Here is a 256,422-nt window from a genome sequence, read left to right on the forward strand (position 1 = left end):
AAGCCACCAGGATGGGAGCCCTGGCCCTGGTGACGGCTCGAGCGCCCTGCCTGCTGCACCCCGCGCCGGCACTGCCAGCACCCGGCCGGCCGGGCTCGGCTGCACCGTGCAGGCAGAGGACGGGTGAGCGCGGTGGACCCCACCGCCCCTGCCCAGCCCCAGCCGTGCCATCCGTCCCTCAGCCGGCACAGGTGCTACCGGTGGGGCTGCCCTGGCCAGGCATCCCCAGCTGCTCCCGGCTGCGCCTTCCCTGGCCCCGCGCTGTGATTCAGCCCCCCCTTCCCCGCGGGGTTTGCACAAACCTCCCTGCTCTCTTTGTGCTTGTTTTGAGAACAGATTAGTCATGGGTCTTTGCTGGCTTCCAGCAAACTGCACAACAGCACCATGGAAAAACGAGAACAAGCAAAGTGATGACTCAGCAGGGCTCACGCTCCCATCCCGGGGGTGCCAACTGTCCCCTGCTCCAGCACGGCCCGGGCACCGGCGGGGACCACCCAGCGCACGTGCAGCCGGGCGGGTGGGCGGTGGGGCACGGGGAGCGTGGGGCGGCTGCGGAAGCGGCGAGGGGCGAGCAGGGGCTGAGGGGCTGCCGGGCGGGACAGCACGACCCCGGGGTGCGGGGTGCCGGCCCTTGAGCGCAGCCCCTGTCCCCCAGCCCCGTCCTGTGCCCGAGGGGGGGCTTCCCCCGCACTGCCAGCACCTCGCTCGCTGCCCGAGCCCTCCCTGCCACTTGCTGGCTGCAGCATCCTGCTGCCGGCAGCGCCAGCTCAGCGCCCGGCGGTGCTGCGTGGCTGCAGGGGCTGCCGCGGCACAGAGAGGCTGCCGGGCCCCGCTGGAGCTGCAGGGCCAGGGTCCCTGGTCCCTCCAGGCTTGTCCCACTCTCCTGGGCACCAGGACCCTCCTGGCCAGCACCTGTGCACCGGGGCTGTGCCGGTGCCAGGAACTCCTGGGCGGGCCCTTACCGTAGGTCACACCTCGCTCTGCAGCCTTTATTGCCCTGCCCTGGCCGGCTGCCCAGCGGCACGGCACGCTGCCAAGTCTCCGTGCCAGGTGGCTTATCATGATCCCATGGCGCTGGACACCAACTGATGTTGGCTGCCAAGGATGAACAATGTAATTGCTGGAATTACAGTAAAGTGCTCCCATTCCCACTCGTTAAATGCTGAGACGGGGCCCTTGGGTCCTTCTAGGGAACATCTGCTCCAGCTGTGCCCTCTGCCAGCCGCATGTCCCATCCTCACCCAAAGCGACGCCGCCTCCACCCATCGCCCCCCGCCCGGCTCTGCCGACAGTCCTCGGAGCCGCGGGACAGGCGCAGCGCGCTGGGCCCGGGGGCCGTTTGAGCCCCCCAGCATTGTGTCCTGGTGGGGAGGGGGCAGGTGGGAGCGGCAGCGGCAGCCCCACGGATGCAGGTCCCGTGTCCAGGAGCTCCGTCCCCAGCCGCGTGTGTGGTGTTGCCGCTGCCTACTCCTGCGCCGGGGCCGCGGCCAGGGCTGACGCGAGGCCAAGGGATGCTCCAGGGCTGGGGTTTGGCACCTGCCCACGCTGCTCTGCCAGGTCATCCGAGGACTCTGCACTGTGCTGGGCAAACACACCCATGCAGCCGGCAGCCTCCTGCCCCGCGCGCCCACGGGGACCTCCCGTGCGTGCCATCGACGTGCCCAGCAGAGCCTGCAGGAGCAGCAGGCGCCTCGCTGCTCCCGCGCCTGCAGGTGCAAGAGCAAGCGTGGCCCGGGCTGGGGCCGCTGGAGGGGAGCAGGAGAGGGCTGAGGATGGGGAGGGCGCCAAACGGGGTCTGTCCTTGTGCTGGCACCCGCTGCTCACCCTGGGGACGGCGCAGACGGCACTTGGCAGTGGGAGCCACAGGTCCCAGCGCGGGGCAAGGCGGGGGCTGCAGGACATGGCCCCCGGCACCACCAGCACTGGGCTGCTGCTCCCTCCGCTTGGCCGTGTCCCCAGCCAAGGGACGGGTGGGGGGGCCTGCGGCTGCCATTGCCACAGCAACGCGGCTTTGTTTGAAACCTTCCTCTCAAATGTCAGGAGTGCTTCGGGTTCCGTCTGCTGCTGCTGGGATGAAAACTTCCTCCCGGGCTGTGGAAATGCAGCGGGGCAGTTTCCACTGGACGTCCCCCGCGTGTGGGCAGCGAGAGCTCAGCGCCGCACCGCAGCTGCTGCTCGTGGGTGCAGGACCGAGCCCCGCCAGGCGCTGGAGTGGGCAGGGGCGGGGGGCAGGCGGGGGGCAGGCGGGGTCCCCAGGACCCCCAGCCTGGCCAGCAGGCGCGGGGCACTGCGAGCTGGTGGCTGTGGCTCCTGGGGGGGGCCAGGGCAGCCCCGCGGAGCTGCTGATGGAAGGAGTGAGGAATCCGCAGCTGCCGGCTCCCTGCGCTGGCTGCCGGCTCTGGCTGCAGGAGCAACAACAGAGAGGGGTTTCCATGGGGACGTACACAGCCCTCTGGGCTCCTCTGCAGCCCGAAATACCCTCTGGCCTGGGCATGGGGGTCCTGCTGCTGCCCGGCACTGCCCATCTGCTCACAGCCCTGCCCAGGCTGGGGACAGCCAGGGACCACACCAGGGACATGGTGAAGGGCTGTCAGTTCCTGTGGCTCCCCCGGCCGCCGAGACTCTGCCTCCTCTGTGCCAGCAACGGGATGTGTCACCGTTACCGCCGGCTGAGCCCCTGCCGGGGCCAGGGAGCTCATGCAGCACCACAGGGCCAAGCCACACGTGCTTGCTTGGGGCAGACAGCGGAGCTGCGGGGATGCCACAGGACCAGGGGGCTCCTGCGCGCCCCGGGGACGTGGAGCTGCAGGCTGTGCAGCCCCACTGCCCCTCCAGCGCAGGGACCCCCGCCCATCCCGCGCCGCAGCCAGGCGGCCGGCGCCAGCCCTGGCGCTGTGCGGCAGAGCCCGAGCTCGTGCTCCCCGGCAGCACGCTGGGGAGCAGGTGTCGCGGTCCCTGTTCCCAGCGGCCCCATGGCCCCGGCCCGCAGAGCAATTGCTGTGTGAGGAGCAGGTGGTGCCATTTACAGTAAGTCCCCGGCTGCTGCTCGGCCCTTTCCTGCATCCGACTGGGAAGTGCGGCGGTGATGTGGGAATGTCCTGGCGCTGGGGGCCGGGGCGGGGAAGTGCGCGAAGGGTGTGCCGCGGGGTCGGGGCGTTCACGGCGAGCTCCCTGCCTGGCCCTGCCGCCCCGCTGGCTGCTGGTGCTGCCGCTCACCGCTGCCTTCCTTGGGTGACGGATGAGTCCCGGGTCCAAGGACAGGAGAGGCCAGAGGGTGACCAGCCCACCCATGGGGACACCCCCAGGGTGCCCCATGTGGCGCCACCTCCCTCCCGCCCTGGGCTGTGGCCACACCATGTTTGGGTCATTGGGGCTCAGAGCAGAACCGCGGAGCTGCTGCCTGACCCGTCCTGTCCGCTGGTGCTGGCTCAGCCCCAGCACAAGGCAAAGCCCACGGGCAGCTCCCCCCTCCAGCCACATGCGGCCCATGCAGTGTGGGGAGGACGGAGCCGGGGCCGTGGCAGGGCAGGGTGCCGTGCCCGTGCCGGTGCCGGTGCCTGTGCCGGTGCCTGTGCCGGTGCCTATGCTGGTGCCTGGTCCATCTCAGGGCCGGTGCAGCGCGAGGAGCCCGGGCCCCCTACTCAGCTGCCAGGGCTGGGCTCCCCGCGGCCACCTCTGCGCAGCGCTGGCCGGTCCCTGCTGCCCTGAGCCCCCTCCAGGAATGCTGGCTGTGCCCGCCCGGTGCCGGCCCCGGGGACACGGGATCCGGGACCTGCAGGACCACGGTGTCCCAGCCACGTTCCCAGCCCCCCGTGCTCGTGCCCCGTTTCCCGTCTGGCTCCACGGCGCAGTGACAGGGTCTGATCACCATGAGAACGCCGTCCCCATCCAGGAAGCCGCTGCGGGGGCCGAGCTCAGCCGGCCCCAGCCCCGGCCACGGGCTGAGGAGAACTGGCTGCCTGTGACACACTCGACCAGCCGCTTACGAAACACGGGCCAAGTCCGCCTGGCTTTTCTGGAGAAGGCAGGAGGTTTGTGAAACCTTCGGCAGGGATTTGCCCGCCAGCCGCTGCGTCACCGCTGCCGTGAGGTTGGGTTGATTCCAAGAAACCCGCGGGGCTGGCGGAGCTTCCCGGACTCCGGCTCACTGCGGCCGCGGCCCCGCCACGGCCTGCGCGGGGGAAGAGGCCCCTGGACCGCGGCACGGGCGCCCGGGATCCTCTGGGCAGCGGTGATGGAGCAGGGCCGCCCCACGGCAGCGCGCAGCGAACCCCTCGCTCTGCGGGGGCTGGGGCGCTCAGCCCACGGAACCCGGAGTCCCCAGCCATGCTGCGCCCTGTCCTGCCCGAGGGCTGCGGTGCTGCGGGTCCCTCCGCAGGCACTGTCACAGGGGTGATGCTCACCCCCGGGGGCTGCTCTGCCCTCGGCGCCGCTCCCACCCTGTTCCCTGGCACCGGGCCGGTAGCCACCGGTGCTGCCGGCAGCCCTGGCTGTGGGGATGTGCCTCGGCAGGGCCTGGCGGGCGGCCACCCGCGCGTGGACATTCCTCGCATAGCTCTGGCGGGTGCCCGGGCAGGCCGCGCCGCGCTTCCTGGCAGCCCCGAGCGCGTCCCGGAGAGCGGCACCAAAATAGTCACGGGGACCGCGCTGCGCCTGCGGCCCGAGCCGGGCGCATCCGCCACCCGTCTGTGCTGGCCTGGCTCCCGAGGGAAGCCGGTTCCCGGCGCTGGGCTTCCCCAGGCCCGGCGCACAGCGCCAGGCACGATGCCCGCGGTGCGGGGCTGGGGCGCCGCGGGCGCTGGCAGGGCTGTGTGGCACAGGGGCCGCGGGGCGTCCCCCAGACACAGCTCTGCAGCTCAGCATCGCCCGCCCCCCCGCCCCGCCGGAGCTTCCAGGTTATTCCCACACCTGGCGCACGCCCCACGGCCGGGGCCTCTGGGGTCCAGGGACAGCCTGCGGCTGCACCGCGTGCCTGGAGCCGGCACCGTCCCCACGCGGCTCAACCGGCAGAGCGACTTGGCGGGGCTCAGACATACCTGAGCGCCGGGCAGCGCTTACGCACGCCGGGCTGTGAGTCACCGCGGCGGGATCACCCGGCACCCGGAGCGGCTCCAGGAAGCCGGCGCTTACACGGTGTAAACAGCGTCCCGGCGGCGCGGCCAGCGCGGCGGCCGGGGGGCCGTGCGCCATGTCGGGGCCTGAGTGGACCTGACAGTGCAGGGGAGGAAACAAAACAGATCTCAGGGTTTTCATTAAAAAATAGTGCTCTTTATTATAAATTACGGAAACATTTCCTTTCTGAATATAAATATAAATATGTGCAAAGTTTCATCTGAGTTTTGTTTTGGTTGAATTTTCAAGCATGGTTTTGCTCAGCCCTCGAGGCTGGAGGTGACGATGGAATCTTTATAAAAGACAGTGATTCACGTTGGCCTGTAAACATCTCTTTGGTTAAAAAAGAAAATAGAATTTAAAAAAGCCAGGAAAGCCCAAGCGCTTCTCCAGGCGGACGCAGGAATCACTCGTGAGATGACGCGCTCCGGGGTCCTCGCGCCTGCGCCGCCGCGCGCCGGGGCCGGCGGGAGCAGCCGGGCAGGTCCAGCGGCAGCACCGGCGCCCGGGGTGCTCCTTGCAGACATGGTCACTCGGGACTCTCAGCAGCATCAGGACACGCTGTTTCCCCTCTGGCTCTGCAGCACCAGGACCGTTATCGCGCAGTGTCACCAAATGATGTACAGTAACCCAGACCAGGGGGCAGGGAGAGTATTAAGGCTTAGTCCCCCGGAAAATGGCAACGAGGGGAAAAAGGCAGTGACCTCCAAGTCTGAGGCCCGGTGTGAAAGGAGCTTCCACCCACAAGGAGGCAGCAAGAGGTAAAGTACGGTACGGGCAAAAAACACTTTCCCCTTAAAACGGAGGAAAAGCGATCAGGCATGAGCTGGACTCCAGTGCTTTCTTTCCGCTCTCTGGTGGCAGAGGGGCTGTCTCCAGGACACCCCAGGCGTGGTCCCACGGTGGGGACATGGCTGACGGGGCACGTGTCCTCCCGTGCTGCGGGTGCCATCCCGGCTGCCCAAGCCTGCGGGGCCTTTGCCCACGGGCTCTCCCCGCTGTGCCGGGGAGGCCTCCACACTGTAACATCCACGGTCCGACCAGAGCAGCCTCCTCCCTGCGGAGAGGGGGTGTCGCACCTCCTCGGGGGGTCCCCCAGCACCAAGGCTTGCCCCAGTCCCCCCACTCCTTCCCAGAGGGAGAGGCTCGGTGTGCCCTGCAAGTCCCCGTGCTGGCGGGAGGTTGTGCCTGTCCCCTGCTCTTGTGCTTGTAGCGTGTAACCTCGCTCCACCAGCCCCTTAGAGGGGGGCGTCGTACTGGTCCAGGAACTCCTTGATGGGAGCTGGCAGCTGAGTCATCTTCTCGTAGGAGTCCAGGTGCCCGTTGACGGTCTTGCGGCAGAGGTGCTGCAGGGTGGAGACGCTGGAGGACAGTGGGCGGCTCAGCACCAGGGGGATCTTCTCACCTCCCGAGTAGATGTAGTAGGTGCGTTTGGGGTGCAGGTCGCCCCCCGGCTGCTCGGGGACAGTGCACGGCGCAGGCGGCATGTAGTGATGTACCAGCTTGAGCACGCAGTCGAAGCGGGGCATGGGCTGGCTGCTGCGAGGGTCGCTCTGCAGGGAGAAGCTGCCGCCCTCGCACTGGATGCGCAGGTTCTTGGTGCCCGACTCCGTCTTGACGCTGAGGGTGAAGAAGTGCCGCTGGTCCGAGCTGTCCCTGATGAGGAAGGTGCCGGCCGGCTCTGTGCTCAGCAGCAGGTTGGCCTCGCCGCCCGTCACCGTGCTCCAGTAGAAGCCGCTCTCCTGCAGCTTGCGCACCGTGTTCACCACCAGCTGGTACTCGCTCTTGGAGCTGAACGTCTTGAGGCGCAGGCTGGTGTCGAGGGGGTGGCTCATCCCGGTGGCGGGGAACTTGCTGTGGGTGACCATGGCGCAGGGAGCCAGCTTTGCGCGCTCGGGGTGCTGCTGCCGGGAGCAGCGGCTGCTACACCATCACCTGCGGCAGAGACGGCAGTGAGCACCGGCACCCCGGCCCCCGGCTCTCCCTTCCCGGGAGCACCGGCACCCGCGATCCTCGGCTGTTGCCCTCCTCGGGGCTCCCGCGCTATCAGCCCCCGGCCCCGGCTGTGCCCTTGCCAGGGGACACCGGCTCCACCGCTCCTGGCGAGCTCACTTCCCGGGCGGCACCGGCATTCCTGGCCGCGGCTATCGCCCTCCCGAGGCACCGGCATCAAGGCTACCGCCGGCCCCGGGGGGCACCGGCATCCCCGGTACCCGCCTGTTCCTCCCCGCGGGACGCCCTGGTCCCCGTCTCTCCCCTCCCCGGGTCCCGTCCCGCCGCGGGCAGCTCCGTACCTGGGCGCGGGTGCCGGGGCCGGTCTCGGCGGCGGCGGGGCCGGCGTGCGGCGGCGGTCGGCGGCGGAGCTGCCGGGGCCGCCCGGGGAGGCTTCTTATAGCGGGCGCAGAGCCCGCCCTCGGTTTCCTGGAACTGCGCGGCTTCTTGTAACGCTCCCGGCGCCCTCCCGCCGCCCCGCCCGGCCCGGCCCGCCTCGGCGCGCCGCCAGCCACCGCCGGCCCATTCCGGGCAGCGCGGCCGCCCCCCCCGCTCCCCTGCGCGCTCTTTCCTTCTAAGAAGAGGAGAGGCGCGGCCGCCCCCCCGCGCTCCGCTCCCCGCCGGGCAAGCCGGGTCCGGCCGGGCCGGGCTGCCCCGACCCGGCGCGTGGGGGCGAGGGCACCCCCTGGTCCGCCGGGAGCCCCCCGGGCCGCCCTCTCCGGGGTGGGAGTCCTGCCCGAGGGCGGCCCGCAGGGGGTGGCCGCTGCGCACCGGGGATACCGGTGGCCCAGGAGCGCACTGCGGACGCCCGTCTGCTGCGGGCTGCGGTGCAGGCGCGGGGTCCCCCTGCCCAGGCGGGTCGCGCCCGGCTGCCCTGAGTGGGGCGGCGGATCCAGCATCCCCACATCGCCGGGGCCTTTATGTCCAGCACAACGTGCCAGGCTGCCGCCAGCCCGGCCGCTGCTCCCGGGACACCCCTGGGGTACAAAAGCCCCTCGATCTACATACACATCTGGGGACAATAAGGGGCAAATTCCCCCTTAGGCTGTGCCCGGGGGCTCCCAGGGGCTGGACAGGCCACAGCGGCACGGCCGCCCCGCTCCCCGCTGTCCCGTGCCGGGGGCCGGCGGGCGGGGGCTGCGGCCGGCGCTGGCTCCGGGAGCCCCGGGGCGATCCGCGGCGTTGGCGCGTTGGCACCCGGGGCGGCAGGGGCAGAGGCCGAGCCGCCATGGCGGGCCGTGGCAGCCTCCGGGACTCTCCTCGCCCGGCCGGGCGCCCCGCGGCGCACGGGCCCGGTCCCGGTCCCGGTCCCGGCAGGGATTCCTCATCGCTCCGCCCTGGCTCGGGGCCGGTGGACCCGGACCGGGAGAGCAGGCAGGGAGCGGAGCCGAGCGGGGACGGGACCCCCTGCCCCACCTGCTTTCTCTGCATTTCGTTTGGCAATTGTCAGTTTCGGCCTCGAAAACAAACCAGACTCTGTCAGTGGATTTTATTTTAAATAGTTTAATTTGCCCTGGAGGAGCCGCCGCTGCCAGTCAGGAATAAACAGCAGCGCAGTTCTGGGAAGTGAGGCTGCGGTGAACCAGCTGCTCTGAAATGCAAACGAGCTCTGGAGCTCTGCCTGGGGCGGGCGCGCCGAACCGCGGGGGCAGGGCCGGGCCGCGCAGCGCCGCGCCGGGGGCTCCGACCGGGGAACGGGGCCCGGGGCCGGGCGGCGCCTCCGCCTCCCCCCGGAGCCAACGGGCTTCCCGGGGCTGGGCGGCGAGACCCGCGGCCCCCGGGGCTCCGCGCGGCCGTGCGCGGTGCGGGGAGCCCCGGGGACGCGGCGGGGACTCTACGGCGGGGCCGTGCGCTCCCCGCCGGGGCCGCAGCCCCAGCCCGTCCCGTTCCCGCAGCTCCCGCGCGGGGGGCGGCGAGCGCCGGTTCCGCCGCGGAAAGAGCCGGGGCCTTCCCGAAAGAGCCGCTCTCCCGGGGCCGGGCTCGCCAAACGGGACGGGGAAGGCGAAGGGATCCGGGGGCTGGAGCTGCCGGGACGGCGATGAAGCTCCCGGGGCTCGGGCTGCGACCCCGGCCCGGCGCCGCCGGCAGAGTCCGCCCGAGCCCTCCCGAGCCAACCCCGCGCGGGCGCCCGGAGCGGGGCGGGCCGGGCCGCGGGAAGCGCCGCGGACACCGAACCGAACCGGGCCGGGCCGGGCCGCGGGAAGCGCCGGGAACACCGAACCGGGCCGGGCCGCGGGAAGCGCCGGGAACACCGAACCGAACCGGGCCGGGCCGGGCCGCGGGAAGCGCCGCGGACACCGAACCGAACCGGGCCGGGCCGCGGGAAGCGCCGGGAACACCGAACCGAACCGGGCCGGGCCGCGGGAAGCGCCGGGAACACCGAACCGGGCCGGGCCGGGCCGCGGGAAGCGCCGCGGGCGCCGCCGGTTCGGGGGCACCGAGCCAGGGAGCGACGCGCGCGGCCCGGGCCGGCCCGGAACCGGAAGCGCGTCGCGGGCGCGTCGCCATGGCAGCGGGCGGAAGCGGAAGCGCGGCGCTGATGGCGGCGGGGGGCGCGGCGCTGTGGCGGCGGCTGTCGGCCTGGCTGCCGCGGGGCCGCCTGGGCCTGGCCGCGCTGCTCGGCCGCCTCTCCGACCGCCTGGCCCGCGGCCGCGACCGCCGCGCCCGCAGGTAAGGAGCCGCGCCGAGCCCCGCCGGGCCCTCCCGGCGCCGCGGGCTCTGGTCCCGCTCCGGTTGCCGGTGTCGGGCCGCCTGCGGTGTCGGTCTCGCGTTATCCGGGGGGGCCGGGTCAGCTGTCCAGCTCGGCTCTCGCCAGAGCTGCTCGGCCTTCGGAGCGGCCCTGGCCGGACTTTGGGTGTTCGGCGCAGCCCGCCGGGCGGGGGTGTCCCCGGCAGCTGAGACCCCCGACCGCCCTCGGAAAAGGGGCGACAAGCGGGGTCGGCGCTGCCCGTGCCGGGGGGCGGGCGCGCTGCTCGGCCCGGCCCGGGCTCCGTGGCGCCGCTGCTCCCGTGGGGCTGTGCGACCGGCGGTACAACTCCTGCCCATCCCGAACCGTTAATGACCAGGGAGGATTCTCTTTCTCTGGAACCAGCTGCTGTTCAGAAGTATCAAACTAAATGCTTCGAAGGAGTTTTAAAAAAGGTCTTTAGGCATCGCTTTGCACTGCGCTGGGTCAGAGGCCGCTGAACGATCGTGTGTGTGTGTTCAGTTGGACGGTGCCTGACACCTTCTGTGTGGGCTCAGCTGGTGTTTGCATCTCGTGTCACTGCGCAGCGTCCCCCTGGTCCCCGGGCAGCAGAGGTGCTGCTGCTGCCCTGCGCGGCATCTCGTGTCACTGCGCAGCGTCCCCCTGGTCCCCGGGCAGCAGAGGTGCTGCCGCCCGCGCTGCGCGGCATCTCGTGTCACTGCGCAGCGTCCCCCTGGTCCCCGGGCAGCAGAGGTGCTGCCCGCCCTGCGCGGCATCTCGTGTCACTGCGCAGCGTCCCCCTGGTCCCCGGGCAGCAGAGGTGCTGCCGCACGCCCTGCGCCAGCCCTGCTCTGCTGCCTCTGCCTCGTTGTGCCAGGGAAGTGATTTTCAAACTTCTCTTCTGGTTCCATCAGTGTTTTCAGTGTAGGTAAATCACTAGACTGAGCCCTGGAAAGAGAGAACTGAATTCAAAGCCGAGGAGCGTGTAGATCCCCGTGTGGTGACGTTTGCGTGGGTGAAAGGACGGCACTGACTGCTGCAGTTTCACTTCATCCCCAGTTCTGCAGATGAGGTTTTGCAGTGAATAGGAGTGTTTCGGCTCCGTCATGAGTTAGCGTAGCAAGACCACAGTTTGTAAAAATAGATCACACACAAAAAATCCCTCGTTTCTATTTAGGGGCAACTTTTTATGCCGAAAAGACTTGAGGTGGTTCCTTTTAGTTCTGTTTTCTCTTTCCGGTGAACTGGGTGATGTGCAGTACATGGGAAGGGCTCCCCCGCCCCATTGTCTGTTTCTCTGAAAGCTGCTTTGTCGAAGGCTGGAATTTTGATGATTTCTTCATAACGTTACATGGTTTCTGAGTGTCATGTGCAGGCAGTTGAAAGGATCGCCTTGTACTTGGGTGGTTGCTTGAACTATTTTCAGTCTCGGGTGGGTAGAAGCTGCCACTTCAGTAGCCGGCGCTGTGCCATTGTTACTGTTGGCCGGAGCAAAATACTGATTTATTGGATAATTATAAAAGCCTGAGGCTCTCAACACTATGTAAGTTCTAAAATGTCAGTATTGGATTAAACAAGTCAGCCAGTGCAGGTGTACTCTAAGTCACACAGGCAGTAAAAAATCCAGAGTATAGAATCAGCGGATATCGATACAAGCATAGGATTGATCTGCAGGCTCCGACCCAATGGCGCTGGTGCCGCAGACAGATCTACTGCCGCGGCCCCGCCGGGAACGGCGGCCCGGGAGCCCCCGCACCCCCCCCTGGGAGCCCCCGCACCCCCCCGGGAGCCCCCGCACCCCCCCCGGGAGCCCCCGCACCCCCCCGGGAGCCCCCGCACCCCCCTGGGAGCCCCCGCACCCCCCCGGGAGCCCCCGCACCCCCCCCGGGAGCCCCCGCACCCCCCCTGGGAGCCCCTGCACCCCCCCGGGAGCCCCCGCACCCCCCCCCGGGAGCCCCCGCACCCCCCCGGGAGCCCCCGCACCCCCCCCGGGAGCCCCTGCACCCCCCCGGGAGCCCCCGCACCCCCCCCGGGAGCCCCCGCACCCCCCCGGGAGCCCCCGCACCCCCCCCCGGGAGCCCCCGCACCCCCCCCCGGGAGCCCCCGCACCCCCCCCGGGAGCCCCCGCACCCCCCCGGGAGCCCCCGCACCCCCCCCGGGAGCCCCCGCACCCCCCCCCGGGAGCCCCCGCACCCCCCCGGGAGCCCCCGCACCCCCCCCGGGAGCCCCCGCACCCCCCCCCGGGAGCCCCCGCACCCCCCCGGGAGCCCCCATACCCCGCCCCCCGTGTGGCTTTCGTGCCCCGTGCTAGAAAACGGCTTCCCGGCTGCTGTTGTGGCTTCTGGCAGGATAGGTGGCCAGGGGGCCAGGGCTGACCAGTGGAATGATAAGGAAAGTCTTTCTCTCCCCTTGCTGATTAATTGCTGTTGTAAAACTTGCCGCTGTTAGCTCAGTGGGAAGGATTCCAGAGAATGTAATTTGCAGTCTGGGGGGCCAGGCCATAGCCTCTGCGAGCACACGCTCTTGTTGTTTAAAAGCGGAGTATTTTTGGGAGCTCCTCTGAAGGGCCGCGGCTCGGTGTCCTCGCTCTTCGGCCGCGCTCCCCGCTGTCCCCCGTGTGCCATGGGACCCCAGTCCAGCAAAGGTCCTGCTCAGGCTCTGTCAGGATTGACCAGTGTGTGCTTGAAAACCATATTTCTTCTGTTTCTTTTTTGCCTTGCTTTTCTTTTTTTTTTTCTCGTTTAACATCTATGGACTATTTCTGTGGTTTTTAACCACGTTGGTGATCTGTCCAGCGTCTGGGTGTCGAGTCTGAGCCTGGTCCCCAGGATCTGTTGAAAACCACCATCCAGGGATTCCTGCGCAGATTGACTCATGTTTCTGCTGCGATGAATAGTCAGTGACAAACTGGTGGATTTTCCAGGAAGCGCAACTGCAAACTGGCTTCTGCGTAAGGGCGCTCGGAAACCTTGCGGAGATCCAGCGTTTTATCATGAAGCAAACGAGTGAAATCATCTTCCTGGAATCTCTGGTCATTTGGGCTTGGGATTGTGGTAAAACCTAAAAGTTGCTCGTAACAAATTCTGGTAAAGTGCACGGTGGCCTGTGGTGGGGCAGAGCCCCTCAGGATGAGTCCGGGCGGTGGCCGAGGGACCCGTGTTCCTGCGGGACCCGCGTTCCTGTGGGACCGCTGTTGGTTCCTGTGGGACCGCTGTTGGTTCCTGTGGGACCGCTGTTGGTTCCTGCGGGACCCGCGTTCCTGTGGGACCGCTGTTGGTTCCTGTGGGACCGCTGTTGGTTCCTGCGGGACCTGTGTTCCTGTGGGACCGCTGTTGGTTCCTGCGGGACCCGTGTTCCTGTGGGACCGCTGTTGGTTCCTGTGGGACCGCTGTTGGTTCCTGCGGGACCCGCGTTCCTGTGGGACCGCTGTTGGTTCCTGTGGGACCCGTGTTCCTGTGGGACCGCTGTTGGTTCCTGCGGGACCTGTGTTCCTGTGGGACCGCTGTTGGTTCCTGCGGGACCCGTGTTCCTGTGGGACCCGTGTTCCTGTGGGACCGCTGTTGGTTCCTGCGGGACCCGCGTTCCTGTGGGACCGCTGTTGGTTCCTGTGGGACCCGTGTTCCTGTGGGACCGCTGTTGGTTCCTGCGGGACCCGTGTTCCTGTGGGACCGCTGTTGGTTCCTGTGGGACCGCTGTTGGTTCCTGCGGGACCCGTGTTCCTGCGGGACCGCTGTTGGTTCCTGCGGGACCCGCGTTCCTGAGAGACTGGTGTTCCTGTGGGACCTGCGTTCCCGCGGACCCGCGCTCCTGTGGGGCCGGTTTTCCCGCGGTTTGGCCGCGCTGCCTCGGCGCTGTCCTGACCGCCGGCCCCACTCTGCCGGGGTGTCTGCAGAGCAGGGTGTTTCCAGGCAGCCTTGGGGATCAGTTCAGTCTCTTGCTCATCGATTCCTGGATCTCATGGGAGTTGCTGCTGCTAATTGTGCTGAAATGTGGTTTTGTCATGTGGACAAACTCCTGCCGGGGTTCTGTGTGAGCCAGAAGCCCCAGAGCAGACAAGATGCCGTTTGTTTCTTGTCGCTCCCCAAGCGTGACCGTTAGCAATAAGCTGGTTTCTTCCCGAAGTAACTTCAAAGGAATTAAATTTGTTCTGAAATTTCTTTTTAAAGAACGAGCTTCCTGCTGCGTCTCTACAGTTCCTGTGGAGTTTGCAAGAGAAGTCTCGACCCTCTGGTGGTGCTTGTGCAGAACACAAGTGCCGTCGGTGCCCAGGGCTCCCTCCCTTCCAGCCGTGGGTCTCGGCTCGTACTCGCTGAGACGCGCTGGCTGGGTCGCTCTGGCGATGTGCCTTCATTGCTTTGGTAGGACTTGCACTTTGCATCTTGGTCTCTTTTTTTTTCCCTTTTTTTACAAGTTTGAGTGGTTGAAGCATTTTTCTGCCAAGGAACTTTTTAGAATGTCTTTATCTGAAATTGAAACAATGACTCTTCAGCCCAGCCGAGAGCTAAGGTGGCCGTGAAGGAGACTGCTGGCCGTGGGCACACTAATGCGTGTGACAAAGACGATGCAGAAGTGGCCGGGGACAGGGCGGCTGGTACCGCGGTGGCACCGCCAGACGTCTGGTGTGGGGATGTTCACATCCTCGGGTTCTTCCGCTTCCAGCCCGATTCCCGCGCTCCTGCTCTGGCAGCAGAGTCGTTCCCCCAGCTCCCCTGCCAGTTAGGGAAGGAGCTGATGATGTCAAGGTCTGTTCTCCCACCTTCTTCTTGTTCTGTTTCTAGATTCGGTTTTGGTGATTCAGCTGGGATTATGGAAAGAAAAAAGCATTCTTGCTGTCGTGAATCCTTACGACACGTTGGCCCTGGTTGCAGCTCTTTCCTTCCCTGCCTGGAGGTTGGTTGTGGGCAGCAAAGGCTCCATCAGACGGAATTTCTCCATCTTTCTTTTCGCAGATCATCATGGCTCCTTCTGGCGCCACTGCTGGCCCCTCCTGTCCCGGTGGTCACAGCCCCGCCCTGCTCCCTTTGTCCCAAAGGGGCACACAGGTTCCAGTGGATCAGGAACCTGGTTCCAGAGTTCGGGATCTCCAGCTCGCACGTCAAGGTGCTTTCATCCCCGGCTGAGTTCTATGAACTCTTGAAGGTGAGCTGTGGGTTCCACGTTGTGGGAATGGTTGCAGGGGCTGGGAGCTGCAGGGGTTTGGAGGATCCCAGACAAGGCGTTAGGAAGGAGCGCCTGCAGGTCGCTAGGCCAGGCCTCTGCTTGAAACAGGGTTTTGTCCGTGCTAGATCAGGTCAGGCCGGTTTTGTCCGTGCTAGATCAGGTCAGACCAGCTTTGTCCAGCTGAGTCTAGACGAGGGCTGAGGAGGCAGGGGCTGCCTGTGGGGAGCAGCCGCAGCCCCGGCCATGTGCAGAGGTCACAGTTTTGTGTCAAGCTGTTCACAGGATGGGACACGGAGGATTAAAACGGTTGTGGAGTGAAAGCTGGGCTTGCCGGCACCGTGCAGTCCCAGTACAGGTATGGTCCCGTGCTGCAGCCGCTGCCTGGTGGCTGCCCTCGCATGTAATCGTTCAGCTGCAGGGAACGTGTTCCTCGGTTTTCCAGAAAGCATTGATTTCTTCCTCGAGGTTTGGGCCAATGGTGCTGCCTGTGTGTTTTCTGTCTTCCCTGTCACTGTGTTATCCTCATACCTTTTCTTCTACACGGCAAGGGACACAATGCCGTGGTGTGGCTGCAGTGATTCTCTTCGGGAACCGCAGCTCTTCTGCGGTCTGGATCACTGGATATCACGGAGACCGAGGATGACACTGAATTTATGTTCTGCTGCTCCCAGGTGCAGATAAAATCAGCCAAGCAGCGGGTGGTGATGGCTTCGCTGTACCTGGGGACGGGGCTCCTGGAGCAGGAGCTGGTGAGTGTGGGAAGGGGCTGGGAGACGGGATGTGGGAAGGAAATGTCTGTCTTTGCAAAAAGTGTCCTGTTCCTGCAGGTACCGGAGTTGCGCGTGAGCTTCTCACGTCCTTAAAACCTTCCTTTGGGGATCCACTTTGCGTACCTTTTCTGCTCTCCTTGAGAGTTTTGTCAGTTTCCTGGCTGCATTTGTGTACTTGTATGTGGGGCGAGGGGGGGCGCACGGGGTTTCTGTTTTAAGCATAGTACAGAGCCACGGAACCACTGACCGTTTTCATGGGATAATGAGCCTGGATCCTTCAGCTGTTAGAGCTTCCCGGCACAGTGTTCTAAGGGCTTTTGCAGAACTGCAATCATGGGTCATGGTTTTTTCTGGCTCCTTTTTTGAACATGATTAAAGCTGTATGTATATAGTGCTGTGTTCTGTCCTCCAAGCACACTCTTCAGATGCAGTGGGCGCTCTGCATTGACACGGGTCAGTTTGGCTTCGTGTTGTTTACCTCTTCTGTTTCCTGTTCTTGCCTCTAGAAACAAAAGCATTACCTAAAACCTTTGGGGAGAAGCCTGACCTTGGGCAGTTCCTCACGTTAGAGAGCAGATTCCAGAGCGGGGTAAAGGTGGACGGAGTCCCGCGCAGGGCTTGGTGCCCGGCTTTGTCTGGGCTCGAACACGGGATGGGAGTTTGCATGTGACAGACAGCCTTGTAGTGAGGAATGAAGCTGTCTGTGCATCAGTTGTGAACTCTGCTGGGGTTTCTCTGGGGTAGTGCAGATCTGTGACTCAGGAATGGTGTTGGGACTTTTCCTGCTAAAATTAATTGCTGTTCAGAGGAGTGAAGAGTGTGCGTGTGTAAAACTGATGCCCGTTCCGGTGTTGCCCTAGGCTGGTGGGGTAGGATGCCAGTCTGACAGATGCCAAGTCCGACCCAGCTGGGTTTGCATGAGCAGGAAAGGCTCGCTCGAGGTGTGGGAACTTCCATGGCCACCGGCCTCCTGGCTGCTGAACACTCTCCTTATAGAGCTTTACTCGCTTTCTGTAACGAGCAGGGAAATCTCTCTGCAGGTGGATTGCTTAGAAGAAACGCTGGAGAAATCCCTGCAAGCAGAAGGACCATCCAGCCTCAGAGTTTCCATTCTTCTCGACTACACCAGGGGATCTCGGGGTAGGTGTTGTGAGGCTTCGCTTTCTTCAAAGGCTTATTTTACAGTTGGGCTGGATAAACTCTTGTTTTGGAAAGGCTGTCTTGGCCAGTTGGACCTACGTTCTACAATCGTGTACTTTTCAAAACTGGCCTTTTGTATACCAGCGACTGCTTATTCCCAGAAAAGCTTCAAGCTGAGCAGCTTTTCTTCCCAAAATAGGTGGTAGAAGCAAGAAGGGCCAAACCGTGGTCTGTGCAACTGGTGCTTTCTTGCTTAGTGTACTTGTCAGTGCATTTGCCATTGTCCATTATCCTCTTACATTTTAACTTTTAAAGGAGAGTGGGAATTGTTGGCAGTAGTAGTGTACACTTAACCAGAAAACATCGTGGTGATTCTCAGTAGCACCTGTTGCTAGTGCTTGGTGTGGCTTGATTAAGCTTGAATGGTGTCAGACCTGCTCAGTGACCGCTCCTGAGTCTCATTCATCAAAGAACTTACAGTTCTGGCTGTTCCTTTCAATATTGACACAGTGCAAATAAAAGTCATGTACAAAAAAAGAAAAAGGAAAAGACATTGAGTGCCAGCTGGTGAGACAGGTGTTCCGTAACCAGCTCCCGGGCGAGGAGCTGCGGTGCTGCCATCCGTGCCGCGATGCGTGCCGCGATGCGTGCCGCGATGCGTGCCCCGATCCGTGCATGATGCGTGCCGCGATGCGTGCCCCGATGCGTGCCGCGATGCGTGCCGCGATGCGTGCCTCGATGCGTGCCGCGATGCGTGCCCCGATGCGTGCGTGATGCGTGCCCCGAAGCGTGCCCCGAAGCGTGCCCCGAAGCGTGCCCCGATGCGTGCCGCGATGCGTGCCCCGATGCGTGCCCCGATGCGTGCCCCGAAGCGTGCCCCGATGCGTGCCCCGATGCGTGCCGCGATCCGTGCTGTGACCGACGGCTGGCTGGCGTGATCTGTGTGTGAAACTGCCCTTGTCTCCAAGGCAGGAAGAATTCTCGAACCATGCTGATTCCACTGCTGCAGCGGTTCCCCGAGCAGGTCCGTGTGTCCCTCTTCCACACCCCAAACCTGCGTGGGCTTCTCAGGCTCCTGATTCCAGAGCGTTTTAATGAGACCATTGGACTGCAGCACATCAAGGTCTATCTGTTTGATGATAACGTGATCCTGAGTGGGTGAGTCTTGGCTCTTGGGGTTCATTTAGCTGAGCTGTTGCAAGGTGTGCATGCTACCAGTGCTGTCTGAACCCCGCTGTTTCCAGCTGGTCTTTCTGTAGTGATCATATCAATGCTCTTCTGAGGTGGAGGAGCAACCGTAGCTCTTCCACTTGAGGTTCTCATATGAAAGAGAAAGTCTTTCTCAAAAGAAAAAAAGAAAGATTGCTCCTGATTCAAAAGGAAATGGCCAGTTTGTATGTTGGTCCAGTTCTGTGCAGAGCGAGATCGGTAACCCAGGCTGGGGGTCAGGATCACGTGCCTGTGCTCTGTTCTGGAGCTCAACTCTTCTTTTTCTCTCCTAGCGCAAACCTGAGCGACCTGTACTTCACCAACCGCCAGGACCGCTACGTTCTGCTGCAGGACTCCCCTGAGATCGCGGACTTCTTCACGGAGCTGGTGGACGCGATTGGAGACGTGTCTCTGCAGTTGCAGCGGGATGATACGGTCCAGATGATGGAGGGGATGGTGCACCCCTACCAAGGTAGGAGGGGTTGTCTGACTCGAACCCCGTCCATTGGGAATTGCTGAGTGTCTGACCGTTGCAGACTGCGGGCTGTCCCATTTCTGTGCCATCCCTTACTAAAATCAAGATTGCTGGAGTTTTGAGGCTGGAGCTGTCGGTGTTCCCAGCACTGTGACTGTCACCAGCTAATCTGGCAGAGAGCGCAAGGGCTGAAAGTTCCTCCGTAACTATCTCAGCGCTTCTTCATAATTCTGCTGCGTATGACAGTAAACAACAACTTAAATACCTTGATAGGTTCTTTCTATTTTCGATACTAATGTCTATAATTCTAGATGTTGTGTGTGTGCATATTCTGCAAGTTTCATGAATGTAGTGTTCTTTTTGGTCATTAATATTTTGTAGTTGAGTATATTCTGGGAGTCAAATGAATATTGAATTAGGAAGACCAAGAACAAGTGTTGAAGTGGGCAGAGGAGCTGTCAGGCTGATTGCATCATGAAGTTTAGTCCTGGCCTTGCGCTGCCGTGCCATGTGCGCTTAGACCGGGGCAGCAGTATATTCTGCACGTTCCAGGTCATTCTTAGTGATCATTTTAGCTTTGCCCTGGTCTTTTAATTACTTGGCGGACTTTTCAAGCTGCTGCCAGTCAAGTTTCTTACAGCTCTTAGAGCTGAATATTTTTCTTCTGTAATGTAGCTTTGCTAAAAATACCTGGTTTTGAGACTTAGGGAAGGAAGTCGAGTGGTCTTTGTGTTAGCTCCTTTTTGTTCTGATCTCGGTGTCCTGTCAGTAGTTTTTCTGGCTACGGAACAGGTTATGTTTAGCTCTGGTACCTCTGGGTCTCCAAGGTGATCTCTCGTGGTTTCCCTGCAGGAGACAAGGTGGCTTACTGTGAGATAGCAAACCGCAGGGTCATGGAGGTGATCGACTCTGCCAGGACGCGCCAGGAGCTCCTTCACGCACAGACTTTCCACAGCAGCCAGCAAGGCCGCTCCTCGCTATCCCAGCAGAGCTCTGGGGCCCTGAAACCAGAACCCGACACCTGGATCTATCCCTTAATCCAGATGAAACCTTTTGGGATTCAAATAGATGAGATGGTCACAGAGACGCTGCTGACGGAGGCTGAGCGGGATGCCAGGATATACCTCACCACGGGCTACTTCAACCTGACGCAAGCTTACATGGACCTGATCCTGGGCACGAGGGCCGAGTACCGCATTCTGCTGGCCTCACCGGAGGTGAACGGCTTCTTTGGTGCCAAAGGGGTGGCAGGGGCCATCCCTGCTGCCTACGTTTACATTGAACACCAGTTTTACAGCGAGGTCTGCAGCCTCCGGCAGGAGGAGAGGGTCCGGCTGCAGGAGTACTGCAGGGCCGGCTGGACTTTCCACGCCAAAGGTGAGGCGCCCGCTTCCCAGGAGGCCTTTGCGGAGCTTTGGGGATTGCGCCGCTGGCGAGGGGAGGGCTCCAGACAGCCTCCATAGTTCTCCGCCAAGGTTCAGGTGTCTCGCTTGCGTAAACCTGGAAGGTTTGCATCAGGCGGGACAACCATGCAAAGTCACGTCTTGTCTGATCACATAGAGCCCCAGAGATGATATGGGAGTCCCTGGGTGGTGGTAAGGCGCTGTCTTGGTGTGAGACTCCATGTGAGAGAAGAGGAAGTGTCTGGATGTGTTTATGGGCGCAGTGACGGTTGATCGAGGTTCTCTGGTCCCTCTGGCGGGTTTCAGCAGCGAGGAGCGAGGGCTGTCAGGGAGCGCGCGCGGGAGCCGCGGCGGGGGCGGCTCCTGGTGCCTGCCCGGGGCTCCTCGGCACCGTGTTCTCTTGGCAGCAGCTCTTGTGTGGTGAGGAGTTGGTCGCGGCTGCTGCTCGCGCATACGGGAAAGTGCGCAGGGTGGTGAACTGCCCATGTGCCTTCTGGGAGCCAGAGGCAGCTGGAGGGGAAGTTGCTGAGAAATGAATATTGCTTAACAAATGTAGTTAATAAACAAAAATAATTAAGCTGCCACTGTGGGATTCTGTAGAAGACCCCAGATTCTTGCTTGCTTGATAGATTGTGTACAACTTTCACAATGCCAGTGCCACCTTGACCAAAGCATTAATATTTTCCCTGGCTGGCTGTTGCTGGTTGTGTCTCTAAGTTTTCGTTCCAGAAGGTGCAGTCCTTGACTCTTCTGTTCTCCTACTTTATACACAGTAGTATATTTGATTGCTCAGTAGTGGATTTTACTAATGCAAATAGCTTAGGAAGTTACTTAATTGAGGGGTTTTTTTGAGAAGTCTGATGCATGTGACACACTGTAAATATCCAGATTCTGACAGTCTTCCCACACAGAGGTTCGCCAGTGGAACACCTCGCAAGATGACTTGGCGTCACGGTCAGGCACGGCCTCGGCCGAGCTGAGCCATCTTTGCCGTGTTCCGCAGCGTCTCCTGTGAGCTCTGCCCGTGTCACCGTGTCCCCTGGCGCGGCGGCTCCCTGCTCCCGGGACAGCTGTGCTCTGGAGCCTGCCCCAGCGGGCACTGGCTCTGCTGGCGCTGGCTCTGCAGCCCGTGTCTGACTGAGTGCGGGACGGCTGCAGCCCCGGGCTCCGGCCCGTTCCCGCTGTTGGTTTGGTGCTGTGCGAATGGCTCCGTGTGCCCGGCGTCCCGCAGGACCGTGCCGGACCGGCGGAGCCGTGGGCAGAGCAGGCGAGGAGGCCTCTCTGGACTGGAGACGGTACACGAGCAGCGCTGGGCTGCCTCCGTGTCGAAACTGCAAACCTTTCAAAGGAGGTTGTGTCTCCTGCTGGGAGATGAGCAGCTCTGGGTAAACCCGTGTGCCAGAGCGGGCAGCCCGGGGGAGGCGCCTGCGGGGGGCCGGGGTGCCGCGGCTGCCGGGAAGCTCGTGCTCAAGCCGGCCGTGGGTTGCAGGTTCCTCCTCTTGCTGGGCACTGCTGCCTCTGAGGGGGATTTTGTGGTTTGGCAAGGGCTGGGCTGGGAAGGCACGGGCTGCTTTTCCAAAGTGCCGGAGCGCACGTGGCGCTCAGTCCCTCTTTGGGGCTGTGCCTTCTCGCGGAAGTGTTTGGGCTCTACCTGCTGTGTGGCGTTGCCTTTGAGAGCGGGATGCAGGGCTGGAGTTCAGCAGCTCCGGTGCTGGCAGGAGGGCAGCTGGAGGTGGTCGCTGTTTCCGTTTGCTCCGTGGGGCGCTGGCGGATCAGCTCACGGCTCCCTTCTCTGGCGCGCTCTGCCCTTTGGCGCTCGTTTGATGCGCCCGGTTTCCTTCTGCAGGAGCCATGTGAGAGAGGACAGGGCAGAAGGGAGAAAAGGAGGAAGCCCTGGGGACAGCTGAAGGGCAGTTGCACACAGAGTCTGGCTCCTGGAGGAGGATGCGAGGTCCCCAGCAGCAAATAGTGCCTGTTAGTGCTTCCTTTTTGGGCCAAGGCGAAGGACACGCATTGGGCTCCTATGGCATCTAGCTCTTTTCCACCAAACACTCCAGCTGCTGTTTTGTGAACCCTTCCCGCTCCCCTTAAAAGGTGTTGTATCCCCGCGCGCAGCTTCCCGCAGCGTGTATCCCGCGGGGCTGCGCCTGCCCAGGCCAGCGCGGCTGCAGCAGAGCGCGGCGCAGCCCGCGCACCGAGCGGGACCTGCCACCTCTGCGGCTTTCCTGGCTGGGACGGGGCACACAGCCCAGCTGCTGCGCCTCTGTGTGGGTGACACAGGTACAGCCGGTGAGAGCTGCACAGCACTGGGGTCCCTCCCATGCAAGTGTTGGGTGCCGGTGCCAGGCAGGTGGCTCTTTGCCCCGAGATAAACCTGTGTTACCGCTATTGAATGGCGCCGGGAAACTGTGCTTCCCCTTGCTGGAAAGGTGAGTCACTGTGAGCAGTTCCTGCCAGGTGGCCCCAAAGCCACAGACACGGTCGCAGCTCTGGGGCTGGGGGCTGCTTATGTTCCTCGCAGGGCTCCGGCTGCTCCCGGCAACCTGTGCCGGGCACCAGGCAGCCCCGCAGCCGCCCGCTTTGGTGGCACAAGCTGCTGAATCTCTGCACCACTCGGGTGCTTTTCCGCGGCTCCCAGCGCCCCTGTGCCGGCACCGCTGGCACCGTGCCGGCACCGTGCTGGGTGAGCCTGCGGAGGAGCCGGTGCTACCCCCGGCCCGGGCAGTGCCGGCACTGGGAGCTGTTCCCGGGAGCTGTCACCAGGACCTGTCACCATGCTGTGCACTGCGGGGGCGGGGGGAGGTTACAGGAACCAGCGGTGAATCGGCAGCTTCTTACTCAAGGCGTTCTTGGAACTGCTCTGGGGCTGAGTTAGGAAACCTGCTTCTATTTTAAGGACTAGGTGGTTTTTCTGCTACGGTTTTTGTTGTAGCCTTTGTGTGACTCGCAGTAGGGATCGGCCCAGGGCTGCTCTCAGCTCTTGTGCCTCGCGAAGTGTGGAGCAGGCACACACGGAACGGCTGTACAGCCTCTGCTTGGCGACAGTCCCGCTCCGCGCTGTTGTCCCGCGCGGGGCTCCCTGCGGCGTGCGTGGCGCAGCGTGGGGTTCCGTCCCGGCCGGGCGTGCGTGGCGCAGCGTGGGGTTCCGTCCCGGCCGGGCGTGCGTGGCGCAGCGTGGGGTTCCGTCCCGGCTGGGCGTGCGTGGCGCAGCGTGGGGTTCCGTCCCGGCCGGGCGTGCGTGGCGCAGCGTGGGGTTCCGTCCCGGCCGGGCGTGCGTGGCGCAGCGTGGGGTTCCGTCCCGGCCGGGCGTGCGTGGCGCAGCGTGGGGTTCCGTCCCGGCCGGGCGTGCGTGGCGCAGCGTGGGGTTCCGTCCCGGCCGGGTCGCGCTCGCCCCATTGCTGCCGCGGGGAGCGGGGCTGGAGTCCTGCGGGGGTTCGATTGCTCTTGGGGTGGCAGTGGGTGTAAGGATCCACGCTTCTCTTACAAGTCTTGTCTCAGTGCACGCGCTGTCAGAGCCGGGGCTGCGCCTGGTGTCGCTGGAGCGGGGCGCTCACCGCGCCGCTGGGCTGGCTGCTCCTGGCCCGGCTGCCCTGTGCTCTCCTGCTCCGGGCAGGTTTTCGTCGACTGAAAAGCTGTTCATCTTTCGGTGTTCCTGAGATAAGCTGTTGTGCAAAACCACCTCTGACTCAATGGTAGTGGCTCGCTCTGGATTGCTTTGGGGCCCTCCGTGCAGCGTATTTACATTGTTAAAACCCATCCCAAGGGTGGCACTGCAGCCCCCCTGCTAAGAGCACACAGCGCGGGACACGCAGGCTGTGCAGGGGACCCAGATTTCCAGGCCGTGCTGGACTGTCTGCTTTGTGTCCTGACACTGCGGGCACTGTAATCTAACGTGTTGAATTCACGTGTTGAATTGTTTGAGGCTCCCCTGCTCGTTTCCTTTGTCTGCCATGCTTCCTTGTCCTTTTCCTGCAGGGCTCTGGCTGTACCTGGCAGGGAGCGACCTTCCCTGCCTCACGCTCATCGGCTCTCCTAATTTCGGATATCGATCTGTTCATCGTGACTTGGAAGCTCAGGTTGCAATAGTGACAGAAAATAAAGCTTTGCAGCAGCAGCTCCATCAGGTAAGTGGCTGATTATGGGGGATAATGTGGGTGTTGTGCTCCTCGGTCACACGGGGAACGCTGATGACGCAGGTGCAATAAAAACCTACAGCTACAATAATTCAAAACCTTTGTGAGCGTAGGAAGCCTCACGGAGCTGTCAGTTAAGTGACTATTGATGAGATGCCTGCTGCGAGTGCCTGTTGCTGGGAAGCAGAGGCCGTGACGGGAAGGAGCGTGTGTCCCTGGTGAACTCGAGCACCGGGAGCGCTGGGCTGAGCCGCGGCGGATCTGCCGGCTCCCTGCTCCGCCGCACGTTCCGGGGCCTCACTGCGATGTCCGGGCATTGCCCGGGGCGCCGTGCCCCGGAGCGCAGCTCGGGCGCTGGGAGCCGCCCGGCCCGGCCCTCGGGGCCTTGGGGCGTCCTCTGTGGGAACAGAGCGTGCCCGGCAGCTTCGGCTCGCGGGGTGAGCAAAGGCGGGGAGCTCGGCGTCGTTCCTGCAGTGAGGGGATTTCTGGGCTGCTTGGGTTGCCAATGAACTTACATGACATAATATAATCATGAATAATAGTAAGACATTGTATAATCTTGACACAAACATTTTTCAGTGGTTTAATGTTCAGTGTCCCGGGTTGTTTGGTTTTTGGTTTTTGGGTTTGTTTGTGGTTTTTATCGTTTTTGCTGTGTTGGGGTGTTCTTCCTCTCTGCTCGGGTGCTCAGCACCTCTGCCGTTCTCCAGGCCCCGTCTCTTCTCCAGCTGCCTTGACTCGAATCCTCTGCTGGAACTGACGTTGTCCCAAGTCATTTCTCATGTTTTCTCTGATGCAAAGCAGATTTTTTGGTGCCTCCGTGTGGGATTGGGGGATCTCAGAGCATGTTCCATCAGGGCCAGTCCTGGCGCGGGGAGGCAGCTCGTCTCCGAGATCAATGGGAATTGCCCTGTTGCATCAGGGCTGTTCCACAGGATGAGTCACAGTGTATCTAATCAGAACCAATTCTATTACTGGAAGAGTCGCTTGAATATTTCAATTCATATCTTGCCTCGACTTGTTTCTAATGGAAGGGGCGGATCAATGAAAACATGACGCAGGCGTTTTCTCGAGCAGCGCTGCGCTGCTCTGCTGCGGAGCGCCGGGAACCAGCCCTGCTTCTGGGAGCTGATGTGGAGACGGGCTGTTTGTTGGCTGTTCCGCGGTCGGTGGTGGGAAGGCTTGGTCCGTCGCTGGCGCTGCCGTGGAGTCGCCGTGCCCGTGCAGCGCTCGGTTCCGTGCGATGGGGTCTGGGCAGGAGCTGGCGCCGCGTGCCCGTGACCCGAGCCGGCTCGGTCCCCGGGCTCGGTCTGCGCAGCCGCGCTGGCCACGGCCCTGGGGGCGTTGGGCGTCCGGAATTAGACTGATCGGGCACACAAACGTGTTCCCTCTGTTGCTGATGCATCTTTCTGGTGTTACTTTCCAACGCTTGGTTCCTGCTTCCCTGTTCCACCCTGAGTTTGAACAGCGTAGAGTGTTTGCTGTTGTTTGCGGTGGCTTAGCTAATGAAAACCACGTTATGAGCAGACTTACAGTAGATGGTCTGCTCCTTGTTTGCCTGCAAATCTGGGAACCTGAGTGGCGGTGATAAGAAATCCGCTCAGCTCTGGTCACACAGCTGCTCTCACGTGCAGGGCGGGCGTGTGTCATCGCGGTGACGGCTCATTTCCTCCCGGGGCAGCGCTGGGTACGCGCTGGAGGAGCCTGAGTGTTTCTGGTAATTTACTTGAAATCATGACTGCATATTCATTTGGAAACACGGCGCCTGGGCCGTGTCTAGAAAGAGCTGCGCAAGCCGCTCTCTTGAGGCTGCGGTCAGGCTTCCTTTGCTGGCAATGAGAGCGAGGGATTCAGGATTTTCCTGAAACAGGCTCAGCTCTCGCAGCCGCGGGCGCAGGGGGACAAACCTCCCGCTCTGCTCCTTGTGGAGCTGAGATTGCGGGTTGCCGGGTCGGTCCCTCAGCGCCGCCGGTGCCGGGGCGGGGGCGCAGGACAGACCCCGCTCGCCCTGTGATGGAACGAGACTCGTGTTCAGGCTTCGGGTTAAACGGTGTGTCCCTCGGCAGGGCCACGGCCACGGTTGTATGACAATTCTCTTTTCTAAAGGGACTCTCTCTATATAAATTCATGTAATTCTAAATATAATGTAACACTTGGGGTTTACTGAGATGGTGTTTCCTCCCCTGTGCAGGAGCAGGAGCAGCTTTACCTCTGCTCAGGTGTGGTCTCGTCAGCAACATTTGAGCAGCCAAATCGTTACGTGAAGCTGTGGGTGAAGCTGGTGACACCTCTGATCAAGAATTTCTTTTGAAAGAAGAAAAGTTGCTGCTTTGGGTGAGTTCTCTGCCATTCTCAGGGGGCATTTATGTCGCACTGACTGCAGGGAATGGGTGCAGTGCTCTGTATGGTGTGGAAGAGCTAGCTGGGGGAAACGCAGATGACGTGGTTATCAACAGGCTCTTTCCTCCGGGGCACTTGCCGCTGACTGGAATCGTTGCTCAAGGTCTGTATTGCGTTTCAGCTGCTGGAGTTTCTGGAAGGGCCGAGGAAGGAGAACCCATACAAGGGTATTTCCATGCACAGACACAAACCTTCCGTTTCTAACATGTCCCCTTCAGGGTGTTGTGACGAGGGACTGTGTTTGTCTTCACCAGCTGATAGAAAACGTTGAAACATTTAAAATGTTTGGTCTTGTTTAACCTTGCAGATGTTGGTAAACAGGGGCAGCTGTTTTGCTGTTTAGCTCCCTGGGCCTCGAGGAGCGCCAGGAGCTGCTCCCGCGTTCTGTGCACACGCGGTCCCTGCGGTTGGCCCCGCTGTCCTCGGGTGGTGGCTCTGGCTCCTCCGGCTTCAGACGGGTTACGAGTGTCGCTCCTGCGCTGTGGAGGGCGCGAGAGCAGGGCCGGTGCCGATGTGACGGTGGCTGTCATTTGTCATTGCTCGGCGGGTAGCTCGAGCTGTAACGCGCCCTGCAAGAGCCAGGATGGGGTGGTTGGAGCGCAGCCCGGGCTGCGCTGCCACTGCTGCCGCGCCTGCTCGGCCTCTGCTGCCGCAACGGGCTTGCTGGCCCCGAGAGGGCTGCAGGCCAGCCTGAGGCTTAATGCTAATTTAGCCTAAATGCTAATTTATTCTAGATGCTACTTTATAAAGAAACCAGCAGCTCTACTTGCCTGCCCTTGTGGCTTTTCTTACCACGGCTGGGAGGGCAGTGCTGTGCAGCTGTATGTTAGAACTGGGTGTTCAGAGAGTTAATGGGCTGGGATTTTAGCTCATTATTTTATGCTAAAGGGGCAAGCATTGGCTTTCCTGTGGTGGCCAGAGCAGATCTAATCATGCTCATAGGTGTTACAGCTGATACCAATTATTTGTTGTGAAAGAAACGGTATGTGGGTTCTGTAACCTAGAAACAGAACCATACTTGAGTGCTGTGTTTGCAGCTGTGCAACACAGGGCAGAGCGGGGCCATGTCCCCATGACACCCCCATGTACCCATGACAGCCCCATGTCCCCGTGACAGCCCCGCGTCCCCGTGACAGCCCCATGTCCCCGTGACAGCCCCGCGTCCATGTCCCCGCAGGACCAGGGCGGCGCAGGCCTTGAGCAGCGCAGGCACCAGCCGCGCGGGCAGAGCGCGAGGAGCGACCCGGCAGCCGCCTGCGACTGTTCCCTCGCTGGCCTGGCTCTCAACCAGCACCGTGTCAGAAACCAGCGCTTGAAAACCAGTGTCTGGCACAAGAAACTCATGAACTCTGAGAGTTATCTCCACGTGACAGCAGTTTCAGAAATGCTTTTATTGATACTTTGCTACAATAGTACTGGTACAATCAAACAGTCTGAAATTACACAGCTTTGAGGTTTTTGCGGTTGTCCACAGTCCAGGTTCAGCTCTGGAGGAGCAGAGCCACCCCGGCCAGGATCCACTTAGCGGCTTTCTCTTTTGTCTTCAGGTTGAAGGTCCAGACGTAGGTGGGACCTCGCATCCGCGTCTTGTAGACGGGACACTCGTAGGCGTTCTTGGTGTCCAGGCGGTCCACGGGGATGGCTCTGATGAAGATGACGGGCATCACGGGCGTCAGCTCCTTCAGCCGAGCGTCTGCGATGGCACCGGAGGGGACGTCCCAGCGAGCGCCTGCAACGTCACCAAACCACGGGGCTGGGGCTGCGGAGCCCTTAGGGTAACACGGTCTATCATCTCCCTGTGACTCATGGATGCGTTTGCCTTACCGTGTGTGGGATGTCTCAGTCACTCCTGTCCCACTCGTCCCTGCCCACGCTCTGCCCCCACAGCTTTTACCAGCGGTAGTTTAGGTTCTGAGTTTCCTGACTTGTCTACTCACACATCAAATAGGAGTGTAGTGTATTTATTCCCTAGAACTATGCAGGTTGAATTGCCAAGAGCCAGGTTCTGGTTTGTGAAGCTGTTGGCGAGGCGACGGCGCTGCCCTCAGCCGGCGTGTCCTGGCACTACCAGTGAATTCCACCCCCCAGCGGCCCCGCTGCCCCGAGCTCTCGCAGGAGCTGTGCAAGTTCAGCTGAGCCTGCGGGTGCCAACGCCTGCTCTGCCTGCAGGAATTCCCAAGGCTGGGCCTTCTCCATCTGAAACGTCTCATAAAAGCTGCCGTTTTTACCTTCCATGAACAGTCCGTGCACAAAGGAGCCTTCTCGGGGGGGAGCTGTTATCTCCTCGCGGTATTTCTTGGTCACGTCCACGGTCAGACACATCTTGTCCAGCGGCCACTCGTTCTTGCGGGCCATGGACTGCATGATGGCGGTGAGGAAGGACTGCGGGTTGAAGAACCCCGCCAGCCACACCGTCGCCGGCAGCACAAAGTCCGTCGTCCAGACGTCCAGTTCCTGGAAGCAGAAGCAGCGCAGCCGCTCAGGCGCCCGGGCTCGCAGCAGCAGCGCGCTGCGTCGCACACGGGGCGACAGCCAACGCGTCCCTGTGCCCAGCACAGGAAGGGGGATGGGGGCGGTTTGTGGTGGTTCAATGCGAGTCCACTGCAGCAATGGAACTTCAGCTGGTAATTGGGAGTGCAGTCAATACTGCTGTTACTTTTTTTCAACAAAGCTGCACTTCAGATAGATGGGTTTGTTAACTTTTGTTTTCTTCTGAGACATAAAGCTATGGTGGGGTTAGCTCGTGTTCTTTTGTAACGGTGATACTCTCTGGTGGTGAACCCTGTTCAAACTTCTGCTCTTGTTCTTGGGGTAACGGGCCCTTTCAGGTACTTCCAACTGTTTAAATTACTATTGAGAAATAAACCAGTTACCCAGCGTTAACTCACGCGGATGCGCAGCAGCAGGTCCGCATACCAGGCGCCCAGGCTGAGCAGCGAGGGGTACGCGCAGCGCGTCCAGGACTCGGGGACGCTGTCGTAGAACAGTGCGTTCGCCAGCTCCTCCATGTCCGCCGTGATCGTCAGCTCGCCCTGCAGAGAGCGGCTGCTGGAGGGGCTGGGCTGGCGTTGGGAGGGGGGCGGGACCCGGCGACAGCCCCGCGGGGCGCGGAGATAGTTTGGGAGGGAGACGCTGCCCCCGCGCACCTTCAGTCCCAGGTCCAGCTCCTTCAGCGAGCGCCGGATCTCCTGGGTCAGGATGTTCATCCGCTCACATTCCTGGAAGGCGACGACAACAAACGGGGTCTTCTCCTCCGCTTTCGCCATGATCTCCGTCATATTGAACGGCTCCGGCAGCTTCTCAAGGATCTCCTCCAGGACCGCCTGCACCTGTGAACAACACGCCACCGCGCTGCTCCTACCTGAACAGAGCTGCTGCGGGTCACGTTCATTAGCTCCCTAAGGCTTTTCTTCCTCTGCCTTCACGTTCTCCCGCCCTTCCTCCTCTGTTGCTAATACTCTGTTCTTTCACTAACTGCTCTTGGATCTTAAAAAGCTGCAGCTCTTTCTCAGTAGCCAAGAAGGTAAGAGCTGGAGTCACAGAGGCTGTGAAATCCAAGTGTGAGCTCAGGGAGTCAGATGAATGGTGGTGACTGAGCAGGTTCCAGCTGGGCCAGAGTCGCGTCTCTGCTGCCTTGCTCTGATCAGAACCAGTTCTTACGGGTCCCCCCCCGCCCTCCCAGCCTCTAAATTGTCACCGTGCTGTGACCCCTCACTCGCCTTTTCCTCGCGGGAGACGCCCGAGCCGCCCGCAGCGTCCGACTCCTTGGGCTGCATCTCCAGCACGGTGCGGAAGAGCTGCTCCGAGGTGAGGGTCAGGAAGCCGATCTCGGCGTTGGGGTGCAGCCCGTACAGGTAGGGGCTCTCGGGGGGCAGGTTCTCGTCGATGTACTGGTGGTAACCCTGCGCGGGGCAGCAGGTGCGCACAAACGTGACCGTCGGCGCTCGGTGGTGCCGCCTCACCGCCCTTGCGCGTCCAACACGGTTTTGACTCACATCTTGCCCAAGTTTTTCCCTTACCGCTCCGGCCACAGGAATTATTTTTGCAGCGATTCTGTGTGTTTGCATGAGACAAACTTTTCTCCCTACATTCCCGCTCGGTTAGCGAGGGAACTCTGACCCGTGTGCATTTACCCAGGGCAGTGGTTTCCCACACCAAACTGCAGTTCATCTTCCTTACCTTGTAGTCCAGGCTGGGAGGGATCAGAAACCCCGGAGCCAGGTGAACCTCCCCGTCCAGCATCTCCGGCTGCACGTACTCGCTCAGGTACGTCCGGCACAGCCGCCGGTCCCAGTCGTCAGTGATGTGTCCCCCGTACATGATCTCCCCAAAGAGGTACCGGAGATCGTCCCATGGCACCTGCAAGGGGAGCTCACGTGGGGCGGCTGTGGGGCTGGGGTGACGGCACCAGGGTGGCCTGTCCAGCGTCCGGGGGGGGTGCCAGACCCTGGAGCCGCAGGGGCTTGGTGACAGTGAGAGGAGCAAGACGGGGACCCTGGGCCTGCCGTCCCATCTTTGTTCAGACCAGCGCGGCGGCCCCAGCCCCGCGCGCTGCACCTTCCTTCTCAGGACGGGCTTCACCTTTAGGTGGAAAGTCATTTAAAGAAGGTTGATTGTCGTGCTGTGTGTTGGGCCGAGGGGCGGTCCCTACCGTGGGGTTGGCCTCCAGGTAGTTGTAGAGGACGTTGATGGAAATGGTCAGGTCGCCGTTGTTGAAGGGGTAAGGTCTGTTCCAGCCCTGAGTGCCAAACTTGCGCCGCTCGGCCACCACCGCGTGGAAGTAACAGAGCGCAAACAGGATGCATTTGAACTCCATTTCCTTGGTGCTCATCTCCAGCGTGTCCTGCAGCGGGAAAAACGGGAGACCTGGCAAGTGAAGGAGTGAATGTTGCGCTCGGCTCCCTCTGTTGGAGGAAACGGACGGGCGGTGGCAAACGGGACCTGGGAGGTTTAGTAAAGAAAAAACCAAACAACAACATTATTAAGGTTTGCTAGTTGGTTAGTTTTACACTCATTTGTTTGTAAAATACGTAGGAATCACACACACCCCCCCTGCTGACAGCCCAGGGAAAGGTGCTGGTGACTCAGCTCCCCGGGTCGGCCCTCGGGTGGCTCCCGTCACCCGTAAATCGCATCATGACAAACGGCAGCAGGACGTGCCGGGGGCTCCTGGCACAGTGTCCGTCTGCAGTGACACCCCAGACACGCTCAGCCCTTGCAAGCGGAGCCGTGGGGATGGGCAGCTGGACACACGGACCCACGGCAGCCGGCGCAGCGTGACTGCGGCGGGGAGCGCGTACCTGGGTGAAGAGGTCGAGGGCTTTGTGCAGGTTGGCGAACATGCCCGTGGGCGGCTCGTTGGTGATTTTGATGGCGTCTTCCAGCAGCCCCTGCGGGATGATGTGCGCCTCGGGCGTGGGGGCCGGCTCGGCGCTCATGAACACGCGGTAATCGGCGTGGCTGCCCTCGCTGTACTGCTCCACCAGCTTCTCCAGCCTCCCCAGCCACCGCGCCACCAGGTGGATGTTCTGCAAGAGGAGCCCTCCTGTCCTCCTGTCCTCCTGTCCTGCTGTCCTGCTGTCCCGCGGGCCTGGAGCACAGCCTGGGGATCCCTCCACCCCCACCCTGCCCTGGGGCTCCACAGGGCCGGTGCAGCACCGCAGGGCTGGGGACGCCGGAGCAGCACCGCAGGGCTGGGGACGCCGGTGCAGCAGTGCAGGGCTGGGGATGCCGGTGCAGCAGTGCAGGGCTGGGGATGCCGGAGCAGCACCGCAGGGCTGGGGACGCCGGTGCAGCACCGCAGGGCTGGGGACGCCGGTGCAGCAGCGCAGGGCTGGGGACGCCGGTGCGGCGGATGGGGAGCGGAGCCACCGCCAGCGCTCCCCCAGTGTCACCTCCCGGAGAGCACCTTTGTGTGATGGGGACACGGGCTGGGGGGCCTGGGGACACCCTGAGCCGAGCTGGCGGCTGGAAGGGCTGTGTCCCGGTGTGTCCCGGTTGCCGCAGGGCCGTCCCCCCGTCCCCACCCACCTGCAGGATGACCCAGTGCCCCTGTAGAGCCGCCATCTCCAGGGCTCGTTCGGCCACGACTTCCTGGCCCTGCCCCAGTGACACGTTGTGGATCTTCCCGTTTTCAATGGTGAAGTTCAGCTTTTTGCCTGGGGAGAGGAGGAAAGTGCGTGAGGCGCGTTTGCGGGCACCGCGAGCAGGAGCGCGCGGCTCACGGCAGCACCGCGGGTGCCGGGGGCAGCGGCTCACCCAGCGCCTCCAGGTCTTTCAGGGGGTCAACCCCAGGGGAGAGGATGAAGAACAGGGGTGTGGAGGGGCTGCTCTCCTTGTACGCCTTCAGCAGCTCAACGCTCCTGCCTTCCACGTACTTGCTGCCCATCTTCTCTTCCACAAAGTCCCTATGGAAAAATGAACGCGCAGTGGCGTGAGGAGCAGGCGGTGACACGCAGGGTCTGTCAGGAGGGCCCCGCGCCGCCAGCACCTGATGGCGTAGGTCATCCTGTCGGGCCGCATGCAGCGCAGCATGCACAGCTTCTGCAGGGCCGTCTTGCTCTTCCACTCCTTGGGGAACACCTCCTTCTCCGGCACCTCGGACTCCACAAACTTCTTCCATCGCTTTGCTGAGCCCTCGATGTCGTTGTCCAAGTTCCTGAACTCTTCCATTTCCGAGAGCACCTTCAGGTCCCACAGAAAGGGGTGAGTGGGCCCTGGAGGGACCCGCGGGCTGGGGGTCCCCGCGCGCACCGGGGGCCGCGCTGGCCTCGCCCGGCGCCGTGGGCGACCACGAGGACCAACCTTGATGCCGCCCCAGCCCTGGTGCTGCAGGAAATCCACGGGGGACGTGACGCCGGCCTTGCAAGGGAAGCGCAGGAGGAAGTCCAGCTCCACCGGGTTCACTTCTTTCTTGAGTGTCAGGACCTGGCGAGGCGAGCGCAGCGTCACGGCTGCCCCGGCACACGCGGCGCCGCGCGAGGGGCTGCCGAGCACCAGCAGCACAGGAGCGAGAGAACAAGCTAAACCAGCATAAACTCACACTCAGTATCGAACAACGGCAGCCGCAAACGTGGGCAGGTATTACCTGGAAGGCGACCTGGGCCAGGAAGATGAGTTTGTCTGCCTCGAAGAGGCCCCGTGCGGTGTACATGTAGACCGAGTAGGTGATCTCGTCCGTCAGGTTGATCACCCTCTGCTGGATGTCGTCGCTGGGGGCCGAGTGCTGGATGGCTTTCTCAAACACCACGCTGAACGCCTGCGGGAGCCGGGGAAGCTCAGCACCCGCTGCTGGGGGCTCTGCCGGCAGCATCGGTGCTCGGCAGCAAATCCCTGCGCTCCCCAGACCCGTCCTGCCCACACAAACCAGCTCCCTCCGGGCTCCCGTTACCTTGAGCGAGAACTGGTAGATGGGGTTGATCTTGTTGAGGTCGCTCAGGATGAAGTACAGCAGGGACGCTCGTTCTGCCGCTGGCCTGTAGTTTTCTCTAGCGACGTTGATTTGCGCTTCGGTGACTTTGGCTTCTTTCACCTTTGGACACGCACGAGGGTGGGTGCTCGGCCGCCTCCTCCCACGTGCCGAAGCAGCACCCGGCGGTGCACGGCACCCGGCCCGCTTACCTTTTCCTCGATTTCTATGGCCGTGCGCTTCGTTGTTTCCAGGTTCTCCACCAGCGCCGTGTCCTCCAGGAACTCCCCACCGGCGGCGGAGAGCCGGGCCAGCAGGGAGTCCTCCAGCTCCTTCAGCCTGATCTTGAACTCGTTCTGGCTCTTGGTGAGGTTTGCCTACACACCAGGGCCCCAGAGAGACACGTGTCACTGACGAGCCCGCGGCGACGCTGGCAGCAGTCGCCATGCCCTGACAAGCACCGCGCGCCAGAGCGCAGCGTCAGCCGCGCTGCCGGCTTTACCTTCCCTTAGTCAAACGTTCTCCCCTTACGTGCAGCCCCAGACAACGCACCGAGGTGCCTGTGAGCTGAGGTTCTCGTGCTGTGACCGATGCCAGAGGAGGGGATGTGGCTCGGGCCGTCACCCGCGGGGCAAAGCACGAGCCCGAGTCCCCGCGGCCGCCGCGGCCGCCTGGGCTGCGGCTGAGCCTGCGGGCGCAGGGACGGGGGTCGTGCTGCGCTGCCCCCAGCCGGGCTCCTACCTTCAGGGTCTCCAGGTCTGGCCGCTCTTTGGCCACCACGGCCGCCAGGAGCTGGTCCTCCAGTCCCTCCCGCGTCACCAAGAAGTTGATCAGAGTGCACTGAGCCTGCACCTCTGGCTTGTAGTGAGGGTTGAAGTACTTGGTGTGCAGAATCAGGCGGAAGCGTGGGTGATACTCCACTTCTTTGTCTCCTATCTTAATGTATCTGTTCAGTTAATTAAACAAATTGATTTCTGTACACTTGGCAGTGACTCATCACAGGTGCAAAGGGACATAAACAGACGTTATAGGGGGCGGCAGTGGCTGCTCAGAGCAGGCGAAGCTCCTCAGCACCAGAGAACAGGGGGTGCTGACCTGCCCTTCTTGATGGTGTTCCTGCCCAGCAGGTGATCCAGCACGGGCTCTATCGACTCGCCCACGTCCTCGATCAGCAGCGTCTGTCCCTCAGCCACCGCCCGCTCGATGACGTCCAGGTAGCTGCAGCCCAGGGGGCAGATGTGGCGCGGGGCGAGCGTGCGCCCGGCCGCTGCGGCCCTGGGACCCCGCGGAGCCCCCGCCGGGGTGTCCCCGCAGTGCGGCCGCCCCGTCCCGCACAGCCCGCGGCCCCGCGCGCTGCCCACCTGCGCTGGCCCAGGCGGATGGCCCGCAGCTCCTCCCCGTATTTGTTCTTGATCCACTTGATGCCCTGGAGCTGGGCGTCCACGACCAGGGGCCACCGCTCGGTGTTGCAGAGGATGGTGGCGTTCTCGATGGACGTGCGGTCGCTGGGCAGCCCCTGGTTGCTCCAGGTGGCCACGTCGGCGGCGTCGGTGAGGAGGGTGAGGGGGTCCAGCTCCGGCGTGGTGGGGATGGGCACCTGGGGGTGTTGGGTGCCTGGCCGTGAGCAGCGGGGGCCCCTCAAAGCCCCTCGGTGCTGCGGCCGAAGGGCAAGGAGCCCGGGCAACCCCGGCCACTCACCTCCAGCTCCCCGAGGAAGGGGACCCAGTCCTTCTCCAGCAGCTCCGTCCGGTACTTCTTGGTGAAGTAGCCGACATAGGACACGAAGGCAGAGACCAGCAGCACGTCCCCACACACCGTGTTCTCCTGCTGCCTGAGCATCTCCACCGACTCGGCCCAGCGGACGTTTTCGGATGCCAGGCCCCCAATGAGCCTGGGGGTCAGAGATGGCGGCTGTTGCGGTGCCACCCGTGCCCGTGCGGTGCCGCGGGGGTTCACGCCGCTCTGCGCGGTACCTGTTTGCCAGCGTGATGACTCTGTTGGTCGCATCAGCCTCCTGCTGACATTTGAGTTTTTCAGCCGTAGCTTTCTGAAAATCCGCCGTGAGTGCTGCCAGGTTGGCATTCAGGTCCTTCAAAAGAACACATGCACGGCTACCTGCGGCACCGGCGCCGCCGCGCTGAGCCGCCGGGCCCAGAGGGAGCTCTGCAGCAGCTCCCGCACCTGGGCACCAGCCTACACGAGTTATAGGAACCTTCTCGCCCATTTTTGGCCATGACCCACAGCTGAATCGCTGGCGGCCGATGGAGGTTGCAGCTATAGGCGAACAGTGGCCGGCTGTGCCAGCCAAGGCGAGCAGAGTCTGGCCACGGCCGCCACGCTGGCCGGGCTGCGGGGGACACGCACTTACCGCAATTTTCTTTTTAATGCGAGCGAGTTTCTCTTGTGCCTCGGCCAGCTCGGCGTTGGCCTCGGCCAGCGCCTGCCGCTTGGGCTCCACCTCGCAGTACACCTCGTAGAACCGGACGATGTTCAGGCACCAGGAGCACAGGCCCGCGGCGGCCGTCGACTTGGACATGATGAACTCTGGATCGAAACTGGGGTCGGCCTGGTAGGGCCTGGGGCGGGAAACACGCTGCGCTGCGGCACCGCGCCACGGCTCCGGCGGCCCCGTCCTGCTCCCCGCGGGCTCGGGCTGCCGGCGCTGCCCAGGGCTGCCCGCGAGCCCCCCGGGCCGAGCAGGGTCTCCCCAGCCCCCAGCTCGGGGCAGCCCCATGGAGCCACCGTGGACTCACTGAAACGCCTTCAGACAGGGCTCGGGGATGTGCTCCTTGTCAAACTTCTTTAAGGCATCAAGGAAAGCGTCTACTTTTCCCATCATAACTTTCGCTGCCTTCCAGCTCTTGTCCTTCGGTATCTTGCCGTTGGGAGCCGTCAGCACCATCACAGCCGCCGTCACGTTCACCACGGCTTGGGGCGGGGACCCAAAGGACTTCAGCTCCGTCAGGTTGTTCTAGGAAGGGACCGCGGGGACGCTGAGCACCCCCAGCACCAGCCAGGGACCCGCCTCCCGCCCAGGGGTCGCCCACCTTGTTGAGGGTGTCGAGGGCCTCCTGGGCAGCCACCAGCGCCGGCTCCGCCTTGGCCAGGTCGGTCTCGCACGCTCGCTGCTTCTCGGTCACCACCTGGGGGGACGAGGGGATGGGACGAGGGGACGGGACGGGGTGAGCGGCCGGAGCTGATGGAGCTCGTGCTGCCCTGTCCCACGTTGGGCCCCGGTGTTGGGCTCTGGCTCAGCATCACACACCGTGTTGATGGCCTGGACCTTCAGCTCCTCCTCGTCAGCGATGGCTTTCTCCTTGCTGACCTTCTGCGTCTCGACGCCCACCACATGGATCAGTTTATCTGCGTCCTCGTTCTTCTGCTTCAGCTCTATCTCCTGGACTGCCAGCTTGGCCTTCAGGTCATCCACCTCGATGGGGGCGAAACGGAGCAGGTGAGCGGGCTGATCCCAGCGAGCCCGGTGGGCCTCACAGCGGTGGCTCGGGGACGTCCCGGCCACCGCAACTGTCCTCGGGGACGCGGGTCCTGTCAGCACAAGTGACACTGTGGGCAGGTACCTGCGACGTCGTGCTCTGCAGCTTCATCAGCCCCTTCTCCAGCCTCTCGATCTTGGCAGTGAGCTCGCTGCGTTTTTTCGACAGCAGGTTTTGGTAGAGCTTTATCTGCTCCAGGAAGGTCTTAGGTGTGGTGTAGTTGTAGCGTCTCTCCGTGGACAGGTACCTCTTCGACATCTCCTTCACGCTGGTGTGCACGTGGGCCATGAACCGGCTGATGGAGACCTTGACCTCGGGCTGCGCCAGGAACAGACCGTGAGCCGCGGCGCCGGTGCAGAACCAAACCCGTCACAGCGCTGGTTCCGCATCTACCCACAGGGCCGGGGGGCAAATGCCGCTTTTCATTGAACAGCACAGGGTGCGCTGGAGAACGTGGCTGACCATGGCACCAGAGATGCCGGCGCTTAAGCCCAGCTCTGGTTCTCCTGACCCTAATCCCTCAGGTTAAGCCGGGCTGCACTGCGGCAAAGCTGATGCTTCCAGCTCGTTATTTGTGGTGGTGTCTTAAGGACAAAGGGGCGATGAGGACGGGTTTGTCCCCAGCGCGGGGCTGCAGGCTGTGACACCAGAGCCGCCCCCGACCCGGCACGTGGCCCCGGGGAGCAGCAGAGCTGCAGGTTGACCCGGAGCAGGCGGTGCCCCCGGCTCCCGGACGGGGCTGGGTGCGGGTGGCAGGCAGCACCCCGGGCCCCACTCACCTCGATGTCCCCCGTTTCCTCCAGGAAGCGGCTGCTGACGGACACCAGCGCGTCCTCCGGCCACTCGTGGAACCAGTCGATGGCCGTGCAGTTGACCACGGCGGGGAAGCGCCGCGCCCGCACCCGCAGCGTGGAGCCCACGGGGGAGAAGCAGAGGATGACCTGGGCCAGGGCGTCACACGTCACCGCGCAGGGAAGCCACGGCGTGTGTCCTGTCTGCAGACAGGCTGTGGAGGGGAGAAGCCAGGAGCGCTGACAAAACCCCTCCTGGGTGAGCACCCACCTTCAACTGACGCCTGACTTTGTCTATAAATAGTTTCCAGCAATTTTCCCTTGTATCTGGCAATCCAAGTAACTTCGCCGTGGTCCTCATGGCACTGATAATTTCTTCCACCTCATCATCCTGAAAGAGCCCTGGCACCTCCCCAGACGCCAGGAAATCGTTGATGAGGACCAGGAACGATTCTTCAGCAACCTGGGAGTCCGTCATCAGGAACACAGTGGGGAGGTTCTTCACGGCCGCCTTGATGTACTGGGCGGCGAGGTCCAGCTGGGTGGGACAGAGGAGCCGTCACCCCGAGCCGGTCCCCGCGTGCCGGGTTCGGCTCCGCCCGGGCCCCGCGGGGCAGGACTCGGGGTCAGAACACACGTCCGAGCGCGTCGCACGGGGCACAGCCGCAGCGAGCGTGCCGTGCCGTGCCGTGCCGCCGGGCCGTGCCGTGCCGTGCCGCCGGGCCGCGGCGGGGCCGCGCTCACCTTCAGGTCTGGGATGCCGTAGCCTTTCCTCAGTGTAATCTGGAACACGTTCAGGTTGCTGATGAACGCTGCCAGCCGCGCCAGGCTCTGCTTCCCGCTGCCTCCCACCCCCACCAGCAGCGCGTTGCCCTGGGGGGACTCTAAGATCCGACTAATTCTGCAAATATGAGACACCGCGTCTTCAAAGAGCACCTGGAGAAAACAGGACGGGGAGGTTTGACAACCTGAATCACGGCAGGAGAAGCAGCAAATGCCCCACGAGGTACAAACCCAAGGAATTGGTGTTGCGGCGGTTGGGGCCGCGGTGCTCACCAGGCTCATGGCCGCGTTCACCTCGTTGTAGCCGTCCAGGGCCTCCCCCAGCAGCTTGTTCAGCGCCGGCCAGCTCGGCACCGGCAGGTACTTGGGATCGCCCAGGCCCTGGGCGAAGTGGAAGTAGATGTTGGGCTTGGCGAACACCAGCTCTTCACCGAGTTCCTGGGAGAGGCAGAGCCAGATGTGGGGCTCAGCTGGGGGGGCTCAGCTGGGGGCTCAGCTGGGGGGGCTCAGCTGGGGGGGCTCAGCTGGGGGCTCAGCTGGGGGGGCTCAGCTGGGGGCTCAGCTGGGGGCTCAGCTGGGGGGGCTCAGCTGGGGGGCAGCCAGGCACTGCAGCACCACCACCGTGGGGCACTCCCTCATTTTCCAGCACAACTTACACCAAAGAACTTCTTGCAGGTGTCCACCAGTGTCCTCCCAAAGGTGGTTTGATCCTTTTCATCGACGAGCTTGTCCCCGTACACCCTCTCGGCTTCGTGGAGCCAGAGGCGCACCAAGTCCACGGGAGCTTTCAGGCACTCGGGGGTGGAGAACAGCAGGCCCTGCCGAACACCAAACCCCTCAGCCTTGGGAGTTTCCTTTACTGCTGCTCAGAGCCGGGTTTAAAGGTTGGCTTTGGGAAGAGCCCGTGGTAACGTGCAGGGACACGGTGCACTGCAGGATGTGTGACGGAGGAGAGAAAGGCATGAGAACGTTTTAGAGGAACCAGCCCTCCCGCTACCTGGAAGATGTTGGAGAGGTCACGGAGGTTGAAGATGTAGTGGAACTTGATGGCTGTTGGCAAGAAGATGGAGGCGACCTTCTGGTGCAGAGCTGCGGGCAGGGAGCGCGGTGAGCGGGCGGGCAGGTCCCCGGGGACCACGGCAGCCCCGGCGGGGTCCCCGAGCCTGGTGTGGCCTCCCCGGTCACTGTGGGCAGGCGGGACAAGCCCCAGGTTTTGGCTGGACCATTTCCAGGGACTCACCCAGCGCTGCTGCTACCAGCTGCGGCTGCAGCTTCTGCACAGCTGGCGGCATCTTCTGCAGCTGCAGGTGCTGGGCGAGGATGGTGCTGTACACCGTCAGCAGAGCCTCCTGCCCGGGGAAGCTCACGGCGAAGACGCAGAAATGGCGCTGCGGGAAGGAGCAAAAGCTCAGGGGGGAGCTTTGCCCCCAGGGGGTGATGCAGGCAGCCGGCACCGCAAGGCGCCCCACCACATCACACCCCATCACACCCCATCCCACCCCATCCCACCCCATCACACCCCATCACACCCCATCCCACCCCATCACACCCCATCACACCCCATCCCACCCCATCACACCACATCACACCCCATCCCACCCCATCACACACCATCCCACCCATCCCACCCCATCACACCACATCACACCCCATCCCACCCCATCACACCCCATCCCACCCCATCCCACCCCATCACACCACATCACACCCCATCACACCACATCACACCCCATCCCACCCCATCACACCCCATCCCACCCCATCACACCCCATCCCATTCTGTCCCACCCCATCCCAGCCCCTCCAGGCTCTGGTCCCAGGAGAAGAGACATGGTGAACACGGCCCCGGCCCCGCGTACCTGCAGCCTGGGGTCGATGGTGAAGGACCCCGCGGTTGGGTTCATGCAGGCCACGTACTGGCAGTTGTGAATGTCCTTGAGGGTCAGTTTGGTCCGGTCGTACCTGTGCAGGGACCGGCTCTGTGACACTTTCCAGGGCCGGGGTCCTCCTGTGGGGCTGTGCTGCCCAACCCCGCCGAGCTCCGTCCGCTCCGGTGACACTGTCTGGGGCCCTTCCCGCGCCCCACGGCCAGAGCCGCCCCACACCCCCGCGGCCCCGGCACTCACTTGTCACCTCCCTCCCTTCCCAAAGCAGCCCCCCGCCGCCTGCCCTGCTGGGGATGGGGACCCCGCGGCGCTGGGGCTGTTTGCCGTGGCGGGTTTGGAGTCACCGGGAGGGCGTTTTCCTGTTCCCTGCCAAAGTCTCCCCGTGGCTCTGGGATGCACAGGCCGGGGAACCACCAGCTCAGCCGCACCGGCAGCGCGGCCAGGACGGCACAGGCGCCAGCGCGGCTCTGCGGGCGGGGGTCACCGTGCCCCCGCAGCGGGGCCACCGGGCGGGCACCTACCAGTGCCCGTGGTCCATGTGCTGCCGGATGAGCGTGTGCGGCGCCACGGTGCCGTACTTGTCCACCTCCGGCATGTTCATGTCGTCGACAAAGTAGATGAGCCTCCGGGCGCCGGGCGGGCCGTAGTTCCGCCCCGATTTCTTCTCCAGGGGCTTCTCCAGGACGGCTGCGGCGAGAGGGGCGGGTGGGCAGGGCGGGCGGGCGGGGGGCCGCGCTGGGGGCACAGCCCGGGCCAGCCTTACCCTGCAGCATGGCCGAGGTGGTGTAGAAGTTAAAGGGCACGAACTGCACGAAGTACTCGTCTGTGCTGAGCGCTGCCAGCTTGTCCCGCATCATGACCGACTTTCCCGTCCCCGCGTTCCCCACCAGCATCACCGGCCGCCGCTGCTCCATCAGCAGGTCCATGAAGTAGCGCACGCGGGTGGTCTCAGCCGTGTGCACCATGGAGGCCTGGGGAGAACACGCGTTGGTGCCGGGGCAGCGCGCCGAGCCCCGCCCCGTGTGCCCGGCAGCGCCGGCTGCTCTAGCGGAGGATGCTCTCTCTCCAAACAAACCTGGTCACTCTCTAAAGCAAAAAGGTCTCAAGTGCTTGGTTACTCTAAAGACTTTCTGACCAAAAATAGGAGCTGTCAGAAAAATGAGTTATTAAAACACAACAACACGGCACAGCTCCTGGAACTGTCCCCGGTGTTCTGTTCAGCCAGCACACGGGCCAGATTCCACCGCGGCACCTCTCCCTGTCCCTGACACCTCTGACACGACCCCCACTCAGGACAGCGTTTCAAGAGACGCGCAAGTGAAGTTCCAAAGGCCGTTTTAGCACTCAGGCAATAGTGAGCTCCTTCGTGAGGATCTACAAAGCCACAGGCTAATGTGAAACTAAAAGAGAAGAGCTGCAGCTCGCAGCTCTCGCTGGGGTTTCCGCGGGGCCGGCACAACCAGCGCAGCCGCAGCCCTGCAGCGCGGTCCTGCCCGGCCGGGCGCCCGGTGACGGCCACGGCACACACAGCTCGCGGGAAATACCTGTAAAGGGACTTCAGGATCGAGCTCGAATTTTGGCACTTTCTCAGTCCAGGGCATGAATTTCCTTGTTTTCGGGTCAATGTAATAGTCAAAGATTGTCCCCTGGGCAGGATACTTGACAGTTTTAAACTCGCTCACCCACCACTTGCTGAACTCCAGGCGGTAATCCATGAGCTGCGGGGAACCAAACAGAAAACCTCAGAAACCGGCCAGCGCGGTTGCTTTAGCGCTTGCGCAGGATGCGGCCGTGGGCCTGGGCCGGAGCCGCGGGGCGGGGGCAGCGCACCTGGTCCTGGAACATGGCCCCGCCGAAGGCCCAGGTGCAGGCGAACACAAAGTAGAGCTCATAGAGGTCCCGGGGCGAGTCCGGCGGGACGGCCTGGGGCGTCAGGAGACACTCCAGCAGGTGCAGCACCGTGTGGATCAGCGTCACCTCGGGGACCGGCGTGATGGTCTTAAATCCCTTCTTGACCTTCTCCAGGCACACCGGCAGGTACTTGTCAAACAGGAGCGTCAGACTGGCCCGCTCGGACTGCGCCGTCCTCGTGTCGACCCAGCTGGTCACGATGCTGCGGGGGGGTGGCAGGGCTGCCGGTGCGCGCACGGGGCCGGCGCCCAGGCCCCCGCTGCCCCGGCTCCCCCAGCCCCCAGCCCGACCCCGCTCCCCCGGCTCCCCCAGCCCCCAGCCCGACCCCGCTCCCCCGGCTCCCCCAGCCCCCCCGCCCGCCCCCCGGGCTCACGGGTTCCAGCCCAGGTCGGCGGGGTTGATGTAGAGGATTCCCGCGCGGGACACGGTGGCCGGCGTGGCGGTGCGCAGGTGGCTGATCTCGAAGAGGAGCCGCATGGTGGGGTTGAGGGGAATGCGCTCGTTGCTGGCCAAGGTGAGGATCTGGGGAAGCAGCTGGTCACGGGGGATGCCTGATCCCTGGGCCCAGGTGTGAGCGCAGGCTGATCACCCTGAGTTAATGAGCGAGCAAAGCTCCTGGGGCGTGATGGCACCGACCTTGTTGTCATCCATGACCGTGTTCAGGGACTCGATCCACATGGGGTCAATGTCTCCATCAAGGATGATCCACTTGGGCCCCTTATGTGTGATGTTGGCCAGGTCACGCATGGCTGTAGAAAACAGACCTGCCCCATAGAGGGACAGCGGTTTGTCCCTGGCAGCTCTTGCCACCCACGGCAGGTTTGCTGAGGGACGCGCAGGACTGGCGTTCCCCAAAATGTGTTCCTCGCCCCTCATGGTCCGGTAAAAAGCCCCAAGGAAAGATCTTCCCACTCCACCACCACAGCACAAAGTGTTTATAGATTGGTATTTTACGCAGGTATTTGCCCACGTGGCAGCTGCTGCTGCAGAACAGCTTGTTCCGGGTCCCACCCGCACGCGTGTCGGTGTCTCACCGTCCTTCCACTCCCGCGTGGCTGGATGAATGACCCCAAACAGCTCATCACAGGTCACGGCCTTCGGGTCGAGGTCCACAGTGACCGGCCTCCGCTTCATCATCTGGTACGTCCTGTTGAGCGACTTCAGCACCTGCGGAGATGGGACCGGTGCAGCCCCTGCCCGCAGCGGGGACATGGAGCCGCTCGGGGCTCCGGGTGTTCTGGGCTGGGCAGGAGGGGACCCCGTGTCCTCGGGGACAGTTTGGCCACTACCTGGGACTTGCCGCAGCCGGTGTTGCCGATGACGAAGACAGAGTGTCTGACTTGCAACAGCTCCTCCAGCTGCACCACCTTCAGCACGAAGCTCTCCTCTGCCTGCAGCTTCAGCTCCACAACAGCCTGCTTGATGATCTGCAGGGACAGGGGTGCTGAGCGCCGGCAGCCGGCACAGCCCCAGCCACCCCGCGAGCCGAGCCGGCGCCTCAGCCGTGCCGCACGGGCCTGCCGGGCGGGGATGCTGCCGGCGCGGGGGCCGCGCGTGCGCTCGCACCTTCTCCAAGTTGAGATCCCTCTTCCTGGGGACGTCCAGGGCTGGGAACAGGTCTCCAATCAGCCCCATGAAGACGGGCAAGTCATCTGTTACGATCTTGGGGATGTTGAAGTCTCGTAAAGCTCTCATCAGGACTTGATCCTCAGCACGGCCAGGGTCCCCCCTCTTCAAGGAGCCGGCTACCACCAGCACGGACTTGATAGCCCGCAGACCCCAGTCGTAGTGGTCCTGCCAACAGGGAGCAAAGTGTCACAACTCCACCTTGGTGAGGGAGGACAGCTTTAAACAATGACGGAGAGGAACACCCCGTCCCCTGCCCCACACCGGGTCATCCAGGCGGTGCCCTAGGCCTGGCTTAAGTGAGCTCATGTCCAGGACAAGCTCCAGCTGGGGGTTGTGGGGCAGGCAGGCCTGCTGCCTGGGAACGTGCTTTAATGGCCAGTCACTTTTGCTGAGATCAATAATAGCTGGATGCTCTCATCTTAACTGGCTGCCATGCCATGCCATGCCATGCCATGCCATGCCATGCCATGCTTATTTCTTCTGGAGGACAGAAACGTGCCACCTGCTGCAGCAGCGCGGAGGCAGAATTTGTCCAGGCCTAGAGCGGGACGGCGCAGGCCGTCAGCCGGCACGCTGCCACCAGCAACGCTGCTACAGTCCCTCAGCTCTGAATTCAAATGAACTCTTTGTCTGAAAGAACCTTGCAACATTGCTAAATTACCTGTTTAGACAGCAGCTCTTTGCAGAGCGTATACAGAGTAATGAACTTTCTTGCTAGAAGTTTAGCATCCATAAATCCCTCCGCGACAAGCATGATTTCACAGATCAGCTCAAAGTCGGGCACGACCATGGCGCAGGGTCTGGAGCGGAGCAGCGGCGGGTGAGCGGGGCCGGGGTTCACAGCCCTGCACCCTCACGGGTGCTACACGGCGGTAACCGCCGCAACCACCGCCGCTCTCACACCAGCCCGGCTGCCCGCGGTACCTGAACAGAGCTTTTAAATTCTCGGGCAGTTCTGTCCGGCCGGCGTAGCCGGGGTTCATGGTGATGAACAGCCCGACCGACGGGACCAGGGTGATTTTCTCTCCGAGGAAATCAAACGTTTTCTTCTTGGCGCGAATTGCATCTTGTATGCACTTCACCTGGCGGGATGGGGATCAGCCGGCAGCCCCGCGGTCCCTGCCCGGCTCACCTGCACCCCCCATGGACACCCAGCCCAGGGGGTGTCCTGCCCTTGGCGGTGCTGGAAACACCACCAAGAGCTGCCCGAAGCCATGGCAGCGTGGCAACCCCAGGTCAGGAGAGCTGGCATTGATTCAGCTTCTGCCCCGGCACCGCGACGCCCTGTCCCTGGCAATGGCAGAGCCACTGGGGTGACGGGTCACCAGGATGGGACAGGGCTGGGCTGTGAGGTCCTGGACATGCCCAAAGCCCCTGGGCGGCTGCACTTCCATCTGCCTCCCAGCACGACAGGTGAAAATGACAACAAACTGTCCCTTGGAGAGTCAGATTGAACTGAGCCAGCGTTCAGGACACACACTGGGAACACCGAGCGCTCGGCCCCAAACGCAGCCCAAGCTGCAGCTGGTTCCCCACGGAGAGCACGCACCTGCACGGCGATCACGGACAGAACCTCCACCGCGATGCGGTTGAACTCGTCGAAGCAGCCCCAGGCTCCGGTCTGAGCCAGCCCCTTGTAGATGTTGCCACAGGACTGGGGACAAAGCACCAGAACGGCATCAGCCGCCGTGCCGCAGCACAGGGCTGCGCCCGGGGCTGGCGGGGAGCCGGGGCGCGGGAGCGGCTCGCTCGGTGAGCTGCTCTCTGGGAAACGCCCGGCGGTGTTAAAGCCCCCGGGCTCCCCGGCCACGAGCTGCCCAGGGCACGGGGTTGTGCGGGACAGGCTGGCACCGGGTCTGGACCCGCAGTTTTCTCTCCAGCTGCTGAGCAGGCAGGGGAGTGCGGCTCCAGGGCATCGGCTCCAGGGCATCGGCTCCAGGGCATCGGCTCCAGGGCATTGGCGCCGGGTGCTGCCGCCGGCCACAGGGGATGCACGCTCAGCACTGCCTCCCGAAAGTGGGTCCCCCCCATCTTGGCCACCACCCCGCGGTGCCACTGTCCCACTCCCCACCTTGTAGTCCATCTGTTCGGAGCAGTTGAAGACGTAGACCATGGTCCCTATGGCGCGGCCCAGGTCCTTGGTGGTCTCCGTTTTCCCGGTGCCCGCAGGGCCGGCGGGGGCCCCTCCCATGTAGAGGTGCAGGGACTGCGTCAGGGTGATGTAGCATCTGCCGCGGGAGGACGCCGGGGCTGAGCGGTGCCGGCAGCGCGGCACGGCCCCGGTGTGGGCAGCGGGGTGTGGGAGCGAGCGCCCACCGATCGGTCAGGGGGGTGATGACCAGCCGGGGCGTGTTCCCCAGGTACTCGTACGAGTACTGCAGCTGCGCGTCGCAGATGTTGGCGTAGCAGTGCTTCTTGCCATCGTCCCAGCGGTGCCGCAGCTGCGACTGCCAGGTGAAGGCCTGGGCGCTCTCCACCTGCGGAGCAGCGGCTGCGGCGGGCAGGCTGGCACCGGCACCGTGCGCCCGACCCGCAGGACAGCCGCCTCCCGCACCGGCGCTGGGACCCCTGGCCACCTCCGGGCAGGAGGGCAGTGCGCAAACAGGTCCCAGTGCGATGCTGGGTGGGCGAGGACCATCCCCCGCGTGCCCAGCAGCCGCGGTGCACAGCCGCGCACCACACACCGCGGCAGGACCCAGCCAGGCTGCTCCTGGCTCCGGCTTTGCACGAGGCCCGGCCCCATGTTGCCTGACCCCAGCTGTGCTGTCACCTGCCCGGCTCCCACACATGCCCAACACCCCACATGTGGCTTCCTCATGCACTCGGGATACTTTGGAAATCTTGGAAAGTAATAAAATAACAGGAAATCTATGCTCAGAAGTATCAAGACACAGGGCAGTAACAATCTTGTCCTGTAATGAATACCTTCGCGAGAATCATTTTGGCCACAACATCCCTGGCGTGGACGTCGATGGTACAGATCGTCATGATCTTCATCCTGTCGCCAGCACTCAGGTTGCCAATGAGCAGTGAGATCAGCATGTTTAGCTGGGTGATCTGAGGAGCAAAAGAAACAAGGAGGAGAATGGCTTCATCCTTTGCCGTCTCCGGTGAGCCGCAGCCTGGGCCGCACCGTGTCGGGGCAGAGGGGCCGCGGGACACCGACCTGCTTTTTGTTGTAGTCCTTTATGGCGTTCTCATAGCCTTCCTCCAGCTTTGAGAAGGCCATGCCGACCTCGGTGGTCCACCAGATCTGAGTGCACGTCAGGGCAACCTGCAGCAAACCACAGGGACAAAACGCGGCCACAAAGGGAAAGGCAGCGTCCCCGAGGGCTCCGCAAGGCGCCGGCGCGCCCGCCCGTGCCGCAGCTCCCACCTGTGCCGGGTAGTCAAACACCCACTGCTCCCGCGCCTTCTCCTCGTAGGTGGCCAGGGCCTCGGGGATGAGGCTGCGCAGCGTGGCGCGCATGCTGCCCAGGACGCGGTTCAGCCAGACCTCCACCTGCGGACACGCGGCAGTGCGGCTGAGCCGGCAGCTCCCGCCCGGACGGACCCGCCGCGCGCAGACCCGGCCCCGCGGGGACCCCACGGCTGCGGAGCCCGGGCTGAGGGTGACGGAGCCCAGAGGCTGCGGGGCTGGAGGGGTTTGCGACCCTGGTACTGCACCAGCACTGTTGTACACCTGTGAGGCAGAGCCTGTTTCTACAGCGTGTGGGTTTGGTTTTAGTTGTTCGGATTTGGCTGCAAGCCTTCGCGATTGCATTTTAAACCCCCGTCAGGCTGTTAGTGTGCAACAGGCACAAGGTTCCTCCCCGTCCCACCCTGCCCCGCGCGGGCCCGGCTGACCTGGCCAGACAGGTCACAGTCCGCGTCGAAGGGCACGTACTCCTCGTCACCGCTGAACATCCCCAGGGCGACCTTCAGCGGCTTTTTGTCCGCACCCGTCTTGAACTTCAGTTTAGCCAGACTGTCGAACAGCTTTGACAGATGCCGGGACACCTGGGGACAGTGGCCGCAGTCGGGGACAGTGGCGGCGGTCGGGGACCGTGTCCGCGCAGGGGTGGGCGCGTTGGCCCCGCACGGCGCTCCGGGCGGTGCCAGGGACGCTGTTCTGCCCCACAGCATGAGAAACATTTTAAAACTGCTCGAACAAGCACGCAAGAGCCACAGGACTCGCCTCCGTGCTCCACACGCAGCTCATACCTCTACTGGCTCAGTCCCGTTAGATAAAATGTCGAGCAGGTCTGCAGAGGAAACAAAGTAGAATCTGGGGAAAGCCAGTCTCTTGGTCTCCAGGTATTCAGCCAAAGCCTTCTCACAGACCGCCAGCCTGACCGAAACCAAGGAGAACGCCTCGTTAACCCCCTGCGCGTTGGCTTTTACTCTTCGCCACCTCCTTGTCATTTTGAGATCAATGTAATTTCGGAGAAATTAAACGCTCCTCTTGGCCCCAGGGCAGCCAGTGGAAGTGTCGCCAGGACAACTTGAACCTCACCTTTTCTGCAGCTCCTCCAGCTTGTCGTAGAGACCGGGCTTGTTTGTGGCTTCGATCACTTTGGGAGTTTTTACCGCATCGGCCATTATTACCTGCAAGAGGAAAAATCCTTTGGCTCTACCCGAACCGGCCGTGAGCTCCCAGGGGCGCGGGGGTGACGGCTTCGCACTTTGAATTCCTCATCAATGGTATCAAAGAGCTTTGACTCCTCGGGCAGCTGGCTGCGGATGTCCTCGGAGCCAACGAAGATGCTCTCCAGGTGACTCCACGTCCTCTGGACCTCAAACCAGATGTTGATAACGGAGTCGGTGGTCGACAGCTTCTGCTGCCAGCTCGACACCTCCTGAAGGAAGAAGGCCAGGTACTTGGAGGTCATCATGTTCTGCAGCTGTGTCTGGTGGTCCTCCAGCGTCTCGATCATCTCCTCGTTCGACTTGAGCAGCACGATGCCAGTCCTGGCGTGGGTCTCGTGCTCGAACTCCATCACTGCCCACGTGGTGTCCAGGCTGTTGAGCACCTGCAGACAGGTGTGAGGAATGAGTGGACTCCACGGTGCCCAGCCCCAGCTCCCGAGGAAGGCGGGAGGGACGTCTCCCCCGGAGCACGGGCTCCCCGGCGGCCCCGGAGCGGGAACGCGAGCAGCAGCAGCCGCAGAGCCGCGGCGGAGCAGGGCTCTCGGCACAGCAGGGCAGGAACTGAGCCCCACTTACCTTCTCCATTCCTGACTCTTTTATGGCTTTGTCCACGATGCCAGAAACCTCATCCTCGAACTTGTGCAGGTTCAGCTGCAGCAGTTCCGCGAGGGTTGTGTCCTCAGACATGGTGAAGTTCACCTGCAGCAGAACTGGCACCGTCAGGGCAGGGACTCCCCTCGGCTGAGCCAAACAAGTCATTAGCACCCACGTTTAAGGACCCCGCACAGGTATTTGTGTATGGCCAGCTTTTAAAGCGGACTGCGCGCTTCCCCGCTGCGCGCAAATCTGGGAGCGTCTCGGCTCAGGGGTGGGAGCCGGGGGGGCGGGAGCCGGGGGGGCGGGAGCACCTTGGTTGCCTTCATGAGCTCCTGCCAGTGCCGGTCCCTGATGGCCGGGTTCTGCAGCTCGTTCACGGCGCGCAGGGACGTTATCATGTTCTTCACGCTGTTGTCCAGCCCCGTGTATGCATCCCAGCTCCTCATCTCCTTATCCAGGCTCCGAATGTCTTTAGCAAATTTCTTACAGTCAATATCCATCTGCTCGACGTTGATCTCCTTCCACCTGGTTGTCTTCCAGTCATCGATACTCGTGTTAACCTGAGTTCAGGGATACACTCTCACGGAACACGGAACTAGCAGTGGCGTCCCTGCGCAGGGTGACGAGCAGGGTGCCCATCGCCCGCACAGCCCGTGTCCCCGCGCCGGCGCTGCCAAACGGCCCCGCGGCTCGGCCCCGCTCCCACAGCAGCAAGGCTCCCGGAGGAGCTGCGGCCGCTCCGCGCCTGCGGCAAAGCCACGCGGCCCAGCCCGGCCCAGCGCCGCAGCCGTCCCTGCCAGCCCGGCCCCGCGCCGCAGCCGTCCCTGCCAGCCCGGCCCCGCGCTGCAGCCTGTCCCTGCCAGCCCGGCCCCGCGCTGGCCCACGCTGCTGCACCCACCAGGACAATCATGTCCCAGAGCTGCTTCAGCAGGCACAGCTCCCTGCGGCACACTTTGAGCTGCTTGTATTTTGGGACCAACACTTCGAAGAGCTTGGCCGACTGGCACAGCGCTGCCAGGTCGCTCTCCATGGCGGCGACGTTCTTCTGTTGCTGGTTGGGGACAAAGAAAAGGTTTCAGCCTGGGACTGAGTGCCAGGGACGTGTCTCCCACCCCAGCGATGGCTCCGTCCCGCTGCAGCGTGGCGGGGGTGGCAGAGTCGCTGCTGCAGGGCCGGACCCTCCATGTTGGGTTGGGAACCAGAGCTGGACCAGCTGCACCCCTAAGACCACCCTGTGCCCCCCGGTGCGCAGGGCTGGGGCAGCCGGCAGTGCCGGTGGGGGTGGTGGGGACCGGGCGTCCTCCCCATCCTTACCCTTTTCAAGGACCTGTAGGGCTCTGGCGCAGTGTACAGAAACGGGGCTTTTTCCCGGAACACCTCCCGGAAGGTGAGCTGCCGGACCTGCGCGGGGACACGGGTCAGGGGCAGTGGGGGCAGCGGGGACACGGGTTGGGGGCAGCGGGGACACGGGTCGGGGCAGCGGGGACACGGGTTGGGGCAGCGGGGACACGGGTCGGGGCAGCGGGGACACGGGTCGGGGGCAGCGGGGACACGGGTTGGGGCAGCGGGGACACGGGTCGGGGCAGCGGGGACACGGGTCAGGGACAGCGGGGCCGCAGGCTCTGCCCAGAGCTCGTCCCCGCGCGCAGGGCGGGCACCTCGAACTGCTGGCACTTCTTGTGGATGGCGTTGACCTCGATGGCTTGCAGGGGAGCCGCGTTCTGCTTGGCGCGCAGGGCGAGCTTCTTGGTGCCGTCCCAGCGCTCGGGCAGCTCCTGCAGCGAGCACCGCGCAGCATGGGCGGCCTGGCCCAGGGCTCCCTGGGCCCCCTCGCCCCACGCAGCTCACCTGGAGCTGCAGGTGGATCTCCTCCGGCATCTCGTCTCCGTAAGTTCTGAGCAGGGCAATCGTTTCCTTCAGGGGCCCAAACATGTTGTCGGTCACCGCCTGCCTGTCCTTCACCCTCATCAGGTGTCCCATCACCTCCACCAGCCCGTCGTAGTCTCCCTCCTGCAGAGGTTTACTCAAACCGACGTTTGCCTCTCGGATGAAATCCTCCAGCTCTTGCAGACTGCAAGGGAGGTGGCAGCGTCACCAGGCGGCCCCAAGGGTGCTCACGGCTGCCCCCCCGCTCGCTGGGGGTCCCTCTGCAGAGCACAGCCCAGGGACTCGCCCCACAGGGGTGCCCGGCAGCTCTGTCCGTGCCCCCACGCTGCGCATCTGCGCCCCAAGGGACAGCTCGGTGCCTCGGCCCTGCCCAGGCACACAGCGGTGCCACCGGCACAGCTCAGCCAGGCTCCGGTCACCGGCTGTCCCCGGCCTCGCGCCAGGGTCGCTGCCCCCCACCTGGTGGTGACGTGGTTGGAGAGGTGCTGCCGGAGCACCTGGCCGCGGCGCCGGATGGCGGCCAGCAGCGCCTGCTTGAACGGGCGGCAGTTGCACCGCAGCCACCCCCTGAACAGCTCGGTGTTCGAGAACTCCGACACCTCCTGGCACAGCTCCTCGTACGCATCGATCTGGGGACGAGAACCGGTCACGGCCCACGGCCGGCACCTCCGCGGGCACCCGGCGCATCCCGAGCACCCACCACGCACCTCCTGCTGAAACATCTGGAGGGTCGGGGTCCCGCCGGCCGGGGGCTCCTCCAGCTGCGGCTCCTCGGGGCCGCTGCCCAGGGCGAGGAAGCGCTGCAGGAACTCGGCGGGGTCCTCCCGCCACAGGTAGTTCTGCTCCTCGAAGCTGTTGCTGTACTCGATGCCTTCCCTCATGGCGCTGACCGCCAGCGACAGCACCTGCTCCCGCATCTGGCTGAGCTCCGCATGCTCCCCCAGCGTGGTCTGAGGGGACGGCAGAGCTCTCAGGGACCGGCTGGGGGGACCGGGCGTCCTCACCCCCCTCCAGCTGAGCCCGGAGCTGCCACCCGCCCCGGACTGACCTCGTAGTTCAGCTGCCCCTCCAGCAGCCGGGGCACGCGCGCCGCCGAGCCGTAGGTGTCCCGGAGGAGACTCTCCATCAGCTTCAAGAAGCTGTTGTCGTCCGCCGTGTCCAGCGAGGGCCGGTACTGCAGCGTGTTGTCGCTCAGCTCCAAGTGCACCTCGAACAATGGGGCCACCTCCTCCTGAAACACGTCAATGTCCAGCGTGGTGCTCCCCGTCCTGTGTCTCCCCAGGTCCCCAGCCCCGACACCGGCACATCCCAAGCATGCACAGCACCACGGAGCAAACCCGGACCTACATCTGGGACCATGTTGGTGAGCAGGAACTGCACAGTTCTGTGGACAAGTCTGAAGAATCCATCCAGCACGATTCCATCCAAGTACTCCATGTAGTCCAGCCAGATCTGCGATGACTTGTCAGCCTTAAACAGCTCTGCGTTCTCCTGCAAGCAGAAAAAACCCAGCTAATACTTGTCAATACCCAGGAAATGCAGCAGCTCCTGACACTGCGAGTGAGTCCCCTCTCCTGTCCCCATGGGCTTGTCCTGCTGGGCGGTGGCACCGATCCCGTGTTGCTCCCTCCTCCCGGCTCCGACACCGCGAGCTGCAGCCTGGGCAGCGGTTTCCGCGGCCTGTGAGGCTCAGCAGACCAGGGGATCGCAGCTGGGTTTGAGTCCAGTGCTCAGCGACAAAGGGGGACACCGCTGGGCTCGGAGCAGCGCAGCCCTGCCTGCAGCGTCAGGGCCGGCTCTCACCTCCACCATCCCCTGGATCTTCACGCCCGCGTCGGTAATGGCAGCATAGCGCTTGGCTAAGGCGTTTGCTTTCCCATCCAGGTCCAAGAGCGCTGTGTCCTTTTTGTCCTTCCTTTCGAACAGGGGATCGCTTGAGCATTCCTGCAGGGAGGGGACGACAGGGCTGCCCTGCTGTGCCGGGGAAGGCAAACCCCTTCCCGCCACGGTGCCCAGACAGCGCCAGCAAAAGCCACCTCCATCAGCTGGGTGATGCGTTCCACGTTTAGCTTGGCTTTCTGGACCCTGGTCTGCAGGTCGTCCAGGACCCCCCTCGTCTCCTGGACGTACTCCATGACTCCTGCGAGGACACGCACAGCCCAGCTGAGCGCTGAGCCAGCGGCTCCGCGCAGCGAGCGGCACCGGGCGCTCGGGGATGGGGGTGACGCCGCGCGGTGCCCCCTCCCCACCGCGGGGCAGCGCTGTCCGGTGTGGTGGCCGTGGGGACCCGCGGGCAGCCAGCGGGGTGGGGACCCATCAAAATGCCCTTGGGCAGCTGAGGGTGGGTTTGTACCTTTGTGGTGCCAGAACAGGGTTTGCTCGGCGCTGGCCAGCCGGTCGTCCACCGCCGCCAGCTCCTCCCCCAGCAGCGGGAGCTCCACCGGCAGCAGCCGCTGCGTCACCTGGGACAACGTGTCCCTGAGCGCTGCGAGCGGGCGGGACCCCCTCCGGCCGCGACACACTCGCCAGGTCACGGGTTTTACAGAGGAGAGGAAAGGGTGACACGGAGCCCGGGGTAAGGAGGCCAGCGCGGCGGCAGCGCGGCTCAGCCGGGACGGCGGAGTGCCGTGCCGCCGCACCCCAGCCCGGCTTCCAGGAGCCGCTTCCCGGGGCACCCAGCCAGGGCATGGAAAAGCCTCCGGGTTGTCTCCCCTTTGCAACCCACCTCGTTGTACCAGCCAACGATAAGATCCAGGCTGTCCACAAACTTTTGGAAAGTGTCATGTTGAGCGAAGAGGTTCTCAGCGCTGTCCGGGATGTCCTCCTGCTGCTGGAAGTTCAGGTACTTCACCTCCCGCAGAACAGCGACGAGCTGCAAGACACGGTGCCCGGGGACAAGGCTTGTGGTAAAACCCCGAAGGTCTCAGCGCAGCCTGGACAGAGCAGGATCCAGAGCAGGATCCAGCGCAGGCGGGTCGGCGCCAGGCCGGCCCCAGCACCCACCTCTCTGCTGAAGTTCACACTGAGCAGGGAAGAGTCGGGGTCCCTGCAGATCAGGGGCTGCTCCAGGGTGAAGTGGCAGTCCCGGCCAGCGCCGCTCGCCCACTCCTCGTACACCTTCTCGCAGTAACCCTGCAGCAGCCCCATCATCTCTTCATACTTCCTGGACACCAGCTGAGCTTCAGTACCGGTCATCACGCTGTTGAGGACAGGAGGAAGAGCAGCTGCAGCCGCAGGGCACGGCAGGATCCTGCCCCTTCCCCGGGGCGACCCACACGTACGGGTGGTCAATGGCGAACAGGTCCCTGTGCGTCTCCTCCAGCCGCTGCTGCAGCTCCTTCGCCCAGCCCAGCCGCCCGGCCACCGGCGGCATGTTGCTGTGGAGGGCCGGGCCCCCCCCGGGGGAGGCGGTCTGGGTGTCGAACAGAACCTTCACGTTCTCCAGCTCAGCTCTGAACAGCCCCAGCAGCACCGAGTAGTACGGGGAAACCTCAGCCTTGATCAGGGGCCGCTCCAGGAGGAAGGCAAACATGTGCACCAGCTGCCGGGGACAGAGGCGCTGGCTCCTGTGCCCCTGAGCGTCACCGGGGCGGCGCGGTGACGCCCCCACGGTCGCCCCCGGGCGCGGTGCAGCGTGCTGGGCTGCCGGCTCCGTGCCCGGGGACAGGACCGGTGCGCTGGGACACACACGCACCTTCATGGCGGACGCCAGGGAGTTGCAGTCATCAAAGCCTTGGCAGAGGAGGGTGGCCAGGCGCCTGTCCACGTCCTCTATCTTCTTCTGGAACTCGGCAAAGTCTTTGTTCAGTTGCTGCCAGCGAGAACAAAACAATTTAAGCTGGCACAGCGTCCGCGCTCCCTCCCGCAGGAGGGCTGGCCCCGCGGCCGCCCCAGCGCCGCACTCGCGCTGCCGCCGCGCGGCTCCACATGCGGCTCTTCCAGACACTTCTAGCAAGTGGTTTCTTTGTCTTCGTTTAGCAAATGCTTACGCTTCCACGGCAGCATTCCCTCACCTCTTCTGCAGGGTCTAGGGGATCGTAGCTGCATTCAGAAAAAGTCTTGATGAGTTCAGAGACCTCCTCGTAGATCTGGAACACCTGGCTCCCGAGGATGTTTCCTCGCGCTCCTCCCGTCTCTGTCTTCTCCAGCTTCAGGAACTCGATGGCCGTTTCGTACAGCTCCTGGTGAGCACAAACCACCGTCCCGCGGATCCCCTCACCGGCAAACCCGGCTCGCCGGCGCTGCGGGTGCAGGGGGCAGCACCAGCTGCGTCCCGCAGGGTCACTGCTCCCGAGGAGCACCCCGGGGCGCCTGCGGGGCCACGGGTGCTGTGCTGGGGACAGTTGGGCTCCCGCCTCCCTTGTGTCCTCGTCTGCACCCACAGCCCAGCACCCTGGGGCCCCTGTGCTGCTCTAGGGACCCCCGGCACCCCCGGGCCGGGCAGGGCAGCCCACAGCGACACGCCGTCTGTCACCTCGATGGTCCTGAGCCGGTGCAGGAAGGCTTCGATCCTCCCGAAGATGAGGGACGGGGGGAAGTCCCAGAGCTGCGGCTCCTCCTGGAAGCCAGAGGGGCCGTCAGGGAGCGGAGCTGGTGTGGCCGTGCCGGGCGGCCCCACGGCGGCCCCGCACCCACCGGGCACAGGGCGGGCGCCAGGTCGCAGCAGTAGGTGCGGTAGGACTGGAAGAGCTGCTCGATGGTGGCGATGCTCAGTCGGATTCCCCCCAGGACCTCGTCCATCTCTCCCTGCAGCCCCTTCAGCACGTCCTCGGGCGTCAGGACGCTGCGGGTCTGGGACAGGCGGGTGCAGGCAGGTTTGGCGGGGGGAGCGCGGGGGGTCCTGCCCCCGCCACCGCTGGCCCCGCGGGCTTGTTGGTGTTTCCCACAGCCCACGCCTGGCCCAGACCCCCCAGCCCCACGCGGGGGCTTCGCCGGGCCCGTGGTTGGGTGTCTCTCTGTCACCCCCGCTGGGCCCCCACACCCGTCCCACGCCACCCTCCCGCTGACGGGCCCCCGGCGGCGCAGGCTCCGTGCTGCCGTGCCCTTGGGCTCTACCATCTCGATGAGGAGGTTGCAGATCTCGCGCAGGATGACGACGAGGCGGGCGGGCGCGCTGTAGTGCTGGCAGTGGGCGCAGACCAGGCAGAGGGTGCACATCACCCCGTCCAGGTAGGGCTGCAGCTGCGGGAGCACCGGCCGTCACTGCGGCGCCGCGGCTGCGCTAAGGAGGGGCGGGCAGAGCCGGGGCGGATCTGAACCCACACGCAGCCTCAGGATCGGCGCTGCCACCTCCGCCCGGACGAGGAAGCCAGGCGGTGCTGCTTATTTTGGCACATATAACCTACCTCAGAGTAATCTGCTTGCTCCATCTCTTCCAGCAGGATCCGAAGCGGCTGCAGGTAGAGGTCGATGTCCTTGGCTTCCTCCAGGCCTGGGCCAAGGAAGAAACCGTGTCAGGGCTGGGGAAGCCTCGCCACGGGGGCGCGGCAGCCGCCCGCGGTGCCTCCCGCGCGCTCACCGGCGCGGACGTCCCTGAACACGCTCTGCAGCACCCGCCAGTAGCAGCTGTCCGCCCTCTCCAGGATCTCGGCCAGCGCTGTCACCCGGGGCGAGAGCAGCTGCGAGGGAGAGGCGGCAGGATCAGCACCGGGGCTCAGCACCGGGGCTCAGCACCGGGGCTGCGTGGCCAGCACGGTGGTACCTGGTCGTTGATGCACTGCAGGTGGACGGTCCTGGTGCTCCAGAACTCGAACTCGGTCCTGGGCAGGGGGTGCAGCCCCTCCAGCAGCGGCTGCGCCGAGCTCTTGCTCAGGACGTCTCTGATCTGGTGGGACCACTCGATGACGGTGGTCTCGATGGCGTGGAGCACCGAAACGTCCACAGGCCCTGCCAGGCTGGAAGGCAGCCCGGTTACATTCCAGCACCACCCCGGGGGAGCCTGTGCACCCGCCCGCAGCCGCAGCCGCCTCCCCAGCCCGGCTCGAGCAGCCCCAGGGTGCTCTGCTGCCCGGGAGCTGTGCCCAGGGACGCCCAGGGGTCGAGCTGGTGTCCTGGCTCCCACCTCTCCCCAAGGGACGTGCTGCCCCGGGCCCCAGCCCGGCTCCACTGGCACCGCCGGTGCCACCAGCACCCACCTGTCCAGGATGGCGCTGGAGTCGTCCGGGCCATCCAGGTTCTCTGGCAGCGGGAGCAGCGGCTTCCCCTGGATCTTCCCGCCCATGGCGAGCAGCTCGCTGCGGAGCCGGTGGGCCTGGCGCATCACCTCCTCGGCCACCACGCGGGGCCAGCCGGCCAGGCCGCGCTCGCTCAGGAGCAGGGGGTACACGACCTGCGGGGGCCGCGCTCAGGGCCGGGCCGGGGGGCCGCGCTGCGTTGCGCCCCCAGCCCGGCACTCGGGCACAAGCCCCGCGTTGAGGAGGAGGAACGGCGGGGGCTCCCGGGGCCCGGCTCGGCGCCCAGGCGCTTGGGCCGGCAGCGCTCTGAGCAGAGTGTTCGCGGAAAGTGTAGGAGAAAACCCCTCAGACATTTCCCCGCTGTGGGGAATTGGGAAGGGGGAATTACACGGAGCTTTTAAAACGCCGGGGGGAAGCGATGCAGCCGGGCCCCAGAGAAGCCCGCACTTGTGCCCTTCACCCGGCTCTGTGTCCCACCCAACGCTCTGGCTACAGCAGCGGGTGCCAGATCAGCGCCTGTGCGCGACCCACCTCGTCCATCACGGTGAGGAGCTGCTCCACCGGCGAGGGGGCCACGTCCCCAACCAGCAGCGCGCTGCGGCAGTTCTCCCGGGTGATGCTCTCCTCCTTCTTCTTCACGAAGTAGATGCCCTTGCCCCTGATGGCGGGCGGGAAGGCGGCCGTGGCCTGGAGCTGCCCGGCGGGGTTCAGCCCCAGCACCAGCTCCCGTACGTCCTGCTGCTTGAAGAACTCGTCCAGCTCGGCCGCGGCCTCGCTGCTGTCCATGAACTTGTTCCACTTGTCGGGCCGGAGCCGCAGCACCAGCGTGGCGAAGCTCTCCAGGAGGCCGTGCCGCTCGTCCGGCGCCACCGCCATGGTGCTGGCCCCGCGCTCGGCTGCTGGGGCAGGCGAAGCCCCGCTCAGCCGGGGGCTGTGCAGACCCTGCGCCCCCGCCCCTTCACACTCCCCTCGCCCCCCCGGCGCCCTCAGCCTCCATGCGCCGCAGCCTCAGTGTGCAGCCGGCCCCATCCCCACCTGCCACATCGCCACCCTCTCCACGGGCCCCCAGCCTGCCCCACTGCCCCCCAGCCTGCCCCATCGCCCCCCAGCCTGCCCCACTGCCCCCCAGCCTGCCCCACTGCCCCCCAGCCTGCCCCATCGCCCCCCAGCCTGCCCCATCGCCCCCCAGCCTGCCCCATCGCCCCCCAGCCTGCCCCACTGCCCCCCAGCCTGCCCCACTGCCCCCCAGCCTGCCCCACTGCCCCCCAGCCTGCCCCATCGCCCCCCAGCCTGCCCCATCGCCCCCCAGCCTGCCCCACTGCCCCCCAGCCTGCCCCACTGCCCCCCAGCCTGCCCCATCGCCCCCCAGCCTGTCCCATCGCCCCCCAGCCTGCCCCACTGCCCCCCAGCCTGCCCCACTGCCCCCCAGCCTGTCCCACTGCCCCCCAGCCTGTCCCATCGCTCCCCAGCCTGCCCCACTGCCCCCCAGCCTGTCCCATCGCCCCCCAGCCTGCCCCACTGCCCCCCAGCCTGCCCCATCGCCCCCCAGCCTGCCCCACTGGCCCCCAGCCTGCCCCACTGCCCCCCAGCCTGCCCCACTGCCCCCCAGCCTGCCCCACTGCCCCCCAGCCTGCCCCATCGCCCCCCAGCCTGTCCCATCGCCCCCCAGCCTGCCCCACTGCCCCCCAGCCTGCCCCATCGCCCCCCAGCCTGCCCCACTGCCCCCCAGCCTGCCCCATCGCCCCCCAGCCTGCCCCACTGCCCCCCAGCCTGCCCCACTGCCCCCCAGCCTGCCCCACTGCCCCCCAGCCTGCCCCATCGCCCCCCAGCCTGCCCCACTCTTGGCCCCATCGCCCCCCAGCCTGCCCCGTTCCTGCCTGGTCCTGCCGCTCCCCTGTGCTGCCTCACCCCTCAGCCTCCAGCCACCAGCTGTCACCCAACCGGCACCGGCACCAGCCCCAACTGACACGAGCGGCAGCACCAACCAGCCCTGGCATGAGCCCCAACTGAGACCAACCCCAACCGACACCAGCACCAGCACAACCGACACCAGCCCAACTGACCCTGGCACCAGCACAACTGCCACCAGCCCAACTGACCCTGGCACCAGCCCAACTGACCCTGGCACCAGCACAACTGCCACCAGCCCAACTGACCCTGGCACCAGCCCAACTGACCCTGGCACCAGCACAACCGACACCAGCCCAACTGACCCTGGCACCAGCACAACTGACACCAACCCCAACCAACCCGAGCACCAGCCCAACTGCCGCGGAACCGCAGGGCTGCCCCCCCACCCGTGTCCCTCAGCTGGGGCCGTTTGCCCCACGCACCCACCATCCCGGGCAGCCCAGGACACAGTGCCAAGGGCCGCCCTGTCCCAGGCGAGCCCGGTGCCAGCCCCACCGCGCACCCAGGGATGCGGGACCACGAGCCGCCCCACTCCGGCACGGCCACCCCACGCCCTGTGGGGAGGTCCCCGAGGCAGGGACCTGGCAGCCGGGGATGCTGAGGGAGCCGGTGGGGGCACACGGCACACAGACGCCCCCGGGGCCGGCGGGGGCTGCTGCCCGTCCCGAGCGCACACAGAGCACAGGAGGCCGCGCGCGGTTCGCTGTTTATTTGCTGCAGATCCTCAGCACTACTTTACAAGGCTGTGGCAAAAAAACCCAAAAAACAAAACCGGTTAGAATAAAAAATCCTGCCACCCCCGCCCTCCAGAGAGGCCTCTGCGCGGAACCACCCAACGTACAAAATAACCTAAAGGAGAAAACTATACAGGAGTATTTACACCTCTGATAAATAGCCTAATACTGATCCGGGTGCCTCTCTCCAGAGCCTGCGGGGGCCGGGGGGACAGGACGAGACACGACACGGGTGTTTGCAAGGCAGAGCTGGGGGGGGCTGCGGCCGGACCCCCCAGCAGCAGCCGTCCCTGCACCGGCTCCAGGCACGTCCCACCGGCACAGGCACGTGCCAGAGGCAACGCCACCCGGCGGCACCGGACCAGGGCCTACGCCTGAGCTCCAGCACCCACAGCTTGGCGAGGGCCTGTCGGTGCCCCACGTGGCACCACTGCGCACCGTGACAGTGACGGCTCCCTGTCCCTCAGCCCTCCCTGCACCTGCAGGGACCGCCCCTGGAGGGGGGACAGCTGGGAGGCTCCGGGGGTCAGCGCGGGGACGCCCAGGACAGGCCCAGACCCGCTACAACGCGGACCAGCGGCCGCACCCCGTGGGGCTCCCCCAGCCACCCCCGGGCTGCTGCTCGTCACCCGGCACCAGCAGCGCCCCAAAACCCTTCACCTGCCCCACAGGACACCCCGAGTGCTCCAGGACAGGGGTGCTGGGGGGACTGGGAGCCCGGAGGGTGCCCGGGTGGCCGAGGCGGGGGGACGGTTCACACTCCCCATCCCACAGCCCGGCCGGGGCAGGACCAGGCTCCTGCGCACGGGGGTGTCCGTGTCCCAGCTCACGCCACCAAGATGCTGTCCTGGAGGTGAGGCCGTGCGGGCGCAGAGCCACCGAGACGCCCGAGCCCCCTCCTTCCCTGCACAGTAAAGAAACTGCGAAGCTGAAGCTGAGTCCTGGGCCCGAGGGCCCCGCAGCCTCTGGGACGGGAGGCGCTGGGGCTGCGGGGCACAGGCTGCTAGTGTCTCTTGGTGGAGGACACCTTCTTCTTCCTGGCTGCCAGCATCTCGTAGAAAGGGTCGCGGCTGATGGCCGCCCTGGTACGGAGGGAGGGCCGGGTTAGCTGCAGAGCCGGCAAGAGCTGCCGCAGGGCGTGAGCAGGTCCCTTTGTGCCCTGGGGGAGCCCATTCCCCCCGACCCTTGCAGGGTGCGCGGCAAGAGCAGCAGCCGCTGACCCCAGCACTCACTTGATGCACTTGATCCACTCCTCCTTCTCCTCGGCCGTGGGGGCAGAGATGCGATACACCGTGTGGTTCCCCTCCACCACGCGCCCGTCCGCCTCCGTCTTGCAGGCCTTGATCACCTGGTCCTTGTTGTCGGGGATGTAGAGCTCAAAGCAGTTCTGGGAGGGGGGAGCCTGTTCAGGGCTGGGGGACGAGGCAGCACCGGGGCTGCAGGCACAGCCACCCCAGTGCGGCACAGAGGGACGGACACGCTGTGACCGTCACCCCACTGCGCCCAGACACGTCCTGCCACCAGCCCTGGCCACCGCGGTGGCCCTTTCCCTGCCCAGTCAATGCACCAGGGACCCGCACCAGCACTCACCGGCTTCTTGGAGTCCTCCACCTCACGGATGCTCAGGTTCTCCAGGGGGATGATGCCGCGGGGCTCTTTATCCTGGTGGGGACAAGCAGAGGCTTTAGCTCTCTAGCTCCCCAGCACCCTCCGCGCAGGCACCCCGTGCTGCCCCCCCCAGGGCCGCGTCCTGCGCCCCCACAGCCACCGGCTCCAGCGCCCTCCCCTGCTCCAGCTCTGCGCCCCGAGCAGCAGCCACTGACCGTCGTGTACTCGAAGTAGTACAGGCAGTTGTCGGTCAGGATGAACCAGCGGCGCTTCCACGTCTTCACGCGGCCTCCTGGGAGCAGAGAGGAGCAGGTTAAGCACAGCCTGGCGCAGCGCGGCCGTGGCACACGGAGGCTGCGGCAGAGCCAGAGCCCAGCGGACACACACAGACAAGCACCGGTGCCGGGGCACAAGCAGAGCCAGGCAGGCACCGGGCGCAGCAGCAGCAGCAGACACCGGGCAGCACGAGCAGGAGCGGAAAGCAGAGGATGAGGATGGAGGCAGAGGGTGGCGGGGCCGGGCCGGCAGCGCTGCGCCCGCTCCCACCCGAAACAACAGTCGGCACGGCCAGAGGACACCGTGACCCAGCAGCACGCGGGGACACGGGCGTTCACGTCTGCACGGCGCAGCCGCGCTGCATCCCGCCGGCACAGCCCAGGGCCGCCGGTCACAGAGCCGCGCTCAGGGGGTTTCACAGCCGCCGCCGCAGCGGGAGAAGCTGCTCCCCGGGTGCCGGGACCGCTCCCCTGGCTGGCACGCTCTGGCCACGGCAGCGCTGCCGGCCGCGCTGCCAGCACAGGATGGGCACCCAGCTGTGCTGCGAGATGTGTGTGTGGGGACACACTCGGCTCCCCCCGCCGGGAAGGCCCCGCAGCCCCTGCTCCCCCCGCCAGGCTGGGACCAGCACTTCCGAGCGCAAAAAGCCCCTCTGGGCCCCTCAGCCCGGCCCAAACCCAGGTCTGACCCTCCAGCCCCGTCCCCCAGCGCCACCTCCTCGCTGGGGCTGCGGGGGAAGAGGCCGCGTGCCCGGGCAGGGTCCTGCGGCACGGGGAGCGCACGGGCCTGGGTTCACAGCGGGGAGCCCCGACGTTCCTCAGCACCCGGGCTGCAAGCAGCGGAGCCGGGGCAGCACCGGTGGCAGCACAGGGACCGCTGCCAGCCCGCGGCACCGTGCACCGCACAGACGGCTCCCGCCCGCTCCGGGCACTCGGCGCTCCCCGACTCCCTTGCGCAGGCTGGGGCCCTTCCCGAGTGCACCCCAGACCTGTCCTCACTGCTGCAGCGGGGCTGAGCTGCCTGCGGACACGGTGAAGCACGGACGGACAGACGGACAGGCAGCCCCTGCAGCACCTGGGCGCGGAGCAGCTGTGGCCCCGTCCATCCCAGCCATGGGGTGCCGTGTGCCGGGGGGGCGCGGGCCCGGGCTGTCCCGGCAGGCGCGGCCCGGCCGTGCGGGTGTTACCAGCAGCAGCAGCAGCAGCAGCAGCAGCAGCAAGGACACTCATCACCAGCAATTAAAAACAAAAAGGAAACGAAGCCCCAGCGGTGGCGTGAGCAGAGCGGGGAGAGGGGTACGTACCTCCTGGAGTTGGGGGCAAGGAAAGGAAGAGCCAAAATCATGGAAACATACAAATGAGGGAGAAAAGAAAATTAAAAAAAAAAAAAAAAGGAAAAACAACTGAAAAGAGGAACCCCGAAGCCCGGCCTCGCCAAGGGCAGGGGCAGCCAGGAGCCGCGGGGCTGACAGCCCTGGCTCGCCGTGGCTCTGCGGGGCAAGCGGGGGGCATGGAGCCCCCCAGAGCCGGGGAAAGACGGCTCCGCTCAGCCCCAGGGCTGCTCACAGCGCGGGGACAAGGCCCCTCTGCCACCCCGAGGGCAGAAACCCCCCGGTGAGAGGACAGAGTCCTGACCCCATGAGAGCCCAGGGACAGGCCCCGCCAGCCCCCCTCCTGCCAGCACCTGTCGTCCCCCCTCACTTAACCCAGGCAGAGGGTCCCCCAGGGTGCCCAGAGGAGAAGCCACAGGAGCCAGGGCGCGGGGCAGTGCCGCGGGGATGCCATGCACGCTGCCTGCGTGGAGCCGGGATGCGGAGGTGACAATGCCGTGGGAGGTGAGGCAGGGACCGGCCGGTGGCGTGGAGGGGACGCACACAGCCTGGGGCAGCTCGCCGCGCGCTCCCAGGGCCCGCTCCGGCAGACCCTGCGGCGACCCGTGGACCGGAACAGCCTCGCGGTCTCTGAGCTCCGACACCAGGCCCTGGTACCAACTCTGCACCCCGGGGGCTCGTGCAACCTCGAGGCAGAATCCCCCGGGACGCCCACCCAGCCGCGCGGCAGGACCGTGCCAGCGGCGAGTCCCAGCCCAGAGCAGACAGAGGGCTGCTGGACGTACAGACACCTTCCCCACGGGTCTGTGCCCCCCTGCAGCCTCGTGTCCCTCCGCAGGGCCCCGCTCCCAGAGCCAGGCCAGCAGGCGCGCTGCCCGCAGCCCAGCGCAGCACACCCAGCAGCTCCGGCCCCGGGGACAGCCCGCGTCCCCGCCGCGTCTGCCCGCGCTCACCCAGCTTCAGCAGCCAGCCCTCCCGGTCGGGGTTGAAGAAGGTGTGGGTGAGGTCGTTGCCATCATCCTCAGGGATTTTGAAGGGCTCATTCTTGATGCTCTCGTAGAGGTTCTGGTACAATGACACACGGGTCAGCTCTGCTCCACCAGGAGCTCGGCAGCCCGGCCCAGCCCCTCCGCATCCCGTCCTTTACCTGCAGCAGCTCCTCGGGCAGGTCCCCCCCGTCGTTGATGCCACGGTTCATGGCAATGAAGCGCTCGGCCGTGGGTTTGTCCTTGACGTTGGGGTTGTGCAGGCTGGTGTTCAGCATGATGATAGCGAAGGAGAGCACGTAGCAGGTATCTGCAGGGGTGGAGAGTCAGCCACGAGGCGGGCGGGCAGGGAGCGGGGCCGGGGCAGCAGCTCACCCGTGGACTGGAACACGCCGGGGTTGCACTGGCAGTACCGCTGGGCAAACGCCTCCATCATCCGGTCGATCTTCTGTGCCTCCCCGGGCAGGCGGAAGCTCCACAGGAACTGCCTGTGGGGAGCGAGCGTCGTGCTGCTCTGGGGGCTCCACACGCCCCCGGCCAGGCTGGCATTGCCGCAGCCCCTGCCCGTCCTGCCGACGGGACGCGGCTCAGCCCCCAAACCCTCGCTCACCGCAGGGCCTGCACGAGGTTGAGGTCGGTGAACTCGTGCAGCTCCACGAAGGCGTGCAGGACCTGGATGTTGAACTCATCCCTGCGGGAACAAAGCCAGAGCACGAGGGATGCGTGACCAGCGAGTCCTGTGACTGCGCAGCGGCCCCACGGCTCCCTGCCCCGCTCCAGGCTCGGCTCGTGTGGGGGAACCTGCAGCTCCTCCCGCCGAGCCCCGGGCTGGCCTGCACAAGCCAGGCCTGGCAAACGCCAGCCATGGACCAAACCGCCCCCAGAGCCCAGGTGCCCACACCCACCGTGCCCCCGCTCGGCTGCCCTGCAAGCTCAAAGAGCCACCATGTCCCACCCCCGAGGTGGTGGGAGCCCAGGGCACCCTCAGGAGCCCCCGGCGCCGCAGGCCAGCGCACCTCTCGCCCAGGTAGTCACCGATGGCTGTCTTGTTGAGGCCCTCTCCCTTGTACAGGAACTGGGCGATGTCCTCACACGTGTTCTTCAGCAGGTCGTTCTCGATCAGGAACTGGATGCCCTGCAGCGGAGCGAGCAGAGCTGCCGACCGCCGGCCCTGCCCCGCCCACGGCCAGGAGCCCTGGGAGCCACGGCCCCGCTCCCCACCAGCCCACCCCACGGTACCTTCTTGGGGTCCATGTTGAACTTCTTCCTGCCCATCGCCACCTGCTTGCTCCTCTGCATGTTTTTCCTGCAATGTGTAAAGCAGGTCTGAGCAGCGAGGAGGGACCTGGCTTCCTGTGCCCACCCCCTCGGGCAGAGCCCTGCGGGGCTCAGCCCGGACCAAACGGGAGCTGATCAACCTGGGCCAGGTCCCCTGTGTTGAACCTGCACAGGGTGACACCAGCACACGGCCCCGTCCGCCCCATTCCACAGCAGAGCGGCATGGGGCTGCCCCGAGCACCGAGGAGCCGCCGTGTCCCGTCCCTGTGTCACCTCTGCACCGGGTCTGGGCCGAGCTGGGGGTTGTGGGGACAGCAGCCTTGAGGCCCCAGCAGTGACTGGAAATGACTGCGAGTCAGCTCCCGGCAGCTGGGACCCCCTAATCCCGGGCTGGCACCATCTCCGCCAGCTCACAATAACAAAGTCTGACAGTTGCTGCAGCCAGACAGAGGGGCTGAGGCTTGGAAAAACAGAGCTGTGGAGCAGCGGTTCAGAAGGGATCCTGCTGCCGCTCCAGGGGATTCGGGGTGCCTGGGAAAGCCCCCGCACCGGCACCCGCGGGACACAGGATGACGAGCCGGTGAACGGGCCGGGCTGGGCTCAGGCCTGGGGCTGCGCCGGGACCCTGGGACCCAAGACTCACCTCTCCTCCGTGGAGCCCAGGTTCTCGATCTCATTCGTCACTTCTGCTATCTCATCTTTCAGCCGCTGAGGGGACAGAGGGCACTGAGACGGGGTACCGGCCTCCCCTTCCCAAGCGCTCCAGCCCAGCCCTGGCGGCAGCCGCGGCGCAGGGCTGCCCTGCTCCCCCACCGCCAGGAGCGGGCCGGGCACCCAGCGGGCGGGCGCGGAGGCAGGAGCCAGCGCTGCAGCCCCCTCCCTTCCCTCCTTCCCACCGCCGGGGCCCAGCCAGCGTGGGGGCACCCGCAGAGGGGCTGGCCGCACCCGCTGCCAGGGCCCAGCAGCATCACCGTGCGCTGAGCTGCAGGAAGGAAGAGATTCAGGGTTAACAAAATTACCCCCTAATCCCTTTAGATCATGCCCAGCATATGGCAGTAATTAGCCTCTGCTGCCTTAATCAGGGACGTGACTGACGAGCATCCCAGCTGAGCGCTGACCTCGCAGCCGCTCACCAGGGCAGTGGCCTGGCCCAGCAGCACGGTCCCTGCCCGCGCCGGGGGGCTGGCACGGAGACACCGCTGCCCGGGCTGCAGAGAGCGGCACAAGCGCAAAGCCCGGAGCTCCGCAGGGCGCAGGGAAAGCTGCAGCTGTCTCAGCCTGGCGGGTCTGCTGGGACCTGCTCCCAGCCCCGCTGGGACCCCCTCCCCGGCCCCGGGCCCCTCAGAGGCAGCGCTATGGGGCAGTGGGCAGCAGCAGCCTCACAGGCCACGAGGAGCCAGGGGCTGGTGAGAAGAGGGGACGGGAGCACAAACCCGACCCACAGCCCTGCGCCGGCACCATGACGCCCCAGACAGCCCTGGCCAGGGCAGCCTCCGCTCCCGCCTCACCGGGGCCGCCCTCCCCTTTCCCAGCAGTAGGGCCAGGGGGCCTGGATGGGGCTGCAGGGACCCTGCCCGGTGACACAGGCAGAGATCGTCCCCTGCCTGCCAGGGCACAGCCCCGAGCAGGGGGCTGCCGTGCCCAGGACGGGGGGACTGCACGCGGTGGCCCCGGCACCACACCTGTATGTCGGCCAGCAGCTCCTGCTTGCGGCGGCGGATGTTCTCCAGCTCCTGGCGCTCCTCCGGCGTCAGGTCACTGGGCACTGCGCAGAGACACGCTCAGGTCAGCGCGCGTGGCCGTGGGGTCGTCCCCGCCAGGCTCCAGGCGCAGCCGCTGCTCCCGGGGCCGGCAGCAGCTGGACACGGAGCTGCCGGGGCCCGGAGAGCTGGGCCAGCGAGCAGCAGCCAAGCGCCACCGACGGCACGCGAGGAATGCGAAGGCCAGGGCATCGCCTCGCTGGGCAGCCCCGCAGCGGGGGAGCCGGGCACGGCCGGTTCCTGCTGATTCAGCCCGCGGTGGCCGGGCACCGGGGACCAGCACGGCCCCTGGACCGGCTCCAGCGCTCCTCCTCCCGGCTCTGCCAAGGCCAGTTTAACTCCGCTCTGCCCTAGCTGGGCTGGTGTCGGAGCCCGTCCCGGGCCCTGCCGTGGCTCTGCTGTGCCCTGCGGCACTGGGCTCTGCCCTCTGGCACCACCCGCGAGCCCGGGCAGCCAGGTTCCCCTCCTCGCTGCAGCGCCCAGGACATTCCTGGTGCTCCCCGGCGCGTGACCTGCTCTGCGGTGACACGGCATCCCGCTCCTGTCCCATCCTGTCCCCAAGGTCACCCGCTCCTCCCGCAGCCACGCGCAGCCCCCACCTCTGCCAGCGGCTCCCTTGCACCCCGCGCCAAGAGAACACCAAAGCGCCGGCCCCTCCGGAGCGCCGGCCCTGAGGGGGCAGCAGCGCCCGCTGGCTCGGCCCTCGCGCCGCCTCCTGCCCGGGTGCTGGGGACGGGCACGTGGCAGCGCCGCCACCGCCCTCTCCTTCCCCAAACGGCACCGCTCCGTTCTCTGCCGCCCCGCGCGCCACCGCAGCCACCACGGCTGCCAGCCGGGCTCACCCAGCACGGCCACCCGCCCCGTCCCAGGGACACCTCGTGCCTTGGGACCATCGCTGCCCTCAGCTACGCGTCGTTCCTCCCCAGCCACCGTCGCCTCCTCCGTGGGAGCCACAATCGCAACTGCACAAACCGAATCTGTGAGCTCAGCACTTCCCTGGCTCCACTCGAGCTTTCTGACAAGCTTCCTCCTTCGCAAAAATCCCCCGCTGCCGAGGTCAGCAGCACCGTAGCTTGCGACACCGTCCCTCGGCGCCACGGCAACACTTCCCAATATTCTCAGTCCCTGATGCTATGAAGCACAAACCAGACAAGCCAGCCCAGGGCACCAGGTTAAAAGTTACTTAAAGCATAGAGGTCTTGCCTTATCCATAGATCCAAGCAGCCTTCACACACCCCAGTGCTGTTTTGGCCGGCGCTCGGCGCTCCTGCCCGGCGCCCAGGGCACTCGGCAAGCCTGGGCTTGCTGCGGGACGGCCGAGCGGCACCGCGTGCTCGCTGCCAGACACAAAAACTCCCAAGCCCTGGGCCGCGGCTGCCGCCGCAGGACCCTCCGCCCGGCGCAGCCGCAGGGGGTGACACTTGGTGCCGGGGCTGGACCTGCCCCCAGAGGAGCCGGCCGAGGGCAGGAGGCTGCGGCCAGCAAAGCCAGTCCCGGCCGGGGCAGCTCTGCAACCCGGCCAGCCCCGCGCGGGCAGGGGGCTCGGCAGCCCCGGCGCGGGCAGGGGGCTCGGCAGCCCCGCGCGGGCACAGCAGAGGATGAGATGCTGCCGGGCACAGGGCGCAGCGGGTCCGCAGCAGACCCAGGAAGGCCCTCCCCGCCGCGCTGCTGTGGTGCGGGGTGAGCACTCGTGACAGCGGCCCGGCCGTGTCAGCAGCAGCCAGAGGAACCGAAACCCCAGACGCAAGAGCTTTTCTGGGGAAGGAAGAGGGCGTCAGCCCTTCCCCGGCCCTCTGCACGGCCCCAGCGCTGAGCGGGGCCCAACGGCTCCCAAGGGGCCACTGAAGCCACGGGCTGCAGGGAAGGGGAGGCCGCTGAAGCCACTGGCTGCCCTGGCTCCAGCCTGGCCCAGCAGTCGGGGCGCAGTGACCCGCGGGACCCGGCGCTTGTCCGCCCCCCTCGCCCCAGCCCCGGGCCGGGCTCACCGCTGCCCGCCGCGCTCAGCACCATCCTGGCAGAGCCGCCTCCCCGGCCGTGCCCACGCTGCCCGCGGCTCCGCTGAGGTGCTGCTGTTTGGGGCGCACGCCCTGCCCGCCCCGGTGCTTTCCACACTGAGTCAGGGCCACACGGGGCCAATGAGCTCCAGGGCCGCGCGGGCGTCACCATCACCGGGGCCTCACCAGAAGCCAGCACCAGCAACACCCTGTTCCTGCCGCAGTGAGCCCGGGGCCACCAGCACCTTAACTCCTCTGCTCCCGGCAGGGACGGGGCAGTCAGGATCCACTCCCACTCCCCATCCTTGGCCCTGGGGTCAGGACGTGACGTGCCAGGGTCCAGCCAGCCAGGTACTGGGGCTGGCCAGCCCTCCCTTCTCTGGGGGCTGCTCAGGACACTCGACCCGGCACGTTGAACTCACTGCGGCAATGCCGGGGTCCCCAGCCCAACAGACCCTGGCCCGGCCCCGCGCCTCCCCTCTGCTGGTCCCCGGGGAGGTCACTCCCCACGGTCTCGTCCCCTCGCTCTGGGGTGCCTGTTTGGACCCCGTGGCTGCCGACGGGCCCAGTGTCCGGCACAGCGCAGGGCCTGGGGCTGCGCCTGCAGCAGGAGCTCCCGGCACGTCCCCGTCCCGCCAGCTGCTCGGAGAGCTCCCGTGAGCCTCGGTGCCTCCGCTCAGCTGAATCCTGCTCGGCAGCAGGAGACGGAGAAGCAGCGCCCAGCACGGCGCTGCGGAGCAGGGGCAGGAAGGGCCCCCGGGGCCCCAGCGCTGCCGCCGTCACAGCGCACCACATCCTGCCTGCACCGCGCCGCGTGCGCGTCCCGGGCTGCGTCAGCCCCGTCCTTCCCCCCGACAGCCGAGGGGCATCAGGAGAAGGGGCTGGGCACAGGCGGCTCCAGAAAAGGCTCTCCCAGGTGGCTGGACCCGGTCAGGGCCCTTGTCCCGCTTCTGTGAAGCCGTGCCTGGCTCCCGTACCCGGCGGGCGTCACACGGCCACCGCCGCCGCCCGGCTCCCGCGCTCCCCACGCGTGGACCCCCAGCCCATGGTGCAGCCACGCAGGCACCGGTTTGGCCACATCCGCATGCGCTGGGTGCTGTGAGGGTGCCAGCAGCACAGCCAGGCAGGCACCTCGCTGGCTCTCTGCACCGCTCCCCGCGTCAGGCCGCAGGAGGAGCAGCGCCCGCCGCCCCGTGGCCTCGGCTGCCCGTGGGGCGTCTGGAGCAGGTCCCAGCACAGCCCTGTGTCCCCACGCTTGGGCAGGACCCACAGACAGCAGCGGCTCACACAGATGGCTGGGGAGGCCGGCAGCGCGCTGGGGAAGGGGCAGCGAGACGGCGAGGACTCCGTGCTGCTGCGGGCAGGAGCCAGATGGAGCCAGAGCTGCGGGCACCATCACGGCTGCTGGGGGACAGGGACCCTGTGCAAGCAGAACGGAGGGCACGAAGCACCTACCTGCCCTGGTGGCCACCGAGGGGCAGAGGAAGGCCTGGAAGCTGGAGGCGCAGAGCTCGCTGACCGTCCCCATGGTGTTGGGGGCCCCTCAGGGGACGCGGCAGGCAGGGCAGGCAGGGCAGGCAGGAGCAGGCAGGAGCAGGCAGGGGCAGGCAGGGCTCGCGGCAGGCTCCCCGCAGGCAGCGCGCAGGCAGGGCAGCCGGAGGACTCCGGCTCTGGAGGCAGCCGGGAAGGCGGCTCTGGCCGGGCAGCTCCAGCTGCGGAGCCCACGCGCCAGCCCGGCGTGTCCCCGCCTGCACGGCAGCCGCTCCGCTCCTGGCGCTCCGCCGGTGGCTCAGAGCCACCAGAGAGGACGAGGAGTTTGGGGACACCCCAGGAGCACCCCCATGCCACGCTGCCTGCCCCCAGCAGCCCTGCTGCCCCACAGGGGGCCGGCTGTGGGGTATTTTTAGAGCGGTTTTATCCCTCCGTATTAGAGCGCTAAGCATCGGGAGCCGGCGGTCGCGTAGCAACCAGAGCTGCATAAAGGAAGGTGCACCAAGACACAAGGCGGCTCCGGCAAGGCGTGGGGAGCACAGGGTGCCGCCACGGCCCCCGCCTGCGGGGCGCAGGGCCCGGGCACCGATCCCAGCCCCGCTGCACCCCTGCCAGCCCTGGCCACGCCGCTCAGACACCGGGCTTTGGGTTTGCCTCCTGCTCCACCGCCGGCCCAGTGCTGGGGGGTCCTGCAGCCGGAACGGGGGGGCCCTGCCACGGGATCCTGGCTGGGGGCCAGCAGTGGGGCTGGGGGAAGGCGCCGCCCTCCTGTCCCCCAGCACCCGCATCCCTCCAGCCCCACGGGCGTCGAGCGAACCAAACCGGACTGACAGCTCTTTCCCTCAAAGCAGGAGCGATGGCGAGCGCAAGGCACAGCCCTGCGGAACAAACCCCAGAGCCTGTCGGGGCAGGAGGCAGCGTCCTGCGGCCAGCGCGGCTGCCGGCATCCAGCGAGCTCTGCCCGCCCGCGCCAGCAGCACCGGGCCGTGCTGAGCCAGGAGAAACGCGAGCGGGGCCGGCAGTGGGAAGGGCACCGGGAGCTGCCCTTGCGGGCGGGGGTTGCGGGGCAGGAGGGGACGTGGCTCCGGGGAGCAGCGCCGTTGCGAAGGGCAGGAGGGGTGGAGGGGACGGGCAGGTCCCGGGGCTGGGGGGGCAGCCAGGCGCTGCCACTGACGGGACCGACACTCCGGTTTCGGCACCACTTCCCCTTTCCCAGAGCCAAAGATGCGGTTGCTGCATCGCCAGGAGGCAAAAGGGCAGGCGAGCAGAGTCACAAACGGCGGGCTGAGCCGGGCATGTGATTCGGCAAACGCCTGCCCGGGGCCTGGACCGGCATCTACAGGAGCCCTGTGCAGCAAGGGCGCCCAGGGGCGCTCTGCTCCGCGTGAGGCGTCTCCCACGCTGCGTGACCCGGATGCGCGACTCCACCCTCGCACCCTGCCCGGGGAAGGTGGGTGCTCACCCACACCAGGGCGGCGTTAACCACGGCTCTGGGCGCCGATCCGGGCCTGGAGAGCAGCCCCCCCGCCAGCCTCAGAGCCCAGAGCAGAAACATCCAACTCCGACGTGAGCGCCCAGAGCACGGACCAGCTGAAACAGCCGCCCGGGCCCCACGGGCTGCGCTGCGTCCCTGGCGCGTAATTGCTGAGCATCAGCAACGCACCACATCGTTCTCCGCTCCCCAGCTCTCAGGGGAGGAACCGGCTCATTGTCCCTGCCCAACACCACGCTGGCCCAGCCCCTGGCGCCAGCTCTGCTCCGAGCCCGGTGCCATCCCTGCACAGCCCCCACGTCCTCAACCCGGGAGCCCCAGGGGCCTGTGGAAGAGGGGGATGCCGGGGAAAGGGCTGCTGTGGAGAGAGCAGGGACCCCCAGCCTGAGGGGGCCTGGCCGCCCCTGCTTTGGGCTCTCCCACACCTCGCACAGCCCAGCCCACCTCCTGGCACCGGCCCTCCCGCCCCGGACAGCAAGGCCCCCCCACGCACAAGCCGCTTTGCAGGAGGCTGCATCAGCCCCGCTTAGAGAAATCCCTTAATCCCTGGGCCAGAGCGCACGGTAATCCCCAGGGGGCGGCAGGATTATCAGCTCCCCCTTGGGCCTGAGCGAGACGGGGCCCAGCTCAGGACACGGTGCCGTGACAGGACTGCACTCCCCGCGGCTGCTCGCCAGCGCTGCGGCTCGGCAGGGCAAGGGCCACCGGGCCAGCTCCTCACCACACCACCACCGGCCCCCCGCGCAGCGGCGCTTGCCCCACAGCCCCGCGCTGGGGCAGCTCTGCGCCGGGGCCGGGCTGGGCTCACCGCCACCCGCGGGAGCTGCTGGAGGGGGTGGCAGCGGGGGAGCCCACATCTGTGCCGCCAGCTGCTCGCCCTGGGATTTGCTGTCCGGCAGACGGCCGGAGGGGCCGCGTGTGGCGGGGCAGACACTGGCGTCAGCACAATCCCACCGACAAGAGCCTTCCTGGCGGCTCCCACTTCGCCAAGGCCTCAGCGGCTTGTCCTCCGCAAAACCAACAGAGCTCGAGGGCCCGGGGAGCTGCAGACCGCGGTGCCGTCAAACAGGGGCAGTGATGGGGTGTGGAGGCGGCCCCGCGGCACGGCCAGCGGGCAGTTCTGGTGCTGACAGCCGACCCAGGGCGTCTTCCAGGCGGTTCCGGGAAGCTGCTGCGGAACCGCTCCCCGCAGCGCGGTCCTGCTAACGGCTGCGCCGGACAACGCCCGCGCCAGCCGCACGCCAGCGGGGCCGTGCACTTGCGCCTTATCGCACACAGCGAACTCCCCACCGTGAAGTGCAGACGCTTGCGGGTGGAACAGCAGCCTCCTGACCGGCTGCGCTGCACAAGCACAGGAAGCCGGCCCAGGAGCCAGCGCTGCCCGCAGCGGCGGCACCGGCAGCGCCCGCGCGCCCTCGGCTCCCGGGAGGAACAGTCGCCAACGCAGCTCACGGCACCGGGGCCTCGGGTGGAACAGTCGCCAATGCAGCTCACGGCACTGGGGCCTCGGGTCCAGATGTCACCCCGACAGACCCCGGCCCCCCTGCCGAAGCCCTCGCTCAGGGAACCCCCTGCCGAGCCACAGGAACCCGCCTCATGGGCACCAGGAGGGAACGCTCTGCACACACAGGGTGGAGAAAAGGAAGCACCTTGCACACACGTGAGAGGGACCTGCGGCCCCGGAGCCGCCCCGGGCACACAGCGGCGCTGCCGAGCGCAGCGGGTCCGCAGCCGCTCGACCGACAGCACCGACACGAACCCGCCCCGCCCGCGGAGCCTGAGCTCGGGGCTGCACACGAGTGCGAGCGGCGGAGGGAACGCGGGCGGCAGCGCCCCCGGCCCGGCGGCACCGGCACCGACCCCGCGGGCAGCGCAGGAGCAGCGAACCGGGAGCGGCCGCGGGGAGCGGGGGCCCGCCCGGCAGCTCGCCCCGCACCCGCGCTGACGGGGGCACCGGACCCGGCTTCACCACGGCGCTGCCTCCGCCTCGGCCCCGCCCGGCCGGTGGCGCGGAGGCCGCGCTGTCACCTGCGGGTCCCGCCGCCCCCAGCCCCGCAGCTGCACCCGGGAGCGGCCCGGCCCAAACCCGCCCCGGAGAGCCGCCCCGGAGCCCCCGCGGCCCGCCCCGGCCCCTCGCCCCGGCCCCCCGGCTGCGTGCCCGAGGCCGTTCGCCCCGCGGGTGCCCCGGAAGCCCCGCGCCCCGTCCCGCACTGACCGGAGCCGCCCTCCTCCTCCTCCATCCCGCCGCTCCGGCCCCGCCCGCCGAGGTCGCCGAGGCCGCCACGGGCGACGGCACGTGACGCAGAGCGGGCGGTGCCGCGCGGGCCCCGCCCCCTCCCGCCGCCCCGCCCCTTCCGGCGCCGCGCGCAGCCCAGCCGGTTAGCGCGAGCAGGGTGTTTATTCCCGGTCCCGGCCCCGCGGGACCCGCCCCACGCGCCGGCGCGGGCCCGGGGGACAGCGGCTCCGCTCGCCCGGCCGGGACGGGAGCGGCCCGGTGCTCCCAGCGGGCCCGGGGACAGCGGCTCCGCTCGCCCGGCCGGGACGGGAGCGGCCCGGTGCTCCCAGCGGGCCCGGGGGACAGCGGCTCCGCTCGCCCGGCCGGGACGGGAGCGGCCCGGTGCTCCCAGCGGGCCCGGGGGACAGCGGCTCCGCTCGCCCGGCCGGGACGGGAGCGGCCCGGTGCTCCCAGCGGGCCCGGGGACAGCGGCTCCGCTCGCCCGGCCGGGACGGGATCGGCCCGGTGCTCCCAGCGGGCACGGGGGACAGCGGCTCCGCTCGCCCGGCCGGGACGGGAGCGGCCCGGTGCTCCCAGCGGGCACGGGGACCGGCGGCAGCAGCGACGATCCGCAGGCACTTTCCGGGAGCCCCCCGAGCCTGGAGCTCCAGGCTGGGGGTTGAGGGGCTGCTCCAGCCCCAGGCACAGAGGAGCCGGCGAGGAGCCCGGACGGGCAGGGGAGCGGCGGCCCCTCCGCCCACAGCTGGTTCCTCCCCAGCTGGAGGGGCCCAGGGCCCGCGGGGACAGCAGCGCTCAGGAGGGGAGGGCAGGGGACACCGAGCACAGACACACGGATCAGTGTCCCCTCCCTCCCCGGGAGGACCCGCCCGCGGCTCCTGGACCGTGTTCCCCTCCACTCTTCTCCAGTCGCTGCTGGGGCCGCGGGGCTGCAGCGGGAGGAAAGGGGGTGTCAGCACCCACGGGCGGCCGCCCCAGCCCTGCCCCGGCGGCTCGCTCACCTCAGAGCCGGTGGCTCAGGCTGGCCGACCAGAAGTTGCGTTGGTTCTGCAGCTGCTGGAAGGGGTTGAAGTGTCTGCCCCGCTCCCGCTTCCTTTTTTTGATCTTCTTCACCTGTGGGAGGCAGGAAGGCTCCTGGGGTCAGAGCAGAGTCCTGCGTCCCCCGGCCCAGGCCACGGCCAGCACCCACCTTCCCTCTGTCGAACTCCTGGTCCCACTCGTCGAGGACGGTCTCGCTGCGGGCCCACGCTGCATCCCGCACGGCGTCCCGGCTGACGGCCGAGCTCTGCCCGTCCCAGGTCAGCACTGCGGAGCAGCGCGGTCAGCGGGAGCCCGGCAGCGCAGGGACAGCGGGGCTGCTCCCCACCAGGCGAGCCAGGGTTACCGTGTTTGCCGTAAGCCTTGTCCAGGGAGTTCCGGAGCAGCTCCTCAACCACGCTGAGCTCCCCCTGGTTCCCGGGAGCCGTGCTGGCCCCGTGGCCGGGCTCAGGGCTCGGGGCAGCTGGACGGTGCCCAAACCCGGCTCCAGCTGCTGCTGTGGGAACAGGAGGGGTGAGGGCAGGGTGGAGGGAGCAGAGGGAGCTCCCGTGTCGCTCCATCTCCGAGGCAGATCTCGCCCCAAGAGACACTGTCAGGACTAACAACATCCTGATGGCACAGGGTGTTTGGGCACCATGGGGCCTGTCCTGGGCAGGAGGAACAGGGGGGAAATCCTCACCCCTGGCGGGGCCCATCCCCGCGAGCACAGGGAGGAGCACGCCCTCTCGGTAGCGCCAGGCTGGGCACCTGAGCACGGGGGCACCGGGAGGCAGCTGCGGGGAGGGGCCCCCAGTGCTGCGAGGGGCGCGCGGGCAGCCGGCCCCAGGCAGGGCGCTGGCACGCCGTCGTACCTGGGGCGTCCACGTGTGTGTTGGTAGCCGGCTGCTTCGAGGCTGGGCTGCCAAGGCTCTCCCGGCGCTTGCGCTTGCGGGGGTGCCGCTCTCCAGCCCCAGCCCCCACGCTCCACTGCTCCTGTGGGCTCCCGGGCTCCGGCTCAGCCCTCCTCGAGCTGGGGAAGGCAGCAGCGCTCAGCCCGCCCTGCCATGGCAGGGGAGCCCAAGCTGCCCAGGCGAGGCTCATCCCACCCGCAGAAAGACAAGAGGAACCCAAGCACAGCCCAGGGCAGAGCAGAAAACGGGGCTCTTGTGTGTCCCCAGCCCCCTCACCTGCCCGAGGACAGCGTTCCAGAGCAGCGCTCTTCCACCTCCTTCATCCTCCTCCGCCTCTTCTTCTTTTTCTTATGGTGGGAGACGGGCCCCCCATCCAGGTAAACCCGGGGGTCTGACCCCTGTGGCCTGGGCACGCTCTCCGTGTCTCCACAGCCCGGCGCCTCCCGGTCACCGCTGGGACCCTCGTCTGCCGCCGCCTTCCCCCCAGGGGACACCGAGCCCCCCTGAGCCAAGTGTTTCTTCTTCCTGGGGGGGCTGGAGGCTCCGTCCTTGCCCTTCCCCGCCGGAACACGAGGGCTGCTCTCTGCCCCACGCCGCTGTTTCTGACGCTCCTTTTTGCGGGAGCCGGGGCTGACCTGCCCCAGCCCCTTCTCCCCGCTGCTGGGAGGAAGACGCTGCGAAGGGGGGGCAGGGGGGCCGTTGGTGGGCGGGCAGGCTGGGCGCTGGGGGGCTGCGTCGAGCACGAAGCTGAAGGCTGGCGGCTCAGGGCTGGGCAGACGGAGAGCAGCTGGGGACAACCTGAAGGACAGGAAAAGAGGCTGACGAACTGAAGGCCAGGCCGGGAGCCGGGGCCCCTCTCTTCCTCCCCACGCTGAGGTGCACAAGCACAGCACCCAACCGCGGCCGTCTCAGCCACGGAATCAAACCCAGGCCCTGCTCGGAGCAGCAGCCGCAGGTGCTGACAGCGGCCCCGCAGCTGCCCCGCGCCAGCCGCACGCACCGCGTCCGGGGACCAGCAACGAGCGAGCGGCGCTGCGGCACGCGCCGATGGTGAAGGGTAAAAGGGACACCCAGAGCAAGATCCAGACCAGGCTGGTGCCTCCTGGTCCCACGGGACACTAGTTCTTGGTCAGAGCCTGCAAAGCTCCCCCACTCTGTGCCCACAGGCAGAGAAACCAGCCCAAATCCAGGATCCAGAGCAAGAGAATGAGAGATCTGTCGGCTAAAACCAGCCCCGAGCAGCTGCCATGTCAGGTTGTTCCCCAGGGCCGCCACTGGCCTTGCTGCGGCGCAGGAGCGGCCGGCACCGCTTACCTCGACTGGCCACAAGGCGCCGGAGCGGAGCGGGGGCGGGCGGCGTGCGCGGGGCAGGGCTGGCCAGCGGGCTCGGGGCCTGCACAGCCCTCACTGCTGCTCTCCTTCCCCGGGGCGCTGCCCTGCGGCTATGGACGTAAATAAAAGTTTGGGGGTCTAAATAAAAGAAGTTTCTGTGAGCCAAGAGAAGAAAACAAAAAGGGGAGCCCAGAGAAAGGGGAGGGAAAAGACACAGACAGAGGGAGGGAAGCGAGGTGGTAGAAGAACAATCAGAAGCGTTTTCCATTAGAAGCAGAAAGGAAAAAGGAAGGAAAAATGTAAAGAACAGAACCCCGAGCGCTGCCTGGGGAGGAGGCGACTCTGCAGCCTCCAGCTCGGCGTCACCAGCTCCCGTCGCCCCGGGGACGCGCTGCCCGAGAGGCCGCGGGGCCGCCCCGCTCCAGGGACCGGCACAGCCGCCCATCCCGAGCAAGAAGGCAGCAGCCGCCTCCCCAGCCTCTGCAGGGGCCTGGCCCTGCACCCCGACCCAGAGGGGACCGTCCCCACCCGCCTCTGGCTTGGTGAGGCACCAGCATCAGCCCCACGCTCCCCCAGCACCAGCTCCGGCTCCGGAGGCACGAGGCACCTACTGAAGTCTCTGGGCAGAAGCTCAGACTCACCTTTTTGTGGGACAGCGCCAGCTTCTTGGTCGGTGGTGGTGACGTGGAGCTGCTGGGCTGCGCTGCAGCCGATGGGAAGGGTTTCATCTTTGCCAGCTTGATGCCTTCAGGGGCAGCTGGCTTGGTGCCGGAGCCAGCACGGGAGTCGGTGCCGCGGTCTGTGTCCTCAGAGGCAGAGGAGCTGCTGGTTCCACCCTTGCTCTTCCGAGACACTTTGGGCAGCTTCCCCGCTGTGCCGAGCACCGCGCTGGCAGCAGCGCTGCCGCCAGGGCCCCCTCCCGGTGTCCCGGTGCTCTCCCCGCTGCCCCACGGCTCCTGGCCGGGGATGGGCTCCGGCAGCCTGGGGGAGGCGGGCAGGGGCCTGGGCTCCCAGCAGCGCTGCTGGGGACCCTGCGCTTTGGCCCCACAGGTGTTACTGGGGCTGCAAAAACCCGGAACCGCTCTGGGCGTGGGTGACGGCTGTGACGAGAGCGGCTTCTTGGGCCTCTGGGCTGCGTCACCGGGAAGCGCTGTGGCCGTGTGGGCGGCGTTCGGGGCCAGCTGGGGTGATGGTGACCCAGAGGGCAGCTTGGGCAGAGCAGTTCCATTCGGCAGCTTCGGCCTTGTCCCAAACGTGCTGCGGGCCACAGGGACTCCGATCACCTCCGGCCCTGGCAGCTTCTTCCTTGGTAGTGTGTCTGGTGTCTGGACAAAGAGACAAGCTCAGCAAGGAGAGAACTCAAGGAGCCGAGCGCAGAGCGGCGCTGCCCTCCCGCCCCTTGCCAGGCCCCCGCGGGAGCCCCTGGCTCGGCAGGGTCCTTCGGGCAAGTCGTCCTCCCTCGCAGCTGCCCCTGGGAGCCGCGCACCTGCCTCCCGCGCCCTGCGGAGCAGCAGCCGCTCCCGGGGGCCCCGGCGCAGAGCCGCCATCGGGACTCACCTGGCCCGTCACCGGTGGGGCCGGGGACCTGTTGGTGACAGTATTCTTGACATGGCCAGGGATGCTGCTGACACGGCCAGAGTCGGCTTTGGCAACGGGCCCCTCGGAGCTCTTCCGCGGGCTGGGGATCCTGGGGGAGGCAGAGAAGCACACACGTTAACTGCAGCGTCAGAGACTGGAACGCTCTCAGAGATGCTCACAAGAGCCAGGACGCAGCAGCTCTGAGGGGGTGAGGAGCTCTTCATCTGCAGCAAAACCACAACCAGGGGCTGGAGCTCTCCCTGCCGCCCTCCCTGAGCCACGTGGGCACTGGGGCTGCCTGGGCCAGGCTCCCCCGCACACACAGGCACGTGTCCCCAGCCCCGTCCCACGTGCTGAGCAGGGGCAGAGGGGCCGCGGACACAGGGCGCGCTCACCTGACGTAGAACAGCACATACGCCTGCTGGTTAAGGACCACCTTGACGTTACTGGGGCGGACCACGTTGTCATTCATCTGGTACCACTGCCCGTTGCTGGCCTGCGGAAGGAGAGACAACGGGGTCGGGCTGTGTCCAGGGACCCTCCCGGCCCGAGGAGCAGCAGGAACAGCGCTCGTCGGCAGAGCTCCGCTCCCCAAAACCCCCAGGGGACCCCGGGCAGGCGAGGGGACTCTGCGAGAGCAGAACTCCACGGTTCCTGCGGCGGAGCACGGCCCGTACCCCCCAGTGCTCCGCACCACCACGTCTGCTGAGCACCCTCCTGTCTGCGCATTACACGGACCCTCGAGCGCCCGCCGGCCCCCAGCACGGAGAGGCGCCCAGAGAGCGCCCTGGGCTCACCTTCACGTAGCAGTAGTAGTGTCCTGCGTGGCTGCTGAACCCCGAGTGCACCAGCACCGCGTAGAGCCCGTACATGACCGGATCCCCGCTGGGCTGGGACATGTACGGGCGGATGTTCAGGAGCTCAGGGTAGCCCACGTCCTGCAGAAAGAGGGTGTCTCAGGAGCCCGCACAGCAGATGGCGAGAGCAGCTCAGCTGTCCTGCGAGTCCCGTCTCACGAGGGAGGGGGAACCCGCTCTCCCCAGGCAGAGCTCACGGTGAGGAAGACGCCGGGATGAGCCAAACTCCCACCGCACAGCTGGGGAAGGGCTGCAGGACTGCGGCAGAGCTCGCACCGCGCACAGGACCACCTCCCACCTGCTCGGGGCCGCGGGGCCTGGGACAGGACGCAGCCCCGCTCTGGATTGCCGAGCGCTCACCTTTGTGATCTTGCCTCCTGTGAAGCCGGCAAAGCGCTTCAGAGCGAGCGTGAGAACGTTGGGCGCCCGGTGGATGGTGAAGCGTTTGGTTGCTGACACTTTCTTCTTGCATCTGCACAGGAAGAGCTCAAGTTTTTCCAGCTGTTCCACCACCCAGGTGCTTGCCAGCCCTGGCCAAGCAGCAAACCCACGGAAACGACCCTGCCGAGAGCAAGCAGTGCTCCAGGGCCCCTGCTCAGGGCCAGCTCTGCTGGCGCAGGCCCCCGTCACAAGAGGAGGGAGATGAGGAGCTGAGGCGTCGCAGGCTTCATCGCAGGCTTCGCAGCCATGTACCTCGCGGTTTAGCGGTGGAGCGGGTGGAGAAGCCCCCGCGGCCCATCCTGCCCAGCGCCGCACGCTCACCTGGCACACATGTAGGCGTTCGCTCCGCCCAGCAGGTCTGGCCGCACGAACAGCTCCAGCGCCCGCACTATGTTTGCGGCTTGCTGCGAGGACAGAGGAGACGTCAGGGCACGAGCGGCCAGCACACGCAGCAGCCCGGCACCCTGCCGCGCCGCTGCACCCGGAGATTACACAGAGCACCAGCACAGGGCCACAGACTGCACCGAACCCTGAGCCCCCCCTCCGCCAGGCGCTGGCCAGCATGCCCTGAGGGACGGCTGCACCGTCCCCAACACCACGGAGCATCAACGGAGGAGTCGTGGCTCGTGCTCAGGCAATGGGCTCTGCTCTGCCAGACAGAAGCAGTGCGACAGAAGCTGCTCCCCTCTTGGCTGCACCGTGCCTGACAGCAGCAGCTACGCACCCTCAGGAGCAGGAACATCCCTGCAGAGCAGAGCTCCCCCCACCCAACCCTGCCCCAGTACCGCGATCTCCAGAGCCACGTCCAGGCAGGGGTCAAAGGTGTCCGAGACGCCCTTGCACACCGAGCACTTCACTGCAAGAGAGAGAGCAGTGAGCGCACCCTGGCACAACACGGCACCGCCGCGCCCAGCACCGCGCAGGCAGCTGCCGTGTTCCCCTCTCCGGGTTTGGGCTCCGGGATGGCAGCACCAGCGTTCACAGCCTGCACGTGCTGGGACAGCAAGTGCTGCTGGACAACCAGCAAGTTACTGCAGGGCCCTCAGGGAAACAGCAGCGCCGAGAGGCACCGGCCCAGCGCCGGCAGCCGGCACTCACCGCGGGACTGCAGGTAACCGCCGAAGATCTGGTGGATCAGGGTAGTGGCTTGGGTCTGGCGATCCGACCTAGACACAGCAGCACCGGATCACACAGCGCCCGCCCCAAGAGCCACCCCACGGGCCAGCGCTGTGTCCTCAGCATCCAAACCCACCCCAGTCACAGGAGTGGGGGACAGAAGCGCAGCTGCGCTGGGGTGGAGATGTCAGAAGGCAGAGAGCAGCCCAGGGCTGTGCCACGGGCAGAGAGCTGGGCCACCCGCCCCGACCCTGGAGCCAGCACCTCCCTCCACGCGCCCAGCCCGGGGGACACGTTCACCCCACAGTCCCCTCCCGCGGCACAGGGACCAGCAGACAAGGGCAGTGACGGCCATGAGAGGCCACACGTACCTGGCGTGGTCGCGCAGGCAGGCCCTCTGCATGGCATCGATGGTGAAACGGAGGAACTCGTGCGCGTCCTCCTGCCTGCCGAAGCGGATGTGCGGGGCGATCCCTGCAGGAGAGCGACGGATCAGCCGCAGCACCGCTGCAACACACGCGGGTCCTCCCGCCCACCCTGGGGGCAGGGACTGCGGGGTGTGAGCTCCCTCAGCCCCAACCAGACGTCAGACTCGTGTCGGCCACAGGGGAAGCCCCACATGGCCCACGAAGTCCCTGGCACACTCAGTGAGTCATCTCAGAAGAGCCTCTGCCAAGACCTGCCCTGATCTCAGAGGTTCTGCTCCTGCAATAGTCTCTGGCACGGCTACAGGAGGGGGCGCGAGGGCAGCCATCCTTACTTTTGAGGTTTCGGACGAAGGACACAGGCTTTATCGCATTGCCACTGTTCGCGAACGCCTGCGTGACGTGGTTCTGCATGACACACATCATGCAGAAGCCGCTTTGGTGACCTGGAGTGGGAGAGAAGACAGGACATTGGGGACAAGCCCAGGAGAGATGGAGGCAGTACGGGGGACAGGGAACCTCTGGTCCAACACGGCTCAGCCACGTTTGGTTTTCCTACGAGCTCTGTGCTGCAGCAGAGCTCTGGGCACCCCGGGCTCACAGGGACCAGCACACGCCACCCCGGCTGGCGCGGCCCTGGTAATGGCACGAGTCGCTGCAACCCCCCCGAAGACACAGCAGCCACGTGGATGGAAAACAGGGCACAGGGACTTGCTGAGGAGCCCACAGGTCAGCCCTGAGGGGCAGATCCCACCAGAGCCCTACAGACAGGGCTCTGAGCCCCACGTGCTCCCCTTGGTCACAGCTCGGAGCAGAGGCCACCAGATTCCCCTTCAAAGTCACCCGTGAACAGCACCTGCTGCCTGTACGCAGCCTTGTGCCCTGCGCCCACATGGTCCCCACAGGCAGGGGCTGTTTGGGACCCCCCGCTCAGCCCCAGGAGATCCCAGCAGACACAGGTTAGTCCTGGCTGTGCCCAGTACAGCCAAAGCCTCTCAGACAGAGGATGCGGAGCTCGGGAACACTGCTACGGCCAGGAAAAGCGAAGGCTCCTGCATGCAGGAGCGTCCTCTTGACGGAGAAGTGGGCAGGAGGGAGCAGAGCAGCCACACGTGTCCCGGCAGCCGCACGCCCCGGCAGAGCCGCGCGGGTCTGAGCGCAGCCCGGGGCAGGCGGGCTGCCCTCCCCTCCCCACTCACAGGCGCGGCCGTGCTCCTTGGACAGCAGGTAGTTGGCGAGCGGTGGCGTGTACGTGAGGCACTGCAGGGTGGCGTTGAGGAAACAGGTGTTTCCCAGGTTGAGCAGCCCAGCACCGACCCGGTAGATGTGCTGCCACTGCATGGCGAGGCGCTCTGCGGGGAACAGCACCTTCTGGGGCGCAGGGACGCCGGCCCCGTGGCGCCCCGGGCTCCGGTCGCTGCCTGCGGGGACAGAGGCGGGTGAGCCGCGGGCGCGCGGCGCAGGGAGAGCCCCCCGGCCCCTGCACCCACCCTGCTCGGCCGGCTGTCCCTCCTCGGCGCCGCGGGGCTGCTCGGCGGGCTCGGCGCGGGGGCTGAGCAGCAGGTACTTGCCCCGCAGCAGCTCCAGCTGGCCGGAGAAGCCGCGGCTGGCGGGCTCGAACTCGATCTTCTGCAGCAGCACCTTCTTGGCCGAGGCGGTCAGCAGCCGGCCCAGCTCCGCGGGCTCGTCCCGCCGCACATTCAGCAGATCCCTCAGCTTCGCGGTGACCGCCATGGCGGGGCCCGGCGGCCCCGGCTGCGGGCAGGAGGCGGCCGGTTGAGCGGGGAGGCCGGACCGCCCCGCTCCGCTCCCGGTGTGGGGCTGCGCGTTGCCGTGGCAACGGGCCCGGCCCCGCCGCCGCGCACCCCGGAGGGTCCCGCCCGCCGCCCGCGACCTCGAGCGCCGCCGCGCTGCCCCGGTCCGCCACGTGCGGCCCGCCCGGGACCGGCGCCCCGGCACGCCCGCCCCACGGCCAGACCCGCGGACACGGCAGGGAGGGCGGCGCGGACCTGAGCGCAGGTCCCGGTCCCGATCCCGATCCCGATCCCAGTCCCGGTCCCGGTCCCGGTCCGTCCCGTTCCCCGCTCCCAGTACATCCCGGTACATCCCGGCAGCACTCACCATCCGGGCCTCCGCCAGCCTGCGCACGTGTCACCGCCTTAAGGCCGCGCCGGCCCCTCACCCTCCGCCACCGCTGATGCCTCCCGCGCCTCCTCCTTAAGTCCCGCCCCTCGCTGCGGCCGCTCGCTGGCTCCTCCCCTCGCCGGGGCGGGGCTTGCCCTCGACGTCATCTCGCGCACGCGCGCGGCCCCGCGCAGCTTCCGGCCCATCCCCGCCCCGCCCCGCCCCGCCCCGCCCCGCCCCGCTCCGTTCCCGCCCCCGCCGGGCCCGGGCGGCTCTCCCGCCCCGCTCCTCCCGCCGGGCCCGGGCGGCTCTCCCGCCCCGCTCCTCCCGCCCGGCCCGGGCAGGCGGCGGGCGCAGCAGCGGGACCCGCCCCGCACGGCCCCGGGGCGGCTCCAGCGCCTGACGCGGAGACAGAACACAGCACAGGGACCACACAGCCGGTGGCAAAACAAGTGGAGATATTAAACTCGATAGACTACCAGCAGAGACAGGAGTAAATGGCACATATGATACAACCGTACAGAAAGCGAACGGGACTCGTACATGGGACTGAGTAGAGGTTGGGGCTTTTTTTTTCTTTTTCTTTCTTTTTAATTTTCCTCTTGAATATGTTGAAATTGCCCAGACTGGTCCAGCACGACATCTCAAACCTCTCGGGGACGCACAGCATGAAAACAGCCCCGGGGCCGCGGGAGGGTCGCCGCGCGCTCCCCGCGCTGCGGCGGGTGCCGGTGCCACGGCCGGGCGGCCCGCGCGCCGCGGCGGCGGGAACGGCTCAGACACGACGCGCCGGGAGCGCGCGCCGCGCGGGGAGCGCCCCCGCGGGCCAGCCCGAGCGCGACGGGCCGGGCCGGGCCGGGCCCTGCCCCTGCGCTGCCGTCCGCCCGCGCACGCCGAGCCCCGGCGGCGGCTGCGGAGGGTCGGGCTGCAGCCCCCGGCAGGAGGTGGCGCTGGGAACGGACCCCGGGGGTGCTGGGGAGGGCGCTGAGCCCCGTGTCACCTCTGAGGCCCCATGGGAGCACGGGGCGAGCGGGGCAGCAGTGCCGGGTGCTCGGGGGGCATCGCCCCAGCCCGACTCACAGGCCTCTTCAGCTTTTTGGGACGGGGTGCCTGCGCAGGAGCCGTCCAGCCCCAGGAAAGCCCGAAGCCCCCGGCACAGAGGCGGGAGCCGTGCCCCATAGTAAAGGCGCTGGGGCCACTGCCTGGAGGGCTGTACCTGCCTGCACGGGCCGGGCGGTGCGTGAGGAAGGGGACAGCGGGCTCTCCGGTGCTGGACGGAACCGGGGACGCTGCGGGGGGGCTGTCTGGCGAGAGCTGCCGGGGCGGCTCCCCCGCACCGGGGGCACTGGTAGACCTGGTAGACCTGCTACGCAGACAGGGCAGCTCCCGCCCCTCACGCGGGTTCGATTCCTTCACAGCGTGGCCGGGCAGGGACGCGGCGCGGGCAGGGGCGGCCCCCGCCCCCCCCCAGCCCTGCCAGGAGCGCGGGACACCTGTGACGCAGCGGGACCCGGCCTGCCCGCGCGCGCCGGGCGCCGCAGCCCGGGGACCCTGCGGCCCAGCAGATTTTCATGCTGTCTCCAGGAATTGATATCAGCGTGGACCAGTCTAACATCTCGCAGGTTTTTTTTTCTACTGGCTACTGGAATGCGCTCGTTTGGCTTAGGGGTCCTCGATGTCGAGAAACTCTTGCTTGGGGGGGGCCATGCCGCGGTACCAGGCGCACGAGCCGTCGCTCCTCTTGATGCAGGCGTAGTGCTTTGCCTGCCGCCCATCCACGTTGTTCTTCTCCATCGCCCAGTCTGTCCAGAGACACTCGTCCGAGGAGGAGACGAAGCAGGGGATGGAGAGGCAGCGCGAGATCTGCGCACAACAGAGACCGTCAGCGCCACCCCGAGGGGCCGCGCGGCAGGGTGGCAGCAAGGGCGGCTGGGGCTGGCGGCCCAGCCTTGCAGCAGGGATGCCAGGCTGTCCCATCCCTGTGGGGCACAGTGGGACGTGACCCCAGTGCTGGGGCAACCCCTGGGTGCAGGTCCCAGGGCCGGCCTTGCTCCCCCGCTGCAGAGAGCTGGAGGCTCGGCCGCCTGTCCCGTATCCCTGGCCACGTGCTGTGCCCCTGCACAGCATCATCCTTGAAGGACGGGGAAGAGCATCTCCCCACAGAGCCCACACCTGCCTCGGGGTGCAGCCCCCACAGCCCGGCTGCTCACCTTGCACTCGCAGCCCATCTGGTACCGCTGGTTTAGGCTCTTCTTCTGGGTTGGGCTCAGTGAGTCCCAGGTGGAGACCAAGTCGCAGAGCGTGATGTGCATCTTGCCGTTGCCCTCTGACTTGCCTGGGGAGAGGTCACACAGACCGCTCAGAGGGTCCCCCCGAGCCGACGGTGACCCGGGGTGCCTGGCCTCAGCCTGGCCCGGGGGGCTGGGGCCGCCGCAGCCCGTCCCCTCCTGCCGGGCACCGTCCCCAGGGATCCCCAGGGAGCGGAGGCTCGTGCCCCAGCTGCCACAGCCCAGGGCTGCCGACCACGGCCGGGACACAGCCGGGGGGGCTGGGGGTGGGGGTGGGGGTGCCCTGTGCCCGGGGAGCACACACACATCACGGGCATTTCGATGAGCGTGAGGCTGCAGGGCCAGCGGGCAGCGCCGTCCCACGGCACCCACCTGCGATGAGATACTCCTTCTTCCCGCCGGTGTCCAGCAGCCGGCCGCACACGGCGGTGGACGGCGCCGTGTAGATGAACTCGATGTCCTGGTCAGGGCCCTTAAACATCTGGGGAGAAGGAGCAGGAGTGAGCAGCCGCTGCAGAGGCCGCCCCGTCCCCCCCAGCGTCCTGCCCCATGTGTCCCGTTACCTTGATCTGCTTGACTTCATACTGGATTCGTTTGATCGGGTTCCCATATATATCGTTCCCCGAATCCACCTCTTTCGCAGAGACAGCCTTGGCTCGGATCACTGCAACGCAGAGGCGTGGGGCTCAGCGGGGCGCCGGGACCGGAGGAGCCGCCGCACCCGCAGCCCTGCCCTGGGACGGTCCCGCCCCGGCGCACCGCGGGCGCAGGCTGGCGCTGCCGGGCTCGTGCCCGTCACCCGCGTGGCAGCGGGACAGCTGAAACCCGCCAGCAGCTTCCTGGGAGCAGCGCGGTATTTGTTGCACTGTCATTAATTAAACTGGTCTCTGACGAGGGACCCAGCCCAATCCCCGCAGGCCCTGGCAGGGCCGGAGTAGCAAAGGGCAGAGGGAGCTGTTTGGAGGGTCGCCTTTGGGTGCAGAGGGAGACGGAGCCCCGTCCCCGTCCCAGCCCCTTGCCACAGCCAACACAGGCAGCTCCTGCCATGGCTCCCAGCAGCACCCAGACCCTGCCAGCCCCTCTGCACCCCACACCGGGCAGCGGGGGCCCGGGACCAGGCTGCCTTTGTGCTCCTCAGATGGAACATGGGGACCTCATCCCACCACAGAGGGGTCTCAACTGCCGCGAGGAGCCTCAGCCGCGCAGGCGCAGAAACCGCGTCCTCCGGGGGCTGCGGGTGCCGCTTCCTGCCCGCGCTGCTGCAGAAATAACCCGGGGACGCAGAGAGCTGGCGCGGGGGGAACGGCCCCAAGCAGCCCAGCCAAAGGCAACAGCCCCCGGAGCTCCGCACGGCCCTGTGCAAGGTCGAGCGTCCCAGGGCTGGCGAGGCCGTGTCACGCTGGAGCCGCGGGACAGTGACACAGCGACAGCTCTGCTGTGCTCGGGTCCCTGAGGTCGCGCTGCCAGCACAGCCCAGGGACACACGAACCGGCACGTGAGCGCCCGGCACGTGGCAGCGACCGCAGGGCAGGCCGGCAGCTCGCCGGCTCGGGACACGGCGCCTGGTTCGGTGCCACGCTGGGCAGGTCGCAGCCGCTCAGGCGTGCAGGGTCCCGGTGCCAAGACCTGCGGCCGCCCGTCCTGCCCCGCTCCCTCCGCCGCCGACAGGAGCTCCCAGCCGGGCCAGGCAGCGCCGGGCACACCGAAGGCCCAGCGGCAGCACCAAAGCTGCAGGTCCTGCTCAGCTCCACGGCAGCGGGGCTGAGCCGGAGGGGCCTGGCTGGGGGCAGGGGCTCGCGGGGCTCCCGCTGCCCCCCAGCCCCGCTCCACGCGCCGCAGGGCACGGCGAGGCGCGCTCGGGCCGGAGTGGCAGGAGGGCAAAGGCCTGACGAGCCGGGGACGCGGCTCGTGTGCCCCCCGAAAGGCGCTGAGTGGGAACAGCCGGGGCCGCCCGCCAGGCTGGCACAGGCACACTCGCCGTCCTCCGCCCGGCACGGCGAGCGAGGGAATCTGACCGCGCTAGAAATACCACAGGGCACCGGGGCACTTGGATCGGCTATTTCAGCTGAAGGTCGGGGGACACGGCCCCACGTGGGCCCCGGAACGGCCAGCCGGGTGTACTCGGGAGAGGAAAGCGCAGCCACCAGCACGAGCGGGGGCAGAGCCTCCCCACCAGCCGTCCCGCTGGGGTGGGCGCTCACGGCTGCGGGGCAGACGCGTCTGCCAGTACCAGGGCTGCCGCAGCTTTCCCGCCGGTCCCGGGGCTGCGCTGGGCTCTTCCCAGCCGTGTTCCGTCCCTCGGGGCAGTGCCGGCCCCGCTGGCAGCACAGCAGCACCGCGCTGGCAGCACAGCAGCACCGCGGCCCGGCCCCCCGCCTGCAGCAGGACAGGCCCCCCAGCGCAGCCCAGCCCGGCCCTGCCGCGGAGCTGCCTGGCGAGCGCCGGCTCGGTCCCTGCCCAGGGCCAGCGGTGCGCCCAGGTCACCACAGGCACGGGCCGCCCTCCCGCCCAGCGCCGCCGCGTTCTCCCCGTGCCAGGCCCTTCATCACTGCACACACATCCGCGGCGGAACTCGGGCGCAACCGCGCTGGAGAGCCGTGCGCCCACCGCGGCCCCGTGGCTCCAGGCGCGGGGAACGGTTACTGGTTCAGTGGGCTCCAGCCTTTTCCATTCACGTGCTGATGAATCACTTGACAAAAATGCAGCCCAATTCTAGGCGGATTTGTTCTGAACAGTGCGGCTTTGTGGAGGGGACGGCCGCGCTGCGCTTTCCCCGCCAAGACCCCAGCGGCGCAGCCAAGCTGCTCCGCGCCAGCCAGGACCCGGCGCGGCCGGGACGGCGAGCCCGGGGGACGGCACGGCAGAGATCCCGGGACCAGGAGGCAGAGGGACGGAGGAACCCCCGGGTGCTTACAGACCAGCACTCGGAGCTCCCCAAACGCCAACGGCCCCGTCGCTGCACCACCCGCCCCTCCTGCCGCTGGCCTGGCCGCGCAGCAGCCACGGGAGCCCAGGCCCCGAGGGAAGCTGAGCCAAGGCCCTCCCGGCTCCCGGCGAGCGCGGCACAGCGCCGCCAGCACCGGGCAACCACGGCTGACCAAGGCAATGCTGGAAACGCTCCTTCCCCAGGCAAGACAAACCACGGCAAGAAGATGCACTGTGGGGCCACCCCCCCCCGGCAGGGTGGGAGCCCCAGCGGTGACAACCCCTGTGCTGGTCCCCAGGGCTGCCAGCTGTGGCCACCACGCAGCCCTCGGGGACAGACCCTGCCTGGGAAGCGCCGGCGCCCACAGAACATGGAGCCGCTGCCCGGCTGGATGTCCAGGGAACAAAGGTCCCTTCTCCGGGGCGCTGGCAGCCGGCTGGGCGCGGGGCCGGTTGCCAGTGCCAGCGCTGCCTGTCCCTGCACGGGGACAGCCCCGGGGTCACTCCAGCTCCGGCCGAGCCCAGCAGAGATGGAGACCAGGCAAACCACCCCGGGGAGCTCAGTCCCAGCGCTGCCCGGCACACGGGCAGCAACCAGCCCCCCGCAGCCTGCGCGCACCCGGCAGCCAGGGCACCCCTCCCCGGCACAGCAGCAGGGCGGTTTCGGGGACACGGAGGCTGGAGGGACGCAGAGCAGAGCACGGCAGCCCCGGGGGAAGTGGCAGGGGCCATGGGGGCTGCCCCGGTGCAGGGCAGCGCCACGGGGAGGTGGGAGGCACCGGGCCCCGCTCGCCCGCCGGCCTGCGCGGGAGCCGCGGCTGGGGCTGCCATGGCCGCCTGCGTCATCCCGGCCGCTGACGGGAACAGGACGGGGCCCAATCAGCGGCAGCGCGGCAGTCAGCCCACGGGAAGGGCTCGGGCGCCGCGGCTCGCGGGGCGACAGCGGGGACCGGCGGGTCCCCTCCTCGCGCAGGGCCGCGCTCCCCCCGCCGCCTCCGCAGGGACTGTCCCCACCTCGCTCCCCAAACCTTCTCCCCTGCTGGCTCTGGCCTGCACCCCCCATCACCCACCCCCGCGCGCCCTGCGCCCCACTCCAAGGAACCAAGCACTGGGACAACTGAGATGGGTGCGATGCTGCCGGGGGACACAGCCAATCTCGCCCATCCTGGGCAGCACACCGAGCCCCGTTCTCCACCGCCCCGTTGACCCCTCCGGGAGCCTGCGCTGCCGCATGAGGCTACGGGCCATGCCCAGACGGGTTGAGCATCACCTCCCTCAGCCCTCGCCCCCGACCGCACAGAGCCTGGGGCTCCTGCTGCAGCCCCAGACACGGGCTGCTCTGTCACCCGGTGAGCATCCCGGCAGCACCCGGAGCCCCGGGCTCTCCCTGGGCTCCGTGCGCCAGCAGGGAGGGAGCTGGACAAGGAGCCTCCCAGCTCCAGGGAGCATCCAGGGGGAAGAGGAGAAGCAACAAGCAGGGCAGGGATCACAGGCTGTAGGAACAGACCTGTGTTGTGTGGGAAGATGAGGCTGGGGATGAACCCTGCTCCTGCAAGCCCAGCATTGTCCCCGATGGGGTCACGCAAGGCAAGACTGATCCAGATGAGCCACACAGGGGACTTGGGCTGGGAGCCGGGAGGTGCCAGGGCTGCCAGGGCTGCGGCGGCACGGCCTGGAGGAGGCTGCCGCGGCTGGACGGGCTGCGGGCGCCCGCAGGACAGACACCTGAGGGCAGCGGGGCAGCCGGAGCCAAGGGGAGCGCTGCCGGGCCACGCCGTGCCCTCCCGGGCACCGCTGACACAGCCGAGACAGACGGTGACTCAGCAGCTGAGTCACGGCTGAGCCAGCACCCGCGGCGGGCGGTGAGTCACGAGTGCCCCGGAAAGCCGAGCCCGACCGGAGCGTGACGGGAAGCTGCAGCCCCGCTCCTGGAGCGGGCGCGTGGGATCCCACAGCCCAGGGCACCGGCTCAAGCAGCAGCTCCAAAAATTCAGTGCTCCATTTTGTCTAGAAACCTCCTGGTCTCCAACGTGCTCCGTGGCACAACATGCCGGGCAGCAAGGCCAGGCAGAGCCAGGGCACCGGCGCAGCAGCCAGATGCTGCGGGTGCTGCCCCGACGGCCAGAAATGCCACAAGCGGAGTCTGGAAGGGGCGAGGGAGCCTGGGAACCCATCAAGGAGCATTCTGGCTCCGGAGCAGGGAATGGGGCAGGGCCATCCAGAGGCTGGAGCTTCCTCAGTATTTGGGAATGTTACCTCTCCAGCTGAGCCTGGGAACGGCCCTGCGAAGGAGAGCGTCAGGAACGGGGGTTGGTCTGTTTGTCTAATATGTTAAAATTTAATAAGGGCATTATTCACAGAAAGAGGAATCCAGATCCCGGCGCTGCCAAGCCCTCCCTTTCAGCAGCATCCAAGCCGAACAAAGTGGGATGGGGGAGAGGAAATGCCTGGCAATAAGGAGCAGCCGGGAGGTGACCCAGCCGGGCCGGGGCTGGCTCCGCTCCGCCGCTGCCGAGCGAGGGGCGGCCGCGCTCCGAGGGCCCCGGCGGCTGCCACGTCCCCCGCGGCTCCCGGTGTCACCGGGGCTGCGCCGAGGAGCCCGGCCCGGCCCCGGCGGCTCCGCACGCCGCCCGGGGGAGCGATGCCGAGCACGGCCGCGAGGGTCCCCCCGAGACGGCGAGACACGCGGGGAGGGACAGGCACACCCCGGACGGACGGACGGACAGACCGCGCCCGGCCGCGCATCTGCTCCCGCCGACACACCCCCGGGCCGGCCGGGGCGCGGGGCCCGCACCCGCTGGGGCTGCGGGCAGGTGCTGGGGAGCGGGGCGGCTCTGCCCGCTCCCTGCCCGCCCCCTGCCCGGCGCGGCCGCTCCGCGCCAACTTTCCGCCCCTTCCCCCGCCGGGAAGTTGGCGCGGGCCGGGCCGGGGCTCCGGGGACAAAGCGCGGGGGCGGCGGGCGGCGCTCACCTACGTCCGCGTTGCAGAAGGCCTGTTGCGGGTGGATGGGCGAGCAGCTGCAGGCGTCGGCCGGGCGGGCCCTGCCGAGCAGCAGCACCGCCAGCCAGGCCAGCAGGCTGGGCAGCGCGGCGGGCATCTTGCGGCGGGGCTGCCGGCTCAGCGACCCGGCCCACGAAGCCGCAGCCTCCGCCGGGCCCGGCCGAGCCGCCGCCGGAAAGTTTGGCTCCGGCAGCCGCGGCCCCTGCGCGGCGTTGCGGGCGCTGCTGCGGCCGCCGCTCCGCTGCCTTCTATGGAGCTGTTTTCCTCCTTCCCCGCTGCCGCTCGGCCTCGCTTTTTAACGTGCTCCGGGGATTTGCGGCTCCTCCTCCGCGTGGCGCGGGGCCAGCCCGGCTGCGCCCGCCCCTCCGCAGGATGCGGCTCCGCGCTCCCCCCCCGGCCCGGCCCCCGCCCGCGGCCCCGGGACCCGCCGCCCGTTCGACCGCCGGGGCCGGGCAGCGGGAGCGGAGGCGGCGGGGGCGGGGGCGGCCCCGGCTCGCAGCGCTGGCGCCCGGCCTGCGGAGCCGCGACCTGCGGGAGGGCTGCGGCGCGGGCTGTGCCCGGCGCCTCCTCCCCGCGGCTGCTCCAGCTCCGCTCAGCTCACCCCTGTGCCCCGCGGCTGCTCCAGCTCCGCTCAGCTCACCCCTGTGCCCCGCGGCTGCTCCCGCGCCGTGCCCGTGGCACAACCCGCCCATGGCTGCGCTCGCCGGTGCTCCGGCGCCCACAGGCCCCGTCCTTCTGCCGCTGGCCTGCAGCCAGTGGCCCTGAAGCACCTCTGCAGGTCCCACCTTGTCCCTGTCCTGGCTGCATCACTGCAGAGGGTGTCAGGACGCTGCCCGTCTCACCGTAGCCGCACTCCCGTGCCCAGCCAGATGCACAAACAAGCTCCAAGTCTCCAGCGGTGCTGTCATCCCTGCGAAACGGGCAGCGAGCCCGGCTGTGCCGCTGGGCAGGGACACGGCTTCTGAGCACCGCTGAGCTGGGCGCCACAGGCACACGTTGGCAGGGACAGCCAGCATCACGACCACTAAACCTGCTCCAGAGCCAGCCCCCTGCCACAGAGCATCCCTGTCACGTTGAGGGAGGTGTCCGAGCTGCCCTTTAGGATGAGAGAAACAGCAGAAACGTGGGCAGGTGAACCTGGTCCAAGCCCCGCGTGAGCCTGCAGGGAACCTGTGGGAGGCGATCGCCTTCGTGCTGTGGGATGTTGGCTGAAGCCTGGCGATGGTTCTCCAGGTCCCCAGCTCCACTGCGGGGCACACGGTTTGCAGATGCTTTGGCAGCGATCCCCGGTCCCGCCGGCCCGGCTGCCTCTGGCGCCGGCTGCTGCCGCACGCCCGGGGCTGCTGGCGCTCGCGCTGCTCCACGGGCGGCGCGCGGCTGAGGGGCCGGCGGCCCGGGACACAGCGCCCGTCCCGTTTGCGGCAGGGCAGGGGCTGACAGCCCCACCGCCCGGGCCCTGCCGTCCTGCCTGCGCGAGGGGGGGCACAGGCAGAGCAGCTGGGGGGGTGGTCTTGGGGTTCAGGGGGACACAGTATGGGGAGACCCCACTTCCAGTGGGGTGCAGAGATCCCCACGTGGCTGAGCCCTGGGGACAAGGAAGAGCCACACAGCAGGGACAGCGACAGGGACAGCCCTGGGGCCAAGACAGGTGCTGCAGAGCTGCCGGCCCCAGGCCAGGAGGGCAAGCGAGGCCGGGAGAGGCTGTGCCAAGCGAAGCACAGGCGAAGGCCGGGTGGCTGACATGGCCCATGGCCAGCTGGCGCCCGGCCGGGGCTGGGGACGTGCCCCGGCTGCCCCAGAGGCCACGTGCACGGGCCAGGGCCGGCGCGCCAGCGGCACCAGGGACACGGCTGTGCCCGGGGCAGAGCTGAGCGCATCTGCTCGCAGCCCCGCGCCGGCCTGAGTCACTGTCTGGGCTAAACGAAAACACGTGTCCGGCCTCGCACACGCTCCTCGCTTGGCTCACGGAGGTGCCGGACGGCGTAAACAGGGGCGGGGGACGCGGCCAGCCCGGCAGGTCTCTCGGGAGGGTCCCGTCCCCACCAGCTCTTCCTGCTCTGGGTCCTCCCACCCAACCACAGCCCGGCCGCCGCGGGAGCCGGCCCACAGCGGGCAGCACGGGGGAGGCCCAGGGAGCCCAGGGCCAAAGGACGCCCTTGAACTCCACGGGCAGATGCTTGTGTTTTGCATTTTTGGCTCCCGAGAGCGGTGCAGGTTCCTCCCAGGGTGTGCAGGCTGCCGCGATTTCACAACGCTGCTGGCGAGCGGGGAGCGCTCCCCGGCCAGCAAGGCCCGGGGCTGCTGCGAATGCTTCCCAGCTGCCGCCGGCCCTGGGAAGCCAAGCTGGTGCTCCTGGCGCTCCCTCCCGCGCCCAGCACAGCAGCACTTGGAGCAGGACCGGCCGTGCCGCCCGCCAGCTCCCGGCAGCCCCAGCCCAGCGCCCGGCTCTTCCCGGAGCTGACAGCTCCGCGTCTGGATGCGCCTCCGGCGCTGGAGCCGCACATAGCCAGGGCTTGGAGAAGACGCAGCCAGCAAACCACAGACCTCCTCGGGGCGCGGGCTGGGAACAGCGCAGGGCCAGGCGCAGGGATGTACCACGGTACAGCCAGGCACGGCTGTCGGCCCCATCAGTCGCCTCCCGCAGCCCCAGGGCAGAGCCACCGCGCCACTACAGCGGCACCAGGAGCGGCCCTGGCTGCCAGCACCTGATGCTGCTAAAAGCCTCATCCCCGGTGCTACCTGTGGTGCGGGAACTGCCGTTTCCCCCTCGGAGACGGGGCAGAGGGACACTGCCACAGCCCCCTCCCACGTGAGGCTTTCCCCAGAAAGCAGCGCCCAGCGCCCCACAGCAGCCCTGGCGTCACCTCACCCACTTTACGGAAAAGGGAAGGAAAAGCAGCTTCTGGGGAAAGAGCCTGATGAAATCCCCCACGGCTCCGTCCCAGCTGACCCCCACCTGCCCTGGCTGTGACCGCCTGCAGTGGGCCCCCCTCGCCTGCAAACCCGCGGCCTGGATGTCACCAGAGCCACCGACTCACCACAGGCGGTTTCTGTCGCAATTAGGGGCTGGGCGCTAACGGCTGCTAATGGGGCCCAGCCGGGGAACCGGCGCACAGGAACTTGGCTGTCTGTCCCCCGAAAACCAGCACGCAGCACCCTGTGGTGACAGTCCCCTGCCACCAGGTGCCACTGCCGAAGCACTCGCACCACACCTGCTGCAGCAGAGCCAACGCTTTACCTGCGGCGCCAAGTACAGAGCAGGAGCGCTGCCTGGCGTCCCCGGCCCGGCCCGGCGCCCTTGGCCTCCCTCACCCTCCTGGTCCAGTGCCAAAGTCGGTCAAATAAACTCAATGCCCTCGTATTTCACACTCCCGATCCTGGTCTCGGGCAGGAGGAAGCGCCCATCCAGCGTGAAGGCCATGATGTAGCTGGCAATCTTGCCGTTGTCCTCTTCCGATTTCAGCGCCACGATGATCTGGTCGTCTGTGTCTGGGATGAACTTGAAGGAGGAGAAGCCGTGGGTGGGGACCACTTCGCCCACGCGTCCCACCGTCACGGCCCCAAAGTCCTGGGTGGAGCTGAGCAGCAGGTTGGTGCCCCGCCGCTCGTCCGCCTGCTCGCTGTAGCGCTCGTGGCTGGCGCGGCGCGGCAGGAAGAACCAGCGCTGCAGGGTGTCGCTCCAGGCGGCCGACTCGTGGATGAGGTAACCTGCGGCAGGGAGCGGCGGCTGATGGCACAGGGCAAACGGGCACCCGCCAGCCCGCGGGGACCCTTCCCCGCTCCAAAAGACACCGCTGCCCCGCATGGGCAACCACTGTGAACGTTTCTGCCTCCTCCCGCCCCGCTGCCCGTGCCTCGGCCCCCACAATCCCTCCAGGAGCCGGGCAGGGGCTCCCGGCACAGCCCCCGCTGCCGGGGCCTGGCTGTCAGACACAGCGCCGGCTGAGCCGCCCCCAGCTGCTCGTGGAGCAGACTGGGGTCTGGCCAAGGTGGGATCTGGCCTCTCCAGCAGTTCAAGGGGAGCTCTCTGGGGAGGTCTCTGGCCTCCAGCATCATTTAAATCTCACAGCAGCTCCCACATCTATGGGGAGGGAGCCCTTGGCCCTGGAGCCGTAGAGGGTGTGGGACACGGGGGGCAGGAGGGAGCCTGGCTCAGTACCTGGGGGCCGGATCCCCGCCGCAGCCCGCAGCGCGTTGTAGTTCGCCACCCAGTTCTCATGGCCCACGTCACCCTTGTAGCCAATGACCTTCACCCACTCGGGGTTCTCGTTCACCACCTCCCCCGTCGTCGTGGTCCACTCCTTGCCCAGTCCCCCCACGTAGAGGTGCTCGTCCTTCACCGCCAGCCACTCCGCCTTGAAGCCTGCAGCAGAGAGACGGCACGAGCCGCGGCTCGGCCAGCACACGGCCGTCGGACCAGCCCCTCCTCCGAACACCACGCCAGCCGGCCCAGCGCTGGCACAGCCCTCCCCACGCAGCCAGCTGGTCCCCGGCAGGACCTGTCCCCAGCCCGGCCAGGCTTATGGGATCACCGAAAAGAGGCACCCCACCCTGGAGAGCCACGAAGCCAAAGGCTGCACTGCTCTGCGTCTGTAGGGCAGGAGGGGAAGCTCACCTTTCCCCACTGTGCCGTCCCCGTCCGGCAGGATCACCCAGGGCACCACCTTGTTGTCCTCAATCTGGTAGACCACCCCTGTCCGGTCGTCCACCGCGTACAGCTTCCCATTGAAGACGACCAGGTCGGAGAGCTCCATGCCCCTGCCCTTCTCAGCCAGGTGGGACTGCAGCACGCTCTCGTCTTTGTCCCACTCCACTGTCACGCTGTCCCCACTGTCCGACAGCACCAGGTAGCCCTTCTTCAGGTAACTGAACCAGGTGTGCTCCTCAGTACCCCGGGACTGCGTGTCCAGGTCCGCAATGACCCCGATGCGGTAGCGTACCCCCTCAGGGTTCCTCTGGGGGGGGGACAGCGGGTAGGTGTCATTGTAGCGGTCCCCCGCCCGCAGGCCGAGCTGCCAGTGGCGAGGATAGGGCGGGCTGTGCCGCGGCGGGGAGGAGCGGTGCAGGCAGAAGAGCAGCAGCACAAACCCCACGCAGGCTGACGACAGCACGATGGCCTTCCAGCGCAGTCGGAAGCGGGGGTCAGCACCCTTGGTCATGGACGCGAGGACAGGCAGACCACCCACGCTGATCCGGAGAGGGCTCATAGACTCATGGCAGGGCGGGACGGGCATCAGACTGGGGCGAGGAGAACCTGGAGGGAAGGGGGAGGAAGCAGGTCAGAGATCTGGAGCCTGGCGCTGCGCTGAGCTCGGGGACAGGCACAGGGGAGAGCTGAGGGGCCCCACGCCCCGTCCTGCGCAGGAGAAGGTGCTGCCGCCTCGCGCAGGGAAGAGCCAGCACAGCAGGGGGGCTGCTTTGCTGCTGGAGCCATTTGCAGCCCCTTCTCACCCCGCTCTGCACTCCCAGCCAGAGCCAGCCCTCGCGCGCTGGCTGCACGCACGGCCTGCTCAGCGCCTCTGCCTGCCCAGCGCCTCTGCCCGCTCAGCGCCTCTGCCTGCCCCAGGCTCCGACCTGCCCAGCGCCTCTGCCCGCCCCAGGCTCCGACCTGCTCAGCGCCTCTGCCTGCGCCAGGCTCCGACCTGCCCAGCGCCTCTGCCTGCCCCAGGCTCCGACCTGCTCAGCGCCTCTGCCCGCCCCAGGCTCCGACCTGCTCAGTGCCTCTGCCTGCCCCAGGCTCCGACCTGCCCAGCGCCTCTGCCTGCCCCAGGCTCCGCAGCAGCCCCGCCCGGGGCCAGCCCCCAGACCTGTGCTGGGGTGTCCTGCTGAGCCGCGTCCCCACACAGCCCCAGGAGGAAGGGGGTTCCCCTCGGACATCAAGAACGACCCTTGCTGCTCCCGAGCAGCGGGTTGGTCCGGCCCAGCTCCCGTGGCCCTCAGGAACTGGCCCCACCTGAGCCGCGAGTGTGTCCCCACGGGGACACCGGAGACACGTGGCAGCTCCACCCAAGCAGGATGCCAACGCCTGAGCAGGAAGCGCAGGCACCCAGGTCCAAGGGATGAACACCTCGACCTGCCCAGTGCTAAAGTCGCAGCAGCCCCCACCCCGCCAGGCCTGCCCGTGTCCCAGCATCTCCCCGGCAGAGCTCACCCGTGGGGACCTCCAGCCCCGCCCAGGCTGTGCCCACCTGCGGGACAAGGTGCCTGCAGAGCCTCTCCTGCCACCTCCGTCTGGGCAGCACAGGGGACGCGGCAGCTCCCCGGGCTCCTGCAGACGCGCTCCCGGCTGCGCGGGGAGCGAGCGGCACCCGGGACTGGGCGCTGCCCCGGTGCCGCCGGCCCCAGTCCGCGGTGCAGCCCGGGCAGGGCAGGGGTCCCCGGCTGCCCCCCGGCGCTGCCCCCGGCGGGCCCGGGGCTGGCGCGGGGCACGGGCCGCGCTCCCCGCCGCCCTCAATGCGCCTTTCAGCCGCCCGAGCGGGGAACAGAGGCGGCATTGAGCGTGGGGGGCCGAGCCCCGGGCGGGCGGCGGGGACAGCCCGGGGGGGCGGCTGCTCGTCCCGGGCCCCCGCTGCAGCGGGGAGGGACGGAGGGAGGGAGGGAGGGAGCTCCCCGCCGCCCTGCCGGTCCCGGAGTGTCGCCCTGGGCACGGCCCCGGGGACCCGCTCGGTGCAACGGCCCCGCCGCGGGGACCCCGCACCTGCCCCGAGCGCGGCCCCGGGACACTCGGCCCCCGGGAACGGCCACCGGGACCCCCGGGCATGAACCCGGGGGCCCCCCAGCTCCTCCGGGCGCGTCCTTGGGGTCCCCGAGCCCCTTCCCCGAGCGAACTGCCGGGAGGGCGGCGCACGGCCCCGAGGGACCGAGAACCCCGCGCCCCCGCCGGCTGCTCGGGGCCCGCGGTGTTCCCGCGCCAGCCCGGCAGGGACACCCGTCCCGCAGGCCCGCCCGGCGCAGGGCGCCCCCCGCCCGCCGCCCCGACCCCCGCGCCCCGCTCACCGCGGCGCCGCCCGAGCTCCGCCCGCCTCCCGCGCAGCCGCGGCCGCCGCCTACAGCTCCCAGCGCCCCCCGCGCGCCGCCACGGCGGCCGGCAGCGGCCAAACCCCCGCGGCCGGGCGGGAACCACAGCGCCCAGCAGCCCCCGCGCGCCCCGCCCGCCGCCCCGCCCGCCGCGCCGCGGGGGCCGCTGGGGGCCGCAGTCCGGGCCGGGCCCCGGGAACCGCCCGGCCGGAGCTGACCCCGCCGCGCACGGGTGGTTGGAGCCCAGCGACGGCGGGCCGCGCTGCGGGACCGAGCCGGCCCTGCCCGCGGCGGGCCCGCCCGCCTGCCCGGCGGGCACAGCCCCGGTACAGCCCCCGCACGGGCTCCCGCCCGCGGTTCCCCAGTCACGCCGGCGCCGGCCCAGACGCGCCCCGTGGAGCCTCCACCCCGTGGGTGCGGGGACAGCTCCCGCTCCGCGCCGCGGGACACGTGTCCGTGTCTGGCTGCAAACGGCCCGAACCCGCGGGGCTGAGCTGCTCCGGTGCCCCCGGGGCTGGGGGCGGCCGGCGGCGCTCCCGGCGCGGGGCACGGTCCTGGCCCGCAGCGCAGCTGCAGCCGCCGGGGTCCCGGCCCCCCGCGCCCAGCCAGGTCCCGCTGTTCCCGCCCGCGGGCAGCGCCGGGGCGGCTGCGGGCCCGGGCGGCGCCGGGAGCGCACATGGTTAACGGCGGCCGCCCGCGCCCTGGGTCACATCTGGCGGGGGGAGGGTGCGCCTCGGCCCGCTCCTCCGCTGCCTCCTTCGCTTTCCAGAAAGTGCATTTCCGCCCGGGCCGAGGCGGCGAAGGGGCTGCGGAGCGGGACGCGGCGGAGCCGCCGGGGCTGGCGGGCGGCACCGGGGGATGCGCTAGAGCAGGACGGGCAGCGCCGGGCGGGAGCGGCCCTGCCCCGGAGGTAGGTGGGGGGCAGGTTCGGGGGCCCCTGCGGGCCTGGGGACCAGCGCCCCAGAGCTGCGCCTTGTCACGCACCCATCCGCGGGTGCCATTGGCATCGGTGCGTCCCCACGGTCCTCCGAGGGCACAGCCCGACCCGCAGCCGCCCTGGGAAGAGAGAGGCTGGGAGAGGGTTGGTGCTGGAGCCTGCACAGCTCCGCCACAGCTCCCCCAGCGCCCCGCGCCCAAAAAGCCCGTCCCTGTGTCAGCCCCAGGGCTAGGCCACCCCCAGGCATGTCTGCAGGGGACGTGGTGGCCGCAGGGGTCCCCAGCGCAACTCGCTGGTGCTGCTGGGTGCTGCAGGAGCCGGAGGGCAGTGACCGCCTGCTGCTCCCTGACCGCAGCTCCCTGCGCGGGTCCCACCCTGCTGTCCGCTGGGCCTGCACAGCCCTGGGGTGCGAACAGCGACCGCCCCAGCTGCCGCAGCCAACGGTGGGGGCAGCGGTTCCAGCGGCACGTCCCGGGCACCAGCGGCATCCCGGCTGAGCTGCTGCGGCTCAGGGACGGCCGTGTCCACCGCCCCGAGCAGGGAGGGTGAGGCGGGAGTGCAGGTCCTGCTGCCTCCACAACAACCCGCTGCTCCGAGCCCCCTCATCCCTCCCCCGGGGTTTGCTCTTGTTCCATCCTGCTCTTTATCACTGCCTGGAATGTAGCGCAGGATGTTTTGACTTGCAGCCTCAAAGCTTTTTCAGCCACTGAATTTAACTCTCCAGGCTGCTCCTGGGGAGCATCCAGCCCTGGCAGGAGGAGCAGCGTCCCCTCGGCAGGACTGCGCGTGCCCGTGCGCACACAGGCGCTCCCGCCCCGCGTGCCCGCGGCGAGACGCGCTCGCCTCCATTTCCAGCACCGACAGCCCGGGAGCGCGCTGCCCTTCTCGCCGGGAGTTTCCTGGTGAAGGATTTCTTCCCCTGCAGAGCGGTTCCCTGCAAAGCTGCGTTTTCCCCAGGGCTGAGCCTGCTGCAGGTCCCGGGGGAACGTCTGCTCTGACAGTCCCAGAGCTGAGGGAAAGCCACAGGCTTCCCAAATCCCAGGTGGGCTGCGTGGCGCGGGCAGCGCCGTGTGGCTGGCACAGCTGGAGGCCAAGCAGGGGGAAGAGCCAGGGCTGAGGCTCCCCGGGGGGCACCTGCTCACAGAGCGGGGCCACGGGCACCCGGAACCAGGCGAGGGCACAGCCCCTGTGCAGAGGGCGCGAGCAGCACAGGGCCCTTTGGAACCCTTCCCCGTCCCTCCACCCCTTGCTGCCCGTGAACGTGATTCACAGCCGGGCATCCCTCGACCCGGCAGCCCCTGTGCTTGGGGACAGCGGGGACGGCTGCCCAGAGCCACTGCTCAGAGAGCAGCTGGTCACCAAAACAGCAGGATTCCACCCCAGACTCCCCCAGTCCATCCCCGCTGGGGCCCTCACTGGTGGGTGACCCAGGGCACAGGGCTGCACGGGCCCTTTGTCCTTTGGGGCACGGCTGGACAGCGTGGGGAGGGCAAAAGCTGTACCCGCCTGTGCTGAGCAGCCAGGGATCCCGGGCAGCGGCCTCCCCGTCCCAGCACTGCAGGGAGCGGGACCCCGTGCCCATCGGCTCGTGCCCCAGCGCCGCCGCGGCCCCGCTGCCGCGGGATGCCGAGCGCCGGGCAGTGCCGCACGTGTCCAGACCTTTGGGGCCGTGCCCTGGCACCTTTGGGGCTGCAGGGCGAGGTGCTGTGTCCGGCCCCACGCCCTGAGCCGATAGAGCTGTGATAAGGCAGGGAAGGGCAGCAGAGCTGCCCGGGGCTGGGCCGTGGGGCCACCAGCTACTGCAAATATTGGCTCTGGCCCCACACAGGATGTTTCTCCCAGGAAGGTTCCACCCTGTGGCTCCCAGCTGGGGCGGCCAGCCCGCATTCCCGTCCCCCACAGCAGGCAGGGCTGCGCCCTGACATTCGCCTCATGCTTCTGGAGCTGCCTGTAATTCTCCTGGGTGCTGACAGCCCGAGCTGCGGCTCTTGGGCTGAGCAGCAGCGCTCGGCCCAGGATGTGGCCAGGGCTGCTCCTCGGCTCCCGGGCGCTCCCCTCTCCCCTCGTGCCAGCGCTCCGGAGGCTGCAAGGCCCCGGTTCCCCCCTTGCCGGTGAGCCCACAGCTCCAGCGCTGCCCCAAACGTGGGTCTCCCTGTGTCACGAAGGCGCATTGCCCAGCTAGAGACAGCTGTTTAGGTGCAGATGGTCCGTGCAGCTAGAACAGACGCATGTGCCTGTGCTGTGGGCTGTGCTGGGAAGGGCTGTTGCGAGGGCAGCCTTTGGGGCTGGAAGCACAGCTGTGCCCTGCCTGGGGCCGTGCGGTGCACCAGCTCCCATCCAGGGACAGCCAGGCTGGTGTGGCAGGGTGTCCCGGCAGCTCCTGGCACTGCCAGGTCTTGCCATCCTCCTCAGCTGTCCCTGGCATCTCCCAGGGCCCCGCTGCAGCATGGAGGGGCTCTGGGCACCCGGTGTCCTGCTGCTGTCCTGCCTGCTGCTGCCCTCCCTGGCGGGGACCCAGCCCAGCCCTGACCCACGTTTGCGGACAGACCCCGGGGAGGCACCGTCCCCGCACCACGATGCCAGGTGAGGGGGCCCTGGGACTGGGGCAAGTCACAGCAGGGGACAGGGCAGCCCTGGCACTGCCAAGGGCCCCGGCCCCGACCCGTAGCTCCCTGTTGCTCTTTGCTCTCTGCCCTCGCAGGGCCCCGCGGGAGCAGACGGCCGGCGGCGCCCAGGACGGGCTGCCCCCGCGGCCCCGCTGCGTCCGCTGCTGCGAGCCGCCCGACCAGCGCTTCTACCCCCCGTACCAGCCGCTGCCGCAGATCAACATGACCATCCTGAAAGGTGAGGACAGCAGGACCCCGCGCCACTGCCTGCTCTGCCGGCGCCTGTGCAAACCGGGCTGCCAGGGCGGCGCTCCGGGGCGCTGCTCTGGCACACACTGGGAGCCAGAAGCTGGGGCTGGGGCCTGTGGTCCAGTGCCTTGCACGGGCAGGAGCTGCTCCTGCTCTGGTGGCCTCTGGGCAGCAGCTCTGCGGGCAGCAGCAGAGCCCAAGGAGGAGCAGAACAGGGCTGGGGGTCCCTGTTGTGTCCGTCCCCTTCTGTCAGGTAAAGGGCTGCCAGGGCACTGTGTTTAGAGATGGCACCCGCATCTGACAGCACAACTGTCCCTCCTGCTTCGTCCAGGCGAGAAGGGGGACCGTGGTGAGCGAGGCATGCAGGGCAAATTCGGCAAGACGGGGGTGGCCGGCAGCAGGGGACACGCGGGGCCCAAGGGACAGAAGGGCAGCGTGGGCGCCCCGGGGGAGAGCTGCAAGAGCCACTACGCCGCCTTCTCGGTGGGCCGCAAGAAACCCCTGCACAGCAACGACTACTACCAGACCCTCATCTTCGACACGGAGTTTGTCAACCTCTACAACCACTTCAACATGTTCACGGGCAAGTTTTACTGCTACGTCCCTGGGATCTACTACTTCAGCCTCAACGTGCACACCTGGAACCAGAAGGAGACGTACCTGCACATCATGCGCAACGGCTCGGAGGTGGTGATCCTCTACGCCCAGGTGAGCGACCGCAGCATCATGCAGAGCCAGAGCGTCATGCTGGAGCTGCGGGAGCAGGACGAGGTCTGGGTGCGGCTCTACAAGGGCGAGCGCGAGAACGCCATCTTCAGCGACGAGTACGACACTTACATCACCTTCAGCGGCCACCTCATCAAGTACAGCGGGGACCCCTGAGCGCCTGCTCCCCCTCCCTGGGACGGGGGTTCTGGAGCCCCTGCTGCCCCCTCGCCCCGGTCACGCCACCCGCCGTTATGCTGTCAGCCCTTCTATGTGCCACCCCCCAGCACCTGCACAAGTGTGTGAACAGACCATCCCCCGCTCCGCAAGGCGGACCAGATGCACCTGGAGCAGTCGGAGCCACTTCCAGCCTCTGCTGCATTTGTGACCTGGGGGGCAGCCGCTCGCCTGGGGCGGGCAGGGAGCTCATCCCCCCGCGCCGGCTCCAGAGCCGGGTTTGCTGGGGCTCAGGCACTGGTGGCACTGGATGCGCGCTGGCACCAGCTGAACGGGTTTGGCCGCCGGTGCCCCAACGCGAGGCAGCACAGACACGTGCACCACGTTCCGCCCTTGCCCTGTCGCGCTGTGCTGTGCTCTGCCAGCTCCTTCTCCTGGAGAAGGGCAAAGGACACTCAGCAGGAAAGCCAGTGAAACCCCCAGGGCCTCTGCTCCCTCCTGCAGAGCTGGCTCCCCACAGCGCAGCATTGCAGTGCGGTGTGGGTGCCCTCTGGGTGACACCCCCCAAAGTGCTTCCACGGGGGAGCGGGTTGCATCAGTTCCCTACTGCATGTCCCCATCCCCGTCCCACCCGCCGCAGCCGCAGCTTGGTGCCGGCGCTGCCGCAGCTTGGTGCCGGCGCTGCCGGGGGGGCTGGCTCCCCACTGCAGCCTTGTGTGCGGGGCCTTTGGCCTCAGCTGCCTCCCCTTCAGTTATATCTGCTGGCCAGGCTTTGTGTTTCTGTAGATGCGATGGAGCAGGGCCCGGGGCAGCGTGCTGTCCCCTGCTCTCTCTGTGCAGCTCGTGACCACATTAAACACCCCGCAGTATTCTCCTGCTCACATTTTCAGTGTGTCCCCTTGCTTTGCGTGTGCGGCGGCTCCAGGCAGCTCGGGGCAGGTTCCTGCTCCCAGGTCCAGGGGCTCCCTGGGAGCCAGGAGCTGGCGCAGCGCTGCTGAGCTGCTCCGGGGAAGGGAAGGACAGACCAGCCTCAGAGACACCCGAGCCAGGCGCTGCGCGGCCCAGCTGCTCCCCAAGGGCCAGGGAGCTGGAAGCTGAGCGCGGTACCAGACTCACCGGCCTGCGGCAGGGCAGGCTGGGATGGTGGCCGGTTTACCAAGAGCCGGATCATCTGGCAGCTCCATGGTGATGAGCAGCTCTGAGGCTGAGCTGGGAAGCCGGTGGGTCAGGATGGGCGGGTCCAGGACAGAGCGGCAGCTGGAGAGCAGCTTCAGCACAGCAGGGAGTGGCGGCAGAGCTCAGGGCTGAGCTTGAGTAGAGCCCGACAGGTGGGGGGGGGTCCAAGTGGGATTGGTCAGGCTCTCTAGGACTGGTAGCACCTCCAGGGCGCTGGCACGGCTGTCCCCATGGGGCTGTACCGGGGACACCGCAGCAGCGGTGGAGGAGCTGCCCTGCACAGCGGGGCCTGTTCTGGGACACACCGCCCATCCCGCACCCGTCCCGTCCCGGGACACCCGGTGCACCCCGGGACACGTCCCGCGGCGGACACGGGGCGGGCCGGGCGCTGGGGGCGGGGCGGAGCGGGGCCGGGCGGGCGGAGCCCCGCGGGCCGCGCCCCCGGGAGAGCGGGGCCGGGCCGGGGCCGGCGCCGCCGTCAGTGCGGGCAGCGGCAGCGCCATGGCGGACGCGCGGGACGGGCCCGGGCGGCGCGGGAGCAGGGACGAGGCCGGGGCGGAGGAGCCGGCGGAGGCGGAGCGGGCCGGGCGGCGGCGGCGGAGGTGGGCGCGGGGCCGGGACCGGGATCCGGACCGGGATGGGATTAGGATCAGGATCGGGGTCGGAGCCGGGATCGGGGCCGGAGCCGGGATCGGAGCCGGGATCAGGATAGGGATGGGATCGGGATGGGGGTCGGAGCCGGGATCAGGATGTGATCGGCGTCGGCATCGGGATCAGGATCAGCAACGGGATGGGATCGGGCTCGGAGCCGGGATCGTGCTGGGTGGGATCGGGCGCTGGCCGCGGTGCTGGCCCGGCCCGGCGGCGGGTGCCGCGATGGCTCCGAGTTGCCCGGCCCTCACCGCCCTCCCCGGGCAGCTTCCAGCCGGCGACGGAGCCCCGGGGAACCACCGTCCTGCATGACACCATCAGCACCCGCCCGCAGCCCCTGCCAGGTGAGGCACCGCGGGGAGGGCGCTCGCTGCGCCCCTGGGTCCCCCCGGGCCGGTGTCGGTGCCGGCGCTGAGCCGCACGGGCAGCGCTCCCCGGTGACCCCGTCCCACATCTCCACACCTGTCCCAGCGAGGTACTTTGACACCAAGACGACAGAGCCCGTCAGCTTCTTCTTGTCCAGCCTGGAGGAGCTGCTGTCCTGGCAGCCCGACGGCGATGACGAATTCAACGTCTCCGCTGTGCCGCTGGCGAAGCGCCAGCCCCCGCTCCACAGCAAGAGGCCCCGGACGCTGGTGTGCCATGACATGCGCGGCGGGTACCTGGAGGACAGGTGCGTGCCGGGTGAAGTGACAGCAGAGCTCAAGACCTCAAACCCCAGACCGCCGCTTCCGCTTCATCCGATTCCTGCCGGTTTGCCCACAGGCGGGCGGGCCGGGAGGGGTTTGGCTCTCGGCTGCAGAGCAGTGACCGGGCTCAGGGCAGCCCTCGCTGGGGTCCGCGGGGCGGCTCAGCGCCACCGCTCCGCCAGCTCCCAGGGCGTGAGTCGGGCTCCTGCCCAGCCCGTCCGCGGGCGTCCTTCCCGCATTGCCCAACGCTCTTCCCTCTGCCGCTGCAGGTTCATCCAGGGCTCAGCCACACGCAACCCCTACGTCTTCTACCACTGGCGGTACATCGACATCTTCGTCTACTTCAGTCACCACACCGTCACCATCCCGCCCGTGTGCTGGACCAACGCGGCGCACAGGAATGGCGTTCCCGTGCTGGGTGAGGGCAGGGCCGGGCCTGCGGAGCTCCGGGCGCGTGGCGGGATTGCTGGGCGCGTCGCTGACTCTGCCCTCGCCGCGTCCCCAGGCACGTTCATCACGGAGTGGACGGACGGGGAGCGGCTGTGCGAGGCGTTCCTGGCGGGCGGGGAGGAGGCGTTCCGCGCCGTGGGCGAGCAGCTGGCCCGCATCGCGCAGCACTACGGCTTCGACGGCTGGCTGGTCAACCTGGAGAACACGCTGAGCGTGAGCTGCCGCGGTGCCCTGCCCTGCTCCCCTCCCTGCCCTCGCGCTGCTCCTCGCCCACCCTGTGCCCACCTGTCCCCGCTGTCCCCTGCCAGGCGGCGGCGGTGGGGAACCTGCCTCCCTTCCTGCGGCACCTGACGGCGCAGGTGCACGGCGCGGTGCCCGGCGGGCTGGTGATCTGGTATGACAGCATCCTGCAGAGCGGCACGCTGAAATGGCAGAACGAGCTGAACGAGGAGAACAGGTGAGCTGGGCCCTGCCGCCTCACCCAGGCAGAACCGGCCCCGGCTGCCCAGGTGGGGGCCGTGAGCCCACCCCAAACCCAGCCCGGGGGTGGTCAGGGTACGGCCCGCGCGGCCCTCGGTGGGCTGGTCTGCGGGCACAGCCGCAGCGTCCACCCCGGCCCTCGGCCCCCAGGGTGTTTTTTGATGCCTGTGACGGGCTGTTCACCAACTACAACTGGAAGGAGGAACACCTGGAGCGCACGCGTGCGCTGGCCGGGCCACGCACCACTGACGTCTACGTTGGCGTCGATGTCTTTGCCCGCGGGGATGTGATCGGTGGTGGCTTTGACACTAACAAGGTGGGTGAGCTGGGGGCAGGACACCCGCATTGCTCTGGGCTCCCGCCGACGGCTGCGCCGGGCTGGGCTGCAAACCCGGGTACGGTGGTGAGCAGGGGGAACCCAGAGCCACTGGGCTGCCAGCCAGGCATGGAGGGGGAGCCGGGGAACCCTGGTGCTGCAGTTCCTGGAGAGGGAGGTGCGGCAGCACATCTGCACAGTGTTGTCCTGCCCCACGACAGGGCCAGTGGGACCTGGGGAGGGGGGAGAGGGCAGGTGACAAGGGGACCACCTGGCCTGGCCCGTGCTGCTCACGGCTTGTCTCCGCAGTCCCTGCGCCTGATCCGCCAGCACGGCCTCTCTGCAGCCATCTTCGCTCCCGGCTGGGTCTACGAGCACCTGGGGGAGGAAAACTTCCTGCACAACGAGAACAAGTGAGCGCGGCGCGGCAGGGCGGGGGCCACGGCGGGGCCGGGCCTGGGGGCACCGCGGGCTGGGACGGCTGCCGGGCGGTGGGACGGCACTGCCGGGAGACCGTGGCTGCCCGCCGGGCCCAGGCTGGCCCCAGTGCCCGGGCAGCGCTGCGCAGGGGGCTCTGCTCGGACACGCCTCTTCCTCCAGGTTCTGGGCCTCGCTGGCCGAGTACCTGCCCACGCACAGCATCTGCACGCTGCCGCTCGCCACCTCCTTCAGCCTGGGCATGGGCACCAGCAGGTTCCTGGCTGGGAAGGTGAGCATGGGGAGACGGCTTGACCCCGGTGGGCTGGGCAGGGGGTCCCTGCTCCCGGCTCCCACCTGGCCCAGCTCACCCCATCCTACAGGAGGAAGAGGCCGGTCCCTGGTATGACCTGAGCGCGCAGGAGCTCCAGCCCCTCTACCCGGAGCGCGAGGGCGAGCTGAGCACCAGTTGCTGCCTGCAGGACGCCTGGAGCGGGGGCAGCTCCCTGAGGGTGCAGGGGACCATCCCCGCCGGCGAGGAGCGCGTGGCCGTCCGGTGAGTCGGGGGGTGAAGCCCTCTCGCCACCTGGGCTGGGCTGGCACCGTGCCGGCACGGCATGGCCCACATGGCCCGGGCAGAGCTGTGTGACCCGGGGCCCTGTGCCGAGTGTGCCGCAGGGCTCTGCCCGCACCGTCCAGCAGACCTAACCCGATGCATCTTCTCTTTCTCTCCTCTCTCTCTCTCTGTCTCTCTCTGGGTGGATTTGGGGTCATCAGCCTTTTCTCTTTGCAGATGCCGGCACCCCCCAAGGTCTTCTTGACCCTGCTCTACAAGTTGGAGGGGTCACACCCTGATGGGTTCGCAGTTTCACTGGAGCTCACCACCTCGAACTCGGGTACCTGCTACGAGGGCAATGTCACCTCCCTGCCTGGTGAGGACTCTGTCCCCTCCTTGGTCCCTGCAGTGAGCATCCACTGTGGGGCTGTGACCAGCTCAGCCCCTTGTCCCTCTGACCCTGCTCCCTCTGCCAGAGCCCAACGCCCGGCACCATCCCCGGTTCCTCCCGGCACCACCACCCAGCCTCGCCAAGCTGCTCGCTGCCTGTGACCGCGGTTCCCGCGGCTGGACCAGCCGGTGAGCGCCCTGCCGGCACCCGGTGAGCGTGGACAGGCGTGTGCCCTCGGGGCCCCCTGCCCACTCTGCCCCTTCGCTCTCAGGTGCTACGAGCTGGAGCTGCAGGACTGCAGCCTGCGAGACCTGTCCCTGCTCGTGTCCCGCCAGCAGCCGGGCCCGCAGGAGCTGCCCTTCACCTGCCTGCTCGGGGAGGTCCGGGTGAGTGCCCCGCGCTGCCGGCCGGGCGGCTGTTTGCCCGCCGCCCCCGGCCCCGCTCCGACCGTCCCGCGCTTCCCCGCAGGTGCTGGACGCGGCCAGCGCGGCGGCCGCCCCGCCGCAGGTGCAGAGCCTGGCGGCCTCGCAGCTCTGGTGGCGGGAGGGCGCCGGGCCCGAGCAGCTCTCGCTCAGCCTCACGCTGCGCTGGACCTTCCCCCCCGGCCGCGCCGCCGGCTTCCGCGTGTTCAGCCTGGGCGGGCGCTGCCCCCGCGGCCAGAGCGCCCCGCGGCCGCTGGGGCTGGCGCACGGGTGCCGGTTCCGCGCCGTGGGGCTGCCGGTGCCGCGCCCGCCGCCCGGCCAGTCCTGCCGCCTGGAGCTGCTGGTGGAGCCGCTGCTGCGCGACGAGCTGCCCGCGGCCCCGGAGCGCTGGGGGCGGCTGGTGCTGGTGTACTCCGCCCCGCCGGCCCCAGCTGAGCCGCATTAAAGCGATCGCGCTGCAGCGCCGCGGCCGCGTCCGCTCCGCGCCGGCGGGCGGGGGCGCGGGGCCGGGGGCTGCAGTTCGCGTCCGGGCTCGGCGGGTCCCTCAGGTCCAACCCCGGCGCTGGGCTCAGCGCTCGCCGGGGGCCGGTGGGTGCCGGCCGGGACCGTGCGGGGGGCCGCTCGGGGACCCCAGTCCCGCTGCTGCACCCTGCACTGACTGCACCCGCTGCCTGCGAGCTGCCTGCAGCCCCTGCCTGCAGCCCCTGCCTGCAGCCCGGCTGGGGCCGCCTGCCCTGAGCCCCCCAGCCCCGTGTGGCCCCCGCTGAGGCCGCCGCGGAGCGCCCCCCCGGCACTGCCCTCCCCAGGGCTGCGGCTGCTCCGCCGGCCTCCCCGGGACACCTTACACGGAGAAGGACAGAAAATTTATAGCAGCAATTATTTTCTCACAGTCTGGTGAGCAAGCAATTAGCAGGCGGGGAGGCAGGCGAGCGCACCGCGCAGCAGGGTCGCCCAGCCCCAGCTCCCCCCGAGCGCCGGCCCCGGGCCCACAGACAATGCTGGCTCCCGGTCAGGAAAATTAATATGTCAGCAGTTAAGCTCCTGCTTCTCTGGTGGGGGGCTTGCTCTGAAATGAATTGTCTGACGGTTTGAGAAATAGAGGGCCCCGTGCAGCCAGGGGAGGGCTCGCCGTGCCGGCACCCCGCTGCCTTGCCGTGGCAAGGCCAGAGCCCCGCTGGGCTCCCCCCGCAGCCCCCGCCAGCGCTGTGCCAGGACAGCCAGACCTGTGCCAGCTGCGGCCCCGCGCCCCCGCGCCAGTCAAAACCTGAGTCGCCCTGGTTGAAGAAAGAAGTCTTTATTAATAATTTCAATAATAATAATAATAATAATAATCCTTGTAATAATAATAATAATAATAATAATAATAATACTGTTTATTAGAATGGTCACACCTTTGAAGCATACAGGATGGGCCAGCACCAGCCTGCGCGCCGGCAGCCGGCAGGGGCTTTGCTGTAAGGAAGAAGCCAGTACAGCGATGGAAGGAGCTCTGTACAGGGGGCGCAGGGCTGGGGGGGCCAGGGCTATGTACACCGGGAATAGAAAAGGGGGAGCTCATTGCTGGAGCGTCGGGGGCGTCTGCAGACTATAAAGTGAGGTTCAAGGAGTGGCAGAGCCACGCAGGGTGGGGGGCTGAGGGCAGGGCCACCCTGCGGGACGGGGCTGCGCCCCGGGCGGGGCTTCGCAGCGCTCTGTGCCAATGGGCACCGGACCCGGCGCACCGGCTGCTGCAGACCGGCCCCGGCGCTTGGGCTGGGCCCTGCAGGCGACACCAGCCCCCAGTCCTGGGCGATGCCACGGCTGAGAGCCCACGCTGCGGGCTGGGGGGCCCCGCTGTCCCGGGCAGGGACGGCGGCCGTCAGCGCGGCGGGGAGCGGGCCAGGCCCCGGCCCGTCCCGGTGCGGGGGCCGCAAGCAGCTTCAGGGCTGCTCCCGGCGCGGTGGGAGCCCTGGATGCGTCAGGGGTTGGAGGGGAGGGAGGGGAAAGGGATCGCAAGCGTCTTGCAAGCTCCTCTTAACAAAAATTCCCTTTAAAAGGCAGAGGCTCGTCCCCCTGCAACACCCAGCGCCTCAGCAAAGCAGCTGCGCCGCCACCTCAGCTCCGCGCGGGAGCCGAGGCCTCGCACACTCGACACACTGATGACCGGCAAACGCTGGAGCTCGGGGAACACGAGGCCGGGTTCCCGCCCTGGCGCCCAGTCCCCAGCGCCGGGGAAGGGGCGGCGCGCCGCTCCGCTCCGCCGGCACCCCAGGGCGTCGCGCTGGGGCGGAAAGGAAGACGTGGTGCCCAGGCCCGGCGCCTGGGCGGGCGGAGGCCCCTCCGTACCCCCCGCGCTCGGCTCTGCCTCCGGCTCCCCTCCCTGCGCGGGGCCGGGGCCGGAGGGGCCAGTCCGGCCGGTCCGTGCTGGCCGCGGCGCTCCTCCGGGACTCGCTCGGTGCGTGTGGACAGTGTGGGGCTTTCACTTGCCTGTTGCCGCTTTGCTTTTTTTTTTTTTCTTTTGTTGCTTTGCTTTAGATTTTTTTATGTTTTATTTTTTTTGTGTGTGGATTTTTTTGCCCTTCCTGGTCCCAGAAGGAAACGGTCGCGGTTTCACTACAACAGAAACAGAGAGGCGGGTGTTTTGCTGGAGCAGCGGAGGGGCAGCCCGGCCGAGCTGCTGGCTGGGGGGGACGCGGGCGCCAGCCCTGCCCCCGGAGCCCCACACCGTGCCCCCCGCCCGCGCTGCCAGCCCCCGCCCCACAGCTTCCGGCCCGAGGAGCACGCAGCAGCCCCCGCCAGCTCCTGTCTCTGCTATGGGGGGGCAGAGTTGCTGCTCCAGGGGTGCCCGTGGGCAGAGCAGCCCCTCCTGCCTCACGGGGGACGAGCCCTCTGACCCCCAGCCAGGGCAGCGCCCGCTGGGGCTCGGGCCGGGGAGGCTGCCTGGGGCCCCGGCTCCGGGAGCGGGCGCTGCTGGGGCCGAGGGGCAGCCCCGCGGCTCTCGGCAGCACCGAGGCGCAGGGACGCGCGGGGCAGGCGGACGGTGCGGGAGACGTGGGCGGCGGGACGGAGCGGCTCGAGGAAACCCTACGGGCGGGGGCTGTGGGGCTGTGTGGAGCCCGGCCCAGCCCGGGCAGCGCCCGCGGTTCCTGCAGAGCTCGGCCTCGGCTCTGGCTGCCTGGCTGGGTTTGGTGCTACTGGGCAGCCAGTGTTAGTGGAGGGAGGGGCTGGGTCTGTCTTGCTAGTAGGGAGTGAAGCGGCTGTACCCTCCTCGGTATAGACTAGCCTGCAACATCAAAGATGAAAAAAAGCCAATCAGTATTCGAGAGACAGGCAAAGCCCAGTTCTTCCCTTTTTTACTTTTTTTTCTTTCTTTAAAATGACACCAAATCACTCTGTCCTCGGGGTGCGATGGGCGGGCAGGGCGGCAGGTGCCCGGGGCCGGAATGGGCTGGGGGCTGCGGGGTGCCCTGGGCCCGGTGCCCTTGGCACAGCGCTGGCTGCCCCGGGACCGTGTCCGGCCCTTGGCCGCCCGCGTGGCCGCAGAGGAGCCCGTCCCCGTCCCCAGTGCAGCGCTGGGCTGGGACCTGCCCTGCCCCTCCCCGAGGGACAGAGGCCGCCTGGGACCGCGGCTGCCAAGGGGCTCTTGGCAGCCCAGCCCCAACCAGGGCTGTCAAAAAAAGGAAGGAAAAAAACGAGTTGGCTTTGGGATCCTGCCCGAGAGCGGGATTTTTCATCTTTGATGCTGGCAGTGAAGCTAGCTGAGAGCCGCGGAGCGGGGGCTGCACCTTGTGCTCCCTGCGTGTGGCGCGGGCGGGCTGGGGACACGGCCCCGCACCGGGGAGGGGACAGGGGTCCCGGTCCCCGGGCAGGGCCCTGGGGCGCTGCCCAGGCGGGCGGCGCGGGGGCAGCTGCGCCCCCCAGCAGTGGACAGTGCAGGGGGGGCTGGCCGGGTGTGACGGGGTGTGTGGGGTGGGGACACGGGGGGGCTCCTCTCTCGCCTGCCCGCAGACAGAGCCAGGCAGGGGCTGCGCTGCTGCCGCCCCCGCTGCCCTCCCACAGCCCCCACGCGTGGGGCTGCCCGGTGCCCCTCGCCCCCCTGGCACCCCGCGGGCTCCCGGTGCTGCTGTGCCGGGCCCCCCTCCCCGGGCTGGCTGCAGCTGGCACCAGGACGCAAAGAACGGCCGCAGGGCTGCTCTTACCATGGTGCCGATGCTGTACGTGGCGGCGGGGCCGATAGTGTGGTGGTACGGGTCTGCCGCTGCATACACTCTGCCGTAACTGGGAGAAAACAAATGACGGGCGTTAGCAACGGGGACCGGGGTCCCGTCTCCCCTCAGCAGCCCCCCCACCTGCTGCACCCCCTGGTTCTCCCTGCCCAGTGCCAGGCCCTGCCAGCACGAGCTCAAGGGCAGCGCTGGGACCCCGGTTTGCAGGACACCCTGGTTGTGCCTGGCTCTGTCCTCGTCCCACAGGGCACAGAGGCTGCGACGTGTGGGACTGGGGTGTGGGGGTGACATGGGTTGTACCCCCCGAGCAATGCCGGTGGCACGGGGTGCTTACCTGTCGCTGTACGCTGCCGCTGCCGCCGCCGGCTGCGCGTACCTGTAGGCAGCATAGCCCCCCTGCGGCAGAGGGAGAGATGGCGTCAGGGTGGGGGGCAGCACCTGCCGCAGGGGGCTGGGGGGGCTGGGGCAGCTGGGCACCCCCCAGGCACTGCCGTGAGCAGCGGTGACACCCTGTGGGGAGCCGGTGCCTGTGCCACCAGGCACACACCAGCCTCATTACCATTCCCCAGGGGCTTCCACAAACATTAACCTTAAAAAATTACATTTCCAGAGGAGAGAATGTCACCTCCCTGATCGCTTTAATGAGGTGTCACGTTAGATAAATCCTTCAGCCGCCCGCCTGAAATATCGCCACTGGCTTCTTAAATATGGAGGTTAAATGCTGGTGTAAGACAGTGCACCGGCGCTCAGGGCTGTAAATCCCACCCGGCACTGGCCCCGCGAGGGGGTGTCCGGGGCGCAGGACCCGCACGGTGTCACCCGCTTGCTCAGGGGCCGCGGTCCCGCCCGCGCTGCGCCGGGGCTCCCGCTGCCCTGGGAGGGGCTGCTGGGGCAGAGCCACCCGCCCCGCTGCCACTGCCCCGCTGCCACTGCCCCGCTGCCCCACTGCCACTGCCACTGCCCCGCTGCCACTGCCCCGCTGCCCCGCTGCCACTGCCCCCTGCCACTGCCACTGCCCCCTGCCACTGCCCCCTGCCACTGCCACTGCCCCGCTGCCACTGCCCCGCTGCCACTGCCCCGCTGCCACTGCCACTGCCCCGCTGCCACTGCCACTGCCCCGCTGCCACTGCCCCACTGCCACTGCCCCACTGCCACTGCCCCACTGCCACTGCCCCCTGCCACTGCCACTGCCCCCTGCCACTGCCCCGCTGCCACTGCCCCGCTGCCACTGCCACTGCCCCGCTGCCACTGCCCCCACTGCCACTGCCCCGCTGCCACTGCCCCGCTGCCACTGCCACTGCCCCCTGCCACTGCCCCCACTGCCACTGCCCTGCTGCCACTGCCACTGCCCCGCTGCCACTGCCACTGCCCCCTGCCACTGCCCCCTGCCACTGCCCTGCTGCCACTGCCACTGCCCCCTGCCACTGCCCTGCTGCCACTGCCACTGCCCCGCTGCCACTGCCACTGCCCCCTGCCACTGCCCCGCTGCCACTGCCCCGCTGCCACTGCCCGCTGCCACTGCCACTGCCCCGCTGCCACTGCCACTGCCCCGCTGCCACTGCCCCACTGCCACTGCCCCCTGCCACTGCCCCGCTGCCACTGCCACTGCCCCGCTGCCACTGCCCCGCTGCCACTGCCCCGCTGCCACTGCCCCCTGCCACTGCCCCGCTGCCACTGCCACTGCCCCACTGCCACTGCCCCGCTGCCACTGCTCCGCTGCCACTGCCACTGCCCCGCTGCCACTGCCCCACTGCCACTGCCACTGCCCCGCTGCCACTGCCCCCTGCCCCAGCACAGGGTCCCCGCTGGGCCCCGACCCAGGCACGGCACTTACGTAGATCTCGGCCCCGTAGAACCCGTCCTGGTACACGACCCTGCAAACGAGGCGGAGGCGTCAGCGCCTGCCCGCGTCACTGCCCGAGAGGGGTTGGGGGGAAGCCGGCAGCTGGGGGAGCGGCCGAGCGGCAAGGGGCGGCCGCCCAGGCAGCCCAGGGCAGGGCCGGGGCCGGGACTGCTGGCGGGGAGGGCAGGGGTGTGGGGACGGGCGGGGGCTCGGCCGAGGGCAGGGGGTGTCACGGGCTGCAGGATGCTGGGGCGCGATTGCTGCTGGGAGTCCCAGGTCGCCAGGGCCGTGCCCGACACCAGCGCGGCCGGCGTGCGGGGAGGGGGTTTCTGTTCAACCAACCGACGCGGCTGGAACGACCGTCCCTGCCTTGGGGCGCAGGAGGCTGCGAGCGGGGGGGTCTCCCGGGGGGCAGCAGCCCGAGGGGCTCACAGCCCCAGGGCCAGCCAGGGGAGCTGCAGCTCCCGCCCGCAGCACGAGAGCCTGGCAAGGCAAGGCTGATGGCGGCAAAATGGTGGCACGTGGCGGCAAACGAACCCTGCGGCAGGCGGTGCCCCCGCCGCCCGGTACTCACGCGCCGTAGGCGGGGATGGGCGGCGGCGGCGGCGCGGCCCGGAAGGTGTTGTAGACAGCACGTCCTCGTCCCCGTAAGTGCGCCCCTCGGTAGGCCACGGCTGTCCCCGTGGCGGGGTACGGGAACCCTGTTACTGCAGGAGGGAGGGGACAACATGGGCAGCGGCTCCCACAGCGCATGGCCGGGACCCCGCAGCCCAGACCCGCCTCGTGTCCCCCGGCCTGCAGGGACACAGCCCCGCGGGGACACCGGGGCCGGGGGCTGCGCACCCAGCGGGGCGGGAGAGGGGCCGGGGCTGCTGCAGTCGGACACGGCGCGGAGCTGACAGCCGGGGGACCCGCGGCAGGGCCAGCGCCAACTCGGACGTTACCTGCGTAGAACTCGGGGCCGTAGACTGCTCCCACCACCGGGTTCAGCTTCCAGCCTGCGGGCAGGGAGAGCCGGTCAGGCCGGGGCCCCTCGGTGCAGCGCTGCCCCCCCGCTGCGCCCGAGGAGCCGCAGCTCCGTCCCCAGGCGGCCGCAGGGCCGGGGCGCCCGGGGGGCTGCACCCCGCGCTGGGAAGGGAGCAGCCGCTCTCATGGCTGCCCAGGGCGCTTGCTGCAGCTCGGCAGCAGCCTTGCAGCTCGGAGCGTGGGTCCCGGGGATCGCACAATCACGGACCGGTTTGGTTGGAAGGGCCTTTAAACGTCACTTAGTGCAACCCCCCGGCCGTGCGCGCCCGCCCGCCGCCCTCACCGTTGGTGTAGGGGTTGGCAGCCTTCTTGTTGGTCATGACGCGGGCCGTGGCGTTGTTCACCTGCGCAGAGAGAGGACGCGGCTCGGTGCCTGCGGACGGGGGGCTGCGAGGGCCACGCTCCAGGGCCCACTCGGCCACGCTCGGCGCGTCGCTGCTGCTTCGGGTGCTGGAGCGAAGGACCCGGCGTGCGGGGGACACGGGAGGAGTCTCTGCCTGCAGACCCCTGCCGGGACCAGCCCTGCCCAGGCCCGCAGCTCCTGCCCAGCTCCAGCACCAGCGTCGGCCAGGCTGGCGGCCGATGTCGTGACCACCACGGTGCCGCGCTCTGGCTGAGCCCCCGCGTGCTGCCACAGGCCTGGCTGCCCCGTCCCCCTCCTGACCCCGCCCGCAGGGAGAACGCGCTTGAGGCAGGAGCCCAGGTCAGTCCCGCACCACCCAAGAGCTCCTGCCCGTGGTGCTGGGCCAATGTTCTCCAACAGGCAGGGCCTGTCCACAGGGCATCACTGGGCTGTCATCCCTGCGCTCAGCGCTGCCGGGAGAGCTGCACGCTGCCCTGCTCCCCACCGCCAGCAAGGCGCAGAGCCGACCCTCTGCCGGGCTGCGGAACAAAGCCTGGGGCCGGGCGGCACAGCGGGCGCGGAGCCCTGCGCACACCCTGCCCTCCCGGGCCAGGGGCCGGGGCACGGCCCGCGGAGCCGCCAGCAGAGCCCCTCTCCTCTCCTGTCCTCTCCTGTCCTCTCTGTGGAGGGCAGGGAGGGGGCTGCGGGCAGCGGGGTCCACCAGACCCCTCTGGAACCGGCCAAACGCAGCCAGAGCCCAGGCCGGTGCCCCAGCCCTGCCCGCACACGGGAGGTTCGCTGGAGCTGGACGCTCCTCGTGCCCGGTGACGGCCTCCCCGTGCACACATGCTCCCGTGCGCGCTCACGGACACACGCACGCGCTGGGCACGCTCCCCGGGGCGCGTGGGAGCGGGCAGGACCGGGGCTGCCAGCGCCCCCGGCCCGGCTCTGCCCTGGCACAGCCCCGGCAGCCGGACGCACGCACGCAGCCATGGCACTAGCACACTTATCTGAGCACCTCAATCTTCCGGCCCTCTACGATGGTGCCATTCAGCTTCTCCCGTGCCCGGTCGGCATCTGTGCTAGTTTCAAAAGTTACAAACCCAAAACCCTGTGAGCAGAGGAGAAAAGGAGAAAGAAAGAGACAGAGAGAGACAGAGAGAGGGTGCGGGGACAGAGAGAGAGAGGGGGTGAATCAGGAGAGCTGGCGCAGGAGATGAGGCTGCCGCAGTGCAGAGACAGAGAGCCCAGGCTGGGGCCCCCGCTGGCTCCGGGGGTCCCGGCTGAGGCCCCAGCGTCCCCGTGAGCTGGGAGAAGAGTCTGGGAGAGGGGCACAGAAAGCAGGGAAGATACAACAGAGACAAGGACACACAGAGGGACACGAGCTGCCTGGGCAAGCGTGGGCAGAGCGAGCCCCCCCCTCCCCTCCCCTCCCTCGGTGCTTGGGGCACAGGGACCCTCACGCCCCCCGGGCAGCACAGGGCAGCGGGACAGGGATGCCCCACATGGGTCCGCCCTGTGCCCGGGTCCTGGGGGGCAAGAGAGGAGGGGAGCGCAGGCAGAGGAGCCCCCAGGCGTCCCGGCTCCCCCGGCCCCCTCCCCGGAGCTCGCGGTAACAGTGCCAGCCACGGGCAGCACCCACCTTGGAGCCCCGCTCGTTGAAAATGATCTCCACGTCCAGGATCTTCCCAAATTGCTGCAAGCAGAGAGAGCAGCAGGGTGAGCACCCACGGAGCCCCCGTCCCACGCCCAGGGCTGCCCGGGGGACCAGCGTGGGGCCCCTCAGTGCAGGCAGGGGAGAGCCCCACCTCGCCCAGGGCACCTGCTCCTCCAGCACCTGAGGAGCATCAACCCAAAATCTCACCAGCCTGCACCGCTCTGAATCCTAATGAGGGCAGGGAAGGGGACAAGGGGGGACACTAGGGCTCTGTGTCACTTCCCCTCCATGCACGGGCCTTGGTCCAACAGCCCAGCTGTTAATGAGGGTGCAGATCCTACAAACCCTGGCTCCCAGCCGGCCGTGCGCGGAGGTGCCCGGGCACCCCAGGGCTGGGCAGGACAGGCCCTGGGGACGGGACGGTGCCGGGGTCCCCGCGGTGTCACAGGGCAGCGCTGAGCTGAGAGCAGGGAGCGTGGGTGGGGGGCAGCGCCGGACTCACCCCGAACATTTGCCGCAGGTCGGGGTCCCGGAATCGGAAGGGGATGTTGGAGACATGTAACCTCTTGGGCTGCTGCTTGTCTGTGGTGTCTGAGGAGTGTAGCTGCTGGCTCTCTGTCTGTGCCGCCTCGTCTGTCTGCTGCAGGAAGCACCGCCGGCCATCAGCCCCCACCGCGCCAGCCCCGCGTCCCCCGGCGGGGCCCGGGACAGGGACTGTCCCCCTCCCCGCTCTCGGGAGGGGCGCGGGGGGGTCCCGGCGCTCCCTGCACCACCCCGCACAGACCGGTGAGCTGGGGGGGTGCGGGAGGGGATCTCCGCCTGCGAGGAGGTGGGGAACCCCCCGCCTGGGGAACCCACCCATGGGGCTGGGGCATCACCCACCCCAGTGCGGTGCCGGGAACTGGGGGCTGAGCGGGGGGGGCACAGAGCACACCCCAGGGCCAGGGCCAGGGCTGACCCACTGCAGGGAGCCAGCCAGCACCGGGTGGCCTCGCATTGGCCTCTGCAACCCTGCTCAGCGTGGTGACATGGTGCCCGGAGACGGTGACAGCGGCACACAGGGTGCCAGAGCCCACACACGGGGCTGCTGCTGCCGCGCTGAGCTCAGCGCGTTTCCCGGCGCTGTGTTACAACCAGAATGGAGCGATGTGGTGGGCCGGCAGCCAAGCAGGTACATGACAAGGGATTAGAAATGGCGGGGGGGCTCTGAGGGGAGAGCCGGCGGCCGCAGCCCCCAGCCCGGCACCCTGTGGCATCGCGGCCAAAGGGCACTGCTGCCCGTCCCCGGCGCTGCCGTCTTACGGTACCGTCTGCGTCCCTGCGATGGACTGTGTGCTGGCGTCGGTGCCCGGCTGCTCGGCGTGGCTCTGTGCTGGTGTGTAGAGGCTCATGGCGTGTTCCGCCACTGTGCTTTGCCCCGAGTAGTCCTGCGTGGGGTGGGGGTGCGGCGGCGCGAACTCTGCGGGGATCCCGTTCTGGGGGGGCGGGGGGTACTGGGCCGGGGGGTAGGGCTGAGCCATCGCGTCCGGCGGAGCCGTGGCGTCCTGGTTACCCTGCCGAGACAGCGGCACCAGCCCCCTCACCCACCGCCACCCCCAGGGTCAGACCTGCCCCGAGGGGGGGTCCTGGTCCCCACAACCAGCCCCATGGCCCCCAGCACCGGCACTCCCCAGCTTTTGGTGTCCCCCCACCAAACCCTGGGCTGCCTCTGTGCCACGGCAGCTCCCGGCTCACACGGCCTGCAGCTGAGCCCCCATCCTCTCCTGACGGAGCCCCCCGCACGGCTTAACCTGGGGAGCCAGCACATGGCCCTCTCCTCGGGGAGGGAAACCGCGGCAGCACCGCTCCGGAGGGCTGCACGGCACCGCGGAGGCAGCGCGGCTGGGCAGGCAGCGGGGAGAGAAGGGATGGGGATGGCTCCTTGGCAAACACCAGATAGGGATCAATTAACTGCTAAATATTTGATGAGGCCCTTTGCTCTAACGCAGCTGGGCTGGCTGCCCTGGTCAAACGAGGTGAGCTGCACCTGCGCTGGGGCTGCGGGTGCCTGCTGCTGGGGGCACAGGGTGTCCGTCTGTCCTGCACACCCACCCACCATCCATCCGCACAGCCCTGTGCACCCACAGACTCTGCCCCCTTGCACACGCGTGTGCCGCAGACACCCACCCACCGCACAGACACCCACCCGCCGCGGTGCCCGCAGCAGCCCCCGCCGGCAGCGCCGCAGCCCCTCGGATGCTATACAACCCGCCGCGGCAGCCTCTCGCCCATGAAATACATCTGTGGCTCAGCCCGTGGAGACAAGCTCCTTAATTGTGTGTGCGGTCGATTTATGGTGCGGGGGCTGGCAGGGGGGAGCTGGGGGGGCCGCGCTGCCAGCCAACGTCCCCAGCCGGCAAGGCCGTCGCACCTGCGAGGGAGGCAGCGGAGCCCGCACCGGCGGCGCAGCAGGGACCACATGCGAACCCAGCGTGAATAATCCCACTCCAGATCTGCAAGTCACGGGCAGCCTCGCCAGCGCCTGCCCGTGCTGACTCAGCTGGCCGGGACGCGCCAGCCAGCGCACCTGCCAGCGCGGCTGCCGGCGCTGCAGGACGGCGGGTCCCCCGGCACTGCCCCTGCGCCGGCAGACGGGCAGCGCTCCGGCGCCCCGCGGGCGCAAACCCCCTCGTCGGCTGGAGGGGCCCACCTGGCTCCGCTGCCTGTGCCGGGAGCAGGCGGACACCGAACAGTCACGGCGCCACCCCCCGTGCCCGACGCTCCCTCCCGCGTGCCCAGCGCTGGCAGCAGGAGCAGCCGGCGGCGCTCGGCGCTGGACGCTCGTCCTTGCTGTCACCCCGGGCAGGGTCAGCCACCGTCACCGCGGGGACAGGCACTGGTGCCCAGGCAGGAAGAGCCGGTGGGCAGGGGACGCAGGTGGGTGCCAGGGCAGGGACCAGCCCCACCTGCCCAGGTCTTGAGCCCCGCTGGCTCCTCCCCAGCCCGTCCCGACAGCCGTGTTCATATCTGTTATTAATTAGGGCTGTCGCAGTGCTTGTCAGCCCGAGTATTATTTCATTCAGGGACCATTAGGTTCCCCTGTTTCGCCGTCGCTGGTGCTGCAGAGGCGCAGATCTACAGCGCTGCCCGGCCGTCCCCACACGGAGAGCAGGGCCCCGCGGGAGGGGGACAGCGACGGCTTTGGCTGCGCGATGCTCATTGATGTCACGGGGAAGAGCCGCCGCTCGGCTCCGCAGCCCACGCCGCCTGCGCCGCCTGCGTCCTCCCTGCCCGCTGCTCCGGCTGCGCTGTGTGAAAGCCCCATCCCGGGCAGCCCTGGGCCCCCCTGCTCCCCCCGGCACAGCTACGGGAGCCCCGGCCCCACGGCCGCCCCTTCCCCGGGCCCCTTCCTGCACTGAGTTCCCATGGGGTCCTGGGGACCCACCTCTGCACCCCAGGGGAGGCAGCCAGACAGCACCAGCCTGCAGCCGGCGCTCCCAGCCTGGGCGCTCCGCGTTCGGGGTGCGCGGCCGCGCGGGGAGCCCGTGGCACAGCGCCGCCCACGGGGGCCAGGGTCAGGGCTGTGACAGGTGTCCCCTCCCGGGGACACGGGGGATGCTGCTGCGCCGCGCTTTGTGGGGCAGCTTCCTGCACTTGCATTACAGGAAATTCTGATTACTAATGGCCCATGGCCCTCATTTAGTAAATGAGACAGAAGATTAGCGTGGTGCCCAAGACCGAGCGTGGAGCAAAGCTGGCAGTACCGAACACGGCACAGGGGGTGCGAGCAGCACCCTGTCACCCGTGCTGCCCGGAGGGACACCAGCAGGGCTGCGGCACAGCCCTGTGCCAAAACCCCGCAGCGCCAGGGACAGCGCAGAGGCTGGGACAGGGAGCCGAGGCCTTTGCTGCCGAGGGGAGAAGCTGCTCCGGGCAGCACGGCACGTGCTGCTGCGTCCCCCAGGCTGGCGGGGGTCCCGCTGCCCCCCGGCTCCCTGGCACAGCACCGCACCAACGGGCCCGCGGAGCCGGAGCCCCCGGAGCAGCTCCGCTCAGCTGGGTGCAGGACGGCGCTCCCGGAGCTGCGGGACCCGCGGGACCCCGCGCAGCATCCCTGCCCAGCGCACGGCTCGGCCCGCGCCGCCAGCCCTGCACAGCGGCTGCCGCAGCAGGCAGGGGGTGGAGATCATCTTTAGCTGATTAAATGTCCCTCATTAACGAGTTTCTTTAATTAATGAAGTTTTTTTGTTTGCTCCACTTGCTTTCTCCCCACCGCACTCTGCCTCCTCAGCACAATCCAGGCCATTTCCTTTCAAGTCATTTAGCGCGTGGGGCCGGTTCCTGCCGACGCCGCACTTCGGTGATTGTGCCTGTCAGCTCAGGGCTGACGACGCCATTTTTAACATTTGCTCCTTTTTAAGAAAATCACACACCGGGAGCCCCCGAATGCAGAGGACATGTCTGAGCAATTAGCCGAGCGCAGAGCACCTGCACTAACGAGCAGGCGCCCGCGATGTGCCGCCACACCTTGCCCGCGGTGGGCGTCCTGCCGGCACGGTGCGGAGGTGCCACGTGCCAGCTCCGAGTTATCAACCGCTCACGAGCAACTGTCACCCGTTGCCACACACCTCCAGCCACAGACAGGCAGCTCGGCGGCCCCACGGTGGCCCCCCCGGGCCAGGCAGCCGTGCCCCGCTCAGCCGCACCACGGGCACGGACCGGGGCGCGGGCAGGGACCGGAGCGGCGCGGCCACGCTGTGCTGCGCCGGGTGGCAGAGATGGGCTCGGCAAATGCCCTGGGGGCAGCAGGAGGGCCCAGGTGCCACGCGGCTGTGCCGTCACCGTGGGCTGCCACAAGGCCGTGCCCCGCACGGCTCATCTGCGTGACAGCCACGGCGTCCTCCCTTCGATCCGACCGCTCGCTCATGCTAATGACTGTCAACATGAAACAGAGGCCGTGAAGGGGAAGAAAATTACTCCCTGAAAAGGAATTGACTGATCCCCGTCATTTCTCACAGAATCACTGACCTGTGAATATTTCATTACCCAAAAAGCTGCGCCATCCATACCAAGCAGCACCGTCCCCGCGCAGGCAGCAGCCAGCGCCCGGGCTGCGGTGGGGCGGGGGTCGGGGCGCTCGCTGCGGGGACGCCCCCAGCCCCGGGAGGGACCAGCCCTGCTCGCGCAGGGCCCGGCGGAGCTGGCAGCAGGTCGCGCTGCCTCCCCAGGACGGGGCCCCCACGGTCCCACAGAGAGCTGGGGGACACGGGGGGCGCCCCGGGGCAGCGCGGGGGAAGGTGAGGAGCCGCGGGGGCCGGAGGCAGCAGCCGCCACGTTTAACGTCTTCATTCCTGGGGAGGCGGGGGGGCCAGAGCATCCACCCGGGGTCCCGAGCGGGAGCTCCACGTGGCGCGGGCAGGACCCCACGGGCACGAGTGACAGCGCAGGGCAGGCGGCTGGTGTGGGAAAAGACCATTTCTCCGGGCTGTCCCGGCACCTTCTGCCCCCAAACCCTGCGAGAGGGCAGCTGCCAGGCAGCAGGGCTGGTTCCTGCCCTCGGCCGGGGGTCCCGGCACAGCCCGGCCCGCGGTGCCAGGGAGGGAGGACGCGGCAGCAGCAGCCGCGCGATACCCAGCAGGAGCGGGAACGAGACGCAGCCCCGGCGCTGGGCACAGCCCTGCCTGCGTGTCCCCGTCACCGCCCGCACGGGGCAGGGGCAGCACGGCCCTGCCTGCGTGTCCCTGTCACCGCCCGCACGGGGCAGGGGCAGCACAGCCCTGCCTGCGTGTCCCCGTCACCGCCCGCACGGGGCAGGGGCAGCACGGCCCTGCCTGCGTGTCCCCGTCACCGCCCGCACGGGGCAGGGGCAGCACGGCCCTGCCTGCGTGTCCCTGTCACCGCCCGCACGGGGCAGGGGCAGCACGGCCCTGCCTGCGTGTCCCCGTCACCGCCCGCACGGGGCAGGGGCAGCACGGCCCTGCCTGCGTGTCCCCGTCACCGCCCGCACGGGGCAGGGGCAGCACGGCCCTGCCTGCGTGTCCCCGTCACCGCCCGCACGGGGCAGGGGCAGCACGGCCCTGCCTGCGTGTCCCCGTCACCGCCCGCACGGGGCAGGGGCAGCACGGCCCGGCCCCGGCTCTGCCAGCGGAAACTTTGGAGCTGAGACTGCATGAAATATTCATGAAGTAAATGGTGCAATTTCATCTGCATTCAGCCAACTTCATGTATATTTTAGGGTATTATGAAATGATAACGTTGTGTAACCGAGGCGAGACAGGGGTGCTTGGGGGGGCTCCTGGCTGCCCCCCGCGTGCGCACAGCCGACACCTCCCGAGCTCGCATGTACCTGCACCGCTGTGCCGGGCAAGGACTGGGCAGCACCAGCACCAGGATCAGGCCCGCAGCGAGGGGGAGGACCGCGGCTCCGGGACATGCAGCGCTCTCCTTCCCGAGCAGGGCCTGGCAAAGCCAGCGCTGCCAGGCTCACCCGCAGCAGCCCGGGCCCCAGGCAGCCGCTGCTGAAGGCAGCTCCCCCGGCACGGCTCTTCCAGGCACGCCAGAAAAACACAGACCCGGCCGATGCAGCTTTGGCTGCGATTCTCAGCAACGCTCGGTCCCCAACAGCCACCAAAGGGTCTGGGACAGGCGGGCACATGAGGCACAAGCTCGGCTGCAGCCCCGGGCACAGGGACGGCTGGGGAGGACCTGAGTCCCTGCAGTGCCCACCTGAGCCGCCTGCTCCTCCTGGGCCCTGCAGACCCCGCGGCACCCGGCACGGGGACTCATGCGCCCCACGCTGTGCGCACCGGGGCAAGCCACCGCGCTGGAGCCGGCGTGTGGCTGCGCCAGCAGCCCAGGGCAGCAGCTGTGTCCCCAGCGCTGGCAGCAGCAGCCGGGCACGGGCTGAGCTCTGGAGCGCGGCGGCTGCTCAGGGAGAGGCCGAGGGCGCCTTGTCCCGGGTGCAACCAGAGCGAGGGGCGCAGGGGGGCCCTGGAGGGGACAGCGTGTCCCAGCCCGCGGGTCCCAGCTGCGGCACACCGGTGGCCGTCTCAGCCCAGAGCGCCCAGGACACGGCGAGCAGCAGGACGAACGGCCAGGCCTGCTGGGCTCACCATCCCTGTGAGCACCACGCCGGCTCCAGCGCCACCCCACACCTGCCCCATGGCCACAGGTCCCTGAGGAGCCGGCGAGCGCTGCCCGGGCCCTGGCCCACTCCTGCAAAGCCCCCCAGGAGCCCACCCACAGCCCCTCACCGTCACCGTCACCTCACCACGCACACGCTCGCCCCGGCCACCGCGGGTGCGGGGAACCACGGACCCACCTGCGCGCCCGGACGAGCCCTCTCACGCAGCCCTCTCTAATAGGCAGTGAGGAGCATAATTTTTCCTCTAATTACATATTCAGCACTTCTGAGAAAATGAGATTTTGGTAATTCAATTGGACTGAGAAGCAGGGCTATAATAAAATGAAATTTGTAACAATCGCGCAGTTAAATTAGTTAAATGGAGAGGAAGGAGCTGTGGAAAATTGACCCCTCGATCTCCTAAAGACTAATCAGACATTTGAACCGGGTTGTGCTAACAAAGCCCCTGGGGTGTTGCGGCAGCAGAGCGAGGGGGAAACTGGAGATGCCGCAGGGGAAGAGCTGGAAAGCAGCCGGGACCGCGCGGTGCCGCGGAGGGAACCCCCTGCTCCAGGCCCGGACAGGCGGGTGGGGAGGGTACCGGGACGTGATGTGGCACTGGCCATCACGGCCACCACGGCCGCTGCCCCCGGCCACGGGTCCCATCCTTGCCAGGCACCAGGCACGCTGGTGCAGAGGATGGTGAGTGGACCGCAGGGCCGTGGGCAGCCGTGCCCTGCACTGGGACCAGCCCTGAGTGGGGACGGCCACCGCAAGGACGGCGGGACGGGGCCACGCCGGGCAGGCTGGCGGGGACAGGGCGTCCTGCGAGCCGGAGGGGCTCTGCAGCAGGTACAAACTAATTAGCCTCAATATTTATCTTGTTGTTCGTCTCTTTTATTTTTTCATGGGAAAGAAAGGGAGAAAGAGATGAGTTTCTCATTTGCAAGTTAATTAGTCTAATTAGCTCTAATTAAGAGCTCCCCACACAATGCAGATCACAACTAAGCTGCCACTGCCGCCTGCTTCCGCTCTTCTCTCCCCATTTTTGATTTTTCCACGAGCTGTTGGAAGGCTGTGGCCAGAGCCGGGGGGGACATGGCGAGCGCAGCCGGGAGGGGACGTGGGACCCTCCAGAATGGGGCTGCCCCCCGGGGTCCCTGTCCCGGAGCCAGAGCTCAGCACGGCCCTGACCCCCCGGCCTGAGCTCCAGCCCCACCAGCACAACATGTCCCAAGCGCATCCCCGGCCAGCCTGGGTGACAGGATGGGGACAGGAATCCACCAGGAAACAGCAGCCTCACCCAGACCCGAAAGCCCCCGAAGGGGTGTCCCCAGCTGAGGAGCCCCGCGGGACAGCGGGGGCAGCGCGGCCCCCAGCACGACGCCCAGCGCGGGGCAGGGGCAGCGAGCGGACGGGGCAGGATGGGGCGCACGGGGGGCCGAGCCCAGTGCTCTGCCACGGGGCTTCTCTGCTGCGTCACCTCGTCACCGCCGCTCCCCTCCTCTCGGCTCTGCCGCGGCTCCGCTGGAGGGGCAGGCGATCGTGGGGGGCCCAGGGCGAGGAGCCGGGGCCAGGCGGTGTGTGTGCCCCCCGCGCGGCCGGGGACGAGCTGCCGCGGGCGCCGGGAGCCGCAGCAATCATGTCAGCTTATGTGTAATTTTCTCCTCGGGTAGCACGGGCGGTGAGGGATTGCTGCTCCAGACAGGGAAAATCATGACAAAGTGCCACAAGCTCAGCACTCGGGTGAGGGGAGCGGGAGCAGCCAGACCTGCCCCCACCCGGGCCAGCACCCACACCTGCAGCGAGCCCACGGCCAGCCCGGCCCTGCCGGCACGCACCGGCCACGGGACGCGGCGCACACACGGCCACCCTGGCTCTGCCGACACACTCCAGCCCAGCACCCATCGCGAGGCGCGGGAGCGCTCCTGGGACTGCGGCACGGCAGCCCCGGCGCTCTGACCGAGGGGAACGCTGACACCCCGAGAGCGGGAGCGGGACCCGGCTCTGCAGGCGCTGACCCCGACAGCTCCCAAAGCGCCGCCTTCCCGGCAGCACCAGCGCTGCTCCGGCGCCGTCCCCGCACCCTGCCTCCTGTGCCTCCCGCGGCGCCCCCTCCCAGCGCGCGCCTCGCTCGGCGGAACGGGCGACGCTGCCAGGGAGCTCATCCCAGAGCCGCCCACACGGGCCGCGGCCCGTCCTGCGATGCTGCGCAAAGCCCGTTCGCAAGGTCCGTGCCGCGCAGCCGGGACGCGAAGGCTGCTGGGGTGGGGACACCGGAGCCGGTCACCACTCCGGAAGGTGCCAGGGGGACAAACCTGGAGCCGTTCTGGGGCAGCGCAGGAAAATCTGGTTCCAAATGCCCTCTCCTATGTGGCTGCTGGGCCCGGAGCAAGGGCGGCTGCGCTCGGGGGAGCCGGCGTGGGCAGCGCCTGCCCTGCTCATCAGCCCTCCTGCTTTGTTAAACCGTGCCCCTCCACCGCCTGCGACGCCTCCAAGAATGATAGATACTACATCTAATTTAATCTACTCATTCACCCATCACTATAGTACTAAAATAGGAATATACCTATAAAAAGAGCATCGCCAGGCAGTGTAGGCCTAAATTACAGCTAGAGCGGGAAAACCAGCTTTGCAAAGCTAAAATGAATGTCAGTGTTTTCAAGATATTAAAAAGAGGCGAACATGTTTTCTGCGGCTCTCGGGCCTGTCCTCTGCCACGCAAGCGCGGCGGCCGCGGCAGCGCCGGCGCTCGGCCGCGCGGGAGTCGCCACGCTGGGCGCCGCAGCTCCGCGACGCGCGAGCAGCGCGAGAAACCAGCTTCGAAACGAACTCACTGGTGCAACATGCTACAATATTGCTCGGAATAGACTTGCTCCCTAAAAATATAATATGCTAAACTTGGCAGCAGCCCTTTTGGAAAGGAATTTTCCAAGCAGCCCACTGCGGAGGCTGTTTCCCCCTCGGCTGAGCGGTGCAGCCGCAGGCACCGGGACGCCCCGGGGCAGAGCGCGGGGGCCTCTTGGCGGCAGGTTCCAGCCCCCCTGCACATCAGCTCACACCCACGTCCAGCCCCACACACATCCCGGGCTGCGCCGCGCTCCAGCGCCGATGCCAAGCACCAGGGTGCGGGTCTGTTCCAGGTCAGCACCGCGCCTTGTCCTGGAGCAATTAGCTGCTTGCTGATAATTACAGCAGTAGCACCTTTAAGCAGCAGCTGATTGCTCTGTCAATGAAATGCAGCACCAAAGTCTCCCTGTGCACCCAGGTCCTTGCTGAGCAAGAGCTACACATTACCCTGAGGCCCATGGCTCCTGCGGCGGGAGCGGGGCGCTGCACCCCATGGAGCACGGGGACCCACGGCTCCTGCGGTGGGAGCGGGGCGCTACACCCCATGGAGCACGGGGACCCACGGCTCCTGCGGCGGGAGGGGGCGCTGCACAGCTGCACGGGAGCCGAGCTGAGTGAGCTGGCAGGCGCCCGCAGCAGCCGGGGTGAGCCCTTGGCGCTGCTGGAGCCCGGCAGCTGCTGGACCTTCCCTGTGCTGGGCTGACTGAAGTTTCACAGACAACTTCATTTCTCGGTCGTTCCTTCAGATGCTGGCACTGTCACAAGTGCCGGGCTGGGGAGCTGCAGCTTCTCAGAACAAACACGGCAAACGCCAACAGGCTCCCCGTGGGACATCCGCCTCCCTACATACACACATACTCCAGCCATGGAACCGTAACCAGGGGTCTAAACCGAGCCCCCCAGACCCCACACCACACACCCTCCGGGCTGGCCGGAGAGCGCCGGGTGAGCACATGCGGATGGCGGAGGCAGCATCGCTCCGTGGGCTCCTCCAGCCGGGGGCTCAAGGTGTGCGGATCCAAAACCTGGAGCGAATTGGGGCTGCAGAGCCGATCCCACACACCAGGCAGGCCTGTGGCTCAGCCAGGCAGGACGAGGACGGGCGGCAGCGCCATGGGCCCCGTCCCCACGTGACAGCCACCGGTGACGTCCCTCTGCCCGACACCTCCTCACGACACGCACCAGGAACACCCCGTCCCGAGCGCTGGGTGCAGAACCGCAGCAAAGGGACCAGCCCTGGGAAGAGGACAGAGACTTTGGCCTCCATCGCACTCACTGGCTGGGTGAAAATCCAACTGCAAACCTCCTAATAAACCCCTCGGGTCTGGCTCGTGGGCCCAGCGCCGCTGCCAAGGAGCAGGAGGCTCTGGGAGAGCAGGGAGGCAGAGGCACCGAACACGAGGGTCGAATTAAACCGAACAGGGAACCAGGGAGGGAACCAGGAGCTGCTGGTGCACAGAGCCGTGCGGCGGGGCGAAGCTGCTCCTTCCCAGACCACAAACTGCACTGGTGCCCGGCCCGGCTGGGCCCGGCCGCCCCGCCGCCCGCGGCGCTGCCGTCCCCGCTCTCCAGCCGCAGCCCCGGTGCCGGCAGCAGCGCGGCCGGTCCGTGCCGGGCTGTTCTGCGGGGAGGGCGGCACCGCCGAGCCCTCGCAGGCGGCCGGGGCTGAAGGGATCCCGGGGGACAAGGGGATCCGGGGGACAAAGGGATCCTGGCTGAAGAAGGCATCTCCCATGGCGCCGCCTGCTCCAGAGGAGGCTCCGGGCCCCACGCCAGCTGCCGGTTCACAGCATCCATGTGCTCTCTTCAGAGGGACAGAAAACGTCCCTGGGGACGGGCAGAGGCTCAGGGACGGTTCCTGGTCAGTGCCAGACACGTCTGGGCAGCCGAGCAGCGGCCGTGGGGACCTCGGCACAGCCTGGGGAAGCCGAGACCGAAATGCAGCCCAGCCCCAGCTCTCCCCGGCCTCTGCCTGCAGGAGGGCGCAATAAATCACGCACCCGGCTGGGCCGGCCTCTGCAGCAGCCCCTGCGCGAGCCCCAGCCCCACGCACACGCCGCAGCCGCCGCTACACTTGTATAACCAGCGGCAGCACCGGCTTCGCCAGCCCCATCTCCAGCGTGGCAGATGGAGCGACCCTGGGCCTTGCTGTCCCCACCACCACAGCCACGCTCCGGCCGCAAACCCGCTGGGATGCGGGCGACGGACACCCCGCGGGGCCAGAACGCTGCCCAGCCCCTCCCCGCCGGGCAGGCGGTTTCGCCCGCGCCGCCTGCCCTCGGCTGCCGGGTGAGCCGCGCAGGCCACGCCGAGCGCGCTGAGGATGCTATGAATTTTTAAACTCCTGAAAGCACAAATGGAGCGGTTCGCCTGGCTGGGAGACGGGATTTCCGACGCAGCAAAGAGGCTTTTGAAGAAATCGCCGTCTCTCCTGAGCAGCACGTCCCCGGGACGGCGAGCCTGGGCGCCCGGCGCCGGGCGCAGCGCGGGACCCGCGGGGCAGCGTGCCCCGGCCAGAACTCAAGGACCAAACCGATGGCCTGGGGACCCTCTGGCCGGGCTGCCCGGTGCTGGGGCTCACCCAGACCCCTCACCGCCAGGTCTCTCTGCAGCACCTTCCTATCGACAGCGAGACAAACCCACACGCGCTCAACCCCGTGGCCCGGCTGCAGACGCGCACGACGCGATGGCACACGCACACACATATGCGCACACGCGTGTGCGTGCACAGGCTCATCACCTTCCCTTCTCCCCAGGGGCTGCTCAGGCCACGCAGGAGCCTCGCTCCTTCACCCGAGCATCCATCACCGCCCCTCGCCTCTGCCGGGCAGCAGCGCCGAGGCAGGGAACGTGCTGGCCCCGCGCCGGCAGCTCTGCTGCCGCACTGCCCGCGTCCCAGCCCGGCCCCGGCCCCGGCCACGCTGCCAGCGCTCGGCAGAGAAACCGGAGGAACCCCAAAGGAATGGCAGCTGAGGACCGCGAGCCACCACCGCGGCAGAACTCGCCGGTGCTGCGGGGCCGGGGCCGGAGAGGCCCCACGGCCGGGCTGGAAGCGGTTAAGCTCCGACCCTCCGACCAGAGGAAACCGGCCAAAAACACGTGTGAACCGGAAAGCAAAAAAATCCCCCGGAGAGGGTGACTTACCTGTTGGAGGTAGAGGAAGGCTGGAGGGCAGGGGAGAGAGTGAGGAAGCATGCCTGAGTTGGAGACAAGGAGGCAGCCCGAGTTAGCCATGGAGCACAGCATGTGTCGACAGGTAGCCGTGAAGCTGCTTGCGGGTCCGTCCTCTTCCGCACAGCGCTATCCTCCTCTTCCCGGCTCGCCCCTCGGGCTCTCCCCTCCTCGGCCGGCCCTCCCGACCCCTCGGCGCGACTTAGGAGGGGGTCATCGGCGGCAGGCCGGCCGCGCCGCGCGCCCCGGGAGCAGCGCTCGCCTGTTCACTTCGGTGCCATTAGACACTGAGCGCACGGTCTGCAAAGGGTGTGTGTGAGCCAGAGCGGGAGAGAAAGGAAGGGGAGGAGGAAGGGAGAGAGGGCGAGGGAGCGAAATAAAAGGGGTGGGAGTTGGAGGAGGAGGGGGAGTCCCCTGTGCATTCAGACATCAAACAGAGCTCTGTATAAAATGAAGAGAATCCGTAATGACATGAGAACAGCTGATCCCGCACTTAACCCCTTCGCCGCCGCCGCTCGCAGATGGCTTCCCCGCCGCCCGGGCAGCCCCGCCGCAGCCCCGGCCACGCGCCGCCGTGCCGGGAAGCACAGGCAGGATGGGGCCGGCAGGCAGGACCGGCTCCCTTCCCAGCGCCAGCTCCCCAGGGAAGGAAGGTCTTACCGGAGTTTGGGTGATGCAGCGCGGGTGCCCCGGGAAGCCGTGCCGAGCAGCGGCGCTTGCAGGCGCGCAGCCCCGCGATGGCAGCGGCTCGGCGGGCGGCGCGGGGCTCCCGCACACACAGCGCACACGTGCACACGCACCACGCCGAGCGCGGGGCGCGCGGGCGGGCCGGGCGGGGAGCCATGCAGCAGCAGCCCCGCCTCCCGCGCCGCACACACCTGCTCAGCCTGCAGCCCCGCACACGCACCGCAGACACGCACCGCGGCGCAGGGCCGCAGCGCGCCGGCCTTCCCGACAGGAGCCACGGTCCCTGCGCTGCCTGCGCTCCCCGGGCACCGGCAGCTCAGCCCCCAAGAGCAAAGCCGTGCAAGCCCCGGGCAGGGCCGGCTCCAGCCCCGCCTGCCAGCCCCCAGCACCCCGGGGTGACACGGAGCGCCCTGCCCCGTAACAGGGACCCTGTGTCCCGAGCCAGCAGCGGGCAGGGGAAGGGCCTCCACGGAGCTCAAGAGGCATTTTTGCATTTGGGACTGGCCTGCCGGTGCCACCAGCGGCCCTGACACACCAGCACCGCGCACACCTGCCACAGCTGCACTGGCAACAGCCTGCATGCCGGTGCCTGCAGGGCACAGCCAGCGAGGCCACACAGGCGTGCTCATTCGGGTCCCCGGTCCCACCTCGCATCTCCTTCCATCGCAGCCCCACGGCAGCCCCAGCACCCTTGGGTGCCGCAGAGCTGGTTTATGGCACAGGGGGTCCCTGCCCAGCACCCTGCACCGCTGGTGCTGCATCGCACCCAACTCCAGAGCCACGGCCAGCACCAAGGCAGCCGGGGCGGCGTTGTGCTTGGGTATGTGGGAAACAAAACCTGGGCTCAGTTCAGTTTCCATCTTGGCCAAATGTGATGCACAAAGGCAGGTCTGTGCCAGCAGCTGCTGATGCTCCGTCTCTGCCGGAGCCTCCAGCACACGACCAGCCCTGCCTGAGGCTGGGATTTTCCACAGTATCCCCAGACAGAGCGACATGCTGCAGTGTCCTGGTACACTCGCAGCAGTTCCCGTTTCTGCTGCAGACGCTCAACAGCAGCAGCATGTGGCACAGCCGGCCCGGAGCCACCCGCAGACCCGCGGGAACAAACAGCTCTGGGAACAGCCACCCCGGAGAAGCGGCCGCGGCGGGAAGGGGCGCCAGCCCCGCGGGGACCTGCTGCCGGGGTGACCGCGCTCCAAAGGGACGGCGAGGTGCCAGACCGGGGAGCGGATGCCGGGCTGGGGGAGGGTTTCTCCTCACCACCGCCCCACGATACCGAGAGTCCGAAGGAGTCTGGCAGTGACACTGGCTATCGACAGAACCTCCGGCCGCCGCTCCCTGCGAGGAGCTGCAGTGAACCCCTGTCCCACCACCACCGCTCGCCCTCCAGCTCCTCAGGGACCCCCACAGATCCCGGCGCTGCGGCCCGTCCTGCACTCCTTGGTGCTCAGACCCCGCGCTCCCCTTCCCCAGGGACTCCCCCGGCCCCGGTGCCGCGCTCTCCCCGTGGGCTCCATGTCTTCCCACCACCCCTCAGGGAGCTGTGGGGAGAGGGGCCCCACAGGCACCCCCGTGCACCCGAGCACCGCACAGCACCCGGGATGCGGGGCATCCCCAGGAGCCCTGCGCTGGGCTGGCCCCACCACAGCTCCTGCACCGCTCCCGGGTAGAGGTGAAAACGGAAGGGCACGGCCCGACGCTCAGGGCTTGCGGTGCCCAAGCAAGCCAACCACGTGAGCCGGGAGCCAGCTCCAGGATGAGGTAATCTGCCCGTCCTCCCCCACGCCGGAGCCTGGCTCCAGGCAGGGTGACTCAAAGGTGCTCCTGGCTGGTGACAGTGCCACGAGCCCTGGCACAGCCAGCGCCAGCAGCCCGCGGCGCAGGGAGGCCCGGGCTGGCAGCCACGGGCTGGGCAGCCGCCGCGCCCGCCGGTGCAGCCCCTCTGCACCGCCGCCCCAGCGGGAACCGGCCCCGCTTCCCCAGGACACGCAGCGCAGGGCGGGCGATCCGGCCGCAGCTCCGGGAGCTGAGCGGTGGAGTCTCCCCTCTCTCCCCTCCAGCCATCACCAACATCTGCTGGTCACAGAGCCGTCCCCATGGCAGCTCCCGCGGGACACCGGCGTGGCTGGGATGTGCCAACCCGTCAGGTGGCTCCGCGGTAGGGGACACATCCTTGGTCACCACCAGCTGCTCCCCCTTGCCCTGCTGCTCCCGGCTGTGCCGGCAGTGATGCTGCAGCCCCGGCCGATGGCCGCGGCGGTGGCACCAGGGCTGTGCCGGAGCAGCTCCACGGTGCCCAGCCCCGCCGAGCCGCAGCCCCGGAGGAGCCCCTCCAAAATTGAAATCTCCTGGAATGAAAGTTTATTTATCTGTTTAATTAAGATGTGTTCACCAGGCGCACAGACCCCGTTCCATCTGTCTCACTTACAACCGCGTCCCAGTAAAATTAAACCTAATAAATATCAGACGAAGGAAAGCAAAGGGCACATGTAAGATATATGATCAAAGGCAGAAGTTGCACAGGGCTGCAGTTCTAAGCACATCTCTCTCCCTGCCCTTCGGGGCTGGGCTGGCGATGCGCTCCCCTGCGCAGGATGGGGCTGGCTTTCCTTCAAATCAGCACTATTTTCACTTTTTATTATTTTAAATGAACCCTTGAGGGCTCCTTGGTTTTGTTTTCTGGAAGCAGGAGAACAACACGGCACCAGGACCGGAGCGGCCTCGGCCAAACGCCGCGTCCGGCCCCCAGCCCAGCCTCGCGCGGGTGCAGCGGGAAATGCCGGAGCGCAGCGCTCGGCCCCACCGGCACACCATGGTGCCCGCGGACCTGCCGGGATGCGCCGTGGGCACGCACAGCACCCCGGGGGGGCTGGAAACGTCTGGTGTGTGACGGGGCCCCTGTGGTCCCGCGGGCACAGCCGCGGCGCGAGCCGGCAGAGCTGCCACACGGCGCCGCGGGCTGGCCACGGCGCAGCCGCCACTGCCAGGACCGGGGTCAGCCTGCGGTGCAGAACCGGTGGCCCCGCAGCACCCAGGGAGCGGGGCACCCGTCTAGTCCTCTCCTCCCACCCGCTCCAGAATGCCCCTAAGCCATGGCACTCATTAATTAAAAGCTCATTAGTAGTTAGTCATAAAGTGATTAGATGAAGGCGCTGACGGATTCGAGCTGTCGTGAAACAAGGGGAAGGTGCCATGTGCCGTGCTGGCACAGACCAGGACAGCGAGAAGGGACCAGAGGTGACAGGCGAGAGCGCCAGGCGGGACTGGGCTGGGGACGCCTCTCCAGAACGTGCCGGGCACCAGCGAGCAGGAGGGGCTGGTGGCTCCCGGGCAGGGTCCCCAACCACAGGACCTGCCAGCACAGAGCACCCCACACCAGACAAACCACAGCGCTGCCGCCTGCCACCAGCATCGCCAGCCCCGCCGCACCGCGGCAAACAGTCCGGCCAGCCCAGCTCGCACCGTCCCAGCGCCACAGCCGCCCCGAATGCCCAGAGCCGCTCATCCCCAGAGGCAGTTGAGCAGCCTCTGACAGCTCCCTGGTTTCTCGCCTCACCTCGCGGACACCCGTGTTTAACCGCAGGCACGGGGGCCGTTGCGGGGCAGCCCTGCTGGGGCACAGGGGTGCCCGGGAGCATGGGGAGGGTTGGGGAGGATGCCCCAGCTCCCCAGGGACACCCGGTTAACTCCCTCCCCCTCATCCCCGGCTCCTTCCTCCTCTTCTGGTGGCTCCTGGGGGATCACTGGAGCTCCCGACTCTGAACTTCCAAAGAAGCTGCAGATTGTACTGGAAAATGTCCGCTCTGCACCTTCCCAGCGCCCGCGCTGCCGCGGCCCCGGGGCTGCCACAGCGGCCGGGAGGTCACAGAGCCCAGGCAGGGCCAGCGGTGCCACCAGCACCTGGGTTTGACCTCACCAGGTGAGGAGACCCGACCGACACACGGCGAGTATCTGGGACAGCAGCTGTGGCAGCCAGGAGGGGAGCGGGAATGCAGAGCAAGCGCATGAAAGTTTAATGGGATCGAAGGAAAAACACCATCTCGCTGAAACTTTCCTCACCGCCGCGGGGGGATGGGACGGGGATGAGGAGACGCTTCAACGCCCGTGCGGAGCCGCCAGCGCTGCGGGAGCGGCCGGGCCAGCCCGCGCTGCGCCCCACAAACGCCTGCGCCGCAGCCGCCCCGCGGGATGCGCGAGCAGGGGAGCCGGTGTCCCCATCACCCGCACGAGCAAACGCGGCAGCGGCCGCGCGGGAGCCCTGCGCTCGCCGCGGGACACCGGCAGCTCCCCGGTCACACGGTTCACACCTGTGCTGGGCAGGACAAGCAGGAACTTGTCACCGCAGCAGCGAGAGCGCGTGGCTGCTGCCCCTCCAGCCAGCGCGGCCCTGCCTGGAAACCCTCCACTTGACAAAATATTTACATGAAATGGCAATTAGGCTCCCTAGATTTAACGAGGATGATCGTGCAGGCAGCAGAACCGTGGCAGAACCGATGCTGCCAGGCACCTCAAGCTCCTGGACCGAGGGGGTGGCACCAGCAGGTGAAATGCTGCACCGCGCTCGGCAGCACGCTGGCACCGGTGCTGCCAGGGCCAGGGCTGCCGCGGGGCCGGCGTGGGATGGAGGGTGATGCAGGAATGATGGAGGGTGACATGAGACATGACCAACTGCAAACGCCGCATTCCCAGAGCCGCCCTGCCCTGAGACACCCCCCGGTGTCGGTGCCGGTGCCGGACACGGGGACGAGGCAGAGGGGGAGCGCTCTGGAAGCAGACACTCAATCCTCATTATAAGGCTTTTTAAATGCACAGACAGGATATTAGCGTTTAAACAGGCTCTAGGACTCCAGGGCAAACTTTAAAAATCATAATATTTATAGAACCCTCCTTCCACTCGCCCTACATGCTCTTTATTTCGCCTGCAATTACTGCTAATTTGAAGACATTCTGCTTTGGCATCTCAGCCAGTTGCAGTGCCGACTGCCGAGCCACCCGCTGCCGCCCGCCACCGCAGGGCTCCTGCAGCGGCCACGCGCCGGCCACGCAGGGAACCGAGCCCTGCGCGACACTCGGACACCCGCGGCGCCAGAAACGCCGCTCTGCTGGAGCAAAGCCCTCGCTGGCCCCGCTCCGGCAGCACCGGGGACGCTGCTGTGCCCCGCACGACGCCGAAACGCGGCCACCCTGGGTTTGCTGGCTGCGTGTGCTGCCCGGGATGGGGACGGGACACCCTGCGCGGTGCCCCCAGCGGCAAACGTGCTGCGGGGAGCTGCGCTGGGAGCTCCCAGGGGACGGGCTCCTGGCACCGCTGCCCTGCGAGCCCACCCGGCGCCCACGGAGCCGCGGGCGGAAGCTCCAGAGCAGTTGCTTTCACAGCCACGGCGGCTCGATCCGTCCTGGGCAGAATTAACGCCTGGCAGGAGAAGGCTCTGCAAGCCCCGATGGGCTCCTGACCGGCGGCTGCACCGACATCTCTCATGACAAAGCACCTTACGCCTGAAAGCCGCTCCCCTGAGAAACAATGAATGAGCGTTATCCTCCTCTGCCCCGTGAGCTCCTTTCCCCACATCCCCCTTCACTCAGCTCTGTCTGCTCTGCTCCCCGGAGCACGTAACCCCCGTAACCACGCGGCACCGCACGCTCCAAACCGTGGGAGCAGGGACCGCAGTGCCACAGCGGGACCGCGGGGTCCCCGCAGGGATCTCAGTGGCCTTGGCCACCGACTTCAAGCTTGAGATACAAGGCTGGAGCCCGCCCCACAAGCAGCCTCCAGATCCTGGGTGGGCACCTGTGAGGACAAACCCCTGGCGAGAGAGGCAGCTGCGCCGTCACCTCCGCACCCCGCGGGCAGCGCAGCCCCCGGGACCAGCTCTGGAGCCACCGCTCCCCGGCAGCAGAGACGCACCCGACCCCACGCAGCCGAGAGGGTCCAGCGCAGGGGGCTGTCTGTGTGCAGGTGAGGGGGCTGCTGCCTGCGGCCAGCACCGCGGGGCTGGGGGGCGGAGGGGAGGCAGCACGGGGGCTGGGGCTGCCCGCGGGCAGGGACGAGGCCGCGGTGCCCAGGCAGAGCCTTGCCCGCCCTGCCCTGCCCCGCTCCTCCCCGATCCCGGCCTGGCCTCCAGCACCGCAGCCCGGCCCCTGCCCGCAAACCACGGGGCAGGCAGCACCGCGTCCGAGGAGGAAAGTTCTCCCTGCCCGGCGGCTCAGCTGGGAAGTAACCACAGCAAAAAACACCCCCGAACCCGAGCAAAACCTCGCAGAGAGGGAGGGGAAATGCCCGCTCTTGGTGGCGGTACCTACCCAAAAATACATCATCATCTCGGCAGCCGGGTGCTGCGGGGATTGGCGGGGTGCTCCCCGACGCTGGCCGCGCTGGGCGCCGCTCCTCCTCGGCGGGGCCGCTCCCCCGGCGCTCGCTGTCCGGCTCCAGCGCCCGGGGCCGGCACGCTGGGTGCCCTGCGCTCACCTCCCTCCCGGCACGGCGCGGCCACTCGCCGCAGGCCGCCGACCTTCAGAGCCGGCTGCCGGTGTCTGACATGCTGCCGCTGGGCTGGCTGGAGAGCGGCGCCGGGACGGACGGGGCAGCCCCGGGTGCACAGCCGGGCAGGGGCTTATTCACCCAGAGAAAAAACGGGAGAGGGCGGATAAAGCTGAAATCCTGTCTGGCGTCTTCAAGGCAAAGGGAAGGGCGAGTGTGCAGGCGGAGCCGAGCTGCTCCCCAGCTGGAGCACCCGGGGGGTCCGGGGCCAGGCTGGGCCCGGGGGGATCAGCGGCAGCGGGTGCGCTCCCGGCAGCGTGGGCTCCGCAGCGTGGGCTCCGCGCTGACACTCCGAGTAGATGATGTCCTGCCTCAGCATTTTTCAAGCTACCCTGTCAATAAGGGAACCGGCCGCTCCCGTGGTTAACCTGCGAGGTGCCAGCGGCTCCTGGCCCCCGCGGCAGGCGGCGGTTTGCACAGCCGCCCGCTCCCCAGCCCGGCTCCGGGAGGCAGGCGTGCCCCACGGGGTCCGGCAGGGGTGCCCAGCAGGGTCTGGCAGGGGTGCTCAGCCAGGATCCGGCAGGGGTGCTCAGCCAGGATCCGGCAGGGGTGCCCTGCGGGGTCCGGCAGGGGTGCTCAGCCAGGATCCGGCAGGGATGCCCAGCGGGGTCTGGCAGGGGTGCTCAGCCAGGATCCGGCAGGGGTGCTCAGCTGGGATCCGGCAGGCCATGCTGGGACGGGCTGTTCTGGCATCGCCCCTTTGCAGGATGCGGCCAAGCTGTGGCCCGCAGGGTCTGAGCCAGCAGCCCCCAGCGCACATGTGTGGGAACACTGAGGACAGTCCCTGCACAAGCCACCTGCCCTGCAGCACGGGATGCGGCTGCCATGGTCTGCACAGGAAGGGCACCCAGAAGTCCCCACCAACGCAGGGGCAGCGGCCGTATCTTGAGCCCCCAGCACAGCCTGGCAGACCCCGGCACAGACACCCCATCCCGCAGGGGAGAGCCACGGGACTGGCCGAGCTCCCACACGGGAGGCGAGGGGACGGGCAGGGGTCCGCAGGGCCAGCCCTGCGTGGGCTCCGCCTGCCGCCAGCGCAGCGCGGCGGCTCGTGGGCCCGGGGGGTCTGGGGGCGAGATGGGTCCCCGGGGGAAGAGCCCCCGGCAGTGCCGCTGGTCAGGCAGTAAATCTCCCGTCCTCCCGGGGCACCGCGCGGCACAGGAGCGCGAGGGGACCGTGTGCGCTGAACCGGGCGCGGGAGCAAGGGAATAAATAAGAATAAGGGAAGGCAGAGGAGCGAGAGGGGTGGCAGATCAGTCTCTGGGGCCCAGCTGGCTCTGACATCTCCAGCCCCGTAATCATATTCAAAGCAGAGCTGGGCTGAGGCACTTCTCCTCCAGCACAGCAATAAAAGAAAGCAACACTCTCAATAATTCAGCACCAGGAGAGGGTGATAAAGCAGAGGAGCCACCATTGCAGGTAGCCAAGGCGGGGGGGCTTCCCACTCCCTCTTATATCTTGGTGATCAAAACCCTCTCCTCTTTGTGCCCTGCAACCAGCCCCGGCCGTGGCCCGAGGCCCCGCAGCCCGCAGGACCCACTCGCTGCTGCGCGGCCGCGCTGTGGGCGAGCACCCGGCGCAGAGGAGCCCGACGAGGCAGAACAAAACCCTCCATTGCCACACAGCCCAAAACCTGGGGTGTCACCGGCCGGGGGCAGCGCCGTCCTGGAGCCGGGGCAGGGCAGGCAGGGAGCAGCTCCCCAGCCCAGCTCTCCTCCCAGCGCCGTTCCACCTCCTCCTGCTCCAGCATCCCCAGCCCCGCAGCCGCACGCCGCGAGGTGCACACAGTGCCCGGTCACCCCGCAGCCACGTCCTGACCCCCCCATCCCAACCAGGCGCCGGGGCCGCTCAGCCGCGGGACACCAACCCCACAGCTCCCGGGAGCCGCACAGCCAGACAGGCAGCCAGCAATGTCAGCACGGACAGCTCACGGACACCGCAGCCCCCAGCCCTCCTCACCGCGACTCCCGCCGCTCCTGCGACGCGTGCGCGGGGCTCGGTGCCCGGTGGGCGCCGGTGGCGGGGAGCGGGGAGCGGGCAGCTTTCCCCGGCACCCGGCCCCCACCCGCCGGCCCCGGAACGGAGGCGCTGCCCTGCCCCCCGGCCGCGCAGCTCGGCGGCAGCGCCCACCGCCTGCCCCACACATGCAGGGGTCAGCATGCAGCTTTTAGCGGGGACCCCACAGGGACCCTGCGCCCCGCGAGCCGCCGCCACAGCCCCAGCACCGCCCTCGCCAGCCAACGCCTCCGTACCTTTTACTCAGCCCAGCTCCTCCCGCGATGCTCACGATGGACTCTCTAAGAAAAGACAAGAAAGAGGAGGAAGAATTAAAATCAATGATCATCATCGCTAACCTGCTTACAGTCAATGCTGTTTGCTCATTGACTGGCAAAATGTTGGAATACGAGTATGAAATACGAGTGTGAACGTGAGCGTTACCTCCCGGGCGCTCTGGGAAACCTGTCCTGGGGAAGAGCCGCAGCCAGGCCGGGGTGCTGAGCAGGAGCAGCACCTGCGCTCTGGGAGCAGGACCCTGCCCAGCACCCTGCCAGCACCCCTCAACCTGGCCCAGCTCCGCAGACCACGGGCCCCGTCCCCGGCTTCCCCGGTGCTCTGCAGGCCCGCCCGGCCCCTCGTGCAGCCCAAGGCTCGGCCAGGGCTCTGTGGGCTCGCACAGGACACGGCCGTCACCCGGCTGGTTCGGGTGCCCCCAGCCCTGTGCCCACCCCAGCTCCCCGCAGGCACCGCGGGTGCTCCTGTGCCTGCCCCCGGCAGCGCCGGCCCTGCCCCGCGCCCCCGGCACGGCGCCACGGGGAGCGAGCCCTGCGGCACACAGCTCGGCCGCCGCCGTCCCGGCTCTGGGTACTTCTTGGAGAACACCACCGAATTTCAAAGAAAACTTCCTGAAAGCTGCACTTCAACTAATTGGCTTTTGCAACATTGCCAACTCAAATGTTCATAAATCATGTCAGACCCTCAGAAATAATGAGAACAGCTTACAGATCACGAGAGTTTTTTAAGAAGAGTAAGCGAGGGCTGTTTCTGCTTGTTAACCGCTTCTCTGGGGACCTGGAGGTGCCGCGTCCCGCAGCCTCTCCCGCTGCCGGCAGCAGCGGCGGCAGCTCCGCCTGCGCGGGCTGGAGCTGAGGGACCCCGGAGCCGGCACCCCAGACCGGGCACCCCGGGTGCCCAGTGCGGGTGCAGGGACCCTGCGCCGGGCGAGCGGACGCTGCTCCGGCCCATGGCTGATCCCGGCGGGGGCGCGGCCGGTCCGGAGCCACACACGGTTACTTGGGAAGAGCAGAGCCGGTTCTCGGGCACTTCTGTCAGCAAACACCGCTCTTAGCCGCACAGCAGGATAATCAATTATGGTAATTCCTGCCTCAATGAATCAGATTCATGGAGGAGCACAGCTCATTAGGCTGGTGCTGACTTCCATTAGTGCTCTTATGATAAAAACCCTCCAGAAAGCTCTCGCCCAGCCAGACGTGTTTTCCAGGCTCGGGGTCCCCTCCCCGGCCCCAGCACAGGGCACGCTGAGCTGTGGGACGTGGGTGCCCTGGTGAAGTTGGTTGGAAACTCGCTGGTCCCCAGCAGCGCGGGGCCGGCCCCGCACGGCCCTCCCGCCGCTCCCAGGATCTTCCCCGGCTTCGCCAAGAACACGCTCCCCAGGATCCCTGCAGGAGGCGTCGGAGCTGGAGCCGAGAGCTCCCGCGGGTGCTGCGGGAGGTTTGGGTGTGCTGGGAACCCAGACAGCCTGCTGGCCATGAATAATTGAAGGATGCTCACTCTCCGCGGGGAGGTACAGCCATGGGTAAGATCTCATTTCCCAAACACATCTCCCAAGGAAGGCGCCTCCTCAGAAACTCCCGCAGCTGCCTGGAGCCCGGCAGCCGGGACGCGCCGCGCTCGCCCGCGCAGCCAGCGAGCTCGCCGAGCCCGGCACCAGCCCGCCGAAAATCCCGGCATCCCGGGCACCGCGGGGACGGGGATGCTCAGCCCAAACCTGCCTGTCCTGCCACATGCGCCAAAGCAGGACAGGAAAAGCCCAGCAGAGCGTTGATGGAGGTGGGTCAGGAGCAGCCCAGCGCTCCGGGCCAGCGGGGTCAGCGTCACTGGGGGATCTCGCCCCCAGCCCCACTGTTCTGGCAAAGTTCCGGCTGATGGGATCCGGCTGGAGCCCCGGCTGCCGCACAGAGACCCGCGTGCCCAACGCCGGCCAAGGCAGCAGCCAAACCCGGCGGAGCCCCGGAGCCGCAGCACCGAGTCCGCACCCTGTGCCCCCGGCGCCCGCCCCCTCTGCTGCGCTGGGAAACTTCTCCATAGTTTTGCAAAGTACGTTATAACTCCCCTTCCCTCCAACAAGAAACCTAAATTAATTTTGCTTTTAATTAAATTCATTAGCAAAGATTATCTGGCTGAGGAAAAATAATATCCTGCCCCTCCCCCAGCAGCCCTCTCTATTTATATCCCCTATATACATAAGCAGCAGCGAATATTTCTTTATGGGCCATTAAAGGTTTAATGTTTAATTTATGACGGCGTTCTCTGGCGGGGGGATGGCCAGGCACAATGTCAACACTTTTAATTAAATGAGAAGCATTTTTTAAACTCAGATGAAACGCCCCGTTCCCAGCGGCTCCCGAGGTGCGCGGTGGGGCTGAGGCGGGGCGGAGGAGCCGCCGTCGCCAGGACGGCTGCAGGGCTCAGTAACCGCTCAGGACAGTCCCCGAGCCGGTGGCTCCAGCCCAGAAAGCGCAGCCACTTCCTGAGGACAGTGACAACACACGGCGCCGCTCCCTCCTCGGTAACCCCTTCCCAGTTCTGAACTGGCGGCTCCCGCCTGCCCGGGGAGCCGCGCTGTCCCAGGACGAGAGCTGAGTGACCCTGAGTGCCGGCCAGCTCTGAACCCCGGGAGAACCGCCTTCCTCGGCAAGGGACAGCCGGAGCCCTTCAGCCCGCAGGGAGGGGACGGCGTGACCCATGGAGCGCGCCTGCTCGGCACGGCCCTGCCAGCGTCACCGGACCTGACTCCTGGTACCAAAACACCAGCCTGAGTCATGGCTGTGAACCTGCCAACCAAAATTCCTGCTGCAACTTTGGCTCGTGCGCCGGCATTTCCTCCTGCGCCGTGACCGCGGCTCCCGCAGCACCACCAGCGCCTCCCTCCCGGCGCGGACCAAGGGCTTGGGACACACGTGTCACCCACAAAGCCAGCGGCAGAGCCGCACGGCGCCCACTCGCACGGCCAGCGCCACCGGAGGAGCCTGGCGCTCCCAGCTCATGCCACTGGCATCCCTCCCACCAGCCCTTGTCCCCCGTATCAGACACGGGCACGGCAGCACGGGGGGAGCGTGTCCGGCCGCACCGCTGGCATCTCCCAGGGCCGCTCTCGCTGCGTCCCCAGCAGCAGCCTCAGCTCTTGGCCACGGAGAGCACGGCCCTTCCTGCCTGGAACCTGGAGAAGGTGGCTCTGAGTAGGCAGGTTCCCATTAATGGAGTATTTTATCTTACGGGAGAGATTAAATCTCTGTACAGAGAAGCGCAAAAGAGCTGAGTCAGCAGCTGGCAGGGGGGCAGCAGGTTCAGCCATCAGCGTTTGGCTCCAGCACAGCACGTCAGCGCTTCACCCTCCCGCAGCCACGCGCCGCCGGGCAGCAGCCAGCCCCAGCGCACCCCGCGCACCCCTCACCCGCACCCCGCGCACCCCTCACCCGCACCCCGTGCACCCCTCACCCGCACCCCTCACCCGCACCCCGCGCACCCCTCACCCGCACCCCTCACCCGCACCCCGCGCACCCCTCACCCGCACCCCGCGCACCCCTCACCCGGCACCCCTCGCCCTGCCCTGCCTGGTGCTGCGCTGGCCAGAGGAGCCGCAGGCAGCACGGGTGGTGGGAGGCACCAGCGCCAGCCCCTCGTGGCCCGGCAGCCCCACGCCGGTGCTCTGCCGGGCACCGAGCGAGCCGAGCGCCCTGTGCCGCCGGTGGGGCTGCCTCCCGCCCTCCTGCCTCGGCATCCCTGGCACCGCAAGGACGGGCTGCCGGGAGGCGTCCCGGCGCGGCCGCCGTGCCCACAGGAGCCATGTCGGTGCTCCCACGGACACGACTCGTGGCCAGCGTGGGTCTGCATTGGCTACAAAGCCACCGGCCACTCGCGCACCCACGATGGCACACGTGTGCGGGGACTGGCCACCACCGCGGTGAGCCAGGGAACAGAGTGGTGATGGCACTGTGCCGCTCACTAAAAGCATGAGTGTCACTAAATCAATAATTCATTTACTTTAATGAGATAAGTACTTTGAAAACTAATTGCAAACCTGCTCCATTTACTCCAACCCGTTACAGCCTTTAATGTAAATGGCAGAAACGCTGCTGGAGGAAGGGGAAGGGCTTTGGGTGGGAGACACTGTGTCATCCTTCCCCCTGCTTCTAAGAAAGAGGAATACCAGCCACAAACGGGCTCTGGCAACGGCGCTAACCGGCCAAACCACCGCGTGGAGATGCTGACGGTGGAGCGAGGGAAGAGCCCAGCCTGCCCTCCCGGGGCCACCGCTGTCCCTGCGCACACGCTGCCGCCACCGAGGGGTCCGCCAAGACGCCACCGCGGGGGGGCCGGGACAGCGCTCCTGCCCGTGCCGCAGCCCGTCCTGGCTGCACAGACTGCAGGTGGTCGCCATAACAATCCACGGCTCATTATAAAACCCACGGCCGTATCACTGGCACAGCATCCCCCACGCAACCGGCAGCTGCTGCTCCTCCTGCCACCGCGCCGGCACCGCCGGGCCACGCAGGGGGAGCCGGGGGGAGCGGGGCTGCCAGGGTGTCCTGCCGGGCCCCGGCACCGTTCCTGAAAAGGGGCGAGCAGCTCCCGGCGGCGGTGCCGCCGTGTTCCTGAACGGCAGCGGGAGCTGGACGCCAAGGGCTCTCTGCTCGCTTGCTGGAGCAAATGGCAGGTCATAAAAAGGAACCGTGACAGAAGAGAAAATGTTCCAGAGTCCACAAGGACCAGTCCAGGGTAAATCCATCTGCTCAGCAATTTAGCTAGAAAATCCTTTCCAATCATCCGTGCTGCGGGTCCCTCGCCCGGCGCGCAGCCCTGGGCAGAGCCTTTCCCGCTCTGGCAGCTGCCGGCAGCTCACACGGGGACCTCAGTGCTTGGGGACCCCGGCGCTTGGGGACCCCACGCCAGCCCGGGGGGTCACGCCGCCCCTTGCAGCACAGCAAGGTCACGCTCCAGGGACCCTCTTGCTGGCACTGCTGCAGGGGGACCCTGGAAGCCCAAACCCAGCGGCACAGGACCCGGGCGGCTCAGCCTGCCGCCGCCGCGCTGCCAAAGCCCCCGCCACCTCGCTGCCGGCATCCTGCGAACCCCAGACCAGCCGCTCCCGTCTCACGGAAAATCAATGGCAACCATCTCAATTAATCACACCGGGGGCAAATTGATTAGGAGCCTAAATAAGGTCAACATGGTTGTCTGCTTATAGGGTAGGACCCCTTAATCATCATTTTATCTGCAATAGGCTGTGGAACCTGCAATCACACCGCCTTTGGGAGCACGGAGGGATTTCTCACTTACCTCCCACAATGGCTGGGGCCAGCAGAACGGGAGCCCCGGCTCTGCCGAACGGAGCGGAGCCCGAGGGCAGCGACCGCGAGACCCCGCGGCCCCGCCAGCCCCCTGCCTGCTCCGGTTCCGGGGACACCACAGCAACTGGGCTCCTCCTGACCCCAAACCCAACAGCTCATCCTGCAGATTTGATCAGCCCTGTCATTATCTTGCATTGCACACCTGAAAATATCATTAGTGGCCACAACGGCGCTGCAGCCTCGCGGGAGCTCAGCCACAGGTCTCCCGGTTGCCCTGGGCAGCTGGAGGCCCCCGGGGCTGCTCCCCCGCTCCTGGTCTCTGCCAAACCTGCCGCTCGTCCCCGTGGGCCCTGAATCGCAAGTGGAGTCAGTTCAGTGGGTGTCTGGCCCCATGGGGACTCGGCGCCAGCAGCCGCCTCCCCTGCCCGTCTCAGCAGCTGCCGAAGCAGCTCCAGGGCACCCCGGGCAGAGGGACCAGGACCGGTACAGCCCCGGCCCACGCCACACCCCGGCAACACGCCGCTCCCTCTTGTTGTAAATACTGTTATAAATATTATAATTTGGTTTAATATTTAATATAGTCAGGTTAAATAAGCATTCCCAGCCCCATAAATAATCATTAACGGAGGGTTCTAATTGTGCTGTTGGGATCCTGCTTCATGACTTATTTAAGGGCAGCCACTATTCCCATCCTCGGCTCCCCCGCGCGTACACCATAAATTAACCTGCGGCTCAACCTCTTTAGTGAGCACCTGACGGGACGTGACAAAAGGTGACAGCTCCGCTCTGGGGGCGACCACCACCGACAGCGCTTGCTGTGCAGCGAGGGAGGGACACGGCGGCCAGCGGGACGGCGCCGGGGGACAGGGTGACCGAGCCACCGGAGGGGAACACGGAGCAGCCGGCAGCGACCTGTGAGCAGGTGGGACCGTGGGAGAAGAGCCACGCGTGTCGGGCGCCCTCGGCCGCGCACACCCGGGCGCAGGCACAGGGGGGTGACCCGGGGTCCCCGCTCGGCCCCGCGGAGCCGCGAGGGCACAAACCACGTCCAGGCGAGCGGAGAGGCTTTCATCCTAAATACAGACCTACTGTAGAATTGATGGGAAACAATACTAACAACAACAAAGATACAAAAAACCAAACCACGAAAACCCAGAGCGTGAGGGGAACTGGCCAGGGGCGAGGGTCTTGAAAGCGCAGGAGAACCAAGATACAGAGGACAAGTAAAGTGCAGGAAACCCTCCCTGGAAGAGCGTTTTCCCCTTAAGGGATGCGCTGATGCGTTGCTTTAGAAAAAGGGCTGCTTTTAGCTCTCTATAGCTTAATTTCATCTTGAAATGAGAAACTACAAAAGTAAATGGCAAGAGGCATCTCTGGCTCGCCACAGCGGGTGAGCTCGCTGGAGAGGCGGGAGAGAGCCCTGGGCAGCGGGGAGGGGCTGCACGTCCAGCTCCACGGGGACACGTCACCACAGTCCGGGAGCAGCGGGGACACCGGCCCGAGGGACACGCGGACACTGTGCTGCTGTCCCGCCCCCCGCTCGCCTGCCCAGGGCTCCCGCTGCCGCAGCCGGGACGGCCACCGCCAGGGCTCTGTCCCAGGGCTCCCGCTGCCACAGCCGGGACGGCCACCGCCAGGGCTCTGTCCCAGGGCTCCCGCTGCCGCAGCCGGGATGGCCGCCGCCAGGGTGCAGCCCGGGGGACGCCGTTGGCTGTCCCCCCACGGGACCGGCGCAGCAGCAATGGGACAGCCCCTCCGGAGCAGTTTTTGGCACGTTTGCTCCAGTGCTGCTCGGCCCAGCACGTTCCTCCCGGCAGAGCCAGGGACCCTGCCCAGCGCTGGCCCCGGGCTGCAGCGCTTCGGAAAACCGTGTATTTTATCTTTATGTGTCAGGATTTATATAAAAAGGGGATAGTTCAGCTCTAAACGTAATGAGTTGGAAGAACGGCCCTCCAGTGGCTTCCTCCAGCTAGCACGGCATCAATAACATCGATTGCTAAAAATAACTGATAACCCGGCCCGGCGCGGCGGGGAGAACTCCCGGCGCGGCCCCGCGCCCGCACAGCCGGCCCGGCGCAGCCCGGACCCGCAGGCGAGGGGGAGCAAGGTGACGGGTCCCAGCTGGAGGGACAGGACGGGCGGGGGGACAGGGACAAGCCCTGGACCGAGGGCAGCGCCGCGAGGAGCCGGAGGAGCTGCCGCCGGTGAGCCCGAGGCGGTGGATGGGGAGGGAGGCAGAACCTGCCCTGGGGATCCACGCAGCCCTCCTGCTCTCCCTCCCTCGCTGAGCTTCCCAGGAAGGCAACAAGAACTAAAGAGGGAAGGAAACACTAAAACTCCAGGCCACGGTTAGGGAGAGTTATTTAGTCTGTAGGAAATGAGTCTAACTTAATAGAGAAGAAATAAAGTGTTTTAAAATTAACGACATAAATGTCAGCCCTGATCGCGGGGATATTAAACTATACGGTTGTTTAACTGACTTCTGCAAAGGCACCTCTGGCACACGCCGGGAGCCAGAGCGAGCGGGAGCCCCCGGGCGCCGCCGGAACACGCACCGGCCGAGAACACGAGCGTCCCCGCGCGCCGGGGCCGGCGGGGGCACGGCCGCGGGTCCGGGACCCCAGGCACGAGTCCCCTCGGCCGGGCGAGCGGGGGCACAGCCTGGCTGGTCCTGAAAACCCCTTATAAAACCCACCCAGCAGCGGAGAAACACACACCGCTCCTCTAAAGGCAATTTTAAACCCCCAAAGCCCTGGTGTTGGCAGGGCTGTGCCAGAAACTGCCATTGAAAACAAACCAGCCCACAGAGCACAGTACTCTGCCAGTCAGGTCGCCGCAGCGAGCACCCACCTGCTCCCAGCGTCCTGCACCCTCTGCCCCGGCAGAACCGCCCCCTGACACCGCAGGAGCTGCAGGAGCTGTAGGAGCTGTGGGAGACGCAGGAGCTGCGGGAGATGTGGGAGCTGCGGGAGCTGCAGGACCTGCTGCGGGAGCTGCTGCGGGAGCTGCTGCGAGAGCTGCTGCGGGAGCTGCAGGAGCTGCTGGAGCTGCAGGAGCTGCAGCGACGCGCGGGGCCTGGGCCCGACCCGGAGCGTGCGCGTGTGTGACGGGGACACGCGTGGTCAGGGGAGCACGTGCTGCACTGCGAGACCACAGTTATTTGTAAATAATCCTTAATTAAGGAGATTCTCAGCAATCAGTGGGTCAGTGTTATTCCGGGCAGTGACGATGGCAATCTCCACTCTTCCGCTTTTCAATTACGGCTTCAGGGAGGGAAGCAGAAACCGGCCAGAGTGAATTAGAGAGACTTTTGTCGCGTTTAATATCAATTCATTTTGCAGACTGCTGACGCAGCGGGATTTCACAGCTCGGAATTTATGGTTCTTTTGAGAGACATGCGCAAAAAAGGGGGAAAAAAATCCCCTGCCATCAGCACAAAGGCAGCTGCAGCGGGAGGAGCGGGGTCTGGGGACCCCCGGGAGCAGAGCTCGGCACAGCCGGGTCACGGCGCCCGGTGGCTCCGGAGCAGCGCGGCCCCTGGGCCGGGTGTCCGTGTCCCCGCCACCAGCTGCGGGTCCTGCCGCGCCGCCGGCTCCCGCGCCCCAGCGCTGGCACTAACAGAGCCGTTATTACACAGTGTTATTCGGCCCCAAGGGGATTTTATGCAAAATGACACACAATATAAATGACTGTTGTAAACAGAGAGTTTAATAAAGGGCTGTGTGCGAATTTACAGCCTCCCCAAGGATAATTAAAATTATTTATCTACTTACCTAGCTAGCCGCCGGAGCAGTCTATTAATTATTATCTATTATATACGGCCTGCTTTGCATGCTGCCAGGGCACCGCCTGCACCGCCGCGCCGCACGGGCGCACCGCAGCAGGGGCAGCGCTGGGGGCGCCCCCGGCCCCTCCCAGCCCCCCAGGAGCACGGCGCCTTCTTGCCTTGGCATCGGGTGTATCTGCACCCGCCTGGTTTTACAAAGCCAGGGCCCGGTGCTGCCGCGCAGCCCAGCCCCGGCGCGGCGCAGATGATGCTCCCCCAGCCCGGCTCCGGCGCTGTGCAGCCACAGGAGAACAGGTGGCCGGAGATGCCACCAGTGTCCCTAAAGCCACACAGCCCTGCCTGGGGTGCAGAGGGGACACAACGGCAGCGGGGGCTTCACAAGGTGCCCAAGCACCAGTGCAGCGGCAACCGGGAGAGGCAAAGGCACGTCCGGCGTGCCCGCAGCCTGGCGCAGCGCTGCCTGCTCCTCTGGTCCGCAGCACAACAGAGCAATCGCCGGTGCAGAGGCACCGGGATCCCCCAGCTCCTCTGCACATAACGAGACCTCAGGGGGCTCCAGCGTGCGGATACTTAACATTGCTTTATTAGCTTAATAAACCAGCCGATGCTGCCAGCGTCTCCAAACCGGCCGTGCGCCCTCCTCGCCACGAACGCGGGCAGGAGCAAGGAGAACCGCAGCACAGGCTGCCGGCACGGCTCCCGCGGCCTGGCTGCACCGAGATCCCGCGCGGCGTTGCCCTCGGCAGCGCACGGTCCCGACCAGCTCGTCAGGAGCGCAGGATCCAGCTGCTCATCCAGCGCGGGCGCCGCGAGCTGCGGCTTCCACCAGCGCACCATCAATCACCGCCGCGATTGCTCTCCCTGCCCGTCCTGCCCCCAGCGCTGCCCAGACAGGTGCGGTGCCGCAGTGGCACCCGGCGCTGCTCCCAGCAGCGGTGCTGTGTCGGGGTCCCCTGCAGTCCCCGCAGCCCCAGGGGACATGCTGGGACCCTTCCCCTCGGCTGACGGAGCTTCGGCGGGTCCGACCCCGGCACAGAGCCGCCGGCGGGTGGCACGGGGCAGGACGGCTGTGGGTGCTGGTGGCAGCTCGGCGGAGGAGCCGGGGGCCGCGCTGCCACCGGAGCGGCTCTGCCATCAGGAGCGGGGCAGCCGGGGCTCTGCGCCCTCAGCCCGGCGGTTCCCAGCTCACCGCGGCGCCTGCTCTGCTTTGATCCCATGGAGTTACGCTTCCAGTCTCACAATCTAATAAAAGCCGCCTGATCAGATTCCAGGTCATTACGCAAGGAAAGAGACCCCTCCGCAGCCGGCAGCAGGAGCTCGAAACCAATTAAAGCGAGCCCAGCGCCGCCTGCCACGCGCGGTCCCGGCGGGCCCGGGCTCGCAATAAGCAAGATGCAAAAATGTTAATGGAAGCGCTTAAAGGCCATGCCAGGGGGATTCTTGTAAATAAGGGCACTCCGCAAGGCGGGGGCAGCTTCCCGGGCTCAGCCGCAAGGCAGCACCAATAAAGGCAGCTCTGAGCTCTGAATCAGTCCAGAACACGCTTCTGGGAGAGAAGCTCCAGTGTTTCCTCCCAAACCCGTGTTGAGCACGGCGCCCGCACCGGTCGCCGGAGCAGCAGGGGAGCCGGGCCGGGCTGCCGGGGCCGCAGCCCCGGTTCTGCCCTCCTGCCCCTCCCAAGACCGGCGGTGGGGACAAATCTCCCCACGGAGAGGGTTCATGACTGTGACCACACAATGGGCAAGGTCCTCGGCACCAGCACAGGGAATCCCAGCCCAGCTCCGAGCGAGCACACCGCAGTCCCTCGGCCGCCCGCAGGCACAGACGCACACGTTTCAGATGTTAAATACCAAATAAAATCACTGTAACCAAGCTGGAATCGACTCTGCTGGGAGGGTCGATACAGACATTTAGCACCACGGCTCAGTATCACCGGCTCCCTTCACCGCAGCCGCCAGCGCTGATACGGGTCTCCCGCGGGGAGGGGACAGAGCCCGGGCGGTGTGACAGGGACAGGACAGCAGCGACAGGCAGGGGATGGAGCCAGCAAGGAGCCGCTGGGACCTGGGGACAGAGGGCTCGGGGCAGCCCCCGCTCACGGGCAGCAACGGGAGCTGCTGCAGCCCCGCTCCATGTGGGCAGCGCGGGCAGGTCCCCAGCCGCCCCGGGTGCCGCTGGCGCAGCGGGCACCGGCAGAGGCTGCCGGAGCGGCAAACCGCGCAGGATCCCGGCGGGCGGCACCGCTGCCGTGACAGCCCTGTCCCAGCGCAGAGCGACCGGCGGCAGCGACGGCAGCGGCAGCCGCGGCTCTGGGCCAAGTCTCGGGCACAGCAGCACCAGACGGAGCTTTGCGAGCGCAGGCTGGCAGGGACCCCCCTCAGCGGGGTCACGCCACGCTCGCCAGGGCGCGCACGCAGCCCGGCTCTGCCGCCTCCTTCCAGCACCTGCTCGCAGCCCCAGCCGCCGCGATATTTATTGCTCATTCCCTCCTAAATCACGGCTGACGGCGGGGCTGCTCGCACTCCATTACGAGAGAGCTCACGCCGCGGCGCGGTTCCGTTTAGCTTGCAGAAAAAGCGGCCTCAGAGGAGAAAACCACCCCGGCGCTGCCCAGCGCTCGGCTCGGGATGATGGACGATTATGGACCATCTGCACTTTCAGGAGAGGATAGATTTATGAGCGGCACAGACAGCGAGAAGAGTGTCCATTACTATAACTCACTGGCCTCTTCAGAGATATTGTAATCAGGCCCTGTGCGCCGCAGCGGGAAAGTCCAGGTTAAGCGCTGGCAGGAAGGAAAATCAATTATGTTTTTTTAATACAGTGTTGGTGGGGGGGGCAGCGCGGGGACCCCGCGGGGGGGCTGTGCCGCAGAGCGGGGCCGCGCGGCCGAGCTCGGCACCGGGGGCCAGGCTGCCCCGGCCCCACTAACACCGGCTCAAGTGGCCGTGGGCAAACGTCGGTGCGTCCTGAGGGGTCTTGGCTGTGACTCACAGAGCCTGGGGCCACCCGCCCCCTGGCAGCATCGCCCATGTCACCTTCTGCTTCAAGCAGGGACACCACAAGGAAGGGGCTGGGGAACCAGAGTCTCCGAGGAAAACAACCCCATGATTTCGGCCGACCACTGCCACACAATCCACCGGGACCCGGCCGCTCGCTGTCCCGGGGCTGCTCCCCGACAATGTGTCTGCTGGGGGGCTCCTGCTACAGCCACATCCCCTGGCAGCCAGAGCTGCCCGATCCCCGCGTCCTGCCACGTCAGCCAACACTGGTGCTTTTTACACAACAGACGCGGAAAAAAAGGCAAATCATTACTTAGGAGACTGTGAGGAAGAACCGCTCAGAGCAGCCGCCCGGCCCGTCTCCCCAGGCGCCAGCGCTGCCCGGAGCAGCTGGGACGGCAGCGGGTCCCAGGGAGGAACGCTGGCGGTGCCGGCGCTGGCCGGAGCAGCTGGGACGGCAGCGGGTCCCAGGGAGGAACGCTGGCGGTGCCGGCGCTGGCCGGAGCAGCTGGGACGGCAGCGGGTCCCGGGGAGGAACGCTGGCGGTGCCGGCGCGGGCCGGAGCACGCGGTCAGGTCCCACACCCGCGGGGGATCCAGCCCCAGCCAGGAGGCGCAGCCGGGATGCGCGAGCACAGCAGCACCCGCCGCCTCCACAGCCCAGCGCCGGGAGCTGAGGAAAAAACCTTTGCAAAACCTGTATCCAACATGAAAGGCAACTTCCCAAACTGCTTCGTGCATCGGCAGAGCAGCTCGCCGCGGGAGCCGTGGGCAGCGGGGATGGCTCACCGCCGCCGGCGCTGCTCTCAGCTCCTGTTCCAACACACAGCGAGAAACACCAGACCTCTCATTCCGGAGGAGCTGGTGAGCACCGAGCCAGCCCGGCCCCGGGACGCCCCGGGAGAGCTGCCCGCAGCCCCCATGGCGGAAAACCGGGACCCGAAAGCACCTGCCCTGCGGCCCGTGGCGAGCAGAGGGTGCCCACGCACAGGGAGGCTGGTGCTGCTCCTGTGGGCAGGACACCCACTCGCGTGGGCTGGACACCCACTCGTGTGCGCATCCCCCCCAGGACAGGACAGGTCCAGCTCAGGTGGCCCCACAGCCGCTCCAGCGGGACGGGGGCCCCGCTGGCCACCTCCTGCAGGGGCTCCTGCACCGGCCGCGCTGCCGTGAGCACCGCGGTTCCCGGACCCCAGCACGGCTCACGCCGGAGCGCCGGCCCTGTCCCTGCGCCCAGGGCCGCGCCAGCAGCAAGGACGGCACCGCAGCCCCCGCCGCCCGGCCGGGGCTGCACCGGCAGAGCCGGCAGATGGGATCTCGGAGCGGCAGAGGACGAGAGACGCGTTGAATAACAATGGTGAATTCCCCTGAGCTTTGGTGTTTTTAATGGTGGATTAGACTGTCAGGCAGCAATTAAATGGTGTAATAAAAAGCTAAGTGCTCGTATTTCAAGGTTCCTGCCGCGGCGCGGGGCAGGGGCCGCTCCCGCTCCCCGCGGGCTCCAGCCTGAGCTTCCCAGGAGGAGCAGGGGAACTTTTCAAAGGAGGTTTGCACACAGTTTACACAGAATCTGCCAAACGTGGGATTCCGGCACATAAATCTGTGCAGGCTCCCTTCTGCAGCCTGTAAACATGTGGCTTTTGAAGCGAACCTCTCGCGCTGTCTGTGGCTGCAGCTCGGACACGGAGGGACCCCCGCGCCGCCGCAGCCCCGCGATGGCCTCCCGACCAGCCTGGCTTTCGGTTTCTTAAACTGGGTGGAAAGAAGGAAAAGCCAACGTTCCCGAAAGTCGAGGGCAGACGGAGCCGGGGGAGCCAGCGCGGCACAGAGAGCCCTGCCCGCGCCCGCCAGCGCCGCACACCAGCGCAAAGCGCCCGGGGCGCGCCCCACCGCCCCAGCCCGGCACGGCCACCGCGAGGACCACTGACACCGTTTCCTTCCTCATCATCCTGATGATGCGCCATTCCCCGTGGGAACTGCAAAAAACGGGGCTCTTCGGGCCACAGAGACTCCAGGAAACCCCGCAGGGGAGAACCTGACGAACCACGGACATTTCCCAGCCAGGAAGCGCGTCCCGGCACAGTCCCGGCACAGCCCGGCAGCTGCGGCGCCGCATCCACGGTGTCCCAGCGCGGCTGCAGCATCCCGCATCCCGACCCTCCCTCCGCAGCCGCGCTCCGGCCCTGTCCCGCCTCCCCGCTCCCCCCTCGCCGCTCCCCCCCCTAACGCGTCACGCAGGACCAGATGTAACGAACACCATGTGCTTTTCTAACCTCGTTGTGCAGCTCGTGTTGAGGGCCCTTGCTTTATCAGTTTTTATCCCGTGTAATATTCATCACACTGGTTTATTTATGGGCCCCCTCTTCGGGAAGGTATTTTTCAGGCCTGGTGAATAAAACATAAGCCTTTGCTGCTTGTCAGAGTGAATGCGGCTCCTCTGATGTCAGCCTGACTAACGGCCTTTAGTTTTCTCCAACGGCTGCACTTTGAGAGAAATTTATTTGTATTTGGGTTGGTGTTGGTCGGGGAGATGTGAATGTTTTCCCTTCTGAATGAATGAAGCTCGAGCTCCACAGCAAGGGAGGGAGCAGAACAGGCGGGTGGGAGCGCGGCCCCGAGGGACAGCGCGGGAGCGGGACCCGGTGCCGCAGCACCGCCCGGGGCTCCCCGACCGGCAGCACCGCGACACCGGCGGCTCCCGGGCAGGAGCTGCACGTCCCGGCGCAGGCAGGACACAGGCAGGATGCAGGCAGGGATGCGGGCAGGGACGCGGGCAGGGCAGTTAAATCCAACCAAGCTGCTGCGATTTCCCCACGCTCAGACAACACCTCGAGTTCCCAGCCGGCTCGATCGCCGCGGGGAGGCAGGAGGGCTCGGTCCTGCCCCTGCCACGTGCCGGGGCCGGCAGCCGCCACCACGCGCCCTCGGTGCCAGCAGCGTTTGCTGCCTGCCCTGCCGACAATGAGAGGAACGGCGCCCCAGAAGCCGCCAGCGCCCACCGGCAGCACGAGCTGCTGCGGGTAGTTCTGCACGGCGAGGGAGGGAGGCGGAACCCCCTCTGCAGAGACTGTCGCACACAAACCGCAGCAACAGGTGACGGAGCAGCCTCGCACCCCCAAACCGAGGGGCTTCACACCCCACCACGTTCCCAAACCCAAACGCGCGGCGGGCAAAGCCTTCCCTGTGCCGGGTCAGGAATTCCTGGCTGTAACCCAAAACCCCTATTAACAAATCAAACCATAAAAACCAACAGAAGCAGCCAGGCGATTTCCCTCCATCATCTGCTAATTTATGGGGTTACTGGTGTCAGCAGTTTAAAAGAAGCAAAATTCTGTCAAAGAGCCACAAAACCCCGGCGCTGTGCGCTTTAAAACAATCACCAATGTTCATCTGAAAAGACTACTTGGGATATAATTCCTTGATGTTTAATTATTAATATTCCAGGCAAACTAGTTAAATTCTGCTGAAGAGAAGGAGAAGTAATCAGAGTTAAAAATTAGCTGAAGGAATATCATGAATCATTCCGGGGAAGATTTTGCACGAGTCCCGCTGGTGCCGCGCTCTGGGACACTCGGGAGGGAGGAGGGGGAGCCGGCGGCACACGGCGCCCCGAGACACCCAACGGCTGCGGAGCATCTTCCCAAGCCACGCGGATCCCTGTTCCCGGACAGACGGACGGAGCGGGCGCTGGGGCGGGCGCAGCGGCTCCGGCTGTCACCGGGGGGTGGCCGTGGCTCCGACCCTGGCATCCCCACAGCGGCTCCGACCCCGGCGGCCCCGCACCACGTGCTCCACACCGCGCGTGCCGCGGCCACGCTCAGCCCACACGCCAACCCGTGGGTCGGTACGCGTCTCGGACCCTGACCAATGTGCCTCATCGCCCCCGGTCCCGGGTGAGCTCACACAACCGCACCCTGGGGCCTCCTGGTTCCCAGGTCACGCACTGCAGCTCCCTTCGCCCCCTCCTCGCTCCCTTCGCCCCCTCCTCGCTCCCTTCGCCCCCTCCTTGCTCCCTTCGCCCCCTCCTCGCTCCCTTCGCCCCCTCCTCGCCCTTCCTTGCAGTTTTGTTTTACTGATCTAGCAGAAAATTAGAGAAGCCAAGGCTTCTTGCTGCTTCATCTTGATTCAGTCAGTTTTATATCCCACAAACGCACATGCAGATTTCTCTGCTGCTTTATTTGTTCATTAAGACTTCAATAAAAATGTTATAAAAATGCCCCTTTTTTTGTTGTTAATTGCAATTTCTGGTTTAATATGCAAGTTGTGCCAGCCCTCCTCAGAGACCCCCCGAGCCTCTCTGTAAATAACCCAGCGCTGCAGCCCGACACGCCGCCCGCTGCGAGCCCGGCGAGCCCGGCGGGGCTCCGGTCGCGGCTCCGCCAGAGCCGCTGCTGCCCACCGCGCAGCCCCACGGGGACCCCGGCCAGGACGGGCAGCTCAGGGACCCCCCAGGCCCGCGGCATCCCGGTGCCGCCCCCGGGACCCCGGCAGCGCAGCCTCGGCAGGGGCAGCAGGGGCAGCGCCGCCGGAAGGTGCCGCGGGCACCGATGGGGCCGGGACGTGGCTGCGCCCAGGCTGCGGGGTCACCGGGCGGGGGGCAGGGAGGATCCCCAGCCTGCGATGGCACCGGGGAGGCCGGTGCCGTGTGTCCAAGGGCCAAACCGGCCCGGGCGCTGCTGGAGCCCGGGGACACGCCGGGACGTGGGCAGCCGCTTGTCACCAGGGGTACTGTGGTGCCACCGCCCAGCAAACCCCCAACACTGTGACAGGCTCCGCTATCGCCTGCCTGTGTCCCTGTGCCACGCAAGGCATCTCGCTCTGATGTTTCCCATTCTGAGCATCTGCCTCAGGCAGAGATTTTGAGGCGAGTTTTAGCGAGAACGGTTCAAATATTTCCGAGAACAAGGCTGTGGAAAATGCTGTTTTGACGCATTACCAACAAAAAGCGTTCCACAACCCTGACGCTCAGAACCCCCGCGGCCCCACGACAGCCCAGGGCAGAGCCCAGCAAACGCCAGAGCGGGGTCCTCCGGGCCGGGCCGGCCCTGGGGGGCACAGGCCAGCGCCCCCGCCACGCTGCCACCTCCAGACTGTCACCCACAGCCCAGCCGCACGGCGCTGGAACGCACCGCGGGGCCTGAGGGACACAGGTGCCCCTTCACGGGAGCCGATGGGAATCACATCAAGGGAGAAGGGGCATGGCCGTCAAACACAGGAAAATGAAGCTGTTAAGAGACTCAAGCTCATTAAATGGCTGTAATAACCCTTCATTTTAATGGTACATTTAATTCATACTTAATTCCAGAGAAGCTCTGACGGAAGCCCCCATGGCATCCACGTGAAGAGCGGTAAGTGGGTTGTACGTAGCACCGAGACAACGAGCACCCAACCGACAGCTCCTGCACGGGCACACACGAGAGACGCGCTGCACAACACACACCCTGTGACGCGGATCACCGGCACATTCGATAACGTATCCTCAAGAAACAGGTTCAAAGGGACCAGCAGGTACACGCCAGGTCTGCACCTGCAATTCCTGCCGGCTCCCACGCTGCAAAGCTCCCAAGCGCGAGGAGGAGCAGGAGAGCGGGGACACAAAGGGACCGCGGGCTGGACCGGCGGCCGCACGGCAGCGGAGCGGGCGTGGGAGAGGAATTCGGCAACTGGCAGCAAGAAACCCCAACTTCTGGAGCAAAAAGAGCCCCCGCCAGCGCTGCCGCAGCAGCAAAACGAACCCAGGAATTAGCCCGGCGTAACTACCTCTAACAGCCGACCAGTCAGCAGGAAAAGTCAACCTTCTGGTTGCTAATTCTGGATGATTGAACTGCGCAAAGCTTAAGATTCCTTTATGCCATCATTTTTCACTCTAAAAAAAAGCAAGAAAACATCGGGCTCTCGTGGCAAATGCCTGTTTTGGAAGCAAGCTGCTCTCGTGTATCATATTGTTCTGGTACCGCATCACCATCTATCAAAGTCAGAGTCCCCAGAGCAAGAGAAATCAAAACATCATGAATAAAGTGCAACTTTAAAACTCCAGTAGTCTGACAGTGTTAGACTAAGCCTCCTAACATGCACCGTTGTATTGATGCTTTCCCCTAATAAAGTCAATGCTGGCCCAGCCTCGCTGCCTACAGCGCATTTGCTCAATTAGAGGAGAACAAATAAGGCAACAAGCCAAGATGGAAGCGGTGAGGGCTGCGCCGAGCTCGCGGGGCCGCTGCGCCCAGAGCGGCTCCGGACCCGCTCCGCCGGCACGCCGGAGGGGGACGTCCCGCCTGCCCCCTCGGTCCTCCTGCCCCGATGTCACCGGGTCTGTGAGGCCAAGGACCCACTCGAGCGGGCGCGGTGGGACCGCGTGGCTCGGGCGCAGACGATGCCGCGGGACGTTATCCTGCCGTGGCGCCGGCTCTGCAGCCGCTTCAGGAGCTGCCCCGTCCCCGCATCGGAACCACCGCTCGTCAGGGCAGGGTGTGAACCCCGCAAACACAGCACAGGCTCCCAGCGCCGTCCCCGCGCCGCGCAGGGACCCCCGCGCCGCCAGCGCTGCCTTCCCGCGCAGTGCCCGCTCCCCGTGCCACAGGCGCCACGACGCGCCGGCAGCTCCAGCGCAGACCTCCCGCCGCTCCTCTAAAGCCCTTTCCCACGGCGAGGGCCCCTCTCCGCTCCTGCCCAAGGAAGCACCCGGGTATCTTCCTCCACGTTTTAAAGCTCTGTCACATCCCACTGAGCTCCTTCTCTCACCAGCAGCTCTAAATCCACAACCCCGACTGCGGGATTTCCACCCGGCCGCCGCCCCCGCCAGCGCCGCGGCGATGGATTATGGCACCTCGGCAGCAGCGATAATCCTCTGCCTTATCAGCACGGGGAGCAGCCAGCGAGAAGCACGGCTGGAGCTGGCGGGGACCCTGTGCCGGTGCCGCCCACCCTGGCTCCGGCAGCGGGAGGGAGCTCCTGCCTGGCCGGAGGTGCCGATCCTGCGGCAAAGCTGCTCCGGCTGCTGCACCGAACGCAGCGGCCGGCAAAGACTTTGCAAACAACGGCAGCCCCGTAGGTTGGGGTTTTACCCTCCGGAGATTCAGGCTGGGGGGTGAGGAGGCAGCCCCGGGTGAGGGGACAGAGCGGGCGCAGAGCTGCCTTCTGCATTGCTGCAATAGGTGAACAGTTAAACCACAACTCGGAGTCAGCACCACACGAGCGACGTTCGCCGCGACAGACGCCCCTCGGCTCCGCACCCCGGCACAGCCGCCAGGCCCCCAGGCCCCCCGCTCCCCTGCCCCTCCGCGCCCCATCCCGGTGCTGCCCCGCAAACCCCCCGCCCAGCCGGCCCGGTGCAGGGAGCGTGCAGGGCGCCACTACAGCAGAAGGATTTAATTGCATGTCAAAATTAAATCTCTTTTGATGAAGAACAATTCAACTACAGCTCTGCCTAATCAAATTAACAAAGTCTTTTTTTGATTTTCAATTATCTTCTTCACTGGAACACTTTATCCGGAGCTCCTGTGATCCAGCTGACAAGCCTCGACTGACAATTGAGGTGTTTTGCTGCACCCCAGCGGGGCCGGGCGAGCATGGGAGCCCTCGTGAGGCCGATCCCCTCACCCTGCCAGGAAACCGCTGGAGCAAACACACCAGCACCCGCTGCCCCTCCGGTGGCACCCGCCGCGTCCCCCTCCGGCGGCACCCGCCGCCGCCGCGTCCCCCTCCGGCGGCACCCACCGCTGCGCGTCCCCCTCCGGCGGCACCCGCCGCCGCCGCGTCCCCCTCCGGCGGCACCCACCGCTGCGCGTCCCCCTCCGGCGGCACCCGGACCCGCAGCACCAGGGCTGGAGCCCAGCGGGACAGACACTCATCCTGCCAGGGCCCCGTGTCCACCGCTGCCCGATTATCACCCCACATCACACTTAAAGGTCACCTGAGGAACAGAATTGACTTGTGTGAAGGTGTTAACAGGGAGGCTGGTGCACCCGCGCCAGGGTGCAGAGCGCCTGCCCGAGCCCGGCCGGTGCCGGCTCACCCAGCACCACACGCAGGCGCTGGAGCAGCCCTGAGTCCCTGCAGCTGGAGAGAGACATTAAACTGTGATGGTAGGACTAAATGTATTAGAAGATGCTAATTTAATTAAAAGAACACTACAGCGGCTCAATTAGCAAGCGGAGGAGAACACCTCTCTGCACCAAGGGCACAAATACAAGAGCCGAGGGACGCACAGGGCCCGTGGCAGAGGCGCAGGCTGAGCTCCCCTCTGCACGCCAACGCGGTTCCGAGGACCGACCCCCCCGTCCCTATCCCGCTGCAGATGCTCAGCGCATGCGGTCAAGCGCTCAAGACTCCTTCCCCAGATTATCCTCCAACTTGCAGCCTCCTCCTGCCGCCACGGGCACGAGAACAGGGTTTTCTCGGTACCTTCCGTGGCATTTCAACAGCAGCCGAGCAGAGCTCTGCTGTGTCCCCGCAACGTCGGGGGACGGGGGGAGCCCCTTCTGCAGCTGCCCGAGCGAGCTCCGGCTGCGGCACCTGCGGAGCTCCGAGGGCGGCTTTGTCACCTTTTTCCGTTTATTAAGCTGTTCGGGAGGGAAAGCCACCCCAGTCCACACCGCTCTGGGCTGAGCGGTGCCCGCCTGCGGGCTGGCGGCCCCACGGCGCGGGCCCGGGACGGGCAAAGCGGGCGGGCAGGGCGGGGGCCCGGCGGGCAGGGCGGGCGGGGCCGGCGGGCAGGGCGGGCGGGGCCGGCGGGCAGGGCGGGCGGGGCCGGCGGGCAGGGGCCCGGGCGCCCCCCGCAGCCCCCGCCGCCCGGTCCTGCCCGGCGCGAGCAGCCGCTGCCCCCTGCCGGCCGCCGCCGCGCCCGTCCCCGCCCGCTGGAGCAGCGGGAGCCGCCAACACCCCCCCCCGGGGACACCGCCCGTCCCCTCGGTCACAGCCCGTCCCGTCTGTCACACAAACAAGCGCCCCCGTTCCCGCTCCCAGCACTGAACAGCACGTTCCCCCCCAGAGGCCCCGTCATCCCGTGGGTGCTGCAGTTGGAGGTGGGACACCCCAACGCATACACAGCTGCCCGTGTGCTGCGCCCGTTCTAACGGGATCCCGACACAAAGGGACACACGAACAGCTGTGTGCCTGATAACCGCACGGGTGCCAGACGCCGTCTGCACCACGGACCGGAGCGAGAGCACCGGGGGGTGGCAGATCTGGGACTGGTTCAGTGCAAACACCGGCAGGATCCCAAGCGCAGTGCCAGCCGCCCTCCCCGAGCTGCTCCCACTGCCCGGCAGAGCCAGAACGGGCTGAGCGGAGGGGACGGGCGCCCAGGGAGCCCACCCAGCTCTGCGGCACAGGGGCGCAGCGCAGCCTCAGCACGCGCCAGCCGCAGGGCTCTGCTCAGCCCTGGGCGACCTGGAGCGGTGGGCACGAGAGCAGCTCCATCCCTGCTCCCGCCACCCTGGGACAGCAGCGAGCGCGCAGAGGGGCCGGGGGCACACGGCCACGGCTCCTCCAGAACAGCGGCTGCTTCCAAAGGGAACACCGATTCCCTCTTCACGGATCAACGATGGGCTCCCATTCCCAGGTCTCTCCACTTCCACTCCCTTTTGTGCATTTTCCAAAGAGAGGTTGATCACATCCTGGCAGATGCTGGGAGCAGACGCCTAATGGAGGCCATCTGCCACATTTCACAGGGAAAATTATTCAAACTCACTAGGACTTTAATTTAATCAGCTGGCACTGAAGTGGGCACTGGGCTTTCATGTGAGCAGGTGTGAGCACAAACCAGCAAAGGCAAGCGCTTAATCTCCGCTCACCGAGCCCACGGAACAGGAGCTAAGGGTGCTGCGTGGCCAGCGCGCCCGCCGGCATAAAGACACAACCCACAGCACGTCTCAGCACCTCCGACCACGGACCTTTTCCATTAGGAAAGCTCCTTGAGCAACCCCAGCACCCAGCACCGCGCAGGGAGACTCGGCGCAGATGGCGTGCGAGCACACGGGGCACGCGACACGAGTGGCAGGAGGCTGCTGCCGCGCTCGTCCCCACCCGCGAGCCCAAACCCGGGTCGTTCAGAGGGAAGGAGCGGGACTGGGACGCCCCTTCGGCACACGCGCCCGGGGCAGCGCGACGGAGCAAACCCACCGCGAGCCGTCCCCTTCGCACCGTTCCAAACAGCCACAGTCCAGCTCAGCTGGAAAACCACGGAGCTTCAACCAAACGGGGCAAAGAGGGAACAGGGATAACTTGGCAGCTGCTCACATTTAGTTTGCACCTTCTTTGCCAGTGTGGAAGGAAACAAACAACCTGTGAAGGGAATGGAGCGCAGTGATTCATTACCCCTGATGTGTGATGATGGCTTAATTATTTTTCTAACTGGGGAGAGACGCTTTCTGACAGCAGGTGCAAATTAATTCTCCACTGTTTTAAGGAGTGATTGGCCCAGGACAAGCAGAAAACTGGAAAACCTAATTAAATCGGGAGCTGGGTGGAATAAATGGAGCAGGGAGTTTGTTTGCACGGTACTGATGGGTATTAACGATTGCTGGTGAAGGCACCAGGGCTCCCAGCAGCAACGAGGAGCTGCCTTAGTGCTTCACGCACCCAGCTGGGCACTGACGGCTTTGGGCAGGAGACGTCACAGCGGTCACAGCACGTGCTGCTGGCACAACCGGAACACCGGGGCCGCCCCAGGGACAGGCACCAGCGCCCCGCGCGCGCCGGACGGCGAGCAGGCTGCAGCCAGGGGTGCAGCACCGGGGACCCCGAGCCCCTCCGCGCTCCATGTCCCTCCCGGGCAACGGGGCCCAGCCGCCGGTGCTGAGCCAACAGCACCCGCCGGGCAGGTCTGCGCAGCTGCAGCAGGGGCAGGTTAAACATCTTTGGAGCAGCCAGAGCCTCCAAACCCCCAGCCCGGGTTTCCAGCAGCAAGAGGAGCCAACGCAGCTCTCCCCCCCGGCTCCGCGTGCACACGGGGCCGACACCGAGCGTGAAAAATCACCAACACCTGGAGGGTTTTGCCACGGGGGGGAGCAGCCCAGGCCTGATCCCAATACTGTTTGCACCGGAATCAGGGAGGGAAGAGTTTCTGTTGAACGGTTGCCATGGAAACAGCATTTATACTTCCCGCAGCTCCAGGTCGCCGCCTCCCATCCCCGCTGCCCCGGGGTCCCGCCTGATCCCCCACCCCAGGGCTGCTCCCCAGCCCGTCCCAGAGCATCTCCCACTCCTTTTTTGGGAAGCGTTGGCTGGAGCCGGCCCTGTCCCACGCAGGTTTGCAGCCCACAGCCGCCCCGGGGCCGCCCGGCACCCCAGAGCAGCCGGAGCGGGGCCGGGCGGGCACGGAGCGGAGAGCGCGGCTCCCCGGCCCCACGGCACCGACTCCCAGCTTGGATGGTGCAAAACTGAACACGGGAACGAGAGCGGGAGGTGACACGGGTCCCGCTCACCCTCCCGCCGGGGACGGTGCTGCCAGAGGAGTCTGCACCTCCCGCAGCCCCCACCCCGCTCACCCCCCAGCCGGGCTGCTCTGCCCGCCCCCCCCGCGCCAACGCACCCGCAATGCTGGGAAAAAGAGCCCTAATTGCTTTTTGTTTTTCTGTTTCTCCCATCATTAAATCCCTTCTTCATCCCTAATAGTTTGGGATTATATGAAGGTTAATATGTTTCAGTTTCCACACAAGTACAGCTAATTAACAAACAGTCCCCTCAATTCCCTTTAATGCCTACACATGTAATGCGATCGCTGCAATTACCTGCTTCCCAAAGCCATTACAAACCACAGAAAATTAGCTGGAACAGGTGATAAACCCCTCCTTCGACTGGTTCACAAAGGAGCTGATCTCCAGGCAGCAGCGCCCACCACCCAGCCGAGGGGCCACAGGCCCCCCCGCTCCCAAGGAGCCCCCAGGCCCACGTGCCAGCCCCCCCTCACCTTCCCTCCGTGGTTAAGCCCAGACCAGCTGCCTCAGACCACAGCCCTGAGTTCCACCAGAGAAAATGAGTCTGTAATCAAATCACCCCCAGATGCCGGGGGTGGGCAGGCAGGGAGCAGCTCTGCTCCCGAGGGACGCCCTCATGGTTGCACACCGTGAGAGCGGAGCTGGAGCCCATTTGTCACTGTCCTGAATGACAGCGGAGCCACCATCCCTGGGGACACAGGGACCAGGGACAAGAGCTGTTCACCATCCGCCCCAGAGGGGAAAGGGGGGGAACCTAAAAACACAGGAGAGCCCCTCTCCAGCTCCCCCCTCCCCAAGAGCCGCCTCCTCCGCAGGCCTGGGCAGCACCGCGATCAACCCCCCGCGGAGCCCCAGGAGCTGCACCAGCCCCACAACTGAACCGCTCACTTAAACTGCTTCACGTCGGCTTTCAGGAGCCACGGAGGGAGAAACCCAGTGCCAAGGAACCCACTGAGCTCCCAGCAAACCGCTCCATTGCTCTATCAGCCCTCGTTAGAAACCTGCACGGATCAGGCGAGTTTCAATTTCCAGCTACTGGGTCTTGTTGTGCCGGCGCCTGCCGGATGACAGAGCTCTCCCAGCAGCCGCGTCTCCTCCGCTCCGGCATTTACACCACGGCAGCGACACACGAGCCCTAACAGAGCCCGTGGCCCCGAGGAAGCACCGGCCATGGACCCCAGGCACGGGGCGGCTCCATCGCCGGCGCACCCATGGGCAGGTGATGGTGGCACCGTCCTCTCCCCACACCGCGCTGATGGGACACCAGGGCAGGGTCCCCGTGCCAGCCGGTCCCTGCACCAGCTGCCAGAGTCACCGTTCAGCTCCCGAAGGCAGCTGCAAATCCAGAAGCCTCAGGCTGGTCGTTCGCAGGCGTTTCTGTGTCACACGGCGCCAGAGCCACGCGCAGCGCGGACGCCACAGCTCGGGGTGACGTGCCCGGCTCTCGGGGTCCTACTCAGGTCACCCTGCCCCACAGCACTGACCGGCCTGTCTGCAACTGCATCTCATCTCAGCATCCTCCGAGCGCCCCGAGCACCCTCCGGCGATGGACCTCCTGCGCAAGAGCTGCTGCTACATGTAAATCGGGAACAGCCTCACAGCGCAGGAGGAAAATCACTGTAAACAAAATCTCCATTGCTGTGGAAACCATTAAAAATAGATTCCCCACGCTCCCCCTTTTGTGCTGGGTATTATACAGCTGGTTTCCTTCGTTCCACATTATTATTACTTTTTAATTATGAATAATTTCCTCCCTTCTATAGGAAGACGGAGTAAAAAACAGAACTTTCCAAACGAGGGGCCTTTAGGATATGTTTCGATATGCAAATGAAGGCAAACATGCATTCTGTAGTGTTTACGCCACAGGGTAAAAATCTTTCTGCATTAACCCTTCCTGCGCCACGTTCCCCATTCTCTCGGGGTGCCCTCGGTCCCGCGGACGGGGGCTCCGTGATGGGGGCAAAGGCAGCGGCGCAGACACGGGGAAGCGTGTCAGCGCGGTGAGGGCTGTGCCCAGCGGCGCGGGGTCCCCGCTGCCAGCGCAGCCCCGGGGCAGCGCGCGACAGGCGCTCTGGCGGCAGGAGCAGCTTTGCCCGCGCAGAGCAGCCCTCAGGAGCGTTTACACCAGCACAGCTCCTGCCTCCCCTGGCGCGGAGCAACCGGCCAGCGCAGGGCGGGGGGTACGACGAGTCCCCATCTCACTGGGCAGTGCCAGCGATCCCCCGAACGCCCCTGTGCCGCGGCACTCCCCTCCGATACAGGATTCGGCCTCTGAGCAAAGACCTAAAATCGTTTTGAACAATATAGTACCTGGAAAGATGGTCCCATGCCAGAACCTGACTTGGTCGCTATTCGCGGCGCTGGCCAGCGGGAGAGGACGCTCCTCACCAGGACGCGGTCGCCCCCAGCACCGCGCTGGGTGCCGGCTGAGGACGGGGCAGCTCCGGCTGCCGGTGAGCGGCCGCCCCCGCGCCGCGGCTCCCGAGCAGCCCGGCCCGGCGGGTCGCTGGCTCCGCGCGCATCGCCCGCTGCCGCGGAGGAGCAGATGGACGGCCCTGGGAACCCTCCAGCGCACGCTGAGCCAATGTCCTGCCCGCTCCGTGTGCCGCCGGCTCCGCGCCCGCGGCACAGCCCGGGCCCCCGCGCCCGCCCCAGGACAGACATCTGTCCCTTCGTCCAGGGAGACCCGGCTCAAGATAAGGAGCTGCACGAGCAGGAGCCAACGTTGATGTGCCAAGGACACCCCCGCCTCATGTCAATCCCCCAAAGGTGAGCGGGTCTCTCGATACGGGAGGGAACGCGACTGGCTTCAGGAAGGTTTCTGATCTGCCCTTACACAGCGCTCGAGAATAAAGCAGAGCAGCACGGTCTGGCCAGAAGCACCGCAGCACGAGAACCGGGCTGGGAAACCACAGACAGCCCTGTCTCTGGAGTCATTCTCATAATGAAGCGCAGAAAGTTTCTTCTGTTTCCTGCAGATCCCAAACCAGGCCAGGGCGGGAGGGAGGGGGCAAGCGCCGCAGCCCCACGAGCCGGGGAGGGGGCGCCGGGTAAGGGGCGGCCTTTCTGAGGAGGAGGAGGATTCATCGCGGATCCCAAGGCACGGTGAGCAAGCCCTGATACGCAATGTGAAAGGCCAACGACATGCACAGAGAGCGCATCAGCTGCGAGACACGCAGAGCGGCGCTGCCCACGCCGGCTGCGGCTCCGCGTCCCCGCGCAGCACCGACCCACGGCCACGCAGCACCCCGAGGTCCCAGGGACGACAGGGACCGGCCAGGAGGGGCCGGGCGGCCGCTGGCCCGTCCCCCCCACCCCGGGGTGCTCACCGGCACGGCTGGGGGCCGCTCCGGGTGCCCCTGCAGCAACGCCCTCGTGCAGCCCACGGCGCCGCGGGCTCTGTGCTCGCCCGTGTCTGAGGGCGCTTTTAGCACATGCCGCCTCCTTCTAGAAAGCCCCAGAGAAAACAAGATTCCTTCTCCACAGCAACAACTCTCTCGAGTCCCATTTTCAAGTGCTTTAGTGCTCCGTCTCCCCTGCCGTAACCTGAATTTTAACTTGCCCTCAAGTATCAACACTAAACGTTATTTCTTATTACAGCTTTGGGCTAGAAGGGCCATTAGACCCAGCGAGTGCCCGAGAGCAGGGCTGACGACGGCCGCGCTCCGACGCCGCGTTCATTCGAGCTACCGCATCCCTGCCAGACACTGGGTTTGATCCAGAGATGTCAAGTGATGGAGAATCCCCTACAGGCTTAAGCTGTTCCAGTGGTTAATTACCTTCCCTGATAAAAATATGCACTTCGTTTCTAGTCAAAATGTGTCTAGCTGGAGCTTTCAGCGCCTGGATCTTGTTATGTCTTTTCCCTGCTAAATTAGAGCACTCTGTACCTGCAGAAACCTCTTGATCACAGCCTAAAACAACCGACGTTGCAAAGCCACCTCTTAAACTTCTCTTGGATGAAAAGTTCAACCTACTTAGGCTACGTCTCCCAGAGCAGAGCAGGTTTCCTAGACCGGGAACCATTTCTGTGGCTCTTTTCTGCACGTTTCCCATGTCACCGGTGTTTTTCCAGCACAGACAACGAGAGCGGTCCCAGCACCGCGGTGACGCTGCCGGCGCTCCCGGCACACGCGGGCTCACCGCGCGGCTACGGGAAGCGTTTCAATCAAGCCATTAGCAGACTGCAACCACAATCAGGCTGATGCGGAGAAGGGAGGTTCAGCATTCTGCCCCGGCGCTGGGGGTGAAAAGCCACCAAGAGCAGCCGCCCCCGGCTCCTGCCAGCTCGGCTGCGCAGGACAGTCCCCCGGCCCCGCGCCCGGGGACAGACGGAGCCGCTGCTGCCCCAGCGCCGCCTCCCGCGCACCCAGCAGGTCCCGGTCACGGGTTTGTCACTGCTGCTCCGGGCGGGGGAAACGGCCCCTGGGGAGCTCCAGATGCTTTAAAAACACCATGGAGCGGCTCAGCAACCAGAAGGGAGGAAACCCAGGGCAGGTCCCCTGTATGGCACCCAGAGCCCGCAGGACACCTGGCTCTCAGCAGCCCTCCTGGTGCCACCGAGCAGCGTCCAGCCCTGGCACACGTCCCGCGCCACGACGGTGCCGGGGTGGGAGGGCAGGAGCCGGAGCGATGCCGGGTTACCCGGGCAAAACCTTCAGCCCCTGAGGCGCGCCTGAGGAACGGCCCCGCGCACCAGCCGCACGGGGGGACCGGCTCCCACACACACACTTGTCAAGCGAAATAAAGAACCAGCTCCTGCAAACGCACATGTCAAGGAAAACAAACCCAGGGCAGCCCCTGGCCCCGGCGCCACAGCTGAGAGGAGAGAAACCAGCAGCCCCTGGGAATACTCAGAGGTCGCCTGGCTCCCATCAGCACATCCGCTGCGGTCAGACCGGCCCGCGACAGGAGGGACGGGCTGCGCTGGGGACGCGGCGGCGCACGGAAACCCCGAGTCCCCGCTCCGTGCCAGCAGCGGCCCCGGCGCCGCGGAGCAGCTCGGGGAGACGCGACTTGCCGCGCTCTCCGTCACGCGGGGTCCTGCTCCAGCCACAACCGCATCCTTATTTAATTCACAGCAATTATACTCACATTCTGCTAGACAAATAGATTTTACAAGCCCTCAGTTAAATGTGGATAATTACGGCAGCCTGCACCAGGGGACAGCCCTGCCCGGGCTCAGGAGGAAGAATCACATCCCCATTCCGCTAATGCTGTAAATTAGCAGGGAGCATCCCAATGGCAGCAGAGTAATTACCAGCGATCGCCCCCCCTTCCTGCGGGCTGCCCCCCCCGCGCCGGCCTCCCGCGCAGCCCGTGTGTTTGCAGGCATATGCTGCTGTTAATGGGGCTGCTGTCACTTCAGCTGCTGGCAGAGATTATTTCATCTCGGGAACCCTCTCCCAGTGCCAGAGCACAGGCTCTCGGCTCTAAATCATCCACGGGGGAACAAAAGATGAAAGCACCAACTTTTTGGCCGCGCTGGCTGTGCCGGGCAGCGCCTGCCGCACAGGCCCTCACGGTGACGGCGGGCGGACCCGGCAGGACAAGCCCCGGCACAGCCCCGCGCCAGGGACCCAGCAGCGCTGCTGCTCCCCCGCCCAGCGAGCAGGAACAGGAGGGGGCACGGGCACCCGGAGCCGCCTGCTCTCAGGCAGCGGGGGGGCTGGTGCAGGAGCCGGGGAGGAGGGACAGGACAGGCTCCTGCCTCACCACGACACCCAGCAGCAAACACCAAGCACAGCACAGCACATCAGCAGGACGTTACATCTGACCTCGGCTTCACAGGCAGGTAACCGCGGGGCAGGTGAACCGCAGGGGGAACCGCAGCACACGGCAGGAACAGAAACATTAATGAAAAGTCACTGGGAGACCGACACAAGCGCGACGCTCCCGCCACGACCCCACTGACCTTTTCCAGCTGCTCTCCACGCCGAGGCAGCCCCAGGGCAGGGACGGGTCGCTGCACCCCCAGGGCAGGGAGGGGTCTCCAGAGCAGCCCCTGCAGGCACCGCCCCCAGCCCTCCCCATCTCTACAGGGCAGCTCCGCCCAGCCCTCATTGCTCCAAACACCCGCAGGTGTGCCTGACGAGGGCCAAACCACCTGCAGCAAACGAGGGACGCCCCGTTTCAGGCACCTGCGGGCACTGCCAGGGAGCTCCCAAACCAGGACTCCGGGACAGACTCAGTGTCTCCCCAACTTGTGGGACCTCCTCAGTACTTGGGCACTTGCTACAATACTCCAGAGCCTGTGTGTGAGCAGGGCTGGGGGTGCCTGGGCGCAGCCACTGCACTTCATCAAAATAATCGGTTTAACGTGGTCAGGAAGAGGAGAGCGGAGAGGCGAAGGCAGGCGATGCTGCCTGTGTTCAGTGCTGGCTGCCGGCGCCCCGCGTGGGACGCTGGACCTGGAGGCACCGCGATGGGCCGGTGTGCGAGCGCCGATTTACACAGCAGGGACAGGACGCGTCCTCAGCTCGTGTCACGCTCCCCTCGCTGCTCTTGCCCCCGAGCAGCGGGGCCGCGGCTCCAGGCCGGCCTGGCAACGTGTGGGCTCCGCGAGCTCCCCAGGGACGCTCGAGCTCCTCCCCGCCGCTGAGGAGCTTCTGCTTCCTCAAATATCATCTTCCCCTGGGCAGCTCCACACACAAGTCTCGGGACTCGCCGGAGCATTAAGCCGACATCTGGGTCAGGGGAAGGAATAGCTCAGCGCCTCCAGGAAAAAGGGTTTTCCTTTCGCATCCCAGTGCCTCCTCCGCCAGCTCCGTGCCCAGACCAGGAGCCAGCACTTCACACGGGTGGCGGCTTCCAGCCCGGTGTGGGGCAGGCTATGGGGTGAAAAAGGGATTAAAAACATTTCTGAGACCCGGGCTATGGAAAAGCTGCCATTTCTGGAGTCCTCATTACAGCCCAGGAGCAGCATCTCCGCAGGAAAAGGCGCTTGCAGAGCGTGGCTGCTGGGGGACCCCACACCCCGGGCACCCACAGGCGGCAGCTGCCGGTCGCTGCCCCGTCCCGTGGAGAGTGAAGGGCCGGGGGAGCGCCCGCGCCGGCGTTTCACACCGTCACACACGCTGTGCGCAGATGGACCGCGGCTGGTGGGGGCTCCGGTGGCCGCACAGCCCAGCGGGACACGACAGCCCACAGGAATAGAGCCAGAGGGCGGGCCGGGCAGAGCCAGCTGTGCCCGTGGGGGCGTGGGGCAGAGCCAGCTGTGACAGTGGGGGCGTGGGGCAGAGCCAGCTGTGACAGTGGGGGCATGGGGGGGGAGCGGGCTGGCGAGATAACAGGCACCCAGAGCAGCTCCCGCGTCCTGGCTGATCAGAGGCCTCGCTGTCAGGGAGACAAAGCGAAACCGCTCAAGCGCATCATTGATTTTTAATAAAAGCAGGTAACGCTCTGGAAATCCAGCACTCGGCCCCGTTTTCTCTCCGCTGCTCGCCCCATCTCCCCCACCCCGGGTCACTGCACCCAACGGTGCTGCCCCGGGGCCGCGATTCGGCACAGACCCGGCTCCCCGGTGCGGGGCTGCCTGCCCGGTCTCTGCTGCCAGCCCCTCTGAGATGGTTCAGCGACCCACATCAACCCTGCGGGAGCCGGAGCAGGCGCTGCCCGCAGCCGTGACAGCCGTCGGGCACGTCTCCGTGCTGTCACCTTGCCAGATGTGGCATCCTGCTCTGCCGCAGCGGCTGAGCCCCACGGCTGCACCCAGGAGGATGGGGGACGCCAGGGGACGCCGGGGGATGGGCAGAAGGGACGGTCGGGGCTGTGCACCCCGGGGCGGCAGGGCCGGTCCCTGCTCCCGCGGGACAGCTCGGCGATAGCAGCGCCTGCACCTCTCCCAGCGCCACCGCGCCGGAGCGCAGCATGCAGGCAGCGCAATGGTTTCATCAACCTAGCTACTTCTTATGAGAAATTTGTTCCAACACTTCCCCTTTCCCAGCTGCTGTCACCTCAGCAGATGTCAGAGCAGAAAGAAGAATAATCCTGGCAGGAAACTCTGACCCAGAGCGAGCGGCTTCCCGGGAAGGGGCAGGAGAAAACTCCTTTTGGCTGGCACTGCCTGGTGACCCATCGCTTGCGCGGCTCATCCCGCCCTGGGAGCAACTGGGAGCACCCCCAGCCCCGGTGCTGCGCGGGCCGGGACAGCGCAGGCAGGGGACAGCGGAGGTGCCGGCACGGGCAGGGGACAGCAGAGGTGCCGGCACGGGCAGGGGACAGCGGAGGTGCCGGCACGGGCAGTGGCAGCCGCGGGGCAGCGTGGTCACCTCCTGCCACTCCCAGCCAGGGACACCCCAACCGCGCCGGGGGATCCAGTCCCCGTCCCGAGCCCCTGGGCACCAGTGACAGCCAGGGAAGCACAAGGGGCAGGAGAGGAACCGGGGCAGGACGGGAACCGGGGCAGGACGGGAACCGGGGCAGGACAGGAACCGGGGCAGGAGAGGAACCGGGGCAGGACGGGAACCGGGGCAGGACAGGAACCGGGGCAGGAGAGGAACCGGGGCAGGAGAGGAACCGGGGCAGGACGGGAACCGGGGCAGGACGGGAACCGGGGCAGGACAGGAACCGGGGCAGGAGAGGAACCGGGGCAGGGGAGGAACCGGGGCAGGACGGGAACCGGGGCAGGACGGGAACCGGGGCAGGAGAGGAACCGGGGCAGGACAGGAACCGGGGCAGGAGAGGAACCGGGGCAGGGGAGGAACCGGGGCAGGACGGGAACCGGGGCAGGAGAGGAACCGGGGCAGGGGAGGAACCGGGGCAGGGGAGGAACCGGGGCAGGACGGGAACCGGGGCAGGACGGGAACCGGGGCAGGCTCCCCGAGCGCGGCAGAGCCGCGGGAGCGGATCTGGGGATTCCCGAGGCTGCGAGTGCCAGCCCTGCCCTCGTGCCTTCCCCGCGAGGAGCTGCTGCTTCCAGATGAGTCATCGCTGGAAGACGGATGCTATTTAAAGGACGTTATTCGCAGAAAATCGAGTTTTAATAACAGGGCATCAAACGAGGAGAAAATGCCAAACTTCTAAGCAGAGCTATGTTTCTGTATGTTAATTTATACAGCACATTCACTGCTCGAGGGAATAAAAACCGCACAGAGAGCTCCCCTCTCTGATGGAGCGGCGAAGGGAGCCCCGTCCTGCTCCTGCTCCAGCGCCCGGTGCCGAGAGGAGCCGGGGCCGGCCGGCCATGGCACTGCCAGCCCGGAGCCAGGGCCTCGGGCGCCGAGCCGCCCGCAGAGCCGCGGGCTGGCGGGAGGAGACAGCGCTGAGCTCACTTTAAAAATAGATCAAACCCTCCGCTGCGGAGCCATTTTATTAGAGCAGCACAAGCTGTCGGGCTGTGACACCTCCCAGAGCGCTCGGGGAAGTTCTCCCAGATGAACTGGAAAAGTGAGTGAGGGGAAGAGCGACAAAGGCAGCAAAGCAGACTTGTTTTCCAACAGAGAAGCAGCGGGGCAGAAGCCTGGCCATGCTCACAGCCCCGGCCCCAGCACATCTCCCGTGCACCCCGGCTGCTCTGGGCCCAGCGCTGCAGGACGCGGCACCCGCCTGCTCCGGGTGAGGCTCCGGCTCGTCCCAAAACTGCCGCTGCCCAGCAGCTCCTCTGGAGCCGCCGAGCGCCCCGGCCAGGGCTGCGTTCCGCCGGGGTTGCTCTCCAGGGGGCTCCGCCGCCCGCAGCATCCAGCCCCGGCTCCCGGGCGCCCTCTGCGCACACCACAATTGACTCGTGTTTTTAAAAGGAAAATTGGGAGGGGAGAGGGAGATCAAAAATACAGAAATGCCTCAGAATGAAACCTCAGAGAAAGCAGGAGCGCTCTCCAGGGAGCAGGAAAGCACTTTCCATATAATTCACCTTTTGTCATTTAATCAGCACCCCTCTCGCTGCCGGCAGCCGCGCGGTGCAGCCGGTAACGGGAACGGCTGCTCCGGGCTGTGAGCTGTGCCGGAGGAGCGGCTCCTCTGCTCCGCAGCTCGAGCGCAGCCGGTGCAACGGCAGCGTCTTTTTACAGAAATGCTAATGATGCCCAGGGAAGAGCTCATCATGTGTCATGGAAACGACTTTGTGCCAGTCACAGTGCGGCGCGGCCCAGCCCGTGTGGGGCGGCCGGGCAGGACCGCGGCTCCTCGCCGTGGTGGCACCGCGGGGTCACCATGGGTCAGCCCTGGTGTCCGGCGATGGCCCCAGGCACGAGTTCAGCACCTGCAGCTCCCAGGGACTGCTCCTGGCGACGCTGTCAGACGCGTCCTGGCTCTGCCAGACCAAGGTGAGAGCGTCACCAGCCACTGGCGGGACCAGCCAGCACGGGGCTGGAGGCAGGGACACAACCGGGCGCTCCCGAGAGCCCCCCAGCTCCCCCCAGCGGGGCAGCGGCCGCCTCCCGAAACCCAGAGGAACCGCTGGTGAGCGACACGTGCTGGCGATGAGGGAACGGGCAGGAGCCGGGGAGCCGCGCCTGCCCCCCGCCAGCAGCCGCTCTGCCGGCCCCGCACCCCGCGCCGGCCCGGCGCCCAGAACCGCCAACTCCGCCCGGCACCTCGGCTGCCCCTGCGGCTCCTCCTCCTCCCGAGAGGAATCGGCAACGACACCGTCACACTGTGCAAACCGCATCCCTGAGTTTTTCAGCATTTTGCATCCATTTGTCTTTCAGCTTCTCCCCTGACAGGTTCACGATTTCCAGTAGGAATGTTTTTGTGCCTTTACTGCAGCTTATGGCAAAGACCAGCGCCCTGGCTGGTACCTCCAGGCACAGCGCGGGGTCCCACGGACCCTCCTGCCACGCGCGGGGCTGGACGGACACAGAACCGGAGCGGCCGCAGAAAACCTCAGGTCAGGCGGCCACGTGTCGAGTCAGTCTAAAGAACACAACAGCAAACACAAACACATCTGTATGTCAGGGCCAGCTCCGAGAGTAAAGACAAGAGGACCTAAGAGGCCACAGCCTTCAGCTGTAAGGCCAGCGGAGTTTTATTGAATGCAGGAGGAGTAAATAAAGTCCTCAGCAAGAGGAAGAAAGCTCCAGAGAACAGGCGCAGCGCGGATAAATAACCCAGCCTGCGAGGATCGGGGCGGGCGGCGCGGAAACCTCGTGTGCCGGCAGCACGTGGATCACCGGGGAGGCTGAGCAAGGTGCTGCGGCAAACGGTAACGGGCTCATTAGTTATGTAAATAAAAAGATAATACAGAACAACAGTGAGGCTGCTACACAGCACGGATGAGCAGAGATAGAACTAACCCAGGTGCTGCCTGAAAACTGATTGAACAATTAGCTTTGGCTTTCGGGAGGGACGGCGGTGAACACGCTGGCGCCCGCAGGCTGCTGAGCAGAACCGAGGCACGTGGAGCTGCCGCGGCCACAGCGCAATCCAAACACCCCACGAGTTCAAACAGAGCAGAGGGGAAACCTCCGTCCCAGAAACCCACAACAACTGGCGCAACTCAGCCCAAGCTCAGCTCCGATCAGATGTGGAGCCGCAAGGGGCCCATCGCTGGCAAGGAGCAGCACGGCCAAGAGAGGAGCCGGGCGGGAGAGACCCCCCGGCCCCAGCAGAACGGAGGCTCAATGAAAACCGAGGTGGAAACAAGTGACAAACAGGTAAATGGAACATTCCCTTACCACCGGCAGCCCCTGCCAGAGCGAGCTGGTCTTTTCCTTCAGGGACGGGAACGCGAGCAGCTTGGCCAGCGGCAGCGCCGGGCGGCATTCGCCATGCGGGGGAGACTGGCAGAGCTGGAGACCAGAGCGACCGAGCGGCACAAAGTTCACAGCGCCGAACATAAGGACTACGCGAGAACGCCCGCTCTAACCTGGAAAAACAGCCAGCGAAACACCGAGGTGCATTACTCAGCTCCGGGCTGACTGTGAGTCACCGGCACCCGCCGCCGCCAGGAACGCCGGGTGGTGCCGGCTGCCGGCACCGAGAGCGCCAGGAGAGCGGCAGCTGCCGCCGCAGGATGCTTGGCCGGATCCAGACCCGGCTGCGCACCGCTGGCTGCGGGAAGGGCTGCCCGGGGACCGAGAGCTGCGCCGGGAGCAGACATGGGGACAGACGGACGAGGAGCTCGTCTCACGCAGCCCAGCCACGGCTCTTCTCCAGAACCGGCGCTGGGGAGAGGAGCTGTTCATGCTCAAGGACAACGTTGGCACGAGCGTAAATGGGTGTAAGAGGCTGCAAAGGAATGGAAGCAGGAAGGAAATCGGGACGCTTCTGTGCAGGGGGAAGGAGAGGAACGTCCCGGCGGGATATGGGTCAGTCCTCAGCAACCAACGGGGCGACGAAAGGGGCTGCGGCTGGGACCGCCTGGACAGCGGGGCTGGGGCTCGGGGCTCTGCCTCAAACGTGCCTTTAAACTCCCTTTAAACCGCACTCAGATGTTTCACCGTCTCCATTACCAGCGCTGCCAAGCGATGGCCCACGGCTGAGCGGCCCCTTCCACAGAGCAGTGAGCCGGGGAGCGGCGGGAGCGGCGGGGTCACCCACGGACCCCACCGCGCCGGAGCCCCTTCCCACCGCAGCCCGGACCCCGCGGGCTCCACGCGCTGTCCAGATCGCTTCCCCAGCGCCGCGCTGAAACCCAGGCTGCCGATCAGATGGAAAGTCTCCATCCCATAATAAACAGAATGTACTATTTATAAACCTGAAAACGTCTTTATTATTGTTATTATTTTCCCCCAGAAAAAAACCCCAAATCCCTCGCACAATAGCGCTGCGCACACCCCACCATGGGCCTGCGGGGCTGCGGCGCCGGGGCCGCTTCCCCAGGCAGTGCCCAGCGGAACAGATGGCAGCGTGGGCGTTAGGTACCAGCCTCCTGGCAATCTGAACATCTGTTACCGTTAGAAAATGCTAATTGCCATCAATCAGGACAGCACCTACCCACATTTACATGCAAGCACAAAAAAATTACGTCTAAATTTCTGCGAGTACAACACTTGCTGCATGTTAAGTAACCGGAGCTGCTCAGATGCTGCGAGGCAGCCGGGCACCGGCGCTGCGGGCGACGCACCGCGCACCCCAGCACCGCAGCGCGGGGACGGGGACCCGGCGCCCTCCCCTCCCCACAGCCTTCCCGGGGGCGGCAGCGCCGGGTCCCCCACGCCTGGCCCGACTGCGGCACCGCGGCCCCGGCTCTTGGAGGAGCCTCAGGTTCCTCCCAAAGCAGGGCCAGAGGAGCGAGAAGGAGCAGTCCCGCTGCCGAGATGGGGACGTGGATGGAAGAGCCGCCAGGGAGGGCCAGCGGAGCCTCCCCAGACACGCCGGGCTCTCCCCAGGGCCAAGGGCAAACGGGGATCGTGGTGCAGGTTTAATTGCGCTGCAGCCATTACGTTACGGCTGCCAGGCTTTGGGCCCGTCCCCCGGGTCCCCCCACATCCCTCCCAGCCCTGGCTCCCCGACAAACCCCCGCCAGCACGAGCAGGTTGCGGCACCGCTGCTCCCTCCCCGGCTCCCACCGTTGCTCAGCAGCCGAGGGAACCGCGCAGAGCTCCAAGGTCACTCAAAAACACCATCTGTCCAAGCGCCGCTCCTCGCCCTGGGGGAGCAGGAGAAACTACTCCAACCTGCCAAAGGCCACTGTCCTCCCACACGAACCCCCGGCTGCACACCGGAATCTCCCGATCGCACCGGCATCTTCTGGCGCTCGCTTGGCCTCGGCTGCAGCATCCCCAGCGGGGTCACCGGTGCGCTGAGGTCACTTGCACTCGGGCTCTGAAGTCACATTCATCTCTGTGCTACTTCTCCTGCGCTTCCAAGTGTCACAACTTGGAAGCCTGGTCCCTGGTCCTGCAGTGGCCTCAGCACCCACAGCCTGGTCCCTGGTCCTGCAGTGGCCCCAGCGCCCGCAGCCTGGTCCCTGGTCCTGCAGTGGCCCCAGCGCCCGCAGCCTGGTCCCTGGTCCCACCGCGAGCCCTGTGGTGCACGAGATCCCTTCCATACGGGAGCAGCCAGCAGAGCTGCCAGCTCCCAGCTCCAGCACTTGCTGCTACATCTGGAAACTCTTCTCACCCTTAATTGTTCTTAATGCTTTAACACGTGGAGTGACTAATAAGACACTAATTGGGCGGCGTTAGCAGCAAGTGCCGGAGCGGGGAGCGCAGCTGGCAGTGCCCTCTGTGCCGAGCCGGCGCTCTCCCGGCCGCGGAGCTGCTGACATGCCGCGAGTATCATAAATCACTGCAAAGCCCAGCGCTTTCCCTCTCAGCCTTTCCCAGCGCCGTGGGAGAAGCCGCCTCCAGCAGCAGGGACAGCAAAGAGCTGCAGGTTTCAGCTCTGCCTCACAGCGACCTGCACCCCGGGAGCAAGGGAGGGGAGGACACAAGGTCCCCGGGAGGGACGTCCCGCACACCTTCCCCCCCACCGGCAGAAAGGCACCTGGTGGCTCCCTGACCCCAGCGCTGCCCTCCGGCACCGAGCCCAGGGCTGTGGGTCCTCACACCATCGCTGCCACCGGCATCGCCTGTGCCGCCCGCCCGCAGCTCGTGTGCTCAGCATCGCTCACAAGTGACAAACGGCCACGGGGAGCACAGCCGGCCCTGGGGAGCCAGGCCAGGGGGTGTCTGCGTTTGGGGTCCTCCTGCACCCCGGAGAGCCGTGGGGTGACGGTCACACGCTGCCAGCCCTGCCTGCACCTCTGCCCACATCTGTCTGCCCTGCCCGCCCCTCTGCCCGCGGCACCGCACACGCTGGAGCTGCTCGACAGTGGGAAATAGGCACAAATCTCGTTACACACTGGCTGAGCCTCCCTGGGCATGTTTTCTATAAATCTCCCGGAATTTATGATATGATAACTAGCCTGGAAAAGCCAAATTAAATCCACAGCCAAGAAACTGACTTTCAAGTGTGACCTAATTTACTGGCTGGGAGGGGAGGGGGGAGCGGGATCCCGGTGCCGGGCGCTCCCGGGGTGACCCCCCCATGCAGCCGCACCCCCCGTCCTCCTCCTCACTGCGACTTTGGGGACGGAGCTGCGCAGCCTTTCATGTCTGAGCGGATCTCGCACTCCCACTCGCTGGAACAGAAGTGCCTGGAGGGCTCCCCTGTCAGCTGTTCTCACTGCTCAGCTCCACGCCGCTGCGGCGGGTTTGGGGTGACGGGGCTGTCACTGAGGGGCTCCGTGCCGGGGCGCTCCCCTGCGCGAGCCTTGCGCCGGCCTGCGCCCTCCTCTGAGGTTCGACCACAACCCAAAGCCCCCGCGCAAGGCACCGGCAAGGGATGGCTCGCGGGGCGGAGGTTTATGGGCAGAGGAGGGAGCACCAGGGGAGGCTGGGGAGGAGGCTCGGCAGCTGGAGCACGGCCCAGCCCACCCCGTGCACCCGCCGGGCTCACGGCTCCGTGCAGGAGCAGGCTGCACACGGCAGGAGCGTGGAGCGGGCAGTGCGGGTGATGTGGGTGATGCGGGCAGCGCAGTGATGCGGGTGATGCGGGCAGAGCGGGCCCGCGGTGCTCCGGCAGCCCCGGGGGTGGGCGCGGGGCTGAGACACGGGCTGTTGTTCTGGAACAGCGTGCACCAGCAGAGCGGCATGTGGGAAGCTTGCATAACAGTGCCAGCCCACACGACGCCTGCTCCTTCCCAGCATGATCAGCCCCTCGCGTTCATGAGCAATAACATCCACCCAAAGTTTTCTAAAAGACAAAAAAAAAAAGCTTCAAGGTGATACCAGAGCTCAGCTGCCTTTGCTGCCTTCAAACTGATTAATGCAGCTGGGGAAATCCATCTGCACAGCCTCTTCGCAGCGGCGAGGCTCCTCTAATCCCCGCTCGGGACGACCTCTGCCCCCACCGGGGGACGAGGATGCTCAAAATCCCGCTCCCCGGGTGATGATTTCTGAGCACACTCTGGGGACTGGGGCTTCGCCGGCACCCCCGCCGGGCGCTCCCGCTGCTCGCAGCAGCCGGGGCAGGTCCTGGCTCGGGGTTCCGGGAGCAGGTGCTGGCTCAGGGTTCCGGGAGCAGCACCCGGGGCCCGGAGCTGTGTGCTGCGGCAGCCGCTGCTGTGTGGCCTGTCCCCGAGCAGCTCCCATCTGCAGTTGTCACGTTGAAGGTGCAGCTGTGACAGCGCTGCTGCAGCCCCCCCAAGAGCCGCCCACACCCCCGGGTACCTGCAGCACCGGGGTAAACAGGGACGGTGGCTCGTCTGGAGGAGAAAGTCACGCTGCCTTGGCGAGGTTTACATTCCAACTATTCACTAGGCTGGTGCAAGCTCCCAGTGCAGGCTGGCGTCAGCGTGAGACTTTCAGTCCATGTAACGTGAACTGATGGGGACAAGTTCAAATCCGACCAAACGGAAACCACACGAGCAGGCGCGGTGGGTTTTGTGGCACAGTCTGCGCCAAGAGCAGGGTCTTGCTGGGTCCAGCCGGGCTGCGAGGTGCAGGACTGTGTGCATGCAGGGCTGTGTGTGCAGCACTGAGTGCATGCAGGGCTGTGTGTGTGCACCGCGCTCCCCTGCCCATGCCTGGGGACACCGAGGTCCCGTGCACCCCAGGGCCCTTTGCCGCTGCCATGGGCAGGAGGGCGATGGCCGGGACAGTCCCCCGGAGCAGCAGGACCCACCCGTGAGGACCAGAGACCAGCTCCCCCAGCCCCACCCCATGAGGACCAGAGGCGCTGTGGCTTCTCCCCGTGACACTCCCCTCCGCCAGGTCACCTCAGAGCCGGGGCCTCGGGCACTTGTGCCACCGCGGGCGGGCTCGGGCTCTGCTCCCCGTGCCGGTGCGCGGCCCACGCGGGGTGAACCGCAGGCTCCTGCCTCTGGCGCGGCCCGGGGGCGGCAGCGGCTTCACCCCCCACCAAAAACCGTCTCCACTCCCCCGCACCGGGGCTGCTCGGTGGCAGCAACGTACCTGGAGGCCACAAGCCGGTAGCTGGTGCTGCGGACGCAGGTGGGAGCTCACGCTCGTGCGCGCCCCTCGGAGCCGTCGGGAGGAGCCGTCAGGGTCTCACCGCAGCAGCTGCTCAGCCTGCAAGAGAGAGGCAGAGGCTCCGGTCCCTGTGTAGGCATCGCTGCTCACGGAGGAGGACGCGGCAGAGCTCGGCACCTCTGAGCGCGAGCCCTGGGCTCAGCGGGGCGCGGGGGACGGAGGCGCAGGAAGGCTACGGCTTCTTCTAAAGGGAAAAAATACCCCGATCCACCCCTTCTCCCCCAAAGGCTCCCCAGAGGCAGCCCCACCGTCCCACATCACCGTCAGCAGCTCTGCTTTGGTTTTCCCCAGCCCAGGTCAAACAGGAGACGATTTAACAGCTTGTCCCCCCTTGTAATGGGAGTTTTTTCCCTGCTTCCCCCGGGCAGCTCATCCATCACGGCGACGTCCACCCCGCGACCCCCGCCCGCAGCCCCTGCCCGCCCTGAGTTACGGCGCCTGCACCGCGCGGCCGGACGGGCTCCGCGCCGGGAGCCGAGATTTATCCCCTCGGCGGAACAGGGGGCAGAGGCCGGAGATAAGTCAGAGCAAAGCTGCGGGAGCGCCTCCCAAGGTCCCCCAAGGTCGGCTCGTTAAAGAGCAACGAGAAGAGGAAATAAAAGAAAATGCCCTTAGTGGTCTGGATTACGGTTCACCCTCCCGCCTTCAAACCAGCCACAACCACCAGGGAAGAAGTGAAGGAGCCGGGAGCCTCCGGGCAGCGATCCTGTGGGGCTGTGGGCCCCGGCGGCGCGGAGCCACCAGCACCCCCGGCAGCCGGCCCAGCAGCGCCTGGCAGACGCAGCGGCGAGTGCCGGATGGGGACGCCCCGGCCCAGCAGCGCAGGAGCCGCGGGGAAGAGGTGAGAGCGCCGACAGGCAGCCGACAGCTCCGCGGTGCAGCCGTCGGGCTCTGCGGCACCGCGGCACGCCGAGCACGCTGCTGGGACCGGCACCGTCCCCGCGACCGCAGCAGCACCGCTTGTGGGGACAGACTGCGGAAAACCCCCAGAGAACCTGCAAACAGCACAGGAGCTCCCCAGACATGCTGGAATTCCCCCTCCACCTCATTAGTCCTGCTCATTAGGCTCCTGCTCCTGATTAGCACGTGGAGCTGAGTTCCTGCAGCTCACAAGGCAAAGAACTTCACCCCGAAGCCCCGAAGCGGCAGCTCCTGCCGGAGCCCAGCCCTGCTGTGCACCCCGGGGCCCGGCCGCCCAGCGCCCCGCGCCTGCAGCCCCGCGCGGGGCAGCCCGGGGGCCCCTCCGGACTCCTGCTTTCCAACAAACTCACTGAGCTACAGCTTCCGCCCTCGCCTCGTGGGGTTTACCCAAGACCAAAAAACCAAAACCAACCGTGCACATGCAGCAAGCACAGGACACAAGAAACACGGGGAAAACCCAACAGCGTCCCTAAAACAAGATGCACACAGTAAAATTTTTTCAGCACCTTCTATTTTGAAAAGCAAACCCACGTGCGTTCGGGGGGATGGGGCTGGCACATTCCCCATGGTGGCGTGGGACCGGTGGGGGTCTGGCAGCATCCCCCCTGCAGCATCCCCCCTGCAGCATCCCCCCTGCAGCATCCCCCCTGCAGCATCCCCTCTGCAGCATCCCCCCTGCAGCATCCCCTGCAGCAGCCCCCCCGGAGCAGCCCCCCCGGGAGAGCCACCAGCCCCAGCAGGGGTGTGCGAGCCAATTGCCGAACCCCGCAGGGCATCTCCCCCGGGAACCAGCAGGCTTTTACTGCACAGTAAAACACCGCGATTAGATCTACAAGCCAAGCCCGGGAAGGCTGAGAGGCTTTATCAAAGGCAGCTGCACCCCAGGGAGCACAGGAAGGATTCGCAGCTGCCCGCAGCCCCCGCAGTCCACAGGCCAGCCCAGCGGCTGCTGCTGCAGGGGGGCTGCGCCCCTTCATTGTGGGGGACTGAGCCCCCGCCGCTGCCCCGCGCCAGGGACGCTCCGGGAGGACACTCGGCCCGGCCCCAGCTCGGTGCGGTCTGCGGGATGTCACCCTGGCAGCGGGGTGATGGAGAACCCCCCTGAGCCGGGTAGTGCAGCTGGGGAAAATCACTGCGAGTATTTGCCCCCACAGCCCCCGCTGCAGCGGGGGCTGTGGGGGCAAATACTCGCAGTGATTTTCCCGCGGTTGCGGAGAAGGGGAAGGGTGGAAATTCCTTTCAGCAGCAAACACGCTGGAGCAGCACAGTGAGCCTGTGCAGCCCGAGATACAGCTCCTGCTCCAGCCCCGATCACGAGCTATTTCCCACTTATCTGTGCCGAGCCCGATATCTGTGCAGCAGAACACGGCACTGGGTAATAGGATTTTGATGCTGAACAGAAGATGTTTTTTCCCCGAGTCTCACTTACGTCAGACCTGGAGGTATCCATGGCCATAGAGGTGACACAGAGGAAGGCTAAAGAGTTTCAACTCTTGCGCTGAGGGAACAGCTTCTCCTTCAGCTGCAAAACAGCAGAATTAAAGCAATCTAATATTAGGTGCCTGCTCCGTGCCCCGACTCCAGCACATCCCTGCAGCGCACCCCTGGCCAGCGCCGCCCCACGGGAGCGGGGGAGCCGCCCGGCCCTGGGGGCACCCCCCGCTGCCATGGCCCCCCAGCTCCGCCGTGAGCGGCGCCCGCACCGCAGGGACCGCCCCCGCGCGCAGCAGCACCAGCCCCGCTCGGGTGGCAGAGCCGCGCTCACAGCTGCCGCAGGAACGGGGAGGAAGGCTTGTCACCTCCCTGTCACCCTCCTCCTCGTCTGAGCGAGAGGAAGGTCCCACGCAAACCCGCTGCCGGAGCTGGGAAAGTCTCTGCCTGCCACAGACGACACCAAAGGGACGGGAACCACCCCCGCCAGGCGCGGGTGACATCTCACCCGGGGGGAACGCTGCCGGCGCCGCGGCGGGGCTGTCACACCTCCCACCGTGCAAACCGGGCGGACGAAGGGCGCTTGCAGAAAAGCGCCGGGCCGGCAGCGCCGAGCGCCCGCACGCGGCGGCGAGGGAAGGCCAGCCAAGGTCCGGCGGCAGCGCACCGCGGCCCGGCCCGGCAGGCTCGAGCGGCCAGGCTGGGGACTCACGCGCTAAAGGGGGCTCGTGGGGAGCACGCCGAGGCCACGGGGAGCACGCCGAGGCCACGGGGAGCACGCCGAGGCCATGGGGAGCACGCCGAAGCCATGGGGAGCACGCCGAAGCCACGGGGAGCACGCCGAGGCCACGGGGAACAAGCCAAAGCCACGGGGAACAAGCCACCGCCACGGGGCAAAGGCACGGTTGGGCCGAGCCGGCGCAGTCCCCGTCCCGCGCCGGCAGCACGTGCCCGGGAGCCGGGCGGCAGCACCTGCTGGGGCACGGCGATGCCAGGACGCCGTTGCAGCCTGTTTTTCTGCACAAGTGCATCAAGTATTCTGCACAGCACTTTTGCTGTAAATCACTTCCTATTCAGGCTCACTGCTGAGGGTCTCTGAAGGTCGATTTTCCATGGTTATGACAACAAAAACTAAAATTGGGTCAAACCTGAAAGGTATTATCTTCCTCCAAGCTGCTAAATGCACAATAGTAATGAGGTTGGTTAAGCAATTCACCCACAGACTGCATTATTTGCTCTGAAGATGTATTAACCAGTTAAATGAGCGTGATAAGGCAGCTCTGCTTATTTCTCCCACCAGCCGCACAGAAGATCTGAGGTTCTGGGTCTCCATATCCCGGCTAATAACCACGACCGCAGACACGCCGACAAAGGCGACCGGCGCCGCAGCACTCCGGGCCGGCTCTGCCCAGCCTGACCCACGGGGACACAAAGGGAACTCTAAAGGCATCCAGCCGCTCAGAGCCATTTGAAAAAATAATTATACTTCCTCCCGCCCCTTTCTCTTTCTTCTTCTTCTTAAACACTCTCCCCCATGCAACCTCCTGATGGAAGAGAACGAAACCCGCTGGCCCTGGCACAGACAGGTTTTGGCAGCAGCCCCACTCTGAGATGGGGGTTTATCCCGGCAAACATGCGCGGTGAACCCAGCTGCCAGTGACCGCTCCTGCCGCTGCCACGGCACGGGACGGGGGGACAAAACCCACCCACCCATCTAAGGGTGCTGCTCCTTGCACATTGGAGGCCACCTGGCAGCAGTACCCACGGGATGCCGGCACTGGTACCCAAAGGATGCTGGCAGCGGTACCCACGGGATGGCGGCAGCGGTACCCACGGGATGCCGGCAGCGGTACCCAAGGGATGGCGGCAGTGGTACCCACGGGATGCTGGCAGTGGTACCCACAGGATGGCGGCAGCGGTACCCACGGGATGCCGGCACTGGTACCCACGGGATGGCGGCAGCGGTACCCACAGGATGGTGGCAGCGGTACCCACAGGATGCCGGCAGCGGTACCCACGGGATGCCGGCAGCGGTACCCACGGGATGGCGGCAGCGGTACCCACGGGATGGCGGCAGCGGTACCCACGGGATGCCGGCAGCGGTACCCACGGGATGGCGGCAGCGGTACCCACGGGATGGCGGCAGTGGTTATTTCTGTTTCTGTTGTTTTCCCCAAAACAAACACCCATTAATGTAAATACAACTGACGTAAACAAGCACAACCCTAAAATCCATGTGCAGCTGTATATAATGGGGGGAAGGATGGAGGAGAAACGCTTCAATTAATCCCTAAAATGAATGAGATGGAAAAACTCGAACTGCACGGAAAGCAGCTGCAAAAGGGCCTGCCCAGGGCGCCGGGTCACGCTGCGCCGCGTCACACCACCAGTGCCACCGGGTCCCGCACCGGCCACCCCACGGCACCGGCGCACGGGTGGGAGCGCCGTGATGGCCGCGTCCTCGGGAGCCACCCGCGGGGCCCTGGAGGCCGGGAGGCTAAGGGAGGTGGCAGGAGGCGTCCCCCACCCGCACGGGGACACGGTCACCAGCCAGGGGCACACGGAGAGAGCACAGAAAACCGCGGCGTGTCCCTCCTGGTGATCCCGCGGGTGCTTCGCCAGGAGGAAGGAGCCGCATGGAGCAACGCCAGCACCTGCCAGGACAGAGGGATGAGGGTGTCCTGAAGTGGGATCCGTGTTGACAGAAGCTCTGGGAGCAGCACTACGACCTCCACAAGCCACCTCCCGAGTGCCCAAAGCATGGCTGAGAAATGGTACCTGAGGAACAAGGGGGAGAGAGAGCACGGAGCAGACCCAAGGGAGGCAAGGGGCTGTTTGGTGAGGTTGGTGAACAGAGAGGCACCAGCAGGTCTGCGAGGGGCCGCCGCCGTGCACACCATGCGCTCCTCCAGGCCTCCAGCACAAGCTGCTGGTGCTCCAGGCAGCATCGGGAGCGGCTATTTGAGACCAAACGCAAAGAAAGTCACGTAAGCTGGAAACACAATTTGGTGCTCCTGCCTTGTTAAGGTTTGCAACTCCAGATCACACAGAGGTCTGCTGGGAGCAGCGCAGAGCGACGGAGCCCAGCCTGGAGCATCACCTCCAGAGCTCGGAGCTGGGGCCGTCCTGAGCAACGAGGACCTGAGCCAGCCCCCCGATAAACCCCCTCTGGACCCCCAGCTGCCCCATGGGACGCAGCCGCGCTCAGCCCCGCTCCGGCTCCCGCCACGCTCGTGCTCCGTCCCGTGCCTGCGGCAGCCCGGGACAGGACTGCAGACCTGCTGCTCGGGGCCAGCAGGGTCCTGAGGCACCATCCGCGATCCCAAACCTGGAGAGCGAATACCCGACACAGCTCCGCTCGGAGCAACACCAACCCCAGCGCTGCCCCAACAGACACAGCAGCTCCTGAGGGTCCCCGCCAGCTGCACCGCAGCGCGACTCGGCTGCAGCGGCAACACGCGGGCGCATCACCCGCTCCGGCGCCCACCTGTGCCATGGGTGGGAGGTCACCCTGGCTGGCACAGTGCCCGCCCTGCCCTGGGAAGCGCCAGCCCTGTTCCCTCACCTTTGGGCAGTGTTCATGCTGCTGAGGCTCCTCGGTGGCGAAGGCTCCGGGACGGACCAGCAGGATGACGGACCCGTGGGATGACGGACCCCAGGAGCCACCCAAGCACCGGCACCGCGCGGAGCTCCGCGCCTCGCCAGCCCTCCCAGCGCTGCCTTGGAGCCGGCTGCCGCAGCGCACGCGTCCTCCCCCCTGCCCTTTCCAACGCCGCCGGCGATGGGAGGGAGTTAGAAATGCCAGGAGAAGCATTCCTCATGTTGAGAAGCCGGATCATCTGAAGACTGGCCACGGCCCAGCGCCGGGCGAGACGAGCCCCAGATTTACGACCAGTGTAGATGAGGAGACAGAAGAGCTTTAGTGAACCTGGCTAAACCCCCATGGGAAAGTGACAGTGGAAGATCCGAGTGACCCAGCAACTCCACCTCCCCACGGGGAAAACAAAAGCGACACAAAAAGGAGCCCCAGGGACGAGGGGAGGGGGCTGCCCAGGGACAGGGCACCCGGGGCCAAGAGGACACTCGATGGGACAGCTGGGACACCCGCACCCTGCGCGGGGAGGGGACCAGGCAGATGCTGGGACAGCACCGCATCGCTGCCGGAGCGCCCCGCGCTGCCTGCGGCTCGGATCCAGCCTCCCTCCTCCCCCAGGGCTCCTTCCTCCCCTTCCCCTCTTTGTCATTCCTCTCAGCTCACGCCTCTGCTCTGCTCTCCTTCAGCTGCTGGCAGCAATAATCCCGGGCACCGCCGCCCCAGCAGATTGCTCAGCGCCGCTCCCGGCCGCCGCTGACCGGGGTTTTAATGACTCCCCCGGCCGGGCAGGGCTGCTCCCACCTCCGCGGCTGCCGGCGAGGGAGCCCGTGCCCCCGCTCCCTGCTCCGCCAAAGCCTCAGCTCGCCAGGCCCAGGCAGGGATGAGCGAGGAGCAGCCGCCAGCCCCGGGGGCTCCGCCGGATCTGCTCGCGCCTCGCGCCAGAGCTCTCAGCCACCCGGGACTCCTGCAATCCCCCCCGAAGCCCCAGCACCGCGGGGCTCCCCGGGACAGGCAAGTGCAGCCAAGGGCAGGGATGCAGCAGAGCTGGAGGCGACACAGGCTGACAGCACGTCACATAGTCCTCAGGGACAGGGAAGGGACAACTGCAGCTCCGTGTTGGTCAGATGCTTCTCAAAGCACCATGGCGCAGGGCTCTGCAGAGGCAGCGAGCAGGCAGGGGACCGGCTCTGCCTGCCCCGAGAGCAGGCAGCACCCCGGCTGCAGCCCCCACACGCCGGCACCGCCAGCTCCTGGCATAGCCACACACCCGCCAAAGGCTCCAGCATGGGATGGAGAGCCAGGTCTCCTCCCAGCAACCCGGCTGCACATCGCAGGGCATGGAGCTGCCGCTCAGGGGGACTTCACGAGGCTCAGGAAGGACAACGCCGAGCCCCGAACCCAGAGCAGAGCTGCCTGCAGCCGGCCAGGCGCTGCCGGGGCACGGGGAGGAGCCAGCAGCGCGCCCCCAGGCCCGGCCAGGCCCTCGGCACCAGGCACACCGCTGGCTGCCAGGCTGCAGGTCCCTGCGCCCTGTCCTTTAATTAACATTCCACATGTAAAGTTGGGATTGTAATTACTGCAACTGATTAACAGGCCGAAGGTAGCCCGTCTCCGAGGGAGCAGATTAGCAGCAGCGCTCTCAGCTCCTGCTCTCACCTCGGCACGGTCAGTGCATTTTAAGCAGGGGCCCGATGCCCCCGCAGCCGGTGATTAATGGGCAAGGAGGACGCGCGGTGGCTCCGTCCCGCTGCTCTTCCCACGCTCCCACCAGGGCAGGACCAGGACGGGCCTGGGGGCCATCGGCGGGGAGGGCGCTGGGCAGCCGTTCCCGGAGCATCCTCTCCAGCTGCCGCGTGACCCCTGCGGGAACTGGGACACGGTTCCTGGGGAGCCAAGGACCCTGTGCATGGAGAGGAGGGCACCAGTGCAGACGCGCGGGCAGAGAGACCCGAGAGCAGCTCCCTGGTGCAAGAGGCAGCGGCACACGGGCAGGCGGTGGCACTGCCAGGTCCCTCCGGCGCTGCTCACGCGGCCGTTCCCGCTCTGGCTCTCAGCGGCCGGAGCCGGACGCCAGAGGCTCGGCGCTGGGGACGCGCCCCTTCCCCTGCGGGCCGAGCTCAGCCTGAGCCGCGGTCCCGCTGCTGCTCAGCTGTGGCCCCCAGGCCAAGCGGCGCCTCAGCCAGGGCCCCCGCACCTTTTGGACGAGCAAACGCATGAGAACACCCCACGTCCCCACCTCACCCGCAGCTTCGGACCCGCGCGGCTCATCCGCGATGGACCCGGCGTGCGCAAAGGGAGCGCACCCAACACGGCTCCAGTAATTACAAGCAGATAAGGCTATCAGCAGTAATTAACCACTATCCACAGGCAGACTGCTCGGCTGCAGGGACTTTCTTCCCTCCTTTTCCCCAAGACTGCAAAATAAATTATCCTGCAAAGTTAGCAGAGGCTGAGCTATGGAAACAATTAAACAAAAATTAAATCTAATTCATTTATACTCTGAGCACAAAGTGGATAATGTGGGGGTTTTCTTCTCTCTCCTCTCTTTGCCTTGGTGTTACAGAGGACTATTATGGGAAATTAATCACGGGGAAAAGCAATGAACGTGATCTATCGCTCTTTAAAAGTGCACTGTAGTGATTATATAAAAATCTATTAGAGAGGCCAGGAAATAGAAGAGTGACACCATTTAAAAGGAAAAAGGAGACAGGGCTGGTGGCAAAGGGATCGATTTGTGAACAGACGGATCCGTGACGGAGGGAGCGGGAGGTCAGGCTGGCAGTGCCGACTGCGCCGGGACGGCTCCAGGGGACACGGCTGCACGTCCCCGAACGGCGCGGGGCTCTGCACCCCAACCCCAGAGCCTGATGTCCCACAGCAGAGCGGGGCTGTCACTGCCGGGGAGGTTGGCCCTGCAGGCTCAGGGGTCCCACCCAGCGCGGTGCTGCGGTGCCGGCACGGGCACGCCGACACGGCTTGCACCACCGCCGTGCTGCACGGGCGCTTCGCCCGGCACGGCCTCCCGGCTCCTGGGGGCTCCGGTGCTGCCGAGGGCTGGGGGAGCACAGAGCCGGGTGGCAGCAGGGAGCCCGCTCTGGGCCGCGAGGGTGCCCACGGGAGGGGCCGGCGTGGCGCCGGGCACGCGCGCTGTCCAAACAAGCGGCACCTCGGGCCCCTGCGGGCAGCAGGACGGTCGCCCCCGTGCAGCCGCGGCGCCCCAGCACCCCCCGGGCAGCGGGGGACCCGGCACCGCCCCATCCCAGGGGTGCCCAGGAGAGCGACCCCATCACTAACGATGATTGCGAGAGGAGGCCCCGGCGGCACCGGCAGTAAACACGGCCGGGCCCTGCGCAGCCGCCCCGGCGTGCGCTCGGCTGTTTAACGGCTGCCATAAAACCTGCGCCCAGGCAGACTCCACCATAAATCCAGGCCCGCAGCGGGGCCGGCCCCGGGCCAGCCTGACACGTTAACGACACCATCAATCCCCGAGGAGCCCGAGGTGGAGCCGGGGGACGTGTGGGCTCCAGCCCCGCACCGGGCATCACCGCAAGGGGCCCTGGCACCGTGCCGGCAGCTGCTGCACTGCGGGGCTGAGGCGGCGATCGGACACTCATCTCTGAGTGCAGGACGGGCTCACCCACACCAATGGGCAGCCCCACATCAATGGGGTCACCCACACCAATGGGCAGCCCCACATCAGTGGGGTCACCCACACCAACGGGCAGCCCCACATCAATGGGGTCACCCACACCAACGGGCAGCCCCACATCAATGGGGTCACCCACACCAATGGGCAGCCCCACATCAGTGGGGTCACCCACACCAACGGGCAGCCCCACATCCGTGGGGTCACCCACACCAACAGGCAGCCCCACATCCGTGGGGTCACCCACACCAACAGGCAGCCCCACATCAGTGGGGTCACCCACACCAACAGGCAGCCCCACATCAATGGGGTCACCCACACCAACGGGCAGCCCCATATCAACGGGGTCACCCACACCAACGGGCAGCCCCACATCCGTGGGGTCACCCACACCAATGGGCAGCCCCACATCAGTGGGGTCACCCACACCAACAGGCAGCCCCACATCCGTGGGGTCACCCACACCAACAGGCAGCCCCACATCCGTGGGGTCACCCACAGCCTCTGTGGCCTCCCAGGTCTATCACCCCCACACCAACACTTACAAACTCTCCACTTCTACATTAATGCAAGCAAATGCCTTTATGCGAATCTAATGGAAGCTTCTCCTCCCCAGCAGGCAAATGGAAGCCACGCACATCACTCTCCCTCCAATGCATCTTTTCAATGATTTGGGGAAAAAAAGTGGAAAGAAAAAAAACCGCTTTGATCTCAGCAGCCCATTTGTTTAGCCCATGCCGGGATTTAATTGAGAAGGGATGTCCTTGAATAAATGCGGAGATGTCCTCGCTCCCCGGGAAGTCAGCTGTGAGTTGTGCAACCCATTGTATGAGGTTTGCTGCTCGCCCAGGGATATTCTGGGACAACACAGCCCCGGGGCGCTGCCGCACGGCCCGTCCAGCCCCTGCACCGCCCATCGGCGGCCAGCGCGGCGGCGAGCAGGCCCGGAGCCGCGGAGGCAATGAGCCCGAGGGCTGGGGGACACCGCTCTGTCCCCAAACCCAGCACGGAGGGTGTGGGGTCACCCCTCCAGCGTGGAGGCCGGAGCAGCCGCGTGCCCGCGCAGGGCTGGCACAGGGGCTGCAGGGACACACCGCCCCGGAGAAGCCGGGTTGCAGCACAACAGAAGGCAAGGGGCAGCCCGCCCCTGAGAGCTGGCACCGGCACCCAGGGTGCCGGCAGCGTCCCCTGGCAAACGCCTTCCATGCTGCCGGGCTTGGCAGAGCGGAGGAGCGCGGCGGAGAGCCCGCCAGCGCCGGCGGGGAAGGCGGCAGCGCTGCCCGCAGCAGGCAGCTTCCTGCTCATTTCCTGCAGCCTGCCCGTGTGCCAGCGCCGGCACCCGGCCCCGGCCGCTGCTGCCAACCCCCTTCTGCCCAGCCCGGCTTCCGCAGCCACGGAGCCTCGAGCAGAGGATGGGAACCGGCCCTGGGGAACCCCGCGCCTGCACCACCAAGAGAAGCGCAAAGGGGCAGGGGTCCCACGGCGGCAGCGCTGTGCCCCTTCTCTGGGGTTGGCTGCACGGGAAGGAGGAGCAGGACCAGGGGGCCCCTGGTCCCACCAGACAGATGTGGTTCTGACCATGGAAGGGATTTGATGGGGATAAGGTGGGCACTGGGGTGCACAGGAGAGGGCACAGGGAATTCCCAGCTCATTAAAGCATTGGCAGCTTTCAGTCCATATAACAGCAGCTCCCTTGCTGCTCATCTGTTTAAGTCCTTGTCCTCCCCAGGAGACCTGCGCTCAGCTCTGCAGCCATCCCATCGCCATCCCATCACCATCCCATCGCCATCCCATCACAGAATCCTTTAGGCTGGGAAAGACCTTCAAGATCATTGAGTCCAACCATTAACCCAACACTGCCAAATCCTCTGCTCAACCACGGCCCCAAGCACCACACCTACACATCTTTTAAACGGCTCCAGGGACAGTGACCCATCCCCGCGCCATCCCCCGGCCCGTCACCCCGTGGCCAGCCCCTCCGCCACACGCGCCGGCAGAGCCGCAGGTCCCGGCGGTGCCGCGGGTCCCGGGGCGCAGCTGCGGAGCGCGGGGGCTGCGGCGGAAGGGGAGCAGGAGAGCTCTCAGCCCCTGGACCCGCTGGCGGAGCTGTGGCTAAAGGCGAGCTGATTAAAGCAATTAGGATTTTAAATAGTAACATCGGAGTGGCTCATCAGCACTGAAGAGGCAGTCAAGTGACGAGTCTGAGGATCCTATTTAGGGATCGCAGTTGGCTGAGGATCCTAAGCGAGGCCCCAAGGCTCCCTTGAAGGAAAGAGAGCCGGGGGGGCTGCTCAGCACAAGGGGGTCCCAGGGGACCCCACAGCCTCCCCGCGCCAACCCGGGCACACAGAGCGGCCCGGAGGGGTCGCCGATGGGGACGGCGCCGGTGGGGACAGCCAGCTCCGTTCCCTGCCCTGCGGCCACAGCAGCGAGGGGACTGTGTGTGGGGACACCCTGCGGCACCGGTGCCCGGGCACCCAGCGCTGGCCGCTTCCCTCCCTCCCTCTGCTCAGCCCTCTTGTTTTTCTCTCTAATAAAGCTCCGGGAAGGGAACGTGGAAGGAATTCGGCAGCACTTCTCAGGAGGCAGCTCTGCACACCAGCAACCAAAAAAGCACCTTTTGCAACAGATAAAACACAACACGCACATCTTGTCTGCTTGGACTCAAAGCCTGATATGTCAGAGATTTAAGGCAGTCTGGTGGGAAATCCATCTATTTTAGTGTATACGAATCTCAAGTCGCAAAGGAACCCGGACACAAATACAGATGCAGAACAGCATAACCAGGCACGAAATGCTCCGTGCCCTCTCCCTGCTCTCTGCTTTCCTACTCCTGCATTCGCTCCTCGCGGTTGCTGCCCGACCCCCGGGTGCAGATGGGTGCAGATGGGTGCAGATGGGTGCAGATGGGTGCAGATGGGTGCAGATGGGTGCAGCGTCCAGCCCCAGCCCCAGCTGGGCCCAGCGCCTGGGGACAACGGGAGCAGCTGGGACACCTGAAACAACAGCTCAGCTGCAAGAGGAGCGCAAAGCCAGGGCAGGCAGGGGAGCACACACAGGGCTGGACTGGGGGAAAAAGGGGGAAAAATGGGGGACAGGAGCAGGGAGAGAGGGCAGGAGCTGCAGCCTGAGCACAAGCCACTTGTCGATGTTCTTGCAAGCTCCAAGATGCCGTAGGAGGGTACTGGCACTGGCATATTACATTTATTTATAGGCATTTCTGTGGCACTCAGTTAAACGCTGTGGTGGAGATATTGCAGCGTGAAGAGTATTTAGAGCCATTTAACACCTCTTAGCCGGCAAAAGCCCACCTGATTCCTGCAGCGAACTGGGAAAGCGCGCATAGCAAGGGCAAGAGCGAGACTGCCCTTCCCCAGCCCCATCGCCGCCCGCGAACAGAGACGTGAGCACCGCGAGGGCGGCAGCGCGGCCACGAGCCTGCGGCGACGCTCCGGGGCAGCAGGCGAGGGACCTGCGTCCCGCAGCGGGACCTGCACAGGGACACGCGCAGGGACCCGCGTCCACACCCTGCCCGGCTCTGCAGGCGGGCGCTGCGGGCGCTGCGGGCGCTGCGGGTGCTGCGGGAGCTGCGGGCGCTGCGGGTGCTGCGGGCGCTGCGGGCGCTGCGGGTGCTGCGGGTGCTGCGGGTGCTGCGGGAGCTGCGGGCGCTGCGGGTGCTGCGGGTGCTGCGGTCCCCAGGGCAGCACGGCCGCCCCCAGCCCTGCCCGCGGGGCTGCACGGCAGGACCTGCCCACAAGAGACACGGGAACTCCTGATGCTCAGAACGGCTCTAGCACAGCCCGCCCTGGGTTTCCATTAACCGCTCTGCAAAACCTCACTGCAACTCATCAGGATGGTGAAGGGCTGAGCCGATAAATCTCTAGATCTCAGGAAAGCCGTTGGGGAGAGAGTTCAAAGGAAAGGCTGACAAGCGCGCGCCAAGGTTGGCTCTAATTGCACCGCTGCAAATTCACCCGTGGCACTTTCGCCCTCTGATCCGCTCGCTCCGCGGTCCCGCGCTGCCTGCGGCGCTGGCCCTGCCCGGCCCGGCCACGCGGCTCCCGAGCGCGGGGGAGGGACACGGGCACCGCGGCCCCGCAGCAGCCAGCTCGGGTCACGCGACGGCAGCGACCGAGGCTGGAACAGCCGTGGGGAGAAAACCTGGTGCTGGGCAATGCCGGTGAAGCCTCACCAGCCCCCAGAGCTGCTGTCACCATCCTGAGGAGCCCGTCACTGTCATCCCCCAGCACCAGGAACCCCAAACTCCCCAGCACCCCGAAATCCCCAGCCCCCAGCAGCGGTGCCTTCACTCCAGCCGCCTGCACGCAGGAGCCTCCACACCTGCCACCAGATGCCAATTCCTCCTGCCCGGTAACGAACCCACAGAGCCATGGGTGCGAGCGCCAGCCCAGGCAGGGGCAGGACGGGGTGACGGGGCAGGACGGGGTGACGGGGCAGGACGGGGTGACGGGGCAGGACGGGGTGATGGGGGCAGGACGGGGTGACGGGGCAGGACGGGGTGATGGGGGCAGGACGGGGTGACGGGGCAGGACGGGGTGACGGAGCAGGACAGGGTGACGGAGCAGGACAGGGTGACGGGGCAGGACGGGGTGATGGGGGCAGGACGGGGCGCAGGGCCGGGCTCGCCCCACTGGCTGCTCTCCTGCACCCCGACTCCTGTCGCTGCAAATGGATGCAATTAAGTGATACTGCAGCAGGCCTGTAATTGCTGTTTCCTTAGCTTGGCAACAAGACCCCGGAAACCCCCATTATACTAATCACTGTCAAACGAACACAATCGCAGAACACATAAAAACCTGGTGTACTTCATGGTGAAATATAACACCGCAGAAGGCTGAACCGTGCCATAAATCTGCCTAGCACTTAACACTGCCTGCTAAATGGCCCTGCTTAATTATAGCTCCATAAACATGACTTTACAGCAATATCAATATAGTAAAAAACTCAATCCCGCTGACGGACAAATGGACAGACGCTCGTCCCGCTGACCCCGGGCGCTGTTGGGCCGCGCTGCTCCGGGCGGCTCCTCCGCGCTGCTCATGCCGGCCCGGCCGCGGCTCCCAACCCGCTTCTCCAGCGCCGCTGCCGGAGCCGCAGACAAGACATTAGCATTACACCCCACACCGATCTTTGTCAATTATGCTACAGTATTTGAGCTCTAACCAGGTTTAAATTGAATCAGGACAAAATCATCAGTATAAAAAGAGCCCGCACCAGCCTTTCAATTCCAGCACTGGGGAAAAAAAAAGTTCTACATCTCATAATGGCCTTCTACCCCATAATGAACAGGAAAAATAAATTAGATTCCCAGCTAAGGGTATATTTATACAATTTCATTATGTGCCCATGAGCAAGTCTGGTTTTCACCAAGATAAAAATGAGCTCTCAGCAATGCTCGTACTAAATAAATGGAGTGATTTAACAGCTTAACAAGGAGCGCGATAGAGGGGCTGGGGAACAACATCAAAAATGGAAAATAAAAATAAAAATAATTAAACGCTTGCATTTGTTGCACCGCGTTAGTGCTGCCGGATGGGCTGCACCGCTGCCCCTGCCCGGCGGCCCCGGCGGCTCCGGCACCGCGGGCGCATCGCAGCCGGGCACGGGGCGTCGCTCCCTCGTCCTGCTCCACGCACACGTGGGCCATGGGGGTCACGGAATGAACCGTGTCCCCCCAGGAACGTCCCTCAGGCAGCCGGGAGGGACCCGGCCGAGCCGCCCGCGCACCGACGCAGGAGTCTGGAGGAGGTTCCTGCCCTTGGCCAGGTGATCTGCGCCGGGAAAGGCTCCCCCGTCCCACCTTCCCCACCGAGAAGAGTGCACGAGCCCCCGGCCCGGCCCTGGCCGCACATCCATCTGGGCTCAGCAGCGTGTGTCTTCTCCAGCACAGCCAGGCCGATCCTAAATCCATAACCCACACTTGAATAGCTCATCCATTTAACGGCAGAGAGCTGCCAGCAGGCAAATCTGTCCTCTCAGCAGCAGCAAAACCACAGCTAAGCAGTTGCCTTTTTTTTTTTCCCTTTTTAAATCAATTGTGAGGCCACATGGTCCACGGCAGTGATCCGGAGACCAGAAGCCGTCTCCGGGACGGAGCTGGCTGGTGGCCGCTGTCACCGCTCTCCTGCCACAAGGTGACATTTCCCTCCATCCTCCCTAGCCCAGGGAGCCGCAAGGATTAATAGTTCAGCGGGGCTTTGGAAATATGTGTGCTGAGAGTTACGAGCCTGATTCATAACGGGAGCTCCCTCCCCTGCTGCAGAGATTAATCGCCGGTGCAAACGCAAACACCATTTGGGCTCAACCGTCCCAAAACGCCGCGCAGCTGGAGAGGAGCGACCCGAGGGGCCTCGCCACGCGCGAGCTCATCGGAGCCTTTGTCTCCGCCCTCACCTCGAGCATTATGGAGAAAAAAACTTGTCATGGAAAGCATCAGTTCTGAGCTACCGAGCACCGGGGCGAGCGCGGCAGAGCCCGGAGCCGGCCCCGAGCAACGCCGGGCAGCTCCGGCTGCTCCTCCGCACCCGGAAAGCCAGGACAGGCTGGGTAACGGCCGATGTCTCCCCAGGAGCGCGGTGAGAGCCCAAAATCGCCTCCTCCCACCCCTCGGCTGTGGGACTGCGCAGGACCAGCCCCACATGGCGCCCTCTGGGCTGCTCCACAATTACTGCCTTGTGTCCTTCTAGCAGAAATAACCACCCGATAACTTTTAACACGCTGTTTTAAGCAGCCCCAGCCGGAGCAGTTTCCCCAGTTGCTGGAATCCTTCAGAACTCCCCGAAGGATCAGGAAATTACGTTTCTCTCTTCCCTTTAGATTCAGAGAAGGAGAGGGATCGTGGCTCAATAGTCATTAGAGCGAACTGCAGCTTTCAAGCAGCCACAGCTCACGTTACCACCAAGACACAAGAATGATCTAATCAGACACTGGGTCAGGTATCCAACAAAATAACCCCTTCGGGACACGGTAACACCTCGCGTGTGCCCCAGCTGAGCTGCGCACCCATGGGGGATGCGGGCAGGGCTGCGATGGGGTGACCCGGCAGCGCAGGGACCGGCATGGGGACCAGACGCGGGCGGGAACCTGCCCTCACCTGGCACGGCGCTCGGCCTTCCTCCCGGGGCGAGGAGGAGGAGAGCGGCTGCACCCCCGCCAGCGCTGGCCAAAGAGGGTCCCAGCGCCGCGCCGGCTCCAGCAGCAAAACAAACCCGCTCTGCCCAGCGCCCCCGCTGCCCCCGGCCCCTCTGCACCGCGAACCTGCCCCTCGCCCCCACGCGGGAGGAGGCAGGTTCAGCGGGGCTGGATGCTGGAGATGAGATTGCATCTGTCTGGGTATAAATAATTTACTGCTTGATGGTCAGAGTGAATTTAATTAGTTCTTGTTCTCCTGATAGAATTAGCCCACCGCTGCTAAAGCATTTCACTCCGAATTAGCCTGAAAAGGACTAACAAGGCAGTGCTAATTTTACACACACAACATCCCCCACAGTCTCTGAAAATACAGCTCCAGGAGCAGCGTGCGCCGCGTCCCGAGGGGCTGGGACAGGGACGGCAGCGGGAGCAAACCGGGCAAACCGGGCAAGGAGCAACCGGGTGGGCAGAGACGGGAACCGGCTCCCAGCCCCCCGGCCCTTCCCCACACGGGTCCCCCGCCCGGCATCCCGGCAGCGCCGCGCAGCTGCCCCGGCAGAGCCGAGGTGCAGCCCGAGGGGCGGAAAGCAGCAGAAATACCCCCACAACACCGGCTGCAGACCCCGCGAACACAGGGCTCGGGATGCACGCAAACACGAAGAGCGGCCCTGGCCCCAGATCCGCCGTGTGGGGGACAAAGGGTCAGCGAGGGACGCAGAGGCAGCGCCGATGGGGCAGGCAGGGACCGGAGCCCACGCACCGGCTGCAGGGGGCAGCGGGTGTCCGGGGGCAGCGATGCTCTGGCAGTGCTCCCTCGGTCGCCCACCCCCGTGAAGCATCGCTGCGTGTGTTCCCTTCCCTCTGTAATTACAGCCCCGTTCCTCCTCAAAGGACAGAGTCTCATTGCCCGCGATGCTTTGCTGGTCCTGCCTCCCTCTGACCGACCCTGTCTCCACCAGGATTTATGCTCCACATTAGCCGTCTGCCAGAGCCGCATCCCGCGCCGGTGGCACCGCAGCCGCTGAGCTGTGCCGAGCCCCTGCTGACCCCAAACCACACCGAACAGCGCGGGGTGACACCTGCCCCCTGCCCCAAGCCCCTGGCAGACACAAACCTGCGACATTTCAGCCCAAGAGGGAAATTCTGGGGACACGAGGCTGGCAGAGAAAGGCTGAGCGGGGCTGCGCCGGGGAACCGGCCTGGGGAGCGCAGGGGCTGGGTGCTGCTGCCGATTCCTGCCAGGAGCAGGGGGAGCAGAGGGGCCCCCACCATGGAATCACCCCCAGCAGCCAGACTGCCGCCACCCCGCGGGACGGCCACGCTCCTGCACCGCGCGCGAACGGGCTCGGCTCCTGCGCCACTCCTGACCCCAGGGCTCTGGCTCCAAGCCTCCAATCCAACGCGCAGCACCTCCCTCAATAATCGCCTCATGAAGGCGAAGCAGCCAACGGCTGCGGCAGAACACACCTGCGGCAGAACACACCTGCGGCAGAACACACCTGCGGCAGAACACACCTCCGGGCAGAACACACCTGCGGCAGAACACACCTCCGGGCAGAACACACCTGCGGCAGAACACACCTGCGGGCAGAACACACCTGCGGCAGAACACACCTGCGGCAGAACACACACACCTGCGGGAGCCCACGGCCTCCCCCTCTGCCCCGACAAACGGCGCTGGGCCAGCGGCACCGCGGATGGGGACGCGCACGGCACCGCGGGGCTGCCATCCCACCCCTGCAGCCCAGCCCAGGGCCCGCGCAGCCACAGGGTCACTCTCCCCTTGCCAGCAGCGTCCCCAGCCATCCTGCCCCCGCTCCTGTTTACGTGTAAGCTGTGCTGACAACTCCTCTTCATCACGGTGCCAGAGTCTTCCTCAGAGGCCATGCATCTCAAGCAGGACAGCACCATAAATATTGCATAGGAGGTGTTTCTAATCTAGTTATGGGTTCAGCCTCTCATGCTCTTCCATCAGGGAGCCTTGGATTGAAATTGAAGTGTATTAGTATAATTTTATCAGGTTTTATTAAGCCTAGGGTCTTACGGTTTTGATATATAGTTTTAATTAAGTTTTAAGTCAAAGAATGCAGTCGCTCATATTTTATCTTGCCATGTCACATCAGAGGGAGGCAGTTAATCAGCACATACAAAAACTTCCCATCGCCAGCGATGAACGTTCATGAACTTTGCCTCCGTCACCCACAGCCCCACCGGCCCCGCGCCCAGCGCCCCCCGCTCCCCGGCGCAGACACGGCCGCTCGCCCCCGGCACCGCCAGCCAGGTGCACTCCTCTCCCCCAACAAGAGCGGTTTGGGGACGCGAGGCCTGTGCCGATCCGGCAGCAAGGGCAGCAGATGGCATCGCAGCCTGCGCCGCCGCTGCCCGCGCCCCCCAGCTCCGCAGCAGCTGGGGCGATGCAGCCCCGGGCGCTCAGCGCGCCAGCCCCGCACACCTTCCCAGGGCGGGAGCCACGCGAACCCTCCGCTGGCGGCGCTGGACCCGCGCCTGGCCGAGCTCGGCTCTCCAGAGACCCGGCCCAGAGCAGCCCCGCGTCCCGCGGCACCACCAGCCCGGGCAGCAGAGCCGGGTGCTCTGGGGACACGCACCCCCACGCGCGTGCCCGGCTTCCCCTTCGCTGGGGACAGGGACCGCGGAGGATTTCTGAGGACAGACCAGAAACATTGCAGGTCCTGGCGCTTCCCTCACACAAGCAGCAGAAGAGCCGAGTGCAGACCTGTCTCTCCAAGCTGAGGTGCTTAAAAATTTATCATAGAACTTGCTGAAACGAACTCAATTAAAAACCACTTTAATGATATTACATTAAAAAAATAACTCTCATATTTCCCCCATCAAGGTTCCTGTCTGTGAGAGCAGCAGAAACCTCCAAGAGTAGCATTACAAACGACGGGGCACTCACTCTACCGGTAAAAGCCGGTGCCGCCGGCCAGCGCACGCCCTGCCGTGGGGACACAGCCACGGAGCGCGGCCGGCGCGGCCCACGGAGCGCGGCCAGCCGCACGGCAAATGGACCCCAGTGAGCCACACAGCCACGGAGCGCGGCCAGCCGCACGGCACATGGACCCCAGTGAGCCACACAGCCACGGAGCGCGGCCAGCCGCACGGCACATGGACCCCAGTGAGCCACACAGCCACGGAGCGCGGCCAGCCGCACGGCACATGGACCCCAGTGAGCCACACAGCCACGGAGCGCGGCCAGCCGCACGCCCACCGAGTTCCGCTCCAGAACCAAGAGAACCCCGGCTGCTGCCACCACTCGCCACGATTTCAGCCGCTGCTCCCCCAGCTACGCAGCCCCGTCTCCCGGTGCCTGGAGCTCCAGTTACTGCTGCGCCCTTCCCAACCTGCAGCCGCGGGGTCGGCACCGGCCACCAGCCCCCGCGGCACGGCCCGCTGCAGGAGGAACGAGGCGGCCCCGAGAGCCCCCTCCCCTGTGACCCGCTCCAGCTCCCAGGCCTCCCCCGTCACCGCCGAGCGGTGCTCACGGCCACGGCTGTGACACCATCAACAACAGCAGCAACCTCGTTCCAGAGAGGAGAGGGAATCCCAGGACGGGCAGCACTGGTTCTGCTCATCAGCTGCAAGGCAAGAGTCAGGGATGTGGGGCGGATTTTGCATTTCCTTCCTTCTCCTTTACAAAGAAATAGAGATTTGGGGTTGGATTTGAATTCCACCCAGAAGAAAAGAATCTCCTTTGAAAAAGGCAAACTCAGGTGCTTTACAGGGATGGAGGAGCACCTTCTGCTCCAGCACGTTAGTGCTGTTTTCCTTGTTGATGGTGGTGCGGCCCCCTCACCACAGGAACCTCAGCCCCTTGCCTGACAGGCAGGAGCACCCTGCCCGCACCTGCTGCCTGCATCCTGCTGCCCGCATCCCGCTGCCTGCACCACACCACCCGCATCCCGCCACCCGCATCCCAGCAGTGCCAAGGCCACTCCAGCCAGTGCTCAGCTCCCACGCACCGCACCAGCAGCATTGCTGCTGGGGGCTCCTGCCCCCCACCTGCGCCCAGGTTGCTGCTGCAGCCCGCAGTGCATGCACCAGGCGAGCCCTGCACCCACTGCCGCAGCGCGCTGCAGCCCAGCGGCCGCCCCCCGGCACCCCCACCGCGGGCAGCGCTGGGTGCAGCCGGGAGGGCTGCGGGCGCCTGTGCCGAGGCTGCAGATGAATTTTAACTGGGCAGCAAGAGAGCAGGGGAGAGCGAGCTGGAGAGCGAGCGCGCTGCGTGTCATTTCAATGCGTGTATTTATATCCTTCACCGACGCAGCATCCCTTTGTAAAGCCACGGAGCGTGTATAGTCAGGGCTGTCAGTTCGGCGGCATGTTACAAGTGTTTGATATGGAGATTTTGGCAGTGGGAATGGATGTACCTCGCTGAGAGGTTTATGTAAAATGACAGCTTCTGGAAAATGAAGCACTCAGATATCTAAAAAAAAAAGTGCAAACAAAAGGGAAGAGAGGCCTTCCGCTCGGCGGGTCCAAATCGGCGCTCTCCTCCCCGCGGGCCCGGAGCATCTCCCCAGCGCGGCCGCGGGCAGCGGCGGCTGCACCAGCCCCACCAGCGCAGCTCGGCCGGTTCGGGCTTCGCGGCCGCGCCGCCGCCTCGGACCGCTGCCCCACTTCATCCCACCAGCCCCGCTCTCCCCTGTTTACAGGGCTGAGCCTTCTATCGCTGCTGCGCGTGGGCGCGCGCGGGCGGGGGAGCAGGAGCAGGAGGAGGAGGAGGGTGCCTGCGGAGGAGACGGGAGATGCTCTGCACCGCCCGCCGTCGCGCGCTGGGAAGGGCAGGACGCCGTGCAAACGGAGCGAGGCAGCGGCGGGTCCCCCTCCGCTTTGCACCGTCCTGCGGTGGGCAGGGACGCGTGCCCGCGCCCGGGCTGGAAGCAACTCCTGCAACAGCAATAATGATCCATAAAGAAGCTGACTTGTTTCTTACCTCTCCGAAATGAAGGACGGTGATTATCCCACATCCCAGTCCACAAAGCTTAATCCAAACTGATGGCCTCCCAGAGATTGCTTCTCTCGCCGATCACCCAACCTAACAGCCGACTCTCCCCTACCCACATCTACTCAGTAGCAAAACATCAGAGGAACTCACACAGGCTTGGGACGAAAAGGCCATTAATCCCGAAGGGAAAAGCTCCTGGACGAGGCATTAAATCAAGAACAGGTTATGGAGGGGTGGCAGTGCCAGCCCTGCATCCCATGGGCCCAGGCAGGGGCTGCTCGGACCCCGTGGGGAAGAAACCCCCTGCAGCCCCCGGCTGCTCCTCAGGGTCTGTGCAGCAGGTCCAGAGGACGGGAGGGGACCAGGATGCTCCCAAAGCCCATCTGCCCAAACCCCACCATACACCCCACAATCTAAGTCACGTCTCAGGATAAATGCAAGTCCAGACACACAGGAGACCATCACCACTTTGCACAAGCACCAGTATGACCCAGCGCCACCGCAGCACCGCTGCCGCCCCGGCCAAGAGCGTCCCCGGCGCGGAGCCACTCCGAGCGGGAGCCCCGCGCTCCCCGCTGGCCGCGGGGGGGACGCGGAGGCACCGGGGCGCAGAGGAGCGGCGCTCGAGGCAGGCGCTGGGCTGGGCACGGCTCTCGTCAGCTCTAAATACCCAGGAGCAGAAGGGACAACAAAGGCTACAGCTGAGCTGTGCACCATCCATCACGGGAACAGCACAGCGCCGAACCCAACTGGCCTGGGCTCCCGCCGCGCTCCAGCGAGACCTGCACGAAGCGCTCCCCCCATCCCATCGCTGGCACAGACCCATTGTCCCTTCGGCACAGCCGCTCCTCGGCTATGGCAGCAGCGGGGCCACGGTGAGCCGGCCGGGAGGGGGCGGGGGAGCCTCGGCACCGCGACACAAACCACGGGAGGTGGCATCTTGTTCCCTGGCAGCACCAGGCTCAGGCCATCGGGCCCCCCCGGCTCAAAGCATCCTCGTCACCAAGAGCCCCCCCTGACCTCGGGCACTGTGCAGCAGGAGCCGGGCTGTCCCCGCGCCGGCAGCCCCGGCCGCCCGCAGCGCCGACAGACACGCACACCAGCCCTCTGCTCTGCTCCCCTGTGCTCGCCCCAGATCTGCTCATTTCTGCTGCACCGCGGGCGTGCGCGACACTCAGAGCCAGGGAAGCAGCCGGGTTCCCCACCAGGAGAGCTGACTTTCTAATCAGACATAACAGCAAATCACGACAACAGACCGCGGTGGGGAATGGCAGGGGCTGCTGCTCCGCGGCCAGCGGGCGGTCGGGGCCTTTCCTGCAGCTCCGCCGCTCGCTCCCCGAGAAACCCCTGGGCAGGGGGCAGAGAGGGGCTGCTGGGGCAGCGGGTCAGCCCACCCTCCCCACCGAGGGGACCATGTCCCCAGAGAACAAACCCGAACCCAAGGGACATCCACGGAGCCACCCCAGCCACGGAGCCACCCCAGCCACGGAGCCACCCCCGCCACGGAGACACCCCAGCCACGGAGACACCCCAGCCACGGAGCCACCCCAGACACGGAGCCGGCGCCACCACCAACGCGCCCGCCCAACAGCGGGATCCGGGCAAACCCAAGGGGACCCAACACCACTCTGCTCCTTCATCCGCCCCCAAATTCTCCTCCAAGCCCGCCGTCCCCTCGCAGTGCAAGGCTTTGGTACATGCACGCGCGTGTGTTTTCACCCCAGCCTTTAAATGAGGTCTTTGCTGAGAATTTACAATTCCCCCATGGCCTCAATCTTGCAAAGATTGCTTTTTTAACACTGTTGGGCTTTAATTCTAATAAGCCTCCTCTTTATTACAGAACCAGGTCACATTGCCTTGACACTGCAAGAAAATCTTTCATCAGGAGGGAAAACAGAGAAGGGAAAAGAGAAACAAGGAAAGAGAGGAAGGAGGAAGAAAGGGGAGACAAACAAATAAAAGCTGCTCACTTCATCCGGGGGCCGTTTGGGAGCCGGGAAGCAGCCGCGGGCCAGCAGCGGGAGAGGTGCCTCCTGCAGCGCCGCTCGCGCCCCAGCACGCCGAATTATTTCTGGTGCGGCTTCACCTCCCACGCAGCCTCCTACCCTCCGCTGCTGAAAACCGCCGAGAGGAGCAGGAGGGGAAGCTTGACAGAACTTTGACAGACAGAATGAGGACAGAGTTCAGGCCGGCCCTGGACAGATGGCCGTGAGCGCCAGCCCGGCACCGGGCTCCTCAGCACCTGCCCGGCGCCGCGGGGACGGGAAGCGGCGCAGCAGATCGGGGCGGCAGCGCCAAGCACCGGCCAGACCCCAATGCCCCTGCCAGCACAAATCAAAGCCCTTCGCTGGTGGGAGGAGGCGGCTTCTCCTTCCCATCCAACACAACTGGCCAAATGCTGCTTTCCCCTTCTGCAGGCTGCCCGCCCCCCGGCATCGCCCCGTGCCCGCTCCCCCAGCTGCCTGGGGTGGTGTTGCCGCCTCAGCTCCCCAACCTCTTGGGTTTGCCTGGCTCTAGAGGTGCTACCACAAACCACCTCCTCGCTGTCTTATGTCATGGCCATCGCCATGGAAACGGGCTGATCTCATACCCCACCTCGGCTCCCTGCACCTGCCTCCACAGCCTCCCGCTGCGGGACCAGGAGCCAGCTCGTTGGGGCTCATTAAACCTCCTGCCTCCGTCCGCTCCCAGACACCGAGGACCTATGATCCAAAACGCAGAGCAAGCCGGGGATCTGGATGGGGACACGACACCATTTAGCATGCAAGGGGGCAAGAGCCGACCCAGCGCCAGCCGGGCGAGGCGCATCGCTGTGTCTGCAGGGGCAGCTCGGCTCGGGAAGCACCAGCGCCTCCTTCCCACACTGACGGGGACCCAAATCCACCCTCCAAATGTTTCCCGCTGGGCTGGTTGTTTAGCAGGGAAAGGCAGAGCTGCGCGAAGCCAAACAGCTCAAGCACAGGAGCTGAAAATGCCTTTTCCAGGGTCGGCAAGGGACAAGGTTCCTGAACCACAGCTCTGCAAGCGTGCGGCCAGGATTACGGGGGGAGCAGGGCTGCTCCAAATGTAGATGTTTTAATTCTCAATGCTAGCAGCTGCACTTAAGGCAAGAGAGGCAGGGAAGCCATGCACAGGAGTAACCATGGCAACTTCACGGAAGTTAAATAAAAACTTCTTTAAAAAAAGATAACGAGGTCCCTGAATCATGCTTTATCAGCTATGTTGCTATAAAGATCGAGATGCAGCCAGCTCAGGATTCCTAATTACTGCTGCAATATACTGTAGATAGCTTTATTTAAAAAAATCTGGCTGTGCGTGTAAGGATTTAGGTCCCTCTCCACACCAGGATTTGCATAGCCCAGGAAGCACCTTCTCAGCCAGACCTGCCTGCAGAGCCCCCGCGCAACCTGCCTGTGGCTCGGGGCTCCCACCGGTGCCACCGCGCCATGCCAGGACCTCGGCACCATGGTGAGCCAGGACCCCAGCACCATGGCGTGCCAGGACCCTGCCACTGCGCCGTGCCATGACCCCAGCACCATGGTGTGCCAGGACCCCGGCACTTTGGCGTGCCAGGACCCCGGCACCACGGTGTGCCAGGACCCCGCCACCGCGCCGTGCCAGGACCCCGGCACCATGGCGTGCCAGGACCCTGCCACCGCGCCGTGCCAGGACCCCGGCACCATGGCGTGCCATGACCCTGCCACTGCGCCATGCCATGACCCCAGCACCATGGTGTGCCAGGACCCCGGCACCATGGCATGCCATGACCCTGCCGCCGTGCCGGAGCCGGCGGAGCACAGGGGAGCGTCCCAAGCTGGCCGGTGGCTCCGGGCAGGCGCAGCAGCGACGCGCCGGGTGCAGGTACCTGGCTGTCCGCAGAGCGCCCGGCGCGGGGGGACGATCTCCAGCAGCAGCACCACGTACGCGCGGCACTGAGCCCCGTGTGGCAGCGCCGCAGCCACCGCCCACACCCGCCAGAGAGCAGCTCGAGCTGTGGCACCAGCCGGGGTCACCAGCCGAGAGCAGTGACCGCCCCCAGCGCCACCAGCAGCTCACACCAGCTCCGTACCTGCTACAGCGCCACGGCAGAAATTCCATCGCTGCCCAGAGCCCAAAGCACACGGTGTGCGAGATCTCTAGTCCCCTCTCCCTACAAACGGGCCCTCGGACGAGCCTCGGGCAGCCCCAGCGCCCGGTCCCTGCACAGAAAGGGGCACGGGTGGGGTGGGGAGCAGTGCTGGAAATAGACCGCTCAGCCTGTTCCGCTGCTCAGCGCGGTGCTGCTTACAGAACTTGCTCAAAAACTGCTTATGGAGAGCTTGCTTAGCATCAGTAACCACGTTTGCTCAGGCCGTAAGCTGTGAACTTGGGAACTTTCTGCCCAGCTACGCAAAGAAGGGCCAGAAGGGACCTTGTGATACCAGTAGGAGCTGCATCCCTGGAGATAAGCACAGGAACGGCACGGCACATCTAGAGACGAGGCAGAGCAGAATGTGTGAACCTGGAGTGTTTTGGCTACTGCCAAGGACTTATCTTCCTTCCCAGCTGCAGGTGCAATACAGCAGCTGATGGCCAGCACCTGATGGATGCCGGCGGAGGCAAGGAATGGCCTCACCAAAACGAAGGGATCCTACCGGGACAGCCCAGGCTCTGATTTTACCGTTGGCCAGAACCGACTGTGAGGGGCTGGAATCTCGGGGTATAACCGACCGGGGTTTCCCTGGCTCGGACCCGTCTCCGCAGGCCTGGGCTTGCGGGGCCATTCCTTTGCGGGGCTGCAGCCGGCGCCGCCACGGCGCGAATCCCCCGCTCCCGTCGCACCACGGGACTTGTGTCCATCCGGCTCCCGTCACCACAATGTCAGTTCTTCTGTCTCGCTGGCCACGTCACAGAGATGGGACATTGGCAAAAGGACGCCAGGTTTCCGCTCATGAAGAGCGTGCGCCGTGCGAGGGTTCAAATAGTTGTTTGGAGTCTTTATTTTCACAGTTTGCAGCAAGACTAAGTGAATTATAGATATTATTTACTATGTTTTTAAACTCATTTAATTTAAGCTGATTCTGAATGGAACTCAGAATTCAATTAAAATGTGGGGAAAAGTCAGCATTTTTAAGCAGAATATTAAGTAAAGCTATATAAAATACATTGGGAGCATAACTATCTAGGAACAAGTCCTATACTCAAAAGTGGATTTATCCAGCAGAGGAAGCATCACCTGCAGCCCAGAAACTGAGGAACCGGTTATCGAGTCAGGATTTCACCGCAGGTCCCAGATCCTCACGTCTGCGTTTTAGCCAGAGCCCGATGAAAAGCTGAGAAAACTGGAAAACTCTCCTTTCTCCTCCGGCTCCCTGCTCCGCAATTCATTGTTTATCCATCCCACCAGAGGAGAATATTCCCTCCCAGCTGCGGAGCAGGTGAGCCCGTTGGCAACATTTGTTTTATCACTCCCATCAATTCCAGTTGCAATGACTGCCCCGGGTTCAGTAGCCCCGGTTTCTCGAAGCGCCGGCCGTGCACATTCCCTGAGATGATTTCAGCAGGTTACGGAGCTCACGCCATCGCCTGGACCCCCGGTTTCAAGCGATCCCAAATCCATCCGGCTGCCCGAGGGGAACGTTGGCCGGTCCTACTCAAACCCAGCGGGTCCAGCTCCTCTTCTACCTTTAAAGGCCATTTCCAGGCGCCTCGTGGCAGAGCCAGGGGGGCACCCGCAGGTCCCGCTGTGTCACCGAGGGGACCAGGACACCCCGGCGAGGGGCCGGGATCGAGGCCGCCCAAACACCCGGGACGGGCACGAGGGCTGGCGGGAGAACCCGCGGCGGGAGGGAGGACACGGCCGCACGGGATAACGAACGCGAAGAGGGACCCCGCACCCCTGTGCTGATTTCTACCCATTAGAAATTCAATCTTGTCTAGTCTGGAAGGCACAACGATGCCTGGAGCACCCGAGTGCGAGCTGAGCAAAGAGCGCTAGCGTTAGATTGGTTTATTAAAAATAAAGTTTAAAAAAAAAAATTAATCTCAATAACTAATGAAATAACAGAGAAGAAAATTGTGCTTCCTTGTCTGCTATCTCAGCCTGTCAGTTAATTTGCAAGAACGCGCATATCCCAAAATACCTCAAACGGTTTCAGCAGAAAGCCCTGGAACAGCACAACAGCCCCTGCCCGCCTGGGAAAGCTCGGAGAGGAAAAACCTGCTGAGGGCGGGCAGAGCATCCCGGGCGGGCAGAGCATCCCGGCTGGGCAGAGCATCCCGGCTGGGCAGAGCATCCCGGGCGGGCCGAGCATCCCAGCCCGCCGGGTGCAGGGGCGGCCTGCTGGGGTACGGCACCGGGGCTCCCGAGGCCCCGCGGCAGCGACCCCCGGGGGGGCCGGAGCCGATCGCCACAGCGGCCGGGGCAGGATGGGGCAGGACAGGGCCGCGGGCAGGATGGGGCTGCGGGGGCACCGCGGCCCCGAGCGGAGCCGTGGGAGGCCTGTCAGCTCACACGCTTGAAAATCTGTCTCCTTTCCACTTCATTGTATTCATCACTGACAAGCAAAAGGCGTTCAGACTCATTTGAAAGCAAACTGCTCTGCAGGTCACCTTTCACACCCAGCTGAGACACTGACTCACTCCAACGCCTCGCGAAAGGCACCTCGCTCTCCTGCACTTTCTTACTCCAGATGTGCAAAAAGGAGAGATGTTGCCAGGCAGCCCTGCCAGCTGCTCCGGGTGATGCCCGAGGAGCTCCGGCTCCAGCACCGCGTCCCGGCTGCACCGCGTCCCGCTCAACCCCCTCCGCCGGGCTCCAGCTCAAACCCCCCACCAACCCCCTTCTTTCCACGGTTGTTTGAAAAGAGCAAATCATTCATAAGAACTAATTATTCAGCGTACTCTCACCCCATAAGACCATAAATTAAAAGAGAACTCAAAGAAATTAAGGAACTTCCCTCATGGCTTTTATTACCTCAATAACCTTCATTTATCTACTGTCACCTGATCCATTCGAAAAATTGTGACGACAAACTAATTTAGTAAATGCACACACTTAAAAACCTTTATTTTTACACCAAATGGGCAAATATGGCCCGTGCTGGACGAGCTGCTTGAGACACGAGTCTGATGGGGACACTTGAGTGCCCCCCGAGCGCCCCAGTCCTGCTCCTGACCCCCTGCGGCTGGGGAGACCCGGGGCCCTCTCAGGCATCGCGGCAAATGAGCCAAACGGCCCCACCATGGTGGGAAAGGAGAAACGTGCTGTGCAGCACCGGGAGACAAACAGCAGCACGGACAGACAGACGGCTCCATCCCCGCCCGGCTGTCCCACCACCCGGGACACCAACACGGCAATTGAGGACAACGAGCTGCAGCGATGGGAGATGGAGCAATGAGTACAACTGGGAAAGAGGCCCCTTCTTTTGAAAGGACGGGAAAACGGCGGCCCCGTCACAGGGAGGCGTGTGAGCGGGGAACACACGGGGTTCGCACGGCTGGCCAGGTTTGGGAAAGGAAAGCTGGAGGAGCAGGTTTTCCAAAGGCAGCATCACACGGAGCAAGGGCCGGCATGCAAAAACACAGCCGAGAGCCCCAGCCTGCCAGGAGCAGCGGGAGGGGACGGGACGGGCACCGCGGGGCACCCAGCAGACACCGGCGTGCGGCTCCAACAGCGCGGCCGCGCCGAGCGGCTCCGCAGACGCGCCTGGCGGCGACGGCTCCTTCTGCGCCGCCCGCTCCGCAACGTCCGGCCCCGTTTCCAGCCCCGTCCCAGTGCCGCTCTGCCCCTTCGGGCCCCGGCGTTGGGCTCACGGCCGCAGCGGCGCCCGGCCAGCTGGCCCAGAGGCTCCGGACCACCCATCTTCCGTGCTCCAAAACCAGCCCCTTCGCTCGCTACGCAGAATTGACGCCCCTGGGAGAGGATCCCACAGCTGTGCCCCAAAAGCAACCGCCTGAAGCCTGGCAAGGGTTTACCTAATGCTGCAGCAGCGCCTGTGTGCTCTCGTGCCAAAGCTTTCTGTGGCGCTGAACAAGCCCACAGATCACTTCAAAGGAGAGAGGGGAAAAACCAATCTCCTGTATTTTCTGTGACATACCGCGCAGCGCCAGGAACACGTTCCCAGGGACCGGCCAGCCCCGCCAGCCCCAACCCGCTGCAACCATCCCTCCACGAAAATCATCAACTCCAGGCTCCTTCTTCATCTATTATCCAGAAAAATAGCCTTAATTTCTTCCTTTGTGAGGCTTTATCACGCCTGAATCATTTTAGACTGAAGCCAGGAAGCTCTCTGGGGAACAGAAGGCGCAGCAGGGCCTCCAGCCGGGCTGCAGCCTTTGGCACCGCTGGAGTGCGAACAACGCCGGGGCAGAGGTCTCACCCGCGAAGCGCTGCCGGATGAACGCGAGCCCTGGACACCCAGGACAGCGCCGGCAGAATCAGCAGGGAAACAGAGCGAGGTGTTCCCCGACCTCGCGGCCTCCGCAGCACATCGCGACCCGCGGCCCCCCCGCTGCACCCCGGGACAGAGCCCGGGTGCAGGAGCCGCCCTGCCAGGGCCAGGCTGCCGCGGAGGCAGCGGCGCGTTCCAAACCCGCACAAAAGGCAACCGAAAATAGGCAGTGTTGTTAATGTCACGCTCACTGGAGTGCGAAGCCGAGAAATCCCTGCTTCCCCGCTCCCCCCGCCCCGCCTGCGCACACAGGCGCTACAGAACCGTCCCCAGGGCTCCCCGGCTGCTCCAGCCACAGGGACAGGTCCGTGTCCCCGGCTCCTGCCAGCCCGCTGCCCGCACCCATCCCAGCGCCCATCCCAGCGCCCATCCCAGCGCCCGGGATGCACAGCCCCCCGCAGCCCCGCACCACATTTGTTTACTTCAGCCCGCTCCTGTGAGCCTTCAGAGGTGATGTTGGGCGCGGTGCAGCCTCCGGGCACACACACCAACAATATACATATACGTACATTAATACATAGGAGATTGGAGAGCAGCGCTGTGCATTTCTACCCACAACGCAAATCAACCAGGCGGCTCCGAAAGGCCTTTTCCCTCCCTCCCCTTAACGCACCGGCACAGCGAGCTCCTCCTGCGATGGAATTCCTGGAGACAGGAGAGGAAAAACCCAGCGAGAGCTGCGCCAGCTCCCCCGCTCCCCGAGGCGGCCGGCGAGCGACTCCTCCCGCACCGTTAACCCAGGCTCCACCTCGCCAACTTTTCCTTACAATTTACTGTCACCTGGAGGGTGTGATTCTAATTAGCGTCATGTTCCTGTTAACAACAGCACCTAATTAAGACATCTGTTAAGAACCTCTAATGCGAACTTAATGGCAAGTTGGGCCAGAATCCTTCCGAAGGCAAATCAAACGCTGCCGCCTCCAGCTCGAAGAGACGTTGTTACCGGGCAGGTTCCACCGCCGGACCCGAGCTCAGGCTCCGAATCTGGCACCGCCCGCCGCGGCCGAACTTCGGTCCGAGCGGCTGCCCCCCCGCCCCGACACACGGCGTCCCCCGGGATGCGCTCCGGCCGCGCCGCCCCGGGGCTCCCGGTAAACCCCCCGGGGCCGCCCCGGCGGAACTCCGCCGCTCCCCGCGCCGAGACCCCGGGAACGATCGGGGCGAGCCGCCCCCGCCCCGCCCCGCTCCCCGGTGCCGCCGGTCACTCACGCGCTCAGAGGGCCCCGGCGCGGCGGTGCAGGCGCAGGGCGGCCGCGGGTCCCCGCCCGCCGAGCGGCATCTCCCGAGCAGCGGCGACCGGGGCGGCCCGGCGGCAGCGGGCCGGGCTCACCGCGCCGGGCTCACCGGCTGCGCGCGCCTGGCCAGGCAGCCTCGCACGCGGCTGCGCCGCCGCCCCCGGTGCCGCCGAGCGCCGCGGGGGGGCACGTGCGGCCGCCCCGGCCCCGCCCCGCGGCTGCCGCCCCCGCCCGGGATCCCGCCCCCTCCGCCGTGGGGCCCGGAGGGGACACCCGAGCGTGCGGGGGGGGGTCGCGGCGCCCCCGGCCGGGTCCCACCTCCCGGCCCCGGACCCGCTTTCCCCCGCAGCGGGGGCTCGGGGCGCCGGCGGGGCGGCTCCTGCCCGCAGCGCGCTCGGCGGGGCTCGGCACACGCTCCCGCCTCAGAGCCGGGAAAAGAGCCAGGTTTTTCCTCTCTGTGTCTCCCCCAGAAATAAACACATCAGAGCCACGCGGAGCTGAGACCCGCAGCGAGGCCGTGCCCGCTGCTGCCTGCGAGTGGGCAGGAGCTGCCCCACGGGGCTGCTGCCAGACACCAGCACAGCCCGCGCTCACACCAGCGCTGCGTGGCCAAGGGCTGGCTGCAACGGCCAGGGACCGGCTGCGATGGCCAGGGACCGGCTGCGATGGCCAAGGGCCGGCTGCGATGGCCAGGGACCGGCTGCGATGGCCAGGGGCCGGCTGCGATGGCCAAGGGCCGGCTGCGATGGCCAGGGACCGGCTGCGATGGCCAGGGGCCGGCTGCGATGGCCAGGGACCGGCTGCGATGGCCAAGGGCCGGCTGTGATGGCCAAGGGCTGGCTGTGATGGCCAAGGGCTGGCTGCAATGGCCAGGTACCGGCTGCGATGGCCAGGGACCGGCTGCGATGGCCAGGGGCCGGCTGCGATGGCCAGGGGCCGGCTGCGATGGCCAGGGACCGGCTGCGATGGCCAAGGGCTGGCTGTGATGGCCAAGGGCTGGCTGCGATGGCCAGGGACCGGCTGCGATGCCTGGGCTGGCTGCAGCCACCTGGCAGGCCAGCAGCAAGGAAGGAGGTTCCGTTCCTCATTGCAAACACTGGGAAAATGGAGGCAGCGCAGGAAACCCTCGGGATGGAGGTTTGCAGCGTACCCCGGGTTCACTAGAGCTCTGTGTGTGTCTCGGCGCCTGACCCTTCCTTCTCTGTGTGAGGACTCTAATGTAAGGAGCTCTGGGCAGCGATCCCGACGCTCCCGGCTGGAAGCAATAGTCCTTCCTTGAGTGTTGTGCACACACAGACCTGTGGTGCTCCCGGCTCTCCCTCATTCCACGCTGTTCACCTCCCCGGGGGGGGACGCCGCTGACCGCGGTGCAGACCCGCATGACCGTATTTTGCCAGCCCCCGGCCATCGGCGGTCCCGTTGTTCCCCCGGCTCGCTGGCGGGAGGTGCCGCCTCCGCAACAGCCACCAGCTCTGCGGGCCCCCCGTACCACCCCCCCGAGCCCAGGGTACCACGGCCCAGCGGCAGCAAACTGCTCCTTGCAGACCCGCCAGAGTTTGTGGATGGGGCTGAGCAACTTCTTCTGGCTTGAATGATCTATTTTTGGTTGCCAATAGTGAACCTGTAGTGAACCCCCCTAAGTTGTATTTCCTGAGAAATATCTGGAACACCTGCGGTCTGTTCGAGCCATCATTTACAGCCTATGAATGCAGCACAGGGTCCGTCTACGAGACACTATCAGTATCGTGCAGATTGCACGCACGGCCCCCTGGAAACAGGCACCACCACCCCCCTCCTCTCCTAACGCAGCTTCACTTTCCTCCCAAGGGCTTTGAGGAACACTCTAGAGAAAATCATCAGGGTTATAGAAAGCCACGACGTGAATGAGGACAATAAAACACACCAAATGCACCTCATCCATCTCCACATCCATTTTGTATGATAAGCGGGTGTATTTTTAGCCCTGGGGCCGCAGCGAGCGCCCGGTTGCCCCGTCAGCGCAGCCCTTGTTCTCCCGACCTGCCAGACAAAGGCAGCGCAGCCAGGGGGGCTCCTCGCCGTGCCCCCGCGCTGTGCTCACGGCTCATTGAGGCTGAAGGAGCTTTAGGCAGCAGATTTGGAGAAGGAGGAACCGGGAACGCGGGAGAGCGCAGCTCTGCAGGATTTTTCTCTGCATTTCAAGGCTCTGAGCCGGGTCCCTGTTGACATCTGTTCCTAGAAATGCAAACCGGTCCCCGCTCCGGAGGTGCAGCCGTGCGAACGGGAGGCGTGCGTGGCGAGCGCCGCGGGATGGATTGCTAGGCAACCCCGCGCCGCCCCGCGGGACACGGCCGGGGCCACCGAGCACCCGCACCGGGGCTGCCGGCGGGGAAACCGCCCGCGGTCTGCGGGAGCGCGAGCGGCTGAACCGGCCATGAGGGAGGAGGAGGAGGAGGAGGAGGAGGAGGAGGAGCGAGGGGGTGACGGCGCAGAACGGCGAGGGTGGGGGAGAGCAGCAGTTAGAAAACCACAGGTCACCAAAGCCCTGCCTTTTGGCAAGGCTGTTATGTGAACCAGAAGGAACAAGTATTAATCTGGAAAAAAATATTAGTTTTTCTTTTTTTCTTTGCTTATTTCACAGCCTATTTGCCATTTAGGGCCTTTGTTTGGAGACAGAGTGGTTAAATTACTCCTGTTTTGTTTCTATCCTTAATGATGACGAGCTGTTCCTTCTCCTAACCCTGGCTGGAGTGAAGGGATGAGCAGACCTGTTGCAGGTCTTGGGTCTTTCCTGAGCACGACACAGCAAACGCCACAGCCGGGGATCCCCTCGGGCCCGGGGCTGAGATTCTCCCCCTCGCTGCTCTCTGCAGAGCCCCAGCCCCACGGCGCCGAGTCGCGGACCCGCAGCCGTCACCGAGACGAACAGGTGCCGCTCGGCGTCAGAAGAGCCGCGACAAGGCGGCGGCTGCTCCTCCGCAGCCGCACCAGCTCCCGGGGACCCTCGAGGTGCCCAGACGGGGTCCAGCCCCTCCTGGGGACTCTGCCCACGTGCTCGGCCGCAGGCTCAGCCCCAGCGCCGCCTCCCGTCCCCGCGCCGGTGCCGCGGAGCGCCCTGCGCGCCGGGACACGGAGCCGGCGGGAGCGCTCCCCGAGAGCCGCGGAACAGCGGGTGCTGGCCCCGGCTGCGACGCAGACAGCGCGATGATGTGGCAGGACCCAGATTTTTTCTCTTTGGCAGGTGTCAGATGCCCTGACCCAAAAAAGCTGAGGCGGAACATGCACCACCGAGGAGGAGCCGCCTGGCCAGGGACGCGCTCAGCCTGCAGAGCACTCTGCAGCGCTGCGGACGGGGGAGAGAGCACCGGGCTAATGTGCTCTGAAACAATGCTTTTGAAAATATGATTTACGATAGATTTCATAGCTAAATTATGCAACATAATGAGCAAATCTAAAATGTAATTGTCACTGCACATTAAAAGCAAAATCCAGAACCTCTATTATACTAACAAACTTATTAAATCAGTGAACATTGCACTGCATCAGTCAATTACTAAAACAATGCCAAGATCAGTGGAACAATCTGATATCCATTACGGGGGAGCGGGGCCGCGCGAGCAGGGCTGCCCCAGCACGGCCTGTTTCAAACACCACATGTACTTACATCCTGGGTGTAACGGGGGGCTCGCAGCCGCTTCCCGTTCCAGGAGAGCAAAGAGCCTGGAGCCGTCTCAGTGCTGGGAGCACCCCGGCGCCCCGCGGGGACCCCCCGGCGCCATCCGTGGTGCCTGGCGCCAGAAAACACCGTCAAAGAGCGAGGCGCGGGGCCGCGGGCGCTGCCGGGCTGTGGGTGCCCACTAGAGCCTTACGAGCCTCGTTAAACACGGGACAGGGTGAGCGGGAGGACCCTGCAAAGCTGCCCGTGCAAACATCCACAGCGGATGCGCCTCGCGCCTCGGTGAAGTGACCTGACACCGCGCTAATTATGCAAATTAATCATGAGTAAATCACCTACTTGTTTATTTGTTCATTTGGCACTGCGGCCGGACAGGAGGAGCTGGGAGAGAAGAGCTGCTCTGTTTCGGCTGAGAAGAAACGTTTGGTAACGTGTTGCACGACCCGACCTCCCCACGTTCTTTTTGAGATGAAATTCTGAATAGATTTGCTGGTATCGTACCGCTCGTAGCTCTCGGTTTGCCATGGCAGGTAATGAACCATGCCGGGGACATGTCCATAACCCGCTATCAGCCCCTTCTAGCAGGAAGGGATTTGATTTTTCTCCCATCTGCCCTCTGAGATTATGAAAGTTAAAAAAACAAACCGAACACCAAAAAAAAAATCAGCAGCAGCAAATATTTCTACTGAAAGTCCAAATACTTGTGTGGTTTCCATCCCTTTGCCCCCGCAATGTGGTTCCCAAGTGGCCACAGAAAAGGCCCTGGACGAACCACCATAACCCCACTGATTGCAGGAGCCGCAAACAGGAGCCGCAAACAGGAGCCGCCGGCCCCTTCGCGCCCAACGCGGCACGTCGGGATCGCACAGACAACTCTATCGGGGAACACGAGCTAATTAAATTTACTGGGATCACTGAAGAGGAAAGTATTTAATATTCTGCATGGAATTTAATATCTGAAAGCATGAATGGCCTCGTTTCATCAGAGATCGCTCCTTCCCAGCAGCTGCCGTGTCACCGCAGCCTCTCCCGGGCGCGAAGCCGCGCTGGCCCCGGCCGCCCCGCGTGTCCCAGCAGCCGCGCTGGCTGCAGCGGGAACGGCGCCGGCAAAGCGCCGGCAAAGCGCCGGCAAAGCCCCGGCCCCGCGGCCCCATGGCCCCGCCAGCCCCCTGCGGGGACCACGGGTCTCCAGCCTCTGGCTCCCCGGCTCCCTCTCCTCGTTCTGCCCTGACAACGCCTCTCTCGCACACACAGAAGTGATTATAAGTAGCAATAATTTTGCTTCTGTATTTATGTCACCAACACCTTCAGCTAATTCCTGTAACTGCCAGCATGGAAGCACTAATACCTCTGCAAAAGACAAAGCAATTATTTCTAAACATAGCTCGCTTTCCTTGCATTGTCACCAGCCACATCACCAAACCCTGCTCCATTGTCAGCGTCCTTCTCATCCTTCTCTAACTAGCAGGGGGTGGGAAGAGAAAAAACCACATCCAGTGGCATCGAGCAGGGAAACAAAGAGCACGTGTACCCCACCTGCCCAGCCTGCAGCACCCCGGCCCAAAACGGGGCGAAGGCAGCGTGGGGAGTGATGCGAGTCCTGCCTGCAGCCGGCGCACAGCCCAGGGACAGCCCGGGACGGGACGGGGACGTCGCCCTGACGGGCTGAGATGCTCCGGTGCCTCATTTGGGTGGGTTGCCCTTGGCCTCGCAGCACCCACCTCTGCAGCAAACACGGTCCGGGTGACGGGGACCCGGCTGGGGACAGCGGCCCCGCGGGGACGTGCCCGTTTTCAGAGGCGGGAGGAGGGACAGGCTGAGCGCGGAAGGCGGGAGCTGCTGCTCCTGCCGGCCCCAGCGCATCAGCTCCCGTTCAGCCGCCCAGACCCCCTTGCTCCTGCCCGGGCGACGGGAACATGTCACCGCACCCAGACAGGGGCACGTTGGCGGAGCTGCCCGCGCCGGGCTGGATGGAGACGCGCTGTCTGCCGCGGGGCCCTCCGCAGCACCAGCCCCGTTATCCTATGGGTCTGCTGCAAGAAATTAAAATGAGCCATAAAATGACAAGTGAAACAAGGAATGTAAAGAGTGTGGAGAATGTAAATTGTGTCGTTAGCGCATGGACAGCACTTGCAAAGTGCCTGTTCCCCAAGGAGGGGGGGGTCCTGGGCTGGCTCTTCGGCATGGGGGTCCCGGGGGTCCCCAGCCTGGGGGCGCCTCCCTGCCCCCTCTCCTGGGTGCCCACCCTATCGAACAAGCCGTGGTACCCGCAGCCCTGCACATCCCTCCAGGTTTGCTGGAAGCCCCAGACACATGGGCCAACCCTGCCCCACCAGCCCCCCCTCCAGAGCGACACAGGGCAGGAGCAGCGGCCGCAGCATTAACGAGCGGCCGCAGCATCAACGAGCGGCCGCAGCATTAACGAGCGGCCGCAGCATTAACGAGCAGCCGCAGGCTCCCCACCAAGGGCTGGAGGGAGCCGGTACCTGGAGGCAGCAGCACACCTGGGTGACCTACATATTCAGCACTGATGGAATATTTAACAGGCTCTTCCGTGGATTGTGCATGAAGAACCTCTGGGCTCTTGCAGGCAGTGGAAGGTGCATAATGAAGCCTCCGTCCCCAGAGACAGGTCCTGCTGCCCAGCCCCGGCTTTTGGAGAGGCTGAAGGGAACAGGCAGAGGCTGAGCAGGGAGACACCGGAGCAGCGGCTGCACCCTGCACTTGGCTGGTGCTCATCAGCATCCACATCATAGTCACACATGGTTTGTGTTGAAGGACCTTCCCAGCTCCCCAGTGCCACCCCTGCCATGACAGGGTCATCTTCACCAGCTCAGGGTGCTCAGAGCCCCGTCCAGCCTGGCCTGGGATGTCTCAGGGATGGTTCATCCACCACCTCTCTGGGTACCTGGGCCAGTGTAACAAATGTCTTCCCCAATGGCTCCACGGGAAGCGCCGGGGATGCTCCTGAGCACCACGGCCGGGTCCCGGGCGATGAAGCTGATGGCCAAGAGCTGCAGCAGGTGCTGAGGGTCCCACGGAGCCGTATGGGCCTCCCAGCCCTCCCCAGCGCCCGGCTCGGGGAGGGGACCCCACTGAGGGACACCCGGGGACAAGGGGGAGAGGCCGGCTTCTCAGCAACTGCCCTTAAAATACTGCCATAACATTTCATATCCAACCTACAGTAGCACCGCCAGTAATTAACAGCTAAGTTTTAATTAAACATTGATTAGCAACTAATTAGTCTAATGATTAGTCACCTGAAGGAGACAAAGCAAAATACTGGAGCTGCCAAGATAGGAGCAGGAGAAGGCAAATGATGAAAGATGAGAGGCAGCTTGAATTCCTCTCTGCTTCCCTCTGGGCCAAACGTTTTCCCTTCTTTTGGTCCTTTACAAATGAGGCTTGCGATGTGAATTCTCCTAATTGTGACAAGTCAAATAGAGTCTCAAGTGAGTGATGTGGAGGAGACCGATTTTTGTCACATTTCCCATTAGATCCCAGCCCGCGAATGCAGCTGAGGAGCCTTTCCCCCCTGGAGGAGACGCGGGCTCTGCCACCGTAACGAAGTGGGGGGTCTTTGGCACCTCTGCTCCCGCAGCACCCCAATGAGAAAACACCCTTTCTGGTGGTGAAAGCACTTCCAGCCCACGGCACGCACGGCTGCCCCGGCGCCACGAAACCCCGGAGGCTGGGGGTGCGCTCGGGGACGGGCAGCGACACCCCGGGATGGGCGGTCAGAGGGACGCACGTCATCCAGGAGCCACCCACCTGTCCCCAGGCAGCAGGTGACCTGAGGGACCTGAGCAGGAACCCCTGAGTCCCAGGGGCAGCTGGGCCCCGCAGCGGGGGACAGAGGGTTAAACGCCATCCCCTCATCCCCTGCCTCCCTGCAGCCACTTGCAGAGCCGCAGGTGTATCAATCGCTTCACATCTCATCAGACTCGGATCAGTACTGATCAATGGGGTGAGGTCAGGGAGAGGCGTCTGAGACGATACCGATACCCCCCCCTCCCCGCTCCGGGAATGGCGTCCGCTGGGAAGCCCCCCAGCATCCAACCCTGAGCCTCCCGGGGCGCTTTGCAAAGGGGCTTCTCCATCACCTGGCGGAGCAGAGGCAGCGGCAGGCAGGGCCGGGCAGCTGCCTGCTCCTGGGGCGCGGGGCCGGGCTGCGGGCACCGGGCACCCCGCGGACCGGGACAGCCGGGAACACCGGCACAGCCGGGACAGCAGCGGCCGTGCGGGAAGAGCCCCGGGCCCCGCACACCCCCGGTCCCCCGTGCTGCCCAGATCACACGCGTGAGCTCCATCCCGCTAAAGGCAGGAGAGCTGTTCCCAGCGGGGAGACGGCGGCCCCGGCTGCGGCTGTTTCACGCTTCTCTCCAAAGCAATCTGCCACTTAGGCGCCTCTGTTCTTCCCTCTTACGCAACTGCACAAAATGTAGAGGGGAAAAAAAAATCCCCTAGATGCTAATTTATCCGAGGAGCTTGAGCAGGTTTGCACAAAGCAGCAGCTCCAGCAAGGGAAATAAAAGGGAACAGCCGTGTCTGAAATCCTGCTGCAGAAACCTGCCCCCTCCCTGCCCCGCTCCCCCCGGGACGCTGCCCCCTCCCTGCCCCGCTCCCCCCGGGACGCTGCCCCCTCCCTGCCCCGCTCCTCACGGGGACGCTGCCCCCTCCCCACGGGACGCTGCCCCCTCCCTGCCCCGCTCCCCCCGGGACACTGCCCCTCCCTGCCCCGCTCCCCCCGGGGACGCTGCCCCCTCCCTGCCCCGCTCCCCCCGGGGACGCTGCCCCCTCCCTGCCCCGCTCCCCCCGGGGACGCTGCCCCCTCCCTGCCCCGCTCCCCCCGGGGACGCTGCCCCCTCCCTGCCCCCTCCCCACAGGACGCTGCCCCCTCCCTGCCCCGCTCCCCCCGGGGACGCTGCCCCCTCCCTGTCCCCGGCTCAGCACTCCATGCAAGGCTCCGGCTCTGCTCACCCACTGGGAGAGGCAAACTGGGGCTGCAGGTGCAGTGGGTCATGCATCGCACCTGCCCCATGGCTTTAGATGCTCCCACGGTGACAATGCCCAGGGAAGCACAGGGGACACCCCAGCAGCCGGCCCTCACCTCGGCGCCTCGGCACTCGGGAGCTCGCCCATGGACGATGTCGGGCTCCACTGCCCGGGCACACGCAGACGCCAGGGAGCTGGGGGCAGCCGCTCCATCCTCCCCACATCTCCCTTCCCGGCCCTGGGCACCTTTGGCAGTTGTAGGTTCAGCAATGCAAAATGTAGTTTAACAGCAGCCCAGGCTGGTGGGATTGATTTCTTGTTTTGTTTTAAGTGCAGCTAATCTAATAGTTAATTTATTTAAATTGATAGGGCAGAGAGAAATTACATTTCTATCTTCTCCAAATAGATTGCACTGTCTGGTGACCCAGGCGAGCTGAGGAGCCGGGCTAAGGCCCCAACGTGCCTTCCAACAGCTGCCTCCATCAGCCTGCAATATTTTTCAATTCATTACTGCCGTTTTAGCAAACACATAGTATAGATTTTTTGTTACAACAGCTCTTAACCAGTTAGTTGTGTGTACGCTGGTACCTGCCGTAACTGCTTGCATTAAATTTTTCCCTCCAGAAAACGGACCCACAGACACCAACTGCCTCGCACGCCCCTGCTCTCCCTCCCCAGTAACTCCAGTAACAGTAGATCACTGTTAATCTCCACTCAGCTCTTCTGATCCATCCCAATGAGGACCTTCCCCTCGCCTCAAAGTCACCGGACAGAGCCCCAGGGGAAGGGGCCAAGCTCGGGGCTGTGGGGGGAACCACCCCCCGGATCCCCCAGGAAGCCCTGCAGGTTGTGTTTCTGACCCCAGTAAGAGATAATTAAGAGGGAGGCTGGTGGCAGATGCAGGAGACAGCAGCGGGGCCGGGGCGGGCGGTGAAGCCCTCCGCAGAGGCTCCTCTGCTTGGTGGGAGAGCTGCTGCACCCCCGCACCCCTCAGAGACCCCCTGCACCCCTCAGAGACCCCCCCGCACCCCTCAGAGCCCCCCGGCCTCGCTCGGCCGTCGCCCTCCCGTCCAGCCCGTGCCAGATCCCCCGCGGCTGCTGCCGGCGATCCCACCGCTGCCACTGCGGCTGCAGACAGCACTTTGTAGATTTGATTACGCGATAAGGGGCATCAGAAATGCAACTTGTTGCCTATTTCCCAGGGTAATTAATTTCATCTGTATTGAACAAATTACATAATTTGAGGATTTCTGGGTTGTGGATTAAGTAAAGACCAGATGAGAGCATCCTCATTGGCTCAGAGATTAATTAAGAGCACGAGGTGAAGCGAGCTCTCTCCTCTGCAGGATTCTGTGCTGGTGCATTGTTAATCCACCTGCCCGGCCTGGGCAGAGCTCTGCCTATGGGGGCACGGGAGCCCCGGCCAGGGCTCGTTCCCATAGCAGGACATTGGGGGTGCCAGTGAATTAAGCTGAGCTTTAAGGCTTCCTTGAGGCTTTCCTGCCCAGGTTAGTGCTGCCCGGTCTGATCACCTGCTCTGGCCCAGCGGCGGGCAGGACAGAGCCCCCGCTGCCGGGCAGAGCGCAGAGCACCGGCTCAGGGGGCTCGGGGCGCCTGGGGCACCGCTGTCGGGACCCTGACACGTGGCAGCGGCCCCAGGTGCCGCAGGCACGGTCCTCGCCTCAGCACCTCTCCCAGCGGGGCAGCACTGAGCCCCTGGATGTGCTGGGATCTCTGGGAGCAATGGGGACAGCAGGGACCGCAGCAGAGCTCTGGGGGTGCTCCTTCATCCTGCCCCGATCCCAGCACCCTGCCAGGGCATTGCAGCCACACTTTGCTTTTTGTAACCACGCCAGCGGGGTTGTCACTGCGACCTACTGCTCATGGCCCATGGAGACGTCCTGCCCGGCCCCATCGCCTCCGTCCCGCCCCATCACCTCCGTCCTGCCCCGTCCCATCGCCTCCGTCCCGCCCCATCGCCTCCGTCCTGCCCCATCGCCTCCGTCCTGCCCCATCGCCTCCGTCCCACCCCATCGCCTCCGTCCCACCCCATCGCCTCCGTCCCGCCCCATCGCGCCCCATCGCCTCCGTCCCGCCCCATCGCCTCCGTCCTGCCCCGGTCCCGGGCTCATGCTCAGTCCAGGGATCTCCCCACACACCCCTCAGACTCACTGAAAATTTTCCCAGTGGGTCCAACAAACAGAGCTCAGTGCGGCGTTTGTTCACCAGCCAGGCGTTTTATTTAACGTGCCTTGTGATGCAGGATCAAAGATCCAGAGCAGCACCTAATTAATTATTTTCCTCCTCTTCTGTACCATCCCCTAGTTGAGCGCCGAGTCCCAGAATGTAAAAGCCTCCCTCTCAATGACTCTGCATAATGAGATGGATTTGTACTCCAGCAAATTTGTTCAGTTTTATGGAGTATTATATGAAAATGCTGTGAAATTAAGTTCTGTCTTTGCTATCACGCCACGGCCATCAGAGCGCTTTTATGTATGGCACTGAGACTAAAAGATGGGAAAGTGAGTCCTTGCCGCAGTAATGTGGCAAACGGGGAGAGGGAGGAGCCGTGCAATGAAGATGACATGGTGGAGGGTTAGACTGGGGAGATAATGAAGGAAACAAGAAAGCGATGCAGATGAAGAGAGCTGCAAGCCAAGAGCCTGGAACCGGAGCGGCAGCCACGAGGCGCTGGCAACGGGAGAACTGTGCAGGGATGGGGAGGGCTCCCTCCTCGCAATTTCCCCCGCAAAGTGCTCCGGCAGCCCCTTCCACCCCCGCACAGGCACCCGCACGCTCGGCGCTGTGAGGACGCGGCTGGGAACATCACGGTGCCAGAACCGCGGTGTTTAAGGCCAGAGAGAGCGGGGTGGGGAGCGGCTGCCCCAGTGCCGGGTGCTCCGGCACAGCCCCTGCCCTTGGGATGGCTTCACCGCGGGTGCCGGGGAAGGTGCCCGGCACAGAAGGGGCCATTCCAGGTTGGAGGTGGGGACAGCCCCCCCAGCCCCCCCAGAACCAGGTCCCTTCCCTGCCCGCAGATCCCGTCCTCTTCTGTCCCTGCTCCCCCATCTCTCCCATCCCCAGCCCTGCTCCCCCTCCTCCTCACACCAGCCCTGCTCCCCTGCATTTACCCCAGAGTGATCTATTTTTTCCCTTGGCAACTTTATAGCCCGTTTCCTTGCCTGACAGCAATTAAGTAGATGCTTCACTTCCAATCCCATGGCCCATAAACATTGGAAAAAGAAAATGTTATAAAGAAGAAAACAATCAAATCTGCACACAGACGCCTGCATTCGCATACTGACACGGAGGGAGGGCTGCGGAGGACACAGGGCGAAGCTGGGAAGTCGTCACTCGTGCAGAGGCTGGAGACCCCCCCGACACCGCAGCCTCCCCCTCCAAACGTGCGCACGTGGGACAGGTTTCCATAACGCCAGAGGCGCGTCGTGCCCGTCAGCTCAGCAGCCCAAGCGCCCCATGGCCAGGCCCGGCGCCCGCTGCCCCTCTCCTGCCCCCCCAGCTGCCCCACAGCGCCCCGGCACACGCAGAAAGGTACAACGGCCAAAAAGCCACCGAAGAGGCGGCAGCAGCAGCACCCCCTGTGCTGTGTGGGAGTTTTTGGTGCCTGCCAGGCCCCAGGGGACCAGCACCGACAAACGGCACCTTTCAGTTCCCTGTGAACACCTTCCCCCTGCCGGGCTGGCCAGCGGCTGATGCGGCAAATCACGGCACCATCGCGGCACCGGCTGCCCACAGAGCCCCGGCCACCCCGAGAGCTGCTCCCCACGTCCCGACCCCGGGAACACGGACCCCACACGGGAACCACACACAGACACTTCTGATTTCCATGACAACCACAACGGGGTGTCTGCTGGTTTGGGAGCGCCAGGGGGTGCAGGAATGCGATTGTTGGGCACAGAGCAAGGTCAGCCGCCGCTGCAGTGCCCTGAGCACAGGTCTGCTGGTCCTTGCACCCAAGCCAGCGGGCGGGAGCCCTGCCTGCACCTCCCTGCCCTGCCTGCACCTCCCTGCCCTGCCTGCACCGCCCCTGCCTGCACCCCCCCACCCTGCCTGCAACCCCCTGCCTGCACCGCCCCTGCCTGCACCTCCCCTGCCTGCACCCCCCCCACCCTGCCTGCAACCCCCTGCCTGCACCCCCCCTCCGCCTGCAACCCCCTGCCTGTACCGCCCCGCCCTGCCTGCACGGCCCCGCCCTGCCTGCACCCCCCCCACCCTGCCTGCACCGCCCCGCCCTGCCTGCACCCCCCCCCGCCCTGCCTGCACCCCCCCCCCCGCCCTGCCTGCACCCCCCCCGCCCTGGGAGACAGGCTGCAGAACAGCGAGCAGAGGCTGACGTGAGCTCCTTTCCCATCCCCAGACGAGCTTAAGCAAAAACTAAGAAGAAACCAGCAACTAGTTAGCCAGAGAGCACAAAATCCAGGCGATTACTGAAAAGCCTGGACATGGTGTGAATCCCACAGCTGTCAACAGTATCTCCAAGCTATTAAGAGAAAAATCAAGATGTGGACTGAATTAGATTGGCCATAGGTGAAAAATGGCTCAATTATTTCTAGTGCCAGAACCACAGAAGGACATTTCCCTCTGTTCCTGATCCACAACCTCCCACTAATTAGCAGACCTAGCAGAGAGAAAAATGCTTCAAGCTCCAGCAAGAGTAACAGCTACAGACCCAACACGGCCGCAAACATTTGTATGCGCGGCACAGAGGAGCGCCCGGGTGAAATCACACCGGGCTGACAGGGACTGGCCGCGGGAGATGCTCGGGCTGGGTTTGGCCGCCGGGAGGGCCGGCTGCCCGCGCCAGGCTCCTCGGGACGCTGGGCTTGGAAGGGATGTCCCGCTCCCGTACCCCGCCGGCTCCGCAGCCCGTGTGCGTGCCACGCCGGGGCAACGGCCTGCGGGAGAGGGGCTGGAGGGAAAGAGGGACAGGGCACAGCAGGGTCCGGCGGTCCTGAGCCTGCGGAGCCGGAGCCGGGCTGAGCTGTGAGCGGGGACTCAGGCCTGGGCAAAGCTCAGAGCAGAACCCAGCCCAGCGCTCTGCAGGGACAGGCTGGAGGGCAGAGATAACTGCCGGTGCCGGCTCCCCTTTCATGCAGGGAGCTTTTAAAACAACTCATGCATAAAACCAAAAAAGAGTTACCAGGAGCCCTGCCCCCTCCCTGACCAACCTGGGAACACGCTGTCATTGAGAAAAATGATGCTGGCAAGAGAGAAATCCGCTGGGGTTGCTGGCAATTTCCCAGGCTCCAGCCCCAATGAGTGTTTATCAATAGTTTCAGGATCTGCCTGTCACAGGCACTGCCCGGCAGCGCGGGCAGGCGGGTGTCAGCGCGGGTGGCAGGGTGGGCGGGTGGGTGTCAGGGCAGGCGGGTGTCAGGGCGGCCACGGCAGTGCAGGGACAGCGAGAAGGGAAATCAATTAACGGCTCCTCAGGAACGGGGATTCACCAGCATTACGGGGAAAGGTCTGCTCGCTTGGCTCTAACGGGGAGACACTCAAACGGCGCCCGGTGACACGAGGGCACGTCCCAGGCCGGTCACCACGGCCAGCGGGGAGCAGCTCTGCAGGAGGGGGCGAGGGAGCAGCAGCGGCTGCGTGCGCTGGAGCTGCCCAATTGTTTCACTTGATGCCACCTATTTATGAGAAACAGTGAAGATCCATTTCCTTTATACCTTTGTAACACTCCTGAATTTATAGAACAATCCTATATCACCTCTGTTGTCTCTAACCAAGAGAGTCCTAATTTATTGGCTTCTTCTCACACGTAAGATGTTCTGTGCCTTTGATCAGCCTTGTCATCCATTTCTTTACCTTTTCTAGTTCAACCACCTCCTTTGTGTGATTGGGCAACCCAAACAGCACCCAGCGCTTGCACCGTGACGCGGTGCGTTACACCTTGGCATAATGCTGCTGCCTGGTTTGTTTTCAGGCTGTTTCCTAATAACTACTAACAAGCAATTTGCCTATTTGACTGACACTGGGCACTGAGATGGTATTTTCACAGAACTACCCTCAGCGACCGCAAGGTCTCTTTTCCGAGTAGGAAATATTAAATTAAAGGCCAGCTTTGAGTTTTTCTAGTGAAGAGCGTGTTCTCATCTGTACTCAGACCTGGCAACACTCATCTGCCATTTTGCCACCCAGCCGCTCACCCTGGGGGACTCTCCCACAACCCTGCCCCATCAGCTTCAGATCAGAACCACCCCGGCTATTCCTGAGAACGGCCAGCAGATGAGACCGGTGCAGGCCCAAGGGATATTCAGTTCACAGCTCCCTCAGCTGTCCTGGGTGGGGGGCACAAATCAGGTACACCCACAGGTCCTCCCTGCAATGCATTTGTTTGACTGTTTTTTCATAGGCAGTGAGATCCCGGAGGCTCAGCTCACATGAGGACAATGCCAACACACGTAAGGGAGCAGCATCCTTTTGCACCCCCGCCCCCTCGCTGCAGTGGTGTTTTCTGTGGGGATTTTTCCTGCCATTTGCTGCTTCTCCTGTCTCTGAGATGACTTTACACCTCGACAGAGAGAAAACAATGCCCAAGGATCCCCGGAGCAGGCGGCCAGCGCCACAGAGACCAGCCGGGCCCCCGCAGGGACGGCTCCGCGGGCCGGGGGCTCCCCCCGCCCGCCCCGCCACCCGCTGTCGCTCGGGGAGGAGGGAGGACGGTCCCTCCGGGCACACGGGTGGAACCGGAGGCGGGGGGGAGTCGGGGCAGCGGCGCGCAGGGCCCGGCCCCGCCGTCAGCACCGCGGACAGCGCCGGGCGGCCGCTCCGGGCACCGCAACGCGGGTCCCCCGCGGCACCCCCTGCGGGAACAGCCGCCACCGCCCAGCGCCAGCCCACGGCAGGGGAAAGTGGGGATGTGCAGCCCGATGCCCAAATACACGGGGCAAACGTGCTCACCGTCCAGTACGTACACTGCTGAGAAAAAAAATCCACCCTTTCTGGTCTTCTGAGGCTCCTAAAGACCGTCCTGCTCACTAAGGGCTTTGGAGGACCACCCGTTCTGCTGCCCGCCACAAAGCGCCCTCAGCACCCCCACGCCTCTGGCTGCCCTCCCAGGACCAGCCATTTACCCGCCACAGGGAACGTTGTTCTGAGCAGTCAGCCCAGCATCCCAAGGCAGAACCAAACTGGGAGTGCTCAGCCTTGCACTCCCTCTGCTAAGAGGCAGATGTCCCTTCTGAAAGGAACATTTCTTAATTAATATTAATAGTCCGCATCATGTCAGATCTTCTCACGTATTTACACTCCCTCCCTAAGCTCCTTCCCTGCCTGTCCCTCCGCCAGCAGCAGCGCAGTGACACAGTCTGGGCCTGCGCTGCCGGGTGCTCCTGAGCCCCCGTCCTGGTGTAGCTGTAATGGATCAGTGACACCGTTATATTTATGGGTATTGCAAGAGAAAGAAAAAGGCTACTGGGTGTTCATATGTTCTTGTTGTATTATTTAAGAGAAGCCATTTGAGAGCACAGGAGAAGCAGTGTCTGCTCCCAAAAGGAGGAAAAATAATGGAGGGGAATATTTGCAAAAAGCTCAGTTAAGTAAATATTTTATGCCAAATAATGTTATGGCTTTTGAATGATGCATGCAAGAGAGTTGAAAGGAGGTGAGGCACAGAGCGAGGCAACACACGGTGCGTGCCGAGGGTGAAGGTGTTCATGGGGGGAGCAGAGGGAAACACCGCGCCCGGCTGTGTCCCTCGCCCGCAGGGGGGGCGCCGGCAGAGGCGGCGCCGCAGGGCAGGGCGGCTCCAGCTCCTGGACCGACAGCACCCTTCGCTGCAGAGAAGCTGGAGCTAACCTCACAGGGGGCAGTTCCGCCCCAAGCGGGTGACACCAGCTCATGTGCCGACCCATCTCCTCCCCTTCGTCTGGTACCAGCCCCAGCCTGCACCAGCGAGAGGAACCTGCAGCCCCCAGCAGGAGCCCTCCCAGCTCTGCGGGAGCCAAGGGTGCTGACAGAGGGGAGAACGGGGCCAGCACCGGGGAGGGACACTGCTCTGACCAGAGGAATTCTCCCCTGGCAGACACATGTGCAGGGTGAGCATCTGGCACAAGGTAAGCACAGAAAGGAGTAAAATACCATTAAGTGTAATAAGAAATGTACTTAATCAATGAGCTCTGCAGCTGAGGATCAATGGGAGGCAGACACAGCCATTAGCTAAGAAAGCTGAGAAAGAGCCCCAGGCTCTGATGGAGCGGTCGATACCGGGTTTAACTGAGCAGCAGAGGAAGGGTCCCAGCTGGAGAGCAGAGCCAGCGCTCGCCCTGCTCCACTGCTCGGGGCTCAGCAGGGAGCAGAACTAGAGCCCAGGCCGCGGCCTGCCGAAAAGCCTGGTGCTGAGCCCCGCAAAGCACAGACTCTGAACCAGACCTGGGTACCCAGCAAGAGTGACAAGGGTGTGAGATGGAATGACCACTGCTGGCAGGGAAGAGAAGGGACTAATGCACCTCACCATCACCCAGGGCCATCGCTTGGCTGTGGAGAGCAACAGCTTTAGCCATGGGCCTTTCTCCTGGGGACCGAAGGCTGCAGGGAACTTCAGGTGTTGGTCCTGCCCATGAGGTGCAGGGGGGGCTACGGGCATCCTGAGCAGCTCACCTGGAGCAGAAGAGACAGGCGAAGCCTCACTCACTGCTCAGGGAGGGCCAGGCTGCTGAGCCATTTCCTCCCTGCTCTTGTCCCTCTGTCCCTCGAGCACGGTGCTGCATTGCTCCCCAAGGGCTGTCCCATCGGAGAGGTGCAACTGGATGGCAAAGAGGTCACCCTCCCAAGGAGGTGCTGCCCCAGCCCTGGTAAGCAGAGCTGCTGCCGAGACAGGGCTTGCCCAGGCCCCAACCTTGAGATCCCCCAGCGCCCCCTCGACCCAGCACACTTGGAGCCCGTCCGGGTGGTGCCGGCTGAGTCACCACACACGGGGCTTCCTCAGGAGAGAGTCTTGATTTTCAATCCATGAGCAAATTTAGCACTCGGAAGGCAGGCAGCCCCAGGCAGCGAGTGGGCACCACGGCCGGGTCCGGCTGACAGTGCCGCCGCTGACTCAGCCCCGGCGCCCAGACCCCGCCGTGCTCCTGCCCTGGGCTCCAAACACCTCGCCCGACCCCAGCACTGAGCTGCAGCTCCCTGCTCATTTCCCGAGGCTGTCACCCTGTCCTGTCCCTGCCTGCGCTTGCTGAGACCTGGCAGCCAGAGCCTGACCTGAGCCCACAGCGAGCAGCGCAGGGACTCCTGCGTGGCGGGGCTGCAGGGACAACATCTCAAGAGCATTAGAGCCTGCGGTTGTGCTCCAGGCAGTTTCCATGTGTGCCTGTGCAGGGGTGAAAAGCAGCTGTCCCCGAGGGCCGTCCCAGGGGGGTCATCCCAGGGGGCGGCTCCTGGAGCACAGGACACAGCGCTGGACCTGTCCCCGGGGGCTGGGCAGGACACGCTCCTGTCCCGGTCCCGGCCCCGCACCCGCGGGACAGGCTGCGCAGCGCCGCCTGGCGGCCCGGCCCGGCGCGGGCGGCGGTGCCGAGGTCCCCCCGGGTCGCGGGAACCCGCTGGCACACGGGTCCGCAGTCACACCTGCGGTGACGCCACAGCCCCCACACCGGCTTCCCGCAGCCTGGGATGCGGGAGCACCGAGGGAGCAGGTTCACGGCCTCCTCCTGCCTCCCAGCACAGACATCCAGTTCTCACCTGAGGAGCTCCCTGCAGCAACCAAAGCCTCTTGTCCAAGCTCCGTGCTGCTTCCCCAGCCTCCCCGAGCTGCTTGGCTGGAGCACCTTCCTCCCGCCATCTGCCTTGGGGCCCAGGCCAAGGCCGGGCTGCTCCTGGCTCTTGATTTCACCCAGCGCACTGTCCTGCTGCTCTGCTCCCAACTTGGAGGCCATTGCCAGCACTTCTTCACCTGCACCCAGGTTCCCTGGCCATGCCTGGGATAAAGGAGCTTCCACACCTCCAGACAGCAGTGACTGTCCCTAGATGGCAGTGGGAGCGAGCAAAAGGAGGTGTCTGCCCTGAGAGCTGCAGAACAGGGTCTGCTTGACCCCCATCAGCTCCACCCAACCCTCCCAGGTGTATCCAGTCCCCAGCAGCTTCCACAGACCCCACATCTCCAACCACCCCTCAGTAGCTCCAGGTGCCTCCCCTCCCAGTCACTCCAGCCCCACCCAGCTGCACGGATCCTCCTGGCTTTGCTCACCAGGACAGCATTACAAGTGTAACCACAAGGTCCTGGCACTCGGTACTCAGTGACACCAGGGAGCTGCTCAGCCCCTGCTCCTCAGGCGCTCACACTGGGAGCCAAGAGCAGCTCTGCACACATTCACGCTGCGGCTGCATGGATGAAGGACACAGGCTTCACCTAAAGAGCAAACCAGGGCACGTCCAGCTGCTTTGTTCAATTCTCTCCTCGCCCTCTTGGCCACTTTCTCTCTCTCCTTTTCCCTTCCCTCACCCTCTTTCCAACAGGCGGCACACACAACACCTCAACCACAGCGCAGCGCAGCTGGTGCACGGAGCAGAGCTGCCCCAGCCAGGCCAGCGAAACACAAACACCCACCGGCTTTCCCCCAGCTCCAGCATGGAGGGTGCTCCATGCTCTGCACAAGCACACTGCTTCCAGCAACCCCGCCCCCCGCAAGCGCCCGGGAGGGGGCTCTCCCCACTGCACAGCCTTGCCCAGAGACCCCACGCACATCCCACCCCTGCACAGACACTCCGGCCAGGGCTCTACCATCCCTGCACATCCCACCTCTGCACAGGCGCTCCAGCCGGGGCTCTACCATCCCTGCACATCCCACCTTTGCACAGGCGCTCCAGCCAGGGCTCTACCATCCCTGCACATCCCACCCCTGCACAGACACTCCGGCCAGGGCTCTACCATCCCTGCACATCCCACCTCTGCACAGGCGCTCCAGCCGGGGCTCTGCCGTACCTGCACATCCCACCTCTGCACAGACGCTCCGGACAGGGTTCCACCATCCCTACACACCCCAGCACGTCCTCCTGCTGTGCTCAGGGCAGCACCAAAGGGCCCTGAGGCCCATGGAGGGCTTTTATAAAGGGTCCCCAGCCCCTCCCTCAGCCAAGCAGCCTCACCTGTGGAGCCCGGCTCAGCAATCTCATTGCTGGGAGCAGCCCCAGCTGTGCCAGTCGGTAACGGAGCCGTGGACACGTGCCCTGCAGAGCCAAGTGGACCTTCATGTGGGACAAAGCGTGACATTCCTCACTGAAATTCAAGCGGCACCCCTGAGAAATTTGTGATTTGATTTACCTTTTAAAAATAAAAAATAAAGAGGGAAAACCAGCCGGCCCTGCCTGCCTGACCAAACTGCTCCCCCAGCATAGATCTCTGGGGCTGCCCACACGCATCCACCCCCTGTGGGGACCCACAGTTCCACCCAAGGGGTGCTCAGCACCTCGTTTTTTGCAAAGGCTGGAAACAGGCTTTGCCCCTGCGTGCCATGTTTCAGACAAACAGGGCTGCTCCATGGCAGGGGACTTCTCTGTGCTCATTATTTCTATTTTCTAGCCCCTTTATCTGTCATCTCTGAGTTAACTGGTGGAAGGACAGACTCAGCCCAATACACCTTTGCAGGGACCCTCTTCCCCAAGCAGGTGCTGGGACTGACAAGTTGTGCCACCAGAGCGCAGCTCGTTGCACGTTGTCACGATGCTTCCGAGGACGCAGGATCAGCCCGGCCAGTAAGGGGCCCGTGATCCGGAGGGTGCTGAGCAGGGACACAGTAGCCCCGGAGCAGCCATGGACACCTGGTCACATCTGCTCATCGGACAAGTGCCTGGGTTGCCACGGGTGCAAAATCAACCGCATCAGCCTTTTTAGCCGGAGATCGACAGTGTCCCCAGGCAGGGTGGCCAAAGGTGACGTTCTTTATCTGTGCCTCGTGCTCCTCAGATACCAAATATCAAAATGTGCCTTGAGACACTCCTGTTATTAAGTGCTCCTCTGAGATTAGAGCAGCATTTCCACCTCCCCAGCATCTTTTCTCTCAGTGGAGCCGACAAACACGATAACTTATCGGGACCTTCCCCTGTGCTGTTAGCAATGGCACAAAGACTTATTGACCCACCTCAGAACAACATACTGAATATTTAGGACTTTCCTGAGCTTGGTAAGCGATAACATCTTTATTATATGAGCCCTTTAAACCCTCGGTGCCTGGCAGGCCCCTCTGCCCTTGCAGGAAGGACGATATCAGACCCAGGGCAGCAAACACTGATAACGAGCAGTTCCTGGAGCGAACCGCAGTGCCGGGGCTGCCCGGGCGGCAGCTCCTGCGCCACCGCTCTGGGGGCACACGGCACTCCTGGCCGGGACAGACGGGACCCAGCGGAGCGGCCCCCGGTGGGGGGCGGGGGGGGGGCAGGGGGGGCTCAGAGCGGGCTGGGCTCGGTTCCACAGCCTGCAAACCAAGCGCCCAAGCCCCTGCTCCCAGGTTTCACACGGGCTCCTGCCACATGAGCAATTCTTCCCATCCGCGAGGACCGAAATAGCACCCGACGCCGCTGATGGAGGAGGCAGATCTGGTGTTTGACCCAGAAAGACATCTAAGCTAATCTATCCCAGATAGACAAAAACCAGAGGGGCTCATTCTGATATGAAGTGCTGGCTGAAGCCACAGGCCTGATCAGCAACTTCGAGATTAGATAAGAGCCGAACTTAGTCCCATCCCACATGTATTAACGTGAGCTCTCTGGATGTCTGGGCTATTCCAGTTCAAGGGCACAACGATGTTCACTTCACTGGGGCTCCTGTGTGCTGCCCTCTCTTTAGCAGGAGGAGCCCCCGTGCAGCAGCGATCCAGCCGCAGCAAAGTCCTCCTGGTGTCCTTCGATGGCTTTCGGTGGGACTACGACCAGGACGTGGACACCCCGCACCTGGACGCGATGGCCGCGGAGGGGGTGAAGGCGCAGTACATGACTCCCGCCTTCATCACCATCACCAGCCCGTGCCACTTCACGCTGCTGACCGGTGAGTCCGCCGCCGCCAGCCCGGCCGCAGCCTGGGGACGGCAATGCCACGCTTGGGCACCGGCGGTGACCCCAAGCAAAGCGGCCACCAGCTCGGCTGCACGCGAAGCTCTAGAGCAGAAACCAGGCGATAGCTGCAGAAAGTGATAGAACTGAACTTGTATTTATCAACGGTAAATAGCACCAGGCCAACCCGATAGCCTCCTTCGATAAGATAAATGATTTTCTAGACAAGGGAGATGCACTAGATTTAATCTTTCTGGGCTTCAGTAATGTATTTGATACAGCACCACACGGGAAATCGTTAGTTAAGATGGAGAAGATGAAGATTAGTACAGAATGTCTAAGGTGGGGAAGCAACGGGCTGCAGGGAAGAGGAGAGCGGGCGGTGCTGAGCGCGGACATCAGGCTGGAGGGACGGCAACAGGGGAACGCCTGAGGAATCCATGGGGGAGCCAATCTCACTTAAGATTTTCGATAACCTTGGCATAAAAACGTAGAACATGCTAATGAAATGTGCTGATGGGAAGAGGCAGGGAGGTGTTGTCGATACAGGAGAGGACAGGGATATCGTGCAGAAGTAACTGGGTGGTCTTCAGGACCAGAATAATAAAGATAGCATGAAATGTAACAGTACAAAGTGCAAGTCTTTAGTTCCTAATGGGAATTCCTGCTGCACATTGGCCTCACCAGTTGTGAACAACAGAGAAAGAAAAACAGAGAACGTGGGATAACGGTGAAACTGCCTGTGCCGGAGAGGCGGGAGCGCTTGCAGGCGGCACCGGCACATCCAGGGCAAGGGTGTCCCGGCACGGGACCAACACCCCGTGGGAGGAGCAGACACCCCCCCAGCACCCCATTCCCTGCCCTGGGAGCCCCCTTGTAGCAGGCAGGGGGAGGAAGGAGGCAAACAGAGGCAAAGGGAGAGCTGGGATGGGGTGCGCGGGGCACAAGCTCCCACTCACCCAGAGCATCGCCCAGCGCAGGGCGAGAGCCCCCAGCCACAGCCGGGCTCACCCCCACCCCTCTCGGACAGGGAGATACCTGGAGAACCACGGGGTGATCCACAACATGTGGTTCAACACCAGCACGGGGGTGAAGCTGCCCTACCACACCACGCAGGGCATCGACAGCTGGTGGGACAACGGCAGCCTGCCCATCTGGATCACCGCGCAGAGACAGGCGAGTGCGGCCCCCCTGCCCCACGGCCCCACAACCCCACGGCCCCCCTGCCCCACGGCCCCGCTGCCCCACGGCCCCACACCCCCATGGCCCTACTGCCCCACGGCCCCACACCCCCATGGCCCCACTGCCCCACGGCCCCACACCCCCATGTCCCCCCTGCCCCACGACCCCCCTGCCCCACGGCCCCACACCCCCACGGCCCCGCTGCCCCACGGCCCCACACCCCCACGGCCCCGCTGCCCCACGGCCCCCCTGCCCCACGGCCCCCCTGCCCCACGGCCCCCCTGCCCCACAGCCCTGCTGCCCCACGGCCCCGCACACGCGGCTCCTGCTGCTGCCGTGGTGGAAAAGCCACAGGCAAGCCACGATCTCTAGTGGCCATGAGCTAACATCCTCACTGCAAATGCAACCTAATTAGACCAGCAAAAAAATTAAATCCCCAGACAGCGGCAGGAATAATTATGATAATTCTATTAAAAATAGCAAAAAATAATAGACACATTTCAGCTTTATTAAGACATTAATAAAACTGGTTATCCTTTTCCTGTTTAAAGAAGCCTCAGCCGGCTCCTCAGGGAGCACCATGCGCCCAGGGGCTCCATGCGCTCCAGGGCACAAAGCCCATCTCCGCAGCCCCCGCCGGGCCCCTCGGGCGGTGTGACGGGGCTGCTGCCCCCCCCGCCCGCACGGCAGCCAGGCTTCCCCAGGAGCCCTGAGACAGGACCTGAGACCTGGCCCAACACACGCACCTTTGCCTGTGTTTACCTGCCAAACTGGTCCCATTGACTTCAGGGTGAGAACATGAAGTAAAACGCACCCTAATGTCTTGATGGTCAAGAGCCAGCGGGTCCATACAAGCTACAAATGGGTCACAGTTTCCAAAGTTATAGTTAGTGTTACTAACACAGTGAGAAAATCAAAGTGCAGGAGTTCTGGGAAGGGCAGTGCTTTCAATTAATCACTTTTAATTGGCAACGAGCAAGAAAAACCTCATTAGAGGTAGACATTAGGGGGTTGAATGAACTAACCGCATTAGTATGTGGTTGCAGTGACAGATGGAGAGATGCTGCAGAGCAAGTGCAGGTGAGTTTACGCAGTGTCTTCACTGACAGGGTTTAAAGACAGGCTCTATCTATTTCCCTGGAGGAAAAGCAAAATATCAAGGGGAAGAGGTGAATATGAAGTTGGTGGAGCCACCCTCGTTCAACTACAGCAATGAAACCAACTGGAGAGAGAACATTGACACCACCATGGAATGGTTCACGGTGAACAACCTCGACTTCATCGCGCTCTACTTTGGTGAGCCGGACTCGGCGGGACACAAGTACGGCCCTGAATCCACGCAGAGAAAAGCCATGGTCGAGCAGGTGGACAGAACCATCGGTTACCTGAGGCAGCGCATCCGGGAGAGCGGCCTGGAGCCAAACCTCAACCTCATCATCACGTCTGACCACGGCATGGACACGGTCATAAAGACCAACGAGATTCACATCCAAACAGTAGAGAACTTCACGTTCCAAGACATCGAGTTTGAACTCTTAGATTACGGACCAAACGGACTGCTGTTGCCAAAAGAAGGAAAACTAGAGCATGTGTACTCAGTCCTGAAAGACGCCCACCCAAACCTACACGTGTACAAGAAAGACGACTTTCCGAGGAGATTTCACTACGCCAACCATTCCCGGATCACCCCGCTCGTGTTGTACAGCGATCCAGGATATGTGATCCATGGGGTAAGATGTACGCACAGACATATTGCACTGGCTTTTGGGGATCTGCCTCTCTCCTCCTGCCCTGCTCATGGCACCCCAGTACCTGCCTGGCTTCACGCCTTGGTCTCCCAACAAATGAATGGGAATTCCAGCTCTTTGTGTAAAGCCTTTGCAGTTCGGACAAAAAAGGGTCCAGAAGTCTTGGAACAAGACTTGAACAAACACGGAATCCCAGTTGCAGGATCCTCTCCTGGCCTGGCATTCAGGGAAAGCCCAAGCCAAGGCCCGCAGGCAGCTTCCCCAGTGAAGCTCCTCAGTACAGCCAGCTCTGGATGCGCTGACATTTAAGGGGGAGCTTGCAAGGTGTAATTGCTTGCAAGCTGTGTCTGGGCAGCACCCTCCAGCTTCCACAAAGTTTAACATTATTAGATCAACTTCAAAAACTCGAAGAAACCAAACAGACCATTAAACCCTGTGGCTGCAGAACGTGGCACACGAAAGCCACGCACAGGAGGGGTGGATGCGGCCCATAGAGCTGCTGCTCTGGGACCCGGGCCGTGCTGGGGGGCGGAGGGGCTCGGGCACTCACCCCTCTCTCCCTGCAGCGGTACAAGGTGCAGTTCAACAAGGGGGAGCACGGTTTTGACAACGAGGCCATGAACATGAAAACCATCTTCCGCGCCGTGGGACCCGCCTTCGCGCAGGGGCTGCTGCTGGGGCCCTTCGACAGCGTCCACGTCTACGCGCTGCTGTGCCGGCTGCTGGACATCGCGCCCGAGCCGCACGACGGCTCCCTGCTCGCCGTCACACCCATGCTGCGTCAGTGCGGGCACCGGCACCGGCACCGGGAGCGGGAGCGGGACCGCCCCGCCGGGATTCCCGCGGGAACAGCGACACCTGGCGGCCGCCGCCCGCCACCACTCCCGCCACCGAGCGGCGGCTCCGTGTCCCCGGCCCCGTCCGTGTCCCCGGCCCCGTCCGTGTCCCCGGCCCCGTCCGTGTCCCCGGCCCCGCCGGCCCCATCGCTGCCCGCTGCAGCTTGCAGCTCCCCGGGCTCGGCCCGCGGCCACCGGGCCGGTGTCACCTTAAAGGTGTCTAAATGTCCCTGACACCACAGCAAAGCCACTCACAGCCCTGACGGGCGGCGGCAGGGGATGCTGAGGCCAGTGAAGCGCCATCCCGGGGGGAGCAGAGTGGGTGCCAGATCCCCCGCACAAGCTCCCCCGCGTCACAGCGTGCGGGACGGGGCGGCCGCTCACCTGGGCACCACACGAGGCTGAACTCCTCCTCTCGGCTTTGCAGGGTCAAGCGCTCCTGTCTCTCCCGCCAACAAGCTGCCGGTGATGCTGGGAATTGCTCTTGCTCTGGGACGCTGGGGAGGACTACACTAACCCCCGCACAGGTAACCGGCCCTAAGGACACCCAGAAAAGCGCCTGCAAGTGCCCTTGCCCAGGCAGGCACATGCCTGGACATGTTTGTTCTTGGCCCCTCCAGGTTCTGCCCTTTGCACCTCCAGCAGAGGGACCGTGGATTTTTACTACCCGGGTCAGCACTGACACTACCCAGGGTTTGTGGGGCTGGAAAGAAGGGCTGGGCCTCCCCCAGCCCCTCCCTGCCGCTGCCCGCCCCCTCTGCTCCCAGCCCGTGTGGCCAGGTCTGCGCTGGAGAGCAGATGTGTGAGCATCATGGGGGGGGAAGCCTCGTCCCTTGCAGCTCTGTGTGTACCTGTGTGTGGCTGCAAGACAAATAGGATGTAAGTTTGCTGTCTGCCTTCACTGTGCATATTTGCCTGGAGACCCACCAAGACAAGTAGTTCCCAATCTGATTTCCTGGCCCTTGCAGTACTGCACACCCCCAGCCGATATCCACAGGCTGCACATACGTGAAATGAGTAACAGCAGTGCTGTGCTTTCCTGTCTTGGCAGCCTCTGAGTTCCAGGCAGCTCTACCAGAGGTGTATAGAGATGAGGAAGGACGTGTCTCATGAAGACAACAAGCCCTGCTCTCAGAGAATTGTACAGAGTTCCCAAAACCTCCCCAGATTGCTGATCCACGTTCCTCCAGAATGACCGAGTCCCAGAAGGAGATGCCTCTCCCCAGTTTTGGGGTGCACACTGGGATGCACCGCTGGGGAAGCTGGCACCCACGTACAGCCTGACAAGGTTACCCCAACTGCCCCATCTGCTCCAGACAGAACAACTCGGTTTGGACCAGGGGCAGTTAATACCCAATGAGCACCTAAAGCAATTAAAAGCAATCAAAGTTCTGAGTGTGCCAGGAGGCTCCCGTAAGAAAAGAAAGGAGCAGCCAGGACCTCTCGGTGAGGCTGGAGCTTGAGGAGGGAGCAGGACACCCGTCCCGCAGCCCTGGTCCCGTCCGTCCAGCGGGACGGCAGCGCGGCAGCTGCCCGGACCCCATCCCAGAGGCTGAAGTGCCTCTCCCCAACCCTGTGCCTCAACTCAGGGGCTCGATAAACATCTGTTGCCATAGAGACTTGCTCACGCTGCCTTCCCAGCATCACCCAACCAGATGAAACAAGAGACCCACGCTCCACTTGGAAAAACAGGAAGAAAATGTTTGGCTTGAAACAGTGCTGGGGGTGGGGGTCAGGCTGGCAGCACACGGCGCAAACAGCCCGGCAGCAAACAACGGCGAGGCTCCAAAAGGGGAGCACGTGGACCAGCACTGCAAATGTTATTTAAAATAATATTAATAATAATAGCGCATAGCAACTTTCCCAACGATCTTGCTGGCGACCTTGGGGCTTTCCGCACAGGTCAGCACAACCGTGCCCATTTTACAGACAGCAACCGCCAGCTGGGTTGTGAGGCGGGTGCCCGGGGATGCCGGCACTCAGAGCCCGCAGGGCGCGGACCCGGCGCTGCCGGACGCGGCGTGCCCCGCGCCGGGCCCTCGGGGTGCCGGCCGGCGGCTGCGGCAGGTACGGAGCAGGGCGCTCGCAGGGCCAGGCCCAGCCTGGATCCCAGATCTATGCAGACAACATGGAGTTCATAGTGATCAACCTCCTGACATGAACCCTTTCCTACTAGCTGATTTTTGCCTCAGCCATGAACAGGAATGGAGCTCCTGATTCAACACGCGGTGGTTCAGTGAGACACGGCTGTCAGAAAAGTCTCCCATGAGGCAGATACTGTTCTGGCTGAACAGGGAACCTGACCATACCCCTGCCCAGAAGATTTCCAGTGCCCCGACATCACCCAGTTTGCCATTAGACGTATCCTGGAGCAGCTGTTTGCACTCGGACTTGGGGAAAGAAAAGAAGATAGCCTTGAACACAGCACTTCTTCAGTCCAACTGCGATTACAGCCCAGCACATCCGCCGAACCTGTTCCTTTGCTCCTGCTCCAGCCCTGGCTGCTGGCTCCGCTCTGCCACTGCGGCCGGTGTCCCGCCGCGGTACCGGCAGTACCGGCTCCGCTCCGCCGCTGTGGCCAGTGTCCCGCCACGGTACTGGCAGTACCGGCTCCGCTCCGCCGCTGCAGCCGGTGTCCCGCCGCGGTACCGGCAGTACCGGCTCCGCTCCGCCGCTGCGGGGGGTGTCCCACCATGGTACTGGCAGTACCGGCTCCACTCCGCCGCTGCGGCCGGTGTCCCGCTGCAGTACCGGCAGTACCGGCTCCGCTCCGCCGCTGCGGGGGGTGTCCCGCTGCAGTACCGGCTCCGCTCCGCCGCTGCGGCCGGTGTCCCGCTGCAGTACCGGCAGTACCGGCTCCGCTCCGCCGCTGCGGCCGGTGTCCCGCTGCGGTACCGGCAGTACCGGCTCCGCTCCGCCGCTGCGGCCGGTGTCCCGCTGCAGTACCGGCAGTACCGGCTCCGCTCCGCCGCTGCGGCCGGTGTCCCGCTGCAGTACCGGCAGCCGGCGGGCGGGGGCTCCCGAGCCGCGCTCACCGCCCCGGGAGAGCCGGGCACCGGCGGGGCGGGGGCGGCTCCTGGGAAAACCCTGTCCCGAGCATCTCGGGGCCGTTAAACCCGCGGTGCCCGGAGTTACCGGCCACTCGCCCAGCTCCGGCAGCTGCCCCGCGGCAATGAACTGCTGCCAGTCTCGGCGTGACGGGCCGCGGCGGCTCCCAGGGGCAGGAATGACCTCAGCGCTCCTCGGTAATAATGATACAAAGCTGGAGCTCCCAGCAGCACAAGCCAGGGCCGGCGCAGCCCATCTCTGCACCGCTGAGCCCGGGGTGCCCAGCATGCAGCGCCCGCTGCAGCACCAGGACACGCAGGGCTGCTCTGAGTGATGACCTGGAGACACATGTCACACAATTAAATCTTCCAGCCCTTTCCTCCCCTCTGACAACACAGCCCTGGAACAAGTGCTCCAAAGTCCCAGGCCGATCCTTTCCCCCGTGGGGTGCAGGGGTTTCGCCTCCCAGACACGCAGGGCAGTGACAGCCCCCCCGGCCGCCGAGCCCCTGCTCCCCAGCCCAGGAACAGTCCCAGCCAGCCTCTCCCTGGGCAAACCCTGCAATCCAGAAAACACTCAAACCTGGCACGTTCCAGCCCCTCCCTTTGCATCTCACACCTCGTACACTTTGACCACACCACATTTCCAGCAAACATTGACCCAACAGACAAAGCCCTGCCCAGCCTTGCCAGCAAACCGGGCACTGGTTTGTGCTGGTGGACACAGGTGCTGCCTGATGCGCAACCAAGGTCCCTGCTCCTCCAAGTGCCGCATCTTCCCATGCCCAAGTCATTCATTCTCCACTGGCCCCCTCCCCGGGGCTGGGGGTCACACAGCAGGGAGAGCCCTGCTGTGTATTGCATCCCAATTTGCTATGCATTTCCACCCCATTTGCTTCCCTTTCTTTTTCCTGCACTAGAAAGATGCTTGCCACCCAGGGGTCCCCGCTGCTCCAAGATGGTAACGTAACAACAAACATACACACATGTATTTATTTATGGCATACACACAGTTTGGAGGAAAACTGCTGCCTCTTGAAACGCCTGGTCCAGGGGTGGCACGCACCCCCACAATTCCCGCACACGGCCACAGAGCCCGGGCACGACGCGCTCGCTGCTCATCCCGCCCTGCAGGCTGCACAGCTCCATAGCCAGCTGCACGGCTCCATAGCCGGCTGCACGGCTCCATAGCCGGCTGCACGGCTCCATAGCCCATAGCCGGCTGCACAGCTCCATAGCCGGCTGCACAGCTCCATAGCCCATAGCCGGCTGCACAGCTCCATAGCCGGCTGCACAGCTCCATAGCCGGCTGCACCCGCCTGCGGTGCCCAAATGGTATGCAGATCTCTGTGCTTCAATTGGCTGATGCCTTGGGAAAACAACCCCCGTTTGCCCACAACAAACATGGCCACCACGGCCCAGCCGCTCACCGGGCTGGCCCCAGCTTCATCTTCGAAGTCAGGAATATTAGGTGCACTTGGCACCCCCTCAGAAAACCCCGTCGCTATTAACCCCGACCCAGAAAAGTCCCAAGTCTGCAGCACCGGAGGGAAGCACGGGGCACCCCTGCCAATGCTCCTTCTTCCAGACGGGTACAGGCACAAAGTGCAAGGTCAAGTGTTGCACGGAAGCAGCTACAGCCCTGACCCCCACCCTGCACCTCCCCAGCCGGGTCTTTGCTCTGCGGGCCCCTGGGGAACGGACGGGTCCCTCACAGCGGGAGCAAAGCCTGACCGGACAGGCTCTGGCTGGTGGCTGATGCCTGGTCCTGCCAAGCTCACCCTGCCCGTGTGCCGCTCCATCCCTGACCCTCCACGCTCGCCCTGCAGCCCTGCCCGTGTGCTGCTCCATCCCTGACCCTCCACGCTTGCCCTGCAGCCCTGCCCGTGTGCCGCTCCATCCCCGACCCTCCACGCTCGCCCTGCAGCCCTGCCCGCGTGCCGCTCCATCCCTGACCCTCCACGCTCGCCCTGCAGCCCTGCCCGCGTGCCGCTCCATCCCTGACCCTCCACGCTTGCCCTGCAGCCCTGCCCGCGTGCCGCTCCATCCCCGACCCTCCACGCTCGCCCTGCAGCCCTGCCCGCGTGCCGCTCCATCCCCGACCCGCCAGCAGCACCGCGGATTTCGGTAGGAAGGTCTGGTCTCGGGTGAACACCTTCCTCCAGCAGCAAACCTCCACCCCGGCATGACAACGCCCCCGCCACCGACATAACGCAGGATACGCGGCATTCCTGGGATGTCTGGCTCACTTGGGAAGAGCTACAAAATTATATGGCAGCAGATTAGTTCAAGAGCGTCAGTCTCATTTTTAAGATGCCAAAGGTTTTCTCAGCAACTGCTGAGTTTATTTGCTGTGCTGTCACCTAGCTCGGCGGGAGCTGGGGAGTGTGGCGGCCAAGCTATTTACAGCGTGTGCCCAAGTTTCTCTGGGAAGACAAAGTCTCTGACAGGGATGGAGAGCCCTGAATTCGGCCCAAAGGCACTGGCGGGTGGAGCTGCAGCTTTGGCGGCAGCAGGCGGGCATCTCCTGCGCCGCCCCGGGAGCCGTGCCCAGCCAGAGCCCGGGCGCCTCTGCCGCAGCTCTGGCCAGCAATGCCATGAAACACCGTCACTGGGACCGTCCCCTCCGGCCACGTCCCGCTGTGCAGGACCCGTCACTCCCCTGCTCGCCCGGGGAGCTGCAGGCAGGCAGGTAGGGGCGAAAGGCACTCGCGGACAATTGTTTTTCATCACTAAAACATCACAAAACGCCAGAGAGAAAGATGGGCAGTGCTGTGGCACTCCTGGCGCTGGGAAGGGCAGACAGCTATGATTCCAGCAAGCTATTGCTGAGCCCAAGAGCAGAAGATCTCAATCGCAACATAAAACCAAGATTTTAACATATAAACAAAAGTAGGATTTTTTTATTCGCTTCCTGTTTTTGCAAATCTTCAAAGCCACTAGTTTAGGCTCTTTTAATGCTTTGAGTGATTTGTTCTCTTCCTTTTTCTTTACTGAGAAAAAGTGAGATTTTTTCATTTAACCGCAGGGCTCCATTAAAGATCTCAAATAATGGGAAACCTGCGACCAACGTGAGAAAGCTGCCGGCGCGGAACGGACGACAGCCAGGGCTCGGGGGGCTTTGCGCTGCCAGGAAACACCCGCCCTGCCCCGGCCATCGCACGCGGCTTTTGGACCGTGCAAGATAACCCGCACCTGCAAACTGGGAGAACTGCAGGAAAGCACAGAGCCCAGTGCAGCTCGGGCGCTGCCGGGTTCCCAGTAAACCCAGTAAACCCCTGGGGAAATGAAGGAGATTTCCAGTCCACAAAGTAGCGCAGCCTTTTTCCTCCTGACAGGCAAAGGGGACTCAGCTCCCCGGCGAGGGGGAGGCGAGAGCAGCGCTGAGGCCGCTCAGCATTAACAAAATGTGGGTTATTGCTGAACCGAACGGCCTGGGGCTGCGCGAGGACGGAGCCGCCGGGCAGGGACGGAGCCGCCGGGCAGCACCACGCCAGGCACCAGCCTCCCAAACGCTGCACACATTCAGTCCCCAAAGAGACCCGAATGCCGAGGGCTGCTCCCGCTTCCTACCCCCGGCCTCCCGCAGGCGCAGCGAGCAGAGCACCTCTGCTCACACCAGCCTTTTCTTCTTTGCTCCGGGAAGGGAGAGAACAGCTATTCTATTGCTGCATCACCACAGGGGGCTCAGGAAGCACCGGGGGGCGGCAGGGAGAGGAGCCCACCCGTCATTACCCAAATCAGGGCTCATTTCCCAGCAGCGTTCGTCCCTCAGCTCCGGTGATCCCGATGCCGAGAGCTGGGCGAGCCCCGCGTGCTGTGCCCTGCTCGGCACAGCCGGTCGCCTGAGCCGCACACACACCGCCGTGAGCGCCGTATTGTGCACGCACACGGCTCACGCGTGCGGGGATGGAAAGTCACACGGGGTTTTTTTACTAAAATGTAAGATGTGCTGCACACAAAGAGTAGAGCTGGCAAAAGGTAAATTAACTCCAGACAGAAAAAGTGCAGTGCTGGGTTGCATTTCTGTGTCACCTTCGGTTAAAAAAATGCTTCTAACAGTTCTCCCAGCCAGCAAACCAGCACAGCAATTGTAAAATGAAAACAAAAAATGTGACAGCGCTCGACCTAAGACAATTACCCAGTATTGACCCAGCACCCCAGGCACATCCACTGTCCTGGAGTCCCCAGCTCGGCCCCGCTCAGTTAACGAAGCAGCTATTTTCCCCGTCCATCATGCAGGGGCTCCCCGGCAGCGATGTTGCCGCCGGCAGCGGGAACGGCCCGACACGAACCCTGGAGCTCAAAACGCTTTTCTAAATCCAGCATCGCTTACCAGAGACAGCACTGCCGGGGGTTTGCGTGAAGCCCCGCGCAGGACGCCCCATCACCGCTCCAGGTCCCGCTCCGTCCCCGCGGGCTCCCCGGCTACGGAAATTCAGTTCCCTCCGGCTCCCGCACGGTTAATCGCAGGCTCCGGGCCCGCGGCTCTGAACTCCCTGAGGTGCTGACTCATCTTCTTCCATCCCTGTAAAGCACCATATTTCACTGCTCCACGCCCACCGCGCACAACCGCGCTGTAGTAGCTCCTCACGCCGCCTTCACGCCCCGTTGGCGTGCGGCGCTGCAGCGCGGCCGGGACCGGGACTGGGCCGGGACCGGGGCTCGGCGGCGGGGAACGCTTGGCGGGCCGGGCTGTACCTGGCTCGGAGCCGCCACCGCGAGATGGTTATGAACGGAACCACCACCCTCCGAGGAAATACGCTTTATTCCATTTTAATCGACTATTTCAGGACCAAACCCGTCCCGCTCCCGTCTGCTCCAGCCCAGCAGGGACCGGCGGGGGCTGCGCCCCCGGCCCCAGGCTGCACCCCCCCGCCGCTGTCCTGTCCCTCGGGAGGGACCTCGGGTGTCCGAGCAGGGGACAGCGAAGCCCATGTCCGTGCAGGCAGCGAGTCCCCCCGCGCTGCCCGGGCCGCCCCGCGCCAGGGGAACAAAGCGCCGGGCCGGGCCGTCCCCATTGTCCCCGCTCCGGCCGGGCAGCGGCCGCCCCCCGCGCGGGCAGGAAGGGGAGGGGTCGCGCACAGACAATGCCTCCCCCCACCCCCCCGCCGGCACGGCCCGCCCTCCGCTCCCCATTGGCCAGCGGGGAATTTGGGGAGTCCCCCTCCTCCTCCTGCCAGCTTCGCCCCCCCCGCCTCCCGCCGGGGGCGCGCACGCCGCATTGTGCCGGGGGGCGCGCAGGGATGGGGGGGCGGGGGCGCGCGCGGCCGGCGGCGGGGGCGCGCCCGGGGGCTCCCCTTGTGTGTGCGTGTGCGCGGGGCCGGGGCCATGGAGGAGCTGAGCAGCGTGGGAGAGCAGGTCTTCGCCGCCGAGTGCATCCTCAGCAAGCGGCTCCGCAAGGTGGGACCCGCCGCCCCCCGCCGCGCTCCCCCCGCCGCGCCCCGCCGCTAACGCGCCTCTCCCCGTCTCTCTCCGCAGGGCAAGCTGGAGTACCTGGTCAAGTGGCGAGGCTGGTCCTCCAAGTGAGCGGGGCTGCGCGGTGCGGAGCGGTGCGCGGAGCGGCGCGGAGCGCGGGGATATCGCCCGCCCGGCCGCTTTTGTTCGGGTCGCGCCGCTCCTTTTGTTTACAAATAAGCGCGGCCGCGGCCCGGCCCTCCCCGCCGCCGCGTGGGGCTCCGCTCCAGCCCCACCGGCCGGGCCGGCCCCGGAGCTCCCCGCGGTGAGGAGGCGCCGGCCCCGCGCCCCCCGCCGGAACCGGAGCTCCCCCGGATGTGCGGGGCTCCCCTCGCCCCGCGCGGCGTGGCCGCCCCCCCGCGATCTGCATCCCCGGCCCCTTCTCCCCCGCTCGCCCCCGGTGAGCGCGCGTCCTGGTCCCCGCGGCACCGGCTGCTCGGGCCGGGGGACACCAAGGTCCCGTTTGTCCTCGGATGAACTCCCCGGTGCCGGGCCGGTAACGGGGCGGGGGGAGCGCCAGCCCCCCTGCTCTCGCCCAGTCCGTGTCTTCTGTTGCAGGCATAACAGCTGGGAGCCCGAGGAGAACATCCTTGATCCAAGACTCCTCCTCGCTTTCCAAAAGAAGTGAGCAAACTATAAACATTTCTAAGCAAACGATAAAGTCAATTCAGTTCTAATTGGCTGCGCGTGTGGTGGAAGTTGTGGAAACAACAGGCTGAAGCTCACCGTGCCTTTTGTGGCACAGCCCTTTTGTTCATCTCCTGACATTACAGCTCCCGTCCACCTAGGACGACTCTCCCTGGGCTGGGCAAACACGACGACGCTCTGGCCCCGGTGCACAATGTGGTTTCGTGCTGGCTGTACAAGGGGAGCACGGCAGCGCCTGGCACACACCTTTGGCTCTCGCTCCCCATTGAGCCGCCGGGGCCTGCGCTGTGCTTGGGGGTGACTGCACACCCAGGTGGGGAGACAGCGGGAACAGTGGGCTGGGAAGGCATCGAACTGTATTTCTGGAGGGCACAGCTCAGAGAACGTGAGGAGGTAACGGGTGGGAGAAGATGGTGTCCTGTGTCAGGGCCGGGTCTGCTGCCCGGAGCTGAGCTGAGAACAGCAATTGTTCTGCAGCTATTATACACCAGGGATCACGCATGGAGGTAAAAAAGTAGCCAGCTGGCGAGGGTAAGCACAGCACTGCCAAATATTTTGGCTCCATATTAATGAAAATAATTAAAGTTTATGGTAGGATTTAATTGTAACTCATTTCTGGATCTGTTTTTTCAAGAATGGAATCTGGTGGTTAGTGCAGACAGCACGGCGTTTAATTAGCCAGATGTATTACAGCTTAACACCGTCCTTTTTAAACGGAGAATTACAAAACTAGTATAGTGACCTGAAAGCATTCCCCGTACAGTCGCCTCGGGCTTTGCGTGGCCGTCAGCCCGGGCCACCGCGTTTGGGCCAGGAGATGCGGGGCAGATGAAATGAGCCCCGCGAAGGAGAGAACTCGCAGAGTTTCCAGGAGCGCGTTCGCTTCTCCTGCGCCCGGTGGCTGCGCCGCTGCCCTGAGAGCGCGGGGAAGCTCCGCGCCGCCAGCGCCCGGGGGAGGCGAGGCCTGGCAGGGACCGGCACGTCTGTTTGCCTGATCCTGCTGTACCAGAGAGACTGCAAACCTCACCATGAACTGGGAGAGCCACGGACTTGGGATGAGTAACGCTCTGAGGTCCATCGCTGACCGCTGGGAGCTTCTTGCTGTGGGGATGTTAGCGTAGCAAGCAGGGATGCTCTGCTGTCACCACCCGTGACTTAATCCTTGTTTTCTCAGGGAACACGAAAAAGAAGCGCAGAATCGGAAGAGGGGGAAGCGACCCAGGGGCAGGCCCAGGAAACACGTGGTGAGTCCCGGTGGAGGTGGAAATCCACGGCCACGACGGAGCTGAGGGGGCTCGGGCTTTGGAAGGCACCGGCACAGGGCGCGGCGGATGCTCGGGCTCCGGCGGGTGCTGAGGACACGGTGACGCCCGCAGACCCCGCGCGAGGGGCTCTGAAGGCTGCGGTGGTGGGTGGGTGGATGAGGAGGACGTCTCTTCATCACTCTGGTGGTGTGGAAGGGACTGAAGAGTTTCCTGGCCCGAGGGTCCTGCCTGATATTTAAGCCTGGTCAGTTTTGTGCTGTTCGCTCCCTCACTCATTTTCTGGCGGATCAGCACACATGGGGGAGCCTGTGTGTGTCTGAGGCACCCGGCCAGGCAACTTCTTTGGTAATTTGTGTTAACTCTTTTCCTGTCTCTCTCTCTTGCTTGGCAGGAACCAGAGATGCCCGCAAAAACTAAGTCAAGTAGCTCCTCTTCCTCCACATCCTCCTCTTCCTCCTCCTCTGATGAAGAGGATGAGAGTGACCTGGACGCTAAGAGAGGTCCCCGCGGCAGAGAGACTCACCCGGTACCGCAGAAGAAAGCTCAGATCCTGGTGGCAAAGCCCGAAATGAAAGACACCTCCAGGAAGAAGCGTGGGCGGAAACCTCTTCCCCCGGAGCAGAAAGCGGCTCGAAGGACCGTGAACCTGACAAAGGTGCTGAAAACGTCTCGGAAGGAGGCGGGCGGCAGCGCCAAACTGCTGGGGAAGCTGCAGCCCCAGCACAGCGCCCAGGGCTCGGGCACGGCCGGGCTGAAGGACCCGCCAGGGGCCTTGGCCGGGCTCAGCTCGGGGGGTTCGGCTGCAGAAAACCTGCCCAACATGATGAAGAGCGGCTCCGCGAGCCCGACCCGCGCCATCAGCTGGCAGAGCTCCATCGTGCACTACATGAACAGGATGTCCCAAAGCCAGAACTCGGCAGAGACCTCCCCCCTGGGCAGGCTGGCACTGAAGTCGCAGGCAGCCAGTAAGAGCGGCTTAGGGCTGGACTTAAAAATGAGGAACCAGAAAGGATCTGGGGAGTTTGGGCCGAGCGTGCAGGGACCCAAAACTGCCAAGGCTCCCAGCAGCAGCGCTGGGGGGGACCAGAAATCGGGGTTTGCTGCAGGAGGCCAAACGCTGCACAACGGCAGCAAGATGCCGGCGAGCTCGTCCGGGGCCGGCAGCCAGGCAGCCTCCAGCCAGGAGCTGAACCTCCAAGCTCTAAACCTGCAGAGCGTCAAAAATGGGCTGAGCGCGGCTGGCGGGAGCGGCCTCCCCCGTCACCTTTGCAGCGCCCTGTCCAAAGGCTCCGGCAGCGGCACAGCAGCAAGCGGTGGTGCCGCCGGCACAAAGGGTGGCGCGGCGGGTGCCGGGCTGAATGCTGCCAGCGCCGGCGCGGGGCTGGGGGGGGACGGCGGCAAGAGCGAGAAGCCGGCGCTGCGGGCAGGCGACAGGGACTCGGCCAAGAGCGGCGCGGCCGGCACGCAGGAGGGGCACGCGGCTGCGGAGAACCGCAAGCCCGCCGCGCTTTCTGAAGTGAGCACAGGCGAAGAGAGCAGCTCGGATTCGGACCAGGATTCCGCATCCTTCCCTGGCGTGGGGCAGAACATGTCTGTCTCTATCCAGACCAGCCAGGACTGGAAACCCACCCGCAGCCTGATCGAGCACGTCTTTGTCACCGATGTCACCGCTAACCTGATCACCGTGACGGTCAAGGAGTCCCCCACCAGCGTCGGGTTTTTCAACCTACGGCAATACTGAGCCCAGAAACGTGAGAGGAGGGAGAGGGTCCTTCAGCCTCTCCCTCAGCTTTGCCCAGCTCCTCCATCAGGTTTTTCTTTCTAAAAGTGAACACACGAGACCTGCTGGGACTTGTGTCCAGAGATGCTCGAGAAAGACGTGGTGAAACCTGCTCTGAACTGCCAGTGGGTCGATGGATCCGTCCCAGCTTCTCTCCATCGTCCCCCGGAGCGGCGCCCCGAGCAGAGGCGGCCGCTGCCGTTCTCGGGGAGCAGGGGCATCGGCACTGCCGGGCTGGCAAGTTTTGAGCCAGGCTTCACTGTACACGGATTTCTTTGCTTTACAGCTTGAAATGGCAGATCACAGTGTGCGGCTCTCCGGCAGCAGGGAGAGGGTGCGGAGCTGCGACGAGCCAGGCTGATGGCCGGGAGAGGAGGAGGAGGAGATCCTTTTCTTCCCCCTGGGCTCCCTGTGAATCTGTCTGAGCCACCGATTCGCCGTAGGGAATTGCAAATCAATCCAAACGAGGCAGCTGCTGCTCCCAGCCCATGGGAGCTGCTGGGGGGCAACTGTAACAGGGTTTTTTCAGGGTACGTTCCGCCCAGCCGCCCCCCTGGGCGAGGTCACTTCCAATGATGGTGAAGTCCACGACGTTTCTGTTGTGGTTTCCAGCTGATAGGGAAATATTGTTTACATTTTTTATTAAGGACAAAATCCTTTTTTTTGAGGAGGGTTTAGGGCAGACTGAAGCCTGGGTGCCACCGATGAGATGGGCAGCAAAGGTGCCTCTCTCAAAGCAAAAGGCGACTGGCCGTGGGCATCGCCTCGCTGCCCGGGCTGGCTCCGGCCGGCCCGGTGCCGCCGCTCCCCGCAGGGCCCGCGGCAGCCGCTCACCCTCACCCCACCGCCCTGTGCAGCAGCCGGTGGGTTCCTTTTGGCTTGTGATTGCAACCAATAATGGCTCTTTGACGGACGCCTTTTTCCCTGCTAGGGGTTACTCTTACAAGCCAAAGCGACAGCAGCAGTTCAGGCAGAGTTCAGTGGTATTCGAGGTCACAGGGGTTCTGTGAATGCTGAACTGGGTTCCTGGAGGAGGTGGGAAGCTGCGCCTGCGAGGCCTCGCTGCACGGTCAGGAGGTGCCCGAGGGCTGTCCCGCCCCCGGCTCCGCGGCGGCCGCTGGCTCTGTGCGGGGACGGCGCTGTGTCGCGGTCACCCTCGCCAGGTGACTGACCTGGCACCGCGGTGGGAATCTCACTTTGCCACAGGCGAAGGCACTCGCAGCGTCATCACACAAAGGAATGTGGAGATAAATGGACCAAACTGGGGGTGCAGATACTTCTGACCCCCCCGATGCATCAGCCCACTGCATTGCATCTGCTGCCGTGGGCTGGGGGCAGCGCGGTTCTCAGGGGAAACAAGAAGCCAGCGCTGGCTGCACGTGCTGCCCAGTTCTTCGAGGGATGGGTGATGGTTCCGCGAGCGGCGGCTGCAGCCTCTGCCGGGACAGGCTCCTGTGCTCCCTTAGCTCTTGGATTTAATCCCCAGCCATCCCGTTGGTCGTGGCTTTGCGTTTGTCGTGTTACGGAGCTGAACACGGCGTCCTGCGCGGGCCGGCAGCGTGCGGGTGAGCAGGCGGCGTGTCACCGCAGGAGCTGTGCCCCCGGGCAGCCTTGAATGTCACCGTGTCACAGCATGGGCAGCCTGGGGCAGGGCTCTGCAGCACCGGGCGCAGCACCGGCCAGCGCTGGGCATCGCTCTGCCCGAGGAGTGGATGGAGCCCTGGCCGGGGAGGAGGTTCCCAAGGACAGAGATTCCATTGAGCTCCAAGATGCCAAAATGTCACCGTCTGTGTTTGCCTTCTAGTTTTAGCTTTGCCAAATGAGCCACTGTTGCTTCAAACAGTCCAAGGAAACGTTATCCTGTGTCAGCAGAATGGTCTCTTCTGGGTGTGCTTGTGCTGGCGATATGAGCGTTTCGGGAGAAGAACTGAGGAGTCTGGGAGCACAGGGGTAGTGCTCTCCCCCACACACCAAATGTTTGCCGCTTGGCCTTTGCAAATCCAAACTGAACGACAATGATGTGCCTTTCGGACCGTCCCCATCTCAGCCTCGTCTGCGACTCCGGTCCCACAACAGGTTTGTGCCTATGCAAAGCGGGTTGGTCACAGGGTCCTGGGGACAGCTGTGACACCGGTGGGGAGAGGTGCCCTGGTCCCCAGCAGGACGCCCAGCTGTCGGAGCCCAGCCCAGCGCCGAGGCCAGCGGAGAGATGCCCACCGGGAGGGAGCCGGCCCGGCAGGGATGCTCTTGCTCAGTGGCAGGATGTGGATGTTTGTGTCCCTGGGGGGTGCAAAGCACCTGAGGATGCTCTGAGGAGGGACTGGACATTAAGCATCCACAGAGGGTGCAGGAGACGAGCTGCAGCGGCGGGGGCCACGCTCCACCACAGCGGGGGCCGTGCTCACTGCACGCTGGCTCTGAGATGGCCGCTCCCTCCAGAGCCCCCGTCGGAGCTCCTGCCTCCCGGCTGGGTGAGCAATCACTGGGCCCGGGCTTGTACCTGGGGGAACACGGATCCCGACAGCAAGAGCCTTCCCTCCATCACCCGCCTTGCCAGGCGCGTCCCCTCCCGCCAGCAGCAGGACTCTGCGGTCACCATTGCTATTGTGCCTTTTGCTCACCAGCTGGTTCAATCCCAAAGGTCTACGGATGATGAAGACGATGATCCAGGAGTTTTCCTGACGTTCCTCCCCTCCTGCGCTCCTTCCCCAGCCTCTTCCCGATGTCGTGTTTCGGGACCTTGGCTGTCCCGGCAGCGCTGGGTGTCTGAGCGAAGGGTCCCTGTTGGAGTTGCCTCTCAAAGGCACATAATGTGATTTACTGTAATCTTTAGCGAGCAGGGGTTGAAAGCCGCTGCAGACCCTGTTTACCAGTCAGTACCATTAGCATTCAAGGTCTACCTTTTTCCTTTTATTTTAAGTTTGCTGCTATGGGTCGGGGTGTTCAGCATGTGTCAAACAGCCAATTAGAGGTTTGTCACTTGTCATTTTCTAAGGGGTTTCCGATGTGGAAAGTCCTGCAGTATTTGTATATTGAATGGATATTTTCTCCAGGCGTAATCTGGTTAAGCATACTTGTTGTTTTCCATTGGACTGGAAGAGGTGGCCGATTCAGCCATCTTCCCTAGAAACTTAGTCTATTTTTATATATATATTTTGTACCAAAAAACTGGAGTTTGTGGAGGGATGGGGATGGCTCAGGGGGTCCAGATCGTTTTGAGTTTCTCATCTGGGTGTGAATGGCTCCGGAGCCAGAAAGGAGGTTTTTACTGAAAGAAATTGAGGGATGGGTGAAAACAAACAATTGTTCTTGTAACTTGTGCCAGTCACTGGTCTGATTTGTATGTTTTAATTAAAGAGAGAGCCAAATCGTTCATGTACTACACTTATAATTGCTTTAAGCTACAGCTGTTTGTTTGCTTTTATTTCCAGAGAACAAAAGTTGGAGCTGTTATTACCCTGGGAAAGGGTAAGGGCTTTGTTGAGCAGGACAGGCGCCCAGCCCACCAGGGCCGCGGGGCCAGCGCTCCCCTGGGCCTCCGTCACCCCCCAGCACCTCGCTGCGTTTCCTGGTGCTTCTGGACACTAACGCTAGTGTAGACCCACCGCCCCTAGGCTGCCGTTAATTTATTTGCAGGAAAACACTAGGACATGGCTACATCGACGGGGTTTTTTCTATAACTTTTCCCCACTGCTCTTTTTTAGCATATCAATAAATATTTTTTTAAACTTTCCAGCTTGGTGTGGTCACTGCTCCGGGAGCGCCCCCCCCGCCATGGGCACCGCCTGGGCCCGTACCCCCGGGTGCTGCCGCTGCCTTGCGAAACCGCTCCCCCCGCAGCAGGGCCCCGCGACGGGGCCGGGGAGCCTGAGGGGAACCGGAGCCGAGCAACCGCCGCCCCGCGAGGGCCCGGGCACGGCGCAGCCCCCCCCCGCCCCAGCCCGCGGCTCCTACCGGGCGCGGTCTGGCGGCCTCCGCTGCGACGGGAGCTGCGCCTGCTCGGGGGGGCCCAGGTGTCTCCGCTCAGCCCCGCCCCAGCCCGGGGACCCGCCCGGCCGCCCCCACCTGCGGGACCGGGACCCGCCCGGGGGCCGCGCTCGGGCCGGACCGGCCGGGGGCGGGCGCTGCGCGGCCAGCGGCGGGGCCGGGGCCAAGCGGCCGTCGGGGCTGCCCTCGGGAGGGGGCAGAGCCACGCGGGGCGCGGAGCCGCCCCGGCACAGGGCGGTCGGCTCCTGCGGGCCGCGGCCAGGGGCTCCGCCAGCCGGTTCCCCCCCGTCCCGCCGTCCCCAGCCCCTCCCTCCGCGCCCGCCCCGCCGGGGGCCCCGCCGCGGCCCGTGTGAAAGGGCCCCCCCGCAGGGCCGGGGGAGAAAGGCGCCATTGTGCGGCCCTTTCTCCCGCTCCTCCTTGACACTCATTTTCCGCGCCCAGCCGCTGACAGCTCCCATAATGCGGGGGTCCGCGCCTTTCACCCGGCGGAGCCGAGAAATGAGGTTAATGAGGACACAGCTTAGAGAAAAAAACAGCCAAACCAACACCCCCCCGCCCCGCCGCTCCCCTCCTCCTGCGCGGCCGGGCCAGATTTGAATACAAAAGCCGGAGTCGCCGGGCAGGGGCGGCCGCTGCTCCCCGGACCCCGGCCCGCACCCCCGCCGCGCTGCCCGCCCCGTCGGAAGGGTGGAGCGGCGGCCCCGGGGCTGTTCCTCGGAGCGGAGCCGCACGCCGTGCCCGCTGCCACCCTGTCCGGGCACCGCGGGACCCCCGGGGGCCGGCCCGGACTCCCCCCGCCCCGTCGGGTGCCGGCTCCAGCCCGCCTGCCCGCGCCGGGGGAGAGTCCACCCGCCCCGGCGGGATCCCGTCTCCCACACCGCGATGCGCCCGGGCACCCCCGGGCCTCACGCCCCCCTCATCCCAGGGCCACAAGGGAAGACAGACACGATTCTATTTACAAAGTATATATTTAAACTCACATAAAAAGCAGGTCTCATATGGACATTCACAGCTGGCAGAAGAGACGTAGATAAGCTTCACTTCTGAGACTGAGATTTAGCCAAATCGTTTTTGTACAAGTCTTAGATTTAAATAATTCACGCACACAGACCCACACACACACACTCAGTATATACGTCGCTATGTACATACACACATATAAACCCACATGTATGTTTTGCTCCATATACACGCGTGTCGGGACGCACACGTACACACAGGGCTGGAGTGAAGCACACGCGCTCCCGGCCGCGTCTGGCCGGACCGAGCACG

The 256,422-nt window shown here is 65.5% G+C and overlaps 15 protein-coding genes across 27 annotated transcripts; 5 read left to right on the forward strand and 10 right to left on the reverse strand.

The window, feature by feature from the left end:
• Positions 1-5,252: 5,252 nt before the first annotated feature.
• SOCS3 (suppressor of cytokine signaling 3) lies at positions 5,253-7,539 on the reverse strand. Its single transcript, XM_082066984.1, has 2 exons — positions 7,407-7,539; positions 5,253-7,047 (listed from the first exon to the last, which is right to left on the reverse strand). The coding sequence occupies exon 2, from the start codon at positions 6,978-6,980 to the stop codon at positions 6,351-6,353; it is 630 nt and encodes a 209-aa protein (XP_081923110.1). The 5' UTR covers positions 6,981-7,047; positions 7,407-7,539; the 3' UTR covers positions 5,253-6,350.
• Positions 7,540-8,620: 1,081 nt separating this feature from the next.
• PGS1 (phosphatidylglycerophosphate synthase 1) lies at positions 8,621-28,166 on the forward strand. Its single transcript, XM_082067203.1, has 10 exons — positions 8,621-9,774; positions 14,740-14,929; positions 15,622-15,699; positions 16,761-16,860; positions 17,829-18,018; positions 18,363-18,541; positions 19,397-19,921; positions 23,923-24,071; positions 26,272-26,414; positions 28,028-28,166. The coding sequence occupies exons 1-9, from the start codon at positions 9,143-9,145 to the stop codon at positions 26,389-26,391; spliced, it is 2,163 nt and encodes a 720-aa protein (XP_081923329.1). The 5' UTR covers positions 8,621-9,142; the 3' UTR covers positions 26,392-26,414; positions 28,028-28,166.
• DNAH17 (dynein axonemal heavy chain 17) lies at positions 26,421-52,594 on the reverse strand. The gene is made up of 63 exons (XM_082067202.1): positions 52,544-52,594; positions 52,203-52,445; positions 51,955-52,124; positions 51,457-51,679; positions 51,267-51,383; positions 50,923-51,009; positions 50,507-50,659; positions 49,920-50,168; positions 49,588-49,710; positions 49,047-49,394; positions 48,878-48,969; positions 48,586-48,712; positions 48,229-48,381; positions 47,759-47,884; positions 47,549-47,656; positions 47,308-47,439; positions 46,699-46,859; positions 46,454-46,610; positions 45,932-46,036; positions 45,307-45,464; positions 45,044-45,182; positions 44,320-44,547; positions 44,043-44,180; positions 43,788-43,920; positions 43,390-43,517; positions 43,127-43,275; positions 42,673-42,955; positions 42,387-42,560; positions 41,606-41,813; positions 41,364-41,529; positions 40,816-40,918; positions 40,197-40,344; positions 39,954-40,045; positions 39,613-39,774; positions 39,230-39,394; positions 38,918-39,109; positions 38,445-38,711; positions 38,162-38,323; positions 37,467-37,700; positions 37,154-37,318; positions 36,936-37,031; positions 36,642-36,859; positions 36,257-36,464; positions 35,862-35,977; positions 35,587-35,779; positions 35,250-35,485; positions 34,984-35,106; positions 34,630-34,834; positions 34,101-34,265; positions 33,871-34,011; positions 33,568-33,738; positions 33,285-33,407; positions 32,971-33,164; positions 32,739-32,887; positions 32,511-32,638; positions 31,781-32,008; positions 31,132-31,323; positions 30,660-30,839; positions 30,200-30,382; positions 29,627-29,809; positions 29,369-29,512; positions 28,709-28,934; positions 26,421-28,209 (listed from the first exon to the last, which is right to left on the reverse strand). The coding sequence occupies exons 2-63, from the start codon at positions 52,410-52,412 to the stop codon at positions 27,962-27,964; spliced, it is 10,485 nt and encodes a 3,494-aa protein (XP_081923328.1). The 5' UTR covers positions 52,413-52,445; positions 52,544-52,594; the 3' UTR covers positions 26,421-27,961.
• Positions 52,496-53,630, reverse strand: LOC309446920 (dynein axonemal heavy chain 17-like; the record flags this gene model as incomplete). The annotated part of the gene is made up of 4 exons (XM_082067121.1): positions 52,496-52,726; positions 52,843-52,986; positions 53,299-53,439; positions 53,532-53,630. 4 exons carry the CDS (start codon positions 53,628-53,630, stop codon positions 52,496-52,498), a joined length of 615 nt encoding a protein of 204 aa, XP_081923247.1.
• A 470-nt stretch (positions 53,631-54,100) lies between these two features.
• LOC309447057 (dynein axonemal heavy chain 17-like) lies at positions 54,101-56,652 on the reverse strand (the record flags this gene model as incomplete). The annotated part of the gene is made up of 8 exons (XM_082067316.1): positions 54,101-54,367; positions 54,499-54,694; positions 54,777-55,036; positions 55,190-55,306; positions 55,509-55,736; positions 55,925-56,053; positions 56,131-56,286; positions 56,551-56,652. 8 exons carry the CDS (start codon positions 56,650-56,652, stop codon positions 54,101-54,103), a joined length of 1,455 nt encoding a protein of 484 aa, XP_081923442.1.
• Positions 56,653-56,765: 113 nt separating this feature from the next.
• LOC309447058 (dynein axonemal heavy chain 17-like) lies at positions 56,766-58,544 on the reverse strand (the record flags this gene model as incomplete). Its single annotated transcript, XM_082067317.1, has 5 exons — positions 56,766-56,926; positions 57,014-57,113; positions 57,197-57,389; positions 57,630-57,823; positions 58,200-58,544. The coding sequence occupies 5 exons, from the start codon at positions 58,542-58,544 to the stop codon at positions 56,766-56,768; spliced, it is 993 nt and encodes a 330-aa protein (XP_081923443.1).
• A 1,729-nt stretch (positions 58,545-60,273) lies between these two features.
• CYTH1 (cytohesin 1) lies at positions 60,274-74,845 on the reverse strand. Of its 5 annotated transcripts, none has more exons than XM_082066947.1 (13): positions 74,744-74,845; positions 67,474-67,556; positions 66,435-66,499; positions 65,753-65,819; positions 65,530-65,648; positions 65,124-65,204; positions 64,889-65,001; positions 64,675-64,823; positions 64,480-64,592; positions 62,137-62,215; positions 61,904-61,975; positions 61,546-61,700; positions 60,274-61,395 (listed from the first exon to the last, which is right to left on the reverse strand). In XM_082066947.1, the coding sequence occupies exons 1-13, from the start codon at positions 74,766-74,768 to the stop codon at positions 61,317-61,319; spliced, it is 1,200 nt and encodes a 399-aa protein (XP_081923073.1). In that variant the 5' UTR covers positions 74,769-74,845; the 3' UTR covers positions 60,274-61,316. The 5 variants fall into 5 exon arrangements, with proteins under 5 accessions (XP_081923073.1, XP_081923075.1, XP_081923072.1 ...); XM_082066949.1 differs by lacking the exon at positions 74,744-74,845 and adding an exon at positions 74,209-74,213; XM_082066946.1 differs by lacking the exon at positions 74,744-74,845 and adding an exon at positions 71,001-71,109 and having other exon boundaries at positions 62,137-62,213; positions 64,481-64,592.
• Positions 74,846-75,560: 715 nt separating this feature from the next.
• On the reverse strand, positions 75,561-84,667 carry USP36 (ubiquitin specific peptidase 36). 3 transcript variants are annotated; one of them, XM_082067157.1, is made up of 20 exons: positions 84,560-84,667; positions 83,929-84,193; positions 83,638-83,859; positions 82,774-82,884; positions 82,385-82,487; positions 81,996-82,063; positions 81,683-81,753; positions 81,219-81,301; positions 80,817-80,928; positions 80,397-80,537; positions 79,995-80,095; positions 79,579-79,708; positions 78,663-79,346; positions 78,004-78,131; positions 76,966-77,487; positions 76,651-76,808; positions 76,146-76,292; positions 75,951-76,066; positions 75,763-75,874; positions 75,561-75,690 (listed from the first exon to the last, which is right to left on the reverse strand). In XM_082067157.1, exons 1-19 carry the CDS (start codon positions 84,560-84,562, stop codon positions 75,764-75,766), a joined length of 3,276 nt encoding a protein of 1,091 aa, XP_081923283.1. In that variant the 5' UTR covers positions 84,563-84,667; the 3' UTR covers positions 75,561-75,690; position 75,763. The 3 variants fall into 3 exon arrangements, with proteins under 3 accessions (XP_081923283.1, XP_081923282.1, XP_081923284.1); XM_082067156.1 differs by having other exon boundaries at positions 76,146-76,295; XM_082067158.1 differs by lacking the exon at positions 84,560-84,667 and adding an exon at positions 84,448-84,523 and having other exon boundaries at positions 76,146-76,295.
• Positions 84,668-84,998: 331 nt separating this feature from the next.
• Positions 84,999-93,110, reverse strand: TIMP2 (TIMP metallopeptidase inhibitor 2). The gene is made up of 5 exons (XM_082067013.1): positions 92,746-93,110; positions 87,414-87,514; positions 87,223-87,331; positions 86,773-86,897; positions 84,999-86,425 (listed from the first exon to the last, which is right to left on the reverse strand). The coding sequence occupies exons 1-5, from the start codon at positions 92,870-92,872 to the stop codon at positions 86,225-86,227; spliced, it is 663 nt and encodes a 220-aa protein (XP_081923139.1). The 5' UTR covers positions 92,873-93,110; the 3' UTR covers positions 84,999-86,224.
• A 2,881-nt stretch (positions 93,111-95,991) lies between these two features.
• On the reverse strand, positions 95,992-99,890 carry CANT1 (calcium activated nucleotidase 1). 4 transcript variants are annotated; one of them, XM_082067205.1, is made up of 4 exons: positions 99,772-99,890; positions 97,391-98,029; positions 96,935-97,138; positions 95,992-96,483 (listed from the first exon to the last, which is right to left on the reverse strand). In XM_082067205.1, the coding sequence occupies exons 2-4, from the start codon at positions 98,007-98,009 to the stop codon at positions 96,113-96,115; spliced, it is 1,194 nt and encodes a 397-aa protein (XP_081923331.1). In that variant the 5' UTR covers positions 98,010-98,029; positions 99,772-99,890; the 3' UTR covers positions 95,992-96,112. The 4 variants fall into 4 exon arrangements, with proteins under 4 accessions (XP_081923331.1, XP_081923332.1, XP_081923330.1 ...); XM_082067206.1 differs by lacking the exon at positions 99,772-99,890 and adding an exon at positions 98,964-99,088; XM_082067204.1 differs by lacking the exon at positions 99,772-99,890 and adding an exon at positions 98,583-98,717.
• A 139-nt stretch (positions 99,891-100,029) lies between these two features.
• C1QTNF1 (C1q and TNF related 1) lies at positions 100,030-105,343 on the forward strand. 2 transcript variants are annotated; one of them, XM_082067248.1, is made up of 4 exons: positions 100,030-100,702; positions 103,142-103,312; positions 103,431-103,573; positions 103,916-105,343. In XM_082067248.1, exons 2-4 carry the CDS (start codon positions 103,176-103,178, stop codon positions 104,464-104,466), a joined length of 831 nt encoding a protein of 276 aa, XP_081923374.1. In that variant the 5' UTR covers positions 100,030-100,702; positions 103,142-103,175; the 3' UTR covers positions 104,467-105,343. The 2 variants fall into 2 exon arrangements, with proteins under 2 accessions (XP_081923374.1, XP_081923375.1); XM_082067249.1 differs by having other exon boundaries at positions 100,037-100,702; positions 103,162-103,312.
• A 767-nt stretch (positions 105,344-106,110) lies between these two features.
• Positions 106,111-112,764, forward strand: ENGASE (endo-beta-N-acetylglucosaminidase). Of its 2 annotated transcripts, none has more exons than XM_082067327.1 (14): positions 106,111-106,244; positions 106,561-106,637; positions 106,765-106,966; positions 107,252-107,400; positions 107,488-107,645; positions 107,741-107,889; positions 108,063-108,228; positions 108,538-108,641; positions 108,829-108,937; positions 109,029-109,201; positions 109,423-109,577; positions 109,678-109,780; positions 109,864-109,978; positions 110,061-112,764. In XM_082067327.1, exons 1-14 carry the CDS (start codon positions 106,144-106,146, stop codon positions 110,457-110,459), a joined length of 2,160 nt encoding a protein of 719 aa, XP_081923453.1. In that variant the 5' UTR covers positions 106,111-106,143; the 3' UTR covers positions 110,460-112,764. The 2 variants fall into 2 exon arrangements, with proteins under 2 accessions (XP_081923453.1, XP_081923454.1); XM_082067328.1 differs by having other exon boundaries at positions 106,223-106,244; positions 106,817-106,966.
• A 467-nt stretch (positions 112,765-113,231) lies between these two features.
• On the reverse strand, positions 113,232-132,979 carry RBFOX3 (RNA binding fox-1 homolog 3; the record flags this gene model as incomplete). 2 transcript variants are annotated; one of them, XM_082067330.1, is made up of 13 exons in its annotated part: positions 132,872-132,979; positions 132,185-132,204; positions 120,396-120,641; positions 119,591-119,728; positions 119,074-119,127; positions 118,450-118,542; positions 117,372-117,432; positions 117,007-117,060; positions 116,637-116,769; positions 116,054-116,093; positions 114,554-114,615; positions 114,193-114,271; positions 113,232-113,276 (listed from the first exon to the last, which is right to left on the reverse strand). In XM_082067330.1, the coding sequence occupies exons 3-13, from the start codon at positions 120,606-120,608 to the stop codon at positions 113,232-113,234; spliced, it is 972 nt and encodes a 323-aa protein (XP_081923456.1). In that variant the 5' UTR covers positions 120,609-120,641; positions 132,185-132,204; positions 132,872-132,979. The 2 variants fall into 2 exon arrangements, with proteins under 2 accessions (XP_081923456.1, XP_081923455.1); XM_082067329.1 differs by lacking the exon at positions 132,872-132,979 and having other exon boundaries at positions 132,185-132,495.
• A 101,975-nt stretch (positions 132,980-234,954) lies between these two features.
• On the forward strand, positions 234,955-239,482 carry ENPP7 (ectonucleotide pyrophosphatase/phosphodiesterase 7; the record flags this gene model as incomplete). The annotated part of the gene is made up of 5 exons (XM_082067321.1): positions 234,955-235,195; positions 236,231-236,376; positions 237,492-238,112; positions 238,697-238,910; positions 239,394-239,482. 5 exons carry the CDS (start codon positions 234,955-234,957, stop codon positions 239,480-239,482), a joined length of 1,311 nt encoding a protein of 436 aa, XP_081923447.1.
• Positions 239,483-247,339: 7,857 nt separating this feature from the next.
• CBX2 (chromobox 2) lies at positions 247,340-254,845 on the forward strand. Its single transcript, XM_082067176.1, has 5 exons — positions 247,340-247,416; positions 247,495-247,538; positions 248,029-248,094; positions 249,293-249,362; positions 249,775-254,845. Exons 1-5 carry the CDS (start codon positions 247,345-247,347, stop codon positions 251,122-251,124), a joined length of 1,602 nt encoding a protein of 533 aa, XP_081923302.1. The 5' UTR covers positions 247,340-247,344; the 3' UTR covers positions 251,125-254,845.
• The last annotated feature ends 1,577 nt before the right edge of the window (positions 254,846-256,422 follow it).

Source organism: Streptopelia decaocto (genome assembly GCF_964273445.1).
Source record: "Streptopelia decaocto genome assembly, chromosome: 16".
Lineage (NCBI taxonomy): Eukaryota > Metazoa > Chordata > Aves > Columbiformes > Columbidae > Streptopelia > Streptopelia decaocto.

Excerpts from the sequence above, each read along its gene's own strand:
- SOCS3 (XM_082066984.1), bottom strand. The coding sequence starts at position 6,980 with ATGGTCACCCACAGCAAGTTCCCCGCCACCGGGATGAGCCACCCCCTC.
- PGS1 (XM_082067203.1), top strand. The coding sequence starts at position 9,143 with ATGAAGCTCCCGGGGCTCGGGCTGCGACCCCGGCCCGGCGCCGCCGGC. Across the intron at positions 15,700-16,760 it reads GGCTCCTGGAGCAGGAGCTG|GTGGATTGCTTAGAAGAAAC; the intron begins GTGAGTGTGGGA and ends ATCTCTCTGCAG. Across the intron at positions 19,922-23,922 it reads CTGGACTTTCCACGCCAAAG|GGCTCTGGCTGTACCTGGCA; the intron begins GTGAGGCGCCCG and ends CTTTTCCTGCAG.
- DNAH17 (XM_082067202.1), bottom strand. The coding sequence starts at position 52,412 with ATGCGGGAGCAGGTGCTGTCGCTGGCGGTCAGCGCCATGAGGGAAGGC. Across the intron at positions 47,440-47,548 it reads AGGACTACAACAAAAAGCAG|ATCACCCAGCTAAACATGCT; the intron begins GTCGGTGTCCCG and ends TTTGCTCCTCAG. Across the intron at positions 32,009-32,510 it reads GGCACTGGGTCATCCTGCAG|AACATCCACCTGGTGGCGCG; the intron begins GTGGGTGGGGAC and ends CTCCTCTTGCAG.
- CYTH1 (XM_082066945.1), bottom strand. The coding sequence starts at position 69,717 with ATGGTGACGCCCGCGCGGCCCTGGAGCTCATTGGCCCCGTGTGGCCCT. Across the intron at positions 66,500-67,473 it reads AGCTGCTGGCCGACATACAG|CGGCTGAAAGATGAGATAGC; the intron begins GTGTGGTGCCGG and ends CTGTCCCCTCAG. Across the intron at positions 65,205-65,529 it reads GGTGACTACCTGGGCGAGAG|GGATGAGTTCAACATCCAGG; the intron begins GTGCGCTGGCCT and ends TTGTTCCCGCAG.
- USP36 (XM_082067156.1), bottom strand. Across the intron at positions 82,064-82,384 it reads TGCCTGCGCGACCACGCCAG|GTCGGATCGCCAGACCCAAG; the intron begins GTACGTGTGGCC and ends TGCTGTGTCTAG. Across the intron at positions 76,296-76,650 it reads CACACACGTGGACGCCCCAG|CAGCAGCTGGAGCCGGGTTT; the intron begins GTACGACGGCGT and ends CTGTTCCCACAG.
- TIMP2 (XM_082067013.1), bottom strand. The coding sequence starts at position 92,872 with ATGCCCGCCGCGCTGCCCAGCCTGCTGGCCTGGCTGGCGGTGCTGCTG. Across the intron at positions 87,515-92,745 it reads CTTCTGCAACGCGGACGTAG|TGATCCGAGCCAAGGCTGTC; the intron begins GTGAGCGCCGCC and ends TCTGCGTTGCAG. Across the intron at positions 86,426-86,772 it reads AGATGGGCTGCGAGTGCAAG|ATCTCGCGCTGCCTCTCCAT; the intron begins GTGAGCAGCCGG and ends TGTTGTGCGCAG.
- CANT1 (XM_082067204.1), bottom strand. The coding sequence starts at position 98,652 with ATGTCCGAGGGGAACCCCCTTCCTCCTGGGGCTGTGTGGGGACGCGGC. Across the intron at positions 97,139-97,390 it reads GGACGGCACAGTGGGGAAAG|GCTTCAAGGCGGAGTGGCTG; the intron begins GTGAGCTTCCCC and ends TCTCTGCTGCAG. Across the intron at positions 96,484-96,934 it reads GGCGGGGATCCGGCCCCCAG|GTTACCTCATCCACGAGTCG; the intron begins GTACTGAGCCAG and ends TCCCTGCCGCAG.
- C1QTNF1 (XM_082067248.1), top strand. The coding sequence starts at position 103,176 with ATGGAGGGGCTCTGGGCACCCGGTGTCCTGCTGCTGTCCTGCCTGCTG. Across the intron at positions 103,313-103,430 it reads TCCCCGCACCACGATGCCAG|GGCCCCGCGGGAGCAGACGG; the intron begins GTGAGGGGGCCC and ends CTGCCCTCGCAG. Across the intron at positions 103,574-103,915 it reads CAACATGACCATCCTGAAAG|GCGAGAAGGGGGACCGTGGT; the intron begins GTGAGGACAGCA and ends TGCTTCGTCCAG.
- ENGASE (XM_082067327.1), top strand. The coding sequence starts at position 106,144 with ATGGCGGACGCGCGGGACGGGCCCGGGCGGCGCGGGAGCAGGGACGAG. Across the intron at positions 106,967-107,251 it reads GGCGGGTACCTGGAGGACAG|GTTCATCCAGGGCTCAGCCA; the intron begins GTGCGTGCCGGG and ends CTGCCGCTGCAG. Across the intron at positions 108,938-109,028 it reads GCAGGTTCCTGGCTGGGAAG|GAGGAAGAGGCCGGTCCCTG; the intron begins GTGAGCATGGGG and ends CCCATCCTACAG.
- CBX2 (XM_082067176.1), top strand. The coding sequence starts at position 247,345 with ATGGAGGAGCTGAGCAGCGTGGGAGAGCAGGTCTTCGCCGCCGAGTGC. Across the intron at positions 247,539-248,028 it reads TGGCGAGGCTGGTCCTCCAA|GCATAACAGCTGGGAGCCCG; the intron begins GTGAGCGGGGCT and ends CTTCTGTTGCAG. Across the intron at positions 249,363-249,774 it reads GCAGGCCCAGGAAACACGTG|GAACCAGAGATGCCCGCAAA; the intron begins GTGAGTCCCGGT and ends CTTGCTTGGCAG.